This window comes from Coptis chinensis, chromosome 2 (assembly GCF_015680905.1).
Source record: "Coptis chinensis isolate HL-2020 chromosome 2, ASM1568090v1, whole genome shotgun sequence".
Taxonomy (NCBI): Eukaryota; Viridiplantae; Streptophyta; class Magnoliopsida; order Ranunculales; family Ranunculaceae; genus Coptis; species Coptis chinensis.
The window spans coordinates 109,533,550-109,820,588 of NC_141457.1; the positions used below are offsets into that span (position 1 = coordinate 109,533,550).

Sequence of the window (287,039 nt, forward strand, 5' to 3'; positions counted from 1 at the left end):
TTTAACCATGGTTTCCCGCTGGGATTGATGTTTATCTGATAGACTGAGATACTTACATTTTGTTTGGAACTAAATTTCTTATACAAAAATCAAAATTAGTTTGGTATTTTAAGTCCTAGGTTCAACCTCCTAGATTTATATTCTCGGTTTAGGGAACTGGTTCAAACCGTTAGATGTTTGATTTAGACCGGAGTTTAAAAACTAAAAAAAAAAAAAAGAGTTTGTTTTTTATTTTTAGGCCATTGGATCACACATCCAACAGTCTCTGATCTCGTCCCTCCTCGGGTAGACGAACTCTTTTGGTTTTCACTTCAAGACAATCAGTTGTGTGGGTCTACTATTCTAATTAAGCCCATTTTCCAGGCCCATCATATAGATTTGGACAAGTGACTGAGTGACAAGCCTAGGACAAACCGACAAACCATGATCTTCGTTTTTGTTCGTTAATGACAAACCACAATCTTCCGTACATCGTGGATCTTACAAATTCTCTTACAGGTTCTCACGTGCGTATAAATTTGGTACAGCTTAGAGAGTTGGAGGATATTTCTTAGAAAAAAAATATTTTGTTCTCACTCAAGAGTCGTCATCAAAAGATTAGTGCATTTAATCATGAGACTAGGACATATACAATTTTTAATTTTTATGTTTTGGGTTTGAATCTATTGATTTTGTTTATGTATTCTGAGAGTGAGAGTGTAACTTTGCAGTAGACTATCTTGCTGGATTAAGTACCTCTCTTGATTATCATGTTGTTTATTTTGTCTCTCTAGATAACAAAGTCACTACTATTGGAAGGGAGGCTGTTAGGGAAAGTGTACTTAAGATTCTCATTTTAATACAGATAAAAATATGTCTAATCCTAGCTCAAAATTCAAAAAAAAGAAGAAGAAAAAATAATTAGGACATTTATATTAGGAATTAGTTAGACTTACCCAACTATTAATAGTTGTAATTAGTGTTATCCTCTCCATTTTCAAAAATATTAGTAATATCTTTCTCCAATTGTAATATCCAATGGTAACGAAATGATTTTTATTTTATTTTATTTTTTTTTTCAGATAAAGAAATCTGACTTTTGGATCTTACAAATGGGAGGGGTATTACTAATATTTTTGAAAACAGTGGATAACAGTGTAACACTAATTGCAACTATTAACAGGAAGGTAAGTCTAACTAACCCCTAGTGACACATAGCCGGTGGTTTCAATTTTTCAACCAGTGAGGAGCACTTTCAATAGAAATGTCATGGAAGAGTTTCGGCATAATTTTTCAAATCCATCGAAGAGTTACATACCCCTGATTTTTCGAACTTGCCGCCTCAAAGTGAAGTAGATATAAATCAGATATATTTTTCTCTCTTTGGGAGCAAGAGGGGTTACCATTCTGTGCTGTGTTCGGTGTTCCTTATATAATTGGACTCTTTTTGAGTTCATTGTTCACAAACTTTCTTGCACCCACAAGGTTTTCCGGTTGAGATGTGCTAATCCACCTATGAAGAAACGATGAAATAAAATGTAAAACAACTAACTCTATTCATCAAGATCAGAAACTTTGGTAGAAAACGGAGGATTTGTGGTTCAGCAACTTCTTTTACTACTTTTTGGTTAATTGTTTGTTTTTTCTCACCACTGAATGACCATAAGCCATCTTTGGAAAGTGAAATTGATGGAATGATTTAACTTCTCAATAATTTGTAATCAAATTGGAGATGAACAATTGGTTGAGCTGGAATAGTGAGTTGATTATCCACTCAAATTAGGAAGAAACTAAAATGATTGTGCATGGAATATTTGTTGAGTATAAGAAACACATTCCATCAGCTCAATCAATATTTAGTGTTCAATATGCTCTTGGGTCTACCACCAGGCACCAACAACCTTCACATGAATAACTTAAAACTTACAAAGTCTCAATCAAAAAGATTTTGGAAACTAGACAGGTATTGAATTCATTCTCTTTTTAGACTGACTTGTTTTCTTAGTTTAAGCACCGGAGTGGACCCAATAGCATCTAAGGGAATGAACCTTTCTAACATCACATAAAGGAAGAGATGGAAAATAGAGAAACAGAGATGGATTTATTGGGTCTAAGTTCTATATGAGGAAGGCATAGATTTTGCCCACTTTACCTAGTAGATAGATATGAGGAAATTTAGCTGTAGATCCGAGGAAATCTTAAGAGCTTTTTGAAGGTTTGCGTACGTAACAGCTTTTATGAGTAAAGTGAGGTAATTAATGCGTCAGGCAACTTAAAGGTTTTCTCAAGTTGGTGTCACTCTTGTGAGTCTGTCAACTACTTTGGTTTCTCTACTATTCTCATCAAAGAATTTTATGTTTCAACTTCCAAGCCTCGAAAGGTTGTGGAACATGTATCCCACTTAGTTGCAATATGTGTCTTCATTCACATACACACATAAGCATGACCGAGACAAAATGATGGTCTTTCAGTTGTATAGTAGTAGAAAGCCACTCAGTGACTTCACAATTTCTTATAATTATATATTTTTTTAAAACCCTTGATATCAAAATACCATTATATGGGGGTGTTCAGGGCTTCAATCACATGTGAGGATTGAATGGTGGATCCACAAAATGTCAAAATGCTTAGCATAGTTGAGACTAGAGATCGAAGATGTAGCAAATTAATTAATTAGACTAAGAATACATGTGGCCTTTCTCTAGGATTATTTTGTTAAATAAATATCAATTTCTCCTGTTTAATTATTGAGTTCTCTAAGATTGTAAAACTTGATAAATTAGTTGATAGTTTTGCTAAAGCACAAATTGTTATTAGGAATCACAACTAACACAATCATGTAAGTACTCTACAGTCTACATAGTTATTTTTGTCAGTAGCATGTAAAGGCAGCATATTCACCATCTACTTTATTGTACACAAATAGAGTAGACAAACATAGGTATATGCATCATTTAGTTTAAGGTACACATTCTGATGTTCATACTAGTTAGTTGTTACGTATGAAACTTCTTCAATGGTTACTCATTTCACACTCTAAACTAAGTGGTCCACAGCTTACACACATAATTCTTAGCAAAGCATAATAAGCAGATCAGAAGGTGTAGTTTGGGGGGGAGAGGATCAAGAGTGAGGTAGAGAGATTCACGTTCAATCACAATCCAATGTAGAAAACATATTACTTGGTAGGTGAAGAGAGAAGAGATGAAAGCAGACAAAGAACTAGTATATGTAGGACATAAAAGTTGTATCCTTGAGTTGAATAAGATAATTGTAGACGAAGCGATTTCACTGTTTAAGCACATTCGGTAGGTCTATAGGAAGGATTCGTGTCACAGAGTTGAATATCAGGTGATAGTGTTTATACCTTTGGAAGTCATTGATACTATCGCTAGAATAGAAACTTAAAATACATGAGTTGTTGCGGTGCAGTTGTTTCGCTGCAAGTTGTCCAAGACTATTTTGAGTGAGAAGGCTAAAAAGCAAAATATACTGAACCGAACTCATTGTTAACAAACTCATGTACGCGAAAAAAAAAACATTGTTCGCAAACCATATATAGGATTCTAGGTCATACGGTCATACCTTGATATACAAAACCACTTAGGTCATACGGTCATACCTTGATTTACAAAACCACTTAATCATGTGTTTTGAAAAGGCTCTAGAATCCAACGATGAATTCTTCACGATCACCAAAATAATGTCTTACAGTGGGTCAGTTGGATTATGACATTCGCAGCTCAGCCTACAACCATAGAAGAAAATTGCAGAAATCTCTTCAGCTAAAAATGCTCTTAGCAATTTACTGAAAATTTAATTTACAGTGCTCAAAAATTCAATATACAACATCTTTGACAACTTTTAAAAAAAAAAATTATCAACATATTAAAGAAAGTTTTTTCTGGACTATGACCATACCAAAAGATGTATCATGGACATGGAGATGTATTTTGAAGAACACAAAGCATGCTTGCCATCAAACTTATCAAGTATAGCATCTCAACTGGAGAACAAATTTTGTTGTGGCATGACACATGGTGCATGGAGCTTTCTTAGTTAGGTGTGCATGAAGCAAACAGCAGTTGGAGCTTCCCTATTGATGCAAAGGTTAGTACTCTTATCACAAGGAACAGATGGAACCACTTTGTACATAACCTGCCTGATTCTTGCTTAAAGACTTCTATTTTGGCAACACCAATCAATAGATACATATCAGAGGATAGGGTTATATGGGTGAACTCTACATCAGGAGAATACACTTCCAAATCAGGATATCAAGCACTAAGGAGAAAAAGAGAAAAATCAAATTGGTGTTTGATGGCATGGGGTAAGCTGGTGCAACCGAAGCATTCTTTCAACACTTGGCAGTTATTCTATGGAAGTCTACCCACACAGGATAGACTAATACATAAAAAGGTTACTAGTTCAACATGTTGCTTCTGTGACAGTCACAGAGATAACTCAAAGCATCTGTTTTATAATTGCGAGTTTACTAAAAAGGTGTGGTCAAGAGTGAAAGCAAAGATTGGTCTAGGAAGCCATGTCAAAGAATCTAACAGAGAATGGTGTGAAATAATCAATCTTTGTAGGAAGAAAACATCAAAGGCTCTGAGATTCTTAAGGTTTATGTTTGTGCAACTATAAGTTACTTACGTTGAATTTTTTGACAAACGACACAGTTTCTGTCATCCGTCTCTGGAAACTTATTATGGCAGCTGCTAGACAAATTTGGCTGGGTTTATCACACCAACCAAAATTAGGAGTCTTCTAGTAGCCCCATTGGAATGATATTTTGGTTTTGGGGTGCTATATATATGACCTTTAGCAGCCCATATAGCTCCCATTGGACTTGCTCTAAAATATTAAAATTAGTGTATATCCAGACAACAAAAATCCCATAACACGCCTCCAATCAAAGAATCACCACTCTCCCAGAGCAGTAAACCCATAACCTCGTGGAAGAGGGCATACCCAACAGTCTAACGCCCATTGCCATTACCATTTTTGTATCACCAACCAACCAGTTGTCAATTTGACTCAATACCAACAGCAACCCCCCCCCACCCCAAACCCCCTAATCAGTCAAATGATGGATCGAAAATTCAAATTTAAAAAAGAGCGCATGACCAAGAATTCTACGAACAAAACAATCAACCAACACAAACTACTTCCTTCATTACGATCCTGAATCTCTTTTTGTCAGCTGATGGTTGTTCAGACACAATGTTCTATTGCAGAGATGTACTGGCCTCTGGTTTTACCTCTAACAAATCATTGTTCTTCACAGAATGGTGAGAATTTTCAACTCGATACTCTAATTCGTCTTTGCAGAGTAAATTGGTACTTAATAGCACTTGAGCTTTTTCTCTTGCATGCTAGATTCAACCACTTTAGCGCCAAAAGTAATATTTTTAGGAAAGGTTGACATAAAAGTCACTCATGTCATTCTTTTTGGTGACATCCTCTCTTGAAGTTCACACAAACGCTCTTCCTTCGTCCATTCTTCTTGCTCCACAAGTTTCTTCTCATAATCACTTGTAATACATTTGTCCTTGTCTCTGTAAAGGTGTTCATCTTTGGTTCTCTTTAGCAGATTACTCTAGTATATGGTTCTCTTCCTTTAGCCTTCTCTGTTAGTCCCTCTACATATTTCACTCCTCATGGGATTTTGCAATAAGGGGCGGGGACTGCTGTCTCTTTAGTTTGTTCGTTTACCACTTTACCCTAAAGACTACGTATCATCTTCCAACGCTATCTTGTGATTCTCTTTTATATCCTTAAGTTGGTTGCTAAGGAGCGATATCTCCATTGACATGCATAGTCGTCATCATAGTTGTCACCAAATCCAGAGCAAAGAGGCTGAGACGTGGTTTATGCTCTGCTGCATCATCTGATCCTGATTTAAGATATGAGAGGAGCTCTTATGCTATTTTTGTTAGGCTAAATCTATGGTGTGCGAGATGTATGGTGCGCCATTACATCTCGGTCACTCATACCAAGGGGTGCGTGTGTATTTAATGGCAAAGTACTGATCCAAAGGCCCAATATTACCTGCGCACTGAAGACATGCTCTTTTTGTTAAGGGATATCCCAGCCCTGTCTGAAGATCATTCCCACACATTAGAAACCAGCATAATGATCCCGGATACACAAACATAAAACTCCACTCACTTGTGTAAATAAGGACACTCAATTCTCAGCTAAGACATGAACACTTTTAAGATCATATCGATCTTTGTTTTCACTGAACAAGATCACACCTATCATGTTTATCATTATTGACAACAAACAATGATCAAAGAGGAGAATTCTTTAGTGCTTAATAAGGATAGTACCAGGAAATATAGGTTCCAGGAGAGTTAAATTGGGTTACCAAACTTCTTAAAATTCCTCACTTAAAGGGAGAAATACCAAGAAAACACTCTTTACAGGTTGTGACAAGTTGTGTTTTCCTTGAGAATTGAATCAGAAGGATCAACTCACGAAATATAAAACCTTATAAAAACTGACGCGGTTTTACAAACTAATTTGACACTAAGCAATTTCAAGTTAGAAAACCCCAAGGAGAGAAATTATTTGAAATTTGACTTATTTAAGAGAAATTCAATTTGTATAAAAAGAAGAGAATTCTTTAGTGCTTAATAAGGATGGTACCAGGAAATATAGGTTCCAGGAGAGTTAAATTGGGTTACCAAACTTCTTAAAATTCCTCACTTAAAGGGAGAAATACCAAGAAAAAACTCTTTACAGGTTGTGAGTTGTGACAAGTTATGTTTTCCTTGAGAATTGAATCAGAAGGATCAACTCACGAGATATAAAACCTTATAAAAACTGACTCGGTTTTACAAACTAATTTGACACTAAGCAATTTCAAGTTAGAAAACCCGAGAAATTCTTTGAAATTTGACTTATTTTAGAGAAATTCAATTTGTATAAAAGGAAAATTTTAGTATATATATATAGTCAAATGAAAAGCACTTACTTGGAATACACCATAGGTATTTTTTTTTTTTTTTTTTTGCAAGACATGGAGAACAAAAACTTAGTGATTAAAATTTCATTTGAAAATCTTCTCAATGAGATCCTTCACAAATTCAAACTTCCAAATACAAAATATGAAGCAACAAAAAACATAGTCGAGGAATCCGTGGGCTGAAATTGAAATGATTGGAGTACATAGTTCAAAAAATATGTATATATAGCAAGACGCTAGTAATGCTACATTGCTACTTATGCAACAACTTTCTTTAAGTAAACGTTTTTGTCTAGATTTTCCGTAGCATTTCTTCTTTGTAGTGTCCACTCCAATGATTTCAACAGCAACCCACTTTAAGAACTCCTTGACCCTATTATTTGTTGTTTCATGTGTTGCATTTGAAACTGGAGTATGTGAAGGATTTTGTTGAAAAGATTTTAAAACAAAACTTTAATCACTAAGTTTTTGTTTCCCATATCTTGCAAAAATAAATAGGGTCAAGGGTTAATTAGTTAAAACCCCCCATTTTCAGACATGAATTTGTGTTTACCCCCAAATTTTGAATCATCACAGAAATCCTCCCATTCCATCTTGCCCCGTTCAGAAATCATCTATATTTACTATATTGCCTAAAGTATCCTGGGGGTAAACACAAATATATGTCACCAAACACAAATGCATCTTTCAGAACGCAATGCCAATAAGCCTGTGAACAATAAGATAAGATGCACACCCCCCATATCTCGTGAAAAACTATTAAAGGGTGCATTAAACAAAATGAGAATTCTGCTTCTAGGTTGTGAGGCTTTGAAACGCTAGGGAAGAATGTGACGAATGGCTCAAAAAATCAAACAAAAGATTATGGTAGGGATGAGAACCAAAAAGAGACATCAGGTGTTACAAAGGGAGTGAATCTTCTAAGGCTCTCAAGGATAGCGAAGACAAATTTGCAGAGAGAGAACGAGAAGGAAAACTATCGAAGGCCATTGCCTAACAACTTTGAAAGTAATATATATGTGAAAATTGAGAACACTGGTATGGAACTTGATTTTGATGATTTTGATGAGAATACCCAGGATGATACTCAAGACAGGATGATAGGGGCTTGAGACACCAATTTGCACTTCTGGAGAGAAAGCACCAACACAAAATCCTGAATAAGTGCAAACTGAAGTGGCTGATCCTCAGGCAAACCAATTTAATATGCAGCTTGAGATCAATATATATGGATCTTTCTGATGATTCAAAACCACTTGAAGTGGAAGCATCTTCAGAGCATGTTGAAGTGGCTGCTACTCCACCTAGAGTTGGGATTCAACGAAAAGCTCAGTCGGGTAAAGCTGCAGGTTCTGGTAGTGGCCTTGAAGCTGACCATTCAAAGTCATCTAATAATTTCTCACAGGTGGTTTGGCACCCATCTGATCTCACAGTCAGGCCTGTAATGCTGAGCAAAAAGAGCGACAAAGGTTTAGAAGCAATGTCTTTGCTTCCCTTTGATGCACCCACAACAAATGAGTTTGTGAAGTTGCCGAAAAAGCAATTGGACGCTCTCCACAATCGTATCATATTTGTTTTATCTGGTAATGCTTCTTCTGGAGAAAAGCAAAATGTGATCAGATACTTAGAGATGTTAAGTGGGAACAGTGATGCCGCAAACACCCTCACAAATGGACAGTGGCTGTTCCTTCAATTATAAGGTCTAGATTGGTTAATGAACTTAGACCTGAAGAGAGAAGGGTTGTCTTTGTTGGGCCTTATGAACATCATTCTAATCTTATTGCTTTATAGTTTAGTGACATATATTGTGTGTGTGTGTGTGTGTGTGTGTGTATTGTGGGGGTTAACTAATTAACCCAAATAAATAACATTGAATTATTCAAAGTGAGTCTTTTCTAAAAGAAAATTCTTACATTGAAAATTAAAAAATTATTTTTAAAGCCTAGATAGTTTAAACAAAACTTTCCCCAAAGAATAAATTCAATACAAAATCATGGTGGAAAAAAAAATTGATTTCGAACTAACCTTTTTCCACAAAACCAAATATTTAGGGTTAACTAATATTTAGAATAAATTACTGTCTAAAATATTCGAATCTACCATACGTCCTTTGAGGCTTTGATATAAGAATAAATACGAGATTTCTTGATGGATTTATGAATGTGCAAACCTGGTATAAATTGATGAACATGAAGCTAAGAACAGAAATATTCGAGGAAATAAAACATTCTAAACACCAAGATGAGATTTCAGGAGACTATATCAGATAGATACACAGCGTAATGCGACTGGAGTACTTTAGGCAAAAGCAGCAGTGCCGGCCCGGATGATTTTTGAACACAGGCGGCTGGCTGGGATGGAATGAGGGACTTTAGGGATGATTCAAAATTCCCCAAACTAAACACAACTATATGTCTAAAAAGGAGGTTTTAAGTCTATTATATATCCAACTAAATATGTTTGAATTATTCAAATTTTCAATATTTTTAGCCAAAAAATCTTTTTTTTTTTTTTTAAAATGAAAATTTTAAAGCCTAGATAGTTTAAGCAAAACTTTCTCAAAGAATAAATTCAATACAAAATCATGGTGGAAAAAAAATTGATTTCGAACTAACCTTTTTCCACAAAACATAATATGCCATAATAAATTACTGTACAAACAATTTTCGAAGAATATTTAGTTACGATTATTTTGAGGCATTTATTTATAAGAATAAATACGAGATTTATCCATGGATTTATGAATTTCAAACCATAAATAAAGTTTTTTTTGAACATGCAAAAACTAAGAACAGAAATTTTCCATCAAATTAAAACGTCTTTTTTTTTAAACACTAGGATGAGATTTCAGGAGCTATATCAGACAGATACACAGCGTAATGCGGATGGAGTATTGGATTACCTAGCAGCTAGCTAAAAACAACCAGAAAAGACTTCGGCTTGAGTGGCGGCATTGCAAGATGCCTCTTGATATTAAATACTAAGGTATGTTATGGTAAATGAATTAACTAATTAAGGTTGATATCAAGCAATAATGTCTTACCTATTGAATTTATAAAAACCAAATCTACGTACGTTGTTACATTACACCCCGTGACCAACCAAGTCTAAGGAGGTAACACATGTTTCAAACCCTAATAAATCAGCAAAACCCCAACAAATACAACACAATGATTCTAACCTTCAGGAAGTATAAAATAAACAGAACATTGATATTCACATTATATATATTCAAGTAAATCACAGAAATATGTATAAAGGAACTCAAATATCGATAAATAAAAGAACATAGATATATATCCAAAAAAAAAAAAGCCCCAAAAAAAGAAAAGGTACGTGTCTACATCACTTAATGACATAGAAAATCTAGGTTTATTAAGCAATATCAGGGTTTTTTTTAATAGAGGAAATAAAATCTAGGAAGAATAAAAATTTAGGGGTTTTGTTTTTAATAGCAAAGAGTTAGAAATTCTTACGGGATACGAAGAACAGATGCGGGAGTGATGAGAGTTATTTCCGCCCTAAATTGGTAAACAGTACGCATGCGTAGAAGCGCAGTGAAAAGATAATATAGCGTTGCAGTTGCGTCACTTGCGTGAGATCGAGCGAAGAAAAAGAGGCGGGGAAATTCGATTTGTTTGCGGGAAACAAAGGTTGTGTGGAGATCTATATATAGAGAAGCTGTTGGGTCCTTTGACAAAAATGGAAAACAATAATGATTATTTCTTTATATGTCCTAAAGACCCATTGGCTTATATAACGGATTCGAAACTTAGTTGATCGGTTTTAGATCCATTAGCTCCTGGTCCATCCTTAAGATGCCTATATAGGTTGGGCTGGACCAATCTATATCTTCAACTGCCTGTAAGGACAAAGCCACATGCACCACGTTATTTTGTGTTTTTTAAAGTTTTGAATCGGTCCAAAGAACAAACCAAAACCATGACAAAAAATATATAGTCCCATAATTTTGCATTTTTCGGCAGCCAAATATTTTCTTATGGATATGATTTTTTTTTTTTTGTAATTAAATTAATAGGGAAGAAGAGTTTTGATTTTAACAAATTAGCAAAAACTCCATTTTGTTAAACAAAATTGGTGACATATATTTTTTTGAAACCCTTGTTTAAAAAAAAAAAGGTTAATAAAAAAGTCGAATAATCTAACAATGGGATCCCTATATATAATCTCTGTCATATGAGTTGGAGTGTTATAATTTAGTATTTGTTGGAGGGATAGGAAAGAGACCAATCAAGATTGGTCAAATAAGAGACGACAAGGGAACACTGAGCCTGCCCTTTTTATAGCTAGTTAATTGAATAGCCGGCCAAACACATATCAGACTTTTCCCAACTACTGGCTTATATACGGAAGATGCTAGTGGATCGGTTTTAGATCCATTAGCTCCTGGTCCATCCTTAAATGGCTATATAGGTTGGGCTGGACCAATCTATATCTTCAACTGCCTGTAAGGACATAGCCACATGCACTACGTTATTTTGTGTTTCATACTTCAGATTTGAATCGGTTTGTCAAATGAAACTTGGTATATATAGTCCCACATTTTTGCATTTTCGGTTTTGGTTCATTCTTATGGATATGATTTTTTTTTTTTTCAATAGGGGGAGAAATGGCATGGTTTTACAAATTATTCGAGTGATATGTTAAACAAATTGGTGACATATGGCAAGTTGAAACCCTTGTTTAAACATAATGGTTAGGTTAACAAAGTCGAATAATCTAACTATAAACCCTATATATATATAATCTCTGTCATATGAGTTGGAGTGTTATAATTTAGTATTTGATCAGATCATAGGAAAGAGACCAATCAAGACACCATATAAGAGACGACAAGGGATGAAGGGAACACTGAGCCTCCTTTTTAGTTAGTTAATTGAATAGTTGGCCAAACACATATCTGACTTCCCAACTACTCTCCATAGAAGATGCTCTTTCATATTTTAGAGACAAAGAGAAAAGGAAAAAGTGCACCTAATCATTATCAACAACAGTTATAGATAAAAATCATATAATGGAGAGATTTTTTTTTTCGATAATAATGGATAGATCAATATAGCAGTGTCTGAATTGATATATAGAGTATTGAAATAATCAAGGTAATTTCCAGAAAAAAAATGAAGGTAATTCTATGTTTTGGAATAAAAAATTCATCAGCTTCATGTATAATCCGTTCGGCCAGATCATAACACATCATATTTAATTTGGTTATTTGGCAATTGAATATTGTTTGAAATAGGGTCCATTGTTAATCAACAAGATATGCATTCAGTTGATGCCTTATGAATTAGGATTTTTTTTTTCGATAATAGAATTAGGATATCTGATGCTACAACTTTCATAATTTTGCCATTGTTAGCCATGACTATGATGTCTCTTTGGCCCTTTTACTTTTTCTTTACTGACTTTGGAATCTGGCGTCCTGGATCAAGACCAGGCATGTAACTTCTCTCTAGTGATTTTTGCAGTCACACCTATTACGCCCATATTAGCCGGAACTGCTAGTGTCAATGTGTCATGGATATTACGACAACTAAATTATTCAGCACACAAACACAAACTAGTTATTATTCCATAGTGAACTTAGCTTTCATTGAAGAATGGAATATAGCGAAAAGGTAACAACCTAAGTTCGTGTAGCGTAATGATCAACAAAGATAATGCTCAATTATCTTCCTTGCCATTTTGCTGAGCGGGCCATTTAAAGGGGCCCAACCAATACAGCATTAGACAGGGCCCAAGCATACAGAGTTAGACGAGGACAGTTCAACATAGCATTAACCCACGTCCATTAAATTCTAGCAATTAACAAAAGACAGATCTAACATTTGCACATTTCTGTAGTTGTTGAAGTCAACTATTAATGGCGATGGGTTATAGGTAAATTCTTATTTCAATATTTCATGGTATAAAAAAAACGATGCCGACAGTCATTTGCCTACTATTATTTGATTGAAATTTGGATCAACAAAAATTAAAAAGTTTGGCGACTTTGGGCAAAAAAAAATAGGTAAATTCTTATTTCAATATTTCATGGTATATTATATAGTAACAACGATGCCGACAGTCTTTTTATCAAAAAAAATGCCTACTATTATTTGATTGAACGATTTGGATCAACAAAAATTAAAATAGTTTGGACTTTGGACTTTGGAATCGTTTGCCCCAAAAAAAAGGGAATTTAGGTGATACTGCATTATAGTAGAAAGGACTATTGCATTTCCATGCACGGTAGGGTATTGGGTTTAATGCCCGCAGCGTCGTGGTTGTTTAGTATGACAATTGACAAGGAAAATTAAATACATGGGAGAAAATTGGTAAGTTTTGCAGGTACGGGGTTGTTTAATGGTGCAGTATTGAATCTGAGTCTACCCTCATCATCAGTAGTTCAGTACTGAAATTAATATGAAGTTTGAAATTTTGGATCCAGAGTACATCAGAAAGAGTAAAAATGGACGGTAAATGTTTCAATGCCTAGAGTAACTAACACCGGAACCAAGTAATATGGATTTCTATTACTTTATGCGTGTTATGCAACATACAGTCATACAGATGACTCCTCCCAAAGTAGTAAAACAATACTAAATACCAATTAGTCAGTGAACCACATCTCACTTCTTTTCCTTTATTTGTCTCACTTTCGCTAGCAAAGCTAAACAAAGGAGTTCGTTCTGCAACTCTTTTCCCTCTACCCCCTCTACCCCCTCTTTCTCAGCTTTCATGGCTGTCTCTAGTTTCTTTCCAAAAACTAGACAAACTAGTACTCCAACACGTAAGAAAAAAGTACAGCAAACACCTGCACCCTCTTCATGGGAACAAATCAAGAATCTTCTAACATGTAAACAGGTAGAAGGAACACAAGTTCATGATCCTTCGAAGAACAATGTTGCTGGGTATTCAAAGTTGAGTTCTTCTTGTAGTTCTATTTGTAGTGTTAGAGATGTTGTTCATGGAAACACTAGAGTTGTTCATAGAGCTGATAATTCGCCTGAGAGTAGTAAGAGTAGTGTGGGTCAAGAAACAAGGTTATTGAGTCGTAATAAACCGCTTAATGGACCGTCGACACTGTCAACTACTTCTGGTTCAATGAAATCTAATGCTGCTTGTGGGGGTACTGGCTACTCAACATCATCATCAAGAGGTGTGCAATTTAGAAAGCTCTCTGGGTGTTATGAATGCCACATGATCGTTGACCCTAGCAGGTATTAGTGTATTACATGATTTTTCCATTTCTAACTTCCTAGCTAGTTTCATATTTTGGCCTCGATAATTGGTAATATTTAAGAAAATATTGTAATTGATTAACAGGTATCCAGTTCCAAGAAGTACCATATGTAGATGCACTGAGTGTGGAGAGATTTTCCCCAAAGTTGAAAGCTTGGAGCTTCATCAAGCTGTAAGACATGCAGGTGGGTAGCACTGTACTTATTGAGTATGTATATTTATTTATCTTAGGTTCATTCAGTCATTCTTAACTTCTTACTTATCTCTGTTACAAACGTTACCCCGAAGTTTCATTTAAATTAGGGGGCCCTTTAAATTAATGCACAAGTAAAATATCTATAAATGCAATTTTTTTTTTTTTTTTTTTTTTTTTTTGCTAAGCAGTGTTATATGTGTCTCTGTTACATTATTCTTGACCTAAACAATAAAACAAACAAAGAGGTATTGAAGTTAGATTCCTAGATGACTAGATGATAGTATGATACATATACAATTTTATTCTTTCAAACTTTCAAATTCGCCTTAGTAAATTGAATTTTCCAACTAGTCCCCACCCAATTTACTACAGAGTACCAACCTGAAAAAAAATGAATGAATATCGTCTTTGGCACTGTTATGCAGTTAAGGAGCTGGGTCCTGAAGATTCTGGCCGTAACATAGTAGAAATAATTTTCAAATCAAGTTGGCTCAAGAAAGATAATCCAATATGCAAGATCGAACGAATATTAAAGGTCCACAACACTCAACGAACAATCCAACGGTTCGAAGATTGCCGAGATGCAGTTAAGGCACGTGCTAACATGAACACAAAGAAAAACCCCAGGTGCGCAGCTGACGGCAACGAATTGCTAAGGTTTTACTGCACTACATTAACCTGCGCACTCGGTGCACGCGGTTCATCAAACCTTTGTGGTTCCATACCGGGTTGCGGAGTTTGCACTATTATAAGGCACGGGTTTTCGAGTAAGGCCCACGATTGCAAGGGGGTGCGCACTACTGCTAGTAGTGGTAGGGCCCATGATGGGTTGAATTGTACGGATGGAAGAAGGGCCATGCTGGTGTGTCGTGTGATTGCTGGAAGAGTGAGGCGTATCTCGGATGATGCTCCGTTGGATGAGGGCATCTTGTCTGTTGGTAGTTACGATTCTATTGGTGGGTGTGCTGGAATATACTCAGATCTCGAGGAACTTGTCATCGTCAATCCGAGGGCTATTCTCCCGTGTTTTGTGGTGATTTATAAAGCTCTGGATTAGTAAAATTGTAATGTCAGTATGACCGTATAGATCAGTCCATTCCCAGTCAATTTAAGGTACACGTCCTTCTTTGAAACACATGCCACCTTGTTAAAACTTAAAAGTGTTAATCTATTGGCTCCTAGTGCATGTTGTGCGTTTCCAAGAAAGACTATCTCTATTGTCATGCTAGATCCGACTGATCAACGGTCCCTCTCTGTTTTTTTCTGCATGAGTAACAAAAGTGAGCTGATTATATTCTTGTGTAGGATTCCCGTGTATATATTTGTTTGCATGTTGCTAAACTTCGTCTCACACACGATTACATATTTACATGAACAAAATTTTGCACAAGGCGAGTACTTGATGTTGCTGCTCAACTAAAGGAGTTAAATAAAGGAAATGGACCCATCAATTTATCTTTAATCATTTGATTCCTGCCTTAAAAATAAATCACAGTGGGTGGTGGTAAGCTAATTGCTCTTCTTTTACCAACACTTTGTTTCATATGATTTTTGTCTCCTTAAAGAAATATATTTTTTTCCCCGTCCTCATTCCACGGACTTTACTTCTCATTCTAAATTTTCACTGTTTGCTGATTGAGTGATTCGTGCAATGTTATTTAGTTTCGATTCTTCAGGGAAGGGAATTGGAAAACAAGAATATGTTCCAAGATTGAGAAATTACTTGTCTTCTACTGCCGAAGGTTAACATGGTGCAACAAATTAATTTATGTTGCTCTAAGCCCCAAGTATTCAGACAATGGTGGTGATTAAGAGGGCCAAGTAATTAAGAATTTAAGACTAACGGTATTGGGTCAAGGATTATTTGGGAAATCTAGAGCTGACATTCATCGCACAATTACCTCTAGCTAGAATTAATTTACAGCAGCTTCCATATGGGGCCATATGGGATTCGGGAACAAAGTATACCAGAATTATTAGAGAGCATGTGCTGCGGTGCTGGATGGCCTTGGAAGCTTAAAATAGTCCTTGTTTGACCACACTCGACGGAGGTAATCAAAATGGAGTCTCCGTAAAGTATAGATGATAATTGCATACACGTGCTCTATCTCTACGTGACTTCATTGCTCTCTTTGTCCCAAGTCTTTGGACAATGTTATCCATCATTTTATACTCGGAAGTATACCATATGAATTGATGGTGCTCTTTCCCAAAATTAAACCCTAGCTTGGTTTCATAAATCTGCAAGTAAGATTATGTACATGCTATTGACTTTATTAAGTATAAAGAAGGCAGCATTTCTAGGATATGACCATAAGAAACTTCATCCCGTCGGCCCTAGTGATCTTTCCTCTTTAAGAGTTGAACTAGGCTAGTCAGTACGCCGTACCACACCACCACAAATAAGGGTATTTCAAGACTAGGGTCTAGAGTAGAGTACGGGTGTTAAAAGGCTCAAACCAGTGTAGTGGGTTAAGGCGCAACACTTTCTTTGTGTTTTAGGCGCAAAGCACGTGCCTAATTAAAATGAGGTGCGAAGTAATAAAAAAATAGATGTAACAAATAAAAAATAAAATAAATATTAAATATAACATGAATTATCATTGATTTGATTAGCCAAATATTAAAATTAATTATATGTGATTAAGCAACACCCATAAAATCCACGAGTCATTTCCATATCATTGTAGTCATTTAAAAGAAAAATCTAAAACAATAAGTAAATAACAAAATAAAATTCATATATCTCAATACAATCTAACTTAATTTCAATAAACTAAAAGAGTAAACCAATCGAATTGAGCCAAATGAGTTCTTCACAAATAGAACACGTGATTTAAATTTTGGAATCTCGTAAAACTTCATTTAATCCATCTTTGTGTCTTCTCTCAATTCATACAACTTAACAAAAACTAATCAAAATTAAATTTAGAGTGTACTCCAAGATGAAAAATTAAATTTAACAAAATACAAAATTAAAATAAAATCACATATAGCAAAAATTGTAAAACAAACAAACTATCAAATGTTGATAAGATTTGATTAGCCAACAAAAAAACACAAAATTAATGCCTTATGTGATTAAGCAACTTGGTCAAGGCGAGGCACTAATAAAATCTCACAAGTCATTTCCATATCATTCTTAGTGCCTTTACAAAGAAAAAACCATAAAACAATAGGGAAATAACAAAATAAAATTAGGGTCATGACATAAATACACAAACTTTAGCTTAACTTCAATTTTGAGGGCCAAAAAGAAAACCGGTCCAATCAAGCCAACACTACTAATTTACTAATTTTTTTGGAGGTTTTGAATTTTTTTATTATACTTTTGATTATGTACTAAGGATATAAAATTTATTCATATCCCTTTAGAAAATGAGGTATAGAGATGGTGAAAGAGATGAGAGTTTTACACTTTCAATACTTAACTATGTTGTTACGTTATAATTGCATGTTTATTTTTCTTTTATACAACATATATATCTCTCTTTCATTTAATTATATAAAATATATGTTATGTTCTAATCTACTCCTTATTGAATATTAATTGTAGTGAAAAAAGTTGATATAATCTAAATAATTAAGTTATAAAACATATATGTAACGTAAAATAACCAAAATAATTATGAGAGCCAAGGGAGCGTCTAATGAGGGTCGGGCTCATGTTCTAGGACCTAGACACTAGCTCGCCCCTAATAGGCATGAGGGCTGGCCCGACCCTCAAATATATGAAAGCAGGTATTTTTTTTTTTTTGATAAACTGCCCTGATTGTATTAATTTGTACATAACTTCTTACAATCAAAACAATTAACATTAACCTGAAAACAAGAAAAGAAAAACTGAAATTAAAACAGTTGAAACCAACAGAAATTTGTAAATATATGGTAGAACCGACATAGACTCCAAGACTCAAAGCAACCACTGAAAACACCTCGACCACATTGGAAACCCCATCCTTTTCTCTTGGGGCCTTCATAGTTGCTCCTTCTTCCACCGTGTTGGATCTCCCATGGTGACTACGAGTCATCAGTGTCGTCAAAAAACATAAAACTCCACAACAACAAACTCAGATTAGCAATTCCAATTTGGAATGCCCCACCAAAGGTCCAAGTCAAATTATACACTACTAAGAAACTAAATTTTTTGGAGGGGGTAGAAAATTTTTTTTATTATGGCTTTTGAACAAACAAATCATAATGCCAAAATGTATTCGGACATTGAACCCATGGCCTTGAGGTATAGAGAGATGTTGGACCAAGAAATCCAAAGAGTTTTACCACTACCAATACAAAAACCAACTAAACCCAACTTATTTAAGGTCTTGAGATAATGTAAGATGTTTATTTTTTTTGCACCAAAGGAGACAACCACAAAATATCAGATCCTGAAGATAGAGACCAATTTGGTTGATATAAAACATATATGTTATATTTTTTTTCTTCTTCATCACTTCCAATTAGTAGATCTAGTGGAATCAAAGAGTTTTGGGTTGTGGAATCTAAATGGTAGGGGGTTTAGATTGTGGTAAACTAATTAAATTGGGTAGCTCTAGGTGGAGAAGAGAGTTTAAAATAAGAAGGGGAAAGGGAAGTGGAGAGATCTGCTTTTAATGAGGAAGGGTAGCACTTTGTTCTAGGGACATCCGCCATTTTCAAAGAGACCATGATAGGCATGAGGGTCTTTCTTCAAATGTGAGAAGAGGAGTCATATGAAAGCAGGTATTGAGGACTTTTGTAAATTTTTGAGAGTCGGGTTGAGGGCCAAATTATCACCCCAAGGTCAAGAGTATAAAGTATCTAGAGTTCTAGACTCCATAGCAGAACATGGGACCCAAATTTCAATGGAACAAGAACATGATCAAAATACATCAAAGTTAATATAAAATCGAAATGATTTCATCGTGTCATAATAAATAACTTATAAAATCCAGCCCAAGCGAGAGAATTCATTACATAGTCACCGAAAAAAAATCATCTTTTACAGTTGAAAATAAATTTGAGACAAGGGACCTTGTTCTGTTTGTTCTTTGTTGTATAAAATCTAAGAATGAATTTCTATGATATATACTAGGTTATTGAGTATGGACTGCCAATCATATTTAGTGATTTTCAAGAGATTTCTCATTTTTATCATCCGGCCTACTCGATTTATATTGACGATGACAGATGAAAACGATCAATCCGAATATATATTCTGATAGCATTTTTACATGAATGTTCGTTCATTTAACAGCTTCAACATCCCGAATTTCATATCAATGAGTAAAGAAATGAGACGAGCGCCAATAAAACTAATCCGGAAAAAGCCCATAGAATAAAAGGTCGTGTTCCCTGTTAGTCTTTGAAATGCTGGCGTGGAATGATTTTGACGTACAAATAAAAGGTTACACAAGCAATGGCTGGCCCAACCCAGAAGATCCAGTGGTCATCCCATAAGTGACCTCCTCTTACAATTGCAGGACCAATACATCTGGCTGGATTCATCCCAACACCAGCATACCCTTTCTTTGTTGTTACTGTTGTGGATACAAACACCATTAGCCCCATCACAATGCCAACGATGGCGCATACAGTAAGAGCACCATGGGCCTTTGCTTGCCGTTCATCGAATGCCATCCATATAGAGGCAAAAAGCACCACAAATGTACAAATTATTTCAAGCCAGAGTGCCTGGTTTGTTTCAATACCAATTGTAGTGGGCCCATGTGGGCCTGGTGCAATCACACTAACGGTGCACCCCCCAAGCGAGAATGCGCGCTCTATGGAGCTACCCACAACAGCCTTGAGTGCAAGTGCACCTAACAGGCCTCCGATACATTGGGCTAGAATGTAGATAATTGCCCTAGAAACGGTTATAAGGCCTAGAAGTGCTGCAGAGAAAGTAATTACAGGATTTATATGGCCCCCAGATATAGGGTTGGTGGCCAGAAGAAGAATTGTAATCAAAATGGCAACTAAAATCGACAAGAGCAAGTTTGGAACGTTGGTTTCGGTTTCAATGGAAGAGATGACTATTGTGTCAATTGCAAAAACAAGAGTTGCTGTACCAAGAAGCTCAGCAATGGATGCTCGCCATACCTAATAAATCCAAATAAGTACAATATCATCAACATTCTAATTACTAGTGAATAAAATGGCTTTTATCGCTAATAATATATGGTAGAAACTATGATGTAGTCATGTAGGTCAAGTAACAGTCGTTCCTCGCATTAATATTAATATAATGTATATATATAGACACTTACCTGGAGTGAGTAAAAATCCTGCAATCCCAATCTTCCACTAAATGTTGATAAAGCGGGCTTCTTCCCATCCTCGTTTTTCCAGCCTTCTGTCCTGTGGTCATTTGAATGAACAGAAGATGATCCTGTCATTTGAATGAACAGAAGCTAGCTGCTAAATGTTCTTAAGCGAAAACTTTTCTAATTTTTAAACTTTTTGTCAATTTGCCATAATAAACAATAGAAACTACACTTGCCTTGGAGTAGAAAAGACTGGTTGGACTCTGCCGGACAATTGCCTTTCCTCATCCCCAAATCCTATATTACCCGCCATATTTAGGGTCTATGTGTTTGGGTCTGAATTTTCAATACTACGTGCATGTTTATATAGGCAATATCTAAACTTATAAATTATAATAACGGAGAATGTGAATGAGTGGTTGCCCACTAAACTTATACAGAAAACTATGCAAGCCTGATTTTGTGGGATACTTCTTCGCCTACATTAGTTTGGAGAGAGTTGGTCAATGATATATTTTTTTTCAATATTTATTTGATTTAATCCCTGATTCAAGAGAATATATTCTAATTTAAAATTAATAAATTGTTCTCATGTGAATAGACACATCAACGCTGCCAGGACACATCCGAAAAATGATAGAGCCCTTCAAGGCCTTCATTCACTTGTCCATGACTCCATGATGCCTCAAGATTCACACCATTGCCATCGGAAGGTGTGGTCAAGGCAGCATGAAGATGTATGTGAAAGATTGGGAGAGTCCATCACTTTTTGGGTGCAGCTTCATAGTATTTATCAAGGCCCAATAATGCTTCATAATATTTATCAAGGCCCAATAATTCGATATCAGGTGATACTAGATTTTGGACCCGGGCATACGCCCGGGATCTATTAAATATTTTGTGTGCTGAAAAGGCTTTATAAAATGTCTCACACAAATTTTAGAATCAGAATATATTTTTATTAAAAATAAATCGAAATATGTTAATGAGCAGCGATTATGGTGCATAAGTACTTAGAAATTAAAAGATCAAATTGAGATAGCATCTTCACTTTATGGTTTAGGATATTAATCCATAATTTTTAAATAAAATTATCTTAAACTCGATCTAGCTTGTATAATAGTTTTTTAGATTTATGGTGATTTAGCAAAGAAATTTTGAATCAAAATATATTTTTATTGAAAATAAACCAAATACGTTAATGAGCAAATGATTATGGTGCATAAGTACTTGGAAACTAAGGGATCAAATTGAGATAGCCGAAAGCAAATGATTATGGTATATAAGTACTTAGAAACTAAGGGATCAAATTGAGATAGCCTCTTCACTTTGTGGTTTATGATATTAATCCGTAATTTTCAAATAGAATTATCTTAAACTCGATCTAGCTTGTATAATAGTTTTATTAGATTTATGGTGATTTAACGGTAAATCATCACCGCAAATTTTACGTACTAATGTGTACAAATCACTAAAATAGATTGATTGTTTCCATATCCTCAAAGAATACACTACTCCCCACTTGAAAAGATTTATCACATGAGCGTGTCCTACAAACGAAAGTGTCGTTATATTAAAATTATTAAAAAATATTAACAACTATGCATAGCTATGAGATATGAAAATTATATTAATTACTCAATTAAATTTCTTGCACCACTCTCTATAAAAAGGAAGCATCAAACTTTGATAAAACTCATCGACTTCTTTTCATTGTTAGTTTTAACAATATAAGTTTGATTGAAGTTTTTTGAGAATGTCCAATTTGGTGAAGATAATATTGAAGCTACTTGAATAGCAAGGCATTCCCAATCACAATAAAAGAAGTATGATAAACATTACTTAAAATGCAAAACTATATTTGTCGAGACATTTATTCCCCCTACATATAATACAAATATATTTTAGGGTTATTAGTTGAATGCATTTGCATCAAGTTTATGATTTTTCATTAATTATTCTTTGAGGTTAGTTTAATGTAGTATGTTGCATCCGGTTCCAAATTCTCATTAATTATTCTTTGAGGTTAGTTCAATGCTTGCATGAAGTTTTCGATTTTCCATCAATTATTATTTAAGGTTAGTTAGGTGCAATTGCATCCATTTTATGATATCCCGTTACTTATTCATTAAGGTTAATTCAAGATGATTGCATCCAGTTTTTATGTTTAGTTAATTAGTATTTGAGATTAGTTTATTGAATTTGCATCCAAGTTCTAATCTCTCGTTATTTACTCTTTTGAGGTTAGTTCAATACATCTCAGATCCAATTTCGATTTCTGTTAATTGTTTTTCTAGGTTAGTTCGATAGTTTACAATTTCTATCACGGTTTGCATACATGTAAGAGTCTGTTTTTTTAAACTCACTTTCATTTTGGGTTCCTAATTACTCGTAAGTAATTACTCATGTGAGAAGGCTAAAAAACCGACATTTATGCTTTGAGGTCGATCATGATCATGATTACATTCGACTTTCGATTTTCGTTAACTATTTTTTGAGGATATTTCAATGCATTTGCATCCAATTTCTGATTTCCCATTAGTTAATATCTTATTTTAGTTTAATGCAGTTGCATCTAGTTTTTGGTTTTTTGTTAATTATTTTTTGAGGTTAGTTCAATGCAGTTGCATCCAATTTCCGAATTTATGTTAATTGTTCTTTGAGGTTAGTTCAATGCATTTGCATCAAGTTTTCGATTTCCCGTTAATTATTTTTTGAGGTTAGTTCAATGCAATTACATCACATTTATAATTTCCGATAATTATTCATTTAGGTTAGTTGATTAGTAGTTTCATCCATTTTTCAATGTTTTTAGATTAATTTGTCTTTGAGATTAGTTCATTGCATTTGGATCTAGTTTTCGATTTCCGTTAATAACTCTTTTAAGGTTAGTTCAATACATCCGCATCTAGTCTCCGACATTTATGTTTTGAGGTTAGTTCGATGCAATTATATCCGGATTCGATTTCAGATTAATTATTTTTGAGATTATTTCAATGCATTTGCATTTAGTTTCCGATTTCCCATCAATTATTCTATGAGGTTAGTTTAATGCAGTTACATTCGGTTTTTTATTTTATGTTAATTATTTTTTGAGTTTAGTTTAATGTATTTGCATCCAGTTTCCGATTTCTCGGCCTATTAATTATTATCTGAGGTTTGTTTGATGTATTTGCATACCGTTTTTGATTTCCCATTAAATATTTTTCAAGGATTTGTATACAGTTTCTAATTTCCCTTTAGTTATTATCTGACGTTAGTTTAATGCAATTGCACCCAGTTTTCAATTTCTAGTTAATTAATTTTTTAGTTTAGTTTATTGCATTTGCATAAAGTTTCCAATTTTCCGTTAATTACTCTTTGAGCTCAGTTATGCATTTGAATCCAATTTCCAATTTCCTTTTAATTATCCAATGTGGTGTATAATACCAACTTCTACTGATCCATCTGTAGTGTCCTTGCAAACATGACATAAAAAGTAAATTATGTTTGATTTATTATGTGGGATCATTGAAGATTACCAGTTCCCGATTTCCCATTAATTATTCTTTAAATTATGCATGACTTACTATGTAGAATCTTCAAAGATTATCTACGAACGGGTGTTGTTATATTAATTATTTTGAAAAATATTTGTAAATATGCAAAACTTTTATATATTAATATTATATTGATCACTCAACCAAATTTCTTATAACGTGAAAACCTTATTCTCCATTAAAAAAAATAACTCATGTACCTTTAATAAAACCCTTCAACTTCATTTTGTTGTTTAATAATAGAAGTTTGATTGAAGTTTTGTGAGATTGCCTAATAAGGTGAAGTTCATATATATTGTATCTACTTGAATAGCAAAGAGTTCCCAATCATACGGAAAGAGATAAGATAAACATCATTTTAAATGCAAAACTATACTTACCGAGACATTCCCACAACATATAACCCAACTATGTTTTGAGGTTAGTTTAATGTATTTGCATCCGGTTTCTGATTTTCCGTTATTTATATTTTGAGGTTAGTTCAATACAGTTGCATCCAATTTCCAATTCCCGTTATTTATTTTTTGAGATCAGTTCAATGCGGTTTGCATCTAGTTTCGATTTTCGTTAATTATTCTTTTTGATTAGTTCAATACATTTGCATCTAATTTCCAATTCCATATTAATTATTCTTTGAGGTCAGTTCAATACATTTGCATCAGTTTCGATTTCCCATTAATTATTCGTGAGATTAGTTTAATGCATTTGCATCAGGTTCGATTTTTCGTTTATTATTTGATAAAGTTACATTTGCATCTAGTTTTCGATTTCTCATTAATTATTGTTTGAGATTAGTTCAATGAATTTGCATCCAGGTTTCCTATTTACCATTAATTATTTCTTGAGGTTAGTTCAATGCATTTGCATCCAGTTTATTTTTGAGATTAGTTGGTCGCGGTTCCATCCGGTTTCGATTTCCCATTAATTATTTTTTAATATTAGTTCCACGATTTGCATCATGTTTCCAATTAATAATTAATTTTTCTTTGATGTTAATTCAATGCAATTGCATCCAGTTTCTGATTTTCTATTAATTTAATCTTTGAGGGTTAGCTCAATGCATTTGCATCCAGTTTCCGATTTGTCGACAATTATTTTTTTATGTTAGTTTAATGTATTTGCATTCAAGTTTTGATTTTCCGTTAATTATTCTTTGAGGTTAGTTTAATACAGTTGTATCCATATATATTCCAATTTTCTATTAATTACTTTTTAAGATTAGTTTAATGTTTGCATTTGCATCCAGGTTCGATTTTCCGTTAAATATTATTTGAGGTTAGTTGATACATTTGCATCCAGGTTTTGGTTCCCGTTAATTGTTTTTTACGTTAGTTTCATTCATTATTATATATATTTTAAAATATTTGTCATTATTGCTTTGCTGTTTTTTTATTTTTTTATTTTATTTTATTTTATTTATTTTATTTTTTATTTTCTATTATATATTTTGTGATGTTATTTTTTGTATAATTGTTTTTAACTATGTTTTGAGGCCATGTTAAGGATATATTGAAATAAATTCGGTGTTTTATCATAGACACTAAAATTGTATGATTTGTAGTAAGGAATTAGTTTATACAAATTACATATTTTTTAGCAATTTTTTTTATTTGATCAAATATATAAGAATTGGAACACTAAAAGTGTTTGATTCGTAATATAAAATTACTTTTTACAAATCACCTATTTTTTAGCAATTTTTAAAAATATTTGTGATTATTGCTTTGTCGTTAATTTTTTTTTTTCATTTTCTATTATATATTTTGTGATGTTATTTTTTGTATAATTGTTTTTAACTATGTTTTGAGGCCGTGTTAAGAATATATTCGAAATAAGTCGGTGTTTTATCATAGACACTAAAATTGTATGATTTGTAATAAGGAATTCTACAAATTACATTTTTTTTTTTTTTTATTTGATCAAATATATAAGAATTGGAACACTAAAAGTGTTTGATTCATAATAGGAAATTACCTTTTACAAATCACCTATTTTTTAGCAATTTTTTTTATTTGATCAAATATGTAAGAATTGAAAATACACTCAAACTCTCCAAATATAATAATTAGAAATACACTCAAACTCTCCTAAGGGCATCTCCAATGGAGAGTGTATATATACACCTCCACATAAGTGCCACATAAGTGCCATTAGGATTTTATGGCCCCTCTTACACATTAATAGTTTCCACATCCAAAATGGTATCCAATGCAACAAAGTTTAAGAGTGTGTAAAATTAAAAAACTGAGAAAAACCGACGGTCAAAGTCCGTCGCAAGGGGTTTAACAAAAAAAAACAAACCGCACGTCACTTTGAGTAACGTCCGAAGTTTATTAAAACTGGGCCAACCAATAAATGACGGTCTTTACCCGTCGCAAACACGTTACAATTCTAAAAAAAATAAAACAGACGTGAGTTTAAGTGACGTCCGAATTTCTTTTTAATTGGGACGTTACTTCAAGTGACGTCCGAAATGTTTATTAACTAATAGCCGGATGGGGAATTCCCCACCCCCTCTATTAACTATTAGCTTATCGCCTGGGATTTACACCTCCCATTGGAAACATGTTTTTGACATTTAGAGTGTAAATTTTACACTTTAAACAATTTACACCCTCCATTGGAGATGCCCTAAGAGGTTCTATGTATGTGAGATTGTAGGCTATTAGAAAAGACTATCTTTCATATTAGAGTGCCACATAGGAGAGAGAAAAAAAATAACTCTCTCATATTAGAGTGCCACATAGGAAAGAGAAAATCATCAATTAGAGGTCTCTGCTTTAGTATATAGATAGTAGATATCGGACCCTCCAAAAACCGATTGGTGGATATATATATTATTTTGTTGACCAGTCAAAATTTTGTTTTGTATGTTGATATATCAGAAAATATCACTGATATACACCAATTTATATCAATCAAAGATTGGTCCAGTAAACAATTTATATCGGATATATCGGTCGATATATAAGAAAATCATATATATATCGGATCCAAAATGTATCAATATATCCATATAATATATCTTACTATATTAGAAAAATATGGAGTAGGAAGAATAGTGAGTTGGTGTCACGTTTTGTGTCCATCACAGAGGCAAAATTGTCATTTTGCATTTAACAAAAAAAATTTATACTCTTCTCGTTTTTAACTCACTCTCTCAGTCTCTCTCTCTCTCTAAATTCTATACGCTTTTTCTTCACCGTCTGATGAGGGAGAAGTTTACTGCTTCTCAGTATAAGCTGGAAGCTTTAACAAATAAAGTTTCAGATCTGATTAAAAAAAAATAAAGTTTCAAATCCACAAGATAAATTTGAAGTCCATGTCAATTGTTTTTCTTTTCTCTTTTTTTTTGTATTTACGAGGGTTACTACTCCTCTCTCTCTCTCTCGCACCTAAAAAAAAATTGCAGCATGGTTCACAAGATTTTTATCTCTATCCGAGAGGAAGTTCAGAGGATGGACTTAGGGCGTTTAACTCAAAAGGATGGAAAAAATCTAAATGCTCCTAATGGAAAAATGGGTCCTAAATAAATTAAATCTACATAGCATCCTATCGAATCCTGGTTCGTAGAACTGCTAGATGTGGTTGGAGTTAAAGCTTAGTAAGTACTCTGCATCCTTCACTCTGCACTTCTGGAAATAAAATGCTTAATTTACGACTTTCTCATAAGAGTCAATAGTTCATCCAGAATGGGTGCAAAAGATTTAACAACACTTTTGACAATCAAATAAACTCTTTCAATATTCTTTTGGCGTAATCATTAACTTTTGGAGAGTAATATGTCAAGTTAAATTAGTTTGTGTTTGGCACTACTCAGTGTGTGCATTGTGTTAATCACCTTTCTATTTACATTACAATTATCGTTGAGTGTGTTATGTCATATATTATATGATCTTAAGCAGGTTACAAATAAGATTGTGCAAAGTCTATTACTATTGAGATTGAGAATTTTTTCAATTTATATGGTATCTCATGTCTCCTTTTGTTATATTATTACTTTTCTACAACAACTTGCACTTCGAATTAGATTAATAAGTCCAATATTACACTTTTTGATGTTCTGTGACTCTCATAGTAGTATATATATTAATGTTTTTATCTGATTATAGTTTGCATTCTAAACTATTTGTATATAGAAAGAGCTTTAGTTTCTTCAAACGTTACATCTGAAGTAGTACGTGCATATATGGATTTATGAGAAGATCGGTATTATTTGGGTTTCGTCACACGATTCGGGGAGCGGATCATCAGTAGGTCTCTCTCTCTCTCTCGCAGGGCCGTCCCTGAGTTTTCAATGGCCCTGTGCAAACAACAAAATGTGGCTCTCTTCCAGTCTTCCATCAATACAAAATGGATCATCGAAATATTGCTCTTCTCGCATTTTTAGTTGCAAAATCATCAATGAAGCTTTTTAGTCTTTTTTGTGATAAAGTCGATCTAAGATATGATTTCAATCATTTTAATTTTGAAAAGCTTATTTCTGCAAACGCAACAGTAACGGGAACAGTCAACAAAATTCTATAAGCTATGCTTACTTGAAGAAAAATCAAAAGTTAGGTGAATAAGTAATTGAGATTAAGGGTGGAATTTGAGCCGAGGGCTCGGAGCTCGGCTTGGGCTTGGCTCGTTTAAGCTCGGCTCGAGCTCGCTCGTTTACTATATGAGCCAAGCTCGAGCTCAAATTAAAGCTCGTGTAACAAATGAGCTTGATGAAGCTCGGCTCGTTTAGCTTAAATAGCATATTTATAGTGTAAAATAACTGAGCGGCTCGGGCTCAGCTCGGGCTTGGCTCGTTTAAGCTCGGCTCGAGCTCGCTCGTTTAACTATATGAGCCGAGCTCGAGCTCAATTTAAAGCTTGTGTAATTAGCGAGCCGAGCTTGAGCATGGTAAAGCTCAGCTTGTTTAGCTCGAATTCCACCCTTAATTGAGATTGATCAAAGTGAAAACTAATACAAATCTACAATTGTAAATAAAGAAATTTTGAGAACGAGAGGATACTAGATGATCAGAAGGTAAATGAGGATTTTTTTTTTTTTACTCTTTTTTTTGTATTTGCGTAATTGAGGGGCGACTCAAGCAACAAGTAATTTGAGTGATTTTCCAAAAGAAAACGTTATTAATTAGGGAGAGAGAGATATCTGGCCGTTGAGAAGATCTCCTCATTTATTATATATCTTATTTTATTTTATTTTTATGAGAATAATTAATGAGGAAAGAGAATATGAGAGGACATTTCGGTTGTTTATTGTAAAATTTCCGATTTTTTGGGCTTTTGGTTGGTTTGGGATTTTAATTTACCAAATAGGCATTTTCACCTAAACATATATTTTTAGGGCCTTGCATATTCGGGGCCTTGTGCGGTCGCCCACATGGCACCTGCTCAGGGCCGGGCCTGCTCTCTCGCGTTACATTATGTTGTTCGTTTGTCAACTTTCATTTATTTAATTTCTCGAATGTTTGATTAGTTTGTACAATTTTTAGGACACCCATTTGTTGATTTAATTAAGAGAATACCAAGTTTAGTATTTGGTGTATACTAATTATCTCTAATAAGACGTGCATTATTATTATTATTATTATTATTTATTTATTAATTATGTTTAAATATGCTCAATGTGACAATGTGAAATTTAAAAGGCTGTTTTTTTTTGTTTAGTGTGCTGTTTTTTGGTTATACACACCTAGGGATGTCCAAACGGGTACCCGACCCGGCCCGAACCCGATTTTTCGGGTTTTGAACGGGTATAGGGTTACCCGGGGCCGCCCTATTCTTTTTGGTCGGGTTCGGATTCGGGTATTTGTTGGATACATGTGACCAAACCCTATCCTAACCCTATATTTCGGGTACCCGTCGGGTTCGGGTTCGGGTTTCGGGTATGGTAAAACCCGAAATATATGAAATAAAAGAATATTAGATCTCTTCATCAGGAACGTCATTTTCAGTTATTAGATCTCAAGATCTCAAGAAAAAACGTCTTTTTCATCTAATTAATCAAAAGCCATATTCTTTTATTGGATTTGATATGTTTAACTTTAACATCGTAAAAGCCACCCATGATCATCAAAGATTCAAAAACACGGGGATTGCATTTTTTGAAAAGCAAAAGAAAACAAAAGTAGACCAAGCAAAGCAAAGCAATTCCAAGACAATAACTCAATAAGATTGATGGTTTTTTGGGAGTTTCACTTCTTGTGGTGGTGTGAATCCGACATTGATTTGACAATAAGATTGATGGCTTTTAGGAGTTTAGTTTCTTGTGGTGGTGTGAATCCGACTGATTTGATTTTCGACCTCGTGACCACATTTAGAAAGAGATATTTGAGGAGGGTCCGCAAATTTTCCGAAGTGAATGCAAACTTAGCGGCACCATCAAACCCACCAATCTCTTCATCATGAACGTGTGATTGGGTTGTCTTGTTCTTGGGGAGTTGTTGGAGGGAAGAAGGGAGAAGAGTAGTAAAGTGGCACGGTCAAAGGTAATTTGTCTTGAAGGACCAAAAGTAAATAGTAATGAGCAAAAAGACCAAAAAGTTTGTTGAAGATAAGTAGATAATAAATGAAAATATAGTTGTTGGGAATTATGGTCGGGTTCGGGTTGGGTTCGGTTTTGGTGGGCATTTTTACCCTATATAACTGGGTTTTGGGTTCGGGTTCGGTCTGGATATGGTTTCGGGCTTTTTAACCCTTTTAACGGGTTTAGGGCCAAATTAACGGGTTTTGGGCCAAATTTCATTTTATTCATACCAAATAATAATGCAATATATAGCAATATTTGTTTCATTTTGCGATTCATTGCAATTATTATGGTCTATAGTTGGTTCTCACATCTTTGATTTATATTAATAATCAATAAGACCAATCAGGACATCATTAGATGAATGTTTCCAAGTGCATATTAAGGACAAACACTTTCGTGTGCTTTTTTAAAAAAAATCTCGCAGTAGTTTGTAACTGATTTTTCATACAATCACACTTAATTGATTGTTTTTGAACTATTAAAACAGTGTTAACTGAATTTGATGAGAGTGTTTGACGCTTGATTGATTGTATTTGGACTACTAAAAATAGTAATAAATTTGATGAGAGTGTTTCACACTTCATTTGTCGGCTTTGCTCTATTATATACAGTAGTATGTAGAGCCTATTCTCTTAGTTGTGGGAAGGATTTGAATTGGTTTAATAGCATTCTGATTATGCTGATTAGTTATTTGATTTTTCTTTGTCATACTATGACTACACTGTCAGTTTTTTGCATTCTTTTTTGGCCATGTAGAGCCTAGTATATTTGGAGCCTATACATTAGTTACCATGTACTAATAGGTTATATTATTTGATATGTTTGAAAATACCATAGCACTTCTCTTCCTTATGTTTGTTGAGAGACCTATATTTGCACCAATAAATGCAAGGCTTTAGTTATCCATCAAGTATAAGTTCTATTTTCCATCATTTACAAATTACAATTTTATGTAATTACAATAGTAAAGTATGCTTATCTACCTAGTGTGTCAGGAGAATCTGTTTAGATATTGATTGCCAAATTCGATGAGCATGGAGTGTTGTACTTATAGTTTGTGTTTCCATGAGAAAATAAAAAAGATGTTGAAATCTTACGAAACTTGAGATTTATTTATACCAAGCTTATAAAGTTAAGAGTTTGTGATCCTTTTTTTGTTACTTTTGATCTTTCTACATATATATATATATCAACATTATAAAGTTTGTTTGATTTATCTCTATTATGGGTGTAGTTAGTATTTGAGTTTATGTCGATCTTTTTATCTGGAATTACAATAGGTTACCCAGCAGCTTATTGTACCATATTTGAAAAGCTTCAAATGATATTGGCATTTTGAGTATGGACAGCCTATGTAGTAGTAAGTGCTTAGAAGGATTTTGATTTTCATGGTGACACTCTCTATAGAAGGATTCAAACAATGTTGTTATCCATATATATAGGTTATGATTGCGATTTAGCTATATGTTTATCATCCATGTGCCGCTATCAGTTTCCAATTCTCAATGTGGTTAGTACTTACTTTTATTCACCTAAGACACCATAGTCCAAAATATGTTTCATTGTATAATTGTTTATATTTTGGTAATTCATAATCCACACTTTGGTAATTTGGATACCAGCTCTTATGTACGTTATAATGATTGCAAAACAATTAAGTAATAGTGATGAGCTAAACATATCCCTTCCTTCGATACACTGACACGAATCACCTGGAGAATGCAGTAATGATCCAATTCCCGTTCTTTGGATCTTATTTCGTTTGTTAGAATTTGTCTGTTTAATACAACATGTGCGAGCACGTGTATGATGCTAGTCGTAATATATCCAATCCGCGAACCTCAAATACCAATTTATATCACTGATATATCGGTCGATATTTTCAGCCTTGGTATTTATACCTGCAAACGTGAAACGCCCATAAATATGAAGTTATAAACCATTGCTTGGAGAACCCTCTTGGGATTTAAAATACTAGATGTGGTGACATCTTAGGCATTCATAATTAAATTTGTGAATAAGACATGATTATACATGCTAATACGTGATAGCTAGCTGACATTTCTTTTTTTCCAGAGCTGAAAATATCAATGAAATATCAAAAGTATTGGTGATATATCTCGAAATTTGAGGTACAAGATATGGAAATATTATGATATATCAGATAGATATATTGACATAATTTTGAGCTGATATATATCAGATTTTCTTAGATATCAATACATATCGACCGATATATATCATTAACTTTGATTGATATTTTACCATTTTTTTTAAATATTTTAAATATGATTTGGTATGTATCGGTGATATATATTGACCTACACAAAATAATTTTGACCAGTCAACAAATAGATATATATCTCCAATATTTCTGAAATATATCAGTTTTTGGATACACAAAATATTGTCTGACTTCGAAAATTTACCAAACCATACTGCGACCAATGATCCATCGCTAGTAGGCCAAGTGAGTGATGCTATATCAACGCTACCATATCAATTGCTACTATTTCACTTGGGTTTTACTGAACAGAACTAAATCAAGATCTAGATTCTAGATGACACTATTATCGTCGGGATAGTTGTTACTATTCAGGTAAGGACTACGCATCCATATAACACTAAGCCATTATGCGTAATTTTTATTAGATTGCATTCCATCCCATTCCTTTCTGCAGTTAATCTCATTATTATAATGAACTTGGCCAAGAGGAAGCTTGGTCGTAAAATACTATGACAGCATTACACAAGAAAGGTTGTCCTCTCGCTTAGACAGCTTCACTATTAAAATATACTTTCAAAATACAACTTAGGCAGCGCCACAAATCACTGACACGTTCAACTAAACTAAGCAAGGACGACTTGATCTAAACAATTCCACGTGAATCAAGCTCGTATTTCCCTTAGTCTTGGTTGATATGCTCGCGTGGGATGATCTTAACGTACAAATAAAAGGCTACACAAGAAATAGCAGGTCCAACCCAGAACACCCAGTGTCCATCCCATAAGTGACCTCCTCTAATGACGGCAGGCCCGAAACATCTTGCCGGGTTCATCCCAACACCAGCATACCCTTTCTTTGTTGTTACTGTTGTGGATATAAATACCAATAGCCCAATGACAATTCCGATGATGGTAAACACGGTCACATGTCCACGAGCCTTTGTTTGGCGCTCATCGAATGCCATCCATATAGAGGCAAACAACAATATGAAAGTGCATATGATTTCAAGCCAGAGTCCTGAACTTGTCTCAATACCCACTGCAATCGGTCCATTAGGGCCCGGAGTAATTACATTAAGGGTGCATCCGCCAAGCGAGAATGCATGTTCTATGGTGCTACCTACCACAGCCTTGAGTGCAAGTGCACCTACAACCCCTCCGATGCATTGTGCTAGAATGTAGATTATGGCCCGAGATATGGATATGAGGCCAATAAGAGCGGCAGAGAATGTGATGACTGGATTAATATGCCCCCCTGATACAGGACCAGTAGCAAGAAGAAGGATAGTAACTGAAATGGCAATGAGTATGGACATGACTAGATTTGGCATTTTGGTTTCAGTTTCATAGGAAGAAATGACAAGGGTGTCAATTGCAAACACAAGGGTTGCTGTGCCGAGAAGCTCTGCAAGGGATGCTCGCCACACCTAATAATTGATGCACAATTTTGTTAAAATAGGTGGTGGAGCAGGAGTGTCACTGCTTAAGGGTCTGACTATGTTCATCACCACTGCCGGTAGGGAACAACACAGTCAGACCAGATGACATACCACATTATAGAAACTCACCTTGAGGGAGTACAATTCCTCTAACCCCAAACTTACACTGAGGGTGGACGAAATGTGTTTTCCATCCTTTTTCAAGTCTTCTTCCCTGTATATACATTGGAGGAACATACCAAAAAATCAGTTAATTTTATGGCTCAAAAAATAAATGGTATAGTTGAAATATTGTATGAGAGAAGCTAGTACGTTACTAATTTTTTTTTCTTTATCAGGATATTAATAGAGATAATACTACTGGTTTACTAGGTGAAGAGTTGATCCAAGAACCGATTTTCCCGAAAGATATTTCTCAACATTCAAATTGACATTACACCACGCCTAGCATAGTTTTGTTGGAAGCAAATGTGAATTGAACCTAATTCAACAGCCAACCTATGTTCCTTATTCTAATAATTTATCATAATCCATTATTCAACTAAATAAGAAAAATTATGACATACAATGGGCAATATGGTTTGAAAACTCTAAGCATTTATTGATTGTTAATGAGGACTCTGAGCTGAGTTTCAATTATCCTATTCAACAGAGTAAAGATGCTACTACCTAATGTTATACACACACATATTTGCAGTTCGACAATGAAGTGTTAAATACATGTACGCACTGCTCCTGAAGTATTCATGTAAATTAAAACACGGAAATAACAGCATTGCCCCCAAAGTTTTGAATTAAGATGAAAGGGACCAGAAGAGAAACAGATCAAAGTAATTGACACTCCCAAGTAAAGATAACTTGCCTAGGAGTAGAAGAGAAAGGTTGAATTCTGCTAGTGAATTGGCTTTCCTCATCCCCAGCCCCTTCATTTGACGCCATGTTCTTATCAACTGCCGGGTCTTCTGAGGCTCAACATTTGGAACTTACATGTATATATTATGGCTGGACAGTTGGAACAGTGTGGAAAAAAGAGAGGGTTGAAGACCAGCAATTAAGAGCTTTGGCCCCCCTAACTTTTATTTCAAAAGAGAGTAAAACAGTCACTTCCCTCAACACGAAATGCACAATATTGCCTTTTGAATATCTACCCGTGGTTGCACAGTTATGATCCTCTTCTATCTACCTATGGTTGTGCATTTGTGACCCTCTTCTAGAAGAGGAAAATTAAAAGTAAACACTAGGAAGGCGGGAAATTAAAGACATGATTGGATGGTTACTTCAAAAGGTTAACTAGTATTACCCCCAGATGAACACTCCCCCCCCCAAATTGGGTTGGTGGGGGAAGGGGATCCTAATTGGCTCATCTAGTGGGGGATAACACTCATTAACCCTATTTCAAATCACACACTCCAAAGATATATATAATTAAAAAAATTTGACTGCCGTGTGCGAGGAACAGAACATTCTAAAACTAATTGGGCGTGCATATTTAGCTGATCCTTGTTTAGTCCAAAACTAATCCCAACTTTGGCATGACTTATGCGTTTTGGAATTTCTTTCACGTACAGGAGCTCATACAAGGAAAGCCGGACTCACATAACGAAAGGATGCCCATCCCGCTCGGCTGAGTATTTATCTTTTCGCCAGGTCAATTGCTAAATGCCTCCTTTAATGGTTTTTTAAGATTAGCATTCACCTTTCTACAAGGTTTTAGAACAAGACTTGGAATTCACAAGGGTGGAATAGACCTTCATTGAGACAAATTTAAGTGATCTTTTTATCTGCACCAACTTCTTCCCGTTCTTTATTGGGTTGGCCTAGTGAGATTGAGAAGAATGATAAATGCTATGGTCCTCAATCGCCGTCAAGTAAGTTGGTCTCATTGAATATTAGAGTGCTAAGTCCATGGCAGTGCAGTTGCAGTCCATTTAGTTCAGCAACTACGGTCCAAATTTAAGGATGTAAAATAAAATATCTTGTATTTAATCCTGCAGTTGTATTGTTCATGGGCTATGGGCCCTCCGATTAATACCATCCATAAAAAACTAAAAATACTAATTGATATTTGATAGATCACTTGAATTACCAAATTCTTTAGCAATCTTAAAAAGTAAAATCTATCTAATAAAACATAACTGTATGGGTCCGAAAGACTCCATCCAATGGTTATTATTCATTTTCAACAAAATATGACATGATAGAATCTTAACGTTTGAAGTGGATTGCATCTAGTTTGCAATCCAACATCCAATTTACTTTTTGATGGGACAATACATGGGCTATTTGGCTATACGAACGGGTCAATAGGCTATTGGGCTATATGAATGGGTCAAAGGTGCTGGGTTACAGTGCCATACAGGCACAGGCACACCCTAGTAGTCTACATTGTCAATAAAATGAATAAATAAGTCTAAATCTAAATGATTATTTAGCAACTAATCTTTAAACCTCAGTCACATCTACTACTGTTAGGGTGTGACCGAATCTATCTATACTTGGAAAAATCTATCTAATAAAACATAACTGTACGGGAGTCTTTTTTACTAAATATATATATATATATATATGTGTATTAAAAATTATATCTTATAACCTACAATAGGCCATAAGTCACGCTCTATGGAGCGAAGTAGTATGCTTCTCTCGTCATTGTAGAATTATTAATTGGGCCTAGGGACATCCATAGCTGATCAAACCCAGATATTTATATGCACTCCCTCAACTCTATGCTTCTGCTCTTAATTAGCCAATACAGAGGTTTCTGCAAGCACAGAATATTGTCAATCCCTTAGCTTACATAGCTATTGGCACCATTTTCTTCTATTTGCTTCTCATTTGGTTGGTTGTGAATGTGTTGAAATACCGGACTCTTGGAAGCAGTTCGAACTCTAACGTTGAGTCTTCGAATGTGGATCAGCAAACTGTAAAATTCAAGTCTGGAACGGTGGAACCCAAAAGACCAATTGGAACTTCCAAGTGTTCCCATACCCAGACGTTTTCCAAGTCCAAAATATCTATACTGGAGAAAGGTTTGGGCCTGTTTATCAAGCATTGTACTGTACTGCTGTTCAATTTAGAAACTTCCATTCCATTAGAGCATTCCCAATGCAGATGAATATCAAGGGATTGTGACAATATTCACACCTCTAAATGGTCAAAAACCTTTATCCAATACAAAAGTGAATATCAAAGTGACTATTTTCTCAAATCAAAACAAGAGTGAAACTTTCAACCGAGATAGTAGCTGAGTTGGAAACTTCGGACGGAATGTTTTATTCCGTCTTGTGTGTTTTTTTTAATTTTTTCGGCTTTTTTTTTTCAGAAACATTCTGACTCGCATGTTTTTTAGACTTTTTTAGTTTTTTTTTTTAACTTCATAGACAGGATGTTTCATTCCATCCGTCGCATTTTTTTCGATTTTTACATTCAAACAAAATCAAACATCCTGTCCAAAAATAATAACCACATTTGTATTGGATAGGCCTCACCTTGTTTTTCACCAAAACGGTAGAAAAGAAAAAAAATAGAACTTGCGTGGAGGTGAATAAGAATGGCTTGCATTGGAAATGCTTTTAGACGATGGTTACTTTCGTCCTTAAAATTGACAATAAGAAAAGGAAATTGAAATTTTTTCAGAACATCCTTTTTTGGTGAAACTTTGAACTTGTGATCTAATACTCAGACTGCCCTCCCCAGAACGACTTTGGGTTGAAAGGTAGTTCTAGTAATTTACGAAGTAGTTGAGCCATACACTAAAGTAGCATTGTTGGTTCAGATATCATAAAAAAAATTACCCCGTGGGCAGAGAAAAGATATGGTACCCAACTAAAAATGCCTGTCAGGGCGTCCGGAGCGTTCACTGCATGAAATACATGCAATGGTGCGTCAGGATACGGGGAGAAAATTTCAAGGGTAACTACATTCTCTAAAATTTTAGTCAGCCTGCTTTGAAATTTGTACCATAGTTTGATTTCACCGATAGCTTATACTCATTCAGTTCTCCAAATGCCCTAAATATATATATATATATATATACATTCAGATGTTATGTTCATAAGTGCTGACATGGTAATATGATTAATATCAGTGTTATATATTAGATTCTCCAGCAACCAATGAATCATGTAACAAAAATGGTAGAATGACGGAAACAATCGTGAATGCTTTTCCTGGTAAATAAAGTTGTCAATCACAATTACTACTTCCATTTCTTAGGACTAACCAATATCAGGTGTAGTGCTTAATATCTATTTCCCCACAATATTCACGGTGCAAATAATGGCCTCAACTGCATTTTGCTTTTCAACTGTAAATTTCCAAAACTACACAATCGGTGCATTTTAACGTCAGCACCTACACGATCGGTGCCAAAAGTGCTTTTCGAGATCAAGATGACCCAACCATTTGAGCATCTTAATTCATGAGTTTTGAAAATAATCTAAAGACTAAAAAAATTCATTATTGGACTTAAAAATGTTATCATTTGAACAGCCAAACAGAGGTGTCTAAAGGGGTCCACTACATAAATTGGTATAACAATAGCTAAGATAATCGACCGAGACCTTAGCCAAGTCCTTGTCAAAAAGAGCTGTAGAAATTGTGGACTAGATTCGGTAGTTAATTATTTCCTCAAAACCCATCACTGGACCCAATTATGGATTCTTCAAGTTGCATGAATGATTTTGATGTGTCTAATAAAGGTTAAACAACAGCACTTGAAAGGGATCAACAACAATTGCAAGCATTTATTATAGTCTTTGCCACAAGTTCTCTTTTAAAGTGCAATTAAATGAAATATATTCATATTCAAACTTCCAATTGATTGCTTATCATACATTTCGGAATACACCTGATATTGAATACACATTTCGGAAGACTTTTAGCTTTTACTAAGAAAATTTTCAGCTTTTAGCAGAAAAACATATAGGATTATATGCAAATGCCAAAGGGAAACCCTTCCTGCTAAAAGAATTAATAACAGCAAGGAGGTGTTAATATCTCACAAGAGTACCTGAACGGTCGGTTGTGTCTGCTTCGCCTCATGCATATAATATATATTAACTGGGACTACAGCCACATATAAAACCCAGTTAAGAATGTCCAACTCCACAATAGCTCCACAAAATTAGATGTGCGTGCATTCTTCTTCACTGTAGGGGGATAGTTTGAATTGCAGACACCTAATTTATCTAAACCCAGTGCATCGATTGCTTCTGTAAATGAGGCAATCAATTATTCAATATATTGCATACATAATACGTGTAAATCTGTAGATGACTCAATACATCGATCATTATAGAATAAAACCATAGAATACCTGTAGAAGATTTGAAGCTCTTTTTCATTTTAAAAAAACCCTAGAGTTCCTTCATGTTTCATGGAAACTCTACTTTGCACCAACAAATGACCCCAATTTTGACAAGTCTGGAACCCAGAATGAGAGTTCAGAAGATCCAGTTGCAAACATAAGACATCCAGGGGCCCATTTAATAACTGGAGGTTCAAGTTCTGTACTCATCCAACTAGCAACCTGGAAACATTAAGAAAAACCAACTTAAATTTTGAAATCCAAAATGAAGCCGGAAAGTCATTATGATTTTTTTTTTTTAAAAAAAATTAAAAGAAATGAAAAATAAAAAGAAATGAAAAAGGAAAAACAAAAATAAAAATAAAAATCTAGAGACGACCTATGAAGCATGGACACGGACAAGGACTCCACAACATAGACAAATCTTAAAAAGAGGACATGGCAAGGACACAAGACATAAATGATAGTTACAAACTTACAACATATTAATGAAACATTAGAAGTGAAGTCATTAATCATCATATTTTGACATGCAAAACCACAGACAAAGTTATCAAGTCGTAAGACACGCTCATAACATACGTAGCCAAAGGTGCATAGACATGAACTTCAAGTTACAAGTCATGCAAAATGTGAATCAAGCTATTAAGCAGTAACACCTTAATTCTTGTTGTTTATCGTATTCTTCTTTTTATCTTACAAGCGTCATGACTATCAACCATTTATAAGGGCCAAACCACTTCCTACTAAATCTTATTCTGAACCTGGATGTTTCAAGGATATTCATCATGTTACCACTGAGATAGGGAAAGGAGGGGGGTGTATGGTCTTTTCTCAGCTGAGGCTATCATTTTATAAGTTACTTAAATATTGTTAATTTATTCTCCATCTCCAATTCTATATATACACATGAGACTTGCAGTCTACAGCCATTAAAGTGTTTGCCTCAATCCTTCAAATTAATTAGATAAATATATTGCAATCATGATTTCCTGAGAAACAAAAATGTTAGCAAGAATCCAAAGCAATCATCATACTTCCTTGCCAGAACGAATGTTCCATACATATACACTGCCATCACCTGAACCTGCAAAGAATCAGAAAAGATGGAGTCAACTGATTATCTGTAAGCTAACATACCTTCATCCTGGACTAGAGAAAGCAGAATAGGAGGAAACAGGAAAGCTAAGGTACAGTCTCCACGAAAAATAAAAATCATAAATTAGTAAATATTAATATCAACCACTGTGACCAAATTATGCAAACTTAGGGGCATCGTAGCTTTCTTTCTTCTATGTCAGGAAATCCTTAAATTAGTGTTTTTGGAATAAGAGTGTTTCGACTTCCTACACGCTAAAAATCTTGATAGGTCAGAGCCTACTTTCTCCAATGAGGGGACCCTGTATTAGTTACAAGGTCTGTGGCAACTCCTCTCACTTCATTTCATGTAAATGCTATACTGCAACAATTCTTTCGCACAAGTATTAACTATAACAAGGTAATTTGTAAGAGATTGCAGATAACTGATATGAAGTATTATAGCTCTGATCATCCATATTAAAATACATAATATTGGAAGCATGTTTGAACTTGTAAACCAACCAAAATTAAAAGAACATATTTAATACATTTCCATGTAGAACATAAGAACACGACAACAAACGTGTTATAAGAAAAATGATATACTATAATTGTGATACCTGATACAACAAACATTCCTTCTGGGCTGAAAGATGCCTCCAGTGTGGAATTGCTCGAAACAGGCTTAACGTTGTAAGTGGAAAGCTACACCCAAAACAATGACAGGGAGTACATCAAGCATATCTTCATAACTAGCAATAATGCCAAATGCGACAGAGACCAATTTAATCATATGGAAATAACAGCCAAAGGATAATTCTTGAAATGTAGAAACTAAAGAGAAACTTACAAGTGTTCCACGAAAAGAGTCAAGTACATGAATAAATCCATCCGTGGTGGTCAAGAGCATGAGTCTTCCATCATTACTATATTTTACAACATTGGCATCAGACAGATCTCCACCAACAGAAAATATGTCAAAAGGACCCTAAAACAAGTGGCATAATGTATAATCAATTCCATGCTAAACTGCTGATAAAAGTACTTGAGTCAAACTACAAACCTTTTCATACTTGCGAGCATCAAACATTCTTACATATCCTCCAAATGCAATAGTAAAAACTAGTCCTTGATCATCATAAGCGACGGCAGGCCTCCCCTGTACACGTAAAAGAGACTGCCACAATAGAAATAGAATCAGAGATCCATTGGAAAAAATAACAATTATTATTACAATAAGTACCAACACAAAATAGTTAAGGGCTTAAGGCATTCACCTGACACTTCTCAGCTCTTTGATCCCAGAGTAAAACAGTCCGATCGAGGGAACCTGATATGAAGCATTCCTTTCGAGAGCACATGCTAAGCGAGACAACCCTAGACAACCCAAAACTATCCATAAGCTTGACACTTTTGACATCTCATTTTAGTTAGTCACTTGAGGTGTAAAAGAACATGTCTAAAATGGTAGGGCCCAGACCTGTCATGATGGCCTTTAAAGTATCTTAAGTATTTGTTATCGTGCAAGGAAAGGAGACGTAAAGATTCTGCAAAGATAAATTAAACAATAAATAAATCCATGTGCATCTTTAGCAGATTCTGTTTACCACACTTTTTATATCGAGCAGATTTTGTTTATCACACTTTTTATACCATAGTTTATATCATGTCCCACAACTTTATGTACAACACTAATTATAACCTAATTTTTTGTAGATGTGTTCAACTAACCATGAAGATCATCTCTACAAAATTTCAACTAATTTGATAATGTTTAACTATGTCAAAAGATAATTGCAAAATCGTAAAATTTAAACCGTTTAAAAAAAAACAAAATTGAGAATGATTTTTAACTAAGTTAAATATTTCTAAATGAGACGAATTTATATGGAGATGTTATCAAATTATTAGCACTTAACTCATCTTGTAGGGGGATATGGTATAAATTATAGTATAAAAAGTATGGTAAATAGAATCTGCTCGTATATATACAGTCCGGATCTTAGAAGTACATACTTATTTTAAGTTAAAATAAATACATCACTTAACATAAGTACGTAAGTAAAATTTCACTTAGAAAATGAATTCAAACCCAATTTTTTGTGGATATCATCTACTCACTATAAAGACCATCTCTACAAAATTTCAGCTCATTTAGAAACCTCTAACCTAGATAAAAATTGTTGTCATCTTTAAAAAGAAATCTAACAATCCAGAAAATAGTGTTTTTGCAATAATATTTTGCCTAAGTTAGAAATTTCCAAATGAATTGAAATTTTGTAAAGATGATGTTTATGGTGAGTAAATGATATCCACAAAAAATTAGGTTTTAATTCATTTTATAGGTGAAATTTTACTTGCGTACTTATTTTAACTTAAAATAAGTATATACTTCTAAGATCTGGACTATATAGCCCGGCTCCTAAAAAGACCTTAAATAAGTATCAAATCTAAAACAACCCACAACTTCACCTACAAAGTGATTTAAAACATAATTTTTTGTGGATATGATCTACTAACCACAAATAATATATCTACAAAAATTCAACTTGTTTAATAATTTTTAACATTGGCAAAAGATAATTACAAAAACTAGACATTTCTGGACCGTTAGATATTTTTTCAAAAGTGGACAACAATTTTTATCTAAGTTAGAAGATATCAAACGAGTTAAATTTTTGTAGAGATATTCTTTATGGTTAGTAGATCATATACACAAAAGATTAGGTTTTAAATCATTTTATAGGTGAAGTTGGGATTGTTTTAGATTTGGTACTTATTTAAGGTTCTTTTAGGAATCGGGCTATATATATATATAATGTCGAAAAACTAACCATCCCAGCCGTTCTTTGAGGAATATATAACTGTTGTTGGTTGAGAAGTAAAGGAAACCAGATCTACACCATACTTCTTGCTATTAATGGTTTTTAAACACCTGGAAAAACAAAAGAGACATTATTAGGGATGGTTGAGGAAAAGTATAAAAAACTAACTCTTATAGAGGAGAAAGCAACAAACAACAATTCGGAAGTAACCTCAGAAGGTCCACTTTTTCTTCTTCTATTTTTTTTTTTTTTTTTTTTTTTTTTTTTTGGCTCAGAAGGTCCACATTAGTAGTTTAGCACCAAAATAAGTAAGAGCTAACCCAAACATTGCAAAACCACATTGCACTTCGGACAGAGATGACATTTCTCTATAACATCAAGATAATATTCCACAACCTATACTGAAAGACCCCATCTGATTTTGCTTTTCTTCATAATGTTATGTGTCTGCATAAATTTTTTGTTATGTTCCCTAATAACTTCTCTAGATGAAAGAGTAATCGATTTATAACTCCGTTCTGCACCTCAACTTGGTTTTTTGCTTAATTAACTGGATTTCCTACATGCTTGTAGTCAAGTTAACAAACGGCACTTAAGGCTCTCTGCCTTAACTGGAGTGGCATTGGGGAGCATAGTTTATGATAACTTAATATCCACATCAGAATGTTCATAACTATCTACTTCTGTATCAACATTCACTAGTCAGAATCAATATAACATTCATACCATACTGAAAAACAAACAGGTTGGATAAGGATACATATCTGGGTCGGATACAACACAGGCATATTCATTTGGATAGAGAGGCATTGCTTACAATGTGACTTAGGTCAGCACACAGGAACCCATGACAAAGTGACTTGGGTCAACACATACTCATAGAGAGGCACTGTTTAGAAAAATTAAAATGGAAAGGAGCATACATTGCATTGGAGACATCATAAAGGCGAATCGACTCATCGTCACTGGCTGTCACTAGATATCCTGACGCTTTGTGGAAATCCATAGAGCTGATCCGACCATTCTGTAAATCCAAAGTAAAGACACATACTCAAATATACAACTTTCTTTTTTCTATCCTGTTCTGTTTTACTTAGTCGAATTAGAAATAGAATTAGCATCCATTTTTCAAATGGGGTTTTAAATTCCGAAAACAAGTTCAAAACTAGTGAAATTCAAAGACAGATAAAGTGTTTATTGCAATTAAATAATCAATAGAGAGAAGTCGAGGAACTAACGTAGTCGCGGAAAGCCATGCCGACTTCCATGCTTTTAATGATTTCTTCAGTCAACTCTAACGAGACTTTCTCCTCTCTTTCTGATTCACGTCCACCTTGTCACCAAAACCACCAGTTTAAATGTTTTTAGTACACAGTATTGAGCGCTTATCGCCAAACCACTAACGAAAATTTACCTGCCATCATTTCGAAGAATTGGAGCGAGGGAAAAAAAAATGCCCGCCTTCTTACTCGAAACTCAAAGTATCGGTTGCGCTGCACCTGTGGAGAGTTGGAAGTGTTTAACCGAAAAGGGTTATTCCTGGCCCCCCTCTAAATATGGATTTTAAGATTTTTATCGGCCCAAGCCCTAATATTTTACCCCTCTTTCTCTTTAGGCGGATGTTGCGTTTTATGTGGGCATTTAAAAATGCAACGTATTTTGAAGCTTTTTACAATAAAATAAATATAATGTATTATTTTTCTTGCCTAAAAATATAAAATACTTTCAATTTTTTACAATTTGTACCATATGTTAACTAGATCTAAACGGAATACGATTTGGCCGTTTAAAAAACGACATGTAACTTGCATGCACCACGTTTTCTCACTTGTTTACAATGAGCGGATGAGACAGTGCTCTCTTCAAATGCATATTAATGAATTCAGAATCCCTTGTTAATTTGTACCAGGTCTTACATACGCACTTACAACACATAAGATCCTTAATGGGAAGTCTCAAAAAGATATCACAGATGATCTCAAAATACAAATCCAGGTAACTTCTTACACCTCTACTAACTTCATCAGAAGATGAATCCACATTAAACTTGGGCATATGTTCTTCCATCCAAGCGCCACATGATTTAAACAGGGCATGCACAAAGCAGGTTGATGGAAGATTAACTAAGAATTGAGGACATACCTGAAGTTAAAATCTGAAAAACAATCCCCACAAATTATCTTTTGCCTGGAGGCGGTTTGAGGGACATCTTGAGCATTGAGCCGGCTTCTTTAAAGTTGATTCAGATGGGGAAGAACAAAGCAAAAGATGCTTCTCCCATTTCAGGTGGTCACGGTTTAAATTCTCGGCAAGGATGACTCGTGGGGACTAATTAGATTCCTTATTAACACGCGCAACATTTTGCAGGCTTCCTAAAATATTCAGTAAAGTTTTTCAACATTTAATTCTTTTCCAAAAAAAATTAATTTCTTTTTGCATAAATGACAAGGGCGGTAAGCCTTACTAAAAATTAAGGAAATAATTTTGATTCCATATAAAACTGATATAGAAGTCATTGCTTACCTAAAAATTCCAAACATTTTGTAAACAAGTGAGTCACGTGGCTTTTTTTAAACGGCCAAATCGTATTCCGTTTAGGTCTAGTTAACAGATGGTACCAATTGTTTATTTGGGCTCATTACTAATTACCAAATTCAAAGGCTCCACTCATGATCCAGGCCCAAACCATATCCCCATCAGACCAAAATTTTACAAATATTCTAATGGGCCTGTTAACAAACTATTCGATCTTTCATTGCTCACAAAATATGCCTGATAATATTTGATAATAATCCATACACAGCAAATCATTCAAGCCAGTATAGAAATCTTTTGAAAAGACATAAAAAAAATAAACCATCATTAAAGTAGTAACATTGTTTATCTCCAACCTTCGCACATATCAGTAAAATATAGTAGAGTGCATAATGGTCCCAAGTCTATTCCAGATGTTATTACACTATAACTGAGATATATCTAATGTTATCCTTGTGCAAATCTAGGGCCGGAGCCAAGAATTCATGCTCCCCCGGGATCAGCTAACTTCTGGAAGAGGCTCGTTATTTGTCTCCCTCAAGCGGGAGGGTAATCTCGTAACCATTTGGTAAGAAGGTATTGAAGCCTAAGATGAGATTTTGGTGGCCTCTGAACAAAACTTTGATTTTTGCTATAACATCTGCAGTGTTTATTCTGCAACCAAAATAAACAAAAACAAAAAGAGTAGACTGTTGTTATCAAATGCTTCTTAAACACCTACAATCCAAATGTACTGAAGGGAAATTTAACACAAATTAAAAGTAATCAAACCTTTGGGACTTGAAATCTTTCATGACATCAAGAAAGTCATCGTACTCTTGCCTTTTATTATGAAGTGTGTCCTTTACATCTTTGAGATATCTAAGCGCATCATGGGTTGTTAGTTTGCGTTGTCCTCCTCCACGGGGTTGCCCAGATCTTCATAAACCAACAAAACAAATACCATTTTGTTAAGAAACAGAAACACAATAATCAAATCTTCGTATTCTCAAATTCAAACATTCTCATATATCACATACCAAGAAAAAATAGGAAAGCAATAAACAGTCTGTTTCAACTCATTCAAAAAAAAATAAAATAAAAATCAATATACCCAAAGAACCAATTGAAAACTAGACATTAGTTTCCAAAATAAAAATTGAAACCTAACCATTAAAAATAATAATTTAATATAATAAGAAAACCAAAACATTAGAATTTAAGGGATCAGGGAATAAAATTCTTACTATCAAAAAGATTAATAGAAACTCAAAAATTCAAGACTCAAGCATAATTAACAACAACAGAAAATCACAACATATAATTGGGGCTATAGCTGATTTTAGTACAGAAAGGCGAAGATATACTTATCCGTCTTATCGCCACTGGCAGTCACTTTGTGAAAATCCATAGAGCTGATCGGACCGGTCTGAAAATCCAAACTGAAAATGGTCACCACTCATAGACAACCTTTATAGTCCACAATACGAATGATGATTCCTCAATCTTCATACTCAATTACACAATAATCCTTATTTAAATTTTAATTAATGAGAATATTTCTCCTTCCATTTTCTTCATTGTTTTTCTTTTCATTTAGAACTAGGATACAAAAATATTGAAGAGTTAAGATACACTACTTATTTAGGTTCCTTCCATAGCACAACAATCCTAATTAAGTCATCACTTTTTTTCTTTTCCTCTTATGCTCAGATAATTATGTTGTTGATTGCAAGTGGGAAAAAAATATAGAATTAACAACAATTTTTCTATTGAGTAAAATTGGAAAGAAAATAATTTAGGGTTAATCATGAAAATAGATCAAGTGTCTATTTCATAAGATGGGCAATAGAGAAAAATAACAAGGAACTCACGTGATCGATGAGATCCATGCCGACTTCAATGCTTTTAATGATTTCATCAGTTAGCTCAAAAGAAACCTTCTCCTCTATTTCTGATTCACGTCCCCCTGCAAGTTAAACATTTCTAGTAAACTATATATGCATAAACAACAAAGAGAAAGGGGAAAAAAACACGTACCTGGCATTGTTACTTCTTGAAGATAAATTGGAACTAGGTAAAAACCAACTTTCCACTTTCACAGTTCCAATTTCGGCTGTAGAGGGTAGACGAACTGATATATAACTCTTTGGGCCTGTAAATATGGACCACTCAGATCAGTCCAGCCCATGGGGTTTATACACAGAGTCAAACGTCAAAGTCATCTCTTTGCAAGGACTGAATGACTGATCATAGCGCACTCAAATGGTGTAATTTGAGCCGGCTCGGCTCGTTTAGTTTGGCTCTCGAGTTTGTTTGTTTATATCAGCCGAGCTCAAGCTCGAGCTCAAATTAAAACTCGTGTAACAAATGAGCTTGATGAAGCTCGGCTCGTTTAACTCAAATAGCATATTTGTAATGTAAAATGATTGAGCCACTCAGGCTCGGCTCGGGCTTGGCTCGAACTCGCTCGTTTAACTATATGAGCCGAGCTAGAATTCAATTGAAATCTCGTGTAATTAACGAGCTGAACTTGAACATGGTAAAGCTCGGCTCGTTTAGCTCGAATTCTACCCTTAACTCCATTGATTGATTGCAGGCACATGGATTTTTGTGAATTTTATTTGACATTTGAATGGTCATACTTAGGTACATAAAATTATCGAACAAAAAAAAAACTTGGATACATAAAATGAGTGTTCACAGCAACAGTCAAACAATACGATATTAGCGTATTACCAACAAAATTGTTTTGAAATCATTACACACCTAATAATTACTCGATTACCTTATATTAAGTGCGACCTAATATGATATTACAATCATGAAGCTATATTGATATCGTCACCATAATTACAAAGCTAGCCTATACAACTGCCACCGATATAATAGCTGTGGACTCGCAAATGCTGTTCACGGAAGCAGATTTTTTCATGAACTGTATGCACTCTGTGATGCCTTCCGTATGGTTTGAATCGGTCTGTTTATAAGCTGATGCTGCATTTACCGGTCCTCTTTGACGGGTTGCCTTCTGAAGGGATGTTAACATGAACAGGCGGAAGATAGGTTGTTGGAAGCGCTCCAATAGTGAAGTGGGCCGCGACAACCGGTTGGTGTTCTTATTGTTGTTGCTTCCACATCTTGGAACGCATGACAAATTCTTCATGTTTCTTAGAACTTCCACAACTCACTTTGTCTTTGGGTACTTCGATGGTGTTGGTGCTCATCATTTAAGTTCCCGTTAGGCCACAAAAAGACCTCAAGAAGAATCTCTTGACCTCGTATATTATTCTCAATTTTGTTGGACACGTTACTTGGTCTTGATATTAATTGGATTCACTCTAGTGTTGTTATTATAATAAGCCGAATTAAAAGGTTTATTATATACTCTAGTGTTATTATACTTTCAGCACCCTTATGGCTGAAGTCCAAAACGAAAATGGCCGGTCAACCAACAATTTGGTGGATACCAGTAACAATAGGAATTTGAGACGCAACTCTCAGGAGTTATTTGCTGACATCGAAGTTGTTTGCTAAGACAAAAACAAATATCCTAGTAAAAATTTTATTTATCTGTATGGTATTCCTTATTACATCGACCTTCATTCATATCCATTTGAGCAAGTTTAATGCAACTCCTGACCAACAGTATAGTTCAACAAAAAAATCAAAGAGCAATATGAATATTTTGAGTTCTTAAAAGCCTTGGCCGAGTAACTGCCCATTGTGCAAAAATCCACACCACTTGATGATCCATCATATCTTTTAGTGCATCCTCCAAATTATTAGAGCAATAAGAAGAAAAAATAAATTTCTCAATCTATGCATATAGGCACTCAAAAAGCTCGGGTTTTAGGCAATGAAACTTCTTGACTTCCTTTTTTTTTGGAGAAAATTCCTCCTAGTAAAGGGATCAATGGTTTCTTTTTTTTCTTCTTCAGTGAAGGATGTCTCTCTAGCACTTCTTCACTATATTCTGGACTTATAACTTGAGCTAGCGAAGGAGGGCTAGCAAATTTTACGTATCGTTTCTTCTGAAATCCCTTTGCTTCTTCATTAACAGTGAGTGCCTTCACTTCAACTTTAGTTGAATGTTCCACGAATTTGAGGTCTTCGATCTCAGGATCTATTCTTTGTTTTTCAGATTCTCTTGCCTTGAACTGTTGTAGTTCTCTTTTAGTTTGTTCAAGCTCTTCTTTAAGGTTATAAAGGGAATTGGCCATTAACATACTTTCTTCCCTTGCTTTCTCGAGATTATGCTTTGTCTCTTCAAGCTCAGCCGTCACAGATCCAATTCTTGATGTGCCATTACCATTTTCAATTGATGCAGCTCTCATCTATATAGAAAGAATAACCACACCCAAAAAAATTTGCAAATGTTAGTACTTCCACCAATTTAATAGGCAATTCAACTGGTCTACTGTGCGCTATAGGACCATTTGATTGAGGATGCAAAACAGTAGTTATTTCATGACTTGAAAAATCAGACTAATGCTCCCAGGAAATAAAATTTATATATATCATATATTCGATCATATATATCACTAAAATGAACATAATGCAATATAAGAAAAATGAAAAAGGCACTATATCATTTCCTCAAAAGGGTGAAGCTTATACTACAAATCAACTAGAATCACATGAACATACTCCATAGTATAGTATACAATTGCTTACAGAAAAAGAAAAAAAATATAGGAGAGAACAACTGCACATATATGAGCATCAAGTTGATGCCATCAACAAATGATGCCATCAACACATGATAAAGAAAGCCAGCAACTTGCACCATACAGCTTCACAAGCGGGAAGCTTGCTCTCAGGTACAAGCAACGTATTGCACATTTTTTGAGTTTATAATAAAATAGAAAATAATGTATAACAGTTCTATCTGATTTTAAACTATGAATTGAGCTAGCTACTACACAATTGGATGGTCAGGCCCAACTTAAATCGCATCGTTTCAAATGATCAATGGCTTAGTAATATGTTTCAATATCTTGAGAACAAAGTACGTTTTACTAACCTGAGCAGAAAATGGAGTATGCAAGTATTCATATACTGTGTGTGTAGATTTTACTTTTAGCATTTGTTGATATATGCTAGTATTCATCATCCAACAAACCACTCTACTACATAGCAGTGATGAAGCTAAGACAAATTTAAGCGCATATGTAGATAATACTTAAATCTATCTGCAAACATGCAGACAATCAGTGAACGGACATATAATGATTCGTATAAATGGCTGAGGCCAACACGATTAGCAACAATAAATGGTTTTGCCTTTTAATTATAATACAAAACAGGATTATTTCTTAATGTGTGCAAGCTTAATTAGTTACCTCTTTGAGCTTGTTGGCATAAATTTCTCCAGCCAAAACTCTCTCTCCAAACAACATTACAGCCTCCTTAACTGACTGAAATGGTGCTCTTGTATCAATCTCTGCCCGACTCGTTACTACGACAACCTCTTCTCTATCCATGCTCATTATAACACTCTTGTAATTTTCTCCTCTCTATATCATCAACACGTTAGAGAGAAAAGAGAGAGAAGATGGAATGAATGTGACGATAAGGATCTCTTTTTATTTACGAATGAGAAAGAAGGAGAAAAGTTAAGACAAATGAAGGTCGTTAGAAGTGGTGCTTTTGGTTAAGGGGGGTGGGCATATATTAGATAGAGATTGAAATTTCAAAAATAATGAATGTGCTTCTTTTCTTGGCGTCCACTTCACTAGAATTTTTGTTAAGTGGAAGTGAAGCCGGTCGTTGAACCATCGTAATAGACCGCATCAAAGGCCCGGATTCATTTTCTGTCTACGGCTAGAGAGAGACTCTTTACCTAAGCCACAGCAAAAGTGAAAGCCCCACACTCTAATTGAGATTCCATCCACAAATATGAAGTTGTTTGCCAATTGGATAATGGTTGGATTTTTACTACAGTAGAGTGAATCAATATATTTTCTAGGGACGACCAATCTCAATATTGTTTGATACTTTTTTTTAACAATTATGCTCGAATCCATAGTCATAGTCATACACTAATCAACCATCAACGAGATCGTCGTAGTTCTCCCAATTCTGTGACCAGAACTGCAAAATTTTGTTCCTTCTTCCAAACATGGGGTTGTATTTGGATGGAGGACCATCGTTTATAAACAGATGAATTCAAAAGATCCTATATAAGGAGAAACAAGAAAATTAAAGAATTAAAAAAAACAAAACAAACAATTAAAAAAACAAAACAAACAACTGAAACAAGCAAATAAAAAAACAAAACAAGAAATTGACGAGCATGCTTCCTCTTTTATGATAACTTGCACTTTATAAGAATATAAGCCGAGTTTAAGGTTATATTAACTATAAATTAACTGTCTTGTCTTGTGACTCGTCTTGGGATCTTGTCACGGTTTGGACAATTATAATGTCAAGTACTTGAGTATCAACAATGTTTTAACCTGTTCCTTTCAGTATTTGGTAGACTCCATCCCTAATGAACCACCCCAATAACGGGAGGATGTAGACACGCTTATTAGTAGATGGAAGCGACATTATTCATTTTTTTAATTACCATATTTTGTGGTTGAAGTAGGACAAAACAAAACAAAACAAAACTCAAAAAGAGTCGATTGTACATTTGTACCACCAACTTGAGCCCGAGGTGTGTATTTTTCCAAAACCTTATAGCCAATTTCTGGACACTAAAAAAATGTGCATGTTTAGAAATGGTAGGCAAGTGTATATCACATTGCACAGAACAATACTCTACTTCCTGCTTCAACAAACCTACATAGTGAATTTGTGGACGTGCATAAAAAAACATGTCAGTCACACGGCCACCAACTTATCGTTCAATTACTGCTTCAACTGAAATGCTTTCATCCGCGACAGATTGGGGACTATTGCTTGGAGGATGTCCAAAAAAAATACTCTCGGGAGAGTCGAGAGTGTAGCCCGGAGAGGAGCACCACAACAATTTTGTGAGGTTGTTTTTTATTTTTAAGTCTCGATGAGTTACCTACTCACCTCTCATAGTTTTGTCAGCTTGTCACAATAATCACAATCCACACTCCCGGTCAGAAACATAGAAAATTAGGTGCTCCCCATCAGCATCGAACACATAAAAACCAATATCCACGATCAGGGTGTAGCCTGTAGGTTTCATGCCGATTTATTATATTTATTCAAGCTCAATTTATTTTCACTCCAAATGCGCGGCATATCTCACTTGTACTCAACGAACCATCAGGTACAATAACCAGACAACAATTTACAATATCCACAAATAACTCTAATCCACTGAAGGAAGAGTGATTTCTCCACTTTATTTTAACAGCTTACATATATGTTCTGTTTTCAGTATTAGAAAAACCGGTAGTTATAATCGGACCATAAACATATATAAAGAGGCTTGGTACATAACAATTTAAAACAAACTAATATTCCTGTAATTTAGCAAACTGGGCTAATATTAGGCCATTCAAATTTCTGAAAATGGTGTTCAGAAGAATCCAGCAGCCAGGATAAACTATTTGGGCTTCCATGTTGAACAATTTTCACTCCCTTACGGGTAAAGAATTATGCGTTAAATAAAGCAAACAGATAATAAGATGCATTCTGACAACATTAGAATTGATACACATAATAATATCTAGGAAGTACAAGTAACAAGTATCTCTAGTAAGTTAAATTTTATATGGTAGTACAAGTGTACAATGATAAGACTACTCTATTCCATTTTCAGGATACCCTCTAACTTGATTTCAGAACTTTGTTGCTCCTCAATGGGTGACAAGTCTGACAAAAGGCTTATCGAAGCCTCGTCTGCAACTATTTGATGTTGCTGGGAAACAACAGGATGAGCTTCTACAAAATTATCTGATGGCAGCACCGGTACGGTATCAAATCGCACCCATTTCCTTTCCTTTGCTTGTGTTATCGTCGGATACAGGAAAACCCCAAGTATAACAACAACCCCACTTACCAAGAATGTCCTCCATGAGGCAAGACACATAACAAGAAGTAGCAAAACTGTAGGAGGCAGGCAAAGAACTGTAGCCCCAAACGTCTGTAATGGAACTTTGTAGGGTCTATGAAGTTCAGGTCTCTTTATTCTCAATTTAATGAAGGCGGCAAACTCAAGTAGCATACCAATTGAATAGAGGAAATTAAGAAATTCTAAAATTTCTTGAAAGCTCATCCACGATAAGAAGATGACCCCAGTTGCAGAACACAGGATGCTGATGGTGGGGGTTCCATATTTTGATCTACAAAGATTGTATATATAAATAAAATTAGGTCTTCACACCAATTTATCAAAATAAAAGAATGTAATATTGCATTTATGCAGTTAGTTCCACACAAAGGAGAGCTATGCATATTACCGCAAACTTGCATGCAATAAGGTGTCAATGGCTAACCTTAAAGCGAAGATAGCTGGGAGCATTCCCATCTCACTCATCCCAAGAAGCTGGAAGGCGTCACTACTCATCTCTGCCTCAAACAACCCCAAGTTAGACATTGCTGCAGCTGCCTGGATCCACCACTTAAGCCAGAATCCACCTATTAACATCCCTACTTCCGCAAAATAACCATCACTCCACTCAGTCGCTGCAGTGTCCAAAGCTCCAGTGCCTGCTAGGAGTGGAATCAAATATGATAAAACCACCAAAACCACAGCCCCAAGAAGAGCTTTTGGAAATATCCGGCTTGGATTTTGTACCTCCCCTGCCAATGTACTTGCTTTATCCCAGTAATTTAAGTTCCAAAACATACTATTAAAGTATCCCCTCCAATCCACCTTACTGAAATCAACAACTAGCCATTTTTTAGGCCTTATTCGAGGAATTGAAAGAAGTCCCATTACTAAAAATGGCAAAAGCGAGAAGGCGGCAAGGGAAACAGCTGTAAACCCAACAATATTGAGTCCTCTGTAATTCAAATATGTCAAAGACACAGTAAGTCCCAACAAAGCTGGAATTCGAGCAATCAACCGGTTGAAAATTGGGAAAGAACGTTTCAAGTAATCCAGAAACAAAATGGGGTAAAGTGCATTATCCAGAACTCCACTGAACCACTTCCAGAATCCTTCCTGAAAACCCCAAAAGGGCCCAAACGCTGCTGAAATCCAGAGAACATACCCGCCATTTTCAGGAAAGCTTGTAGCAAGTTCAGCTGTAACTAAGGCTTCTGGAACACTCCAAAGTAGAGGAAAAATTAAAAAACCAAGCAAAGATAAAAGGGGACCCCCTCCTGCCTTGACTGAATCTTCAACCCCAAAAGGTCCTCCAGAGACTTCATAGAAGATAAGAGCAATAAGGGGTAAAAGTGTTAGTTTTGGATTTGCTTTCATAGTGGCTTCCTGGGCATCAGAAGTTCCATTCAGTTCTTCTTCACCCATGAAACAAAACCTCCAAATCAACTAGTATAGCGCAACACGGTGAGGATGGACCGTAGGTTGCAGATACTGTAGAGGAAAAAAGTGTAACGCCAACATCAGCTTCCGCATTTGTTACAAACGAAAGCTAATGAAAGCCTACAAATGGTAGTATTAAGGTCTTATCAAGTCCACCGTGACAGTAAGGGGTACATCAATTGGTGATGCCCACAACAAAACACATTACAAATGCACCAGTCCTTTTAAGTGTTGGGGCTATGTTGCTCGAATAATGAAAAGGTTACCAGTTTATACACAAAATACACTCTCCATGCGTTTCGCATCATTCTGCAATACGCACTCAAGAAAAACAACCTTGACTTCCGTACAAACATGAAACTTAAAATTTAATTGCATCGCGTGAGAAAGAGATACAAAGTTGTTATTCTTTATTTGCAAATGAAATGGTTTTTATCTTAATAAACCAATGATCAAACAGATAACCCAACAAGAAGAGGGAACAAACTTACATAAGAGAGATTCTTGAAGAAGAAGAGCTGCTGCGTGAGATGCAGTTTGTTTACGAGTCAAAGCATCAAAAATGTAAATTAACAGCAGTAGTCAATCTAATTTTCCAACACACCCATCCACATAAAAAGATTAAGTCGTAACATTGTCAAGTACTAAACTACTAAAGTACCTTTGAATAGTAAATTTAACTTTTAACTGGAGAAAGGGATAATCCGAGTGAGCTTCAATAAATAATAGAAAAAAAGGGACTTTTGGTGGGTTTTCAGTGGGCCTTTGGGTTAAAAAAGAAAAATAAAAAAGAGGATCCCTCTCACGGTCTTACTTGCTCCCACTCTATCGGTTTTTCTCTCTCAGTCTCGGAATTTGGAGTGAGGGTGGCGGATTGAAGAGGGAAAGAGAGAAGGTGACAGCAGCGAAATTCGAAGCTTGGAAAGTTGGAAGTTTTGTTTCTACTAATTGGCGTTTCATTCATAAGGTGAGTAATCTCCCATTTTCAGCATGAAATTCTTTGTGTCTTGTTTCATTTATAATTTTCCTAGATATTTGGCTTGTTTTTTGGTTACAATTAAATTGATTACTATAGTAAATTCTATGTAAATAGAATGTGGTGAGTATTGTTAAGATTTTATATTGAAAAATTGATGAATTGTTATTATAGGAGTATACGGGGGTAGTGGTTTGAAAATAGTGGACTGATCATGATGGAAGTTCAATTATAGTGTGTTATTGTATATATTGATTTTCATTGTTTGGAATCATCCGTGCATAGTGTCTACACTTCAAAATTCATCTTGTTGGTTAATTTTTGAACTGTTGTTTATGTTTAAGTTAATCTCATGGCAACTGTCTTATGATGTAATTAGTTAATTTGTTAATCCATGATGTGGATTTTTTACTCTATCTTTTTTACCATCATTTTTTCTTGGTGTGAATACTTTGTTTCTAAGGTGGTGTCTATTGTGTGAACTATATGGGTGGTCATTGGGTAGTTGGTACTTGATGTCGAATGGTGAAATGGGGATGCATGAAAATTCAGGCTCGTATAGTTTATCATTGATATGCAACTTTATGTTTAGTGTGGATCATACTAAAACAGTTTCCAGTTCTGCAGTGATATTTAAAACTTCATATCAAATTTGGAATCTTGGTCTTTCTTATTGAATCCAACTTTGGATGATAGTTTAGTGAGTCGTCTATCCAACGCAGCAAGCCTTGTTCAATTTGGGTGTGTGTGGAGAAAGATATGAGCTCCATAAGTCTGCGCATCAGAAATTTGCGTTTCAGGAACATTTTCTGTGCACTGTATTACAGTCCAATTTTTATATGGGTCTTTTTGTAGTGCGTCACACTATATTAGTGCGCTTTTGAGTTTAGTCACAGGAAGTTCAAATATTTGATTTTAGTCACACTCCGTCAACAAGTCTATCTCAATCCGTTAGTCAATGTATTTGACTAGGTCAAACTGTACGTTGACCGTATATATATATTTAAATTTTTTTTTTTAGAAATGAACCAATCTATCATCACACACCACCATACTCGAGGACAATCTCAGTGGCCGAAAACAAATATTATCCATTACAACAAGGATAATACCGAAGCTACTGTCATAGAAGAGCTACTTGAAGGGATGGAAAATTTGGTCAACCTTAAACGCCTTAATCTTGATACCACTTACAAAATGCGAGAAACTATTCCCACAGGATTCATATCAAAGTTCTCTTCACTGCAAGAGTTAAACTTAAAGTGCGTTTAGGCTGATCAAATTTATGAGCTAGGAAGACAGAGAGATTTTGTTGAAGAACTGCTATGCTTAGCACAATTGGAAAACATTTTCATGATGTTCCGCGAATTCTCCGACTATAATAGTTATGTTGGATCAGAAAAAAATTTAGAGAGTTGAAAGAGTTCAATTTTCTTATCGGAATTGAGCGAAGGCATGTCACTACTTGAGAGCTGTGCATCTATGTAACAACCATGGTATTCCTGGTGATGCCCTTCCTTTCACTACTCTTCATGTTTGAAGAAAACCATGACTTGGAAAGGTTAATGCAGTTGGAAAACTTAAAGGTTTCTAGGGACTTGAGAGAGTGTTGGGTCTGTGAGTGTAGTACAATGGATTGCATCTTGTCTTCAAAAGATGAAACATGGAATACCGTTTTACTGGAGCACTTGGAGAAGATGATCATTCGAGGCTGTCCAAAATTAAGCACTTTATGTATGTAAGGGAGACCCAACACGGGCTTTTCCATGTTTGAAGGAGTTGTACATTTTTCGGTGTTGTAATCTCAAAAACTTATTCGCATTTAAGTTTCTAAGACAGTTGAAAAACCTGGAAGGACTCTGGGTCCGTGATAGTGATGAAATGGAGGAGCTGATAACAAAAGATGTAGACGATATGGATGAAGAAGGGAGCTGTAGTAGGCTAAGGAAGCGGCACTTGATGGGCTTACCGCAACTAAAGTGCACATGGACTTAGGTGTTAAAGTTTAGCAACTCTTGGCAGTCTATTTTTGTTGGTGGATGTGGTGGACTGAAGACCTTTTTGTCGACGAGGTTGTTGCAGCACCTTCAAAGCCTTGAAGAGATTAATGTTTGGGAATGTGGACAATTGGAGGAGTTAATTGTAGAAGAAGAGGCCGACAAAGGGAGCAACGACACCAATAATATCGTATTTTGTAAGTTACAAACATTGACGTTGCGAAGTCTACCAAAACTGCGATTTGTTTCCGACTTAAAGGAATATTTGTTTTCGACCACTGAGATTGTCCTCGAGTATGGTGGTGAGTGATGATGGATTGGTTTATTTCTAAAAAAATTTTAGAAATATATATATATATATATATATATATATATATATATATATATATATATATATATATATCCTAAAAGGACCTTAAATGAATTTAAAACACTCTATATCTTTACAAAATGATTTTAAAACCTAATCTTTTTTACATATGATCTACTAACCATAAAGAACATCTCTACAAAAATTCAACTCGTTTGATATCTTCTAACTTAGATTAAAATTGTTGTCCACTTTTAAAAAAATATCTAATAGTCCAGAAATGTATAGTTTTTGCAATCATCTTTTGCCAATGTTAAAAATTGTCAAACAAATTGAATTTTTATAGAGATGTTCTTTATAGTTAGTAGATCATATGCACAAAAGATTATGTTTTAAATCATTTTGTAGGTGAAGTTGTGGGTATTTTAGATTTGATACTTATTTAATGTCATTTTAGGAGCTGGGCTTATATATATATATATATATATATATATATATATAACATACTTAGAGTGACATACCACTGTTCACGTCCTAAAAGCCCAGCCCACGAACCAACAAAACACAAAACAGATTTTTTGTTTACAAACCTTCGTCAAACACAGTTCAAACTCCAAACTCCAAATTCAAACCAAACTCCACACTCTAAACTCCAAATTTATCACCCCACTCCGGCATCCCACTCCGACATCTCCCGTCATCGCAAGCTTGAAGAGGACAGGTTAGTTACTTCCCTTGTTTTGGTATTTTTGAGTTTTGATATAGTAATGGTATCAATGTTTTGGTATCAATGTTCACGACATTTGGAGTACCAAAAATTGAAATGAGAAGGTTAGTAGCCATTAGAGATAACTTTCAGTTGATATATATTGCATGAAAGGTTGATATATAAACCATTATATCAAAACTCCGGCTATTTTGTTTAGGACGTGAACAGTGGTATGTCACTCAAACAAGGTTTAATTTGATGTTGGTAATTGTTTTTTACATTTATTAGGTGTTAAATAAAAATGTGAGATTGTTCATGCTAAATGCCTTGATGGTGTTAGATTAAATGTTTATCTTTTTGTGTAGTTGGAGAGATGAGGAAAGGAATTCACCCTCAAAGGCAATGGATATCCTATGTGACACAGAGTGGGAGACTGGTTAATGTTATGATGACCAAAATTCATCATGCTGGTAAGGTCTACCACTTCAGGGCAAAACGACAGATGGCTCAAAGCTTGGGACAAATTGCCAAGTTCAACCGCAAGTATGGGTTCAACTCTGAGGAGAACGAAGGAAAATAATATTGTTTCTTAATGGAAAGGTTTAGGACTTTTGTCAGTTTAACGAGTTTTATCGAATTTGAACCTTATGTGCTTACGCTTTTTAAAGCATTGCTTAATTGTTGTTTCTTTGTTTCTGGATATGCTATTTTGTTGTCAAAATTAGCTTGCAGAGAAATGGTTGTACTTGAATGTGTGGTGATATTGCAATTGTTTTGGACTTTTGAATCTCAGTAAAGCATGTATAGAACATGCAAAAGATTCACAACAATATCAATGCTTCATTTCATAGTCGGAAGAGCTGTCTATATGAACTCAAAAAGGATGTAATATTTAGAACTTTTAGAGGTGAAAATCTCAACACTCCATTTGAGAACTCAGATGCCTCAGAAGAAGGTGCTAGTGCCCGTCTTAAATTGTATCCAAGCCTTGTGGAGCGGAGTTGCACTTGGTATGAATTTTGAGATTTCACATTTTTATTGCAGATTTGCAGCAAGGTTATTGGCTTGGTTTCTAAGCAGAATAATGGGCGCATCCGTTGTATTTCGAGTAGCTGGATGGAATTGCTTAAGAGATGTGGTCGTCAAATTTAATAAGGTTTCTCCCTTGTTGTTGCCATGTTTTATGCTCGATAATATAAACCTCGGCTTAGGCAGCATGGACTTACTATTTTATGTCATACTTGGCCAACACAACTAATTTGAGAATCGGATACGGTCACAGTTGTCGTTGCCTTTCTCTGGTGCAATTGGTTCTAGCTGCTTTACTTATTTGATTCTAGCATGAAAGGGATTCCAAGAAAAAAACACTAAACTAGGTTGCAGAGTTTACCATGCCAAGGCGCTGAGAACACACAGTCAAGCTCTGTTAAGCTCCCTTGCAGCTAGATGAGGGTATCTATGGGAGGCATCTTGAGGTGGCTATATGGGATCAGACCTGTGACCTCAAAGTCATGGTACAGAATGTAAATTTGCAATTTGGGGCACATGCCCTTATTTTTGGTAACTAAAGCAAAGAAAAACAAAATCGTTGTAACAAAAAGGAAGAGATCTACTCGTAAACAAGGAACACTATCTACCCAAGAGAGGACTGTTAACTCTGTTACAATAAAGCAGACTTTCTTCTTACGAACATGAATGAGACTGGCTCTGACATGCAAGGATGACCATGTACTTAGGAAAAAGATGACTTATCAAGAAACATGCAAGGACTATCTACTCAAGAGAAGAGGCCTGATTGCTCTGTACAAGCAAGGAAATCAGTCATCCGACTACAACAAGAAAGCTCATAAATTGAGCAACAGGATAATCAAATTCAGAACAAGCAAGGAAGATATTTTACTCCAGAACATGCAAGGAAGAGTGGCTACTCTATAACAGGAAGAATAACCATCTCATCTGTGGGTTAATACTTTGTGAAAAGCACGCAGACTTTAGACTAGGACCATCAACTCTAAGTTTAGCTTCACAACCTTCACCCTTAAAAATCTCTTGCAATCTAACCAAATTATATTTCCAACAAAACTGCACAGCCTCAACTGCCATTGCAAGTCCACTACCACCCAAACCACTAACCAACTTAGTATCATCAACAACCACGACAAACTTCGCCGACGCGGCCTCAACCATTTTTGTTCATAAACAACAGTTCAGGTGAAGATAACTCATGAAAGAAAAACTAGATGTCAATATTTGAAACAAAAAAATACTTGATATATGTACACCAAAAACATGACATTCACCTGGCTCCTTTTGATGATAATTCCAGCTTCAGTGATTGTACTACTCTCTTCAGCAACAAGATCAACAACACTTTTCAAGACAACCTCGGATGAAAACGTTGACGACGACGATGCGAGATTCTCGAGCCTACTAGAAACTTTCTCTCTAAGACACTTCAAATCCACGTCGAGTTTCATAACACACACTCAACAGATTCATAACAAATAACCGAAAAAATTCAACAGATAACAGATTCAACAGATTCATAACATATTCTTAACAGATAACCGAAAAAATTCAACAGATTCATAACAAATTCTTAACAGATAACCGAAAAAAATTCAACATGTAACAGATTCAACAGATTCATAACATATTCTTAACAGATAACCGAGCAGTTATACCATCCTCTTCAAAACCATCAAAAGCACCATATCTTTTGGTCATCATAACATTAACCAGTCTCCCACTCTGTGTCACATAGGATATCCATTGCCTTTGAGGGTGAATTCCTTTCCTCATCTCTCCAACTACACAAAAAGATAAACATTTAATCTAACACCATCAAGGCATTTAGCATGAACAATCTCACATTTTTATTTAACACCTAATAAATGTAAAAAACAATTACCAACATCAAATTAAACCTTGTTTGAGTGACATACCACTGTTCACGTCCTAAACAAAATAGCCGGAGTTTTGATATAATGGTTTATATATCAACCTTTCATGCAATATATATCAACTGAAAGTTATCTCTAATGGCTACTAACCTTCTCATTTCAATTTTTGGTACTCCAAATGTCGTGAACATTGATACCAAAACATTGATACCATTACTATATCAAAACTCGAAAAATACCAAAACAAGGAAAGTAACTAACCTGTCCTCTTCAAGCTTGCGATGACGGGAGATGTCGGAGTGGGATGCCGGAGTGGGGTGATAAATTTGGAGTTTAGAGTGTGGAGTTTTTGGAGTTTGGTTTGAATTTGGAGTTTGGAGTTTGATCTGTGTTTGACGAAGGTTTGTAAACAAAAAATCTATTTTGTGTTTTGTTGGTTCGTGAGCTGGCCTTTTAGGACGTGAACAGTGGTATGTCACTCTAAGTATGTCATGCTAAATATGTCATCCTAGCATAGCCGATATATATATATATATATATATAATATACTTAAAATGACAGCCCATCTTAAGAGCTCATATCCATTCGATATATACCCGATCCAACGGGTTTGATCTTGCACTAATTTCACAAAGCAAATATGAGAGGGTACAATAGTCATTTTATTTTTCTTTGACAAATTAGATTAGAAAATTGGATAAAAATTGACGCCTCTTTCTTCTTCCTCATCCTCTTCTCTCCTCAAAATTTGGACATTTCCACCACCAAGTTTCGAAGAGAAACCCACTACCACGCTTTTTTCATGAAAACTCGCGCACTGAAACTCAATGGAACGGTTAACCCATAATCAAATCTTAAGAATCAAAAGGAAAATATAATTAAAGTTGAATCCTTGAAACCCAACTCAATCAAGTTTGAAGAACTCATTTGAAAATTGATTACCTCCTGCTCAACAATAGAATCAAAGAGATACAAAAACTCACCAAGATTCTCAACTCAACCATCCATATCTTTAATTCCTTCCAATGGTTTACATAAAAATAGGTGTCATAACTATATAAGGTATTTCTTTATCAATGATTCAATGGAAGTCAAAGAATTCACTTCAACATATAACCGATCACCCACTTCATATTTATGAGGATAACTCCAAGGTAAATTAAACCCATCTCCAAATTGAAGAATTATACACAAATCAATACCCAACTATGAAATTTTAAAGAGATGGCTTTTGTTAGGAGGAAGAAGAATGGGGTTGTGGATTTTTGTGGATCTATTTTTTTTTTTTTTTTTGAATAGAAAGTCAAATGACCATTGTACCCTCTCTTATTTGGGGTATGAACAATCAATGTTCATACCCCAATAATATGAGCTATGAACAATCATTGTTCATATGAACATTCATTGTTCATACATATTTGGGGTATGAACAATCAATGTTCATACCTCACTATATAAGTCGAGTTACAACAACACTATATAACGAGTGAAAGTTTATATACGACAATGTATAAGGCCGCACGATTATAGAAGACTACCAAAATGGTTAGATCTAATCTCGACCACGATCTAAAATAAATTAGATGATCTAATCTCAACCGTTTACCAAAACAAAAATAAAGATGATATTATTATCGGAAAAATCACTCCTCTCACCGCAAAACAAAGGGGTATCTCAAATTAACCATTCTTTGTTCATACCACAATCATGAGCTATGAACATTTTTTGTTCATATCATATCATTGAACTATGTTTGAGTGTTCATAGTCCATCGCATGACGTATTATAAACAATCAATGTTCATAGTCATGAGTTATGAATATTCTTTTGCATGAATTCATGGGTATGAACAATGATTGTTCATAGTACGTATTGTAATTGCATTTATGAACAATCAAAGTTCATAGTCCAATTGTGATATGAACAAAAAATGTTCATAGCCCATAATATGATTAACTCTTAATATCATCTTTGTTCATAGTCCAATTGTGGTAACTCTTAATATAATTAACTCAAAACCAAAATTGAAAACTTTAATACAAACTACCAAATTTTTATAGGGAAATAACCTAATTTCCACAAAACTCAAAATTTTCCAAAATGGAAAGTTTTGGGATAACCATATATTAAGAAACTACTAATCAAAATAGAATTAACCCAATTGACCAAATCGAAAACGGAATCTCCTATCAAAAAGATATAGCAAAACAAAACTTTCCTAAAACGGCAAAAACATTATTTTGAAGGCCTAAATGATGGATTTAGGGACCGAGAGGGTGGATTCACAACAAATGTGGGTTATGCTTATTTTGACATTTCCAATCAAATATGGGCACGTCCATGTCTTTCCGACTTTGTTACCCGCTTTTCCAGTTCATTGACGTATGTCAACTTCATTGACATACACATCATATGCCAACTTCATTGACATCATTGGCAAACTGTATTGCATCAACTATGAATACTGAATGTTTATAGTCCACTAGGAGTATGAACACTGAATGTTCATAGTCCAACAAGATAACATACCTTTTCCTATTTTCACTATAGAAAACAAAACGCAAATAATCATTCTCCGTTTATTAATAATCCAACTTTTGACAACTTTAAAAGTTAAAAAACAATTGTCACATGCCTTATTTGCTTTCTTTGTATGCGGTGGCAGTTTCTCCGCTTGCCACGTGCCACACTTCTCTCTCCTAGATCGCGTTTTTCTTTCCTTCTTTCTTTCATTTTATATATAAAAATTTACTTGCACCGAAAAGAAATCGACCTGCGATTTGAAGTTTTAAAAGATTAATATGATAGATATGGTTAGTGGAAATATTTTTCATTGTAGAAAACATTCATGGCCATCCGAAGAATACATCGACAAAACTACTTTGCGGTTGGTAAGTGTTTTTTTTTGTTGCCCGATTTTTTTATAACTTAGTTTAAACTTATATCGATTGCATGTTTTTTCAACAAAATAACATACCATTACTAATATCCATTTGTATCAGCTATAATATGTGAATTTATGGAGTCAAAAAAATATGTTAGCATAATGATTTGTAAAACTCATATATAAAACATGAAGAGCTGATAAAACTCTTACACATAAGTTTCAAAGAGTATAAAATATGTGTTGGAGATGGCACTGTCAAGATGGTCCAGATCAAAAGTTTCCCTTACACATAAGGAAAAGCTACAGGAACAAGAAAAAAGAAAAAGATTGGGTTTCGTTCGTGACTATTCAAAGAACTTGGATAGGGTAAGTTTCCAGTGTAATCATTCCAACACCTTTTGTACTCTTTGGATTGATCGGAGCACTGATTATATTTTGGTACCTTTTGTACTCTTTTGCCAATTTTTGGATTCATATTTTGGATCCAGCACCTTTTCCACTAATAACTTCATCCCAACTTAAGGGATATGTTCATAAGCAACTCTCATAGTAAGGCATTATATATATTGTAAACTATGTTATGTTAATTATCCATTGTATAAATTTCATAACAATATAAAATATGATTAAATTATTGGTCTGAATATATTATTTAAAACATCTTGATAAAACTCATATATAAAACATGAAGAGCTTATAAAGGTGTGTTAGTGTATACATTGAAAGCTTTGTAAACTTAAAGCTTTGTTATCAGCAATGTAAAAAATAATTCAATGCTATGCTATTGTTTATATGGGTCCATTCATTATTGTTGTATTTGAATGCCAATTGGATAGTGAAAAGAGTTCTTTGTGGACTATGAACAAAGAATGTTCATAGCTTCATGACTATGAACAATCAATGTTCATAGTCCAATTGTTCATAGTCACAAAGCCCACAATCTACTCACCGAAAATAACAACTGAAAAGTAAAACCCAAATAGGCTCGCCCTCTTATAGTGCTTGGGATATAGGCTCAGCCCTCTAAACCCAAATAGGCCCGCCTCTTATAGTGTGCGGGATATAGGCACCCTAAACCTAAATAGGCCGCCCTCTTATAGTTAATCGGGCTAATAGCCCTTAAACCCAAATAGAGTGTCGCCCTCTTATAGTTTTGGATATACTAAACATGTTGACAATATTGCACCAACTCATTTTTGAATGATATGAACAAAGAATGTTTATAGCTCATGACTATGAACAATCATTGTTCATAGTCCAATAATGATATGAACAAAGAATGTTCATTACTCATGACTATGAACATAAATTGTTCATTGCTCATGACTATGAACATTGATTGTTCATAGTGCGATATGGACTATGAACAATCATTGTTCATAGTCCAATTGTGATAAAACAAAGAATGTTCATAGCTCATGACTATAAACATTGATTGTTCATAGTACAATATGGACTATGAACACTCATTGTTCATAGTCCAATTGTTCATAGCTCATACAATTGGGACAACAATTTTACTAATATCTTGAAGGAAATAACTAAAACCGGAGAAAGAACTCTTACAATTGGGACATCTTAGGTTTCTTCTCTGAAAAAAGAGTATGGACAAACATGTTCAATGAAGCGATTATTCTTGACCAATTTAATTTGTAGATATTTTAACTTTTGAACTCACTACATAACATGGAAAACTTCGAGCACAAACCGAAAAATAATTATAGTCTACAAACCATATCATTATCATGGGCAAGATCAACATTTGAATTCGGGTTCCACACCAAATGATTTGGATGCATTCCTTGACAAGGAATTCGTAAAAGGTTCTTAATTTTTCCTTGTGAAATATTTTCCGGAATTGCTAGGTTTTAGACTCCCACCAAATCTTGACATACCACATCCGCCTGTCCAAATTCAGCTACCTAAGCAACAATGTATATCCTCAAAACCGAAATTTCTCAAAATTGTGTCTACCGTTCAGTTAGATGTTTCAAAATTGGGAAGTTCCATTTCTTCCACGGCTACAAAGGAAATTCCTCACATTCTCAAAATCGCGATATGGAACAAAGTCGCTCCATCAGGAACAACAATCGAATCACTCGGACTTTCTACAACCTAGGATCAGCTGCCTCATACCATTTTTCTAGTATCAATTATCCGACATAAAAAAAACCGAAATCATTGGTGTAAGCTCCCAAAAAATTGGATAGTTTTATAATTCTTACAATTAGAAAAAAAACACCCAAAAAAACAAGACAATAAGAACATAACCAACGGTCCTTCCACACTCAACAAGCATGTCATTCCACACCCCTTGTTTTTTAATTTTTCGGAGCTACCGCGAGTCGGGCTTAGCAATCTTATTACAAGATTTACACATTCTTCCTGGATTCTCTAAGGCTTCCTCCCTGGGGCCTTTCATTCTCTCCGTTTTCTTCTTCCTCCCCTTCGTTTGAGAAATGTTGGGATTTAAAACCAAGAGCTGAAAAGAAGATTTAAGAGTTAAAATCAAATAGGATTTTTATCATTGCAAAGATAAAAAAAAACAAACTAAATAAATTACCTGTGAGGTATCAATTATAGGCTCTTCAACTACTCCCTACATGAGTTGGTACGAAAACAATAGTCATATTCGAATGATAAACCGTGATCATCCTAATCACTACTCCCTACAGAGTCTTCCATATCGTAATCTAGTGAGTTAATACCTTACAACGTTAGTTTTTGTTTTTGTTTTTGTTTTTGTTTTTGTTTTTGTTTTTGTTTTGTTTTTTTTTTTTTTTTTGGTATTTTATAAATATATATACTAATGTAGTTTTTCGTTTTAATTTTGACAGCACCCCGTCGTCGATGAAATTTCTCGCTTGCTCAACCAATGCCTGCAATTGGGTGGGAATGTGATTCCAGACGATGCACGGAACGAGTTCATGGAGGGATACAATTTGACCCGGTGCAAGTTCATTGGCGGACGATATCGTGAAGGAGCATAGGTTTATAGGGCTGTTTAGGTTGTGTTTGTTGTAAAGAGTGACGTTGTGATATATGTACCCAACTTGATGTTATGTGATTATCTATTTTGTGTGTTTGGTTTTGAATTTGGGTGTTAGAATTGTTGGAAAGAGTGACGTGATATCTGTACCCAACTTGATGTTATGTTATTTCAAAATATTATTTGATGTTATGTGATTCTCCATTTTATGTGTTTGGTTTTGAATTTGGAAGTGTTAGAATTGTTGGAATATGGAAGTGTTAGAATTGTTTGAAGAGTCTTTGTTTGAATATGGAAGTTAAGAAAAAAATAAATCGAGGTTCGCCAAATTTCAGTCCCAAACGACTTGGCCACACCGTTCAAGAGTCCAAAAAACAAAACTCTATGTTTTTTCAAAGTTCAAATCCCAAAACGACAAAACTTATCTGTTTGGACTAAGTCTAAAACGGTCGCGTTTCAAGAGTCCAAAAACAAAACTCATGTTTTGAAGTTCAAATCCAACGGCAGCGCATGGCGCGCGTTTGGATTTAAGTCAAACGGTGTTGTTTGGGACTTAGTCCAAATGGTGTGGCTATGTCGTTTGGGATTTAAACTTTGAAAAAAATGACTTGGTCTGTTTTTTTGCCTATTAAACGGTGTGGATTTAAGAATCCAAATAGGGACAGAATAGTCTAAATGAATTATCTTGATTGAGACAACTCAATAAAAAATTGGCCCACTAAATAGATTATCTTGATTGAAACAACTCAATAAAAAATTGGCCCACGCAAATTATCAAGTCAGCCTTTATATTTACCTTTTAGTCCTTATAATTTCTTCAATATTATAATAATATTTAGCTGACTCTATTGTAATTTTAGATAGGGCCCGGCTATCCTAGGGATATTCTTATAGGGACGAGCAAGGAGGACTGTTAGATTGTGTCTAATCTAAATAGATCTAGATTACAGATAAAAAAGTGAAAACTGACCCGAACAAAGGGCACAAATAAAAAAGTGACGAAAAAAAAAAAAATGGACTTCTTCTTCTTCTTCATATAGGCAAGCCAAGCCAAACCAGCAAGAACAAGGTAAAAAAATCATGGCTACCCAATCCACATATTAGACTCATCATTAAATTTCGAAGACACCCATTTTGAAGAAATCATAAATATGGTAAAATCTTATCAGGAAAAGTAGATGGGAAAGAAGTAGGACTAAAACATAGTTTTGAGGTAAGAGAAAAGTTGGGATTTTATAAAAGTTGTATTAATATATGGAACTCAGTTATACAAATGGATTCAACTTGTTTTTCAAGTAGAGTTCAAAAAAATACTGAACAAATGGAAGAATTAGTTGAGAAATACCCAATGATAAAACCTGAAGATGAGTGTGTTTAAGATGTTTTGGATTCTTTGAGGTTGAAATCTAAAACTATTTCTATTATGTTAGGTGTTAAATTGGATTATGTTGGGTATCCGAAATCGTCGTTGTCTTTTGAGTTTTGTGGAGATACTAGTTCAATGTAATTTAGTTTTTAAGATTTGTATTGTTTCTTTAGTGAAAATTATGAGAATTGGTTTGTTTTGACAGTGGATTTGTTTGATTTTATTTTTGGTTTGGAGTGATTTGTGTATTTTTTTAAGAAGTCTTGTTGAATTAGTAGAAAAAGAGTAGAAGACTACCATTTTTTTTTTCCCTTCACCAGTTTCTATTTTTTTTCTCGTCAGTTTTTACTTTTTTATCTACTATCTATATACTAAAGTAGAGACCTCCAATAGAGGATTTTCTCTTTCCTATGTGACACTCTAATATGAGAGTTAATATTTTCTCTCTCTTATGTGACACTCTAATATGAGAGTTAATATTTTCTCTCTCTTATGTGACACTCTAATATGAAAGATAGTCTTTTCTAATAGCTTACAATCCCACGTACATAGAATCTCTTTGGAGAGTTTGAATGTATTTCTAATTCTTATATTTAGAGAGTTTGAGTGTATTTCCAATTTTTATATATTTGATCAAATAAAAAAAATTGCTAAAAAATAGATGATTTGTAGAAAGTAATTTCATATTATGAATCAAATATTTTTAGTTTTCCAATCCTTATATATTTGATCAAATAAAAAAATTGCTAAAAAAATAGGTGATTTGTAGAAGCTAATTCCCTAATAATACACTTTTAGTGTCTATAATAAAGCACCGACTTATTTCGAATATATTATTAATGCAGCATCAAAAACACTACATATTCTTCAATTAATAACTTATTATAGGGTGTAAAATCAGCTTCCGACGGTTTCCTACATTCTCTAAGAATTATGTGAGATATACCGAATTAGAACACTCAAAATGTTATTCGCATAACCCTTTTATATACCTATAATTTGCATTTGTTGTTGGTTATTAACTTCTTAAGAAGTAGACTAATATACTTCCCGAGTAAGTGCCTGAATACCCATCACGTACTCTCATATTTTTAACATATGTATTTTTTTTTTCCTTTTCGTTTTTCTTTCTTGGATCTCATTCTGATTTTCAAACACATACATGCTACAATATGATAATACATATTGAAAGTCTAAATCTGTAAAAAGAACACCGGCTTATTATGAAGGGTTGCTTTTATTTGCACATTTGGTTTATGCTTCTTTGTATGACATTGTTTCTTTAGACAATCTAATGATATATCTAATAATCATCCAAACACAACCTCTCACATACATACACTCGAATATTCGATTTAGAAAATGCCAAAGTTAACACGAGATAAAATACCAAGGTGCAAACTCACCCAAGTTCTTTCTCATTAATGTAGAGAACTGTGCTTCTATCGGTTTAATAACACTATGAAAGAATCGGACGATCACTGATAGTCATATTTGGAAGGCAGATAGATGTAATGCACGGCTATGCATATGATGTTTTTCTATTCAATGTATATAGAGCAATAGAGTACGTTTACATGTGAATCCATAGAGCTTTTTCCATCACAATAAGAGCTGACTATAACAATCTAGATTTTGTATTCGGATATCATCGGGTAACACAAATGAACTCAAAAGCAAAATTGTATTTGGCACTTGGGACGGTTTTCTTTAGGGCCCAAATGGTAAGTAAAACCTTAAGTATATGTACTTAACTAATTTCATTTATAAACAATACATTGGCTTTCTTTGAACTGAATATATATATATACAACCTTCTTACATTTCATTTTAGCTCCTGGAACAAAAATTGGAACTGACTATTATAACAAATACAAGATATGGTAAGTGAAATCACTTCATTCAGGAGTGAGGGTTAAATTAACTGATCGAGGCGGTTGTCTTTGGTTTCCTAAGTTTTGTTTTTTTCTCGAGTACAGGAAGATGGGATAATGCTAAAAATAAATTTTCAAAATTTGTGCTCATTATGAGTGTAGGAAGATGTGATAGTGCTAAAAGATATGGGTCAAGATGATTATAGAATGTTCATATCATGGAGTAGGATCCTGCCAAGTATGTTTCACCTCTCTAACTTCATAAATGGGTGTGGATCGGATGCTTATAGAATGTCTATATCATCATGGAGTAGGATCTTGCCAAGTTGCATAATAATATGATGTCCTATATGAACTATTATTGATATTGCATAAGAAAGCTATTATTGAATTTGCATTGTGATGAGCATTTTAAAGCGATGAAACTACAGTTGAACTTGTAATATCTCAACAACCTTTATTCGATACGTAACAAACTTTGGCTGCAAAGAGAGCCACCTAAATATTTTTTGGTTGTAGGAATTTTAATAATTTTGGAGTAAAATATATCAAAGCTTAAAAATTCTTACGAGTGTTCTACTGATAATTGATGGATGATAATTCTTTGGTCAAAAAAAGATAAGAGTGTTTGTGTGAATTATTGTTATACTTATTTTTGTGACACTTTATTGATACCATCAAACTTAACCCTTTCAACATTAGTGCAATATTGGAAGAACTTTGTCGTACTATTTCTTCATCCGAACTTTGTTTTGCAATGTGCTTGTAGAAACATTGAGAATAGCTAAATCTATTATAAGAAATAAGGAAAAAGGTGAAATAAGATGGAATAAGATGGAATATTTAAACATTTTATTGTAAGTTCAAGGTGTGTGTTAGAAACTTCAAGTTTGGAAATGGAATATTATTTGAAAGGCACACTCTTATTTCATCCATTTGATTATTAGATTGTTAAAATCTGAAAATTAATGACCATTACTTATTTTATCCACCTAATCTTACGTTAACACTTTGATATGTTTACATTGACGAAAGAAATAGAACGACATGATCTTCTCTGTTATTAATGTTGGAATTGGATAAATATATTTTGCATGTATACAAACAATCACCTAGAAAAAGAGAAAATACTTGGGGGAGTATTCTAAGTAGGTGAATGCATTTTCTTGAAAGATAATCTTTTTTGTATTCATCAATTCATCGTAGAACATGTTCGTGTGATAAATCTTTTAAAGTGGGAGTAGTGTATTCTTTGAGGATATGGAAACAATCAATCTGCTTTAATGATTTAATAGATATTTTAGTTATTTGTACACATTAGTACGTAAGCCGAGCGGTGATGATTTACCACTAAATCACTATAAATCTAATAAAACTATTATACAAGCTAGATCGAGTTTAAGATAATTTCATTTGAAAATTACGGATTAATATCCTAAACCACAAAGTGAAGATGCTACCTCAATTTGATCCCTTAGTTTCCAAGTACTTATGCACCATAATCCCTGCTCATTAACATATTTTAGTTTATTTTCAATAAAAATATATTTTGATTCAAAAATTTGCCTCTAAATCACCATAAATCTAAGAAAATTATTATATAAGCTAGATCAAGTTTAAGATAATTTCATTTGAAAATTACAGATTAATATCCTAAATCACAAAGTGAAGAGACTATCTCAATTTAATCCCTTAGTTTCCAAGTACTTATGCACTATAATCGCTGCTCATTAACCTATTTCGGTTGATTTTCAATAAAAATATATTCTGATTCGAAAATTTGTGTGAGACATTTTGTAAAGTCTTTTCAGCACACAAAATATTTAATAGAGTCCAAAATCTAGTTTTGTAACTAAATTTGTTCAGATTAGACACAATCTAACGGTCCTCCTTGCTCATCCTAAAGGATATCCCTGGGATAGCCGGACTCTTTTAGATAAATACTAGGGACAAAAAAATCCGAAAAAAAATAATAAATAAAATTGTCTTTTGTGCACGGATTTTCCAAAACTCTCCAGCTCACTCCCCTACGCCTCATTAGTCATTACGTAGAATAGATATATTAAAACATCTGCCGAACGAAATATCGATCTACTTGCCCACTTGCCCGACAAATCACATCACATGGTCCTATATATAGCCGCAGGTTGTCTTTCGCAACACAAACACTACACTGTACTACTTACAAACCATTGAAAGATCTTTCTGCTTTCTTACTATCAAAAAATGGCGGAAGGAATTGCTTTTGGCCTTGCTGAGAAGGTTTTGATCGAGTTAGGATCTCGTGCTATACAAGAGCTTGGATCAGCTATGGGAGTCAAGAAGGAACTGAAAAAGCTCGAAAGGACTTTATCCACCATCAAAGCTGTACTCTTGCACGCTGAGGAGCTTGAAGTCCGCCAGCCTGAGGTGAGAGAATGGCTTCGAAGGATCAAGGATGCCGTTTATGAAGCCGATGACATTATTGATGACTTTGCCATTGAAGCTTTGCGGAAAAGACTGGTTATGCAGGATAGCGTCGTCAATATGGTTCGTTACTTCTTCTTCTCTTCAAATCATATTGCATATCGTTTTAAAATTTCTCGTAAAATTAGAGATGTTAGGGAAAGCTTAACTGAGATTCAAGCTGATAGGTCCTTTCATTTGGATACGAGAGTTGAAGAAACTAGAGTGCGTAATGCAGAGAGGGAAAACACGCATTCTCATGTAGACGAATCAAAAGTTTTTGGAAGAGATGTCGAGAAAGAGGAGATTGTAAAACTATTGTTGGACTTGAGCGGGGAAGGCAACCTCTCGATCATTCCCATTTATGGTATGGCTGGCCTGGGGAAAACGACACTTGCTCAATTGGTTTACAAAGATGAGAGAGTAGACCGTACTTTTAATTTAAAATTGTGGGTGTGTGTCGGGGAGGATTTTGATGTTAAGAAAATTACAGAAAAGACGATAAAATCTGCCACCAACAGTGAATGTCCTAATTTGGAGATGGACCAGTTACAATCTCGTCTTCGGGAACAACTTAAAGGGAAGAGATTTTTACTAGTTCTGGACGATGTGTGGAATGAAAACGGTGAGAAATGGAATAACTTGAAAGATTTGTTATTAGGAGGTGCAATGGGAAGCAAAATAATTGTAACCACTAGAAGCGAAAAGGTTGCAGTTATAATGGGATCCGTTTCACAATATAAACTGTTAAGGTTGTCGGAAGATGATTGTTGGGATTTGTTCGAGCAAAGGGCATTTGGTTCAGATCAAAAGCAAGAAAAGCCGAATCTTGTGGAAATTGGAAAGGGAATCGTGAGAAAGTGTGGGGGAGTGCCTCTAGCAGCTAAAGCCCTTGGAAGCTTAATGCGGTTTAAGACCGAGGAACATGAGTGGACGAGTATCAAAGATAGTGATCTTTGGAGATTGCCTCCAGAAGAAGTTGAGATTTTGCCTGCGTTGAGAATAAGCTATAATCATTTGCCATTCTATTTGAGGCAATGCTTTTCCTATTGTGCTATATATCCTAAAGATTGGGTAATTTGGAAGCAAGAACTGATCCGATTATGGGTGGCACAAGGGTTTGTTCACACGTTCGGAGAAAATCAAATCTTAGAAGATATAGCTAATGTGTATGTCAAAGATTTGATGTGGAGATCGTTCTTTCAAGAAGCAGAACTAGATTACTGGGGGGAGATTCAGACTTTGAAAATGCATGACCTTGTTCATGATCTTGCACAATCTGTTGCAGGAACAGAGTACTTCATTGCGGGAAAGGAAACTAAAGGAGACATCCCTAATGGAGTACGGCATCTGCGCTGCGTGGGAGAAGATTTGCCAGTTGAGTTCCGAGAATCCTTGCATAAACATTCGAACTTACGGTCACTTCTTTCTAACTCGAAATTTCTCACTGAGGATATTCTCTCAAGCTTTAAATGCTTACGTGTGCTGGTTTTGCTGGTAGAAACTGGAGAAGTTCCAAGTTCCATTGGTAAGTTGAAGCGCCTAAGACACTTTGAGATTACGTCTGACTCTGTTACGACTGTCCCCAACTCTATTACTAAGCTGCAAAGTTTAGAAACCTTGATTCTTTTATGTAGTAAAATTACACTGTTGCCTGGAGAAATCTGGAAATTGCAAAAACTCGAGCACATTGGTCTCCATGAGGACACTGTGTTAACATACATGCCATCTGGCCTTAGTCGTTTAACTTCTATTCGGACGTTAGAAGATTTTTTTGTGGGGAAGGGGATTGGATGCAAATTGAATGAGTTGAATGGACTAATACATCTCAAAGGCCAGTTGAAGATTTTCAATCTTGAAAATGTGAGCAGTGCTAGAGATTGCGTGGAAGCGAATCTAAAGGGTAAGCCCAACCTTGTAAGGTTACAATTAGTATGGAATGACGAAGGCGCTAACAGAGTGAAAATTGATTTTGATGTGCTGGGAAACCTCGAGCCACATCAAAATCTTAAAGCGTTGACCATAAAAGGTTACAGAGATAACAAGTTCCCACGGTGGATGATGGTTCCATTGTTCCCAAATTTAGTCTTGATTGGTCTCATACAATGTAGAAATTGTCAAAATCTCCCAGCACTTGGTCAACTCCCATCTCTTAAGGATGTATATCTGGAGGAAGTGGATGCTCTCCAGTTCATTGAAGGTGGTAGCGTGGTGAGAAGACAAAGAGAATGGTTCCCATCACTGAAAAGAATTTGCCTTTTTGCTAACCCTAACCTCGAGAGTTGGGTAAAAGAAGAAGAAGAAGAAGTGTCCCTTCATAGCGTTGTTGTGTTGTCTGTTCACAATTGCCCCAAATTAAGTACAATGCCAATTCTTCCATCACTTGAACAATTGACAATAGAGAAATGTAGTGAGAAGCTGATGCTGTCATTGCTCAAAGTGAATCCAGAAAAGAACGCACCAACCTCCTCCTTACCCAATTCTTCTTCTCTTGCCAATCTGAAACATTTGGATATTTCTTCCTGCGATGACCTTTTGTCTTTGTCGGAAGATGGGTTACAGAACTTGGCTTCTCTTGAAACTTTGAATATTAAATTTTGCCCCAGAATGGCAAGTTTGCCAGAACAAGGTTTAGGGGGTTTAACCTCCCTTGTGTCTCTGAAGATTTCAGATTGTGAAAGCTTGGCTTCTTTGTCTGGTATGAGGTACCTCACTGCACTTCAAAACCTGCATCTTGCCCGTTGTGAAAAGATGCATATTCTGGAGGACGACATGGATGGTCTCACTTCACTTTGTACTCTCGAGATTGAAGAGATCCCTAATTTGGTATCAATACCCAAGGGACTACAGAATGCCACCGCATTAAAGGAGTTTAGCATCACTGATTGTGAGAGTTTGTTGCATGCTTTCCCAGAAGGAATCTCGTTGCCCACCACACTAGAGAAATTGTGGATTAGTAATTGTGACAGTTTGATGAGCTGGCCGAATGGGTTGGGAAACCTCACATCACTTGTGAGTCTTTTGATTATTCATTCCAGAAACTTGCAGTCTCTGCCAGAAGAAATGCGACACCTTACTGCTTTAAAAGTTCTAGGGATCGGAGGCTTGGACGGTTTGAAGACTTTGCCGGAATGGCTGAAAAGCTTCACTTCCCTTCGTGTCTTGCAAATCTATGATTTTCCAAATATTCTGTGCGTGCCAGATTGGATCAATTGCCTCACTGCACTACGAGTTCTGCAGATCGACTTGTGTGATGCCTTGACAACTCGATGTCAAAAAGATACAGGTGAGGACTGGCGCAAGATAGCTCACATACCAGAAATCAATGTCAATGGCATTCGGATACAATAAAAAAAAATCTTCAATGTCAGCTCTCTAGACATCGTCAGCATAGTCACTCTTCTTCAGGTATGTCACTCCACTTCCATCCACAACCAACTTAAATTGATAATATCTGTTGTTCTGTCCTTATCCACATGTTTTCCATTACAAGATGTCAAACCCCACCACACTATGATGTATGATAATTCGTTATTGGGGATTGGGAGGGTTCAACGAGTACACCAAATGTTGTGGGAGACCTTTTATGACTCAAGGTCTAAGTGTTTCTTCTTCCTCGAGCCTGCCTTTTCCTCCAGAAGAAGTGCAACATCTTGCACCCTTGCAGAGTCTATCCATAAGAGGCTTGAAGGGTTAATCTACTTTGCCTGACTCACTAGTAAACTTTACTTTGCTACAAGTTTTTGGTTTCCTAGATGTGTCGCTTGCTAGAAAAGAATGCAGTGATTCTCCCCTCTGAACGAACTATTTTTATATCTGTTTGTTTGCTTGACATATCTATGGCTCAAAGACACAGGAGAGGAGTGGCACCAGATATCTCGGATCCTAGAATTGAGCTCGATTGAATAAGCACACAATGAATTGCCGCCACCAAGTGTGCCTGTGTCATCCTTGTGAACTCATTTTTCTTCTCCAGGGTGTTATACCAATCTTTTTCACAATCCACTTGAAGTTACTTTTAATCCTCTTCCCGACACTACAAATTGACCTTGCTTTCTCTCCCTCCTCCCCGAGTGAACTTTTCTAATATGACATTATCTGAATACAAAATGTTTGTTTCTCCGTCATTTTTCCTTGAATATAATATATTCTGATTTCTATTTTATTCTTTTCTGGTAGGTTGTTCGATGTTCTATGGATTGATTAGTAGAGGCTCTTAGTTCATTTGGTCCGTCATATATTCTCAACTTGTTCCAGTTAGTCATAGTTCTGTAATGTGTTTTATGGACGCAATAAAAAGGTCATTCACACAAATTACAAGAGTGCCTCACTTTTGGTTAGAGCAATTGAAAGATCATCAGAAGTATGTCTGGAGCATATTTTGCTATTTCAGTATCTGTAACGCTGAAGATGACAGTTACTATTGCAATTTTTGGGATTTTAGAGCTGGTAACAATCTTTAAACCAGAGTACTATGTTACAAGTGGTTATTATCTTTGAATTTCAGTACTGGAACTGGCCCATCTTTTTTTTTTAAACCATCACCAGTAATTGTTGTATCCTCATCATTTGGGTTACAAAAAAGCACTTTTTATTTCTATTCTATTTTCCTGTGATAGGTTGCACGAGTGGGACCTAACTTGGCTATGTGAGGCATCAAAGAAATTCAATCTGACAGTCTGAAGGATGATATCACATTGAGACAATTCTGTCTTTTTGTAATATGGAAATATTACCATTTAGTCAATTTTCTAAAAGAAGCGTGCAATATCTCTAAATTATATTCCAAGTTTGTTGCTTCCTATGCATTATATGATGGAAATTAGAACAAAGGTTATTACATTCTGAAGATCGAAAAGGTAATTAGCTTTGTTCTAGAGTGGCTAAACATGTATTTCCTATTTCAGAACCTCCTATTTCTAATATACCGTCCGTCTGAAAATGGTTACAGGTTTGAGCTGAAGCATAGAGACATATTTCTTCCTGATGATATTGTTTCAAGTTTTGAGTGTGAATGCTGGTGTACGTGGTTTCAGTTGCCTATGTAACACAGCTACAAGGAGGTCCGAACTCTGGAATACGTATGTCATCATGATTGTCATTATTCTTGGCAATCACACACTAGTTGGTTAAATTTCGAAATGGGCCTGAGAGAGTGTAACATCAGTGTACATTCTACCAGACTAATCTACTTAAACCAACAGCACTTCAAAACCTGGATCTTGCAGGTTGTAAAAAGTTGCATATTTCGGGAGACAATATGGATGGTCTTACTTCACTTCTTACCCTCATGATTGAAAACATCCCTAATCTGGCATCAATAACTGCAGGGCTACAGTTTGTCACAGCCTTGAAGAAATTTGTCATCAAGAATTGTCAAGGTCTGTTGCAAGCTTTCCCAGAAAGAATCTTGTTTCCCACCACACTAGAAAGGTTGGAGATCCATAATCCTAGAAGTTTGATGAGCTGGCCGAATGGGTTGGGCAACCTCCCATTACTTACGGCACTTTTGCTTTATAGGTCCTCAAACCTGTCACTGCCAGAAGAAATGCGACGCCTTACTGCCTTAAAGTTTCTAACTATAATAGCTTTCATAACTTTGCCGGAATGGCTGCAAAACTTCACTTCCCTTCAAGTTCTTCAAATCTGTGATTTCCAAATTTGCCTTGCTTGCCAGAATGGATCCAGAACGGACTACGGGAACTGAGGGTAAGTTGGTGTCATGCCTTGAAATCTCGATGTCCAAAGGATACAGGAGAGGACTGACACAAGATAGCTCATATTCCCAGAATCATCGTCAATCTCATTCAGATACAATGAAGAAAGGCCTCAACGTCCGCTCTCTCATCCTGGTCATCTAATTCACTCTTCTTCAGGTACTTCCCTTGACTCCGTTGCACAGCTTACTTAAATTGATAACATTCACCATCATCATAAACCAATTAGCTATCTTTGATTCGTTAAGAAATCTGCTACTCTATAATATAAATTATTCCTTTCTGGTAGGTTTGTTGAATGCTCTTAAACCAAATTGAATATTTGCTGCCACTACTTTCACTCAAATCTGTCATCAGCACTGATATCACATTGCTCCAACTTCTTTTGTGTTCTGTAACGTGTATTGGGGTTAGAGGTAGAGCCTTTAAAAGACCTTGAGAAGTATGACTTGAGCATCTTTTTGCCATGCGACTTCCCAAGGGTAACGAGGAAGACAGCGACTATGGGATTCTTGAGATGGAAGCAGGTAACAATCTTCATCATAGAGTAGTCCAGTCTAAGGTTTTAATATCCATCCCATTCCAGTAACATGGTTTTTGTGTTGTCATTTTACAAATCCAACCGTGTGTAGTAATAAGTGAATTTTAAGGGTTGACTACTTTGCTAGAGTTGCGTGGAAACCTCACTTCACCTTGAACCTTTTTGTTGCCCAATTTCCCATATATGAAGTGCTTGCGCCCCAGATAGCTCTCCCCAGAAGTCGGGTTCAATTGAATCAGGATACAATGAAGAAACCTCAATAGCCGCCAGGTATCTTTTCATATACATCTGACGATAATCTTCATAAAATGCAAATCTTTATATTACTATTCATAGATCTATTTTTCCCAGTGGATGACTGTTAATTTGGTTTGACCTCAGAACCGCATGATCCTTGCCATGTGGGAGACGTGGGTGGTCAAGAGACTCATAGACTATTGTAAGTTGATCTAATTGTTCTTGTTCTATACACTGATTAACTTGTGAGTTTACTTGACATGGTTTAAAAAACTTCCTACTGTAAGAACATGTCCGCAGACATTTGTGTATATGCTGTCCTCCTGGTCCCTCGGGTGATCTGAACGACCAGTATCACTCATCTAAAACTGCAGCTTTTGGGGTTAGTTTTATTGAACAATCTTTGTGTTCTGTTTGGTGCGAGTATAAGTGAATAATTTTGCAAAGAGTGATTTTGCGTCATTTACAGGAACCTTTTGCTGGCCTTCCAAGCATCCGGGCTTCTGAACTAGCAGTATCACTCGTCTGAAACTGCAGCTTGTGGGGTTGGTTATATTGAACAATCCTTGTGTTCTATTTGGTGGAGTAGAAGTGAATAATTTTGTAAAATGTGATTTTGCGTCATTTACAGGAACCTTTTGCTGGCCTTCCATGCATCAAGGCTTCTGAACCAAAAAAATTTGATCTTAATCAGGTGGGCATGTAAGAACATGGTATGTTATTTTTTATTAATGTAATTGTTGCAGGAGGCATGCTCTGTTAGGTATTTATAATTCAGTGCACTTTAATTAATTTGACAGGATGTGACGGTTGGATCTTCAAGCCTCCAATGTTCTCAAACAAGCCATTTAGATCTTAATCAGGTTAGAGTTTTGCCATTATTTGTAAAAAAGAAAATAGTAAAAATTGGATTGTTACTCTAATTCACAGGGTTAGAAGTAGGTTTAGGTAAAATTTGGCTTGATACTCTTATTTTATTTTTTTGGTTTAGGTTAATCATGTTGGTGGACCATCAGATTCTTGGCATCTACCTTCTCAGGATGGTTCAAGCTCAACTTCGTTGGAAGTAGTAAAGAGGTTTGTATGGGAAGCAGACGAGTTGCTGGTTTTGGTGGTACAATTTCAAATAGTGATGGACCTGTCATTAAGCCTTATGCTGGATCCGCTGGAGAAGTGCCATCAGTAGATTCAGAAGTTCTGGCTCTTTGGAATGGATTGAAGTTACTCTCCAGTCTCCACCCTTCCTTCAAGCCCAGTGTGGATTGAAGGGGAATCCAAACTTGTCGACAAGTGGCGGACAATTGGACATTGATCCACCTTGGAGGTTTACCCCAATGTTCTTCGAGATACAGTCCATTATGTCTAGATTAGTTTTAGGACGGATCTCCCATATTCATAGGGAAGGAAACTCTCTGGCTCATAAGCTTGCAAATGAAAACTTAACAAAGGACTTCCTAACCGTTTGGGATCAAATGCCAAATCTGTAAATTTTGTATCTGTACGTTTATTTTTCTCCCTCCAGTAAGAGTGCCAAGACTATATGTAGTTTATTTCAATTTCATTTCCACATACATCACGTTTAAGAACAAGGTGTTTTTCAACACCCAGGCCCCAACACCCCCGCCGCGTAACAAAATTGTTCATTGAACACATGGGCCCAAAAGCCCCGTTTTCACGAGTCATTATTTTGTATTACATAATAATACTAATCACTCCCGCAGTCTGCTCTATCAAGCAAACCGCCGTCTCTCACCTCTTTCTCATTTCTTTGGACTACAAGAGGGTATCTTTTTTCCTATCAATAATTATTATTATTATAACACATTAATTTCTATATATTTTTTTTTTAACTCTTTTCCAAATGTCGATCTTATTAGGAGAAGACAAAAAAAATGTTGAAATTTTTATCAAAAGTGAGAATTGAATTCAATGCACTAGACCCACGTACTGCTGCGTGCATGGAATTTTTAGCCCAATGCAATGCTAGAAAAGCCAAGGAATCCAACCCAGCCTGTCAACTTCAAGTGCAAAGAAGAACCGATGACCATCCACCAGAAATCAAAGTCACATTTGTTAACGGAGTTGAGGAAGTTTTTGATGCTGCCAGCACATCTCACAGAGCATTAGAGAGATGATTTTGGAGAGGGGGCAGTATTTAGAGACTGAGCAAATGTTTCGTGATAATAATGAGACTTGGCCTGTTATGATTCCTGAAGAGGAGATTAATCAGAGCTTTCCTCGAATCATAATTGTTAGGCACTTAGTTGTTACATGGGGCTTAGGCATCAGTTCAGGTATCTGGTCTGTTTGTTGTAATACAATTTACTCTCACGTTCACATTATGTTCGAAATACTGATAACCGATTAAGCATAATTTATACTAATTGTTCAGTTCCGGTGTTGGCCCTTTTATTTTGGACATAATGTCTTTATTATCGGTTCTAGGTAAACTAAGATGTATACTCTTGTTTATTGCTGCATTTGGATATTTTTGGATTTAGAAATTAATTTGATACAACTAAGGGTCCGATAGTTTGTACAGTTATTTTTTCTTTCTCGGTATTTACTTGTTTATGCTACTACTAGTCTACGAATACACTTAATATACCAAAGGCACTTTCGCCACACTCCCCTATTAATTTAGAATTTTGAATGTCTGCTATCCTGAATTCTGCCAGACCATATATCACATCATGGATATCATATGTAAGCAAAAGAGGTTTCAGTGTTTTAATGTAAATGTATTTAAATAAAGCCTAACAAAAGCATTTGGTATATTTCCTAATCGTACGAGTTATCATTTATTGATGTATGATTTTCTGACATGATTGGGAAATAGTTGATGCTCAAAAATGAAAGCAGAATGGTTAGTGATTTTGTTGATGATTTTTTCAAGCATTCCCTGCTCGGAACTATTGAATGGTTATGCAATGCTGCTCCTACAGTTGAGGAAGACGAGTTACTGCTTCGTCATAATAATAGTGGTTCTGTTTTCGAATAAAATTCCAAACACTGGAATTCATGAAAGTTCATTTTACTCATATCATCAACTGTTTCATTTTTTGCAGCCAAGGAAGGCAGAAGAGGAAAAATAGTGGTTTTGTTTCGCAAAGAAACCGCTTCAACACAACGAGCAATGTAAAAAGAACGACATTAAGAAAGCAGAGAATTTGATGTTGGGGAGATGAAACTGAACCAAGATAATGGCTACCTACGTACCCAAAATCTATTCTCTAGGGATCAAGTTTCCACGTAGTTCTTTATGAAAAATAATGTGGTATTTATATAGGTAGAGTAGAGAGTCCTTGTAGCTCAAGTAATTGTGATAGACTATAACTCTCAACTGATAATTATCTCTTTGATAAGAAATGAATCTAGACATAAATCAATGTACACTAGTGGCAAGCCATGTAGCTAAGGTTTAGCCTTAGACACATGAGTTAATGGGCATGTACATTGATCCATGGTATTGTAAATTGGGCTTTAGCCCGGTTGATTAAATGAATAAAATAGAGACCCCTACTAATAGACGTTTATTAATGAGGTAGGGGGGGTGAAACACCGCCCCTTTTTTGTTATGCGAACAAAGTTCACATGGTAAAGAAGAGAAGAAAAATGAGCGAAATGTATAACGAAGTGTCGTGCGAAAGGAAATGAGAGGAAAATTGACTGTCGAAAAAATTGTGAATTATCGGGAACGAAAAAATGTCAAACTAACATATACGGAACGCAATGTAATTAAATAAAAGATGGCCGAAAAATGCATAGGAAAAAATAAAATATGCACAGAAATAAAATTGCAAAAGAATTCGATTGCCAAAAACTATACCGAACGCATAACGTAACAATATAAAAGATGATTCTGACGACGCATGCCAGCGGAATAGCGATACTAGTATAGACCGTTGAAATTATACGTAGGGGCAATATAGTAATAATAGTAATAAAAGGAAGTTAAACATTAATCGGACTCAAAGTGTTCGGATGAGATAAGAATGTGGAGTAGATATGAAGTTGGAGTTGGAGAAGAATCCCATCAGCACTGGAAAACCCCGGCGTAAACCCTATATAAGTGCTGGTGCAGCTCTCACATATCCCACTCCATGAAAAACAATGACTCTCATCAAACAGAACGTTGTCAAGATTCCAACACTGCTGCGTTATAATCCTGTGATCCTTCTTCGCGTCGACCACCAGGTACGTCTCTCTCGCTCTTCATCTTTGTTCACAAGGGTTAAATGAATAAGTGGAGGGCCTGGCCCGTTGAAATTTGGGTTCACAATGTCTCCTCTCCACTAGATAACGCGTGTTGCATATTCTCGAGATTCCTAAGTTCAAAACCACCCACCCAACCAAGAAAAGCTCAGAGGACTTCCTTTAGCACAGTTACAAACTTGGCGTATGCTGCTGTCGTTTTTTATTTTTTATATTTTATTTTATTTTTTGATTTTATGCATGGCCTTTGAACTGTTGAATTTGGGAATCAGCAAGATGTGAGAGGCGTGTCCACACAAGCTCCTCATGGAAACAGCAGCGAACATGCGAAAAAGAACCGTCTTTGTCTGAAAAAACACGACTTTGTGGTTGCGAAATATGGAAGCGCTCGTATTCAAAACTAAAAACAACAAACATGATACGGTGCATCGACAGCCAAGGATGGGCATCGTAACCGCTTTTATTTGATTTGGCCTGGTGCATTTGGAAGTGAAAGTAACAAACATGATATGGTGAAGCGCCCTCTAAGGAAGGGCACCGTACCTGTGTCCCATTGACCTGGCCCGGTTCACCCTTGTGGACTTAGTGAACCCGGTTTTTGAGCTATCTAACGGTTTTTTTTTTTGTAGGTAGAAACGACCGTATTACACGGATGAAAGATGATCTAGAAGAAAAAAAACTCGATGACGATCGTAGACTTGGTGAGGTGGAAAGAATGTGACAAATACAACGAACACAACGCCACCGGCGATGGTCACTTAAAGAACAACCGAAAATACTAATACTTGAATTATTTTGGGCTGGCCGGAAGAAGACGGAGAAAAGTTCGAGAATATGACAAAGCGGTGGCAAAAAATCGACAAAGATAAAACAGGGTATGTCAAGATATATATATATATATATATATATATATATATATATATATATATATTTTTTTTTTTTTTTTTTTTTCTAGTTAGCTTCAAATTTTGGTTAAGTCCGAAAAGACTAACTAAAAAGATTTGTATTTTCGTCCGCAGTTGAAACGGCTGAATTACGAAAGCAAAAGACATTTGAAAAATTTCGAAACGGAAAGATCACAATGCCAGAAAAAAAAATAATAATAAAGAAGTTGAATAAAGTTTTTCGCTTAGAAAGTTAACGTAATCTTAATTTTGCCGCGACGGAGAAAACGGCGGTTAATGCGAGCCTCGGAAAGTTTCGCTCAGAAAGTTTGGCTTAATGCCCTAAAAAAAATAATGAAGTTGTCAAAAAAATTCACTTGGTAAATTTCTCGTAGAAAGATCGGCAGAATGCCTTAGAAAAAATAATGATGCTGACGAAAATTTTCGCTCGGAAATTTTTTTGGACGAAGATCGGCATAATACCACAGAAAAAATAATGAAGCTGACGAAAATTTTCGTTCAAAAATTTTTTCGTAGAAAGATCGGCACAGTGCCTTAGAAAAAATAATAAAGCTGACAAAAATTTTCGCTCGGAAAAATTTTCTTAGAAAGATCGGCACAATGCCTTAGAAAAAATAATGAAGCTAACGAAAATTTTCGCTCGGAAAATTTTTCGTAGAAAGATCGGCACAACGCCTTAGGAAAAATAATGAAGTTGACGTAAATTTTTGCTCGGAAAATTTCTTGGAGAAAGATCGGCACAATGTTTAAAAAATAATGAAGTCGGAAGATAGTTAACCGAAAGCGCTAGCGAAACGAATGCAGATTTCGAAGAAGAAAACGAAGATTTAATAGAGCGACCGTAAGACAATTGATAGAGACAATTTATTAGGTAATTGTGTGAATGTAATACCATAGTGCTAAAACTTCTTTTGATAAAAAATAAAAATAAAGATGGGTTTGCTATTGAATATTGTTGTTGTGTCAGATAACATACCTGCGGAATACTGACAATGTTGTAGATTTATGTAATTAAAATGAAATAGAACGAGACGCCCCCATGTAGAAAAAGGCCCCCAATGCGAACTTAACTTTGCAAAATTAGGCTAAGCGAGCATAAAAGCGTTCAAACTTAGGCTGACGAAGCTAAACGTGGTAACCTCGTCAGATTTTGTCGGAACGATAGTAATGGACTAAGCGAGTGTAAAAGCGTTCAAACTTAGACTGACAAAGTTAAATGCGATAACTTCATCAGATTTTGTCGTAGCGATATTAACGAACTAAGCGAGCGTAAAAACGTTCAAACTTAGACTAGCGAAGTTAAACGTAGTAACTTCGTCAGATTTGGTCGTAGCGATAGTAACGAACTAAGCGAGCGTAAAAACGTTCAAACTTAGACTGGCGAAGTTAAACGTAGTAATTTCGTCAGATTTTGTTGTAGCGATAATAATGACTAAGCGAGCGTAAAAAGCGTTCAAACTTAGACTGACAAAGCTAAATGTGGTAACTTTGTCAGATTTTTTCGTAATGATAGTAATGAACTAAGCGAGTGTAAAAGCGTTCAAACTTAAGCTGACGAAGCTAATGTGGTAACTTCGTCAGATTTTTTTCGTAATGATAGTAATGAACTAAGCGAGCGTAAAAACGTTCAAACTTAAGCTGATGAAGCTAAATGTGGTAACTTCGTCAGATTTTTTTCGTAATAATAGTAATGAACTAAGCGAGCGTAAAAGCGTTCAAACTTAAGCTGACGAAGCTAAATGTGGTAACTTCGTCAGATTTTTTTCGTAATGATAGTAATGAACTAAGCGAGCGTAAAAACGTTCAAACTTAAACTGACGAAAAGATGACTACAAAAGTGATGTGTCAAGCCCTTCGCTTCTAACAGCGGCGGAGAGATAAGCCAATGAATCTGTATGACGTAAGTCATTTTGGGGTCTTTGAGTGATAGAGATGCTATCAAATTGTCGAGCAAGACTATGTATCAAACTAAGATAAGCCGCCATACGCTCATCTCTTACTTCAAAAGACCCACTAAACTGATTTGCAACAAAGAGAATCGCGGTATAACCTGGAGCTTCGGCGCCCTGATTGTCAAAGTTGTTCTCAAGGCACAAATGGCATCCTCATACTCGGTTTCGTTATTTGAAGTGGCGAAGCCAAGTCGCACAAATTTCCCAATCTTTTCTCCGCCGGGTTTAACAAAAACACATCCAATTCCAGACCCAGATTTACTATGGGAGTCATCTGAGTAAACAATACATAGGTCAATGGGATTAGGAATTGCGTTTTCATGTTGGTCTTCGTCGCCCCCAGTTAGCGGCGGCAGAATGTCTTCCATAGATTCTTCCTGGCGCAAGAAATCGTCAATGGGAGAATCATCAATCGAAAAATCAGCTATCAAAGAAGCCAGAGCATATCATTTTTCAGTAGTACGACTTTCAAAGACATTGCTATATGCATTAAGATAACTTTCCCATTCGGCTAATCTACTTGATTCTGATAAAAAAAACAGGTCTACCATCATCAATGAAAAGAACAAAGACTAACAAACTTGAGTTGTAGCTGCGGTATATATGCCACTAGGTTGACCCGTTGAAGGACTTGTCAATATAGAAGGACTGACCAAGTATTTCTTCAGTTGTTGCAATGCCATCTCACAATCAATGTTCCAAGTTGCCGCCCTCTTTAAAGTCTGGAAGAAAGGATGACAACGATCGGAATATTTAGAAATAAATCTATGAAGAGCGACAAGCCGACCAGTAAGTCGTTGAATTTCCTTCTTATTTTTGGGTGATGGCATATCAATAACGGCACGTATCTGATCAGAATTAGCCTCAATACCTCTACGAGTCATAAGGTATCCTATAAATTTTCCAGAAGAGAGGCCCAAAAGAACATTAGGCGGGATTGAGTCTCATGTTATACTTGTTAAGCCTATCAAAAATAAGTTAAAGATCGGAAAGATGATCACCCGTATCCTTCGATTTAACGACTATATCATTGATATAAGCCTCCATTATTTTTCCCAACAGATCGGAAAAAATTGTATTGAAGAGTGAAATCCATTTCACCAAGAAGATTTAAACGCAATGAGCGCCCGGTAGAGCCTATGTGGAAGATGACACCGCCATTACCTCTTACAAAGAGTTAGAGATTTTAGGCGGTACACACTTCGGGTCCGGTGGACCGAGATTGTCTTTTTCTTTGCATGTAACCAACCTATCTAGGTCGGTAGTTTGTCTGGGATTGTGGTCTTCCCTCTATTTGTTTCTGTGACACCTTCATCCCTGCCTGGTCGGACCTGTCTGGGATGGCAGTTTTTCTCAAATCTGCGAGGTCAGCCTTCCCTGTCAGGTCGGTCCAGTCTAGGATGAAGGTTTTCATTATACTTTCTTCCGTGACGCCTTTTTCCCTGTATGGATGGACCTGTCTAGGATGGCGATTTTCCGCAAATCTGCAAGGTCGGCCTTCCCTGTCAGGTCAGTCCAGTCTGGGATGAAGTTTTTCCTTATACTTTCTTCCGTGATGCCTTTTTTCCCTGTCTGGACGGACCTGTCTAGGATGGCAATTTTCCGCAAATCTGCGAGGTCGGCCTTCCCTGTCAGGTCCGTCCAATCTAGGATGAAGTTTTTCCTTATACTTTTTCCTCGGCCTTCTTCTTCGGGCGTTAAAGTATTGGCTCGAACAAATTGGGCCGATTGGCCGTGCCCATGTGGAGAAGGATACCTTCCATTATCTCTTATTGGAGTTAGAGATCTTTGGCGGTACGCACGATCAGCTCCGACCGATGATTGTCTTTGTCTATCCCTGGTAACCGCCTGTCTAGGCCTGTAGTCACCCTTGGCCGGGTGGTCGGTATAATTATACCACTTCTCCATGTTTTGTTGCTCTTGTTTGGGATGCCCGCCTTCCTAGTCATGTCGGACATATCTCGGATGGCGGTTTTCCCTAAAATTGCTTCTCAGAGGTAAATCTTCTATTCGAGATCGGACATGTCTAGGGTAGTAGTTATCCCTGCCAATCCGATTCTCCCCATAATTACGGGTAATAGGGTCATTACTCTTAGAGTGTGCACTGGTTGATTGTGTTTGAGAAATAACATGTTGTTGAGGACGATGAAGTGGATCTTCAAGACGGTCCCATACACTGGAATGGCCTGTGTCCCTTCGTGGTCGCCTGATGTTGTTGAATTTGCAGCCTCGTCCACCGGCCTTTGCCTCTTTGCCAGCTTCTTTCTCAAGTTCCTATTTTAAATTTTTGACTTGTCGTAACTCACGCTCAACCGTATTAGGAGTGGCGGTAGCGGAGGCGGTGGTGGTGGTGGTGGCGCTGCTACGGTTGGATGTTGAGAATTGATCCTACCACTAGGAGCAACTTGATTGTTCAACGGTTCTTGCATTGGTCGATTTGAATTTCGAGGGTTGCAATTCCTATTAGCAGGAGGAATATGTTGACTATTTGGTGCGCTTCTTGTGCTTACCATCTTGATTGTTTCACGCGTGATAATGAATTCTAAATTCCCCACGACGGCCAATTATGTTTCGGAAGAACCGCTTCAACACAACGAGAGCAATGGTAAAGAACGACTAAGAAACAGAGGAATTTGACGTTGGGGAGATGGCGAACCAAGATAATGGCTACCTCACGCACCCAAGATCTATTATCTAGGGATCAAGTTTCCACGTAGTTCCTTATGAAAAATAATGTGGTATTTATATAGGTAGAGTAGAGAGTCCTTGTAGCTCAAGTAATTGTGATAGACTATAACTCTCAACCGATAATTATCTCTTTGATAAAAATGAATCACGGACATAAATCAATGTACACTAGTGGCAAAGCCATGTAGCTAAGGTTTAGCCTTAGACACACGAGTTAATGGGGCACGTACATTGATCCATGGTATTGTAAATTGGGCTTTAGCCCTTGATTAAATGAATAAAATAGAGACCCCTACTAATAGAGGCGTTTGCCAGGTGGGTGGGGTGAAAACAGATTTTGCTTTCTTTGTATGTGCCCCCTTAGTTTTTAATGACAGAACCGGATCTATGGGCCAGGGGCGTATCCAAGAATGTTATTAAGTGGGGGCGAGGGCTGTACTTAAGTTAAACTTAAAAAAAAAAAAAAAAAAAAAAAAAAATTATAACAATATCCCACCAAAAACTATACAGGCATCATCTTCGCTTTTATATTTCCGACAAACATCATACCAAAAAGTAATCATCTTCATTATACTATTCAAAATTAACAAAAACAAATGTCTTCACATAGACACATACTCAGAATAGATCTTGACAAATATAACAAAAGACATCCAAAAATTAAAACATGACACTAATGAAATCGTGACTTGCGAGGTTTCTTATCAAATTCATCTATTACTAACTCTATATCAACTTCGTTAGCAAACTCCCTTTCGATGTATATAACCATGCAATCCGCAAGAAACTCGTCATCCATCTTGTTACATAGTCGTGTTTTGACAAGTTTCATAGCTGAAAAGGCTCATTCAACAGTCACTGTGGAGATAGGAAGAGTCAAGACAAGACAAATCAATCTATCAATCAAATGATAAATAATTGACTTTCTTGTTTCAACTAAAGCTCGACATAACTCATAAATGGTACACAATTTCTGAAAACAAGGATGACGAGTCACATCAAGCTTATAATGTTGTAGTTGACTTCTCAAAATAAGTATCTCATGCTTCGTAAAGTCTTCACAATAATATTTCTCGGCGAGCTTGCAAATATCATCAATATGAAAGTGCTTAAAAGCATCTTTTGGGTCCAAAGCCGAACTAAGAGAAAGAAGCTCCATTGCCTCCTTAGAGAATCTACTGTTCAACTCCACCAACTGGTAATCTATTACAGCATTGAATATATCAATGTGGTAGTGGTGCTCAACTGTAATACAATCATTCTGTTGGCAAGAACGACGTGTACCCGTCATATGATGAGAGCTCATATTAGGAATATCAATGTCATGCTTCTGGCAAAAAGAAATCACATCCCCAAGGAAACTATGCCAACTTGTTCCTCTAAACTCTTGAAGAAGCTCCTTCGTACTTGAGACTAAACCCATGGCATTTAGAATGTCTTGAGACTTCACTTGCAAGACTTTACATAGTACATTTGTGATTCCCATAGTCTTATGCAATAAATGAAACATAAAGACAAATTCAAAGTCTCTCATAGCAACATAAGAACCCTTAGCTTCCCCATGCATGGTGTTACTAGACCTATTCTTCATGATGAGTTCAAGAACAGTACAAATTGCATCATACATCTCCATCAAGCTACAAATAGATTCATAGTGAGAACTCCATCGAGTTTCTCCAGCTTGTTGCAATGTACATACTTGATTAGCACCTCGTCCACTATTAAGCTCACCAATTGCTAACAAGTTTTCAACTCTTTCTTCCTCTTAGGCGGAACATGGAGATTAACAATGGATGCCAACTTTGAAAAGAATAACCAAACATCGGAAACATCTTTAGAAGCTGCAACTAATGCAAGTTGTAGTCGATGTGCAAAACAATGCACATAATATGCATAAGGACACTCCTTAAGAAATAGTGTTTGTAATCCATTCCATTGACCACGCATATTACTAGCACCATCATAACCTTGGCCTCTCATATTTCCAATAAGCAAATTATTACTAGCAAGAACTTTGGAAATCTCTTTTTTTCAAAGTTAATGCACAAGTGTCTTCAACACCAACAATAGCAAAAAACCTCTCTCTAACAAAACCATCACGATTAACAAATCTTACAATAATTGTCATTTGCTCTCTCCGTGAATTATCTTGTGCTTCATCCACAAGGATACAAAACTTTGCATCACCAACATCCTCATGTATTTTCTTTCTCACATTTTCGGCAAATATATGCAAAAGTGTCTTTTGAATACCATGTGAAGTATACAAGACATTTCCCGAATAATTACCTACTATTTCAGCAACTTTCTTGTTCAACAATTTTGAAAACTTGAACATTGCAAGGAAGCTTCCACAATTCTTTGATTTCTTTGACTCATCATGGCCTCTAAAAAGAAACCCTTGTAGTGCAAGCATCCGAATACATTGAACAACATTTCAGAGTAGGATCCGATTATTTGCAATCACTTCATTCGAAAGTCTATTGATAACGCTATCTATATGTCGAGAAAGATTCATTAAATTCTCACAATATATACAATGTTGCCGACCTATGTGGAGAACAAAGACCACCTTCATGTTTCAAAAAAGGACATTGCTTCCCACTGTTAACTTTTCTCTAATTTTGAAACCCATCAATGGTAAACACCGGATGCTTCGGAGGATTGGTTTCAAAGAGAAAACAATAGAAACAATATGCTCTATCCTTGTGGAGTGAGTACTCTAGCCAAGGAAATAGTTTGTACCAATTAGCATTGAACCGACGTCTTTGCTTTCCAAACATAGTCAATGGATAATCTTTTTTGTTCTCATGAGCCGGTCGACAAGGTCCCATTCTAAGATAAGCTACTCGGACTTCATCATGTTTGTTAAGCGGGTATTTGTATATAGCAATACGTTTATCCGGATCACGTTCAAATGGAGAAGTGACATCAACTTCTATAAGTGTAACTTCTTGAGCTTTGGAAAAATGTTCAACTTTGACTCTTTGAACTTGAGAAGAATGTTCAACTCTTTCAATTTCGACAACTTGAACTTTGGTAGGACGTTGCTCATCCCCATCAAGTTTTGAAGTATCAAGAATAGATGTTGAAGTTTCGCCACTTTCCGGTTTATCATCTTTTCGCTTATAGAACGATAGAAGAGTTCTTGGTTTTGGGCTTTAATGATGTATTAATTGTAACCTAAGATATTAAATAATTATCAATATACAATATATATGTCACGCCCCGAGACCCAACACACATCCCGAGGACGTTGAATGAATCTCGAGGCCGACACCTATCCCGATTTCTATCGAAATTTCGGCAGAGTTTCCTTTGTTTGATCGACATTCGTAAACCCTAAAACCTGTCATAAACCTGTCATAACCTGTCATAAACCTGGAAATCCTAAACTACAACCTTCCAACAAACATATATATGTAACCCAACCTTCTAAACAACATTATATACATCCACCCACTGTTTAAGTCTAACTGCTACTCAAATACATCAAAAGGAGCGGAGCTCTCTATATATACAACCAAAATGGCTAAACTATCTCTATACCACCCAAAATAGGAACTTGACTCCGTCCTCGTCAAGCATAAGGGAATCCTCCCAAATCCCCATAACCCTCATCGCTAGGGTTAGGAAAAGCCTCCTCCAAGAATGCTAACAAATGCGAAATGTTAAGTAGGATGAGCAACAACTATGCCGATAGAAACATACATAACCGATAAGCGGTCTACTTATAGAAAACATTTAAAAACATGGGGGTTTCTATAATAGTATTCAAATATTGTGACTATGTATATATACATCACTAACTAGCGAAATCATCTCGACATGCTTCATTGATATACAAAATAGAGTTTTTCACAATCATCATACAACTATTGTGGCATTTGTATCCTATTAGAATGGTGAGGGTACGACCGATTTTCGGCCCGATCACATGCAATCTCGGTTCAGTATTTTCCAGTGTGAACCATGCACCGTTGTTTTTCCGATTTTACCGGCAGGGAGCTGAAATGCCGTTGTTGTGTTCGTACACACAAAATCCCCAAAACTTTTAGGGCTCGGTGGGCCTGTGACTACCCCCATCCCCATACGTCACCTAACTTACGGTGGTCAACCGTTCGACGCATCGCAGACCGCTTTCGGGATCGACACATCGAGTGGATGGACTAAACTCTCACCTCCTCGGCGTCTAAACCTCATCGAGATAACATGTAACCCCACACAAGCTAATCACCATACAGCGTGACACGTACAAGCATGGTTATCTAGAAAAGTAGAAAAGGAATTCCCGGACTACATCCAGTGATGCATCCCTTTAAAGGTGGCCCACCACCTCGAAAGGTGTACACCTGCAGTTGGAATCTAGAAATACTGCGCCTCTCGAAATGCGACAACAGTTCCTTTCTTTATAGGAATTCACAGTTCCTTTTCTAAATCCCCTCGTGATAAACATAGTAATATCTATATATATATACTCGTATTACCGATTGTTTTCAAATTCTCTAGTTACATATCTAGTTTTTCTTTTAAAACTGTTGATTATATAGGTGTGAGTTTCGGATTTCCGAAATCGAGTAGAACAACCTATGACTCCCAAGCGGGCGGTCATAGTAAATAACAACCGATGATTCCCAAACGGCGAATCATCAGTAAAATAATAACACAACCATCCCAGAGAACAATCCGGAACCTCCCACCTAGTTACAAACAACAGGAAATCCTTCCCTGCATTACAAAATCCATCTCTCTGTCTCCTTACTGAGACAAGAGACGCGAACTTTTCCCCAAAACCAGTTTTTCACTTTTAACAAAGAAAACAATCCATCGCTACCCCGATTTTACAGAAAACCCATTTCACGCGAAAGCTATCTATATATATAGTTTATAGCGAGGAAATACAATGCAAAACATGAATATCATATATACATGCATGATTGATACACAACTATCTATTTCCTAGTTAAACAATTCAAATCATGCATGAAAATAAGCAGGCTATATACTGGTATGTAGGTTCCTACCTTAGCAAGCTCCGTTCTCCTCAATCCCACTTAACCGAATCAAGCTCGCTTAACCGAATCAACTCGAATTCACTCCTAAACATATACATATACGTCGGTTGTTAGAATTGATCGAACAACGAGGAATTATTATCTAGCGTAGGCCGAGAAGAAATCCCGACGTTAAGAATTTGGTTTCGGTATTTTTTCCTATAACTTCACGGTCAATGAGAGCTACAAGCCATTTCGCCTTTGTTACTCGACGGCTCTCTGCGGCTATTTCGGGCCATGGCGGCCCCTCATATCGACGCCAATCCTATAACATCTCAATTGATTCCCAATTTCAACTACAAACCAATCCAGCCGCTTCGATTCATATTAAATCTCGAAATATACATTAACGGTTGTAAATCGACATGAATCTCGAATTTGAAATGAATAACCAAATTCTTACCAAGTCGAAGACAAAATCGCCCTAGCTCTTGCTCCACCAAAATCGCTCCACTCTATCGCCAACCCCACTGCCGTCGACATAATAACCACCCCATTCAATTATCTTTCATCAATACCACTAATTAACTTTCGAAATCGAGTTTACACTATCGATTTGTAGGTGAAATTCACTAACCTTTTGCGAAAACCGACGAGCTCCAAGAATTTTCGGCTCCACCCATTTCCCTCCACTTTAGCTCCTCAAACTGCCCTTTGCCGACCTTCAACACCCCCAATACAATCAATTTCAGCATTACAATCCCAAGCTATCTAAATCGAGTCTAATAATTATTTGAAACGAAAATAAAACTCACCTTCCGCTGTGTTACGGCAAAAATCCGAATTTTTTGTGAGTCTCCACACTTGAATTCACTGTTGTTAGTGATTGGTTGTTCGAATTCGTGGGTTTGAATTGATTGGAGAGGAATTCACTCACTATCGCCGTGATTTGGCTGCGGTATGCTCGAATTTCAAGAGATTTTGAATTCTCTCACTTCATTCTAGTGTTTCTAGGTTTGAGGAACGAAGAATTTATGGTTGGATCGATGGCAATTGAGAGAATTTTGATTTCTCTCTCCTAGGGTTTTAGAAAGGTGCGAATTGGGGAAGAAGAAGTGCGATTTTGGTTTGGTCGATTTTTGCCTGTTTCGCGAGTTTCGTTTTTTCCTATTTGGGCCGCGATATATTTAGGCCCAAGCCCAATATATCCTAATTAGACTTAACGTCCTAATTAACTCTAACCCCCACTAATTCGACTTAGCGTCTTGATTATTTTTCGGCCCATCCCGCTAAATTTAATCTTCTATATTTTATCTCACCGCAGGCTATAACAATAACCCACTCATGCGTGTAGGCTGTTAACTCGTGCCAGCTTCGCACGCAGAAAACCGCTAACCGGCATTTTGTCAAATTTTCGCATATGGTCGCTTACCTAACGTGACTTATGAGTCGGAGTTAAGTTTGATAAAGTTACGACGGTTGAAAAATATAAACCCGACGACCAATTTACATAAATGACCCTAGATTTGATATGAAATTTACAAAAATACCCTTAATAATAATTCAAGTCTTTACAATATAGAGAAAATAATTATTATTGGGCGTTATCACATCATCCACATAATCTAAAATTTCTAATGCCTAAAAACAAAATCCAATTCAAACAAAATAGTTCTATTAGTGTCACTAAATCCTAGACAAATAAACAAATTCATATAAATAATTTAAATAAATTGGTATCTTAACTAAATTAATGTCTAATGCACAAACATTTAAACAACTAAACAAGTATCATAATAAGTTAATAAATTAATTGAGAATAATTGAACTAAATTTTTTACCTTATGAGAATAATAAGAGTTTGCAAGAGTTGAATAAGTGAAGAACCGAAGAAAATAATAAGAAAATACATCCAAGAGGCCAATAGCGAGGAAGAAGAACCGAGAGTGTGATTGTGTGAGATAATACCCGTCACTCGAGAGTTACCCGAGACTGCTGAGAGTTTGAGAGAGGAAAGTTTCTCTCTGTTCCTGTTCGTTGGCAATTCTTGGGTTTCTAATTTCTTAGTTTCTAAGTGACTGGGTTCAATGAGTTAATGGGCTGGGCTAAATTTGTTGGCTTTAAGTTTCTATTTTTAAATTTGAACACTACTACTTTTTTTTTTTTTACCAAAGCTTGGGTGTGCTGCAACCCACCCCCGCCCCCGCCCCCACTAGATCCGCCCCTGTATGGGGCTTCATTTAGCTGAGAAAATATTAGCTGATCAAGGCATTGGTTAAAAAATTCATTGGTTGTTAGTATTAAAAAAAAAAATTGAATGAAAATTCGGTTGTGTTTTTGTTATTTTTTATGTATTTTATGTCTTCACTATTACTTTAAGTCCTCCACTCTTATCCTTAATAATAAATTAATCTAAAATTTTGTTTTTATATTTTTTGGACAATATTTAAATTATCATGTCATGGTGTGTATTTTGAAGTTTGAACTGTAATTTCAATCCAAGAGCAAATAAATGAAGGTACCTATGTGGACCGTTCAATTGGTTTCAATGTTTTCGTAGCTAAACTACTTGAATATATTTGTTTCGTTGTAGAGAATGACAACTATTATTAATATTTACAAATATAATATCACGAATCTTTTACTTTCGAAGTTTTGCAACCAAACGTTTAAAGCGCGTACTAATTAAACACTGTATAATTACTGTATTGTGAATTTTTGACCGAATATTTAACCATACCATTTTTGAGTCACCGAATAATTCTTGAATTATTCTCATACCGTATTGCTAACAAGGGTCGGTACTTGTATAGAGTGGACCACAGAAGTTTTCATTTTTCATTTGACAATGATATAAACTGGAGTATCTTCAAGTAAACCATCTTTTGGATAGAGACCTACTGAAGTACTAAACGGCAAGTAGCAAACAAAATTCTAAATTCGACAATGCTATTATTTTTATTTTTATTCTTATTAATTTTCTTTTCTTTTAAGCATATAAGAGAGCCACCCCCAGAAGACCAAGGATTTTGTCGAGGCATGTGATCGAACAAAGAATGGATTTAAATTGCCTCACATGCTAATTATTAGTTGGTAGAGATTGCCATGAATAATTAGGGATTAAAAAGACCTAATCTTTATGTGAAATTATGTGAAAACATAAAGACTAGGATTATAACAAATCTATACTAGCATATTAAAAATTAATCAAGGTGGAATCAAATCCCCTAATTCCTTCTCGATATTCACATCTTAGTATTTAATTGTCATAGTATAAGTTAGAGCATCTTAATTAGTTCAATCACCATATTAGTATAATTAAAACATTACTCTCACGGATTAAGTAGGATTGTTAAATTAGTGAAACTTTACGTCTAAAACAATTAGGAGTGGAATGAATTCTCTACTCCACATATTGCAATAGAATCGAGAGTAGAAACTCTGATCATTAAGTAGAAATTCATGTGTTTACTTATTCCTAGCATAATTAGTTAAGAGTAGGTAAAACGGTTGTTTTTACGTTTATAAAAAACGATTGAGAAACCAAAGCTAAAGGGAGGTCTGGGAGTCCGAAATCTACAACATACAAATCTAGCCCTCCTAGCTAAAAAAGGCTAGGAAGTCATTGCAAGCGGCAGGTCTCTATGGGTCGATATTGTCAAGGCCGCAAAATACCTTCGAAGTCAAGACTTCTTAACAATGTGCCCCAAACCACTTGACTCTAGAGTCTGGAGAGATATCCTCAAGGCTCGTACAATCCTTAATAAAGGATTGGGATAGGAGATAGGCAATGGATTATCAATCCACCTTTTCACCGAGAGCTGGATTCCAAGTAATGAAGGTATTACCGCTCCAATATACTCAAATCCCACCATCAAACCCACCTTCGTCTTGGACCTCATTGATAGTACCACAAGAAAATGGCGCTCAAACATCATCTACCACTGCTGGCCAGCAGAAATTGCGAAGAAAATAATCTCCATTCCACTTTCCGACAGTGAAAAACCCGACAGAAGAATTTTGACTCTATCAATAAATGGGAAATATACGGTGAAATCGGGCTATAAGGCAATAAACTCAGACCACGTACACTACCCCTTTCTTTGATTGGAGAATCATATGGAAACTCTGATATCCCCCGTGAGTGAAAGTATTCATGTGGAAACTTTTGCGAGATGCTCTGAACTCTTCCTCTTATCTATTCAACATATGATTGAACTTTATTAACCTAGACTGCATACATCTTTTGCAAAAGCCACCCAGATACCGCACAACACCTATTCCATGAATACCCATTCACCCAAACCATATGGAGAACTAGTCCAATCCCCCACATTGCCTCCGTACCCTTCAATGAAACACCACATATATGGATGAATAAGATCCATATATAACTTGATGAGAAATCAACATAGTAATATACCCTTTGTTATGGAACTCTTTGCAATCATCTGTTGGAACATCTGGAATAGTAAAAATGCAATGCTATTTGAACACAAAAGGGTGACACCTCAAGGCACACTCAGAGCTAGTCTTGCTTTTTGGAGAAGTATACAAAGAATGTCCAGACATTACTCCTTAAAACCAAGAGACAGAAACAACTCATTCATCTCTACTGGAAGCCTCATATAGCCCCATATATTACCTTAAACACAGATGGCGATTGTCACCAGGGGCGGCCTTGAGTTCTTAAGGGCCCTAGCCAAGCACTTAATGTGAAGCTCCCCACCTTTGGGATCTAACAAAAAACCTATAGAGAGAGTTATTTAAAATGAGCTGAATTGATAGGTTAGAGAAGAAGAAAGTGCCTTTGTGCAGTACATGTTCTGTCTTGTGAGCAAACAAGTGGTTTTCTTAGTTGGCAGTGAGAAAATATAAAACGTGTAGTAATAATTGTCATTGAATTTGGGGCCCTAGTTATGAGCAAAAACTTTGGGGCCCCAGCTGCCCACCTCTCTCGGCTACCCTCAGAGTCTCCCCTGCTTGTCATAGAAACCTAGGTCCTTTGGGGTTGGGATGTGTGCTAAGGAATTATGACGGTAGTTTCGTTGTTGCTTCAGTATATTTGGTACCTGTCTGTACTGTAAGAACTGTTATTCAGAACGAATATTTCTACAAACCGCGAACACCACGCGCAGTGGAATTAATGGGTGTCCACGATTTGTGATTGGAAAACATACCTTTGAATCCGATTTAGATAACTCTAAGAATCCAAGCTTTATCAAATCCGAATCAACAATCAACCCCTTGATCTTCTATTGTATTCCTTTATAATAGATTGGACGTTGTGTGGACAACTATCTACCAACCCCCTTATTTCTCTCAAGATCATAAACGAATTCACATCTACTTTTCTTGTCTCTTTTTCTAATCCAGTGAATAGTCAATTTCGGCCAGAGAGAAAGAGTATTCTATTTATAGGCTACAACAGGGACCATGAGAAGAAATTAGGGTTGGGCCTCCTGACGGGCTTGGGCTTCGCATATTCGCCCCGAACACACGGCCCAAGTCCGTCAACAAATGACTTATTCCATTAAAGGCCATTGTTGCACTACCGCCCTAATCTCAAATTACGTGTCAGTGTTTATGGGCTCCATATTATATGCTCATTGATCTCCCCATGTTTAAAATATCGAATGTCCGTTGATTAAGTCAAGTTACTGACAACTTCATTAATCAACTTCTTATGTCCCTAAGTAGTACTACTTAATCTCATTGTCATGTCGGAATAAATCCACCTGCAGGGTTTACATGACAATCTTTTTGAGCTCCTCAATGGGATATCATCAACCCGACTATTTGTGGGACACGGATTCCTTCTATAATCAACAACACACCTTACATACAATGTCATTACCCAATCCATCGAGTTTGTTGATTCACAAATGAATCTCACTCATTGATGATTTAAAGCAATGTACAATGCATGTAAGTGCCCGTTATTATATCCGGATTAGGAGGACAAGCATCCATAATAACAGAGGCGTTTGTTCTCTTATATAGTCAGTATAAGGAGAAACAACCTCACTTGGTTCTGTTCAATATACACAAAGTGTACAAGCGTAATTCTATAGTCAAGATAGACTAATACCAGATTATACTGCAACTGTACTAATGGTTTGTCCAAATCCATCTAGGTTGTGAACGATTACTTATACTTCATAATGTACTGATGATATGATCTTCTGTGTGTTCACACCATATCATCTACAACATAAAGTATTAGACACATGTATATAACTAATAACATATATAATATGCATAACATTTGCCCATATAATTCTCATTCAAAATATAAAGAATTAGAGTTAATACAAAAGTAATGTTTTTAGTATATAACTCTATCATGTACATTCTTCCTTGTCGAAGCTTTGGCAATGAGACTAGGTCTCTATCTAGCTATTTCCTATAGCATCACACATATACACATCCAAAGTGACTCGAATGCCTTAATAAGCTGCATTAAGGGAGATGACAAGGACAGTCCATGGGAGGCAGTTGGAATCATAGAGGATATTCGACAACTTTTCTCCTTCTTCGAAAATATATCCCTCAATCACATCTATAGAGAAGGAAACTCCATAGCAGACAATCTTGCACAGCATGACATTATTTTAACTAGATACATGAGTTGGCATGGTAGACGACCACCTGATGATATTATCTTAAAGAACTCGATCTATTTTGACTGTATGGGTTTTTCAAAGCCCAAATTAGTATAAATAATATGCAAAAATTTCCTTGATCATATGCTATTTGACAGGTTGAATGGTATCCCTATGTTGAAGTCCGAGCTACACGGCCGGTGGATGAAATAGCATTTTTCGAGGGATTTATATGCTTTCTTGATAATGTCGAGCAGTATAATGTTTCGAGGGTTGTGCGTCAGTTGGGTCATATGCAATTTGTACCCTCAGATCCCCCAAGACCAAATACCTCGACGCGAACTACTTCCGGACGCGGGTATGATGTGAAATTTAATATTGCGCTTTCCTACTGGAGTAAATGGCAGAATCACTTGATTCAACTTGAACAACGAGGACCCATTTCGTCTTATCCATGGGAGTGTGTTAGTACATACATGAGTTGGTACGAAAACAATAGTCATATTCGAATGATAAACCCTAATCATCTTAGTCACTACTCCCTACAGAGTCTTCCATATCATAATCTGGTGAGTTAATATCTTACAACGTTAATTTTTGTTTTGTTTTGTTTTGGTATTTTATAAATGTAAATGTATATACTAATGTAGTTTTTCATTTTAATTTTGACAGCACCCCGTCGTCGATGAAATTTCTTGCTTGCTCAATCAAGGCCTGCAATTGGGTAGGACTGCGATTCCAGATGATGCACAGAACGAGTTCATGGAGGCATACAATTTGACCCGGTGCAAGTTCATTGGCAGACGATATTGTAAAGGAGTATATGATTTAGGTATGTTGAGTTTGGTTAGTTTAGGGTTTAGTGGTTAGTTTGGTTAGTTTATCTCCTTTTATCTTGTGTTGGGACGAGTGTTGGAAATGGAAATGGTTTGTTTGTCAGTTCTCAATGGTTTATCAGTTCTCAATAGTGTTTATCAGTTCTCAATAGTGTTTATCAGTTCTTGTATTATTTTTTTAGAGTTTTAAGTGGGGAAATGGGAAGTGAGGGTGGTTTTGTTTTTTGTCTGGTAGATAAAAATGCTCATGCATCAGGCAATGCTGCTACAAAGTTATTGTCGCGCTTGGAAATGAGGGTATTGATTCCAAGATTCTTTCTTTCTTAACTCGATTCTTTAGCGGTGAGAGTTGTAAGTGTATTGTGTGTCTTGGAGCTAAAGAAAGAGTTAGGAGATCATTTTAGTTGGAATTTGTGTTTGTTTTTTGGTGGGTTTTGCTTTACTTTTTAGTTTGTGTTAGTTGAGATGATGCGGGGAGTGTTTATTGGCATTTGAGATGATCGCGGGTTTTTTGCTTTACTTTTTTCAGTTTTGTTAGTTGAGATGATGCGGGGAGTGCTCTGAGTTGTATACTTCTTGTTTGAGATGATCGCGGTGAGTGTTTATTGGCATTTGTCTTTCTTTGTTCTTTTGAGAGTTGATCATGACTTAAGTTCAAGAGTTTTCCAATCAATGAGGTTTCTAGATTTGGTGTTGGATTTGACATATGTGGTAGTATTTATACTGATTCATGTGTTTTTATTGGGGGGTAATTAGGCAAATGGTGGTGGAGGAAGATGGTGAACATGAGGAAGCAAGTGGAGAGGTTAGTTTTTCTGTTAGACCTTAATAAAGCAGTTTGATTTAACTTTGCTTGACTGATCTATTTATTCAATTTTTTTGTTTTGCAGGAAGGAGATAAAGAACAAAGAGTTAGATATACAACTAAAGTCAGAAAGTTAGATTGGAAATCTCTTTGTAGTCAAAAAGTGTTATGTTAGGACTCTTTTTGTAAGTGCAAGTTGTTGATATGTAGCAACTTAGCTTTATGTTCAGTAATTCAGACAATGTATTTCACATGGTGTCACATTGTTGAAATATGAAATGATAGTGATCTTGCTTTGTACATGTCATTCTTTTGATGTTCACCTAAGATCCTAGGGTTTTTTGGTGCAAGATCTAGTAAAACGGCATGCCAAAGAATGGCCTTTGGTTATGTTTTTGCTATTAGCAGGCATTGAATTTATTAGGACGTCTGTTGTCAGTGGAGTAAACAGTTATACTACTTACCAGGGTTGCGCATCTGTGCTTTGCTTAGATCTCAGTTTATATCCATTCAATGGCTTTTCTTGTGCTCTCCGACAACTTGCGCATTTTAATTTGTCACAACGGTATAAACTGAGATCCCAATGTTATTAATAATCTAATGCAGAACCCAAAAATCCCAATGTTATTAACAAAAATCCCAATGTTATTTGCCAAAACACAAAAATCTAATGAAGTACGCAATGTTTTTGCCAAAACACAAAAGATCTGTTTTTTTGCCTCTTGAACGGTGTGGCCACACCATTTGGGACTAAGTCCAAACAGACACGTCATTTTTTTTATTCAAGTTCAAATCCAAACGATATGGCCGCACCGTTTGGACTTAGTCCCAAACGGTGTGGCCATGCCATTTAGGACTAAGTCCAAACGGGCGGCCATATCGTTTGGATTTGAACTTGCATCAAAAAAATGACGTGTCTGTTTGGACTTAGTCCCAAACAGTGTGGGGTCCAAACGGTGTGACCATGCCGTTTGGGACTAAGTCCAAATAGACGTCATTTTTTTTATCCAAGTTCAAATCAAAACGATATGGCTACACCGTTTGGACTTAGTCCCAAACGGCATGGCCACACCGTTTGAGACTAATTCCAAACGGTGCGGCCATATCGTTTGGATTTGAACTTGCATAAAAAAAATGACGTCTCTGTTTGGACTTAGTCCGAAACGGTGTCGCTACACCGTTTGGACTTAGTCCCAAACAGTGTGGCCACACCGTTTCGGACTAAGTCCAAACAGACAACACCATTTTTATCCCAGTTCAAATCCCAAACGACATGGCCACACCGTTTTGGACCTAGTCCAAACGGTGTGGCCATGCCGTTTGGGACTAAGTCCAAACAGACACGTCATTTTTTTTATCCAAGTTCAAATACAAACGATATGGCCACACCGTTTGGACTTAGTCCTAAACGCATGGCCACACCGTTTGGGACTAGGTCCAAACGGTATGGCCATATCGTTTGGATTTGAACTTGGATAAAAAAATGACGTGTCTGTTTTTTTGCCCCTTGACCGTCAAGAGGCAAAAAAACAGAAGTTTCGTGTTTTGGCAATTTATCAGTTGAGCTAAATTTTGTTGATGTTGATTGATGATCATATGAGTTGAGGTAAATTTGTTGTTGACAAACGTTGGCATTATACTGGTGGTATAGTATCTGCATCAATGCATCATATCAACTTACGGAACAAAATTGCAAGTGGGCGCGCTTGTGTAACAACAGTAACATTTATAATAAGCACATCAAAATGTTTTATGGAATCCCAAATATTATTGTTCTGTACTACAATATTTAAGCACATCATAATGAATTAGCAACAAGTATAGCCTGCCTGCACCTAGCTTTGGTTTGTTCAAGCCTTTCACTCTAAGTTTCAGCTCTCTTCAACTTCTCCACCTTCTTTCAACACTTCTGCTTCTTCTCTCGTTCTTTCCGCGACAATTTCTCCCGTTGTAGCTAATAACTCAATTTTGACGCACTTTCTTCGAATGGTGCATAGTCAAGGTGGCAGTGATATTGTCGCATCTTGTGGAACTGTAGCAGTCAGAAACATAACCGCAGAGAATGATGAAAAGACTGAAGATCGACCGATGCAAAGTCGAGGGGCTGGAAACGAAACGGATGAGTAGGCAATATTTTTACCTAAAGCAAAGCTTTGCCTCCGATTCTCCATTTCTCCTTGAGCCATACTTCTTTTCTACAACATCAATGAGATTAGAACTCATTCTAATTAAACTCCCCAAAAGTAACCTAAACCCAAACAATATTGAACTTTGAAAATAAAAAGGGAGAAAGAAGTTATCAAAAAAGCACCGGTCTATCATTATGTTGTTTCCTATCTAGAGCCTAGAAGGCAACATTAGATACTATCCAATGGACATAATGATGCAATAGAACACAACCCTCGATTAGTTCTACTTAACAACACTTGATAAAACTCTAACAAGGCTGCCATATCTAAACCACTCTTAACAAGTCCGGACATCAATGAAGTCCATGACACAACATCCGGGACCAATATAGAATCAAATATTCGACGCCAAGATAAGATAAAATATCATTAGAACTAGTGAACAAATGAATCAAAGAGTTTTGAATAAAGCTATACTTACAATCGGCCAGTCATTATTATTTTTCTCCGGACAATTTCTCGAGTCATGGTTAGCAATCTGTCCACATCTGTGACACTTTCTTCCTGAATTGTTTAGGGCTATCTCTTTGGGGGATTTTCATCTATCCGCTTTCTTCTTCCCCCTCCCTTTTGTTTGAGAAATTTTGGGATTCAAAATCAATAGCTGAAATAAAGACCAAATGAAAATAAATATTTATATCAAATTAAACACCGAATTAAACACTAAATTTATATCAAATTAAACATTCAAATAAAAAAAACCTGTGATGTATTAACCGAAGGTATCGAATGCTTTGCAATCGAGGCTCTGCGAACTTGCGTCTCCTTCAGAGGGAAGTCTCATTAAACTTTGAAATTTCAATAGCCATTTCACCAATCTTTTCAATAAAATATGAATAACCCTCAAAAGTATCGCGACACATCATAAGCCACTTGAGAAGCAACCTTGATAGAATGAGCCACTCTCAAAGGTTCATTTGAGACATTCCGACCACAAATCCAATTATCAAACTCCGCTCTATAAGTGTTAGCCTTTTGCATCCACCGGCGTCAATCTAAAATGGTTTGGAATCTCTTCAATCTCAGAAGCGCGATAAAAACCTTTAAGATATGACCACAAAGCAAATCCATAAACTGAAAGTACTTGCATTCGCAGATCTCCTCTAAGGTTCCTCTATCGAAACTCACTCTCCAAATAGAATTCTTTGGTGGTCTCTCCATTTCACCATGTAGCTTCCGGTTCCATACCTGTGAATCTGTTCCCCATCAATTTTGTACTCCATCTTTGCCTTTTCTAGTTGCTCTTTAAATTTATTGAATATTGAGATCATATAGACCTTCGCGGCATGCATAAGGAGGAAAGCATCGTTAGGCACAATCCGTGAACTATGCTCGGTGCGGTAATCAGAATCTCTTTCTTTCCTAGCAAGCAAAGCCAAAGACTTCTCATTACCATGTACAAACTGCATAAGCGTAGTCGTCGAATTGACAAACTGGTCATAATGAGCATTCATCGATTCACCGACCCGGTCGCATGCATACCGACAAAAAAGGTGCCATTGAGATAACAAGGAACCCATTTCTCCCGCATTGAATATATCTCTGTCAACCAAGGATTTTCAGACAACTCATACTTCTCAATGATTGTACACCATCTTCTCTCAAAATCAACAATCCTATATGAAAAAGAAATAGTGTTCTTCAACTCAGTTACCAATGTCTCAAATTTGGTAAATGACATCTTCTCTTGGAATTTCTGCATAATATGCCAAAGACAGTAACGATGACGAGTACTAGGAAACACTTTGGCAATGGCTGCAGTCATCGCTCTATCCTGGTCAGTGATGATTGCAGTTGGTGCACGACCACCCATGGCTGCAAGCCAGGCCTTAAATAGCGATATAAATGTATCTTCTGTCTCATCAAGCAACAATGCGCAACCAAACTGAATCGACTGATAATGATGGTTGACTCCAGTAAAAGGGGCAAAAGGCATGGAATATGCATTGGTACGATATGTGGTATCAAAAGACACAACATCCCCGAAATAGTCATACTAGCATCGAGACCTCCCATGAACCCAGAAAAAGTTCACCGTAATCCCATTTTCATCTAAATCAATAGCGTAGTAAAACCGGGGATCCTAGCTCGGCACTCTTCTGCATAAAATATTGTAGCACGGCAGTTGCATCACCTTCTTTAGGAATCTTTCTGGTCAAACCATAATAATGGTTCCAACAATCTTTCTGTGTAAACCCAACTTCCTCTCCATGGAAAACAGATGCCACTTTCCCAACAGATAAATTGTTATCACTAAATATCTTGGTCAAGCCCATCACGCCCGGGCATATGTTTGTTAGTTTTCATGCAAATTCTCTTCGATGGGGTCACCAGACCGTGACTATGGTCATTATGAGCAACGCTGACCTTATATATCTCTTCATGCATTCTTTTCTTAATACGAATTCTAGATTGGCAACCACACCGGATAGTTGATGTATTTCTTGATCGGACTTCATCTCTCTTGTTAACCCCTTCACGTGAGCAAACCAAGAACAACCACTAACCAAATCCACCGATTTTTTGTTGCTTGGAAGTCGTCCGAACACGAAGTCTCAAATCCCTCTTGTTGACCATACTCTTTGTAATAAGTCTTTGCCTCGTCAACACTTGTAAAAGTCATTCCTATATAAGGAGCAGCTAATGTTTGCGTGCCTTGAACAGGGGCTTTAGTAGACGAAGACCCAACTACGTCTTCTTCAATATTGATTGATGTCTCTGTCTCTATTTCTATAAATCAAAAAAATTAAAAATATAAATAACTTAAACAGTCAAAAATCCCAATGTACATAAACAGTGTAAATAACTTAAACATCAAAACTCTGACAGAGTTCACTGAACTCTGATAGAATTCAAAACTCTGACAGAGTTCACTGAATATGCTACTTCACCGAACTCTGACAGAGTTCAAAACTCTGATAGAGTTCACCGAACTCTGACAGAGTTCAAAATTCTGACAGAGTTCAAAACTCTGATAGAGTTCAAAACTCGGCGAGTTCACCGAATATGCTACTTCGAAGAGTTCAAAAAGAGTTCAAAACTCGATAGAGTTCACCGAACTCGACAGAGTTCACCGAATATGCTACATTTCACCGAACTCGACAGAGTTCAAAAAGTCGAAAGAGTTCAAAACTCGATAGAGTTCACCGAACTCGGCAGAAGTTCACCGAATATGCTATTTCACGAACTTCTAATGAGTTCACCGAATATGCTACTTCACGAACTCTGACAGAGTTCAAAACTCTGAAAGAGTTCAAAACTCTGATAGAGTTCACCAAACTCTGACAGAGTTCACCGAATATGCTACTTCACCGAACTCTGACAGAGTTCGCCGAATATGCTAGTTCACCGAACTCTGACAGAGTTCAAAACTTTGATAGAGTTCACCGAATATGCTAATTAAAACTTTGACAGAGTTCACCGAATATGCTACTTCACCGAACTCTGACAGAGTTCACCGAAATTGTCGCCGTCTTTAAACGAGGGTATCAATCATAACCATAATCATAGCAACCTAAATTAAATCAAAATTCAAGTTTTTATGGTATAATGACAATCCAAGTGTCAATTAAAACGTTCCAATAGGCAAGCACCATAACCAAAAGTGCACTATAGTAATTACATATGTCACACCCCGAATTTCGACAGAATTCGGAAAAAACAATATTTGTTCCCGACTCTTCGATCTTCGAGGTGTGACGCACTCTCAACTCCCAAAAACCCATAAACAATTTAAATATGCGGATAATTTAAAAACCAGTAAAAATTTCAAATTAACAAAAGTCCTCTTCATTACAAAAATTTACAAATGAAAATACAAATAACTTTGTCTCAACTGAAACTCTATATCACCTCAAGGGAAAACAAAACATATCCTGAAATGCAACGCTAACGCAAACCTCAAGCAGCAACCAACCTTCTTCAACACTAAACTTGTCAAGACTTTTCAACTATGTTCATTTAATGAACACACCCAATAAGCAAACATGCAAATCGGGTCAGCATTATAAAAATGCTGGTGTGAGTAGCCCTAAAATACAACATATATTTATACATATACATACACATTCCATAAGGCAGTTAGTTCCTCCACGAGCGATTCTTTAACTCCCAACAACTAATCTGACATTCTTAACTACAATAAGTAAGGCGGGTAGTTCCTCCATCGAGGCCTTTTAACTTCCCACTAACCACACAACAAACCATACGCATAATAAAAGGCATTTAGTTCCTCCACAAGGCTTTTAGGTTCTAACTAAACTATAACCAGTCAAGCATATTATATACTTACCTCATTCCATGCTCAATTACAGAGTGGTCCTCTCTGCACAAGTAATTAGTTTGACCCACCCTTCTGCAAAACCCTATACAAATCATAAATTTAAAGATATATCATTAACCAACATATTACCATAATTACATTATTTATGGCTTTCTTTGTGTGTCCCTAAAATCACGTCGTATCTATGTCTTACCTAGTTTCCGGCTACCACAATCGCTTCCCAACGCCGAACATGTACATCCACATGCCTCCTTACATAATGAACCACTCCAGTGCGTGAAAACTACCCTAAAGCGGGATGCCGCACACCGTATGTAACCACGGAAGCCATTATGTAAAATCGCCACTATTCGCATAAAATATCGCGTGTCTCGTTCTATTTTGCTTAACGGAATAATCAAGCCACTATTAGATGGAAATTTCGCCCGGAAAGGGCCATTCAGATTCATCAAACGCCGGAAGGACCAATCACATTACTTATGCCCGAAGGCCATTCGGATTCATCAAGCGCCGGAAGGGCCAATCACATTACTTTTTATGCGAAAGGCCATTCAGATTGTAATTCAAACGCCAGAAGGGCCAAATCACATGAGTTGTGGTAGCTAGGTTATAGGATTTTCGTTACGTAATTTATTCAAGTGTCATCCATTTATGACTCATAATCATTCCACTATATCACGTGCAGGTCAAATACATTATTGCACTAAGCCAAAATATTTAGAAATATCTCAATTATATCTCATAACCACTTTCATTCTTTCACGTGCCAATATATTATTGCACCACGCCACACTCCCGTGGGAAATATCCACCAATACTCTACTAGCATCTCACATATAAAATAATGGAGGGTTTATACATATAGTTCTCCAAAACTATTGTATTTAATATATATATCCCAACATATTATATAATGTTACAATATCAACGTCAAATCTTAATTAGATAATGACAACCCAAAATTATACAAGCTTCCACAGCATTTTAGCATTTGATTTGTCCATACAATTTAATATATAAAAATGTAATACAATTAAACAGTCAACAGTCCACAATCAAAGCCCAATATATATATGATTTACACACTACTCACATCAAATCCTAATTAGATAATGACAAACAATGTTATATAATCTTCGACAATATTTTATTACTATATTTGTCCATATTCTTTAAATATATGAAAAACTGGAAAAAGTCCACATTCCACAGTCAACGATCAACGGTCAAAGTCAATGATCCACGGTCAACGGTCAAAATCAAAGTCAAAGTCGACACGTCATGGTCAAAGTCAAACTGTCATGGTCGAAGTCAAACTATCATTATCAAAGTCAAACTGTCGTTTCTATGTTCAACAGGTTCATAGTCATAGCCATGGTTCATGGCTAAGGTCAAAGTTCATGTCATGGCTAAGGTAATGGTTTGGACCCAACTGGCCAAGCCCAAACCTTAAAACCCGGCCCCAAAAGTCTACGCTGGCCTAGTGAATCAACTTGACCCACTTTAAAACATATGGACCAAGCCCAAAACAAAACCGAAAAACCGGTCCAAAGAAAGCTAATTGGGTTCGACCCAAGCTAATAGAAAATGAAACTTAAACTGGCCCAAAACCTTAATTGGTTCGGCCCACAAACCACTAAAATGAAACTGGTCCCATAACAAACTAAACTAATCTTGGGCCCAAAGACTAAATTGAAAATGGCCCAACACTTAATCAAAACTGGCCCAACACACTAATGAAACTGGCCCAAGAAATCTAGTTAGTTTTTGGCCTAACCAACTTAATCTAAACCGGCCCAAAACAAAACCAAAATAGCCCAAAAACCGAAAACCGGCCCAAGGCCCAGCCGGTCATCTTCTTCCTCCAGCAGCCACCCAAATCGGCCACCACCAGTTCCGATCGCCACCATAAAAAAACCAACCGAAATTGGTGGGGATGAAAAACCCCACAACTTTAACAAACACGAAATCCTAAATTTCTGGAAATCACAAACTTCACTAAAACTAGATCTGTAAACTTCTGGCCACCATTAATGGCTTCTACAAGCTCCACTCGACAGCCCTCACGCACCCTCACTACCCCACTTCAACCCTTTATCAATCAACCAACCAACAATCAAAACATAACACAATTTTATAGTTTCAACCAAACTAGCTCAAACCAATTACTGGCGATTTCTTGGTTGTAGCTTTGGCAGCTATTGACGCCCTCTTCCGAGCTCCAACAGCACCCAATCTCCATCCCTTGATTCCCCGACATCAAACAACAATACAAAACCACCACAACCATTTAACCACCCATCCGAAACTGTATAACAGTTCAACCTCCAAACCGAAATCAACCCACCCTACAATACAGTATAACAGTATTCAAGCCATGTACACTACCACTGTTTGTTTGGGCTCACGCCACCATTAACGGGCCCAAATCAAACTTCGACAGTTTCATCTCAGTTTTCCGAGTTTCAACAGTTAGGATAGTTCAATATCAAATATTCAGAGATTTTGAGTTTTTAACAACACGACAGAAAAATCGATAGTAACAAGGATTTTATAAAATAAAAATCCATACAATATCTACTCACCTGTATTAAAAGCTCCACGAATCCTCCTAGTCCGAATCGTCACGCTCCACCTTCCAGCAAACGAGTTTCTATCTCTGCCTCCATTTTTACTATTTTATTTTTCTCCAAGAACCCTATTATCTATAACAATACGAATATATACTTGGGTTTGAAACCCAAGCCCAGCGCAGACTCGGGCCCATAAACCAGGCCCACATATCCCAAATCCAATCCAACAGATTTTATATAAATAATTAAATTAATTAATTAATAAATAATTACGTATTTTAAATACGGGCGTTACAACATATCTATCAATTCTATCCACAAAGACAGTCAAAAGAAGTTTAAATTTGAATTGATGCAACTGGTAGTTGAATTGCCAAATGATACTTGTCCCTTCTCTGGCTTGTTGCTGGTGTAATTGAGATGTAAAACGATGCTCCAAAAGCAAAGCAAGGTTGGTTGTTTTGTTGGAACTATCCCATTTGGACTTTGGTTTGCATGTAAAGGTCTGAATTGCCGAACTCGTGATTCAATAGTGTCTTTTCGTTCTGATTAGTTGAACTTGCATCTAAGAACAGAAACTAATTAGTTGGAAAAAGAAGGTTCCCTCATATTAGTCGATCCCTTTTTTTTTTATAGATCTGTTTTTTTTTTTTTTTTTATTGTTTGAGAAGATGAGAATGAAAAGACGTTTTTACCCCCACTTGATTGGGTGAAATTTGGAGTGTTAGATCATCAAATCTTGAGGTGGATCGGACGGCTGAGGAGAAGTGTGAGATTAGAGTGGCAAGATTAGAGTGGCACTCTAGACAAACCGATATATATATACAGATTGAGACAGACTTGTTGACAGAGTGTGACTAAAATCAAATATTTGAACTTCGTGTGACTAAATTCAAAAGTGCACTAATATAGTGTGACGTACTACAAAAATACCCTTTTTATATAGTTGGGATAAGAGTTAGGTGTTTGGGAAAACATGAAAGAATAAGTTTTACAAGTCTGTTTTCCATCGCATTCTGATGTCTATCGAATTAGTTATGATATCTAGAAGTTTGGATGACAAAAATAGTGCATCAGAAATCAGTTTCTGCACACTGTGTTCGAGTCTAGTTTTGCATATTTAGAACAAGATTGAGAATTTTTGTAAAACATAATAAAGTAAGTTCTATATGTTAGCTTTTCAACGCAAAAAGCCTCGTTGCTTTTGGATACATTTGGAAAGAGTTATGTCATTCGGAAGATAGCCCGTCAAAAATCTAGTTTGCTGAAAATCAATCAGGATTTTTACCGTTGTCAACCTAAGTTTTCTTCTAGATGGGCTGAGGTTGGGACTTCGAGTTGTACATAAAAAAGTAATTCTACATACAATGTTGTAGAATCGTAACTCGTATCTTAAACCGTAGAGGTTAAGAGTCAGATTTAATCTTAAACCGTATCGTAAATCGTAAGATTTTTTTTAGACTTCAAATAATAAAGATAATAAAAATCCAAATTACAATTTTACATAACCAATAATAAAAATACTCAAAATCCAAATTAAAATCTTAAAACATTACTAGACTACTAAATTACTAATAACTAATGATTAAAATCTAGTCAAGTGATCTCCATTCTCCAAAAAGTTATGACTCAAGCTCCACTCATTCTTCAATTGTCTTCAATTGGAACTACTTCATTTTCACGAACATTGTCATCAATGACAGCCATGTCAACTTCTTCCATCCCACCGTTGTCATCTTCCAGCATAATATCACCTACAATTTCTTCTTCCTCGTCTTCAATGACCTTGTTATTTCCTTTAGTAGATTTTTAAAATCTCTTGGTCCTATCAATTGTTAAGATGAAAAGTCAGTTATTTGGTATTACTTGGGTAACACAAATTACTTATTCTATTTCAACGTTATGCCTTTATTACTTACGGCGACGTTTTCGGCTTAGCTCTCTTTCTTGTGCAACAAAGCAATCGACAATGTCCATCCATGTGGTGTCTTGAGGAAGCACGGGTTGTTCACTCTCCACAATCCACTCATTGCCATTATCTAACTCGCCCAAACAAATTAGATCGGTTCCTTGAACCCGGTGAACTTGACGTTGTTCAAGTGCAAGATTGTACTTGACAAAAACAAGAGCATTCAATCGTTTATGTTCCAATCTATTTCTCTTCTTTGTGTGTATCTACAATTATAACATTATGGTTTTGGTTTATAAGTATAATTTGATAATTTCAGCAAAAGAAACAAACTAGAATTGTTAATTAGTAATGCCCAGTAACTCAGTAAGTATACTATTGACTTACTTGTTCAAATGTACTCCAATTGCGCTCGCAACCCGTAGAACTAGCAACTAGGCTCAAAATTCTAATAGCTACCTTTTGCAACTCTTTGCAATGATTTCCAAAACTTGACCACCAGTAAGCTAGTTTGTGCATTAGTCCATTGTCCATTAGTGATTAGTCGTTACAAACTAATGTTAGACACTTAGACTTACGTTATACAAAATCACAACTCATCTAAACTTAAAGTTAATTACTTACCTGGTTGTTTTGTGCTTCTTGATTCCACCGCAGACTCTTTTCCAAAAGATCCACCGCCGCTCTAAATATATCAAGTTGTTTATCAATGATTCTTCTTTCTTGTCTTGATGGAATCATACGCTCAATAGTGTCATAGTATCCACTCATCACTTCCTCATCGGCTTTAAAGGACTCACTGAAATGAAAGTGGGGATTTAAAAGATAAGCGGCAGCGCAGCATGCAAAGGTCTATGAAGTTGTAGATTCCATCTAGCATCAATAACTTTCCAAACACTTTTATATCTTCTTGCCACTCCACCTAAGTTCTTGACAATTCCTTCTTTCGCTCCATTCATAGCCTCGTAGATGTAGCCAACGGAAGGCCTATCATCCGCATCAACAAGTTTCAGTACTCTAACCAAAGGAACGACACAATTGACGGTGTACTTGACACCTGCCCAAAATTCCTTATCCCCCATAATGATGTTACTCACCTAAAAAAGAATTAGTTTCACTGTTTTAGAATATGAAAATGATATAACTTCAATTTAGAAAATCAGTTAATTTAAATTATTTAACCTTAACTTGAGTTACCTCAACAGCTTCCAGTTTCTTTGAATAGCTTGAATCCTCCCATTCTTTGGAAGTGAACATACTCCTCAAAGGTTGCCGATTATCAAGCATGTTTTGCAATGTTAGGTAATTTGTGGCAAATCGAGTAACGGCAGGCCTTGCTAACTCTCTACCGTTAGTGTTCTCTCGCATGAGATTCAAAACCCATGGATGGCCGTATATGTAAGTCGTCACTTTCTTGGCTTTTTTTATGGTTGCTACTGGGAATTCCATCGCTCCAAGGTCCTTAAGCATGTTGTCTATGCAATGGGCAACACAAGGAGTCCAAAAAAGATGTGGCCTCTTATCCATAAGTAACTCTCACGCTTTTACATAAGCTGATGCACCATCCGTCACAACCTGCACCACATTTTCTTCACCCACTTCTTCAACAATATCATCCAACATAAGGAATAGATTTGGAGCTTCGTGTATTATGTTGGAAGTATCATATGACCTTAAAAAAATTGTACCCATAGGACTATTCACAATAAAGTTAGTGATAGACCTACCTTTACCATCTGTCCATCCATCCGACATAATAGAACAACCTGTTTTTTTCCACTCCTTGTATTTCTCAAGCTTTTCGTTTACCACATCTACTTCCTTCTTTAAAAATGTATTCCGAATTTAATAATAAGGGGGTGGTTTTAGACCTTTCCCAAATTGAGAAACTTCATCAATCATTTCTTTAAAATATGTGTTGTTCACAATGTTAAAAGGCAATGCACAACCACAAACAAACCTACAAATCTTAGTACAACACTTCTCTCGGTCGGTTTTTTTCCAAACTTGATTAAGAGTGTTTTGTTTCGTTCCAACACCATAATCACCCAAAGTCGTCTTTGTTTTCAGTCCAACTTGTATATCATCACCATCGACAAATAAAGGTTCATCTTGTTCTCGCCTTTGTGCAATTTTAGCAACTTTTTTATTATCCAATATCTTTTTAAAATTTCAAGTAAACTTCTTCTGAATTGCTTTTGTAAGGTGTCGTATCTTTTCTAGTTCTTCCTAAATGATTTTTCATCCGAAAGATGCCTCCTCCATTGAATATTTTCCCACAGTAATTGCATCTAAGGTTTTGCTTTATTACCTTCTTCAACTTGGGAGCAATCATGTACCATCCTTTTCCTCTTTGGACATATTGAAAATGACTAAGCTTGATATATAGAATAGGAAAAGAAAGAAGAGAATGAAGTAGACAAAAGAGAAGAGGAAAAGACAAAAGAAATAGACAAAAGCTTGCTAAAGAACAAACTTTGTTTTGTTTGAAGTACAAAAAATGAAGTATGACATTAATGAAGTAGGACATTTTGTCTTCTTTTTAATTTTTCATTTACAAGAAATCTATGTTATTTACGAGAAGTTTTTGTCTGCCTTTTTTTTCATTTACAAGAAGTACACGATTTTTTAGGGGAAAATGACAAGTTTGTTGTTGGGTGGGGCGGGGGGATTTGCAGCCACCTATTTAAGTAAATTGTAAGCATGTGTTGCATGGGTTTAAGGTTTAGGGTGTTCAATTTGGTTTAGGGTTTAGGGTTTTCGATTTGGACACGGGTACGACAATGCGGACATGACAAGCTCTAAAATATCATATACGGGACACGACTAATATTTTGATTTGTATTTTTCCTTAAAAATAATTATTTCAATCCTCTAAACCAATGAAATTTAAAAAACATATTATTTAAGACATAACTGAAAGGCTAAACATGGATGCAATATTGCATTTGGTTGTTTAACATTCCCTACTTCCATATATAAAGTTCAATTCTCGACAGGTGTTCACCTCGATATTAAAAAAAATAAACCAAGTGTTTTTATGTAATATCAAATGTTAATCATATCAGAAGAACGACGGAAAGGGTTACAATGTTGCTTTAGTCAGTTGTCGTTCATATATAGTATATTCATGATCATGGACCAAGGACCATGAGTTCATTTTCCTAGAGTTCTTATAACCATTCTCTAATGAAAAAATAACCAATTTATTATTTTGGAGAATGAGACAATTATTGGTAAAATAAAAATTCCAGATTATTATATTGAATTATTGATCTTGACTTGAATTTCGCTAAGTATCTCGGATAGTGGAATGGAATTGTATTAATTTCCGATTAAAATTTTATAGTTACGTCATGTGTTAAATGTCGAATTCAATGTTTAACATTGAAATAGTTGAAATAGTGAACTCAATTACTCGGCTAATCGGGCCTAATTGGCCGAGTACTCGGAGAGTTTTTGAGCCCGATTGTGATCGGGGATTAAATTGTTAGTCGGATCGGCTAAGCAGCGAGTACTCAAAGATTTAATAGCAGATGTTACGTCAAATTTGCATCAAGAATATATACATTCCATACAACGATACAATTTCTGTAATTTTTTTTATAATTACAACAAATTTCCTTAACAAAATTATTTCTATATATAAACCTTGTATCAAATTTTGATACTTCCAAGTTTATTCTAAAAAGCTAAATTTATTCTAACTCAAAAATCAAAAATAAAAAATAAAAAATAAAAAATGTGGCCTCCAAAATGTGGCTAGTTGGTTTGACACTTTGCCCAAAAAAAAAAATTTAGCATCAAACCGTGTCTAATTTTGCCTCCACAACACACTTTCTATAGTCAAAAGTCAAACTACAACCAAAATAACCAAAATAATAAATGATGTTCCCTTAAACAACAAAAAAATCCACTATAGTCAATGGCTGACCCACCCTAACTTAAGACATCAAAAATTGATGTCCCATCTCCCAACAGAAAATAAGTTCTTAAAATTTCCTTTCTTCTCCATCGGGTTCTTCAGATTCAAAACCAGGCGCTGCCCCCATCAATGGAAAACCTGAAGAAAAAATGAAATCTTAGTTATAAATTCAAAGTAAAGGTATGTAAATAACGACAAATTTGATCTCTTACATCTCTTATTCTCTGTTTGGATTTTTTCTCCTTAATTTTTTTGTTGAAGTTCCAAATAAATTTCTTGTATATAAATCGGAAGATTTAAGATTGAACTCGCGATTTATTCCGGTTTGTTAAATTTCCAGTTTTTCCAACGATTTAATTTAATGTCTATACGGTTCGAGTCAACTCGCGAGTTTTAACAGTTTCTACAACACTGTCTACATACCCTAGTTTCTAAATAATTAGGTTGCATGTCATTTGGATGAATGTAGGGAAAGTTATTGCTTCGATAAGTTGGCTGGAAAACCTATTATGCCCTCTTTTTAGGTGCACGAACCTAATTTGGGGAATATTTATAGTAACAGTTACGTAAGGCTTGATTATAATCTTGAAAGATTGGATACGTAGGCAGCCTTAGTTGAAGGTGCAACCGCTATAATATATATTATATCTTTAGTTTTTGCGACCGATATATGTGTGCGATGGATGTTGTATCCATATATGAATTTGTGGTTTATGTATGAGTCTAGAAACTATATGTCTCTATTTAAACGAGAAACTATCCCGTGAGTCTTGGAAAGTAAAAGGAACTACTCGTCTTGATGTACGTAAGGGTTAAATAGGTTTGTTGTAATCTTTTAAACTGTTTAAACTGAACGGTGGTTATGTGGTACGGAATTTACAGAAATTTAATATTTATTGATGGTGGTGTTACCCACGGAAACCTAAGGGTTCCGAAGATGATATAAAAATTGAAATGGATGAAGCTTATATGGATATTGATAAATAAGTATTGAATGGTATAGGCGGATGAAGTTTTATGAAGCTTGTATTGTTTATTGCTAAATGGGTATTGAAAGGTAACCCTGAAAAGAGGCATGTAATGGTGATGACATTGGTTATTTAAGTTTTTATTATAATATATGTTTCTTGTGGTTCATTGGGATTATCATTTTATTATAGGCAGTTTGCCTACTGTTATCGTTTAAGTTGAATATTTTTGTTATGTAGACTTTTATATATCATAAGAAAAATTGAATGTGTGGGTGATGTCCCTAGTCTGCCATGACTCTTGTTTTTGTATTGTTGTTTTATTGGGCTTGGCATTGAAAATTCCTTGTTAAGTTCAAGGTTGTTAGAAAAATTCCTTGGCTAATCACCAAGGTAGATAGGTATAGCCCATGTTAGCCCAAAGAGTGGTTGTTTTAATCCTCGACCGCAAGAGTAGGCGAGAGATATGATAAATAGTGCGCAAACGCATAGATTCAGCCTTCTCAGCTTTTTGTGGGCCTGAGTTGATATCCCGACTGAGACTGTTGCCTGTTACTAAGAGTGGGAATTGGCTATGTGAGGAGACACGGATGGATATACGTGTCAGTCACAACAGTGTGTAGAAGTGATTATCGTGGTCGTGGGTAGGGATATTTGTGTGTTATATTATAATGATTTTAGACTATGTAGGTAAGTTTGAATTATTATATATGTTAGCTAGTTTTACTCGTTTAAAAATATGTTTTGCAAGATGGTAAGAATACTAACCATCTTACAGGGGTGGATTATCATGTGATGATTTTGAACAAAGTAAATTTATTTTATTGTCGATTAACTTTGATAAAAAGACGCCTCATACTGTATAGAGGAACTATCAGTCCTGATGTAAATTATATAATGATTTTAGTAGATTTTAGATGTGCTAGAGAAACTAATGCCTTCCTAGAGAAGGAACTAAATTGTCTCGAGGCATAAGAGTTACTAAATTGTTCTACTAAATTGTTCTGGCATTCATCGAGATGGTTAAGTAGCTTGGTTGAGCAAATAGTTATATTTTGTTATGATTTTCAGATTATGACAGGGTTTTAAGTTTATGAAATGTCGAAAATACAGAAGAGACTTTGCTGAAATTTTAGTAGGATTTTTCTGTATTTCCTTTGGTACAAGATCTTTGTAGAATAGATATGTATCTGTGATTTAGTTTATACTTTGCATGTAACAAATAAGTTTGTATGGGCACATACTAGAGCAAATGAAGATTGAGTGGTTGTATACTTATTTAGGTGTCAAAATTGTAGCTGGTCAGCTGGTGCAGAAAATGGGAAGCTAAGTTTTCCCTAAGTAGTAACTGTTTCATATTTTACAAATAAATAATCCACCACATTTATAAACCAATGGCCAATGCAATTATTTATTGCAAAAGTCAGCATCACATTAGAAGGATGACATAGCATTTAAATTTCACGTAGGGGTTGTGGAGCACTTTTCTTTCGTTGCGTTTATGATCAGTACGAATAGTTTCAGTTTTGCGTTTATGATCAATACTCCATGAAGATTTCCAGTTAGTGTACCTTTTCTTTCTTTTTTCTCCTGTAGAATTTTTGTATGGTGTGATTGGCTAATTGGTAAATTGGGGTCCCATGGATGCAGGTGCTTAAGGACACCCGAGTTAACTTGCACATTAGGCTAAAGTACTTGTTTCCAGTTTCCCTTCTTTGATGGCAAATGGTTTGATATGGGCCACTACAGAAGATTTGGCCAGGAATAGAGGAAGAGTCCTCTCTTTGTACCGCCAGATATTACGAAGCTTCAACTCACCCAAACTTCACCTCAATTTAGCGGCGAGACTAGCCAAGAAAGCTGAAGTCCGTACCATATTCATGCTGGGTTCTGAAGAAAAATCTGTCCACAATATTGCGGACCTCATTGACACTGCTGAGTACTGTCTCTCTCGCCTTAAAAAGGGGGAAATTCCCAAATACACTCCTACCTAGTGAGATTCGTAGTAAATAAGCATAGCAAGACTAGCCAAGAAACCAGAAGTCCGTACCATGTTCATGCTAGGCTCAAAGGAAAAATACCTCCAGAACAACGGCCTCCTTTTCACTGCTGATTTCTTTCCGGCCTTAAGAGAGGAAAACTTAAGATCCCATTCTAACATAGTGACATATCTGTTCACTTTAATTGTTGTTGAAATTTACTGTCTTGATAGCTAGGTTTGGGGATGTTTGTTATAGTCTGGTAGTTAATGATCATTCGTGTCTTGTTTTCTTAAGTGACGTACTTGTATATTGATGATGAGTTTCCTTTCATGGGGTGTATATTTTCTGTTTGTCTCGGCGACTCTTTTGAGGCAATGAGGCCTATATGTAGTAGTATTCTTACTTTACTTATTGAGGCCTATATGTTCTATTTTCATATGTATTAAACTACTACAAACAGGAACCAAGTGGAACTAAATTTCCAGATTATGAGGAAAATTTTGTTTTGACGGGGAACTGAAAGTTTCAAATCTTCCTGGAATTTTTTGATTATTTGAAAATTACCTAACTTATATCATTTATTTATAAACCCTTCCTAAAACCCAACATTTCACTCTCTAGCCTTCCGCCAAGTAGAAAAACAAGGTCACCCTATCTGAACAAGTAAAACCATTTCCTTTCTTTATCTTTTGAAACAGTGGGCAATAATGCGGACTATCGGTTATGGGAAATCCATTAATGGTTCAGGACCTGATGCAAATTATGGTTTTGCCCATTGTTATGGAGACCTCTCTGTACCTGATGACTGCACACTGTGCTATGCTGAGGCACGTACTGTCCTTGCCAAAATGCTTTCCAAATAATGGAGGGAGAATCTACCTTGATGGCTGCTTCATGCGAGAAGATAATTATAGTTTTTTTAAAGAGTACATGGGTCCTGGTGACACGACATTGTGTGGGAATACAACTCGGAGTGGCGCAAAGTTCCACGAATCTGCTAGGCAGGCTATGCTGGGTGCAGTAGAAAAAGCACCTAAGAATGGAGGTTTTGCAAGGAAGCAAGTCCTAATCTCGGGTTCAGCAAACGTATCGGCTTATGGCTTAGCTAATTGCTGGAAAACCTTGGATTTTGACTCTTGTAAAGCTTGCCTGGAAAATGCTTCAACATCACTTATGGGATGCTTGCCATGGTCAGAAGGACGGGCAATGTACACAGGCTGCTTCATGAGGTATTCAGACCAAAATTTTCTGAACAAGGAGAGCCGACAACCAAAAGGTAAGAATTAACAACTGCAATGATCTCTTCAATAGTTTCTACATTGCCTCAATCAGTTAATACATGGCATGGTGAATAGATAGCGTATTTTGATTTCATGTCTGTGCAGTCAACATAGCAGTCGTGGTGGTAGCCATCCTGAGTTCTGTGGCTATCGTGTTGGTTGGTACAATTATTGGCGTCCATCTATGGAAGAGCAGAAGAATACAGCAGAAAAGAAGAGGTATAAAAGCTTTTGTATGGAAACTCTGTGTGAACTATGGATTTCCAAAGTATAATACTCGCTGATTATGCAACATATGGTTAATAACAGAACATGTAACCAGCATAAAGGCAAACATGCTAGCTTAACTTGAATTTTAATTTTCAAAATTGAATGAAAACCTCACAAAGAAATGCGGTAAATTTGGCTATATGCTTTAATCTGGCAATCTCTCAAGTTCTATGTGTGACATATGCAGGTTCAAATAATACATCCAAGATGGCAAAGAGTCTTTTCAAGAGCAGTTTGAACTTCAAGTATTCAATACTACAATATGCCACTGGATCATTTAACATTGACAACAAGATTGGTCAAGGAGGATTCGGGACAGTATACAAGGTAAGTTGCAAAACTATGCAGATATAAACACTGTTATTGCAACTTGAAAGGGCCAAAAAACATTCATAAAGTTTGAAATAACGGAGACTTTCAACATATCATGAAAACCACTTGTACTATTGGTGATCAACCTCCTTTTGTAGGGAGTTTTAGCTGATGGAAGAGAGGTTGCTGTTAAGAGGCTTTTTGTTAACAACAGACGCAGAGCTGGAGATTTCTATAACGAAGTCAACCTAATCAGCAGTTTGGAGGACAAAAACCTGGTCAGGTTGTTGGCTTCACTTGCCTACTTTTAATTGTATGCCTGTGAACCGTGAACAAAGATGTCAAAATTCAATAGTTTGGCCTGATTGCAAATTGTTGAAGTCTGAGATAACTGTGCATAGGACCATACAGAATAACAGAAGTGTGATTCAATGGTTTTTACACTTACCAACAAACTAGATTACCAATGAAACTACTCTCGTTGCCTCACTTTTGATAAATATTCTTAAAATGAAACCAAGTTTCAATTTGAATCACATAAAACAACAGATACATAAAATAAGGAAAAACAAATTGAACTGGAAGAATTTGATGATTCGAGTTTGATACTCTTTTTAATTATTAAAATGGCAATTTGAATCACATAAACAACAGATACATCCAGAGGAAAAAATTGGGCTGATTTTAAAGGCACAGCTGAAGGGCTGATTTACCCGCATGAGAACTCAAAGATTAGAATCATTCACAGAGATATAAAGGCTAGCAATGTCCTTTTGGATTCTAAGCACCGAGCTTTGATAGGCCTCAAAGACAGTAGATTTTGGTACCCACCTAGAGGTTAGAGATGGTAAGTTTAGTGGGCTCCATACAAACGGGTATTCGGGTGCCCACATCAAGTTTTTGAAAAGATGGGGTTGTAAATAACGGGTAACGACACTTCTTAAAAAACCAACCTTGGCTTCGTACGACTCGGTGGATTAAAATTTCGTTTCGGCATCGACAAAAGGTCAGTAAATTCAAATTCTCTTTCCAACAATTTCGATTATTCAATTACATGTCTAGACAAGGACAAGGAATGCAACAGTTACTTCATAGTATGTTAGGGTTCAATTTTATATAATTTATCTCAATTTCATGTACAATTTGTACTTTTCTTGAAACCCTAGTAAGAAATTTTGTTTGTTTAGTGTGTTTCTTGAGTTTTACTTCAAACCGTGGTTATGGATTTTGTTTATTAAAAACACACATAGGCATTGTCCAATTTTAAGAGATGAGGCTGAAGTTTTAATCTTTTAGCCTTATAGGATCTCAATTTCCCTTCTTAAGAAAAGAATATGACTATTTTGGAGAAAAGAATGATTTGCAGTTGAAGGTCCAGGGTGAATTTCTGTGAATTTTGAAAATTGAATAAATTGCTTTTCAGAAATTAGAATCATATTGGAAACGAGATTTGTGCGAAATAAGGTGAAACTTTTGCTCTAATGTTGGTCGGTTGTTTGGGGGGTTGGAATTGAGTATTATGATATTTACATAATAATTATGTATTCTACTTTGGGCTGCTGGGCATTGCGTTTTGCTAACATGCACAAGCTTCTAAATACCGGAAGCTTTGTAGTTGAATTGTTTGTTTTTGAGCTGAAAAGTCGTGTGGGCTTATCTGCTTATAGATTACAACTTGGAAGAGATGGTTTCTTTATTGGATTTGAGGTCTTGTTGTATTGCTGGGGTGTGATAATTTCTTTTTGAAGACAAAAGTATTGGAGATGGTTTTGGATGCATGATTGTAATGTGGACAGGGAGGAATCTCAACATTGGTGTATTTGGTGGTTTGGACAGGTGGTGGTGTTGCAGATCAGTGGTGGTTGGTTGATTCAAGGGAGGTTTAATGATGAGGCAACGCAGCAGGAGTCCAAGGGATCGCAGAATGCGCACTGAACGCTATTCCTACCGTGATGCTCCGTACAGGAAAGATTCACGTCGGGGTTTCAGGTTTCTGGTTCATAACACATCTATTCTGTTTTATTACTTTTAGTCTGAGAAAGGATAGAGAAGTGTCTTCTTCATGTTGTTCTAGGAATGGAGATTGAGCTAGCTGATGCCTTGTTTCGCTAAAACAATTTTTTAAGTTGAACACTTTTAAGTATTTTTGGATCAGTAAATTCTTATATGCTAGTGTTTCTGTTTTGGGGGAAGTCTTTTGTTAATACATTTTTAGTTAAATGAGAATGCAAATACTTAATCAGATAGAGTTGAAACGTCAAGAACTAAGAAGGTTAATACTAGGATAAATGATCGTTTCTTTATTTCTTTCTTTCTCGATAAAGTATCTAATTATCTATAAGATAGATATTTTTTCGTCGTAGTATATATAATCTATAATACTATAATACTGTATTAATACATGAAAAGTATACCCTGAAAAAAAAGGAGGTGCTATGGCTCTGCAATTTGTTCATTCTACCCAAAGATTGAAATTCTGTAGTACTTTCTACTTTATTAGGCTTTCAGGCATGTTCCACTTCACGATATTTAATTAGGCGATGCAGATTAGATTATTATTTCGTGAGTCATGCTGTCGGGCATTATGACCCATGGCATCAACACGTGCAGTCATCTTTTTATTATGAGAACTTTTTCAGAGACTAATTCATTATGTCATAAACTTATATTTCAATATTTTTGTTTCTGCTGAATGGAAATGGTAGTTTACTGTTTATAAGGTCAACAGGCATCTCATAGTTGTCAAGCTAAAAAGAAATACACAGGTAAATAAATATATGCACAAATAAAGATCTCCAGTCACCATGTTAGCATGAAGAACCAGGTGCAACATTGTTTAACCCGGAGGCTCTTCCTCTGAGAAGTGGCTTTCTGGATAGTGGATACCCTTCTTCAATTGATATTCTTTGGAGTTTGGACTTTATGGAAAGTCAGGAGCAACATGATCTTTAATGAAGCAGAGCTTGATGGTGGTCACTTCTTAAGGAACATTTTAAGACTTATTAACTGGTTTAAGGGAGATCCATATTTTAGAGATTACTATTGTATCTTCATTGTAAGTTGGGATGCCTTGATATATTTACTTGTGATTTGGTGGCTTGGTTTTCTGTAGTACCTTGCTAATGGGGACAATTTGTTTGAGGTGAAATGGGAAGGATGAGTGAATTGGGGGTACCAACATAGTTGGGGTGTCTTTGATCGATGTGGGTATATGACTTATATATTTGACCCCTCTTTCATGTACTGGCCCGACAAGCCCACAAGCTTTGCACAGATGAAATTTAACTTACCCAAGAAAAATCAGCACAGAGAAAGACCTTTGATGACCTTGTGGACCAGATTGACTGGAAAGCATAAATAATTAGTCAGTCTCAAGATATACTTGTTCTTAATAATTTTCTTTGGATTTGAGTTCTGAACATGATTTTGTTTTTCCCCTGACTGTAACTTTCTTGTATTTGTTGTTTCCAGTCAAGACAACCTGTGCAAGAACTGCAAGCGACCAGGTCATTATGCTAGGGAGTGCCCCAATGTGGCCGTTTGTAACAACTGTGGTCTTCCTGGGTAATGAAACACTCTCCTCCTCCATCTACATCCAAAAAATTGAATATATATTTTTTTCCCTGCTTGCTATGGATATGTGATCTTTCCTTGGCATTGTTATCAGGCACATTGCAGCTGAGTGTTCCACCAAGTCATTGTGCTGGAATTGTCGTGAGCCTGGCCACATGGCCAGTGACTGCCAAAATGAGGGGATATGCCATACTTGCGGTAAGGCTGGTCACATTGCCAAAGATTGCTCGGCGCCTTCTCTACCACCTGGTGACCTTAGGCTTTGCAACAACTGCTATAAGCAAGGCCATATAGCTGTTGACTGCACAAATGATAAGGCATGCAACAATTGCAGGAAGACTGGCCACCTGGCTCGTGACTGTCCGAATGAGCCTGTCTGTAACTTGTGCAATATCTCTGGTCATGTGGCTAGGCAGTGCCCAAAATCTGAATATGTAGGAGAAAGAGGTGGTGGAGTTCGCGATAGTGGTTACAGAGACATTGTCTGCCGGAGCTGCCATCAGGTTGGGCACATGAGCAGGGATTGCATGGGGGGCTTGATGATATGCCACAACTGTGGTGGACGTGGACACATGGCATATGAATGCCCATCGGGTAGATTTATGGAACGTGCACCCCGAAGGTACTGACACTTTCCAAGAAGAATGTTCAGGGTGGGTGGGTGGGTTTAGCAAGGATGTGGTTCTTCTCATTTGTGTCAACATGGAATTTTTCATCACTTTTTAGTTAGTTTCAAGCTTTGAGGTCGTTTATAAGCTCCAGGCAAGTCCTGTTGGGAATTATCTCTACTTCAAAGAAGTGTGTTGGTCGTGGTTTGAACTCAATAAACTTTGATATTCTATTATTCTGCACTTTTTTTTTTATCCATATTTGTTAATTGTTAGCTTATTTAGCTAAATTCGTTTGTAAAAATAGTAAGGGAGGATAGGTAATTTGACCCAAGATATATCGAGGCTGACTGTAATGTATTTAGACGAATGATCTTTCTGTGCCAAACTACACTGGTGTTTGGACGAATGGTGTGGGCTCTCTTACTAGATGATATATGTTTGTGAAACTTTATAATCGGTGTATCGTAATATGCCTGTATTTAAGTGTCGGAAATGAAGTAGCCGTCGGGATTTTGAACAACTACAAACGATCTGGTCAAACAGTTTTTGTTGAAAACTTCAAAACGGAGGGAAAGAAATCCAAGTCACCACTCCTTGGTCAGACAATTTAAGCAAACTAATAAATAAAATTGAAAGAAATTTGTTGTAAAGGATTGTGATCGAATGATGATATTGTCGCCAACGCATAGATACGCGGCAGGGGCACTTCTTGCTCTGGCTCTGAACCAGGCTCAAATTCACCAAACTCGACCCTTGGGCTCAGAATACCAAGATGAAGAACGGATTAGTAGTGATAGTAGTAGTAGCGATTCAGTTTCAGAAGATCCTCAGCTTTGGGTTCATGAATCTTCTGGCTTGCTTCGTCCCGTTTTCAGGTCTTCTTCTTCTCTCTCTCATAAATTTCGTGGAAATTGAAATGTCGAGTTTTAGGATTTATCGTTTGTCTCATAGGTACTTGGAGATTGATCCGATAGCTTGGCTTGGACTTGAGGAAACTGGTGGTTCATCTCCAGCTAAGCATCATATCGGAGCGGTATGTATTGTTCATCATTGCTCTAAATAAACATGAGGGCTCGATGTAACAAAAACAGTCAGGGCAAGTTTAATTTTATAGACTCATTGTAGAACAGACATTGATGGGGTTGAGTATTACGATAATCTAAGGGAAAGTTGATTGATATATTTGATTGGTTGCCTAGTGATATGTGATAATAGCATTTTTCCGATCATAAAAGGAAAAACTACTGGGGAAAAAAACCTAGTTGTTTCCATATCGATAAAGCAATTTATTTATTGTTATGATCAATAAAACAATTTATATATCTCGTATTACAGTTTTTAAGGGTACTTTCAGAAGATGGTGAAACTTCTTCAGAGAGGATGGATCAGGAACATGCTTTGTCAAATGGAGTTGATGCTATGGCAATGAGCATGGAAAATGCTATTAGTTCCAAGGAGAGTCGTCTTGCATACAAACCCGAACATCTTGGAAACAGTTCTGGATCTGAGAAGGAATCAACCTCTGAAACAGTACAGGGTTCATCTGAAGATGCTGTAGTTTCATGTTCTAAGGAATTGTCAGAAGCGGCTGATGGGCCTGCCGGCATTCTTTTCGAAGAACCTGTTGAAGAGATTATGCTACTCAACCATCACAGAAAAGTGGCAGTTCTTTATGAGCTGCTTTCTGGTTGCTTGGCAAATATACCCGAAGACAAAAAGAAGCATTCTCGACTGAGGAAGGGGTATGATGCTCGACACCGTGTTGCACTTCGTTTACTGGCAACATGGCTCAATGTCAAATGGATAAATATGGTTTGTTTTTTAAACGTTATACTTTTAATAAGGTTCTAGGAAAACTTGTTGCTACTAAGTAAGCATATAACCAGTGAAAGTGTAGCTTCTCTCTTAAAGTAAAACTTACTTAGGTTACAATCTTTTCCAAAAAGCCTTTGTGTTTGTGCCTATAAAACTATATGATATAATCCACCTTAAATCTGTGATAGAAAATCCTGACCAACTTTCTCAATTTGTTAAGACTCCTTTTCTCTAAAAATTGGTGTTAAAGTGAATTTATCGGATGCCTTCTGAGTTTGAATCCATGCCATTTGTCTTCTGAAGGAAGCTATGGAGGTAATGGTTGCTTTTTCAGCAATGGCTTTGATGAAAGCAGAAGAAGAAAATGAAGGCGGAAACAAATCATCAGAAGCCAAATGGTCAAAGTGGAAACGTGGAGGTATAATTGGCGCAGCTGCGTTAGCCGGCGGAGCATTGTTGGCCATTACTGGTGGTATAACATCATTAAAGCTTTCATATTAAGGTTTAGTAGATCATGTGGTTCCTCTGTGAAAACCATTAGATGAAACGATCTGGATATATGAGTTCTGTCAATTTTGAACAGGTCTAGCGGCTCCGGCAATTGCTGCTGGATTTGGTGCTTTAGCACCCACATTGGGCACACTCGTTCCTGTGATTGGGGCTAGTGGGTTTGCTGCGGTAGCTAGTGCTGCGGGATCTGTGGCTGGTTCTGTTGCTGTTGCAGCGTCATTTGGAGGTGATAAATGGTCTACATTTCTTCTTATGTTTTTTTTCGCAGTGCTTACAAAAGTACCTTAATATATGTTGGAGATTGATTTAATGAACTTCATTTCATTGTAGTTAGCATATCATAACTTGTAAATTTTCAATTATTATGAGAACTTGAATGTGAAAGGATATCGTGTCTTCCAGTTGTCCATGTTACCGATCATTGAATTGTGATATTTGATAAATTTTCTTTAATAAGTTTTCTTTATTTGGAAGAGTGTTGTATTAGAAGATGTAAAGCTTAAAATCTGCTCACCATGATAAGTATGCTTTTCATCAAACCTTTCTCTGTTTGTTTAGAAGCTAAGGATCTAATGTTTGACAAGTTTTTTTATAGCATTGTTTCCTTCTTATGACTCAATCTTGAATTTTGCAAGTCAGCCGCTGGAGCGGGACTTACTGGTAGTAAAATGGCTCGAAGAACTGGAGGCGTTGATGAATTTGAATTCAAACCTGTCGGAGAAAATCACAATCAAGGTGTAAGTTTTCTTTGATTCCCTATTATAAGGTAGAAAGATACTTGTATAACATGGTTGAACAATATTAGTTTAAAGTAAGAGTTAAGACATCTGTTTGTTTAATTATTTACTCTCAATAAATCTTCCTTTCAGCGGCTGGCAGTTGGTGTCTTGGTCTCTGGACTGGCTTTTGAAGAACAAGATTTCATAAGACCTTGGGAAGGACAAAAGGATAACTTGGAAAGGTACAACACATACTATCAGCATTGATATTAATGTATTCCTAAAACATATGATAGAGATTAGAATGTGAAAATGATTAAGAATGTACAATTTCTTTTTTCACTCTTGACCTCATAGTTTCATATTGGAGACTGGACAAGCATGGACGTTTTCGATCCACAGATGACGTATTTTGTATTGCCTACATATAATCTCCTGTTAAGTGACATTTTATTATTATTATTGCTGAAGATTTTCTTGATATCATATTCTTAAAATATGTAGGTATGCACTTCAGTGGGAGTCTAAGAATTTGATTGCGGTGAGCACAGCGATCCAGGATTGGTTAACCTCAAGTAATCGTTTTGGGCTTGCTGGTTGTTTCTCTTTGTTGACTACTTGTTAACTTATCATATTGAAACTTCTACCCCTGACTATAGGACTTGCGATGGAGTTGATGAGGCAAGGTGCCATGTTGACTGTTTTAAGCACACTATTGGCTGCATTGGCTTGGCCAGCTACTCTACTGGCAGCAACTGATTTTATCGACAGCAAATGGTCGATCGCAGTGGACAGGTTATTTCTTGCATGACAATCAGTGGATTACTACAGTCAGGACTTGAAAACAGAAAGAAAATGTCCTTCATGATCCTAAAAGAATCGTTGGACTTGTGTTATATGTGCCCCAGCCTGGAAATGGATCCTGGTGTTGGAACTTGTTTAGAACTTGCTTTATTAAGGGGGGCATTGAACATGGCAATGGTCAGGACGACCCTTATCATTTCATTCAGGGAGGACAGTTACCTATACCATCTAAACCCAAGTATACCAATGACCAGAAATACGATTCAGACAGTGATTCGACAATTTTCACTGAAATCGATTTCCAGGTTTCATCTTTTATCCTTAATATATTTTGTTCCTGTTTTCAGATCAGACAAAGCAGGAAAGCTTCTGGCTGAAGTGTTATCTAAGGGTTTGCAAGGGAACAGGTATGAGTAATGAAATCAAGATTGACTCATTCCTTTTTTCCTTGAGAAACTCATTGAGTTTGATGTGGTATATAGTTATGGATTATTATACTTTTGTCTACTGATATTGGTCATTTTCTTGGCTTTCTGTGAACATTTCAGGCCTGTGACGCTGATTGGTTTCTCACTTGGGGCTCGAGTAATTTTTAAATGTCTCCAGTGTTTGGCTAAAATGGATGATAATGGTAGTCGGTATTACCTTTTGTCTATCATCTGACAAAGAGCGATTTAATTGATTCTTCTTGGATTTTGGCAGCTGGAGTTGTAGAAAGGGTGATTCTTCTTGGAGCTCCTATTTCGATTACAGATGAGAACTGGGGGATTGCTAGAAAGGTAGTTGCAAACAATCTTCCAAGTTTTCAATTTCATATCTCAAGTATATATTTGTTGCATCCTATATATCTTTGTGAAATCATTTATACATGTTGTTTGCTTGCAGATGGTAGCAGGCAGATTCGTGAATGCTTATGCTACAAGTGATTGGACGCTTGGAGTTGCTTTCCGTGCAAGGTATGAAGGATGGAATAATTATCTTCGATTTAATATTTGAAAAATGTTGTTTTAGTGAGAGTTTTTCCACTCTTGAAATATTGTTGTCAGCTTCCATTCACTAATTTCAAAGTCTAGAAATTGGAAGAAAAGAAAGGCAAAAGCAAACTCAAGCGTGGAAGATAATTGATGATATTGTACATATATTGTTCTATAGATGATGAGGCATAGGAACTGTGAATTGTCGAGTTCGAAACCCATCAGTTTAATGATATAAGCGACTACAAGGCTCTAATGCCTACTTAACTCCATTTTTTTTACTAGTACAAACACAACTCTGCTTGCACCCAAAAATAATAAAATAATATGGAGCTATTTTGATTGGAAATAGTGCAAGGGTTTGTTGGATGGTGAAGTCATGCCACATTATTTATGATCAGTATAATACTACAGAAAATATTTCTCATGTAAATTCTGTAATTGTTTTGCAGCCTACTTTCAAAAGGATTAGCTGGAATACAGCCCGTTGATATTCCTGGAATTGAGAATGCAAGTATCATACACTAAACGTCTTTGGTTCACAATCATATTTTGCTAATTTTCTGTTCTTAACTTTTGAAGGGCTTTGTTATTTGCTCACAGGTTGATGTTACGGAACAAATTGAAGGCCATTCTTCCTATCTCTGGACTACAAAGCAAATTCTAGAACAACTTGAGCTGGACGTGTATTACCCCATTTTCAAAAGCCCTCCCGCCAAGCCTCAGGAAGAGAAGCTGGACTCCTAGTTCCTAATTTACTAAATCTTTGTGTATCTGGTGTGGTCGCATTGCCTTAGAATGTAAAGTCGTGAACAAACAATTGGCATCGCTTAGTGTATAGATCATGTTCTTATTATTGTGCTGTGGACATAGATTCCATCTAATTTGAATTATAGAGGTGCATTGGGTTAAGGAATGAATATATTTCAGAAATCATTAGACTTGAGTCTTGGCAGCCTGTTTCATACAACTTACGCTGTTACCTTCGAAACTGGTTGGCTCTTGGATATTGAAATGTTTACCGCTTACGTAAAATGTTTTGTTGCTGGGGGGCGGAGTTACAAATAGTACTTCCAACAACAATTGACAAGGTCCCATGGATAAGTTCAGGGCACCTGTATCCCAACTTTTGATCCATTGAAAGCTGTGTTGATTTGGAAATACCATGTCATTGAAAATGTACAGCATCGAGCCCCTTGTGCACCAGCAATTAAAAATGCTTTCCCCTCAATGGCAAAGTATCCTGTTAGGCTCTCACTGTACACCTATGGCTTGCAGCAGAAGCACACGCTTGGAAAATTAATCTCAAACTGTATAAAACTCGTCCATGCAAGATTACAAACTTATAACATCTCGACTCTTCCACATTTAATTGCTAAAAATGTCAGACCATCTCATAGCTTCTCTTTATATGAAAGTTGGTAATCAGGAACATATGTTAAATGCTCCTATTTCTGGTAACTAAACTTTATTAATCCCACCCACCCAATCCCGTTTGGTAATCTGCGGAGGTGTCTTTACTAGCAGGCTTAGATCATAAGTTTGAATATATTCAGATAAACTTTATGGTCATTTTAATGCGGATGGCTAGTTGGCTACAAACCTACAACTATTTGTAAATCTTGTCCCAAGAGAATTTAAATTCCTACAACTAGAACCACGATTTGCAGAAACTTGAAAAATAAAAATGAATTTGCATCCATTTGCCTTAATTCTCAAGAAGAATGAACAAGATATCCAACAATTACTTCACAGCTGCCAGTAGACCCGAAAAAAAAGGGAGTTGACACTTCCAAAGATACAAGGGTACAAGACATAATCAAACACATCTATCATCTATAATTCACAATGAACAATTAGAAGAGGGGTAATGGACTAATGGTGTGCACAATCTTGAAAAACTAAATACACAAAAGCTAAGGGTCATTCTCGGAGTTATTTTTCGAATGCAAACTAAAGAACATGCACTTATCTTTCACAGCTTCAGCTTCACTCCCATATTCTTTGAACTTGTACTCTTCCTGCTTGAAGGAGGATGGCACCTTTCCTTCACTGTAACATTGATTACACAAGCTAAAATGAGATTTCATCTCCTTGAAGCGTGACCCAATAACGGGATAACGACACACAGAGCAGGCATGATGACCATGCCGAGTCCTATCCCCTGTTTCAAGCTTCACCATAGTGGTCACGATACCAAAACCCCAATCCGAATCATCAAACATCACAACGAACTCAGGAAATGAAATGGTCGATACATCAGCTTCTCCATGTATCTCTAGCATTTCACTGGTTCCATGAGATGGGATGTAAACAGCCCTCAACATCTTAATGTATGTCAATGCATCAGCTCTCCGAACCTGCGAAATGCTTTCATTCACAGGCCGCCACAAGAGAGCATCAAAAGCAGTTCTTTTGCGTCTATCGGGAGGGCCACTGCAGATGGGAGCAATAACAGCAAAGAACATGCCCAAATCCACTCTACCCGAACCCGAGGCATCCAAGACAGACAGAATCTTCTCATTGATCGCTTTAACAGCACCTTGAAATGTCTCGGGCTTCAGGTAACTAAGTAACCTGTGAAGAATTTCTTCCAAACCAGCCTTGCGGATGGATTTCTCAGGCATGCCAGTTCCAGAGTAGGAAAGAGGGACCTCTCTATCTATCATTTCCTTCTTCAATAGATCCACACTGCAGTGATTCAACCTGGTTAGCCTCTGGAAAGCCCTGATTTCAAGAGCATTGGCCAAGTCTTGTCTTACTGTAGTCTTCCGACCAACCCTCTTAAACTTTGACATTTCTACGACGACAAATGCCCCCTCGCCATCAACACCCCCATTTCCCTTGGGTCTCTTCTTCTGCAACTGCTTCATATGAGCAATCGCATCATGCAACTCAACCCTGTTAGTCATCTTAAATGCCTCTTTCAGAGTTTTCCGAGCTTCCTCACTCTCTCCAGCTCCCAACAATGCCACAGCTTTGTTAAGCTGTGCTCTCCAATTGTTTGGCCACACAGCTAGAACCCTCGTATACATCTCGGACGCCCTTTGATACCTACCAATATCCATATAAAGACCACCCAAATTGTACATTGCATCAACATGCCCTGGTTTCAAATCAATAACCTTTTGAAACTCCTGAATTGCTCTCTCATCCTCTCCCAAAGCATGAAGCGCAGACCCCAAATCACAATGTGCATCGGCATAATCAGGTTTCAAGAAAATAGCCTCTTCCAAAGTCTTCTCCGCCGCCCTATACTCTCCTACACCAAAAAGAGCACTACCCAAAAGCTTCAAAGCTCTAAAATGCGTAGGACAAAGTATTGCAGCCTCTCTATAATGCTCACAAGCACTTAAAACCATACCCTCCGCTTCGAGCGCAATCCCAAGATTAACATGAATCTGAGGTAGCAAATAAGCCCACTGATTCCCACTAACTTCAGCAGCTTCAAGTGCTAAGAAAAACTCATCCTTTGCCTCCACATACCTCCCAACAACATACAAAGAATTGCCCAACCTAAAATGTGGTCTTATATCAGTAGGTTGAAGTTCACAAGCCCTCTTAAAACTAACCAACGCCGCCGTAAACAACTGCTGGTCATACAAAACCCTCCCAAGCGCCATATGCCCATCGAACGCCTCTTCTCTAGACCTCGCCCCGTCTGCCCTCCCTCTCAAAACACCCAATTCTTTCAAAAACGTGGCGTAATCACTCCCCGATTCTTCCCAAAAGATCCTTTTATCCGAAATGTCAGTGGATGGGGCCAACTCCCTAGACCAGCCAGCATCAGAATACACATCAATATTCTCCCCTTTCAATCTCCCTTCTTTAGCTTGCTTCACTTTCAATCTCTTAATCAATATCTCCAAATCATCCATCAACTTCCACGTGTCATCATAAGCGACCCCATGATTCGGTGACATAGCCCAAGCTGCTGTTCTCAGCTTCTTCTGTGACTCCACTATTCTTTCATCAACAATTGAGGATGTAGATGCTTCAGAAGCACCAACAGTTAAATTAGACTCATTATTATTATTATTATTATTATTATTTACAAGTTCTAAACGAAGGGCATCGAAATCACGATCCACGTCACCAGCCCCGTCATCGTAAGTACGTAAAAGGCCTTCGTAAGTAAGACCTTTAGAGTCAATGAATTCAGCGTAGGTCTTGAAAACTTCGTCGAGGATTGCGTTTATTTGTTCGTCGCTGAATTTGACTCTTGGGTTTACTGCTACAACGAGTGAAGCCATTTCTTCTCTATTTAAGCCGCCGTCTTTATTTACGTCGAATTGTTCGAATATTTTCTTCACTTTCTCCGCTCTGCTGCCCCTAGTAGCCGTTGCCATTTTTTTATTTTTTGTTTTGTTTAATTGAGATACGGAAGAAGGGTATAATTGAGAATTAAGGTGGTGTTTGAGATCTGAGAAGGGTGAGTGAGGAGGTGGGTGTGTTTAGAAGAAGACATTGGGAGGCGTGAAAGGGTAGAGAGGAGATGATGAGGAGTTTTGGGGTGGGGGCTGTGTGAGCCCCATTCATGTGTGTTTGTTTGTTTTTTTGGTTAAACCAGCTAACCAAGTAGACGTTACTGCGCCAATTTGGACGGGGCCCTAGATGGTGTAATAGTGGCTCGTGAGATTGTCAATAATAAACTGAAGCAGTTAATGGGCTTAGGTTAGAATTTAAATTTTAAAAAATGCCATCAGTCCAATGAAAAACCAGATGGACTCGTACTGAAAGATGATAGTGGGTGCCAGCTCAAACCAACTACAGTATAATAAGGGATTCAATCATTAACTTTTTTTTTTTTTTTTTTTTTTTTTTTTTTTCGATAATGCTTCAATCATTAACTATGACTCCAAACATGAGTACCAAACTCTAAATATCATGAAGAGTAGATATGGGTAAGGATAATGATATCATGAAATCCGGGGCAATGGTTTTGTTAAATTTGACGGTATGGCACCTTTGGATGTATTGAGATTATAATTTACTAGCATTTCTTTATGCTCGATGAGCGTTGAATTAAGCATAGCATTAAGAAATTAAACATTTCAACAATTTAATAGAAAAGGCTATTTCTTAAACTAAATAGGTATGGCAAAAAAATCTTAAGCCCATATACCAATCATATTGCCACGTTGGAAGCAACCAAATTACATAGTGTTCAAAACATTCATGATTGGGTCCTATATTGTGTCATTTATAATGGAGGACAAATATGTAATTTCAGCAATACAGTGAGTGCAATAAAGGAAACAAAAATTAATGACGGTGATGAATTCACTGTTACTCCTTCCGTTTTCTTTAAAGAAGTTAGATGGACACATTCATTAGGGATTTATAGTGAGGCTAAACATGCACCTCTCACGCCGCAAATTACACATACTACATAGTGACAGCCGGCTCAATCCCATAGTTTATAGGCAGCTGCTTAGGGCCCCAATATAATTCAGCCCAATGTTTTCTTTTCAGCCCACTATCGTTTTTCAAACCCTTATTTAAGTAACGTTATATAATAATTTGTTTTCCTCTCCTTCTACAACGTTTCTCTCGCGTTTTCCTACCAAAAAAATTTTCGTATCTATTGGCATTTGAACTTTGTTTAGGGTTTTTAATTTTCTTGAGCCGCCGTTGTTTCTCTTGCATTCTCCAATATTTCTCTCGCGTTTTGCTACCAAAAAAATTCTTTGTATCCATTGGCATTTGAACTTTGCCTATGGCTTTTGATTGTTTTGACCTGCGCCTGCGGACTGGTGAGGGATCATAGATGTTCATTATCAAGAACGAATGAGTGTTATTTATCAGTCACAAACTAATATAGAGGCTTTTTCAAAAACACTTGCCCACTTAAGCATGCGATGTGCATGAGTAATCTCGCCATATGTGTCATACTTTAAAGTTTACACCGATTAAACCCCCACACTGCAAAAGGACAATATCTATGCATAACCTAACTATTCCAATTCACAACCTACTGCCCCAAACTAGAAATATAGTTTGCCTTGATTCAAATACCGATTTTTTTCTTTGGATGTACGAATGTTTTATATTTTTATAAAATACGAATACACTGTTTATTTTACAATACTAGAATCAAATACCGACATTTTACAGGCATATTTCGTCAAACCAAGTTTCCAGACCAAATCAACGTCGGTATTTCAAGTTTTCAACACATGCTATTTTCCAACCGACCATGACCAAGCCTCAAAATAATGACCGAAACAGTGAAAAATAGAAAAATGCGCATTTTTATGTTACCCGGATGTCACATTAGTACGACGGCTGTGTAGTACAAATTGGGTAATTTGAGTCATCACCAAGACGTGGTTTTCGTGCGTCTTCTCGATGCTAGTGTTTTTTTAACTAGATAAAATCCCGTAACCTCAAAAGAGGCCTTTCTTTTCCCCTTTTTTGCCTCTTCCGTATCGGATCTGGACGTGACGTGAGTTCGTGACCGTCTTTTATTTTCTTATTATTATCGTGTTTTTCTCTCTATCTCATATAACTAAAAAAAAATAATAATAATAATAATCTAGGGTTTTGAGTTAGGGTTTCAATTCAAAATCTTATTATTATTATGGAAGAAGAAGAAGAAGGGTATTCTAGGGTTTCTATACCTAATATTTCTGACCAAATTGAACACTCGAATGAACAAACGTTGAATAGTCAATCACAAATTGACGATTCGAAACTCGTTGATTTTGCTAATATTGTTGAAGAAGAAGAATCTTCTTTTAAGGCTTCTTCTACACAACAAATTGAACATTTCAATGAACAAAATACTGAATCTCAAATTAATCACTCCGATGCTGCCGATAAAGATGAAGTTCCACAAATCGCTGCTGTATCTACAGTGTCTGAAGATGCAACTCAAATTGTATTGGATAGCATGGCTGCTGAAAATGTGAAAGAGGTCAATGATAATAATGAGGTCTCTCCTGAAGATACTGTTGTTTTTGTAATGCCCTTGGCTAATGATGATGAAGGTAATGTCTCTCCCATAGTAGGTGATAAAGTTGTTGATTCTCCTTTGATTGATAAAGAAGTATCACCTGTGGTTAGTGAGGAACATGCCTCTCACGTAGTTGATGAGGAACATGTCTCTCCCCCTGTGAATAATGAGAATGCCTTACCCGTGGTTAGTAACGAAAACGCCTCACCTGTGGTTAGTAGCGAAGATGTTTCTCGGGCTGTGGAAGATGAAGATGTCTCTCCCATGGTTGATAATAAAGAGGATGACTACTCAGCAGTAAGGAACAATAAGGATGTTGCCTCTCCTGTGGGAGATGATAAAGAGGAGGACACCTCTCCAATGGAGGGTGAGAAAGACAACGCCTCCCCATGGAGGGTGAGAAAGACAACGCCTCCCCCATGGAGGGTGAAAAAGACGACGCCTCTCCCATGGAGGGTGAGAAAGACAACACCTCTCCCATGGAGGGTGAGAAAGACATCGCCTCTCCCATGGAGGGTGAGAAAGACAACACCTCTCCCATGGAGGGTGAGAAAGACATCGCCTCTCCCATGGAGGGTGAAAAAGACGACACCTCTCCCATGGAGGGTGAAAAGACGACACCTCTCCCATGGAGGGTGAGAAAGATGATGCGTCTCTTATGACAGACAACAAGGACAGCACCTCTCCCATGTTAAAGAATAAAGACGATTCCTCTCCGATGGTTGAGGATAAAGATGATGCCTCTCCTGTGGTAGATAATCAAAAGGATACGTCTCCTGGGATTGATAAAGAAGCTTCTCCAATAATCGGTAATGAAGATGACTCTCATGTTGTGGACGGTGAGAATGTCTCTCATATGGTTAATGACGAAGATGATGTCTCTCCTATGGCTGCAGAGGAAGCTGCACTTGGGTCTGAGGTTGAGACAGAGATGGATATGGAGACGGAAATGGAGATGGAAGTTATTGAGGAAGGTAAGAGTGATAGGAAGCGGAAGCGAGGTCGGCCTGCTAAGGTTCAAGGCAAAGCTCCATTAAAAACAACAGAAGAAGAGGACGTTTGTTTCATTTGCTTTGATGGAGGCAATCTTGTGCTATGTGATCGTCGGTGAGGAATTTTTTATTTTTATTATTTTACTTCATGCTGGTTGATATTTGTTTGTGGATTTCTTTAGTTATTTTTGTGCTGATTCTTGTTGGTGTTGTTAGGGCTTGCCCTAAAGCATACCATCCTGCTTGTGTTAATCGGGACGAAGCATTCTTCCGTTCAAAGGGTCGCTGGAATTGTGGTATGCTACGGTCTTTGCTGTAATTGTTGGAGCTTCATTTCAGTCATAAGTTTTATGTTCTCTTTGTTGTTTGAATCCGGTCGTCCTTTAGGGAATGTAGTAGAAGGTGTTTCATTGTGTTTACTGTGTGCTTGCTTAACTGTGCTATGTTTTTTATAAGTTAATTACAACAAATGCATAATACAGTTTAGAGTCCCCCATTACAATCATACAATTAATGATCTTTTCAAATCAAAGAACTTTCTGTCCTCACTCGTACACAGCAAATGCCACAAGCAATATTCGACTTGTATAGTGGTGAAAATAGACCTAGCTTCCTTATCCTTGAAGATGCCTGCTTTGCAGGGACGCCCATATAGGAGAAACTTCCAAGTTGTGACCTTATCGACTGCTATCCGCACCAAGCCATCATCAGTCACTCTAGAACGTCAACGCATTAAGATTAAGCATCAGAGGTATAACCATGGGGATGAACAGGCCTTTCAACCTAGGTTACATTGACACGGGCACACGTGTCGGCTGGGCTATTAAATCGTTGAGTACTCCCCGAGTAATCAGTGAGTACTCGCTACTCGCTGCTTAGCCGACCCGACTAACAATTTAATCCCTGATCACAATCGGACTCAAAAACTCCCCGAGTACTCGGCCGATTAGGCCCGATTAGCCGAGTAATTGTGTTCACTATTTCAATGTTAAACATTGTCGACAAGATTCGACCAACCCTCGGAGTTCTACACTTTAATCATATTTATTTTAGTTGATTGAGTGTTTTAATTGTTTATTGATTGATTGGGTTCTTAATTGGCTTCATTATGTTGGTATTTCAACGTTAAATATATTTAATAATTATTTGTAAAGAAATATAGTGTTATCGATTAATAAATTAGATGGAAAATCAGAATCGGAAGTGGCGGTTGAAGAATTCGGGGACACGGATAGGAATAATTAATTAATTTTTTAATAATTATAAATTTATTAAATTAGATGGAAAATCAGAAATTCGAGGTAAATTAAATACAATATGTGTCCGACACGGACACGGACACGGACACGGACACGTGGATATGTATCCGACACAGATTTTTTCAAAATATGGTGTGTCCATGTAACCTAGCTTTCAACACTAGACACTAATGAAATGAACTCCTATCAATAATTGAGGATGTACCTACTAGGGATTTTTACTCCCTTTATCAAATAAATATCCATAGTGAAGATTTTTGTAGGTGATGCTCAAAATGAAGACTTGCACTTTGGAAGGTAGAGAATGAAACTTGTGTTGTCGGGAAGTTCCTTGTATGTCTGCTGGAAGTCCACTAACTTGTAAAGTTTCAATTGACATTACTCCATTTTTCAATTATTTCAATTCCCAGTAATCCTTGCCTTCGCTAGGATATATATTTACCCCGAATTTAGGAAAATACATCTTAATTGGCTCATAAATCAGGCTCGCTGTGAGTCATGGACATCTTTGTGCTATCCCTTAAGAAATGTACTCATCACTTGATGGTGTCTCAGCATCTTAGGGGGAAGCGTTTGACGATCAAGGCCTTACATGATTTGGTGGACTAAACTTTATATAGATGCTAGAGATTAACCCTGTAGCTATTTTGTTGGTAGAAGGAACAACTTACTCTTTTTGGGTACTGGGGAGGAGTGTTGGTGGGTTTAGGTTTTCATTCACTTGTAGATATTCTCAACGTTTCTTCTTTATTTATTTTTTTTTAATTATGAATATTAATACAATTTTGTATTTACAAAGCCAAATAGAAAAATAAATAATTAAAAATAATCCCAAGCTATATATATATGGGAGGGATCTATATGCAACACCTTTTATACAACAATTTATACAACACCCTTTTTTATGTTGAACTAAGAGCTAATACTTTGTGGGTATGATCTTATCACTATAAAGATCATATCCACAAAATTTGAGCTCATTTCGAAATCTTAACCCCTTTCAAAAGTTGATTTGAAAATGTTATGTTTTTTTAACGGTCAGGATTTAAAATTTTGCAACTTTCTTTTAGCATCTTTAGAAATTTCTAAATGAGTCCATTTTTTGTTGGGTTGTTATCTATAGTGGAAAGATGACATCCACAAAAAATCAAGTCGTAAGTAGTTTTGTAAAGTGAGATATAGGCCATTGTATAAACTGTTATATAAAAAGTGTTGTATATGGATCCCTCCCCATATATATTATGTTAATAATTAATGCATATTTACGAAGCGAAAAAAGAAAATTCTTGGTCGCACTTGTGGTCTAGTTGTAGTCGTAATGAATGCCCAAGAATGGCCATCTTGGTTGCACAATTGTACCAGTCCATCTGATCGTGTTGTCGTTTGTATTGCAAGGATAAAGGCTCTCAAAAAGCTCTTTAAGAAAGATCTATATTCCACATTCTACTGCTGAAGCGAATGAACCGTGCACATAATCTGCGGGCTCAACTCTTTGGTGCACAACTGGTTGAATATGTGCCATCAACCTCATACTGCTAAATCTTGCAATGACATGTGCTGTCACTTGGCTGTTCCAGTCAAAGTGTAAAAGTATCAGCCCATATTCAACCAGTCGAAGTGTAAAAATATCAGCCCAGAGAATGGTGCCTCCGTCAAGTTGGCCTTTTGCAAGTGGACATGTCTTTTTGATTTCATACTTGCAAAGGTTTGGTGATGGATCGTCTTTATGCTGAAGAATTACAACTCAAGTAGGCATAAAAAGCATCATCTCTCTACCAGTGCAAATGGGTTCATTTAGGCCATTCATGGCTATTAAAACCCAGTTTCTGTACGACTGTACTTTTGTCGGAACCGGCCATGACTGTTTACAAGTGAAATATAATACTCTGTTTAGCTGTATTTGCTTGTTGTGTGAGTCTGATGGAATACAAGGGCAATTTCCTGTTCTCCTTGTCCTAGTGTCCTTTTATCAATCAACTTTACCCGATTCATCAAATGACATGTTCACTGCTAGGGTATTTTCAAATAGGAAATGTTACTTGGTTGATGTTCTTTAAATTTATCCCCTCACCAACATCTGACATTCTGATATCTGTACCAATAGGAACCTTTCTGCCTCACACAGACAATCTTGTCAACATCTTTTAAGGTTTCACCTATTTATAAGAAACACCTATGCAGGCATCAAATCAGCAAAGTGTGCCACATCATATGTCTAGTTCAATGGCCTCTCTGAAATGTCTATGCATTTAGCAGCCACATTTGATAGTATCATTATTGCTTGTTCCACAGTCCACACCGTTAGCAGTCAGAGTTTAAATCCCACAAGGGTTTTGGAAATATGGATGCTTTGTTTGCCATTAAGAAACATCCAATGATTTTCAGTAATGACTCCACCACCCTCCTGCCTCTCGTTCCTATGCAAAGGTCGCTAAAGACTGCTTTTGGGCATGCCTTGTTCAAACTTCTTAAATTCCTTAGATTCAAAATTCTAGGCATATCGAGTCTTTAATGGAAACAGGTTTTGGAGGAAACTATATATAGGATAATTGGAGTTGCAATAGAAGATAGCTGTGGAGGTGAAGAAGGTCTCACCGAGTAGGCCCCTAACATTCTCCCTCAGCAATTTTAAACAATCCCCAACCCGTTCCTTTCCAGTACTCCATACTTGTTACGTTACTGTTCTTAAACTAACCGAAATCCCCCTTTGAAGATAGCAGGGTAAAAACATATGTGAACTGAGGTATCTTAACCTAACCTTTGGTGATCCGTTGGCAAAGGTGTTTTGAAATTGTTGTGTTTTTTTAGTAGCCGAAATGAATTAGAGTGTCAGCCTATGTTGGGCATATATTCTGCATAGAAAAAAATAACACACGGTCTTTATTGTTATCTTTGCTCATTCTTATTTAATTCAATATCTTTCCTCAACCATAACACACACATACACACACACATATATACATGATGATACTTGTTTACAATGTTTGTTGTTTATTTTATAATTTATTATTATCATTATGTTTTATTTTTATTTTTGTTCGTTTCATTGTTTTGTTTGTCTTTTTGGTTGCTAAGAGTAATTTGTATGTTAGTAAGTCATTGACTCAGTATATTGTCCTTTAATTTTTGCATTTACTTTTTTTCCTACCTTGTTTCCCTGTAACGGTTGTTATGCACTTCAGGTTGGCATATATGTAGCAACTGTGAGAAAGGTGCACATTATATGTGTTATACATGTACGTACTCCTTGTGCAAGGGGTGCATTAAAGAAACAGAATATTTCTGCGTTCGAGGAAACAAAGGCTTTTGTGAGACATGCATGAGAACTGTAATGCTGATTGAAAAGAATGAGCAGGGAAACAAGGAAATGGTAATTATACATTTCACTAATAATATATGTGCTATAGCTCTCAAATGCGTTATTGCACATTAAAATGACTTGCTTCTTTTTTGGGTTAACATGGTTAATTATTTCAAAGTTGCTGTTTGCATTTTCATTTCATGCATATATTCATTCCACTCGATACTCAGTCTTAGGCTGTTCTAATACCATTCAGTTTTTTGAGTTTAATAGATTCATGTTTAGTATATGTTCTTATCTGTTTATTTACACGGGAAAGAGTATTTATGAATTATCTATTCAGCTTGGTCCAAACGTCGTTAAGTTTCTTATGTGTAATCAAAATATAAAACAATTCGCACTGGACGGGTTTAATTTGAAAAATACTACCTATGCTCCTGATAATACTGTATAGTTTTGTGCGCGAGTCTTCCACTTGAACACTTGCACTTAAATATGAATTAACTTATCTTTGAGGGAGGGAAATAGTTATAACATATTTTTTTTTATTGGTAATAAAGATATAATTTATGGTGAATGCAAGAAACCATATATAACGTGTGCAAGCCAAGAGAGCTCTTATTAGTAAACAACCACCACACTAGTGAAAAATCCTCCCAGTCATCTGGGAAGTTAGTGGAATGACCGTAAGTAGGAAACTTCTTGAATAGCCATCCAGATGAGATACAATAGGTCCATGTCATAATGTCGTATTGCACATGAATGATTAATGGTCCTTACTAACATCTTTTGTGCATGTGCATTAATCCTTTGTTAAAGAGAACTCTTTAACACCTAAAACAACACTGAGTTAAGTGACAAATTTCTTGATGTAGAATCTGATTCACGAGTCTTGAATTATTCCCCCTCCTTCCCTAGTTGTTTCTTTTCACTATCTAATTCATAGAGTTTCTGGTTGAAGATGGAATTTCATGTTGTCGTTATCAGTTTAGAACCCATGTGCTTCATTGTATTAGCTTCAGAATGTATTTAATTTTAATAAACTATAGATGGTATGTTTCTGACTACTTTTGTTGTCTGGTTCATGTATACATTTGCAGGCTCAAGTAGATTTTGATGACAAAAATAGTTGGGAGTATCTTTTCAAGGAGTACTATATGGATTTGAAACGGAAGCTATCACTAACTTTGGATGTGCTCAGTCAAGCTAGAAATCCATTTAAGGGATCTAGTACATCGGTTCGTAAGGCCGAATCTTCTGAAGATGTTTATGATGCTAATGATGATGCCTCTGGTTCGGATGGTTCTGCTAAACATCATGAAGTGAGTAACTCGAAACGAAGAAGGCCAAAGAGGCGGTCAAAGTCATCAAAGGACGAGGATCTGCCGAGTGTCACACATGTGGTTGGTGTAGGGACATCTCTGACAAATGATGCTGACTGGGCATCAAAAGAGCTTTTAGAGTTTGTTGCACACATGAAGAATGGTGATAAATCTGTTCTATCCCAGTTTGATGTGCAGGCTCTTTTGTTAGAATATATTAAACAGAACAACCTTCGGGATCCTCGTCGAAAAAGTCAAATAGTTTGTGATTCAAGGCTGGTGAATCTATTTGGGAAAGCTCGTGTAGGGCATTTTGAAATGTTAAAGCTTCTTGAATCACATTTTCTTATAAAAGAGGACACTCATACAGATGATATTCAAGGAACTGGCGGTGATGAGGCAAGTCAGTTGGATGGGGATGGTACCTCTGGTGCTTTAACAAAGGCATCTGCAGATAAGCGACGCAAATCACGTAAAAAGGGGGATAGAGGACCACAGGCTAATCTTGATGATTATGCTGCAATCGACGTCCATAACATTAAATTATTGTACTTGCGTCGTAACTTAATGGAAGATTTACTCGAAGATGGTGACAAGTTTCAGGACAATGTTGTTGGCACTTTTGTGAGAATAAGAATTTCTGGTGCTGGTCACAAACAAGATATGTATCGGCTCGTTCAAGTTGTAGGTAAATGTCGTAGTTACTTGTTCTCATCCAATCTAATTTTACGTGTGGGTCTTTGTGTATGTACCAATACGATGGTAAATTTATTATTAATTTTATTACAGGTACTCGCAAGGCTGCGGCACCCTATAAAACTGGTAAAAGGTTAGCTGATGTTGTGCTGGAGATACTAAACTTGAACAAGTCTGAGGTTATCTCAATTGATACAATTTCAAACCAGGACTTCTCTGAGGTAATCTAATAGGACAGTTTGCAATGCTTGTTTTCTTTTGTCGATTTTAATTTCATTAATAGGTTCAAGATATTTTGCCAAAAAAAAAACAACTTTTTATACATTGTAAAATTTATGTTTCCATAATTGTGATCTTAAATAATATGTATTGATTCAAATGTATACAACCCTGTACTAGTGTGGTATGTATATAAAGTATTCGGTGTGCTCCAGTTCTGTTAATGAGTTCGCAATCACTAAGGTATTTTCTTATTTCATCTGGGAAAAAGTATGAAATTGATAGTAACTTTATTTATTGTCTATTGCAAATATTGCAATTTAAGGTTGCGAAGATTGCTAATCAGCCATGCATGATTGCATCCCTTTACTTTAGTTTTCTCTAGTAGTTGTAGTTTTCTTTTTTCTAGTATCAATATTGTATCTGTCTTTCCCCTTGTTGTATCTGAGTGGGATATCTCATCCTACAAAGTTGACTTATGATTATATATATATACACACCACATTTTACCCAACAAAAAAAAAAAAAAGATTGCTAAGCAGACATTGGTGTTATTGATCTGGGTCTTGATGTAATAGTTTCATTATAATTTAGTGAAATCATCCACTGGAAAGATTGTGACATTTTTGTCTCTTCATTTACAGCAGAGGTGAATTGCTCAAAACTAAAACCGTCTTCTCAAATATTTCTAAACAGATGAACCACCTCCAATGAAATTTATTGGTCTGCAGTAATTCGATTTTCATTAGCTTTAGAGAGGCTGTATACATAACTTAAATGTACTTACCATTTTCTGATTTGTGGAAGAAAGATGTATGCTGGTGATCTGGTCCCCAAGGTGTCAAATATCAACTTTAGCATTCTACTTGGGATGCAGATGGGAACCACTATTACATTTTCAAAATCTCTGAGGATGCAGATTCTTCCCTTAGGATCTCGGCTATTGTTATTGATATTGCTCAAAAAAAATATCTTGCATTCTTTGTAACTATTGGACGTACACATTAAGGTGAAGAGAGTTTTAGAGGAAACAGGGGCTTAAACAAGGAATGCTAAAGAACTAACTTGATTGCAATACCAAGGCTTCTTTTCTGCCGGTCCCAGTCATTGAGATCTGTGCAGTTGTTGTATGGTCAAGGAAAACGTGGTGCACAAGTTCATGGCAGAGACTAATAGAAATTATAGTCATTGAATTTCACATTGAAGCTCTGGATACATAATTTACGCTTTCATGTCATGTCTATGTTTTTACCGTGATGTGATTGTTACTAAGGTGTAAGGGTTAGCGTATGAGTTGTGGATAATGAGTATGCTTTGAGGAGTGCTATTTCTATGATTCGACTTTATGATGTTTTCATCATATATATTTCACTTGTCTTTTGCAATCTTTTTAATGAATCACACAACCACTGAGTTTAGTAAAGTGAAAAAATATACTATTATAAGTTTTTTGTTTCAGGGTCCAGTAAAATATAGTAATTTAAGAGGATCATTATTTTGAAGTCTGTGTTTGTGTTTTATTCCATTCAAAATACAGTAAGCTTCACCAAGGATTATAGGTTTCTAAAGTTTTTGTTAAATATGTTCTACATCCAGGATGAATGCAAGCGTCTACGCCAGAGCATTAAATGTGGATTAATTAGCCGAATGACAGTGGTAATGTTGCATATTTTTCTTTTTCTACATTTCCTCTTAGATGTTCAGGTTGATGTGTTAACCTTGGAAGGTTTATGGTTTAGGGTGAGGTTCAGGACAAAGCAATGGCTCTCCAGGCAGTAAGAGTCAATGATGTGAGTTCTTAGTGATGAACTATTACTACTGTCAATGTTATCTAGCAGCGTTTCTATGATTTTTCAAAATATAGTCTGCTTACCTGCTGCTGCTTTCAAATTTTCTCTTATCTTGTAGTGGTTAGAAACGGAGAAGCTGCGGATTAGTCATCTTCGGGACCGAGCAAGTGAACAGGGCCGTAGAAAAGAATATCCTTTGTTTATTGAGACCGACAGAAGTGCATATCTCCATGTCATTGTTATATTTGACTATACTTGCTTAAAATTAAAGAATGAAACGTAATTGTTACATGACTCGTTATTGAAAAGATTGTTAAATGATCATGTCTGTCTGTTATTTTTAATTTTTAATTTTACTTTCTGTCAAGGCTAATGTTCAAGTTCGTTTTCGTTTAATTTATGAATCACGGTGTCTGCAATTAGAGAAGCATATCTTCAGTTATCCTTGACCTTTATTTTACTCTTAGAGAGTGTGTGGAGAAATTGCAGCTTTTGAACAGGCCGGAGGAACGCTTTCGGAGACTAGAGCAAGTTCCTGTTGTACATTCTGATCCTAAAATGGATCCGGTTACGAATCTGAAGAGGATGAGGAAGAAGATAATAGCCCACAAGGTCTTGATGTTGTTTCAAGATATAAACTCTCTTTTACTGATGTTATTGTTCATTCTTTTATATATATCATATCATTTAACTTGCTTCGGAGTTGACCTCTATGTATGTTACTTATGCAGATAAATATATGATGTCAAGAGATGCTGGGTTCAGTAGGAAGGGAAGGGATCCAATCTCCCCAGGAAAAGGAAGCCCTGCTTTGGTTGATACCAGGGGTGCTGCACGAAAATATGCAAGCGCTGCTTCAGAGCCCAACATAAATTCTTCGGCTGTAGGTGTCTGGGACGGAGTATACAGTCCTAATGGTACTGGTGATCAGACTAGTGATGCACAACATATGGCTTCTGCAACTGGCTTGGGCATTAGTGCTTGGAGCAGCCAAGCTGTTGGAAGATCTGGGCCTTCTTCTGGGAATCCAAAGGAGACGGCAGCACCTCTGTCTACAGGTTTATCATCTACTATCAGTGAGACGGAAAAATTGTGGTGCTACCAGGACCCCTCTGGTAAAACACAAGGACCTTTTTCTATGGTTCAGCTCCGCAAGTGGAGTACGACTGGGCACTTCCCTGTTGATCTTAAAATATGGAAGACACCTGAGACGCAAGAAGATGCTATACTGCTGAATGATGCATTAGCTGGAAAGTTCAGTAAACCGTTGCCCCATAGGAACAACAGCTTCTCAACACCTGAAAAAGTTGTAGCCCTGTCCAATAGTAGTAGGGAAGTTAACTTGGGTGGTAGCTGGAAAGGAACTACTAGTATGACATGGACAGATAAAAACCAAATGAATTTAAATTGGAAGGATGCCAGTAGCGTTGCCAATGGTAATACCAAACTGACTAATAGTGATGCTTGGGGTTCAGGTTCAGCTGGCTGGGTTGCACAGACTACAGATACGAGGGGGGGACAGTCTGGTTCTTCCTGGAGAGGTGGGGACTCATTGAGGGGTAACATGGTGTCGTCTGGTCGGGTAGCACATAACCCACACCCATCTTTTACTGGGCATCCCCACAGACCAACATCCCATCAATGGGGTCAGAGTGGTGGAAGATGGAGCCATGGCCAGAATCAAGAGAATACTTGGAATTCAAACAGATCTTTATCTAGTAGTGGGCATGGGTACGATAACCGAGCAAATACTATGGGCCCTTCAGTTCAGTCATCTGGTGAAAATTGGAGAAATCCTCAAGTGAATAGTGGGGTTCCCAGTACAGCGACGGGATGGGGTCATGGTTGGGTTACTCCTCCTGTTGAGCCTCCTAAACCTGTGACGGAAGTCTGGAATCAGGGTTGGGGTACCCCGTCAGTTGAGACTCCTAAATCTGTGACAGAAGGATGGGGTCTTGACCAGAGCAACAGTAACAGTTTACCAAACCTTCCTTCTCCTACACCCAAGACCAATAGTGTAAACTGGCCAGATCAGGTTTCTGACAAAAAATGGTCTGCCACTCCTACACTTTTTTAGTTTCTATTCACAAACATATTTTACGCCTTGTTTTAGAGAAACGAGATCGAGGGAACATAATGTTACATTGTATCAATGTGTTTTGTAATGGTCATTGTTCACAACGCTTTCCTGTTTGAAAACTTATACCTTGCAAGTAAGATTTTCAGCAGCACAGGTCAAGTGTCTAAAATGCAATAGCTGCCGAGGAAAACATTTGTAATTGCAGGATGGAAATCTGACACCCGGGGAGATCCGCTGCAAAAGCTTAGTGAAACGGGTGGTGCAAAGATGACTACTCGAGCATCGAGCATTTTGTTTTCAATGTAGATTGGGAAGTTCTTTTTCTACGTTTCTTCTTATACTTAATAATAAGGTTTTGAGCTTTTTGATATGATCCTTGTTGAACTTTTCTAGCCTTTGTTGTATTAATTTTTTATCCTTTGTTTTGTTTCAGTATATATAAAAACTTTTACATGTACATATCAACCCAAATTATAATGGGTAAATCTAGGGTGGCAGGAGAGAGAAAGTGAGGATGAATCTGGGCCACTCACACACAGAGGTGAGGGTGTATTTCAACAAAGAAGTACTGATCCAAAAGCCCTCATTCCTGCGTACCCATACATCATGCGCACTGAAGACATGCTCAATTATAATTCACTATCAAAAAAATAAAAATTATAATTTTCTGGATTTGAGACAACTCAAATTCGGTTGTGCTTTTCTCAAATCGAATTTGAAGCAAAACACTTTGTTTTATGTTTTACTTTAAAATTTTGAAATATAAAATTGGTGGCACAAAATGGAGACTTCACTAGCTTTACATGTCTGGGAAGTGGGAAAGCCCTTCAATGGCGTAACATCATCTCTACACTATATAATGATATGTTCCAGGAACCCTCTCCACTATCGAGGCAATTTGTGATCTCTATATTTGTTTAATTTAGAAACATCCCCCTCACAAAAATTAGTACAAACCCCACTTTATTAATAATTTATAAAAACCTCTCTTATATCACTTAAATTATACAATTATCTTCTCTTTCCCTCACTGAAATTCTCCCTAATATCACTTAAATAAATAATATAATTATCCTCTATTTTTTATAATTACAATTTGAATCTAAAGAAACTATGCTAACTATCCAAAAAAATCCATTGGGGGTTTGCAAAATTTTGGATACTTGTGGGCATAGTGCAAAATATATATCGCGATAAATATCAAAATTTCAGCAAAGGATAAATAAATATCGCAATATACTTAGAGATATATACAACTGTAAATATCGATGATATTTATGATATTTTAAGATATATTGTGATATTTAGAGATATTTGATTATATTTTGTGTAGATAACAATTTTATTTAATACTAGTATATAGCCCGTGCTGAAGGCATTGTTACAAATTAAATCTAACCCTAACTAATCGAATGATAAAAGCCTAGCCCACAAAACATTCATTGTTGACCAAATCAACAATGATCCAGTACTCTTTCAAATTAACATTAACATACTCTAAAGACTTTGGATCTCGCCATGTCACAACTTTTGAAATCCGCCATGGGCCCACATCAAACTTTTGAAATAGATAATAAATCGGAGCGGATAACATTTTTGTAGGCAGACAAAACCAACTTGGTTGGTTTTTTATTATATAGATTTATCATTATATTTCAAATAAATATAAATTATATAGATTTATTATTATTATTTTAAATAAATATAAATTATATATTTGGAAATATCTACTATATTTGAATATAAAACAATATCAAATATCCCCACAGAAAAGATACATATTCATAAATCAGGAATCGATATTTTGCCATATCCTCATATTTTGTAATTTTGGGTATATATTTTGCCGATATATGACTCTATCTCGTCTGTCGAAACTGAAAAGTGAAACAAAAACAAAGTTTGCAACGAACACTTGTGACTCTGGGATTTGGAACAAAACAGAAAGTGTGAGTGGTTCTTTCACTTGCGGGTACGGTAGCATCGTCTATTTCAGTTACCAACAAACAAAAAGGGTTAGGTCTCACCAATTCTCACAATCTCAACCACTTCCATCATTCTCACTCATCTGTGCTTGTGTTTGTTCTAGTGAATGATGCTCGCGTGCTGAATTGAGAAGCTAATGGAAGGATCGTCCGTAAACAGGAATGAGGTGGTAAAAGTGGGACCCAAGGGAAAGGCATGCCTAGGATGTCTCTACTACTCTTCCGTTATCAAATCCAAATCAAAAGACCCTGCTTGCATCGGCGTCACTAGACACTTTGATCGCGGTACACTTGTTCTACGTTTTCATTTCTTCTACCCTTTTTCTGCATCTTATTTTACTTCATTGTTTTGCGTAAAAATAAAATTCATTTTTTTATGTATGCTGTGGAACCATTAACACTTTGCGTCACATGCTCAATAGGAATCATGCACAATAAGTTGTGGCTTGTTGTTGGGTGTGTTTTTTGGAAGTCTTTTGCATGCGGGTGTTGAGATATGGATGTTAAGAACGCCCTTTTTCAGTTTCTTTGCCCGTTTATTATCATTATCCTCGTAGACGTATTTTTTCTATTTCGTTAATTGCTTGTCCGTCTAGAAACCACCACATGCACATGCAGCCATTGGAAGTGTCTTTTCTATTTTGGAAGTCTCGCAGTTGTGTTTGTTTGTGATGTGGTATCAGGGGAATTATTCTAAATCCATAAAAGGACTGTAAAACTTATTTGAGATTATATTTAATGCACAATGAAAACGAGGAATCTCTTCTCCCCTTTTTATTATTCTCGTGTGCCTGTATGTTATTAAGCTTTCTTTTCTTAATTGAATGGATATATCTATGTCTATGGCTTGATTTCTTCGAAAAACTACCCATGCTTATTACCTGAGGATATGCTGACCTTCAATTACCAGTACCTGGATCTTTGGTGCAAGCAATGGAGAAGTACGCGGCTCATGAGGGTCGGAACTATAAGGACTATAAGTACTCGTGTGTTGGTCGCTCATTTTACTTGGATAGAAAAGGATCTTCTGCTGATCTACAAGGGAAACAAGTGGAATTACCGTTCTGTTCTGGAATTGAGGTTATCATCTCAATTTGTTTTCCTTTTCTATAGTGTTACTTAACTGTCAGTGAGTAAGGGATCGGTTTGGCATATACCCAATGAGGATCCAAATGCAATGGAAAACTGAAAGTGAGTAGCTTGCATTTGATTGATTCCCTTGGCAGATTGGGGTAATCTTATTGCAATAAATTTATATATCATACGAAATATAACGACTTAGAAGAAGCCACCTATAACAATAATTGTTATCAAATTGTATATCGTATCATATGTTGTTTTTCATTTTTTAGCATATCGAGTATCGAATCCTATCGTGTATCATATGAATACACTTACAATAAACTTTTATATTTATATGTGTTTGTGCATGTGCATGTAAGTTTCCATCTACAAAGATGCATAAATATAGTTTAGCATGTACTAATGTATGGTAAAAATGTCATCATTTTCAACCATGGGGTGTCTGGGTCTAAATTATTATTATACATTAAGGGCTAAACTAGCCTCTTAGTTGGGTAAGTAAAGATTACTACGCGTTAGGGTTGTTGGTTATCAAAACTAAAATCTAAGATGACTTTCTAAAGCTTAGAAAAGAGAAAGAACAACTAAATGGTTCATAAAAACTCGTTTTTCGGATAATGTTTTTTATGACTTCATGTGTTAAAAGTGTGTATCGCCCAATGCATGTTGTATGCAGTATTGTATCGTGGGATACTTCAATATTTATCATTTTTCTTTTGATACAACACTTGACGTGGGATGTTGACTACTATGTTCTCAATTTAATCTCTTGTGCTCGAAAGTAAGTTCAGGCTAATTTTTGTTTGTTTTATTTTCTGAATGTGGAAAGTGGGTTTTTAAGTTCTAGTTTTATTTCAATTAAAAAAAAACTGTAGACAAAAAGTATTAAAGCTGTTTTGTGCTATGAATCCAAAAGGGCACTTATTGTGGCTTGGAGGATATACGGAGCACTTATTCTGTCTCTATATAATCTAACCTGGTCTTCTTGCTATTTTAATTTGTCTGAAGTTTGTAGCAAATTGGTACGCTATAAATTTCTTTCTTCTTATGCGTATTACACTATGTTTACAATTTTTCCTGACATTGAGACTCCTTGCAGCTTGTCATGGGAAAAAAAGTTTCGACGGCTGAACAAGATCTTGTTCATGTTAATAATGGGGATGCTGACCGAGGTCCTATGAATGTTAATAGTGGGGAAGGTAATTAAGCCAACTTATATCTAATATTTGGTAGTGGTTATGCTCATCAGGAGAAATATATTATGGATATCTTGCATGGGTTCCCGATACATTATTGCACTACTATATTTGTATCTTCTAGTGTTTTTAATTGGGGGTTTTTGCATTTTGGTCCTAGTGAAAATAATGATATTAAGTTTTGGTCCACAATTAATCGTTTATTGCATTTTGGTCCAAAATTGCTATTAAAGTGTGTTGACAGTTAGTTGACCGAACGGCCCGTCCATTTATTAAATGAAATGCCTATAATACCCTGCACATATTGTACACGTGTTCTACTTGAGGACCAAATTGCAAATATTGCTATTAAGAGTAGGACCAATTACTAAAAACTATACGTGACATTATCTTATTTATTCAATCCAACGGTGGAGCTTAGACAATTAACATTTTTTTTCTTGAACACCACTCCACCACCACCTCCACCCTCCATAACAACCTGAATCACCATACCACCACCACTACCACCACCATCCAAAAGCAATAACCCACCATTAACACGATCAACTACCAATCAAAAACTCATTTCTCACATTTTGCGATCATATTTTCAAGTTTGTCGGCGATCTTTAAACATTCAAGTTTGTTTCTGATCTTTGATACTCAATTTTTTTTAGATTTCGAGTTAAGATAAGGGTTAGTTGTTAATTTTTTTGTCTCATTTATTAGGGAGTTTAAGTTGAAATTTCAAATGCCCAATCTTATTTATTTAAAATTCAAAGTTAATTTTTGTTGTCCTTCAGTGTTTTAAGTTCAATAGGACAAATGATTTTGATCTTTGTATAAAGTTGAAAGAGCTAGATGACAGTGATTATTGAATTGTGATGAATGAGCTGATAATTGAGTGGTGGTGGTAAGATAGGAAGAAGATAAAATGTAATTTTAGAACTCGATTAGTTGAGATACACATGGTGTAAAATGAGCTGCTGATTAAAAGCAAATGATTAAATAATGGTCAATGATTTTAAGGGTAAATATGATATTATGAAATTTTAGATGGGCTGACGAGGCCAAAGTGCATTAAACGTTTAATTGTGAACCAAACCCTAATATCACTAGGACCAAACTGCAAAATACCAATTAAGTGATAGCCGATGATTTTAAGGGTAAATGTGGTATTATGAAAATTTTGATGGGCTAACGACAATTTTGGATCAAAGTGCAATAAACAATTAATTGTGGACCAAACCCTAATATCACTATTATTATTAGGACCAAAATGCAAAAAACCCTTTTAATTGTCTCCTCTTTTGAGATAAAGATATTTTGATATTTAGTCCTCTAGCTCATTACACTAAGGTGGTGAAGCCTTTGTTCCACTAGGAGTTCATTCCCACATCAATTAGGTTTCATCCAAGACCAGGGTTCTTACGTGAAGATAGATCTCTACAAAGTGTTGAGGACTTTTGAGGAAAATCATCACCTATATATGGAGTGTTGGTACAGTAGAGGGGGTTGTCATGATAGTGGCGGCCATGTTTTGATTGAATTTGCGTTTTCTTTGAGGAGAAAGTGGAACAAATAAGACTTTGAGTGCCACCAGTAGAAGAGATTTTGCATACTCTTGAATCTAGAAGAGGAAGAAAAGAAAACTAAGGGAAGACTTAGGGGCAATTTGTTTTTTTGGGTTAAGTTATACGAGGGTCTTATAAAGTGGTTTGTTTTTCATTTTAAGTTCCTCTTATAAACACCTGTAACAATAGAAAAAAACAAATACACAACATCCTATAGATGGTTATTTGACAAATATAACCCTGCTTTACATCATATTTAACTTGAATAGATTAATTTGAAACAAGCGTATAATTTGATTTTCGGTTTCAAATCAATTTTGATAATTAGAATATTGATTTTAAAAAATTATCTTAGTAGCAAGGTGGTGGTAGTGGTAGTGGTAGTGGTAGTGGTAGTGGTCTTGGTCTTAATAGCACGATGATGGTGGTGATGATGGTAATGGAGGTAATGGTATTGGTCTTAATAGCACGATGGTGATGGTGGTTAGGGCAATGGAGTTATTTAGATAAGAAGATAGTGAAAATGGAAGAATAGAGAAATGGGACTAGGGGTATATGAACGGGGGTGTTTGAGTCATTTTTCAAGTTATAAGACGTATAGAATTGAAGTAGATCCAATTTTGGTATTTATAGAATTTGAGCCTCTTATAAAAGGCAAAAAACAAACCAAAAAAATGTCCCAAATCACTGGTTCACATCTTATAAGAGATTATAAGACCTCACAAAAACAAATGGCCCTTAAAATTATGGTATAACTATATTATTTTATTGAAAGATTGAATATGAATTGCTGTTGTCTTTGTAATCATAGGTATTTCATCTAAAAGATAGATATCTTCTAACGCAATAAAGAATCGTTTAACTAAGCAGCATATTACCAAGAGCAATTTCCATAAGTAATAAAAGCACAATCCTTACTAGACGTTACCAAAACCAAACCTATCAAAAGTTTCTATTTCATCTGAATTTGAAAATACAAAATTACAATTCATTCTAAATCCTGCTTATTGCAAATGTAGTAAACTTTTGTTTTCCCTATTCGTTGTAAAAACGTTAATTCCACATATATCTCTTAATTTTCTCAACATATGATTTATATTCATTATTAATGATTCTATCCCTTTTGTCATCCATGAATTTGATATTGGGTTGTCACCTATTATGACATCCCTGTAACCCTGCAAATCACCTTCTTGACCAATTAAGCAACAACTTTTGGTGTATCTGGATTTTACCAAGGACGGCTTATGTATTTTTTAGGTTCTACTATAACCCCACCTTGGTTTCTGTTGTGTTTTGTTGTTTATAAATCCTGTCGCTGCTTTTATTTAATTTCTGATTGATTGCACTGGTCGTGTGAACAGTTATTCTGTATGTTATATTATTTGTTAACTTCATAGTTTCATGGATGGTGTGCTCTATGACTGATACGATCTCCATAATTTTTTGAAGATGACCTTGTCCTTCCTAAGCCACGGCCATACAAACCACCACATTCAGGAGAGGAATTTTTTAGCAAGTAAGCACGCACGTTGACTAATACCCATAGTTATATTATCATTGAAAACATTTCTGTCTAATTCATTATGTATTTTAGATACTTGAAAATGCTTTGAATGTACAGGTTTACTAGGAATGCAAGTTTAGTTGCCTCTGGCGTCTCCAGGAACATGAATAGGGTGGGCAGGTACATCAAGGCCAATGTTGATGACATACTATATCCCTACCGAAGGCGTCCCAAGTAGCAAATTTAAACCGCTAAGCACTTTTTTGTATAATCAAAAAGGAAAGTTTCTAGAAGAAGGGCTGAACGCCTAATCTGATCGTGTTTCTCTTCTCGTCTCCACCCAAATCCTTCTGAAGATTGTTATTACAATTGAAAAAGGATTAAAAATTATTTTTATTTAATAATGCTTGTATGATTCTGATTCCTGTTAATAATGCATGTATTTTTCAAAATGATGTTGCATTTCATTGGTTGAATGACCGGCAAGACAAGAGTTTTAGGCTGTATTCGATATTGAAGATACTAGAATACCAATGGCAGGTTGATGGTTGACCCCCTACTTGAAATGTGGAATCTTTTGATCTGGTCCTAGTTGGTTAACCATCCATCGTGTACTTATGTCTCGTGGTATTTGATATTGAAGATACTGGAGTATAAAGACAACTAGGTTTTAATATGCAGGTGCCAACTAGCAAAGTTGGTAAAACTACTAGATGATGATACCAGTTATCTCGTTTAAAAATAGGCTTACCAAAAAAAAACAAAATAGGATTTACTATTGTTGTGTTGTTTTATAATTTCTTCATTTCCTTTCTTTTACCACTAGTTTTGAGCTAGCCACTCTGCCACAATTTGCACTGACCAACTTTTTTCAAAAAAAATTCTCAATACATTTTTACCCCTAAAACATAACAAATATTAAAATAATATAAAAACAATTATTTTGTATTTGAAGATGTAAAATAGGGACAGAATTGTCCAATAGTTTGTATTGATAGAGACAACTCAATCAAAAAATTGGCCACGCCGTCAATAAGTTTCATTTTTTACCTCTTAGCCCCTAAATAAAACAACTATTACATTTATATTTAGCTGACTTTCTTGTATTTTAAAATAGAAATTGAGGGTAAAATCGTCTGAATTGGTGCGAACGGAATTTGCCACCGCAAATGGCTCGCTTGCCCACGCCGCATTACAGAGTAGAATAGAATTACGTTCGTTCTGCCTCAAGTCGTACTTGACTGGTAATCCTGGTCAGATTTGATCTTATTTTACTTAATGTCTTAATACTCCTATTCATTTTATGTTATTCTCCTATTCATGCTCCCTGGTACAACATAGACGCAAGGTCGTCAACATTGTACTTAACTATTAACTGGAAAGAGCACACCGCAAACTTGCAAAGTAGATAAATGATGCAGTCTCAGATTTATCTAAAGTCTAAACAAGACGCTCCACCTTGTGATTGACGTATATTTTTTTTGGTCAGATGATAAAACGCGTGATCAGTTATTTTCTTGATTCATTTTGATTCCTACGCGACTACTCGCAATAGCAAAGCAAAGGGAGAAAAAGAGTACAAGACTAGTAAATCGTGTTCAATAAGGCCAATCGACGACCCTCCCTCTTTTAAAACGACACGTCAAATAGAAAGAAGGGAGTTAGGAAAAAATAGAGAAAGCGCCTTGAAACAAACCAACCGAACACTCAACGAACGAACGAACGAACCCTACAAATAAGTCTCCCTTCTTTCTCTCTTCTAAACCCATTCATTCAATTCTCTCAGATAGAAAATCTCCTCCCGCAACTCTCGTTGTGCCTCATTTATATAATAAATATCCAATTCCACCACACCCCAAAAGAAGAGGAGAGAGAAGTAAAATTTTCTTTTATTTTTTTTTCAGTTGCAAAATTGGAATGGCCATAGCGGCCTCATGTAAACGATTGGCAGTGCAGATTGGTACCAATACTAATCTTTTACACAAATCCCGAGGATTCCACGTGTCTTCTTTATCATCATCAATTGCTATTGATCATATCTTACGCCGCGGTGATGCTGACGTGCCGTCATTGAGGTCTCCAATTAATAACAAATTTGACTGTAGAAATTTCTCTCTTGTCAAACAGAATGGAAAGCGCGCTTTTCTTGTTGATACTTTGGCTCTGGTATGGTGTATACATTCATTTTTTTTTTTCTAGGGTTATTTTTTATTCTAATTGGTTCAAGTTGTTGGTTGATATTTAGGTAAGAGGATTAGAAGCACAAGGGGTACCTTCGAAACAGGCTGAAGCGATAACTGCTGCTATAATTGAAGTGTTGAATGATAGCTTGGAAAATGTGGCTCATTCTTTTGTTTCTAAATTGGAAATGCAAAAGGTTTTTGCTAGCTACTTACTTTCTTTCAATTTGTCAATTAATATAAACTTAATCTGATTTTTTTTTTGTATGTGTATGTAGATTGAGATGACTCAAGAAGCCAATGTGTCCAAGTTTAAATCTCAAGTTCAAAGCTCGCAGGTACACGTGTTTTCATTTGAACTGTTGGACCACTGTTTTGTACAGTTTGTATATAACATTATGGGCGTATTATTACGCTAATGTGCGTCCTTATTAATCGGTCTGGCATTCCCGGGAGAGAGCTTTATACTAGGTTGTGTGGATAGCATATCATTTAAGTGTTTGGGATAAACTGGTGATGTAGAAACGAGTTGTTCTAGGTAACTTATTAGTTGATTTTCTGTACAAGGACGGTGGGAGAGCATATGATCCGTCGTAGGTTTTTTCTTTGATCTTTATTTCTGGTGAACTTTTTTTGAAGATGTTGGTCTACTGTGTGGCCTTGTCTTAGTGGTTAAAATCTAGAGATAGAACAACCCTAGAAATATGAGTAGCTGTACCCATTAGAATTAATTAGTTCTCAATATATACAGCTTCTTGCTGACAATGTGTTGATGTAATTGGCTAATTATTTCAATATATTGCGTTTTAGCGTTTTTCAAAAAAGGTTTTGAATACATTGATGAGAATATGGAATTTGGTGATCTGTTGAGCTAGCAAGATCTATATATGTTTGTCTTTTGCTGTATGTATTAATTGTAATAATCTTTGCGAGTTCCTCTTTAATTGCTAGAAATTATTTCAGCGCGTTGCATTCACATCTTTAAAATTCAGTATGGTTAATCTGTCCGGACTCCGGATTTGGAATTGGAATTTCTTGGGCTTGGCTCGTTTAAGCTCGGCTCGAGCTTGCTCGTTTACTATATGTCGAGCTCAAATTCGTGTAACAAATCTTTAAAGTTCAGCATATTTTAGTGTAAAATAATCTGTCGTTTACTATATGAGGACTCGAGCTCTTCGTGTAATTTTGGATGGCTTGTTTAGCTTGAATTCCACCCTTATCTTTTTGGTTAGCATTTGTTCATGTATGGTTAGAGAGATTTAATACACATGTGAAGAGATTGGATAGAAGTCATATCGACATTTTGGGGGATGATCCTTAGTTTAAAGGTCTTATCTTTGGTAGGATATGAGAGGGTTTCAGTTAGAGTCCTTTGTTTTTTATCTGGGGGGATGGCATGCTTGACGGTCAAGAATTTGTTTGTTTTCATGTTTTTTAATTTGATAGGTTGTCTCAACCTATTAATGTCATTTATGATCACAACAAGTTATATTTACTGGCAACAAATATTCTTACATCATCGAGTAAAAAACCAAAAACATAATTGCTTTTGCTCTTGGTACTCCTCCAAGTTAAATTATTTACTGTAATGCAGGTCCTTGCACTTTTTTTTTTTTTTTGCTCGGTAAAGGTGTATATATTAAAAATAAAATAGAAAAGGATGAGATATCCTTATGCGTACAACATGAACGGTGAAACGAAATAAAGAGAAAAGAAACCAAAGAAAAAAACAAAACGAAAAACCTCTATGGGAGTCCTCATAGCATAATGGACTCCCATCTACAGACATAACTCTCAAAAGGTACCGTCCGGAACTCATCATAAATGCGCAGCTAGAAGCAAAGTAGCGCCTTGATGGTCAACACCACCTTCTCCCTAGGCAAAGACACCCCCTCAAAAATGCGGTTATTCTTCTATAGCCATAGCCCCCATAAGATAGCAAAAGGTAGCATATTCTATATGCGTCTCCCTTTACGAGAATAGACATTCAAGTGCCAAGATGCTAGTAAAGCCTTCACCGATTTAGGGCATACCCACGAAACGCCTGATTCCGAGACAAAGAAACACCAAATACTCCAAGAAAAAGGACAACTAAGAAGGATATGACTGACCGACTCACCATCCCTCAAACACAGAGGGCAGAAATTAATAAGCATCTCTTTAATACGCCTTTTCCTAAGATTATCCACAGTCAGAATCTTGTTTAGAGATGCACACCATACAAAGAAAGCAACTTTCAAAGGGACTTTAGAACACCATATAATATGACTCGGGAAATCATGTAGCACTCTCATACTTGGACATTGAAGCGTTGAATGAAGGATGGAATAAAATGTCTACAAGGAAAAATTCCCTTCTTGTCGATGAGCCACAATCTTTTATCTCTATCCGGTGTCACATTAGAAATGAGTTCCAACTTTCCTATAAGAGCAGCCACACTAGCAATGTCCTTGTCATGTCACAGAGAGCCCCATATATCCCAAAGTTCCAAGCAATTGAATCATTATCTTTCCGCATGAACCAGCGAACTGATTTTTGTTTTTGAGTCAGATAGAGCATATAATCGAGGTAACGCCATCATCAGAGTTCTCTCCTCCAACCAAACATCCTCCCAAAAGCAGATACTATCCCCACTACCTAGGTTGTAGCCAATGTTCTTGAGAAAAAACTTCTTGACCTTCTGAATCCCTTTCCATATTCCGCATCCATAAGCAGTATGAACAGGCCCGCTCTCCCAGCCCTCATTTTTTTCCCCAAACCGAGACACAATAACTTTCCTCCAGAGACTATCCTCCCCAAACCTCCAGAGCCACTTACCAAGAAGCGCTTGATTAAACTGCTATAGACTTCTGGTACCCAGTCCTCCATCTTCTTTTGGCTTGCAAACCCTGTCCCATCGCACGAGGTGAAATCTGTGTCTATCATTGTTGTCGTCCCACAAAAAATCTCTCATGATCGATTCCAATCTATTGACAACAGTGGATGACATATAGAAAAGACATATAGTACACCGGAAGAATCTAAAAGATGCTCTTAATAAGGATGACCCGATCACCCGTGGACAAAAATCGACCCTTCCATCCTGACAATCTCCTGCTAAACTGCTCTATAACCCAGTCCCAGATAGATACAGATTTGTAAGAAGCCCGGGAGGTAAACCCAAATATCTGGATGGGAGATAACCCGTGTTACACCCCACGAAGGAAGCCATAAAGGCCAGGTCCTCTTTTCCGTTGCTCCAAAAATGGTGTTTTTTCCCATATTAACTTTGAGACCCGACACCACCTCAAAACAGCACAGGATGCCCGAAGATACCTTAACTGGTCTAAGCTATCCCCCGTAAACACCACGGTATCATCCACGAACTGGAGGTGCGATTCAAAAACCTGATTTCTGCCCACCCTGAATCCTTCCAACACCCCTAGACAATTTGCTCTGTCTACCATCCTGCCAAACACCTCAACCACCATGATAAAGAGAAGAGGGGATAAAGGATCTCCTTGTCTTATACCTTTGGAGCTCTTAAAAAAACCCGTTGGCGTTCCATTTATGAGAATGGAAAAAGAAACAGAAGAAACACATCTCCGAATCCAACCCATCCATCTTGCCCCAAACCCCATCCTTCTTATGATGTAATCAAGAAAGTTCCAATGCACATGTTCATAAGCCTTAGCTAGATCAATCTTACATACCATCCCCGGCCTATCCATCTTCCTTTGATCGTCTATGGCCTCGTTAGCAATCAAAACGCCGTCCAGAATCTGATGTCCAAAGACAAAAGCCCTTTGTTCCTGAGCTATGACCTTCGATAACACTTTCTTCAACCTGATGGATAAGACCTTAGAAATGATTTTATACGCACTACCAATGAGGCTAATGGGACGTAAATCAGATGTCTTCCACTCCATGCTTCTTAGGAATCAACTTGATGAACGTGTTGTTAAGACTGTGAGCTAAGAAACTTGTCTCATAGAAGTCCCGCGCCATTTCCATGAAGTCCACTCTAATCACTTCCAAAACCGTTCTGAAGAACTCAATCGGAAAACCGTCTGGACCTGGAGATCTATCATTTTTCAAACTCTTCATAGCCTCCCAAACCTCTTTTTCCTCCATAGGAGTCTCAAGCTCGTTCCGTTCTTCTTCAGAAATGCCTGCCAAATCCAAATTATCCACCCGAGGTCTATAATTATGTGGCTCTCTATCCATAATTGAATAATACTCGACCACCCTCTCTCTAAAACTATCATCCCCCCTCACCTCTTCTCCCTCTATAATCAACTTATCTAAAAAATTCTCCCTGTTTCTAGCCTTCGCACACTGATGGAAGAATTTAGTATTAGATTGTGCCTCTTTTAACCACCTCTCTCCTGACTTGCGTCTCCATGACATTTCCTCCATTCTGGCCACGCTCTCAAAATTTGCCTTGAGGTTTATCCGTTTGTTCCACTCTTCCCCCGAAAGATTGTGGTCCTCCTCTTTCATATCCAAGTCCCTGATGTTTCTCATTAACGATTCTTTTCTTTTTTCCACTCTCCCAAAGACTGTTTTGTTCCACATCTTGATCTTATCCTTGACAAACTTGAGTTTCTTGGCGAAGATAATACTCGGTCGGTCTCCTTCCTGATTTTCTGTCCACCACCCCTTAAAACTATCCATGAAGGTAGGGTTAGAAAACCACATGAGCTCAAAACGAAAAGGTGATGGTCTTCCTACCCCTGCCAGTTTTACCAAACAAATAGGATGATGATCCGACGTTGTGCTTGGGACCACGATTTAAATCAAACGTGGCCACTTTAACTCCCACTCAACTGAAACCAGAAATCTGTCCAAAGTAGTCAAAATAGGGTCCTCCGCTTATTTGACCACGTGAACTTGCCTCCAGTAAAAGGGATGTCGACAAGCTCACATCTCCTCACCCAATCATCAAAACAGGTCATACTAGGGGTAATGCGGCTACCCCCTTTCTTCTCATGCGAAAATCTAATCACATTAAAATCTCCGCCCACGCACCATGGTAATCTTCTACTGAAAGCAAAAACATCATCCAATTCACCCCTTAAAAGGGCCGAAGACTCCCTATTCAAGGCCCATAGACTGCTGATAACTAAACAAGATTTAGATTCACCACCAAACTTGCACACAAATGGACATCGAAAAACTGCCCATCAAACCTATGCGAAACCTCCACTTTGTCCTTATCCTAGAGAACACAGATGCCGCCCTTCGGTGGGGTTCCCACCGCCGGTAACTCAACCCACTATGTTATTTTTGCCCCAGCCCTCCCTGGCATACCTAACAGAAAAGCTTTGTAGTTTAGTTTCTTGAAGGAGCACCATATTTGGTCGCTTTTTCTTTATCACCTCCTTTATGCTTGGCCTTTTTCTATCATCTCCCAATCCCCTCACATTCCAATTCAGAATTTTGTGATCCATTAAAACAAACTTTTTTTCCCCCTTCCTACTACTTCCCTCTATGATGTCCTCGCCATAATGAAGGTCCTTGCACTTCTCATGCTTTTAGCATATTTCAACGTGTCTTAGACACGTGTTTGGTCAAGAATATACTTGTAACCATTTTGCACATTAAATTTTAGTATACATTGGCAGACCTCGTGTCTGTGAGTGTGACACTTAAATGCACCTCTCACGCCTTGTATCGTTGGCACATCTTATTTCATACTTCTCCTAGCCACAATAATGTTCTTACATTATTGCTTGAAGTTGTTGGTTATAACTGATCCCATGTAAATGTATTCAGATCATACTTGTAGTTTTATAATTCATCTTTTTTACTCAATAACGGGTTCACTGGATAACTATTTCGAGAATTTTTATGTTGTCCAGTGGTCTTCCCAGTCAATCCTTAGGTGTGAGTATAATTTAATCTGTGGGAACATCCTACAATAACTAATAACTTAAATGCAATCCTCACTGGAAACACATGCTACCTGTATTTACTGTGAAATCAGGATCAAAGCGTCCTGTGTTTGTTGAACCTATAATGAAATTCATATACTTAAAACCATCTCATTTGTAAGGTTGAGTATGATGTCCAAATAAGTGAGAATCTTTTGTTGTGGAAGCCTTTAATTTAATTTTAAGTTTGTTGAGCAGACGAGCTTTTTTCTACTTCAGTTTTATATTTGTGGAGTTTGAGAATCTAAGAGAGGTCCAACTATGTTATGCAAATGAAGCGAGAATCTTTTGTTGTGGAAGCTTTTGATTTTCAAATCACTGAGTGGACGAGCTTTTTGCTACCGAAGCTATTTAGGCTTGAAATAGTTTTCCTGTTCTCTTATGCTTGTTGCATCACCACAGGACTGCTGTTGGTCAAGCAATGCTAAAGGTTAGCAATGGGGGAATTTTGAGAGCAGTGAGAGTTACTGTCCTGTTCAAGCTTTGGTGACTTTTTTTTGCCAAACCTTGTGTTTGAGAGTTTTGGGTTGAAGGAAAAATGGTCGGGTGTTAAGACATTTTGTTATAATTTTTGAGTATGTGGAGAAGGATATGTTTTGCTAGCTTGTAAAGTCAAATTTGAACTAATTTCTACTCGGCTTTGAATGTCATCATTTCTAACTTTCTTACTTTAAACAAAAGCTTCTTATTCTGCTGTTCTTAAAATCCCCTTCATTCAAAACTATAAATATCAAGATATTCCACTGCTTTACCATGGGTTTGTGAGTTGAGAGCAAAGAGAGAAAGTAGGGAAAGAGTGTTAACTTGGCGTCTTGGCTTGAGTACAATGTCAAAAGGACTATCAAGTACAGTAGAAGTGAGAAAACTGCTTACATTGGGGCTGCTCACGAGGACACTCCAACATTGTTTGGTAATCATGGCATCCACTGTGGTGAACTCGTGATTATGTAAATATAAGTAGGTTATATTTGGGCTTGCTAAGGAATGCTGGCTTACAGCTCCACCATTTCTCGAGTCCTTCAGACATCATAGCAGTATAGCACCCTTTCTATCTGTTCCGTCGTCAAATTTCCTAGATCTGTGCAGAAGTTTGTTGAAGTGACTTTATGCTTTAGCTTGTCCCAGGTTGCCTTGGCACCAGTGCATGGTCTCTTTGGAATGCTTGAATCGTGGTAGATTTCGATAATCTAGTTCCACCCACGAACAAGACTATCTCCTGTTTTCCGAACAGTTTTTGGTGTTGGGAACTAAATTTCCAAATATATTTAATGGTGCGCGTGTGTGTCGATTCTCTGTTTCTCTTTGTAGTTGGGACACTTGTTTTTACGGTATGCTTGGATTTGTTCTAGTAGCAGCTTGGTACTTTGGATCATTGTATGTAATTCTTGATGTGTATTGAATTTTATAATTGAAAATAATAGGTATTTGGTGTGCACTGTGACTCGTGCTAATACAGGATTGACCAAGAACAAACTTATGTGCTTTTAATGTGGTCTTTTTGTTTTTCTTCCCTTTCTTTTGTAGCAGAAAGAAACTCCTCTTGAGACTTGGAAGTTTATAGCTCGAGAAGGACTTCTTGTTTCTTGATTCTTATCTCTTTCATTGATTCCCTTAGGGTGGCGAGTTTTTTCCAAAATTGAATTGTAACTTGTGTTTTCACCTCTGCCTTCTATTTTATGGTGTCACATCCATCCCTGGATTACCTCTGCAAACCCCATCAGTATTTTTTGCCTATCAGTTTGGGGTGGTGTTAGTGTATAGGACCTCCTCAAGGTCTGTTAGGCAGCTCCGACATGTGCAGTATGCTAAGGTCTTCAGTGCTATTTTTTCGAAAGCTGGAGGATGATTAAGAACAATCACATTGATTGTAACAGGTGTCCTGGTTTACAAAGCAGGAGCTATTGTTTATAAGTCTGGAGCCGCACAGGCTCTAGGATCTTTTGCATTGCACTCATCTGCTCTTAGTGAAAAATCATGTGAGCCTTGTGTATTAATATCTTGAAGGAGCTTAAGACTTGTTCTACAGAAGTTTATTTCACATCTGACTGGGTTTAATAAATGATTGTTAATCTTTGGTTGTAGAATGGTAGTATGAATACTGTGTGTGTGTGGTGGTGGTTTGGGGAAGGGGGGCACTATTCTCATTTCTTGAGTTTCATTTTATCTAACTAATAAAGTTACTATGCAGGAGCACCATTTTTCTTCATTGCAACGTGAGACCGAGAAGCTTCGAAATGATATAGAGAAGATGCGTAGTGAACTGAGGTTTGTTGCATTCCTAATTAGTTTAACATATCCTCACAAGTATTTAGAACTAATTACTCGTTCTTCAGATCTTTACAAAGCAAAGATGTGTTTTTTCACCTTTTCTTTGCACAGATATGAGATTGACAAAGTCACAGCTGGACAACGATTGGATCTGAACCTTGAAAGAGGGTGAGCATAGAAAGCTTTCTACTTTGTCTAGGTCTTTTACAATTTCATCAGGTTGTGTCCATTAACTTTGAGGCCATGTGCCATCCACCTTGTTTCTTAAAAGGTGTTTATGAATTTTTGTAGGCGCATACGGGATGAACTAGCAAATCAGAATGCAGAAACTTCGAATCTTACTAACAGGCTTGACCGAGTGAGCTATATGATGATTGATGTGAAGTGAAATATGATCTTTAATTTTGGTGTGATGTCAACTTCATTTTTCTGGGTTTTGTAGGAAATTCATGCTTTGAGGGCGCAATTGGAAGCGGCAAAGTATGATGTAATTAAATATTGCGTAGGTACAATTGTCTCCATTTCTGCTGTTGGTCTTGCTACTATTCGCATCTTGATGAGTTGATGTAAAGACATTTAGGGAATTGAAGGTGACGTCCCCAAAAATTTCAATATTTCATTTTTTGGTGAATGTATCAGTGATTGGAAATTCAGCATAAGAATTTTTATAACATTGTGACTGAAGAAAGCATTGTTATAGTTATAGTTCACAGATAGTCTTGTATTCTGTGTGCTGCCTCATTTCCTTGTTTTACACTTTCACCATACATTGTGGAAAGAAAAAGAAACTGTTACTCATTTTTCTTTTTCCTTTTTTTTTTTTGAAAATTTATTCTTTCTTTAGGGTGTGTAAGTTACTATATTTTGTGATTGAGAAAAGATATATTTTAAGAATTTGTCGTGTTTGATAACATTCAGTAACTTTGGTTGTGTTTATGAAAGCAATGGTGCAGGCTGCACATTTGTCCACTGTGATGGTATTTTGAAGCTGTTCTAAACCTTTAATTCTTTGGACATCGACATCATGATTGTGATTAATTTTGTGAACATGGCGATTATTTATTGGTCTTTTAATAGATTTTAATCATATCTTTTTTTGACATATCTATGGGAAGAAACAAAGAAGGAACATCTAAAGTTGCTACATCAGGAGTCAATTTATTGTGGGAGTGATTCAAGCTACGTGTATAACCAACTAGAGCAGTAACAGGGAACACACGCAGTTATGGTCTAAATAAAATAAAAAAGTGAAAAGGAAAAATAAAACTAGAAATGTTGAGTGAAAGTAGGTTTAGAGGGTGGGGGGCAGAATTTTTTTGCCTGTCAATGGAATGGATTTTAGTTAATCCTCAAAGAGATGATATGGTCTGCTTGGCACTTTGGCAGCATTCAAGCACGAGGCATCTTTAGGTACTGATATACATATCAGATCTCGTAATATATATAGTCTTTCTCTAAAAAGTAGCTATTTAAGTTAAGTTAAAGTAAATATGTAAGTAAAATTTCGCCATTAAAATGAATTCAAAACTAATTTTTTGTGGTTGTCACCATAAAGATCATCCTTATAAAATTTCAACTTGGAAACCTCTAACATAGATAAAAATTGTTGTCATTTTTAAAAAGAAATTTAACGGTTTAGAGAAATGTTGAGTTTTTGCAATAATTTTTTGCTAATGTTGGAGGTTTCCAAATGAACTGAAATTTTATGAAGATGATCTTTATAGTGAGTATATCATATCTACAAAACATTGCGATTGAATTCATTTTATAGGTGAAGTTTTATCTACATATTTATTTTAAGTTAATTTAAGTAGTTAATTTTTAGAGAATGACTATATATATATATCTTAATATTAAAGCTCCTACAAAGAGTATTTTTCTAGCCCTCTTAAAATTTCACATAATCAACTCCTATTAAAACGGAAATTACTCACTTTTAATTAAAACGGGAATTTTTCTCCTATTATAATGGAAATTCATCTCCTATTGAAAAAGAAAAATCTAACACTTCTAATTAAAACGAGAATCCTTCTCCTATTAAAAACGAAAATCACAATTCTAAATTAAAACGGGATCCCTCCCCCAATTAAAAAATGGGTTTTTAAAACTTAATTAAAACAATTTGTTAAGAAATTAAAGCGGGCTTTTAAGATTTGATTAAAACAATTTGTTAGGAAACTAAAACGGCTTAGCAACGAAAACTGGAATCACGATTTGTTAGAAAATTTCTATATGTATAGTTATGATTGTTGAGCAAGTTTTAAAAATAGCCGGTGCGTATGTACGGATCTACTAAAATTAAAGCTCCCACAAAAGGTATTATTTTTTAAGATTAGTTCAGTGCAGTTGCATCCGGTTTCCAATTTCCTGTTAATTTAATCTTTGAGGGTTAGTTCAATGCATTTGCATCCAGTTTCCAATTTTCTGACAATTATTTTTTTATATTAGTTTGATGTATTTGTATCCAAGTTTTGATTTCCCGTTAATTATTCTTTGAGGTTAGTTTAATGCAGTTGTATTCATATTCCGATTTTCTATTAATTACTTTTTAAGATTAACTTAATGCTTGCATTTGCATCCAGTTTCCGATTTCTCATTAAATATTATTTGAGATTAGTTTAATGCATTTACATTTAGTTTTCGGTTTCCCATTAATAGTTTTTAACGTTAGTTTCATTCAGTATTATATATGTTTTAAAATATTTGTCATTATTGTTTTGTCATTATTTTTTTTTATTGTAATTTGTTTTGGTTTGGTATATAATTTATTTAAGCCCAACGTCCACTTTAACTGAATCTCGTTATTCCCAATTAATATATATATATATATAGTTGAAAAATTATAAATTTAATTGGAATATGTCATAATTATTGTGGCAAGAATTATGATTTTTGGAATCCTTAACTATGAATAAATGTTTAAATCCCATTGTGGATGGAGCATCAAATCGAAAGGGTTTTAGGAAAACCGTTTTCGCTAGAAACTATTGTTTTTAGCAATTTAGTTTTTTGTCTCATATTTTTTTTCTTCGTAATTAGCTATTTTGTTTAGGAAAAGTTGGACTCTATGAAACTCTAGATGGGATTATTTTTTCATAATTAGTTATAGTGTTTAGAAAAAGTTAGAGACTCTCTGAAACTTTAGATGGGATTGTTTTCTTATTTATATCATACTATTTTTATAAGTAGTAATAGAGTTTAGAAAAAATTGAAGTCCCTGCGAGTATTCCAAAAAATAGATTGGTGATGGTATAACTATAATATACTAGCCATGAAGCCCGACCTGTGGTCGAGCTTGCTATTTTAAAACTTATTATGTCTAGGCCTGTTAATTTTCAAGCTAAAGTATTTTGGTTAATGTACTTACTGCAAAAGTGCATTTGTATAATGAACACACAGTAACAATTTACCGTTAGTTGTTTGACACTTCGAGTTATTCAAAATTTCAGACATAAAATGGGGCCAAATGCATCTTTTTAATCGAAGAGGGTCACTTTTTATGTGCTTAATGCATAATCTCATTTTTGTATGATGAACAGGTGGTAACATTTTCTATTTTATTCTATTGGATCATGTTATAAACCTACCAAGATAAAATCTGACGCAATGGAATTACAAAATGAAGTAAGACATCTAATATTTCACAAAATCAAAATTACAAAACTTGCACTGAAACATAGTTGAGAGAACAATCATACTTGCTTGTCAACCACAACGAACAAATGAGTTGCCTTGTTTGCTTGTTGACCCCTATAACAAATATCAACTTCCTCAAAACCACCCGTTAGCAATTTACACTCTCTTAATAAGTTTCCATACCTAATTCTCCTTACTGGTAACATGTGCCACCTCAAGCGTATGGCCCATATCTCTGCCATGGAATTAGTAAGATTGCGAAAGTTTTACCTATGCCCTGCACTTTCCAATGCATCTCTCATCCTAATACTAATACCTACACAATTTTTTTACCGTATCATGTGGTGGGGAAATTCATCTTTTTTATATATTGTTTCCTTGCTTCGGCAGGGCAGTCAGGTATGCCCACTGTTTGACAAAGCTACTCCTTAGGCTTAACAATTACCCAATTGTAAATATTATTTGAATGACTTGAACAACATATTTAACACATACCATTTACAAATATTTTGTAGAGAACCCAAGACATTTTCATGACATTAATTTAAACTCATTGGAATAGTATCAATAGCAAAACACATAATTTAGTAAACATCATAATGTGGTTCTATCAGTTAAGTTTATTATTCATGATCAGATGATCTATATCCCTAGAACATATAATAAATACAAAACTTAAGACAGTGAAGCAATCTACATAAATTTTTGCATACAACGGAAAATAATTGATTGCATAAAAAAAAAAAAAAATCATGAATGGAGAGACTCTGAAGAGAAAAATGTGTGTATTGAATGTATGTTTAGTTAACTTGTGGTCGCGTTGGTGAGTTGTTAATTACTTTAAGAAAACCTATTTAGTAGTTGGAGCTTACGTCCGTGGAAGGCATCAACACTATAACTCATTGAATAAAAGCTAACAAAATATTTATAAATTTTGATATGAGTAAGATACAATACTTATGGTTACAATGAAAATAAAATTTCACTAATCCACAACGCTTGGCTACATGCTGAAGATGGAATCCTGATATGAAGAGAATTATTTGAACCCAACCAAAGATGTGTGCAATGTTAGATACGCAAGTTAGAGAGTTTGATTTAGTGAAAAGAATATGATCATGTAACAATAAGCACTTGGAAGTCTTAAATGCAACTGTGCTAACAGTGAAATAGCCAAAGCAATTTGAAAAGCAAGGTATACAACAATCAATACATCTATTCATCTATGAAATAATTTAGAAGTTTGTAAGATATTCACTTCTCAAATTTGAGTTTAGCTATAGACATACCTGGATATCTGCCACAATTCGATCTCCAACCCTTGCCCGATGAATTTTAAAGTATGTTGTGTCTTCCATGAAAATATACATGGAAAAGTTTGTGATAGTGCTACATTGATTACTTAAGCAAATATTCAAAATACCCGTGATCTTATGTTAGTGATTATAAAGAAATCGGAAGTAGCCCAGTTTTTGTCCTTCTCATAATAATGATAAAAAAGAAAAAGAACGCTACCAAATGATTATAAAAAGCATGCAAGCAACGTAACAAAGTTAAGAATGACATCTTTTGTTGGAAGAAAAGCCGAGTCATTGCATTCGGACAGTCATAAACATCAGCCGTATTTAGGTTTACGGGCGCTATCTACAAAAATTAAATAACCTAATCCCACCCACTATTAGGGGAAAAAAATTGATTTCAATTTCTATGTTTGCCTATGTCAAGCAACCACCCCACATGCACCTTGAGAAATCAAGTACAACATCTATTTATTTGAGTTCAAACAGCAATAAGATGAGGTGTCTCAAAATAGTCGATTCATCAAAAATAGAAAAAAAAAATATATTGAAGAAGAGACGTCCATTATATAATTGGTGTTTCGGTGCACAACTGCACACATAACTAAATAAGAAGTGATTAACGGAGACTCTTACATTGGATTTGATGGACCGGACGACACCAATGTATCATGACGCAGAGATTATAGTCTTCAATACAGGCCATTGGTGGACTCATCAGAAACATCTAAAGGGTGAGCTCCATATTTCTGATAGTTTAGAAGTGACTTCTAATTCAATAGGTTCCCCATGTTGCACATTTTTATCCATTTTTTTTTCCTAAACTTGTTAAGTGCGTAATATGTCTAAAGCATCCCTTCCCAATGTTGCACTCCTAAAAGGGCGAAGGATCTGAAAATTACATATGTTATAACGCCGCAGATCAGAAAACTGTAAAAGTTTTCCTCATGAACACTAATGTTCGTTGTTTGATTCGGTTTTACATAGAAAATTATTACCAAGAAGGTAAACATGTCTACTCGAGACTGAAAGTTATGGAAGCGTACACAAAAAGGCTCTTACTACTTGGTCAAGATGGATTGACAGTAATGTTGATGTTAGCAAAACCCAGGTTTTCTTCAGGAGGATACTCTCTCTCTCTCTCTCTCTCTCTCTCGTTTGTTCATATTTAGTAGGATTTAAGCTTGATGCAATGAATCTAAATTGGAGAAGAAAATAAAAAAAGGGTATGTGAAAAATAAATAAGAACATCAAATAAATGGCTGAAATAATATGAAATGAATCCCTAATTCAAAATTCGGACAAAATACTAAACCGACTTAGCTAAATATCTAAAAACTTGGCTAAAATTATTTGGATTCAATTATATAACTTAGTTTCTTCATAAACCCGTGCCAAATATGAAAGAAACCACCTTATTGGTGTAATAATTGTGTTGTAATGCACCAGATAACTCCAGTGCATGTAACAGCTGGGTAACATAAAATATTTGCTATATCAGTAATGTAGAGCATTTGCTGAGGAGAATGCAATGCATCCGCCAGAGAATAAAGGAGTAAATTCACATCTTAAAACTGAATACCTATTTGCTGAGAATATGATAGTTTCTCTGGGGGTTTTGCAAAGTCAGCAATGTTAGCTATGTTATTACCCCATTTTAAAGTTGGGGCCCAAAAATGAATTGCAATTATAAAGAAGTCATTTTCACACAGAGGAACCACTATGCACAAACCCTTCACATCACATCAGAGAATCAAAAGTAAACAGAATAAATGAAATTAGGAAATTATGATATTAGGAAATTATGATCTATCATCATGATGAATTGCCCATAATCTTAAAAATTATTATTTCGGTGGGTCTTGAACTTGAAAAACTCTAATCCCTTTCCACCCAAATGTTTCTTACCATCTTTTTTTTTGGTAAAGTAATGTCTCTTACCATTTAACATCACATAATCTAATCATTATTTCATTTATTCATTAGTTAAGATGAATATGTGTGTTATCGTACCATTTGAGCTGCAAATTATCAGAGAGTTTCAACAACCTAATAATATGTTCCAAACAGTATAAGTCTTTCTTTTGGTATACCTAATATCCGTACAAACCCCTAGAAGATTAACAAATTTTAACAAATCCCATTTTCAAAGTCGATCTATAGCAAACAACACAAATGAATCAAGACTCAAGCAGGCTATATTGTGAATTCATCATCACAGAATATATCCTTTGAAATGAAATTCTATTTTAACAATATAAAGAAGCATGTTGAAAGATCTAAAGACCAACACATGAACCAAATGAAATGAAACAGCAATAACTATTTTTAAAAGAATAGGAAAAAAAAAAAAAGTCTTCAAAGTTTAGGAACAAACTGGTTTTATTAGGGCCAGCAAGGTGGTTCCAGAGTGCATGAAGCTTCGAAGTCGCCATTAGAAAGGAAGGAACCCTATCACTCTCTCTATCTCTTTTCTGCGGTTGGTCCCTTGTGATAACCTTTTTATAAGTAACAAAGTTACATTACAAAATTACCTGAAATGGAGGAGACCTGGAAATCTGCAGCAGGATTTCTTGGTTTCTTCGACTCTTTCTTCTCAATATCAATATGAATAGAGGCACTGCTCACTATCAAGGTGGGTTTTGAGAAAAAGAGAGTTTTTGATAGAGGCCAAAAGGCTTCGGTTTATGTTTCTTTTCTTCTTTTTTGTTTTTAATTGTTTAATTACCCCCGACGTACTATTCAAATACGGGTGTGTATTTGGTTTATTATTTCCTAAACATGTGCAAAGACTAAAAAGTTTTTTTTATAAATTGTTAAACACATTAATAATGAGGCTAACTTGGTAAACAACATAGTAATTATTTTTTAAGTGAGAACTTTTTTAAAAATTTTGCTAACGTGATTCACTATGAGCATCCTGGAAGAACCGATATTAATGTAGGTAGGATATCTAAGGAATTAGAATATGTCGTAATTATTGTGGCCGTAATTGTGATTTTTTGAATTCTTAATTGAATAAATGTCTAAATCACACAGTGGATAGCGCATCATATCGAAAAGGTTTTAGAAAAATTATTAAACACAACTTTTGACAATAGTATTAAAAATGTCTTGATATTTGGTGGAGATTTTATCCATGGTAGGAAGATCTTCTCTACCAAAAATCAGCCATTAGTTCATTGTGTAAGTTGTGGATGTCAAAATAAGATGTCAAAATAAGGTGTCAACGTTGATATATATATATATACACACACACACACATGCCGAATCTTAGAAGTACATACTTATTTTAACTTAAAATAAGTATGTTAGTAAAACTTCACCTAGAAAATGAATTCAAACCTAATTTTTTATAGATATCATCTACTCACTCACCATAAATATCATCTCTACAAAATTTCAACTCATTTGGAAATATCTAACTTAGACAAAAGATGATTGCAAAAATACTATTTTCTAGACCGTTAGATTTATTTTTAAATATGACAATAATTTTTAGTTAGGTTAAAAGTTTCCAAATGAGCTCAAATTTTGTAGAGATGATCTTTATGGTAAATAGGTAATACACAAAAAAATTAAAGTTGAATTTATTTTCTAGGTGATGTTTTACTTACGTACTTATTTTAACTTTAAAATAAATATATACTTCTAAGATCTAGGGCATTCAGGCCTATATATATATATATATATATATATATATATATATATATATATATATATATATATATATATATATATATATATATATATTGGATTGATTAGCAAGATAATTCTAGCCTAAGAAAAATATCTGGGGAAATTTAAAAAGAGGTTTTGATGACTCAGAGTCCAATAGCTTATATATGCAATGAAAAGATGGATAGATATTTATATCTTAATATTAAAGCTCTTACAAGGGGTATTTTTTGAGCTCGATCTATTAAAATTCCATGTCATCTCCTATTAAAACATGAATTTCTTTTCTACTAGCTTGTAGGCCCGTGCATGCGCACCGGCTCTTTTGAAAATATTTAGATTTTTTTTTTAAGAAAATTGAGACTACCGTTTTAGTCGCTAATCCGTTTTAATTTTCTAACAAATTGTTTTAATTAAGTTTTAAAAACCCATTTTTTTCAATTGGGAGAGATCATGTTTTAATAGGAGAATAATTCCTGTTTTAATTAGATATGTTAGATTTTCCCTTTTCATCAATAGGGGAGGAATTCCCATTTTAATAGGCCGGAGAATAATTCCCGCTTTAATTAGAAGTGCTAGAATTTGTTTTAATAGGAGAGGAATTTCCGTTGTAAAAAAGGATTCCCGTTTTTCAAATAGGAGATAAATTCCCGTTTTAATAAGAGATGACGTGGAATTTTAATAGAACTCGAAAAATACCCCTTGTGGGAGCTTTAATATTAAGACTAGAAAGTAGACCCGTGCATACGCACCGACTCTTTTAAAAACTTGCTCAACAATTGTATATAGTTTCTAACAAATCGTGATTCATGTTTTCGTCGCTAACTCGTTTTAATTTCTCAACAAATTATTTTAATTAAGTTTTAAAAACCCATTTTTTAACTGGGGGAGAGATACCGTTTTAATAAGAGAATGATTCATGTTTTAATCAGAAGTGCTAGAATTTCTTTTTTCTAATAGATGAAGAATTTCTGTTTTAATAGGAGAATGATTTCTGTTTTAATTAGAAGTGCTAAAAAAAAAATCAATAGGAGAGGAATTCCCATTTTAATAGGAGATGATGATGTGGAATTTTAATAGAGCTCTCTCGACCAAGAAAGGCCCCAAAGATACATGAATGTTACTGGCTTCCCCCTCCTCCAATTATTTTGAAAGCAAACACAAATGGCTCAAGTAGAGGAAATCCTGGGTTGGCAGGGTGGGGAGTTTATATTCAGGGACAACAATGGGGTGGTACACGGTACTCTGATAAGAGGACTAGGGGTGTGCACATGTTATGTCGTAAAATGCAAGGCAATTGTTGAATGCATAACAAAGGCAATAGAGCTTGGCTAGACCAGGCTTTGGATTCAAACAGACTCTTCCTCAACGGCAACAACTTTCAACACAAATAAAGTCCATTGGCAGTGCAAGGCCGCTTGGGAACAGGCACGACACAAAATGTAATGGCTTCTCATTTCATATACATGGCGAGAAATGAATTTCTCAGCCGATTCGTGTGCAAGGAAATGAGCTTCATTACCCAAAGGTGTAAAACAATGGTGGAACTCTCGAGCAGACTTTATCCCAAAGATTGAAGACCCTAACTCTACATACTTCATATTTGATTCTTAAAATGCATTGAGGGGACATGCACAGTAGTGCTCCCATTCTGTAAGATCTCTGATCACTTGTAATTGTTCCTGTAACCCCACTATTTTGCTTAATACAAGTTACCTTTAGCTATATATATATATATATATATATATAGGACTCTAAAAGCTATTTGGATTTAACCCACACAATTGGGCCTACAACAAACCCAATAAAGTAACCGTACCCAAAAAGTATCCAACCCCAAACTCATATTAATATTAGGCTATTTATATAACTATAAAATAAAATTAATTAATTAAAATATAAATTACGGGATATTACACGAAGTGTTGATTTGCCCTCATTCGGATCAGTGAGAAAGTTAACAGGAGTTTTTTTCTTCGCTTGTACTCCAGCCCTCCAAAATGCACCACATACAACTAGTATCTTGATGCATGTATATGCCACATGTTTTTAGCACACAAAAAGTGAAGAAATGGAGCCTACCATGTTGACATTTTTGGTTAAAGTCTAGGGGCAATTTTGTAATTTTCATAAAGTATGGGGGCATTTTGGTAATTTCAAGTAGGAGGCGAATGAAAATTTTTGTACCCTTCATATGACAAAATTATGTCTGTACCCTTCATATGATATCCTATTTATGTTTTACCCTTTCAATACGTGATTGTCATAAGAGAAAATAAGTAGGGGTAAAATTGGAAACCTACACGTACTGGCGGTACTGTAGATCATTCCATTCTCTTTAAAGTAGTTAGATGTTTCTAACATGATCATGTCGGTATTTAAAACCGGAAAAATGTCTATGCTGCATGGTCCCCAAATGCATCTAGTCTACTATTTTTGCATACAGGGCAAAAACCACTATCAAAGTACAGAGAAATCATAAGACGGTACCGGAGAACAGCACGATACTCCACCTGTGCAAGTAGAAAATCTTTTGCAATTTTTTTTTCTTGGAAAGGTCTCAATAATAGTTTACAGAGATCCACACTTATGTATTTAGTAAATACTTTTTCTCTTGGTGATGTGGGACTATTGATGTCGGTCCACACACCACAACAAAAAAAGTTCCCTAATTTGAAAATTATTGCATACATTATGATTGGATAATAAAGACCTCCATGAAAAACATCAATATATTAATATTAAAGCTCCTATATATATGGGGTTTTTTTTTTAGCTAACTCTCTTAAAATTCCACGTCATCAACTCCTATTAAAATAGGAATTCCTTTTCTATTGAAAAGAAAAATTTTAGCACTTCTAATTAAAACGGGAATCCTTTTCCGATTATAATAGAAATTCCCGGCCACCCCTATTGAAAAAGAAAAATCTAGTACTTCTAATTAAAACGGGAATCCTTCTCCTATTAAAAACGGGAATCACACTTTTAAATTAAAACGGGATCCTTCCACCAATTAAAAAACGGGTTCTTAAAATGAGATTAAAAAATTTGTTGAGAAATTAAAATGGGTTTTTAAGAATTGATTAAAACAATTTGTTAGGAAATAAAATGGGTTAGCGACCAAAACAAGAATCATATTTTGTTAGAAAATTTATATATGTATAGTTATGATTGTTGAGCAAGTTTTTAAAAGTGCCGATGGGTATGCACGGGTCTACTTTCTAGTACTCTAGTATATATGGTACTACCTGAGCCACTCCATCGACGTTCAAATTGAATTAAGACCCAATTTTTTTTGTGGATATGTTCTAGCATGCCCACAAAATTTCATCCTACTTGGATATGTCTAACCTTGCGAAAATTAGTGTTCAATTTTGAACGTTTATCTAACGGTCCAAAATTTTCCGATTTCATAATAACATTTGATTAGATTAGACATATTTGAATGAGCTGAAATTTGGTGGACATATTAGGTTATTCATGGTGGGGAGATCATATCTACAAAATATCAGTATTTAATTCAACTGGTAGGATGAGATATGATTTTGTACATTTTGGGAGTGGCTCTATCCCTCCCCATATATATATGTTGGGAAAATTCTTAATTGGTTTTATTAATTCTTGGTTGCAAACCATTATGCCCTTGTGGGATATATATATAGAGAATTACATAAAACACAAATAGAAATAAAATCCAATATATCCTAAACATTCCTAGTCTAGAATATAATTTCCATACACCGCATATTCCATAATATTTGACAATATACTAATTGATATTGTCAAATCTTCTATATTCTTCATCATTCCATTATTAACGATGATTCGATGCTCCTCATCTCATCATATACTTCATCATTCCCCCTTAAGCTCATAGTGATTGAAAATCATTGTGAGCTTGCATAATATCACAACTCCATCAACAAAACCTACACCAAAAAAGAGACAAGAAAAAAATGTTCATCACTGATGAACAAAAATAGGCTCAATCTAAGTTCTCTTGTGGGCTCTATCATTGGCCATAGCCTCATCGGATCTTACTTGGTCTCAATGTGGCTCCGTCTTAGACTTAGTAATAATTGGCCAAAAATTGGATTGGATTTATAATCCAACAACCAAAAGTAATATGTCTATCTGGAATACCAATAAGGGTGGAGTATGTATGTAAGAACTTAGGGATTTGAGACATTTTATGATAAGAATAGTTTGTGGTGGTGGAAAACAAACTTTTTATAAACTCTTATTATAAGTTGTGGTGAAAATATTGTCTGGTGACGGTAGAGGCACCGCCGCCAGCGAAAAATGAACTCCCATGAAAGTGCTCTCAAGAGAGCACACCTGCTTCAATACCATGAAGAAATTTATAATAAGATGGTTTTATTAATTCTTGGTTGCGAACCATTATACCCTTGTAGGGTATATATAGAGAATTACATAAAACTCAAATAGAAATAAAATTCAATATATCATAAACATTCCTAGTCTAGAATATTATAGAATATACTTTCCATACACCACATATTCCATAATATTTTACAATATACTAATTGATATTGTCAAGTCTTCTATATTCTTCATCATTCCATTATTGGTGATTCGATGCTCCTCATCTCATCGTATACTTCATCATATGCATCCATACTTCACTCGTGAAAGTGAAATTTACAATAACCTATTTATTTAGGGTTAACCAATATTACCCACCTACTAGATGAGCCAATTAGGATTTCCCCTCCACTAGATGGGAAATTAGGGTCTCGCTCCTAAATGCACACAAAAAAAAATTGGTCAACCCCGTTGACTAAATGGGGGGAGACCCTAATTTCCCATCTAGTGGAGGGGAAATCCTAATTGGCTCATCTAGTAGGGGGTAACACTAGTTCACCCATTTATTTATTAATGGAAAACAATAGTTGTCTAAGTTCACTAGGAATATAGGTATTCGGGCAAGCGAGGTTTGGCCTGTGCATGTAGCGGTTTTGCTAGAAACAGATCATTAGTTGATTCAGACAGATCAATCTTGGACTCACCAGGTGGTGCAGTCCAATCGAACGCTTGAAGAAGCCTAGCCAACAACATAGTAGTCATTAGCGATCCGAGATTCACAGCCAGGCACCCACGACGTCCAGTACTAAAAGAGATGAAACGTAACTCCGGTTCATGGAGTTCAACGTCAAGAAAAGATCCATCAGAATTCAACTTCAGATGACGCTCAGGCTTGTACTCAAGTGGTTCATCCCAAACTCTAGGATTTCGACCTAGTTCTGTTCTACTCAGCAACACATGACTGCCCTTTGGAATGAAGTAACCAGCAACTGTTGTGTCAACATTGGACACGTGAGGAAGGTTAAATGGAGCAATAGGATGAAGTCGAAATCCTTCTCTTGCACACGCCTTTACATAGTTGAGCTTTGGGAAGTCGGACTCCTGCACAAGTCTATCCTTTCCAACCACAATGTCGATTTCCTCTACTGCTTTACGAAAAATTTCAGGCTGGTTAATCATCTCCGCAATCACCCATTCTACAGCGTTTGATGGGTTGTCTACTGCCGCATGAAACAATTCCTGCCACAAATTACAACCTGTTAGTATATTAGGAAGAGAAGTACGTACATGAGATAATACACAGAGTCGTATGGACCCAAAGATGGATTTGGAAATATCAATTTACACTTTTACAGTTGTTTTAGCATTTTCTGCATTGATTGGTTTTTCTCTTTTAGCAACCTTACTTAAGATCAATATTAAAAAAAAAAAAAAAAAAAAACTATATATATATCATACTGCAGTTTGAGCTCTGATCTCCTCAGTCGATAGCAACGGCTTCCCCTTATTGTCTTTCAGTAAAATGAGGACGTCGAGAAGATCCTCAGGCTCCTTCGAACTTACTTTAACATCTCCACCTCTCCATTTTTGTATCCTATCGTAAATTATTGGATCATGGTACTTGTTAACGATCTGAGTTACGGTCTTCATTATCTTCTCATGGCCATCCAAATCTAACCATCTCAAACTAGGCATGTAGTCTGATACACAAAACGCGTAAACAAGTGAAAGTCCAGTGAAGAGGGCCTCGACGTGTTCTTCTTCTTCGATAGTAGGAGCTCCGTCTTTCCTTCCCTCACCAAAGTACCTCCTGTTGAATATTATCTTCCTCATGACATTTCCACAATATGCCCTAGTGGCATGTCTTAGATTCACAATAGCTCCACCACCATCAGAATTCAGCATAGTGCTCCTGCATTGGTTATAAATGTAATGAATAAGATTGTCTGCTTCCTCGTCTCTCTTTCCGCGAAGCCACCTTAGTTTAGGTTGACTAAGTACTTCAGAAGCCACAACCCTTCTCATTTTCTTCCAGTGATCACCCCCTGGTTCTAAAACAACGCTCAAGAAATCATGACTCATATACTCTGTCGCCATTGTCGTAGGCCTAAACGCAAATTTGGTATCTTGTTTCACCAAGAACTCACGAGCAATATCGGGACACTTTACTGGGATAATGTGAGTATTACGAACGCGGACACATGCAATATCGGTGTTCACCTCATTCAGAATTCCTGTTATCCATCGGAACCTCGGTTTGTTCCTAAACAATTCAGGCAGGTTACCAAAGAATAGCCATGGTACAGGACCAGGAGGGAGTACTGCTTTTGAACTATTCCTCTCTAGTAATTTGGTTATAAGTTTGATGAGAAGTATAAAGAAGCAGGTTGACAAGAACAGAGCAACTGCATTGAAGATGACGTAAGACAACCCTGTAAGATCTAAAGCAACGTATGGAATGTTGTAGGAGTAGAGGGTGGAAATATTAAGAAAATTACTTTTGTTCATAGTTGCTCAGATGCTTGTTGCGTGACTTGCGTCTGTTGGATAAACTGATTTTGCTACAGCTGTGCATATGGGCTATATATAGAGAGAGAAGAATAAACAAGGATAGATATTCGCTAGAATTGGAACACTTGGAATGAATAATAAGGAAACAAATGATACTTTTAGCACTAAACATCCCAATTAATATATGGTTCAATCCAAAAATTAAAAGATAAAACTTTTTAGAAATTAAAAAATATTAGTTCTACTCAGACTCCCTCAATAACTCCATTGGGACTCCGTTTACTACGTGGCATCAAAATCTTATTCTTTTTCCAAGATTTAAAAAACAAATATTGAAATAAATTAATACCAAATAACATATCTAATTAAATGACTAAAACCAAAATAACAAATAAATAAAAAAACTTGACTATATTTCCATAAACAAATCAACCAAAGAAAGAAAGAAAATAAAGAAAAATAAACTTTAATTCCCAAAAAAAAAAGATGAATTCGGTGCACTTGTGAAACAAATCATCATATATTTTGACATAATCATCCAAACATTTGTTTAAGTCAATAGATAGATAATCATATGATTTTTTTTTTCTTCATTCAAAATTAATATAAACTAAAGTGATAAAAAATGAAATTTTGTGACAAGAAAGTGAATGAGAGAAAATGATGAAAGTTTGGGCCCAAAATTTTATTTTATTATTATTTTTTAAGTGGAAATTTTATTCATAATGATAAGGAGTTTTACAAATAATTAGGACAAACGTGCAATAAGGTGTCCCGCAATCCCATTTTGAATAGCAAATCATATTCATTTTAAAAACAAACTCATTAGCCCCGCTGTCATAACATTACTATTCATAACTGTCTGAAGTCTCTTGAGGAGCTTAACAAACTGTTGTCCCAATAACCCAAAAGTGTCGAAACTGAACGGAATAAAACAATGCTGGTTATTTATTTAAGTATAATTTTTTTTTTAAGTGGATTTTTTTTTTTAATATGTTTGTGGAAATATAGGTAAAATTTTTGTTATTTATTTGTTACTATTTCGGTGTTAGTTATTTAATTGGATAAGTTATTAGTTATTTTTTTTTATTTCTATTTGTTTTTTTTTATTATTGAAAAGAAAAATATAATTTGGATGCCAAACAAGCCGAGCTTTACCATGCTAGTTGGCTTTAAATTATTATTTCATATTTTTTTTATTTCTTAAACGAGCCAAGCCTGCCGAGCCCCCGAGGCGGCTCACCATTTTACACTATAAATATGTTATTTGAGCTAAACGAGCCGAGCTTCATCAAGCTCAACGAAGCTTTAATTTGAGCTCGAGCTCGGCTCATATAATTGGATCGATGCCATGTAAGCTCGAGCCCTCGGCTCAAATTCCACCCTTAAAGATATGGAGTCCCTTTGGAGTGATTAAGGGAGTCTAAATAGATTTTTTGTTGAAAAAATTGATGTTTATTAGTACAATGAACTTTACACGTTTTACTAGCTTGTAGGCCCGTGCATATGCACCGGCTCTTTTGAAAATATTTAGATTTTTTTTTAGAAAATTGGGACTATTGTTTTAGTCGGCTAACCCATTTTAATTTTATAACAAATTGTTTTAATTAAGTTTTAAAAACCTGTTTTTTTCAATTGGGAGAGAGATCATGTTTTAATAGGAGAATAATTCCCGTTTTAATTAGATATACTAGATTTTCCCTTTTCAATAGGGGAGGAATTCCCATTTTAATAGGAGAATGATTCTCGTTTTAATTAGAAGTGTTAGAATTTGTTTTAATAGGAGAGAAATTTCCGTTATAATAGGAGAGGAATTCCCGTTGTAAAAAAGGATTCCCGTTTTTCAAATAGGAGAGAAATTCCGGTTTTAATAGGAGATGACGTGGAATTTTAATAGAGCTCAAAAAATACTCCTTGTGGGAGGAATTCCCGTTTTAATTAGATACGCTAGATTTTCGCTTAATTTTCAATATGGGAGGAATTCTAAAGACTGTAAGCACACTATCCCCATTAAACTAATCAAATAGATATTTCTAAGCCTGACATATAAATTTTGAAAGATGTTTAAATACGCAAGCCTGCAGCAGTACCACTGGACCAACCCACAAATTTTCCCTGTGATTATTTTGGCCATCCTTTAGAAATAGTCGATACTTCGCAATCCGCCAACAGTTTTCCTATCGTGCGACGAATTTCAATAGGAACCAACTTAGACTTTTCTGCATCAGCTGCATGTCCCAGCCAAGTGTAGTTTAAATCTTCTAACACCACCGTACATCATAAATTTTTTACAGTAGTTACATTGAGATTTCTTGCGATCATCATCAAATAATATTCCATGATCCCAAACAATGTCCGGCTTACGTGGCACACCTATACAAAACATGTATATATATATAGATGCACAAACTAAATCTCCTGAAACCTATATACAGACTACAAAGAAAAGTAGTCTTAAGACTTATTTTCCTGAAACCCTCCTATATAATGAAACAATGTTCATAACATATTGGTACACATTAGTTAACATCCTGTATAATGAGATCGTAAAGAACTTTCAATTAAGTGGAAGACAATGAGCAAATATTAAGTTTAATGTATGTATAATATCCCTTTAAATAACAAAAATATATAAGTAAAACAACTTCAACATATAACTTGAGTGTATTTTCGTATGTTGCCTCGCACTCCTTCGTTTACGTCATGATTCTATTGATGAGAAGCCTTATGAATTCAATCAATCATGTAGTAAGAATAATTTTAAATCTCATTATTAGTTATTATTTCAATATTTTATTTCCAAGTATTAGGGAATGAGTATGTTACCTGAATTTCTACACATTGTTTTTTGGCATTTGGTTCTTCATCCTCTTGTTTGATTTTGATGCCCTGTTTTTAAGATAGTAATTGAATAGGTTAGTAGTAGAGCAAAACGTTAGCTATGACTATTACTAGAGTATGAAAGGAAGCTAAAGTTCCACAACTTGCTTAGGCAATAAACTGTAACAGTAAAATTTTAACAATGCATTATAACCAACAGTAAAATTTGTACTTACCTTTTCAATTTTGTCTAATTTTGAGACGGTTAATGAGCTATCTTTTCCATTTTCACAGTTGTACTTTGTGATTCTGACTTCAAATTCATATTCCTTGCCAATTGGTTCTTCTAATATTTCAGAAACCAAGTCGAAGCCATTTTCCTGCATAGAATATTTTAATATCATCGTGTGAGATTTTTTATAAATAAATGTAATTTTAAAGAGTTAAAGCTAATTAATACCTGTTTCTCAATTTTCAACAGTTCATCCAAAGGACGTTGCAACAAATATTCGGCCTCATCATCAAACGTTGTTATCAACTTTTTGCATGTTGAATCTTCTGTTTCAAATTGGAGTTTGTACCTGCATAGAATGTAATTACTTTAGTCTCTATGATAATATTTGTAATTTTTATAATAATATTTGTTACAGTACCTTTTTGTTGGTTCTTTCATTGAAATGGAATAATAATCACACCACCATTCTGGATATTTTAGTTCTACTTTCCTTCTGCACTAATCGCTTTAACAACAATTGTAATGCCAGTTGTATTTGTTGTCAATATCTGATATTTTTGCTTTAAATTTGTACCTTTTCCCCTATACATTGATAATTTCAAATTTTGTTAAACAGTAAAACAATAATTGAAAAGAAGAATTACACATGAACTTGGATAAAGGCAGGAAGTTACCAATGATGAAACTCATTAGCAATGTATCAATTTCTTCTAAATTTTTTCAGATAGAATTGCTTTTGTTGCATAGGTAGATGGCACTTTTTCTTGAAATTGGCAACTCTGCCCGTGGATTGTTTGAACTCCATTTTACATGAGAGATATGTCATAAACTTTAAAGTATGTACATGATTTTTTCTTGTGAAATAAGTAATTGTTACCTATTTTTTAAAGTATGAGCATCATCTGTTTCCAGGTTTATATACACCTTTGTCGCTGGTGTTGCTTGAAGTACATATTTAGCTGAAGCCCAATAACTTTGTACATTAGCACATATCACTCAAATTTATTGAATGTACATATTTAGATAGATATACCTGAGAACAATCTGACTATTGTTGAAGTCATAGTTATAATATCTCTTGGGCCATTTTTTGTTAGGACTTGTGGTATTTGTTTAATCCGATCTCCCCAGAAAGTAATTTCCAAGCATTCCATTCTAACAACAAATAAGGAAACAGAGTTCAAAATATACCATTGGTGATTAGTTGGTTTATTAAATAGTAGAGTATCATTAATAAGAAAAAACATACCTCTCATTATCAATGTAGATTGATTTTTTATCTGATTGTCCCATTCTTGTGTGAACATTTTTTTGCAATTCACCGATGTTGTTGTAGAATCCAATGACATCTGAATAAGGTAAACTTTATTGGTAAACCTATGAAAATTTTACCAATAAACGAACTAATGTATTTTGAAAAAAAAATGTTAGAATTACTAGTAAGAAATTCGTCTTGCTTATCTCGTGGGGCTAATTTCTTGAAATCGACAAAGCTGAATAGTTATCGTGGAATTGATGTTTCATCTAAAATATTCCTCATGGTTGTATACTTCTCAAATGTTATCTTGTTTTTATTGTTCACGGGACAGTAAGACCTAACGTTTTTAACGGTGAATTTTTCCAAATGTACCACCATCTTGAACTTTTTCCTTAAACTGTGGATAGATCTCCATAGGTATAGACGGATTGATTTGGTCACCCTGTATGAATGAAAAAAAATAATTGATATAAATCTTAAAGTGATAAAAGAGATGTTGAATAAGTGTGGTACTTACTTTTTCGTCAATGAGGATCATATCCTTACTTAACAATGTCTCATTTCCAACCAGATAGTGGTCCCAACTTCTATCAATTCTTACTATGAGCTTCAAATTCCTAACTGACTTGGTGGCTTGCTTTATCAAACTGTAATGAGTTGTCATGTCTAAATGCTGCAACATTATATAATGTCAGATCGACCGAGAACAGATAAGTAGGACATTATCTTTTCAAAGTTAATATAATTAACTAAAAAATAAATATAAAATGAAAACAAAGGTATGTCCAATGAAGTAGTAAATTGAAGTGATTTCAAACACTTGGCATATATAGAAAATGGTTGTGTATATTCCAATAAAGAACAAAAGAAAAAAAAAATGGCAAATGTGAATAATGTCTCCATAGTAGCTGCTAGTCCTCTACACTGTAATAGAATAAAAAAATAATAATTAGTTAATAAGCAATTCGCTCTATATGAAGTTAAAAATTGAAAATTTAAGATTGAACTAATATTTTTTTTTACCTCATTGTAAATTGTTGAATGCTTCTTTGTAGACAATGTTCTGAGTGTATCCTTCTGGTTCGTCATCATTTTTTTTTTATTAGGAATTTCAGTCCTGATCGTGTAGTTGTTCGTGATACTGCAACGTATAGTTGTCCATGACTGAAAACTGGCTTAAGCAAGTATACCCCCACTTGCTTCAATGTCTGTCCTTGACTTTTATTTATTGTCATTGCGAAACAAATCTTTATTGGAAATTGTATTCTCTTCAAACTGAAAGGCCAATTCGTGCACTTATAAGTTGTCTCTATCCTTGGTATATCAGTTTCCCCGCCAATGTTGCTCCCTGTTATAATTTTTGCTCTAATGACCTTTGGAGCTAGTTTGATAACAATAAGTCTTGTTCCATTACAAAGACCAAGGCTCTAGTTTATGTTTCTAATAAGCATGATTGGTGTGCCAAGTTTCAACTCCAGCTTATGGTTTGGAAGACCAGATCCTTTAATTGTGTTAAGAAATTCAACTGGGTATGCTGCATACTGTTCTTCAATATTTTCAGATATGGAGCTTAATGAATTCGGCCTAAAGTACTCACGCATTTGTCCCTCGAAAGAAGACAGAATGTGGGAGTTGATATCATCTACAAACTCATTTGTAGGTGACAGAATGCATCTATCTCTGAAGTAGTTGTTATCCATGTATTTTGATGGTAAATCTTTGTAAATACTTGACACGATATCACTTATGCTGTCATCGCCAGGAGGAATAAGAAGATCATTAGGAATTTGGATCCAATTTTTTTCTTTACCTTCGAATATGGAAATGGTAGGTAAGTTTCCTTCTCCGAGGTCTAATACCCACTTGCTGAAATCTAACGCCAATGAAGAATCCACATTCTTTAAGCGCATGTTTCTAGTTAGCTTGAAGACTTTGCAATGCTGCCAAATATGTGATCTGTTTATCGATGAAGCAATTATTAATTCCCTTGTACCTCTTGGAATGATAGGTAAAATCTGCCTGAAATCTCCCCCTAGCAGAATAATTTTACCTCCAAAGATCTTGTTTTCATTTTCTTTGCCCATTAGATCTTTCAGCGTCATGTCTACTGCTTCAAAATCATGGTTGTGGGTCATAGGAGCTTCGTCCCAAACGATAAGATCAGCTCGTTGAATAAGTCTGGCCAGCATGGTGTTTTGACTTATATTGCAGGTTGAGTACTCATCAATTTCTATTGGGATTTTAAATCTTGAATGTGTTGTCTTTCCACCTGGAAAAAGTAGAGCTGCTATTCCTGAAGAAGCAATTGCAATGGCTATTTTCCCTTGTGGCTGCAGTTAGGTCAATATGGTATTGTAGAGGAATGTCTTGCTAGTCCCTCCTCCTCCATAGACAAAATAAACCCCACCTGAGTTTGTATTGACTGCATTTATAATTTCATCATATATAGTCTTCTGGTCATAATTTAGGCAGTTTTGCATTTCATGAAATTGTTGGTGCATTTCATTGTGATTATATTCTTGTTCTTCCATGATGAGTCTATCTGGGTTTCTAGGTTCTGACCTCATATCTTTGAATGGTATCTTAAAATCCTTCAGTTGACGGTTTACTTGTTTCAGTAATCTGTCAATCTCAGTCAGCGCATGGTTTCTAAGCTCTTCAGGTGTTAAAATTAGATCACCGTCATTTGCTCGAGTTCTTTATTTGTCCAGTATGTCATCTGTAAACAACTCCCAATGTTTGTTCCATAGAACCAAAGGTTCACTCACCTCACAGAACTCACCTCACAGAAAACTAATAGTGTCACAAATAACTGCCTCAAGGAAGCACTACCAGCCCATTGACTTACTTCAACGATTGCATCATTCCATTCGTCGTCATTTTGCAATAGTCCAAGTGCAAGACATGTTGATTTGAAATCCTCATACACCTTGCCGTTGACAGTTCTGAGATCTTTATATGACGTTGCACCTTTTTTAACATTTAATACCATTCACAAATAAAACCGTTCGCCTGACATCGGATTTGCATAAAAGATCCTTCCGATTTTTACTTCTTTCTGTCTTAATTTCCAATATTTCAGAGAATCAACCCAAACAAATTTTAATGGGAAATCAACATACCTTAGGTGTCTACCATCTTCATGTAATTGGTTATAGCGCATCCACTCTGTAAATTTGGTTTTCTTTGCACTTTCATGGGTGATGACTTCATCGGTGTTGTCATCGTCATGATAGAACACCGTATGTTCACCTTCAAGATGGAATGGTAGTCTCTCAACAGGTGGGTATCGATAGTGGATATCGTAACCAAATAATCTCCAGCAAGCTTCATGTGCAGATGATACATATCGACAGTCTAAGAATCTTTGAATTTCATCAACTTGTATTATTGTTTCTTTGGTTTCTGTGTTTTCGACAGTGGTATCAGTCTCAACAACAGCAGTGGATCTATCTTGACCTTTGCTCAAGTATTTGAAGAGATACTTGACCATTCGACTTCTATTACAGAACTCCACGTTGATGTGTGCTCCATATTTCTTTGAAAGAGCTGGATTATAAGGAACAACCCATCTGTTATCAACGGTGAAAGTCTTCTTCTTCCGTTTTTTTGTAGCTGTTCTACCTGGTCTTCTCATGTACATTGCAAATCCCTTGTCATCGAATGTAGTTTCTTCACAAAATTCTTTTGGATAAAGTCTGCTACATTTTCTTTCGTTCATGCAAGGTGAATTCTTGTCTAGCTCTCCACATGGACCATGAATCATGTTATCTACGACAATTTCATATAACAACGGGTCATCATTTTTGTCTGGAAGTTCAGCTAATATAATCTTATCAATGTTAGTTGGTGTAGAAGGCTTGTCATCAGGGTGCAATCAAAGTAGTATGTGAGCGTGTGGTAGACCTCGTTTTTGGAATTCAATAACATAGATTGCTGCAAAATTCAAATTTAAAAGTAAATAAATATGAATGCTTGATACCACTATATCACATGAAAATTTACAAATTTGTTTGTATAAAGCTGATACGTCTAAGAAAGGAGTATAATATATAAAGTTCTGCATAACCCCGAGCAGCCATTGGCTTTGTTTGCCTTTTGTTCCTCAACTCCTCTTTCAGTTGGAATATCATTCCTTTTTTTGGCTAATTATTTTATTAGTTATTACACTTGGCTTGAAGGTTCTAAGTGAGACATTAGACATTATATTGTAAACCGACTAATTATTCATATATAAAAAGTGTAAGAGAAGGCCGAAACTAATTGACCCGTACTACCAACTTGAGGTGTTTGTGAAATCCTGGTAGTGTCGCTTCCCCATACTTACTTTGACAAAATGACAACCATAGACATTTTCTTGATTGGTGTTTGTCAACCATAGACATATTAACATCTTACATACTGACTTACTGTACCAGCTCGATTAAATTTTAGAATGAAAAAAAAGTAAAACCAGCAAAAAATAAAATAAAATAAAAATGAATAATTTATGGGGAAAAAAATAAGGAATAAGATGTTTTCAAGCCAAGAGTCACATAGTTTAGGCATCCCACAAATAAAATTAAGATGTAAATTATTTAAAATTACCTGCCATAACTTTGCCAAAGTGTTCTTCTTCTTTGAGGTCCTTCATAATCTGATCCACTTTTATTTTAAACGTTCTAACAACAACTTCGAGACGGTATTCAAATTTTAGACCTTCAACTCTTTTCATTGCAAGTTTAATTTCATTCCACTTTGGATTGCAAGTGAATGTGATGAATAGATCTGGAGCTCCCGCCCATCTGCATATAGCAATGGCATCCTGATAATTTTGCACCATGTACCGTGGCCCACCAGTAAATGAAGAAGGCAAAACTAAACGCTTTCCGACTAATCTTGCATCTGTGTCTCTAGCGTGCACTGAGTCAACTATATTCTTATATAGTTCTGCTCTAATTGTGGACTGGTTGTTTCGGAACCAATCAAGTCTTTCTTCTTCTACACATGTGTACATATCGACCATAAATTGCAATTTTACTTTACCACCATTGACTAAAGTCTGGCCCTCAATTTCTCTATGTTGAAGTTTGAAGGCATAATATTCTCGCATGCTAACTATGTGGCAGTGATTTTCTGATATTTCTTCTTCTCCTTGATACAAAATATCGAATGTGTAGTCGTCCTCACCGTATGGAAATAAAAGAGGATATTGCATTGCCATGCATAAAGCTAGGATAATATTCAGTAATTCATTTGAGGTCTTCTTCTTGGTGTTCAACAACTATATCTCGATGATGAAATTCAACTCCATTTCCAAGCATCAGTGCTTCTACTTCAGTAGATGTAGGCAGGTTGTACTGTCTTGCATTTTTTGAGCGTGTGCCAATGAGTCTAATGCGTACAAGTATGTAGTCCTCTTCATTGAACCTATCTCGTGCCATTCGGAAGGCCTTTGCAATTTCATTTTCCGCATTCAGCATTGTTATCAATCCTTCAACTATACTACCATCTAATGCTTGTTCGAGTGCTTGATTGGGCAGAGCATTTAACCTATTGGACACCTCGTTCCTGTGTCATATATATATAAAGTTGCGCAAACTTTAGTTTATCTCCTGTTGGAAGTAACGATCCAATTTTATGGTAATTTTGTCCATGAATTATGAATACATGGACCACCACCATTGTTAATTGCATAGTCTATTTTTCCACCCATTGATGTGAAAGTAAAGATTGAATTATATGATCTTATGTTTTCAATAAAATGAGTGCTTTTTGGTCCCCTTGATTCAAGCAGATCCTTTAAGAATTGTGGAGGATTCTTCAATAGTGGAAGTTCTATCTTTCCCACTTGACAACAAATGGAGAATGTAGGAAGCTATCCCTTTTGTTTCTTGTTGTTCCTTTCTTCATTCCAGATTATAGCTCCACAGAAAGAACAAATTTTGTTGAGTTCACCAAAGTCCCATAGTTCTATATAAAGAAAAAAAAGATAAGAAAAAGTATATAAGTTATTAATCGAAATATTCAACGTGTTTAATTTAATACTTACCAATATCACGAGTACTTTTGCGAAGTGGAATCTTGTCAATGAAATCAAAATCTGACAAATCAAAATTTGCTGAATTGTTGTTGATGTTCTAAAAATCAACATTAGTAGTGATATTTCTTTGCCTATTCATAGTTTCTTCTCTGTGCATAGACTGAACTCTTCGAATATTTGAAATTCTGGTAGCACGCAAATCATTTATAACCAACTCTCTTTATGGGAGAAGATTGCATCTTAGCCTTGATTTACGAACCTGTTTATTCTTCTCTTTGGCCATAGGGATTTCTTATAATAAAGATAAAAAAAAATGCAGAATTATAATTGTAAGGGACACTTAAAATAGAGTAGTTAGATTGAACACACACAAAAGAAGTACTCATATATATAGAGTAGTTAGATTGAACACACACAAAAAAAATTTAATCATGCACTCACAAAAAAATCTAATATAAAGAAAAGAAGTACTCATATATATAATTACATGCACACACAAAAAAATTATGAATTAAATCATGTAATTTAAAATTTTAACATTACCTGTAAAGAAACGACGACAGAAGTGAATACAGTAGGCAAACTCTACTATAAGGTTCTGTTAGCAATAGCAAACAAAGTTTTGTTAACAAATAAAGCTTTATTCAAAGTTTCGTACTTAAGTACACTGAACACATAATATCCCCCTGGTCATACAATTTAAAAGATTGATTCAGATAGCTTAGAAACCAGAAGGTTAAAGTAAATTCAGGACCCAACTGCAAACTTTAGGAAAACCAAATCAACAAATTGACATTACGATTGTGATTGACATTTGATACCTGCTGTTGGGCCATGCATGGCAACCAACAATCTCATTATCTTGTACTCTGACTTAGACACAAGTGCCTAAGATAATATACCTTCACATATTAATTGATATATTATATTCAACTGTATAATATCAATGGCATCGTGTTTACAGAATACATTTGAGCGTAGCAAAAGGGTGGTCGCATTGAGGGTATCAGGAGATAGAGCAGAATACTACAGCTGCATGATCCTTTACAATCAAGACATGCTACTTGATGATGTAGGGAGGCATTACTACATATTTGGAGAGGCAGCTTCCCTTTATGAAGTTAGTTTTCCATCCAGATTGGAAGCCTTGACCAACTCAATATCTTACTGCAACTGTAGGGCACAACACAAAACTAACATTGTTTCTATTTGCGTTAATTCCTACAGAAATGCCATGTGCATTCCCTTGTAAAAGGACCAAGTGCTATCACAGCACAATGCAGGGTATCGGAAGTACAGGACATGGGCTTTACCTTCTTGGGTTGTAAGATCACTGGCGTAGGGACTGCCATCTTAGGAAGGTCCTTATTCTAGGGTGGTGTTTATTATGAGTTTCATGTCTAGTGTTGTACTTCCTCAAGGATGGGATGACTGGGGTGAGCCGAGCAATCATAGGTATGCCCAAACTAATCCCAGATTTCTACTTTGTGTAGGTAAAAGTTCCTACAGATTTCCAGCTTCTTAATGAGATGAAGAGGAAGAAAGTAAGGTGCACAATGGTGACTTACAATATAATAATTGATGGTTGCAAGTGGTTTGAAACCAAATTCTCAGATATACACAACTTTTATCTCAGGTCACTCTCGTGATGGTAAAGTGGAAGAGGCTAGAAAGGTTTTAGAGGGAATGAGTGATGAAGGGATTTCACCAGATGTTTATTGCTATAATTCTCTTGTATCTGGTCTCTGTAAAGCTGGAAAAATGGCAGAGGCAAGAACTATCCTACTTGAGATGGTAGACGAGGGATTTACCCCAAATGCTTTTACGTATGGGGATTTCATCCACGGGCATAGTAAGGCAGGTGAAATGCAAGATGCAGATAGGTATCTGGCAGAGATTCATATAAATTGTACTAACTCAAAAGTCTTGCTTTTGTAAATTGTTGTTACAGAACTGTGTTTTATGCGTTCCAGAAGGGGCAATTGGTCACACACCCTTTCAGATGCCGAAGTTGCGCCTTTTGATAAGAATTAAATTGGACGTTACTCCAACTCACACTTAAATCAATTACCATACTCTCAAATCATGTTGAAATATATTTCGAGTAAAGGTATCATCCCATGCCTAACATTGAAGCACGTGTTTACAACTTAGCTAGACTACTCAAGAGAAACCTTAAATGAGAGAAGGATTTAGGTGGAAGTTTTTACACTACACTATACTTATTTTAATTATAAGTTACAAAAGTTACTAATAACAAATATATTCTAAAATTACTAAAGAAGATAGAAGAGAGAGAGAAGTGTGGATGATTGATTTACCATGTGATTTAAACTACTATTAATGAAAGACATATTTCAATTTTTTGTTTTCATATTCACTTTGATTCATAGACAAATCAAAGTGAATACTTAAATCTTGATCCCTAGTAGAATTTCTAAATCTCTAAAGAGATTCTACTAGCATGAGAGATTAAATTAGCACCCTATCTCTAGAGCACTTCTTCAACCTCTAGTTTGTTTTCCACTTCAACTATTTTGTAATTGAAGTAAAAATCAAACTTGTTAAATTTTAAGCAATTGAATTACATCTTCATTAGTAGAGTTATCCTCACATGGGTTTATCTAACCCTCCACAAGGGAGGAGTTAGCTTATGGTGAGATAACTACAACTAATGAAAATGCTCTAGAGAAGAAGAAGAATTATATTCCTAAAACTAAAACTACTTCTACAACTAATTTAATCCTACTCCTATTTCCTAATTTAGAGAAGAAGAAGAAAGAAGAGTGAAGGGCTACAAGGCCACAAATCACAAATGAATTGGCAAGTTTATTTAAACCACCACCCCTCCTATTTATAGTTTCAAAGGAGTGAGATGGATGGCCAAGATTACATCTTACATTTTCAAGCCAAAGGTTACAAATTAATCTACTTTTATAATGGAATTTATTTAATCTAAGTGGAGAAAAGTGGATGAAATAGTAATTCCCATTACAAGATAAATAATTAGGAGTGTTTTGTGCACTTATTAAGTGGAGAAAGTGGGTGATTATATAAGCTTCAACTTAATGACATCATAATGAATAGTAATTGGATTTTTACTTTGTCTTGGTTCGGACTTGTTTCAACTCCTAGTCCAGTAAATTGATGGAATTTGTATACCATTGTGTAGAGCTTGTTACGCTGATCGTTTTGACAGGTCACACGCTCAAAACAGAGTTCGGAGTCAAAAGATATGATTTTCCGAAGTTTCGCTGATTTTTCTACAAGATTTGACCCGAAATTGACCATTTTGACCAGGCTTGCTTCATGGGCTAGATTTAAGCTTCCAATGGGCTTATTTTGGACTTGATAAAAAGGCTTTCTTTCCAATTAGCATATTCACCTTGTATCCATGCCAAAATGTTGGCTTTGTTGAAATTTCATTGTTTACGTGTCGAAACCTGCAAAAGCATGGAAATACAATTATTTTGCATTTATTACACACGTAATTAACCAATATGTAATGTCTCTATGGGGTTTATATTATAGTTTTGGGTACTTATCAACCACCCCCAAACAGCACTTTGTTTGTCCTCAAGCAAAGAAGAGACACTAAACAGATAAGTGGCCAAAAATGTGTAGTCTCGCATTAATTCTAAGGCCTTAAACCACTAGAATTCCCTAGTGGACGAGTTTTGCATTGACCAGAAAAGATACTAACAAACTTCATTTAAACCACTAGGAATTCCCTAGTGGCCCCCGAGTTTAATAAGGCCCCATTTAGTGCTTGGCGGGGTTTTCTACTATATAAAATGATCTGGATAACAAACTTCAAATTTAGAATAGCAACCAATTACACTAAATAATGATGCTTATTAGGCATTTAAAATATTTTTGTAGTATAAACAAAGGTTACTTTTTTTGGGCCCCTTCGCAGAATTAATCTCAAGAACAAAGACTTTTTCCCTTAATTAATCAGATATATACATCTTATTAACGGAGAACAAGAACTAATTCCATTGAAACTTGAGTTAATAAATTCACAATAATTAAAACATCTACATATGATCATGCATGCAGTGAATTTTTACAATGAACTGTACAAGCAGGGCTGTTTCTGGATCCTTTGGAGAGCGTCCTTAAGTAGGTTCTCACAGGTATGTGTTGAAACACAAATTCTCTCATAATTTTTCCACTCAAGTTTTGCTAACTCTAGTGTGCAATGGGCACACATTTCAACACATTCTCAATGACATTCAGAAGAGTCTAGGTCGATCGATCACAACTACTACTTATTATCATAGCACCCTACTCCTAGTTGAGCTAGAGGTCTTTAATAGGAATTATGGGGCTTAGGTGATAGTGTAGAAGAAAATAGAATGGAAAATCAAAAATATGATAAGTATGAGAGAACAGGGTCTGAAATCCTTTGTTGGCTGCTTCTAAAATATATTTTCCATGCTTAGTCCTTTTTGGCTTATTGACTCCTTTTGATTTGATTTTTGGGAGTTCTGACTATGACTTTTTACTTTTTACTTGGAATTTTATTTCTATTTCTATTTTCCTTTTCTTTTTTGAAGAAAATAACTAATTTTTGTTTGGACAAGTCTTTCTCTTCACTTTTCTGCATTCATCTTATTTCTCATACTCATCAAATAGGTGAGTTTATTTTATTTTGGGGTTAATAGATGGGTAAGGAAATGTTGGTGAAAAATGAAAATGGTGAAATGAAAGATTCAATGGGGGCGACTAGTGGTAAAATTTGTATTAGTATGTATTTATGGCTATATTGATCCAAAGAAAGCCTAAATTCTCTTCTAGGATTCGGATGGTGATCAAGTAAGTAGACATGCATGTGATTTCTCTACTCGAAATAACTACTCTTCTGTGTCATTACTCATAAATCACTCCTGTCGAGGCTTTTATTAGGCTAGATTCTCACTGGATTTGAAATTAAGTAGTCTAACCGTGGGTCCCATAAATTTACTGCTAATTACAGTCAATGATACTCATTGCATGAATATTCATGAAAAAATGTAAAAATATTGTCTATGTATTAACCTAAGTGTCAAGGAACAAATTCTCATCCTAGTGCTAAGGTGAGATTTCTAGACAATTTTCATCATAGAAAAGGAAACAAGACTTTGTCACTAAATATGTTGAAAAGAAAAGAAAGAAAAACTATAAACAAGCTAATAATATACTAAATTTTTGCAAAAAAGGTTCTAACCACCCCCAAACAGAAGGACACTTTGTCCTCAAAGTGTAAGAGAGAGAAAGAAGATACATGAGAAGCTTGAGCAAAGATTTAGCGAACAAACTGCAACAAAATGTTATTCGAATACAATATACAATATACTAAAAGAAAACTGAAAATATCACACTAAGCAAAGAAAACAAACAACAAACAAAGAAACAAACAAATATCACACAACAAAAGGGAAAACACACCAAATACATATATATACAACCCAACACGTAAATTCAGGGTGCATCCAATCTAGGATCATCATGTGTGAAGTGCCACTCTTTAGCATCATGCCAGTTGATAATGGCCTGCCATAGTTTGCTCCATTTTGTAGCTCTAGATCGGTTCAAGTGTGATGTTGTCTGAACACTCGTACATGGCATGCACGTGAAAGAGAGTAGTTTTCAAATTGGGTTTTTTAACGTCAGATTTCCAAAACGAAGAACAAGTTGTGCAAAAATATTAGAAAATACGAAGGAAGGTGTCACAATGAAGTTAGGCCAACACGTATTTTCTACCTTGGATCTTAGAAAATAGGTCGTTTAACGTCAGATCCCTAAGACGGTGATCGAGGCTTTCTTACTGAGGTAGAACATATGGAGGAAGGTTTCACTGGGTAGTTAAACCAACACATATATTCTGAAAAGATATATCGAACCCCGAAATTGAAAGCTGTGGAGAGCTGAAAGAGTCATGTGCTATTGAAAAGGGCCGTTAAGATACGACCGTTAGCAGATGGATGCTAGTCGTTAACGGGCTTGTTAAGGAAGAAGAATATAAAATGTGAAGGGGGTTGAGGGTTACTGAAGTAAGACTCTTTTTTTTTTTTTTTTTTTAATAATTACAACTGTACAAGGGAAGATTAACGTGTTATCATCATTAGTTACGGCTATTGAACTCTTTTTCAATTGAGATGATCCTAGACAACTTTTATGTCGGCTCATAAACAAACCCAATCCAGCCAGACAGTGGCTTCTTCTTTCTGTTTTGGGGGATTTACTACTCAGGACAATACCATCCTGGACCTTGCGAGGAGCGCGGTATACTAAGCTACCCTTATTACATATTGCTTATCCTCAAACTGCCTCTAGAAGAATGGAGATTGCATACTTCTAGGGGTTGGTCTGGGTGGAATCCATTGCCTGTGTTCCTAGTAAGTAAACATATGACGGCATACATGAAATCTTTTTGTGCGCAACAATAGCGCAAAGGTGAATTATAAAAGACACGAGTATATACAATAAAAGTCTTTTAACGTCAGATCCTCAAGACGATTCCCATCTTGTGGGAGCAACGACACGGTGATGAAGTTTATCCTGCTCAGCTGGTGTTAGACAAAAGTATACCTTATACCAGCTAGAATTGGATAGGAAGTCAAGGCCTGGACAGAAAGGTGTTTGACAATGCATACACCACCCCATCCTTCATGCACATCGTTTACGAGCAAAAGAGCTATGACCTTGACCTATTCGAGATGGGTAAGATTTACACCAAATGATGAGCTGAATGTTAGTTGGAAGAGAGTAGAAAAGAGTGGAGAAGGAAAGAGGGGAAATTTTGGGGACCCATCTTGTACCATAATTCATGTTTGCTCGATTATCAGAAGACATTTATACTCAGTTCTGAAATAGAGTTGTTGTGGACTAAGGCTCCAGCTCTTACAACCACACACTCTAAGATAATTTTAAGAGAAGAAAAGAAAGGAGGGCACGGGTACCTTAATGGTGCACTCCCTTTATATAAGAGTGGAATGGAGTACACTGAAAGAAAAAGATGAGTCGTTTAAAGTCAGATTCTTGAGACTTTAATTCAACGTGTGGGGTCCTTAAAAATCAATACATAGCTTATCAAATATCAACAACCAAAAAAGCTGTGAGTCTGTCCAACTAACACGTTTTTCACCCCCCAAACAGATTCAGACACCAAGATTTATTGCCATGAGATTTCGTTGACCGAGAACCTAAACGAGCGTGCATTTTTGTTTTTCTCAAACGTAATGGGATTTATGTAGATGATGGTGAGAAAAAGGATGGTCGGAAAGAACATTCAAGAGGTAGATATTTTTGATAAATTGGAGACGAAAAGATTGAGAAAGTGGGTTTAGCACTAAACTCATTGAAAGAATGGGTCTCTACAGCTATTTCACTTTTGAAAATGAAATGCTCCTGTGGTTCGTTCTTGGGTAATGCGTTCTCGCTAGAAGGATTGAAAAACTCGTGAAATACCGGAGAGGCGAGAAAGTTGAGTGCAAACGCAACGTTGTTTTTAAATGGCGGAGGATGTAAAACCTTGGTGGTAGAAAACTGGAAGGTTTCTAGAGATGGTAATGAGTTGGAATGGCATTTAGCTAGTTCCCGGAGTTCCATATCAGTAGAAACTGACAGATACTCAATGCAGTTTTCAATTGGTGGATTAGAAGGATCAATTGGATAGAGGTTTAGAAATTCCTCCTCTGTCATGTCTTCATAAAAATTGTGATCCTTATTTTCTTCCACCATTGGTGTTGAAACTAATGAGGAAGGTATGACATCATTCAAACTGTCGATCATGTTTATCTCTTCATCCAATGATTGGGTTATCTTGAAGAAGTTAATCTTAACAGATTGATTCCCAAAAGATAATATTATGGATCCATCACAACAATTGATGATGGCTTTTGCAGTTTTAAGGAAGGGGCGCCCTAAGATGATAGGAATGGAATCGGACGCAACTTCAATGTCCAGAATGACAAAATCAACCGGGTAAGAAAAATCTTGGACCTTGATGAGGACGTTGTTCACAATGCCTTTGGGGTATTTGATGGAGCGATCTGCTAATTGCAATTTCATGGTAGTAGGTTTGAGATCATGGAGACCTAACTGTTGGAACAGATAATAGGGAGTAGGTTGACACTTGCTCCAAGATCTAAAAGTGCAGTAGTGGTATACTTGTCTCCCAAAGTGCATGGAACGGTGTATCTTCCAGGGTCCTTTGCAGATACAGGTACAGTTTCTTTCGCAGCTTCAGTTGGGTGAATATCTGGCATAAGGATTTGATTGACTACGGCTATGTCAGATTGAAGATTGTAGACCGCGTTCACTTCACCCTGGTTTGGATTACTGGTACCTGGAGCATTGTTGAGTTCAAAGGCTGTGTTGGTGGGCTTTGGATTTGGAACTGCTTGTCCAGGAAACACACCTTTCGGAGTTTTGTTTTGGGCTAACAGTTGAAGGGATTGTTGAATGGATGTCAGGATTTGAGATTGTTGATTCATGTAATTCAGAAAATTGTCGTTGAGTTTATCAACTGGAGATTGCACAGGTGGTGTTGTTAGAACGAGATCATGGTAGTTATTGATGGGTTGTTGAGGTGAGAAATTTTGATTGATGGACACAAAACCACGGTTGAAATTGGAAGTAGAATTACTCGGGAACTGGGCTTGTCCTTGCTGGAATTGCTGATTATATTCTTGCTGATATGAATTGAAGTTTGGAGATGGCCTAACGAATTGATTGGTGAAACCTGGAGGTCCTTGTTGTTGTTGGTTGTTACGCCAAGAAAAATTTGGATGTTGTCGCCATGGTGCGTTAGGAATGTTGAAGGCACAAACTTCGTCAGGTTGATACGGCGTGGATTAATAAAGCAACGGACAAGAGAGTTCAGTATGGTTTAGGTTCTGACATGGGGAACTGCTGACGTTCATGACTTGTTGCGGTTTTGTATCATTCCCTTGCACATAAAGAGCATATACCTTCTTGGTCAGGGACTCGATCAAAGTTTTTAATTCTGGATCAAGTTTGACTTCAAACATAGATGTGGCTTTTGGAGGAGTGACGTGAGATGATCGGGAAGAATCAATTCTTCCCCAAGAGGTACTTCGCGATGTTTGTTTTTCCAAAAATTGGAATGCTTCAATAGCGCCTTTATCTAGGAAATACCCGCCGTTCATGATGTCGAGTGTTTCTTGTTGATGTTCGGATATACCATTAAAGAAAAAACGGACGAGGACACTAGTGTCAAGTTAGTGATGAGGACATTCAAGAAGAAGATCATTGAATCTTTCCCAGGCTTTCGTAAAGGATTCCTGAGAATGCTGTCGAAAGAATTAAATCTTTTGAAGCATCTCTTTAGTTTTCTTCTGAGTGTAGAATTTTATCATGAATGATTGCACTAGTTTTTCCCATGTGTCGAAAGAATGAGGCGGTTCGCCTGCTAGCCAGACTGAAGCTTTATCGCCTAAGGTGAAAGGAAACAACCGTAGCAAGACTTGTTCATTGGAAACGTTGGGATGATGGAAAGTATTTAGGACCATCTGGATCTGACGGAGAAAATTATATAGTTTCTCATGTTCCAAACCATGGTAAACGGGTAACAAATTGAAGACGTTTGGCGGGATTTGAAAATCCACATTAAGGTCCGCAAGTTTGATACAGGAAGAAGGTCCTTCCTTTAAAGCAGTGTAAAAGTCCGAAAGGGGCTTCTCGACTATAGTAGTCGTTTCAGCCATAACTAGAGAAGTTAATGGCAACTGATTCGCTTTTTAGTGTCAGAGGAGTAGCTTGTTTGAGGTCATAGTTTATGTAATTGCTTATCGTATTTTGTTTTACGATATGTGTGTTCAAGTTCCTTATTAGTACCAGACCTTAATCTCATGCAAGCATAAAATTAGCTAAGGCATACAAGGAATGAATTTTTACGTGATCAATTCAATTACGTGAGGATGAAGATGGACAACGTAAACTTGAGCCTCTGCTAATGATAACAGTTGAACAAGGATTACGTTGGCATAGACAAACAGCCAGGTCACTTGACAGATTGAGAACCTCAATTTTTGCAAGCTTCCTAGACACTGTTTGAATATGAAATATTTTATGATGATTTTTTTTTATTTTTTTTTGTACAAATACTATAATACACACTATTATACGTATACAAGGTCTAAACAGATTATATCATGCAAGAAGTTACTCCTCTAGCAAGTGAGTTGAGGAGTGGTAGAAAATGAAACCATCCCACAACTCCACCTCTTTAGTCGCGTCCCGCGACTGGAATTTAGTGCACGATAAGTAAACATGTGACCAAAGAAACAAAAAAAAAAAACAAAACAAAACAAAAAAAAGTTAAAAAATAACAGTAGACAAAAATAAATTAAAAAAAATAAAAAAAAAAAAAAATGGAAGGGAGAGAAGAGGGGGGATTCCCCGTGACGTAGTCGAGCTCCGTTGTCGCACTTCAGTAGATGTTAGGCCGGCAGCGGCACTATTTGATAAGAATTTAAATTGGACTTTACTACAACTCACACTTAAATCAATTACCTTACTCTCAAATCATGTTGAAATATAGTTCGAGTAAAGGTATCGTCTCATGCCTAACATTGAAGCATTTGTTCGTTCACAACTTAGCTAGACTACTCACAAGAAACCTTTAATGAGAGAAGGCTTTTGTTGGAAGTTTTTACACTACACTATACTTATTTTAATTATAAGTTACAAAAGTTACTAATAACAAATATATTCTAAAATTACTAAAGAAGATAGAAAAGAGAGAGAAGTGTGGAGGATTGATTTACCATGTGAATTAAACTACTATTAATGAAAGACATATTTCAATTGTTTGTTTTCATATTCACTTTGATTCATAGACAAATCAAAGTGAATACTTAAATCTTGATCCCTAGTAGAATTTCTAAATCTGTAAAGAGATTCTACTAGAACGAGATATTAAATTAGCACCTTATCTCTAGAGCACTTCTTCAACCTCTAGTTTGTTTTCCACTTCAACTATTTTGTAATTGAAGTAAAAATCAAACTTGTTAAATTTTAAGTAATTGAATTACATCTTCATTAGTAGAGTTATCCTCACATGGGTTTATCTAACCCTCTACAAGGGAGGAGTTAGCTCATGGTGAGATAACTACAACTAATGAAAATGCTCTAGAGAAGAAGAAGAATTATATTCCTAAAACTAAAACTACTTCTACAACTAATTTAATCCTACTCCTACTTTCTAATTTAGAGAAGAAGAAGAAGAAGAAGAGAGTGAAGGGCTACAAAGCCACAAATCACAAGTGAATTGAAAAGTTTATTTAGACCACCACCCTCCTATTTATAGTTTCAAAGGTGAGATGGGTGGTCAAGATTACATCTTACATTTTCAATCCAAATGTTACAAATTAATCTGCTTTTATAATAGAATTTATTTAATCTAAGTGGAGAAAAGTGGATGAAATAGTAATTCTCATTACAAGATAAATAATTAGGAGTAGTTTGTGCACTTATTAAGTGGAGAAAGTGGGTGATTACATAAACTTCCACTTAATGACATCATGATGAATAGTAATTAGATTTTTACTTTGTCTTGGTTCGGATTTGTTTCAACTCTTAGTCTAGTAAATTGATGGAAGTTGTATACCATTGTGTAGAGCTTGTTACGCTGATCGTTTTGACAGGTCACATGCCCAAAACGGAGTTCGGAGTCAAAAGATATGATTTTTCGAAGTTTTGCTAATTTTTCTGCAAGATTTGACCCGAAATTGACCATTTTGACCAGGCTTGCTTCATGGGCTAGATTTAAGCTTCCAATGGGATTCTTTTGGACTTGATAAAAAGGCTTTCTTTCCAATTAGCATATTCACCTTGTTTCCATGCCAAAATGATAGTTTTGTTGAAATTTCATCGTTTATATGTCGAAACCTGCAAAAGCATGGAAATACAATTATTTTGTATTTATTACACACATAATTAACCAATATATAATGTCTCTACGGGGTTTATATTATATTTTTGGGTACTTATCACCTTTCATGACAAAAGATATGATCATGTTACGACTAAGAAAAAAAATCCCAATATATATGAACTCACAGACCACCCAGCAAAAACAGTCAGGATCAATGGGAAATACATCCTTTCTTTATCCTGCTCCTTGTATATGTCAGGACTACCTTGTTTATGAATCATGTTCGTTTGGTCTTTTGTTGGTGACTTTGTGTGAGTGAGTTGTTAAGAGTGGAAAAGAAGTGGTTTGACTCGCACTTAAGTTTCATTTGTTCATTATTGGAAAGTGGAAGGACAACAAACCCGGACTCCCCAAGGAGTTGCATGTTTGATAGTGTTTTTCTGAGTTTTAACTGATTGTGTGTTTTTACCTACGGTACTTAATCAGAGTCGCATACATGGTTGAGACACAAAACAGGAATCACACTTTTAAATTAAAACGGGATCCCTCCTCCAATTAAAAAACGGGTTTTTAAAACTTAATTAAACCAATTTGTTAGGAAATTAAAACGGGTTAACAACAAAAACAGGAATCACAATTTGTTGTAAAATTTATATATGTATAGTTATGATTGTTGAACAAATTTTTAAAAGAGCCGGTGCGTATGCACGGGTCTACTTTCTAGTATATATATATGGATCTTAACAGTATATATTTATTTTAAGTTAAAATAAGTATGTAAGTAAAACTTCACCTAGAAATTAAATTCAAACCCAATTTTTTGTGAATAACATCTACTCACCATAAAAACTATCTCTACAAAATTTCTTTGGAAATTTCTAACTTAGATAAAAATTGTTGTCATCTTTAAAAAGAAATCAAACAGTTCCAGAAAATAGTGTTTTTGCAATCATCTTTTGTTTTAGAATTTTCCAAATGAGTTGAAATTTTGTATAGATGATGTTTATGGTGAGTCACTACACCAGATTGGTTAATAAAAGACAGGTTAAAAGACGCTAACATTAGTGCCGAATCTTTGGACCCGTAACCAGCGCCGTTTATATTACAAAAAGTCTCGTTTATTTTTTTGTTTGAAATCCTTAAAAAAGAAAAGCCCAATATAAACAGCCCAAAATGAAATAAAAACCACCGAACTCTTTTTTCTTTTTTCATTTCATTTCTTTTTTTCATTTCTCAGAGGTGATTTACTCAGAGGCGATTCCACTCTCTTTCGTTGTCCTCAATAAGGTGATTTTTCATTCTCCTCAAATCTAATTAGAAACCCTAGTTTTATCATTATATCATTATATTCTCCTCAAATCGAATTGTTAAATTTATTGATTTTGTTGATTTGAATAATTTTGATTTAGTTATCTTATTTAACTGAATTTTAACATTGATTTGAGAAATATTTTTGAATGAGTAATGCTTTTGTAAATATTTTAGGTATTTTTGAATAATTCACAATGTGAGTTCAAACTTCGAGGACACCACCGGTTGAACTTCCTATTGAATTTGCTGTAGTAGGTAATTTAACCATCACCAAACTTCTCTTCTAATATAGTTCCAAGCTTTATATTTGACTTTTACATATATAATAGTGTGTGGTTTATGTTAGAAGAATAACATCACTTCATCTAGATGCAATGCCATTCTGTTTTTCTTCCTTAAAGTTTTCCATGTACACTTTTCTATTGAATGGTGCAGTTTGTGTTATAGGTCTAGACACGGAAGCCCTCGTAACTTAGAAACTATTCCTTTCTACACAGCATTAGTTTTATCCGTCCTTTTACCTTCTTAGAGGAGTAATTGACACAGGTACTAGGTTTTCACTGGAAGGAAAATCCCATGTTTAGAATTGGTCTAATAACCTTTAAGTCTAAACAAATTTGGAGTTGCAGGAATTAAATTGTCCAACAAGAAATTCTAGTTTACAAATTGGTGTCAAACTGAAATGGGTTGGTGAAGAATATATATATGAACTCATTTGGGTATCAAACCGGACTAAACTTAGTTGATTATTGAGGTATGCATATGTCAATAAGTGTCCTTTGTCATGCCGATTGGGTCCTCATTTCTTAGAATTGGGCATGAAAGAAAATGGATTTAAAATTAACACTTTGAAGGTAGATATCGGTATTCTTGTTTGTCTCCCCTGTTTTGACATTTGTTAGTGTTTTTTGAGTTTGAAGGCTGCTATTGATAAACTTGATTTGATTATAGCCGCTTTATGGCCACTTTTTTCAGTATTTAATACCCAACAATTATGATTGTCGATATTGTTGTTGTCCTTTGGTATTATTTGTTTATAATTGCATTTATTATGTCCATTTATCTGTTAATTTGAGAGTGTCCTGGTCTGTTTCATCTTTTGTATCCTCACTACAACACATCTTTTGTGTCCTCAATAGGCATGCGGGGAATAAATCTCACAAACCAAAGCCATTTTTTTGTGTGATAGGAATGGCTCTATTACCACCAAACAAAGATTGGATGTCAACACCATTGAATAGCGATGAATACTTGGATGGACTTGAATCCTTTTAAAGTTCATGACCGATAGATTAGGAAAAGGAACTTGGTGCTCTTGTCCATGTGCGAGGTGTCGAATGTGAGTGGAAGGGTTGATCCGAAAATAGTGGTCTGACCATTTAATTCAGATTGGAATAGACCCATCCTATAACGACATGGTATTTTCATGGGGAATCATTTGAAGAAGATGCAATCAATGTTGAGACTGTTGGTCCTTCCTCCCATAGCCAATATGAAGATGGCTATTCGGAGACATTGATTTAGTTAGTGAAGAGTTGGGATATGCCCATCTTGATGGTTTGGATGAGTCCATGAATGGCAGTACATCAGATGAAGATCGAAATGTAGATGAGATGAGCTTGGACGATGATTCAAATTCTCATAATGAGTACCACTGTCATCAAAATCCAAATGACATAGGGAAGGAAACGAAGTTTAACAATTTATGGGAAGATGTGAAGAGGCCCATTTATTCATCTTGTAGGAACAATCAAACGAAGTTATCTGTAACAGTTGAGCTGGTTAACCTTAAGACGAAACATCAGCTGTCAGACAACTGTTTCACCGATCTATTGAACACTCTAAGAGGAATTCTCCCTGAAGATAATACCTTACCAGTCAGTACATACGAAGCCAAAGAATTGATCAAGTCTTTAGGTATGGAGTATGAGACGATAGATGCTTGTCCAAATGATTGCATATTATATTGGAAAGATGATGAAAGTCTACAATGTTGTCCAAGATGTGGTGTAAGTAGATGGAAGAATGAAAGAGGTGATGATCTATTAGAGAAGAAAAAACTCGTACCAGCGAAAGTATTCTTATAATTCCTATCAAGCAAGTGGATATGTGTTTTCTACTGCTGAATGGGAAATTAACAAGACAACTCAGAATTCCGGAGTTAAAATGAACACGATGACCGAGGGCCGCTCGAGTGCTAAAGATAGGAATCTTATCGATGAAGAAGCTACCTATTATGGGGTCATAAGACAAATTCTCGAGTTGAACTACTTTGACTTCACTCAAACTGTATTTTATTGTGATTGGGTTCGAATTGAGGATAAAGCGAATGGATGTTACTTTGACCCTGATATTAATTTAGTTTTTGTGAATTTTAGCAAGTTTCGAAGAAGTTCAAAGTTTGAAGATGAGCCATTTATCCTAGCATCTCAGGCCTCTCAAGTATTTTATTGTAAAGATCCAACAAGGAGTGGCTGGAATGTGGTGTTAGATGCTCCAAAGAGACTAACTAGAGATATGGATGCTTATGAAGACCCCTTGACTTTTGAGTCTAGAGTGCCTAGAGAATTTTATATACATCACATTTAGAAGATGTTGGAGAAATAGGTGCAGATTGTGTACCAAAAAATTCTCGTATTTTGAAAAAAAAAAATGGTGAATGAATGATATGCATTTGTAACCTAGTCCAATGACATTGGAAAAGGCAGGAGAAATATATGCATTTGTAACCTATAATCAGTCAAATTGGTACATGTTTTTTCTTTATGGATGTTTCAATGATTTTTTCAGTTAGCCAATGATTGATACTTTGCTCGAACACTTGAGCACTTGTTATTGTACACTTTTTATGCATGATTTATAAGATGTTGTGTCATAAGATTTATAAGATGATTTATAAGATTGATACTTTGTCTAGCATTACTTTGTCTAGTATAGTCATTAAGACATTTTAGACTTTGTTTCTCCATTGTACAATATTTGAGCCAATAATGTTTGCTTTTTTAGGATATGGCGACCGGGGAAAACATAAAGGTATATCTTAGTGATTAAAGATGTGTAAGTTTCATTGAATATATGCTATTTTCTAATGGTTTGTGTTCTATAAAGAGCTCAAGGAAAAAGTTAAAAAAAGGCCAAGAAGGAAAAGGTTGTGATGCATGATGTTATGCCTACAAATACTTGAGGGTTGAGGTAATTTCATGACTAGGTGTATAACTTTCATTGCATTTTTGTGCATACTAATGATTTGTTTAAAAAGGCCAAGAAGGGAAAAGCTGTGATGTATGATGATAAGCCTACAAATACTTCGAGGGTTGAGGTAATTTCATGACTAAGGTGTATAACTTTCATTGCATTTTTTGTAACGGTGATAATTCACCGTCCTCTCATTTCTTTGAAGAGCTCTATTACATGTTGTTATGCCTAGAGATATTAATGAAGAAATGACAGAGGTAATATCATTAACTAAAAGTATATAAGTTTTATGAAGTATGTTGATTACTAACGGTTTGTGTTATATAAAGAGCCCGGCACAAATGAGAAAGAAAGCAAAGAAGGATAAAGCTTCAAAACAGGATGTTTTGGCTGGAGATATGAATCAAAGAATATATAATTCTACTTCAAGGGGAGAGGTAATGTCATTACTAAAGGTATACAAGTTTTATGAAAATGTCGTTTACTAAAAGCTCATATTACTTTGAAGAGCTCAAAGCAAGGGATGAAAAGAATTGAAAAAGAAAAGGCTTCAATATATGCTGCGTTGACTAGAAATGAAAATGGTGGAGTACGATTTATCGATTCAACGACAAAGGTATCTTCATTACTAAATTGCTAAAGTCAATAAATTTCATTAAATAATGCTATCTACTAACAGTTTGTGTTAAGGGCTCAAACCAAGGTACAAGAAATGCTGAAAAGGGAAAAGCATCACTATATGTTGAGAGGGGAAGTGAGATAAATGGAGCATGCAAGTCTGATTCACTGGCTAATCCTGTTGCTACAGGTACTTGAAAATTAATTGGCCAATATATATAGTCTAAATTATATACATCTTCCTTTTGTTGAGTTACTTGATTGATCATCCACTCCATACATCTTCCTTTTGTTGATTTACTTGACCAATATATAGTCTAAAACTGTCTGTGACCATCTTAACTGCTTTTCGGATTAGTCCAACTGTGAAAGACAAAGGATTCTCCACTATATCACCTGCCCTGCATATCGAGTTTGTTAATACAATCCCATTGCCAAAGTAGCCAATCGGTAATGGTGGATCGAACTTAGACCTCCGGCCAACAACAAAAGAGGAGTTTTATCGTTGATCGGGCTTCATTTTCAAAGATTCAGTTCTAGCTTTCCATACAAAGGCAGAGAGAGCCTCGAAGGTACTGCACTTGTCAAAGACCCTTCCGCGTCATAGCTTTCATCTTGAGCTGTTCTAGTTTCTCGTGGTCAAAACAAAAGGACACGTAGTGCATTTCTTCTTCGTAAAGCTCAGAAGTGTTCGATATATCCTCTACCTCTGCAAATTCATGATGGGGGTACTCTATCTTTGGTGGGAGAGTCAGAGATACACCTCTGGCAGTTTCACCCCACGAGTTCACAAAGTCCATTGCGCCAATCCCATCAAACAAGCAATGGTTCATTCCCAGCCCAACAACGAATCCTCCACATTTGAATCTAGTGACCTGGAAAGACCAAAATTTAAGTACCTGGAGAAGTGTTCCTGATTCCTCCTGTAGCTTCTACTAGAACTGGAAATCATTAAATTTTACTCTGATCTTACGATTAGAAATCTCGCTAAGTTACCATTACCTGATCGCTTAAAGTTATTCTCAATTTCAGGATCAGGTGCTAGGATGTGCCATCAAGGTTCAATGCCTTCGTTTATATCACGATTTTTTGAGCAACTTGGTGGTAATGAATTTTGAGAAACAAGCTTAACCTTTTCTTTAATATCCACAAAAAAATTAAGTTTGAATTCATTTTCTAGATGAAGTTTTATTTATTTTTAATTTACAATAAATATATACTTCTAATTGGATGTGTCTAGTCTTGTCAAAAGAGTGTTAAAATTTTGAACTATTAGATAAATTTCAAACTTGAACTCAATTTTTGGTAAGGTTAGACATGTTCTAGGGAGCTAATTTTTTTTAGAGGTGATCACATCCCTAAAAATCAACTCTTAGCTCATTGTATTGTATGTCATTTTGGTATGTTGTATGTGCCCGTATATATTTCTGATTTACATGGGTGACATGACCAAACAAATGATGGGTATATCATCCATTATTTTCATAGGCCCATGAAAAGTAATAGGATATTCTTGTAGATTGTGGAAATCTTATATATTGTGGAAAGATTCTTAGCATAAGTTTAGGAGTTAGTTTGGTAGTTTCCTACATTAGCTAGGTCATTGTGATTGTATTTATATATATTGAGGTGAATAGAAAGAGAAGAGTAAGCCGTTTTCTCCATTATTCTATATGTTTAACATGGTATTGGAGCCTTTTTCAGTCCTGTGAGGGTGGGTAATTTTTTTCCAAAATTTTTTTTTTTCCTTTTTGTTGTGATACCATATCATGTCTGGTACTGATACGCCTGTCTCTCGATATGAACCTTTTACCCCTTATTATCTTCATCCATCGGAAGGTACGGAGTCTGTGATTAGTCCTATTTTATTGTAAGGCAATAATTATGATGAGTGGATACGTTCACTTCGTAATAATTTGCGTGCTAAAAATAAATTAGGGGGTTTGTCGATGGAACTATTCCTGCACCGGATGCTACTTCTCCGGATTATGGTCAATGGGGAATAGTTAATTATATGCTTGTGGCTTGGATTTTTAACACTCTTGATGCTTCAATTAGGAAAATTGTTCCTTTTCCTGATCAAGTTAAAGTATTGTGGGATGATCTACATGATAGATACTTTCTTCGCAATGGTCCTCGTATTCAGGAACTCAAAAATCTAATTGCTGATTGCAAACAATGGGGTAGATCTATTGCTGAGTATTATGGTGAATTGTGTACTTTGTGGGAAGAATCGGCGAGTGCCATAAAGTTGCTTTCTTGTACGTGTTCCGCTGCTGGTGAGTACCGTATTCTTCTAGAAAACGAAAAATTGCATCAGTTTTTAATGGGTCTTGATTCTAAAAAATATCATGACATTGCTTCTGGTCTATTGATGCTTGATCCTTTGCCTTCGCTCTCCTATGCGCATGGTAAGGTGCTCTCTGCAGAGAGACACCAATCTGTTATTGCTGCTCAAGATTCTCGCAATGATGTGGTAGGGTTTGCGATTGATGGTATGGCGCAAAGTAGGGCGCAGGGTAGTGTTGATGTTCGTCTGTGCTCTCATTGTGGCCGCTAAGGTCATGAGAAAGACAAGTGTTTTCAGTTGATTGGGTGGCCCGAGTGGGCTGGTAATGGTGGTCGTAGTGGTGGTAGGTCGAGTGGCCGAGGAGGCTGAGGAAATTATGGCCATGGAGGAAGCCGTGGGCGAGGTGGTTTTGCTGCTGCTATGGATAGTGGTGCTAGTTGGGTAGAGTGTGGAAGTGTACCTACCCTATCTGATGTCTAACTACAACAATTGGTAGCTGCGTTAATTTCTTCTAAAGTCTCGACTTCGACTCCACAGTTGCATGGTAAGAAATATCTAGACCAATGGATTATTGATTTCGGTGCAACAAACCATATGTCCGGTAATCTCGATTTATTTTTTGACGTACACAATATTTCTTCAGAACATGTTGGTCTTCCTAATGGTAAACATACTACTACAACTAAAGAAGGTCATATTAAACTAAGTGAACACCTCATTCTGGACAATGTGTTATATGTTCTTGCTCTAAATTTCACTAACAAGCTATGTACTATGCAGGACTGGAGTTTGATGAACCTGATTGGAGCGGGGGAGCAGTGTAATGGGGTCTATTTTTTCGTCCAGTTCGTTGTATTCAAGCAAATCGTTCAACAGTTGCAGACTCAACTTTGGTATGGCATAGGCGTTTGGGTCATCCATCTATGAAGGTGGTGCGGTCTTTACCTGGAGTACTCAGTAGTAGTAGTTTTACTAAGTTTTCTGATGACAATTGTCAAGTGTGTTTTTTGGCTAAGCAGCCTCGTAACTCTTTCCCATTAAGTACAAATAAGGCTTATGCTTTGTTTGATTTGATACATTGCGATATTTGGGGGCCGTATCGTGTTGCTTCTAGTTGTGGTGCTCATTATTTTTTGACCATTGTTGATGATTGTTCTCGAGCTACATGGGTGTATTTGATGGTTGGTAAGTATGAAGTTGGCCAATTGATTAAAAAATTTGTGCAATGGTCAGCACTCAATTTAGTAAGTATGTTAAGGTGTTACGGAGTGATAATGGGCAAGAATTTTAATGTTTACAAGATTTTTTTGCTCAATTGGGAGTTTTGCATCACACTTCTTGTGTGGATACTCCATAACAAAATGGTCGAGTGGAGCGGAAACATAAACATCTTCTTAATGTTGCTCGTGCTTTGCGTTTTCAAGCTCAGTTGCCTATTGATTTTTGGGGTGAATGTGTTTTGACTGCTTGTCATCATATTAATCGGACACCAACCCCTGTTTTGGATGGTAAAACTCCTTATGAGATTCTTTTTGGGAGTCCATCCCCTGTTACTGCTTTAAAGGTATTTGGGTGTTTATGTTATGCTGCCAATAGGCCTCGTGTTAAAGATAAATTCGGACCCCGTTCTAGGAGGTGTGTGTTTGTGGGATACCCATTTGGTCAAAAAGGTTGGAGATTGTATGATTTAGATACCCATGAGTATTTTGTTAGTCGAGATGTGAAGTTCGTGAAACATGTTTTTCCTTTTTCCAAACCTGAACCTGCACATAGTTCTACTCCTGTACAACTTAATAAATATTTGTCACCTAATACTTGGATTGATGTCGTGAGTGAGTTCTGTGGTGCTGAAGACGTGGGTGGTACTGGAGTAAGTGGTGACGGTGTTGTAGACATGGGTGGTGCTCCGTCAGGGAGTATGGCGTCTGCTAGTGCAGGTCCTGGGGGTGCTGTGACATATCGTGATGGTTTGATGGCTCCACCGAGTTCGAGTACGGTGATGGATGGTGAGGTACCTTGTGACACTACGACATTTTTGCATTTAAGGGGGAGTCCATAACTTCTTGAAGCTGGAGATACTACTGTTCCATTGCCAAATAATGAGGAACTGGGTAGGGGTCATCGGGTTAAAGAACCTTCTACGCGCCTTCGTGGTTTTGTTACCAACACTGTTGTTCGAAAGATAGACCCCCCTGCATCATCTACTACTTCTCCTGTTTCATCTCGTTCCTCAGGTAAGCAGTTCAATATAGCTTGTTATGTGGATTATAATAAATTTTCTGTGAGACATAAACAATTTTTGGCAGCAATTACTAAGCGTAAAGAGCCTACTTCCTTCAAAGAAGCAGTTCAAGATTCCGGTTGGCGTCAGGCTATGAAAGAGGAGATTGATGCCCTTGAAAATAGAGGTGCGTGGACTCTGGACGACTTACCTCCTGGTAAGAAGGTGATTGGTAGTGGTTGGGTGTATAAAATTAAATATCACGCAAATGGTCATGTTGAACGCCTTAAGGGACGTCTTGTTGTTTTTGGTAATCGTCAGGTGGCCGGTATTGATTATAATGAAACTTTTGCTCCTGTTGCTAAAATGGGAACAGTTCGTCTTTTTCTTGCTGTTGCTGTCATAAAAAATTGGGAGTTGCATCAGATGGATGTTTGCAATGCTTTTTCTTCATGGGGATTTGGAGGAAGTATATATGCAGCTCCCTCCCGGGTACAGTAGTCCTAGTCCAGGGAAGGTGTGCTGGTTACGTAAGTCTTTGTCTGGCTTAAGACAGGCGCCTCGACAGTGGTTTGCTAAGTTGTCTGATGCTTTGAGAAGATTTGCGTTCGTACAGTCGTATGCAGATTACTCCTTGTTCAGTTATCAGCAGGGTAATGCCTCCCTGCATATTCTTGTTTATGTGGATGATTTGATAATTGCCGATTCCACTCATGATGTGGTTTTGCGGTTCAAGAAATATTTAAGTTCTTGTTTTCATATGAAGGATCTTGGTGTGTTAAAATATTTTCTGGGTATTGAAGTGGCTCGTGGTAATGAGGGATTATTTCTTTCCCAACGCAAGTATGCTTTGGATATTTTGACGGAAGCAGGTATGTTGGGTTGTAAACCTATTGATACTTCGATGGAGTAGAATCATCGTCTTGCATCTGCGGCAGGTGATCCCTACGAGCATCCGAACCAGTATCGGTGTTTTGTGGGGCGTTTGGTGTATTTATTTGTTACTCGCCCTGAGTTGAGTTATTCTGTTCATACTCTCACTCAGTTTCTGAGCAACCCGCAGATAGCTCATTGGGATGCTGCTATTCGTGTTTTTACGGTCAGACGAAAGGACACCACGGTCGGGGAATTTTATTTGCGTCCTAGTGATATGCGTTGCATGCTTTTTGTGATAGTGGATCGGGCGGTTTGTCCCTTGACCCGTCGGTCATTCTCACGGTTACTTTGTACTTCTTGGTAGGTCTCTGTTTCTTGGAAAACCAGAAAACAACATCTGATGTCCTTCGTCTGCCACCGGGCGAGTATCGTGGTTATATGGCTGTCCACAACCCTAATGAGCTTAAGTGGTTAAAGTCATTGTTACGTTCTCTTGGTGTTCTTCATTCTCAGCCTATGAGGTTATTTTGTGATAATCAGTCTGCCCTGCACATTGCGAAGAATCCTATCTTTCATGAGCGTACGAAGCATATTGAGGCAGATTGTCATTTTGTTCGTGATGAGTTACAAGCTGAGAATATTTCTACAGCATATGTTCTTACTGGTCATCAGGTGGCTGATATTTTGACAAAGGCCCTTGGGCATTAGCAGTTTGGTTATTTGTTACGCAAGTTGGGCATTTGTGATTTGCATGCTCCAACTTGAGGGGAGTGTAGATTGTGGAAATCTTGTATATTGTGGAAAGATTCTTAGCATAAGTTTAGGAGTTAGTTTGGTAGTTTCCTACATTAACTAGGTCATTGTGATTGTATCTATATATTGAAGTGAATAGAAAGAGAAGAGTAAGCCGTTTTCTCCATTATTCTCTGTGTTTAACAAAAAGTTTATAGTTTGTTGCTGTTGTTTTCTCTCTTTGTTTGGTTTCAAATTTCACCAGTAATGTTTTTAATATCAGTGAACTATACCCGATCTTAGTGTTATGTTGTTCTCCGTAATTGTGTAGTGCACGCAATACCAACGATTAAAATGTGACCATATATGTGTCCATTCACATGTCAAAAACAAAAATTGACGCATTTTTTGCTTTGCGTTATTATTTGTTTTATCTTCTTTTTAGTTGAATTCTTTTTTGTTTTATGTAACAAATAAGATTTTATGCATCTTTTGATGTGATGTGGTAATCTGTGAAGTAAAAAGTGGATTTAATACTTTCATTAGCCATAACTTCAATTAAGCCTATAATTATATTGTTCTTAATAGTAAGTGTATGTTTCAAGTTGTGTTAAACTGTTTTGTGTACTTTAGTGGTGGGCTGGTGGCCCTTTATTTTGCCAAAATAATGGAGGCCCAAAACACTTGCTTTTGTGGTTTTGCCTCAGGGCCGGCACTATGGGTATATCATCCATTATTTTCGTAGGCCCATGAAAAGTTCCTAGTTTGTTGCTGTTGTTTTCTCTCTCTTTGTTTGGTTTCAAATTTCACCAGCAATGTTTTTAATATCAGTGAACTATGCGCGATCTTAGTGCTATGTTGTTCTCAGTAATTGTGTAGTGCAATACTGGTCAGGTATCTACTTTTTCTGACTGCTCAAAATAATTGGCAAATTCATTATTCTAGAATCACTACAACAGAATTGTAGGGGAAAGACACATTCTGGTGTGTCTTTTCTCATAAAGAACGACACAGGCAAAGTGTCGGATTGTGACCCGTTTATTGGGTTGTCTTTTATTTTAAAAGACGATACAAAAGTGACTGCTCACCAAATTGCCTTGTAAAATGACGCTTCATTGTGTGTCTTTTTATAGTTTTGGTTTTTTAAAAAATAACACAAAACTTGATTGTTCAGAGCTCACTAGAGATTTCTGAACCAATAACCCTTGAGTAACCTTCAAATAAACACTAAAATAGTATATGCATATCAAAATGAGCATTCCGAACATTTGTTTTGTATGTAGTTCAATCACCTAGTATTGAGCTAATTGAATCACCTATTACAAGAATAAAAATGTTATTTTCCTACTAAGTTTCGGCTTTGCTAGTTGCCTCGATCTAAATCCTTCCATTTCACTAAATGCACAAATCCTCCACAACTTGCTAATTGCACGCATTGCCATTTTCTTCACCTGATTCACAAGCAACATTTTAGATTAATAACTTCAACAGCCAAATCCAGTTACTTCATCAAATAAGTTTATGATCTATGTACTCAAATAAGTGACCAGAATTTAAAGGACAATCAATTTTCTTGATTTCTGTCTTCTACGACTCAATCTTAAGTACATCATACTATGCAAAGGACTTGCAGAGATGCAGCTCTTGGTCTTCAGAAGAAACTTTGGCAACTCCCCTGTCAAGCTATTACCAAACATGTTCAAACTTTTTAGGTTGCGGAGGTAACCAATGGAGCTAGGAATTCCACCTTCAATGTCGTTAAAAAACAAATCGAGATTAACAAGTGAGGTCATATTTCCAACTGAACTAGGAAACATCCCATAAAGATTCAAAATGTCCTCGGGATTCGACCTACCACCTCAAGGATAATGCTGTTGCCAAGGAGTGTACCTTCGATTCAGAGCCCCCACGCAGAGAACTAAGCGGGTTAGGAGAAACCCAACTATTACAAAGAACTCAAGACATAGTAGTTCCCCGTATGTAAATCCAGTTAATGTAGTGGCTCAAGCCATAGTAACTCCACCAGTAACAGAGTTAACTTAGACCACTGAGGTTATTAACTGTGCCAGCATAGTAAGGAAAGATCAAGTTTACTAAATGGCGAAAGCTCTTTTTGCCACTTTGCGAATGTTTTAGAAACAAGCCTTGAAACTGTCATCATTGGCTATTTTCATTGATCATTTGAACTCTACCCAATCAACTTAATAGAACCTCAATGTGCAAATTTGAAAAACAAATTAAAAAAAACAAAAAATCAGACACATTAGTTTAAAAAATCAGAATGAAAAGGACTAATAATAAGTTTAAAAAAAATCACAGATCTTTCGATCTCTTTTTCGATATGAACTTATTTAATCCTCAAAACCCAGCTTTCGACAGGTTTAGGTAGTGCAATTCTCTTAACGAACCAAAGAATTCAGGTATAGAGATGCCTTGAAAAGAATTCAAACTCTGAAACTCAAATCTAAATGCCTCAAGGATTTGAGTCCTAGCAAAGCAGGACCAATGATCCCAGTCAAGTACATGGTATTGGGATAGGGGTTGTGGAGATCAATACCATTAATTTAGTCTCTATCATGTCTATTCAAAAGATATATATTAATGATGAGCTTCTGGTGATACATACCAGTATTTATCCCTTCATTTTCTCATAAGTTGACACAAGTTAGGGAGTTGAAAAATGGGAAAGTTTGCTGTTATTGGTCTACTAGTTATATTTCTTTGGGTGTTGAGAAGAAAAGTTTTAACCTGAGCAAGGATGAATTACCATTCTGAGTTCCAGCAAGAACATACTAACTGTTTTCATGCACTAACACAACATTGAAATCCTACGAAAGTAATAAAAGGAGATGAAACACCAAGAACATACTAACTGTCAATATAGGAGTAAAGATAATAAACAACGTCATACCTAAATAAAACGAGTAAAAATGGCTGGCCATTTGACTTTTGCAGGAAAATTTAGCTCTCCAAATGTCTTTTTTGACCCAAACAATCTCTCGCTGCGACTGAGGACAAGAGAAATTTGGACATTGTACATTTCCAGGGAGGAATCGACATTCATATCAGTAAAAACATTCGCTTTTGTTGCTCGTCCCTTTGCAACCACTTCCCTATGCATGTTCAACAATTCACACAACTGCATACCATGTGAATAGTTTCCACAGGATTGTGTATTTGCTGGTTCCCGTACCTACAAAACAAATATACATTAGCAAAGAATATCAAACTAAGCAAAAAGCACTTACGAAATCCAGCCAATATAAGTTAAGTAGAGTACACTAGATGTTGATGTATCAGCAGCAACGCTCTTTGTACATTGATCTTTTATTTCCATCAGGATTTGGGTGAGCGTAATCATATGTTTCTCTATAGTCCCAACCCGTTCTTCAACCATAGTGCGTTGTTGAGTCTCTTGGTGAAGCTTTCTTTGGCGGGACTCGATGCTATGAGAGAAGTTTTGACACACCAACACCCATACCAAGCACCGCGACCATATTGATCGGGACCACATACTTGTGCAACTGGATCATTGTCCAAGTCCAAGTCAATGCTAGATGGGTCATCTTCAATTATAGCATTAATTCTAGCCTGTTACAATAGAAAAACACCTGTGAATCTATTGTCTAAAGTTGTATTGAATCAGAAGTTCATAACATATTCCTTACATTCTATTGCATTCTATACTCATCTCTACTATGAGTTCTATCTGTGCATTGCTATTACAAATATGTCTATAATATCTACGCAAATATACAGCAGGAAAGGAGACATACAACAAAGGAGTAATTAGAACAAGAGAAGGTACAAAACAAGGCAAAGATAAGAAAAGAACCATCCTCCTCCGGTAAGAAAAGAACCATCTTTGCGTGTATGGATAGCCATGTATGAAAGTGTTCGGGTGATCTTAACATTTGGATTCTTCTTTTTCCGAAAAAAAAAAGTATATAATAACCGATTTGGAATAGAAACCTGGTTTTATGACTTCACATAAACCGAGATGTAAAGGAACATACCAAATTATGGATGGTTCTTGCCGCCCTCTCCTTCCTTCCGATGTATGTAATGATTTCAAGGCTTTTCTTGAGTTCTTGCCCACCACCGATTCGGCTTCCTAGAAGGTTTTGCTTCATTATCTACAAACCTGTCCCAATCTTCGCTTCTTCCTTTTGGGCGTGCCTCTTCCTTTCATCGTCATTGTCATACTTGTCATAATGTTTAACTTCGAAGCCGATGCTTGTACTCCTCCAAGACTTAGCAAACTTCTTTGAGTTGACATTTCTTGTACACTTCAAAGAATACCATACTGGTCCCCGCATTGATTGGAAGACTATGCTATTTCGGACATTGAAGATACATCATACATGAGATTGGCATTGGTCATCCCGAGACCGAGAAATTATGGGCCACTGTGGACTTTTGACCTGAATAAAAATCATTTTGTTTAAAAGAGTTATTATTGATAACAACATTAACGATGACAATAACACTCCTAAGTGAACACCACCGCTCAGCTTCGGGTTTATATGCCTATAGATCTATCATTTGATTCATTTCTAAATTTAAGATCTTCCACGACAATTCTCGGTCAAAGATAAAATGATCGAGAAGTTTAATTTTTCGACTTGTCTTGTGTATACCTCATATCTCCTTGAAGTTGAGGATTGTGAGGAGAACTATCTAAACTCTTGACAATAGATTCCTAACAAGTATAGGTAATAAAGCTAAATGCTTATTAACGGGACTCTCCCAAATGGATACAAAACAAGGCTAATATGTGTTTAGTTTATGTGGACAATGGATGCAATATGATATTAAGTGTCGATTTAATAGATGAAGCCGAGGTCGAATACTATTTTCTTCACCATGGAAATTGATCCCAGTATTTCACCATACCATCCAACATCAAAGAACATACCACAGACATGACTTTCACCATAAATGATTGTTTATTACGAAAGACTCGAATAAACACAATAAGAATACCAGTCTATATTTTCTGAAGGAACAACAACGACACAAGTGCTATGCAACTACTGTAACTAAGTGGAAGGGGGGTGGGGTGAATACACAACTAGGTAGAAAGACAACAAAATTAATATTAAGAACTTAACATCGTAAACTAACCTTAATTTTCTTCCAAATCAATCTCTTAGTCGGAGAAGGCACATCCTTAAAACTTTCATAAAAATATAGGACAATGGGTTTTTCAGCGGTTCCACCAAGTGCCTTTGGAATAGCTATAATGAATCATCTCCAACCGCTTGTCCATCCGCATCAAATTCAATTTTCTTATTTCCTATACAATCACAAAATCCAATCACTTTAAGTAAAAACCCAAAAAATTATTTTTCGTTCTTTCCATGAAAAATGCTATGCATGTGATGTGATTGAGAGAAAAGTTTATGTACTAGAAGACCGGCCCATCATCTTTGGCGTAAACTTGGAAAGCACTTGATGACGACCACTGAAAAAGATGAAGTATACCCATTCAAAATTCATTACCAGTAATTAACTTTAAAGAAAAGGTTAAGCTTGTTTCTCAAAATTCATTACCACCAAGTTGCTCAAAAAATGGATATAAACGAAGGCATTGAACCTTGATGGCACATCCTAGCACCCCGATCCCGAAATTGAGAATAACTTTAAGCGATCGTAATGGTAACTTAGCGAGATTTCTAATCGTAAGATCAGAGTAAAATTTAATGATTTCCAGTTCTAGTAGAAGCTACAGGAGGAATCAGGAACACTTCTCCAGGTACTTAAATTTTGGTCTTTCCAGGTCACTAGATTCAAATGTGGAGGATTCGTTGTTGGGCTGGGAATGAACCATTGCTTGTTTGATGGGATTGGCGCAATGGACTTTGTGAACTCGTGGGGTGAAACTGCCAGAGGTGTATCTCTGACTCTCCCACCAAAGATAGAGTACCCCCATCATGAATTTGCAGAGGTAGAGGATATATCGAACACCGAGCTTTTACGGGAAGAAGAAATGCACTATGTGTCCTTTTGTTTTGACCACGAGAAACTAGAACAAACTCAAGATGAAAGCTATGACGGGTAACCTTCGAGGCTCTCTCTGCCTTTGTATGGAAAGCTAGAACTGAATCTTTGAAAATGAAGCCCCGATCAACAGATAAAACTCCTCTTTCTTTGTTTGGGAGGTCTAAGTTCGATCCACCATTACCCGATTGGCTACTTTGGCAATGGGATTGTATTAACAAACTCGATATGCGAGGCAGGTGATATAGTGGAGAATCCTTTGTCTTTCCGTTTGGACTAATCCAAAAGCGATTAAGATGGTCACGCATGTTTTAGACTATATATTGGTCAAGTAAATCAACAAAAGGAAGATGTATGGAGTGGATGATCAATCAAGTAACTCAACAAAAGGAAGATGTATATAATTTAGACTATATATATTGGCCAATTAATTTTCAAGTACCAGAACAGCAGGATTAGCCAGTGAATCAGACTTGCATGCTCCATTTATCTCACTTCCCCTCTCAACATATAGTGATGCTTTTCCCTTTTCAGCATTTCTTGTACCTTGGTTTGAGCCCTTAACACAAACTGTTAGTAGATAGCATTATTTAATGAAATTTATTGACTTTAGCAATTTAGTAATGAAGATACCTTTGTCGTTGAATCGATAAATCGTACTCCACCATTTTCATTTCTAGTCAACGCAGCATATATTGAAGCCTTTTCTTTTTCAATTCTTTTCATCCCTTGCTTTGAGCTCTTCAAAGTAATATGAGCTTTTAGTAAACGACATTTTCATAAAACTTGTATACCTTTAGTAATGACATTACCTCTCCCCTTGAAGTAGAATTATATATTCTTTGATTCATATCTCCAGCCAAAACATCCTGTTTTGAAGCTTTATCCTTCTTTGCTCTCTTTCTCATTTGTGCCGGGCTCTTTATATAACACAAACCGTTAGTAATCAACATACTTCATAAAACTTATATACTTTTAGTTAATGATATTACCTCTGTCATTTCTTCATTAATATCTCTAGGCATAACAACATGTAATAGAGCTCTTCAAAGAAATGAGAGGACGGTGAATTATCACCGTTACAAAAAATGCAATGAAAGTTATACACCTTAGTCATGAAATTACCTCAACCCTCGAAGTATTTGTAGGCTTATCATCATACATCACAGCTTTTCCCTTCTTGGCCTTTTTAAACAAATCATTAGTACGCACAAAATGCAATGAAAGTTATAAACACGGCTCACTATGGATCATAAATTAATTTATGATCCATAGTGAGCCGTGTTTATGTTTTGTCAGACATTTTTAGTTGATGAAAGATAATTAGTTGGAGATGTAATTATGTAACTCATCTTTTATACCACAAAAGGATATATATGCATTTTCCTGATTAGATTAGAATGTGAGCATCTCTGTTTTGCATCCAGTGAAGTTTCACCTTTCTGACCAACGGAATCAATATGGCCTACAACTAAGTTTATGGAATCAGGCAAATTCCTACTAATAAGAAGCATGGATGATCCAAATTTTACACCAAGGCTTTATGATAAAGCACAAATTAAGTCTTCCTATTTGTTGTGAGGCTCTGAGCCTGACTACTTTTAGTGAGAACTCTTTTTGACTTGCACAACCATGGGGTCGAGTTTTTTGTTGTTTTTTTTGTTTGTCTGTGCGAGGAAAGTTCTACCGTCTGGGGATATCTATCCTGTAAGGGTCATTTTCCTTTGAATGGGGAGGGTGGTGCCGTGGTGAAAGTAATAGGTCAACAATCTTTTGCCACAAGTTCACATACCGACGGAAACCGTCGTTTATCACTTCAGTAGTCAGCACTCAGCACTCAGCAGCATATCAAGAATAACTTGTTGATAACATTTCTGTCCAAGAATTTTATTACCTTTCTTGTCAGACCAAGACATCAATTTTGATGAACTAAATAAGTTTGGTGATTCAACTATTGGTAAGTGCAAACTCAAACAGAAACAAACTGGATTATATGTGAAGATTTCCACATCGGGTATATTATGTGTCTTGGCATGCATCATATCACAATCCTTCCTTTTTGTGGACAGTGGCTTATGTTTACTGCTGCTTTGATTTCTTTCACATAATAATGTAAATCCAGTTGCCTTATGTTTTCTGCATGTAATAGTACACTCGGATCGAGATCGAGCTTGTTTTGAGCGAGTGGTGAATGATCCTGCCTATATGTATCTTCCTTAAAAAGAACAGTTTTAGAGGGAAGTCCCATACGTTTCAGAAGTTGCAGATGAATGGAATTGCCCGCGAACACTAAATTGATTACCTCTCACTTCTGGTGCAAACAGCTAGGTTTAGACGTTCTAGTACAAGTTTTCTATTTAGTATTTACCATTATTGAATGAATACCTTTTTGCTTGGTTATTCCCCCATTTTGCCCAAAAACAATAAATACAGTGGTAACTGCTCACCTCAAAAAAAAAAAAAAAAAAATACTAGTGAGAATTAGTACTAGACTACTTGGCCCCCCCCCCCCCCACAACCAATCCTGCATCTACCCCGGATTGAAGGACAACCTCATATCAAAAAACAAGGCATGGGCTACCACGAGAATATCCTCATAGGGATGAGGGTTCCGAGACCGTTGGATGTGTGATCCAACGGTTCGAAAATCAAAAACAAAAAGGAAGAGAGAGAATGTGAATTTGTTTTATTTTGGACCGTTGGATCACACATCCAACGGTCTCGGATCTCGTCCCTATGAGGATATCCTCGGGGTAGACGAATGAACTCAAAAAAAAATCCAAGATTGATGTGATACATAAACTGATTAACGCGTAACCTAATATAGTACAATTAACTTGTGAAGTATACCTGCTGGGAATTATTAAACCGTTAGTTTTGTCAACCAGAATGATCTTGTTAGAGCATCTTTAGGAGAACAACAAAAAAAACACCAAAATTTTGAACAAAACCAAACAAAAAAAACACCAACCATCTTTAGGAGCAACATCAAATTTTCGACATCAAATGACGCGGTTTTGGATAAGTATTTACCATATAGCCCAATCTGGGTTTCTCAAAATCTTTTTGCTTGTTTATTCCATCTTAAAAGCCCAAGCCTACACGATTTTGGAAAAAAAAAAAAATAAAAAATACATCAACTTTCTTTTTATTTTCTTTTCCCAATCTCATTGGTTTTGGCAAAACCGCTTATCAAAAAATCCCATGGGCTTAGAAATCTTCATAGCCCATGGTGTTAAAAAAAAACCGTGAGAGATTTGATCCACCGGTACCAAAAAATCGGAACCAAATATTGGCCGATTTGGTGTTTGGTTTGGTGTTTTCATCAACATATGCTCTCCTGAAATTGAAAAAATACCAAATTGTTAGAAATTTGATGTTTGATGCTAGATTGGTATTACTCCTAAAAATGCTCTTAGTTCTGTGACTTCTGTCAACCAGAATGATCTTGCTAGCCTATCATCTCATTTAGGCTATATATCAAGGGATCCATATATAAATGCGTGCGTGCATTGTAGTTTTGTAATTATTTTAATGACTTGAGATCTTGGTCTAATCATGGACTAAAATATCGTCGATATATCCGATATATCGCCGATATATATCGGTATTTTGGTACACCGATATCGATATTGAAAAACATATATCCACCGAATATAGAACTTTTTTTCCGATATATATCGAATTTCCGATATGAAACTTTATATCGCCCGATATAATCGATATTTCGATATAATCGATATATATCGGTTGACTTTTGACCATTTTAAAATATAAATCCGATTTCCGATATATCCGATATTTAGATATATATCCGATATTTAGGATATTTTAAATAGTTTGGATTGGTTACCAAAAATAGATATATAAATATGAAATATCCGATATATATCGGTTTTTGGGTACACCGATATATTCATCGATATCGATATTTTGGGCCTTGGGTCTAATTGACTTTCGGTGTTGCGGCTGAGTATTGAAGATATATTTTGTTATCTTTTCCTAATCTTTAGTATTCATCTACTAAAACTAATGGAAAGTGATGGAGACATGTAGATCGCGACTGATAGGAAAAGCATTTGTTGTGCAACCAATGATAAACACAATAGAAACAACAATTTACAATTACATGAAATTAACTAAATAATTTCTAAATAAATAGTAAACTACTCACCAAAATAGCAAACTAATCAACCAAATAAAAGAGACGATTTAGTGGTTTGGCTTGTGCCTAATCCACAACCAAAAAAAATTCCAGTTGAAAGAGAATCAAATAATATTACACACCTGAGTTTGAATATAAACAAAACTCTTGAGAGAGACATCAAATCCCAAATCCTAACAACCAATTTTACCTCACACCCAATTTCTAAACCCTAACTTTATTTATATAGTGTAGTTGAAATTTCAGTTAATTTTGACATATGGCTGCCAAAATATTGATACCAAAATGTCATCCCAACACTAATAATCTACAATATTATTTTAGTTTTGTTTAGCAAGTAGCATTAGAGCTTTCATGATATGCTTAGGTGAGCTTCGTGTTCTATAAAAGAAAACATAGTTTGAAAACACATCACTTACTGTAGGTTAAATGAACAAAGTACGATAAACTAAATGAAATCTAGAATTGCCGAAGAGGTTACAGAGTTAACTCGCCCGGCCTTTACATTGTAATATATATATACCTTTGCTTTTAAGCTACTTCTGTTGGAATATATTCAACCAACATATTGCCGTGATATTAACTACCACTCTTTACTATGAACACTGGGTTGAAGTTTGCCTTAAATGGCACTGCGCGTTTTAAACTTCAGAGCGGATTCCTACGTTAGTTCTACTTCTCTAATTGTACAAAGAAACAGCGCCACTTTGTCTTTGTTTGTTCTTTTGTAATTTTTATGGCGAGCAATGGTAAGGTGTCCACAGGTCTATTAACTAAAACATTACAAATGCATGGTATTCTTTGAATTGCAAGTTCTTTGACGAGTGTTAGCTAATAAACTTTATTCCGAGGATCGAAGACCCTACCTCTACATACTTCCGATTCTCTTCTTAAATTGTGTCGAGGGGATTTGCACAGTAGTCACTTCACTCACTTGTAACACATGCATTATTTTGCTTAATACAAATTACCGTTGGCAAAAAAAAAGTGTTAGCTAGGATTTAAGAAGTGCACTCCAGAAAAAGAAAACATATGCATTTGTCAAATTGCATGTTGCGTGGGCGGGTATATTTGCTGAGGTGAGAAGTTGTAAACTAAACAAAGATCATCCCCTCGAACTTAAAATACTACCATTTGTCTGATATAAGTGACCATTAAGCACTTTTGGATTTTTGGCTCGAAACCAAAGATGATTAAAGAACTTTTAACGTAATTAATAGAGGGTAGGTATATATGGAATGGGATAGCTATAGGAACTCCATTTTATCGTGACTCTAAAGTTATTCTACTCTTAAAAGTAGACTTACAAGATGAATTGAGAGCTAAATTTTTTTGTAGAGATATACATCCATCACACAATGGAGCACACTCCAAAAAAAAAAAAAAAAAAATAGTTCAATTGAATATGTTTAATCATGTTAAAAATTGTTATTAAATTAAAAAAATTGAGCAGTTAGATAATTTCATAACATTCTAAACAATTTTTAACAAGGTTGTACATCTTTAAATAAATTGATTTTTTGTGAGGATAATCTCTATTGTGTATAAAACATCTCCACCAAAAATCAATTACTAATTTATTATATTTAATAGTGGATTAACTTTGGAGTCACTTTAAGTGGAGTTTATATAACCGTTCACCATCCCATATGCAATTAATGCACTCTTCATATCTACTTGAACTGGCTAGGTGTGAAGTGTGTATATTCAAAAGGGTTAAGGATTATTATCAACTAGATGGGGAAATTATTTCCCTCTGGATGGGGAAATTAGGGTCCTCACAGTCTGTAAAAAAAAAAGTCCCCAACTAAATGGGGAAATTAGGATCTCTTCCTAAATACACAAAAAAAACACGGTCAATACAAGTTGTTGTTGACTTTTTTTTTTTTTGTGTACTCAGAGAGAGAATCTAATTTTTCCATCTAGTTGGAGGAAATCTAAATTGGCTTATCATGTAAGAAGGTAATACTAAAAAATCCTATTCAAAAAGAATTAAGATAAGGATTGAGGATTTTCAGTTCAAATCCAACCCACACAGAGCGCAAGCAAACAAGTAAACTATCTATATCTTGCTCCAAACACCAAGATGGAATCATGCTACCACACGTACTCATTCAATTATTTTCATTAATGCCCTCCCTTATTTCTCATATATAATCCCACCCTGATCCATAAGGAGTGTATCTATCTACCTTTTAATCATGTAATTTACATCTAAAAAATATTATTTACACTTTTAATTACAATATATCTAAAACATTAGTAGCCCCTGTATTAAACTTTCAAAATGGAGTAAATCCAGCCTCTTTTTTGATAATTATATTTCTCGCGCAACACAAAAAAGAGACTCAAAAAGCAATGGCAACTGTCTTTTATTCCTTATTTTTACTCATTTTGTCTTCCAATTATTTTTTGTTCCTTCACAAATTAAAATAAAATTTTGTTGTATAATGGAAACATATATGATTTCTCAATCATTAGTTAAACAAGAAGCGGGCGGCTTTGCCACTCAAAATAAACGGACGTTGAGACGAGGACTCGGTACAGCAACGAGTCGACTCGCTCTTGGAGCGGTGAGTCCAAATACGTCACTCATGTCCAAGTCACTAGGCTTCATTCCATTTGGTAATTCCCAGGAAAAGCAATGGAGTAGATGAACCACAGCTAACTCTAGTCCGTAAAGGCCCAGTTGCATACCTGGGCATGAACGTCGACCGGACCCAAATGGTATGAACTCGAAATTATTCCCTTTAAAATCAGCAGCTCCTTCGTTAAGAAACCTTGATGGTTTGAATGCCTCCGGATCATTCCAAGCAGTTTTATCCCGCCCGATGGCCCATGCATTAATCACGACTCGTGTTCTGGCTGGAATGCGGTACCCGGCTACCTCGGCATCCTCGGAAGTCTCATGCAGGAGGAGTGGGATCGGTGGGTGGAGTCGGAGAGTTTCCTTTATTGCACATTTGAGGTAAGTGAGTTTGTCTAAATCGCTTTCTTGGACTCGTCTGTCTTGGCCCACCACCTCATTGAGCTCTTGTTGGACCCTCATTAGATTTTCCGGACTCTTTATTAACTCCGTCATGGCCCACTCGATTGCCGAAGCTACTGTTTCAGTCCCACCAAACATAACATCCTGCACAACAAATTTGAGGTTTTCAAGCGAAGAGGATTAAGACACTGCCTTGAGTAACGTAGCACTGAATCACTGATTAGCTTCAAGAAAATTGCATGTAACTAAGAAAATTTCACTAGTTATATGTATATTCAACTATTTTTGTACAAAAAATATTGCCAGTAGATAGTGTGTTGAAAATATAGATTTTGGTCCGATGAATGAAAGATCGTTCTCATTATTTACACCTTTCTCTTAAGTCTTAACCAGCTCTCCAAATTTATTCTATTTGTCGGTCCTGATTTTTATTTTCGACAAACTTTCAATATGACAAAATCCCAAATATGTATCATTTTAGTCCTCGTTTCTAGATATTTTGCTAACTAAACTCAAAATGGAAATTGGTTGATTGGTTATTCATAATATAGCTTACTACGTACCATGATGATGGCTTTGATATTTTCTCTAGTAAGGTTGACGGATACTTGTAGATCGTTGAACTTGTTATTCTTTGCTTCTTCACTGTAAAATGCGAGTAGATCATCCACCATATCGGTATCATCAGCATCATTTGTTTTCTTCTTTTTTGCCAAGTGATCATCAATTATCCTATCAATGAACCGGTCTAGAGACTGCCGAGCCTTACTGAGTCTAGTATTGAGTCCTTGAGGGTCGACCCAGTTGAGTCCAGGGAAGAAATCAGCAATATTAAAAGCACCAAATAGCTTAGAGAACTCTTGCAGAATTGATACAAATTGATCTTGACCTTCAATCAGATCAGACCCGAAAGCAGCTCGATAAATAATGTTATTAGTGAGATTAAACACCAATTCGCCAATATTAACGGGTGACCCGTATTTTGTAGCAACTGATCGCACAGTACACTCAACTTCATCTTGCACGGAGGCCCATGACTCGGCCCGTTTACGACTAAAGAGTTTCATGACACAAAGCTTTCTCATCTGGCGCCAGAACGGACCATAGTGTGCAAACGCCATATCAGCTCGATCGTACGTCAAGAATTTGATGGCATGAGTTGCAGGACGATTAGAAAATATGTTGTCTTGTACCTGAAGAACTTCACGAGCAAACTCAGGTGTAGAAACTACAACCATGTGAAGTAGACCGAGACGAAGGTGAAAGATTCCACCATATATTTTCGCGAGTTTAGCTAGCCCTCGGTGAGTTAGCTGCTCTACCATGAGCATGTTTCCGATCACTGGTAAGCCCCGTGGTCCAGGTGGATATGGTAGTTTTCTATGTGTTCTTACAAGAACAAGTAGTAAGAAAAGCAAAGGGAGTACGAAGAACATTAACATGTTTAAAGGTTGCAAAAGAGTTGCAGGTTCCATGATTGAGTTATGGCTTACAGAGTTCTTCGTAGCTACCACTCTTTTTAATGTGTGGCTTGTGTGCTAGTTTTTTTTTGTTTAGAGATATGGGTGGTCTTTTTATACACCTAAATATTAGTGCAAAGCTTCCAGTCAATTTAATTGCTTTCTCATTCGGTGCAACTTAGCACAAGCTACCTTAATTTATTTTGGAATTTGATTTACATATACTTTGACCATTGACAGGAGTTTTTATTTAGATTTTAAATTTAAGTTGAACTGTTAAGTCACTAGTATCTTACTGATTTTCTCTCTCAAAAAAGAAGTAACATTGCCTGGGAAATGCTTTTTTTTTTTTGATGAACAGAAATGTAATCACTTGTTACTGACTAAGTGCCTATTATTCTTGGAGATTTTTTCTTGATTTACCATATGCTGATTAGTATTCAGATATTTTTGAACTTTGATGTGAACACCATTTTTGTATTACATATTTAGACGTTCACACGAACTGAATTTATGACCGTTTGACTCTTTCCATGTTTGTACAAAAGTTTAGCAAATAGTCATCAGCTTGGTTTAATTTTCCTTATTCCCATTAGAATGAAAATAACTAACAGAATCTGATTGTAATACTGGCACATTGCATACGTCACTAATTCACTATAAGATGGATCATTTACTTTGCAGATCCTTATTGTAAATTTGTAACTTTGTAAGCATCAGAGGTAAATAGTATGATACAATATTTCATTATCGTGGTCGATGCACACACAGAGCTTTGCAACTATATACTTGTCGGCTATCTATTAATTAATGTCCCTCACTAGGGCTCACTGTTGTTTTGGGCTTATAGCTGACGCTGACCCAAGGATAGTCCTTGGACAGTTGGACCTAGTATCGTTGGACTTTGTATACACTATTTTAATTTTCAACTCTAGGACACACTTTAGAACCAAGAAAGAATCAGCAAATAAATTGCCTCTGATTAGACCAAACCACACACTGTCGTGTACCCAAAATTTCGTTTTTTAATAGGAAAGTCACAATCCTAAAAAAGTGATCTTGGTCTCACCCATAAAAACACTCCCATACTCCATACCCCGTACTTAACTTAACTTTTAGACATCCCCAATAACAGTTGCCATCCAATAACATTTCCCATATTATTTTTGGGTATTTCCAATAAAGAAAAAAAAACAAAAAAATAGAAAACATCTTTTTGACCGATTATTGTTTGTTCGATCGAGTTCGAGTTCAAAACAAAAATGAGATCTTCTCTCATTCTCTCTCTAACTCCTAGAGAGAGAATATAAATTATTCACTATTTTCAGCTGGTTTTCTTCAAATGAAATTCCAATTTATGCTTAATCAAATCAACGTACATACCAATTTTAAACAAAGATATCTTTTGAGCAATGGTCTTGTAGAAATTGAGTCAATATTTTCATGCTAAACAAGTTTATCATAGAACCAGTTCTATTCCCAATTTGAACCATTCGATTCAATAATGGAACTGCTAAACTCGGTGATTCTCGCATAAATTCGGTGATTTTCACATAAACAGCTTAAGAAATTTGAAAGAGTTGTCTCAAACACTACTTAGCCCACAACCAAATTTGAAAGTTGGAATGATTATGAAGAAATTCCACTCAAATTCAATCCTTGAATTCCTTAATTTTATGAATTACCCCCACAACCCATACCCATTTCAAGTTTCATAGAGATAGGTTTAATGAAAGAATTGAAAAAAGAGGTGGGTTTTCAGTTTCCAGTATTATGATTCACATTTTAGTCATAAAAGGGTCAAGTAGCTATCAATTGCTCCACATCTATTTTTATATTTGAGACCACTGGATATTAATTTTCAATCTTATCTGTAATAAAAAAAAATTAATACTACCGATTTTTACATCAAAGAACTGGTTGGTTTTTAAGTGAGTTGGTGATTTGAACCAAGATCACAATGACCCGTTCTAGGTAAAAAAAAACTAGTTTTGAAAACCATGCTCCCGATGTATTCTAATAAGTATTGGAATTAAATGACGTGTTTTGTCTTGGGTATGCCTAAATGCCTAATAAAGAAAAGGATAATATAGGAATCTAAATGGGACTGAAACAATTTTATTTATTTATTTTTAAATTTGGGAGTATGGAAGTGTTTTTATGGGTATTTTCAAAAACACCCTCCTAAAATTAGATTTTTGTGTTGATTTTGCAATTCTATTTTGACACTTTCCTGTAAAATATCTTCTTCAGACAGATGTCATGTAGAAATTTAGGACCCACTAACCCAGTGACCCATGGGGAGAGGAAACGAGAGTTTCAGTATTTCACACTCCAGGCCAAAGCCATAATTCTTGGCGATTGTCCGTGTCAAGTGAAAGATCATTTGATCGTCATAATCTTGAAACAAAGGTGTATTGCCCAACTCCATGACAAAAGATGTGATGTTCGTTATTACGAAATCTTTAGCGTTTTTACGAAATTTGGACTTTTGTTTTACCACAGGTTGGGCTGTAAATGGATAAAGGCTTATTCCGATCAAAAGCAAAACTGTCGTCGGGTAAAAGAAACGTAAATCTGTTACTTCCCTGCGTTTTGAAAGTTGAAACCAGCCCTTCGTGGAAAAAAGAAAGAATATCTAGGTATATGTTAACGGGTTAGTGGGTCACAAATTAGATCAGTTGTCGTTTTATGTAAATGATGACCTGCAGCTTTAAGTTAGAGTTAGAGTTTTTGTTTTTTTTTTTTTTTTTTTAACCACGATTTGATCCCGCGACTAAACTAGCTAATAGTCAATCACACATTCACACTACCAAGTACCAACCAATCAATAGAGTCTTGGTTTTAAGTTGTATATATATCAAAGGACAAAAAGGTATCACACAATTATCGTATTATTTTTTTTATGTTTTTTGGGGTTTGGTCTTTCTCTAAATTAAGTTACAAAACCCTTATAAACTCATTCTAAGAAAGGGTTTGAGATATAAAATTGGACTAATTTTAGTTTGTGTCGTTATCTTATTGACAGTCGAACCATTTAGATTTTCTTTGGTATCTTAGTCAATTTGTAAATGATTTATTTATGACTACCCATCAAATAAAAAAGTCCCGCAGTATTTACAACTACATTAAATCAGTTAACATCTAATTTGATAAGATTAGAATGTAGTGTTAAAATATTAATTTAGGAGTCATTGCGTGTTATTTCATCAGTGTGATGTAATTATGATGTAAAATATCAAGGATTAAAGTATTAAACTATGTAATAAGTGCAAACTCACTCACTCAGCCATATAGCTTGAAAACGCCATATAGATCGGTTATGACTGGCTATTTATGCCAGCATTATTCATCATGAAGTCAGTTATTTTTTGTAACCTCATCATGAAGTCATTAAGTCAGTTGGACATATCATGTTGTATGAATATTGTTTATTAAGACAAATTCCAGGTGTAGCGCTTGGAAGTTGCCCAATCTAAATTCAGTTCTCCTAGGCTTAGTGTCACAGACACGCTTGGATGCTTGGATGTCGTGCGGTGGTTGGGCATCACTTGTCCCAAACAAGATGTTATTTGAGTTAGGCTGAGTCCAATGGCTCCCTATCCTTTTAAAAGTAGTGTTAAAATCAATAAAGTAGAGCTAAAGTCAATAAAGTAGAACTAAAAAATAACTTTCATTCAAAAATAAATAAAGTAGAATTTTAAAAGTCAACATATTTTTCTCTCTAGGATTTTACTATATAATAAAATATTTTTAGAAGAAAATCAAAAGATATATATGAACGGTTGAAAAATAATGATATAACTAAAAATGTTGATTTTTATGCTCTTGATTTTTTGATTTGGGGTGTCTCAAATCGATTTTAACACTAAATTTGAAAGGGCAAGGAGTTTTTGAATCTTAAAAATGAATAATAGTGTTTGAGTAAACATTTTGGATTACAATTGTACATAGTGACATATATTTGAAATACAACTAGAAGTAAACAATTTATAAGAAGACATTAAATAACTTTCATTCAAGTAATAAACAGTACAATTGTGGCAAGCGAAGGCAACAGTCTTAGTTGTAGAGAATGCTTGCTATTCCCCTATATATATGTCAAACTATTTTTCCAATACAATCAAAAGAGAACATTGAACCAGGTTGAAACTTTAACTAGGCATAACTTCCAACTCGATGTTCCAATTTGTACGTTTGACTATTCTATTTGGAGTGTCTCAAAACGTACTAAAAGATGGAAATGAATTTGAGAGCATGCAAGAAGGTTTGAATCTTCAAAATGGCATATATCTGCCTAATGTCATTTGGAACAGTTCAGACTCTAGCTTTGACATATATCTACTCATTACATGACTATTACAATTGTTAATCCATTACACCTAGGCTATTGGCTTCTATTTAACAAAAATAAATAAATAAATAAATAATTGTTTTACAAAAATCCCTTAACATCGTAGATCAGTAGATGGCTTTAGTTTCTAATCAGGGACATGTGGTTTCTATGATTAACATAACATATATTTAAGCTATCATAGGCCACATTTGTCCTATCGAATTTCCTTCAGCACATTTTATGTTTTGTAAAGTCTCATAAAGTGACAACATAGCAAAATAGCAATTTAGCAGTGGGGTTGTCTAAATGTCGCTGATATAAACATTTGGGTAAATTCCTAATTCGGCCATGATAATGTCAATGTGTTTTCAATTCTGCAATAAATTGCAACTCAGCGCATTTTCTTAGCAACTAGTAGGGTAATATTAGCAACTTTTTACACTGAGTTGATAACAATGGCCGGATTAAGAACAAAATGACATTATCATGACCAAATCAAAATTTTACCCTAAACATTTTATACCTGGCTTTTCTTTCTTTTTTGTTCAATGAATCTGTAGTGTACGGTGTACCATGCTTATCACTTATTGTTGATTTGAAAAGTTTTAGAATGGACCAATGGGTTCAGTCTTTTCATGCTTGAATAAGTACAAAAACATTAGCATTAAATTTGGTGAGATAGATAGTTGGTTGGTTGGGCCTTGGGTCTCCGAGGGCTATTTGATGTTGGCATTCAACCATTGTGGATTATCTCCTATTTACAATCACTAGATTATATATGAGTCATTGTATATGTTTTGAACTCCATATAATTTTATTGTTAAGTTCTAACCTTAAATCCTAAAACAAAGAGCGAACTTGTCGTGATTTTTTATATATTCAATAAGAAAGGTTTCGGTGGACAAGTTGAATATATATATATATATATATATATATATATATATATATATATATATATATATATATATATATATATATATATATATATGCCCGATCTTAGAAATACATACTTATTTTAAAGTTAAAATAAATACGTAAGTAAAACATCACCTATAAAATGAATTCAACTCTAATTTTTTGTGGGTATTACCTACATACCATAAAGATCTTCTACAAAAATTTGAGCTTATTTGGAAATCTCTAACCTAGCTGAAAATTGTTGTAATCTTTAAAAAGAAATCTAATGGTCTAGAAAATAATATTTTTGTAATCATCTTTTGCTTAAGTTAGAGATTTCCAAATGAGTTAAAATTTTGTATATATGATGTTTATGGTGAGTAGATGATATCCACAAAAAATTAGGTCTGAATTCATTTTCTAGGTGAGGTTTTACTTACTATACATACTTATTTTAAATTAAAATAAGTATGTATTTCTAAGATCCGACCTGTATATATATAATATTAAAAAGATCCGGCTTGTATATATGTACACTTATGTAGCTTACCAGATTATTATATAGCATTAAAAAGGTAGTGAGTAAGAAAAACAGTGCCCTACAAAAAGATATGGATGTAAATGTGATGTACAACATTAAGTCTATGGTTATTGTCTAATTGTTTTTAGTAAAATTTATTAAAAACAAATCATTTTCATTTTTATTATTTAAACACAATTTAAAAGTGTAGAATTCTAGTTTATGAATTCTAGTAGAAAGTTACTACTATTATAATATAGATAAGTTAGGAAAGTGTTTTAGCTATTTTAGAAGGTTTTTAAGATGATTTGAAAGAGTTCACTAGATATAGAGTTTCTATGACGAGAATTGTAATTAATTTTCTATTATCAATAAATATAATGTTCAAATTATAGATTGTTAATATTCTATTGAACTTCTTATATCGCTTCTGCTACATAAAAATGGGGCAGGGTTTGCCATCTGCCCATCCTCTCTCCATCTCTGATTTCAATTTCATTCTCCATACTCTCCCCATCGGATTCAGAGATTCATCGTACCCGCCCCACCAAGATATCAGATTCCCTAATCCCCATCCCCACTTGAGAGGAGTCGAGGATTCCCTATGCCCGCCCTCATCCCCATTTAGCACCCCTCATACCCGCCCTATTAGGGTGGTGTCTCCATAGATCCCCGTCCCCATGTGTATTTTTTATTATATCCCTACCAAAAGAAAGTGAGAATATATACGAGGGTTTTTTTTTTTAATTTTTTTTAACTAGCATCATGCACGTGTTCACATTATATGCTTATACATCGGTGAGAAATTCGAAGAGCTTTACGTATCATGGGAAAAACAAAGACAATTTAGCTACCTACAGGAAAACACCTATGTTGTAATTGTGAATCATCAGGATGGTTCTTACCTTCAGCACAATGACCAATATCATTATTGTGGTTCGTCATTTGGCAAACTAGATTCTGATTTTTGTCTTGTTATTACTCCAATATATAAGGTCCTAGTGATCGGTCGCCTTGAACTTTCAATACAGGCCTAACGCGAAGTGCTTGTCTGACACTGTGTTTTCATCCCTCCTTCTCATAGGTGCAGTGGAAGAGACTACATAGGAGTAAGTGTGGGGGGTGGTGGGGTTGCTATATTGTACTATTGGATAACTACGATAACAATCATACGGCATTACGGCATAACATTAGTATATTTACTGAGAATGGAAGGATTGCAATGGGTGGCGTGGCATCACCACGAAAGATGGATCCCAAAATTGTTTTAATACACCAATTGATGAGAGACACATTTCAATTTTGTAGAACAAAATTTCCTTAATAGAGTACTTCAAGAGTACTTTGTTCCAATATACATAAAATCTTAAGCACTTATTTTCTCATTCTATGGACCGGCTAGTGCTTGGTCTTGGGCTCAGGTTGAAACATTTAAAACTCGGATTGAGTCCATAGCCCCCCTCCCTTTGGTGCTAATTGACAAATGCAAATATACCTACAGGAATATCGGTTGTTACCTCGCGTTGGCATAATGTTGACCAACCTGTTTTGTTTTGCATTGGATCCTAAGTTCCGAAAGAAACATCCAGTTAGGGTAATTCTGGTAAAATACCCTACCTACATAGCTTAAATCCACCATTGTTTCTTTTTCTTGACGTAGCATATCGTGTACGATGTATGTTTATCAGTGGCATTTGGCACTCCATTTTTTCAACTTAAAACCAGAAAAGAAGAGGGCGGCAAAAATGCATATATTAATTAGTCTAGTCAGGAGAACGATAGTCCATGATGCTCAGTTCAATTAGTGGCCCAAACGCCATTACCGGGCCCTCTTTCTCAAAATACTTCAGACAATATCAGACGAGGCTATTGACAAAAAGGCCCAACATCTGTAGCGAAGCACCCAAAAGGCCCAAGCAGCTTAACTCGTTAGTCGTCGTCACGCACAATTTTCCTGCTGAAAGTTTTGTTTTGGCCATGCTCGTCCTTCCTCACAATATCGAGTATCGACGTGTTGTTGATTCCTAAAACAACGAAAGAAAATAAGGTCATATAATACAGGCGTTTTGCGAAACACCCTATGGATTCTCTCTTAAATAGAACATCATTCTTATTGAAAGTTCTGCTTTGATTTGACTTTTGGTTTGCATTAGCGCCCGGCTGGAAAGAGACACAGACAGTTTCATACCCACCAACCAGAAAGTAATGTGTTGCTCACTGGCTGACTGGCTCAGATCAATTCGCAATTTCGAATGGAATCTCAGAATTCGATGGATATTTTGAAAATGGAATCGAAATATGATTATAGAGTCAGAATCCAACGGAAATAATTGGAATGCCCACTGGAAAATCCCGAACTATGCTCTAGAGTTCTAAGTTCTAACTCCTAACAGTCCTAAGGAAATCCCTCCCCTGTGATTTTAAATTACAGTATTGCGATTTCATATACTGTTTGTCACACCTGTTTAAGCTTCATAATTAAGCTCATGTAGTCATGGTTCTAACTTGTTAATTTCTGCATTGCTAGAACTTTTTCGTTGATCTAACTATATTTCCATCAAATAATTGTGGCGCTCAAACACGATGAATGTGACAATTTGCGATACTAGAAAAGAATGAAAATTATGTTGAAACTAAAATTTAATAAGATGGATCTATTACGGTCAAGATCTTTTAGTTTCAATTTCAAATCAGCTAGTCAATCATCTAAAAACAATTGGCAAAAGAGAAATCCGGTCTTTTGTTCCACGAAATTCTTGCATTCACAGCCAAATTCCAATCAACTGGACAAATGTTTGGAACTATATTGGGGACAACGGGAAATTGCACAAAACGAGTCAAATGTCCATACTTACAAGTCCGTATGATCATCAGGCATTGTCAATCTTTTTGACATTAACCCATTATACTGACTTCATATTTTCTGAAAATGTTGAATATCGAGAAACATTTTTAGTGCAATTGACTTTCACGATATAATGCCGGTGTGTAGTGCCAAGGCAGCCAAGGTCTACGTAGGTATATAATTGGTTACGGGTGTGCGAGCTGATAAATTGTGTTAGAAAAATGGGTGTGCAACTGAAAGTTCAAAGTGTTGTGAACACATTAAATTTGGATTTGCACAAATCTATTTAGAAATGAATGAGTAATTTGTCTCCTAAATTATCATACTTGAGATGAAATGGTTGAGAAATGAGTGTGAAAAACACTTAGTCCCACGTGGGAAGAACATAAAAGAGTTGCTGACTTTATAAGGTCTAATTGTGGCTACTTGGGTTGAGCCCTAAGTATCCACAAAGGGTACTACTAATTTTCTGTGGAGACCCTGACATGAAATTAGTGGGGGTCACATATGTTAACCCGTTAGTAAACCCGATTAGTTCTCGCCGATTAGTTCTCGGGTCTAATGGGTTAGGTTATCAACCTGTGACATGTATAACTTTTTTTAAGATAAGTTTCATTATTTTTTAAAATCTCATTATCCCAACAACCTAAAATAAATTAAACGACTAAAAGGAGAAGGATTAGCCGTCATATTGATTCATTCGATAAATATATGTTTCGTTATTCAATTTTCATTTATATGTAATTGAATTATTGATGGTTTTCGAGAATTAATACACACACACACATAAAGATTATATATATATATATATATATATATATATATATATATAGATTTTCATTTGAACTAGATGATTTTTGGTAAATTGACATCTTATGGATAGTAAACAAAAAAATCAGCAAAAATCAGATTTTAGTCTTGTCAAAAGGTATTTAATATATATATTATTAGTAGAGCCCGATATATATATATATATATATATATATATATATATATATATATATATATATATATATATATATATATATATATATATATATATATATATATATATATATATATCGGCTCGCTACTATATATATATATATATTATTCCATAATTTAAACACCTTTTTTACAAGACTAGAGATATCCAATTGAGCTGATTTTTTGTAGAGATACTATCCATAGTAGGTAAGTTATCTCTACCAAAAATCAGCCCTTAGTTCAATGTGAAAATCTGCTTTTGGAATGCGTATGTCAATTTAGTATGTCAATTTAGTATGTCGACGTGAATGAGCCAGATATATATATATATATATATATATATATATATATATATATATATATATATATATATATATATACGGGTAGGTTCTGTTTACAACACTTTTTATACAACGTTTTATACAATACCCCTTGAAAATATGAATTAAGCATTGATTCTTTATAGATATGATCTTAACACCATGGAGATCATCTTTACAAAAATTCAACTCATTTGAAAACTCCTAACAATGAGAAAAATTACTCTCAACCTATGAATTTTTATCAACGATCCAAAAATATCGATTTTATAACCCATTTTTGGCAAACTTAGAAATGTTCAAAGGATCCGATTTTTTATGGAGGTCATATCCATAGTGAGCACATTTTATCCACAAAATATTAGCCCTTAAAACATCTTGAAGGGTCCGGTCGGGGGTATTGTATAAAACGTTGTATAAAAAGTGTTGTAAACGGAATCTATATATATATATATAAATAAAATCGTGAAATACTAATTTTTTTGCATACAGATTGTTTCTGAATCCGATTCGAAACTTATCTAAAATCTCATCTATCATCCCAACTACCTAAAATAAACGACTAAAAGAAGAATGATTAACTGTCATATTGATTTAGATATGTTTCATTATTCAATTGTCATTAATATGTAATTAAATTATAGATGGTTTTTTATAATTAAAATTGTGAAATACTAAATATTTTGCATACAGATTGTCTGTGAATCCGATCCGAAACTAATCTGAAATTGACCCACTGGCTTAGCGGGTCACCTGTTATATAAGCGGGTTGGGTTTGGGTTTGACAAACTCGACACGATTAGTAATTGGGTCGGGTTTAGGTTTACTCTCCTAACACATGACTCGAATATGACACGACACGAACCCGACCCAACACGACCCATTGCCACCCCTAGTCCAGATCAACAAGAAACACTCGCGCGTTGTTAACCAGACGGCTAGGCTTGGGCATGGTGGTGTGTAGTGTATATTATTTTTGGACAACCAATTTCTTTACAAGGCCCAGTTCGTTTAAGCCCATAAGGCTTAACAATTTCAAATAGAGAGAAAAGCCTTTCTGAAATGGTGCAATGGTCTAAAACGTTGCATTATGCCGAAAATGTGCGACCTTTCGAAAAATGCAACGATTATGCCAATAATGTGCATCCTTCAGAAAAATGTGACTATTCGAACAGTTGCTTTGTTGTTTCAAAAATGCACCACTCTCCTATAAATATTAGACGTTATTACATGAATAGACATCATTTTCAACATCTCTTATTGCCTCTCGTTCTTAGTCAAAACACAATGTTGAGTTCGCTGATTTTGTGAAATTGAAGTGTTGCTTTCCATTGAATGAAAAATACGCTCTATCTTGGGAGACAATTTCCTATCCAACCTTGAAGCACTGTGAGGGAAAAATTTTGTCTTAAAGACATAGTGAATTTTCACTAGGCTCAGATTGACATTTTCGTACTTGGTACATTTGATAGAAAGATTTGTATTGTTGTTGGCCGGTAATTGGTAAAGAGTAAGTATATTTGGGTTGTGGTTCCTAACTCTCAGATAAACAATTATCTTCATCTATTCTTAGATGGATGATCGGTTCTTCAAGGTTCATCTCTTTGCATTTATGCTTGAGATAATTTTTCAACCATAGTTCTTTACACTTGGAGGTGCAGCTATTTCATGGAAATCCTCAAAACAAACGTGCATAGCTAGGTCTATTATAGAATCAAAATTCATAGCATTGGACAAGGCTGGAGAAGAAGCAGAGGCTTCAAAATTTCTTAGAGGATATTCCGAACTAGGCTAAACTTGTGCCAGTAATGTGTGTACACTATGATAGCCAATCTGTTATTGATAAAGCACAGATCGAGTAGCATATATAACGGAAAGTCTCGACACATATGTTGTAAACATAACACCGTTAGATAATTGCTCTCAAATGGAGTTATCTCAATCACCGACATATAAGGTCTAAAGATAACATTGCGGATCCGCTTACAAAATGTTTAACAATAGAGCAAATGGAAAGATTATCTAGGGAAATGGGCATTAAATCTTTGAGATAATCAACCAAGAGTCCTCATAATGATAAAACTCAACCTAGTTGATTGGAGATCCCAAGATTTAAGTTCAAAGGGCCAACTGAATTATGTTTGTGACTCAATTAACACTGAAGAGTAATAATACACTCTAACCCATTCCTATGATAAGACAGTGCATATCTGCCGCAAGAACTAGGATAAATTAAGTTTTTAATAATTTATGTACTATATCTTGGAAAATTATGTTATCCAAGTGTTAGAAAAATGGGTGTACAATTGAAAGTTCAAAATGTTGTGAACACATAAAACTTGGATTTGTACAAATCAATTCAAAAATGAATCAGTAATTTGTTTCCTAAGTTACCCCACTTGAGATGAAATGGTTGAAAAATGAGTGAAAAATACTTAGTCTCACATGGAAAGAACAACAAAGAGTTGTTGAGTTTATAAAGCCTAATTGTGGCTACTTGGGTTGGGCCCCAAGTGGTACCACTAATTTTCCATCGAGACAGAACGCAATCAATCTCGATCAACAAGAAACACACACGAGCGCGCCGCCGCCGTCCATCCAACTGGCCGGTTAGGCAAGGCTTAGGTTTGGGCATGGCTAGGTGGTGTGTAGTGTATATTATTTTTGGATAGCAAATTTCTTAACAAGGCCCAGTCCGATTGGGCCCGTAAGGCTTAACAGTTTAACTTAAAGAGAAAAACCTTTCCGAAATTGTGCAACGGTTCGAAACGTTGTATTATGCTGAAAATGTGCATCCTTTCGAAAAGTATGATTGTTCGAACAATTGTTTTGTTATTTCAAAAAGGCACCTCTCCTATAAATATCGGGCGTTTTTGCATGAAGAGACATCTTTTTCAACATCACTTCTCTTCTCTGTTCTTAGTCAAAACACAATGTTGAGTTCGTTAATTCTATGAAATTGAAATGTTGTTTTTTATAAAAAGAAAAATCTTTTTTATATTTTGGGAGACAATTTCTCATCCAACCTTGAAGCACAGTGAGGGCCAGAGGAAAATCTTTCTTAAGAACATAATGAATTTTCACTAGGTTCGAATTGACATTTTCATACTTCTTACATTCGAGAGAAAGGTATGTATGTTGTTGTTGGGTTTTTTTTTTTTGTAATTGGCAAGTATGTTTTAAATGAGATCAGTAACTCTTTGATGCTAGCGGGATTTGAGCCCCAGACCTCTGGTATCATCACCCAAAAAATTTACTAACTTTACTAATCAGCACCTGCATGTTATTGGTAATTGATAAAGAATAAATATATTTGTGTTGTGGTTCCTAACAAATTGTACTGCCCAAAAGACTATCCAATTGCTTAAAAATTGTGTCTTTTCATAATTTCAGTTATGTCAATGACCATTATTCCATAAGCTGCCTCATCGTCTTTTCCTTTATTGATTGATAAGCTTAAGTTTTGAGTTCGATGACCATAGTTAAAGGATGAAAAAGAAGAATAAAATGGTCAAGTAGATCTCTGAAGTGCACAGTGCACACCTCCCAGTCCCTGAACAATACGGCAATCATCAATACCCGTATCTTATGTTTCGGCCCAATTACAGCACTTTTATTATTTATTTGTTTTGTGTCGGAAAAAATCACCTCAGGAATATTTGAGAGTTTTTGCAGCTAGGCAATTCTCTGCAGTTTATGGACGGATGAGTTTTACAAATGGGTGGATATGGCGTTTTCAGTTTCTGAAGTGAAAACATCCTAGCTAGACAAATATTTGACTCCCCCATTTTGTGCCAATGCCTATGTTTGAGTCTGCAAGTACACTCGCATACTAGCTACCCGCCTACCACGCGTGCCACTTGTAAAACTAAATAATTGGAATAACACGGCTCGTAATCTTCCTAGAACAGTATTTGGACAACCCAATACTCAAATACAAGCTTTCTCTCAATAGTGTACATCCAAACAGGTGAATTTCCTATTAGAACAACGCTATCAAAATCTAACAAACTTGCTAAATGGATTTTCCCACATGTAATCCATGCAGGCTTGCCTACAATGTGTACGGCCTCCTGATGAGTTAAACTTGCTCCAGTTTTGGGTAAAGTATACCGCAGAGATATTAGCTTCCCGCTATATGAGATGTGGTGGCCAAATATCATACATACCGATATTCGCTTTTATTTCACTAATGTCTAATACAATATCGGTTAGAAAATCAATATATTAATATAAATTTCAAGTACAAAGGAAAAAGACAATAATTGACACATGTCACAAAACTATTGGATGAAATCATGTGGAGCAATTATAAAAAGATTGGATGGAAAAGAAGAATGACAAATTCATTTCCGATACTTTACTCTTCTTTTTCTCACATGTAAACCAAAGAGGAAATAGAGAATATTGTAAAACCACCATTAATGAATAAGAAAAACTTAATTGATATTTACTTTTCTCTTATTGTATTTCACATTGGCATCGTCCGCTCTAAGAGAAACAAATTCAAGTTTTCTTGTTGGAGTGAAATTGATCAAGATGAGGAATATTTTTGTAATAGCCCGCCACTTGATCGCAATTTAACAGAGATTGTTGAAAATGATGTCAATGGAATAGTATATTTGAGATTCTAATGCAGGTCCAAGGTAGCCTAACCCATTAATTTGTTTAAAAAAAAAAAGAAATTGATCAAGATGAGATTGATTTGTCAATTGAGTTTTTTCTTATTTTCCACCATTAAAGCTTCATGAAAAACCTTTAAACATGAAGTTCAAAGAAGAGATGAAGATGTAATCCATCTTCCAAACAACCAAATTGTCGAGATACTATCGAGATAAGTTCTTGATCTAATTCTTAATAATTTAATTCGATTTTTCTGTATTTCCTCATGATTCATAATTAAATCCGTTTTTCTGTTTTTCTTTGATGTCTTCTTGAAGAAGATTAATTAAGATGAGGATTGGTGGAGCTAGAAATAGTGATGATGAATCTTAGTTAATAAGAGGATCATTTGGGGGCGAAATACTTGATGAAAACTGATATTGGTACAAGCTATTTCTCGTCATTCACCAACACAATACCCATATTCTCAACCAAGATTCATTACCACTATTTCTAGCTCCATCAATTCATCATCTTAAGTAATCTTCTTCAAGAAGCCATCAAATAACAACATATTCAAGAAGCTTTAATGGTGGAAAAACAAGAAAAAACTCAATTGACAAACCAATCTTCTCTTCATTAATTTCGCTTCAACAAGAAAACTTTAATTTATGGACATAGATATAGATACAACAAGAGTCACAGACGGCGCTAATGTGAGATACAAGAAGGAAAGATAAATTCACTAAGCTTTTCTTATTTATTAATGGTGTTTTACAATGTTCTCTCATTCTTCTCTGGTTTACATGTAAGAAATAGAAAAATAAAGTGTGAGAAATGAATATTGTCCTTCTCTCTTCTGCAACCAATCCTTTTGTAGTTGTTCCACATGTACTTCATCCAATAGTTTTGTGACATGTGTCCATCGTTGTCTCTTTCCTTTGTACCTGAAATTTATATGAATATATCAACTCTCTAACCGATATTGTATTAAACATTAGTGAAATAAAAGCGAATATCGGTATGTACGATATTTGCCCACCATATGAGATATGGCTATCGAAGGGTTAAATGGCAGCAATAGCTGCTGAGAAAGCAAGTCACCAAGATGGCCATAACCTAAATTTTTGGATGGGTGCGAGCATTCGATGTATTTTTCAATATTATTTTTATAAGTGCTATTAGGTAGGCCGGTGTGTTTAAATGCTCGGACTAGATTAACATTTTAGCATAGATTGTCACCTTGCACTGGAATGCCCTTAACCGAGTGATTTTTTTTCCAAATGATATTGCAAGGCCTCCAACCTTAACTTTAGAGCCAACCAATTGTCAAGTAAAATAAGAAAGCCGATAGCCAAAACCATCGAAAATCTTGACTTCCTATTTTAAAATTGCGGCAATGGGCTTCTCGCCCTCCTTATTATTTTTTTAAGGAAACAAAGATTGTGAATGGCCGTAACTTGATGAAAATAGAGTCAAACTAACTCGGACTAGAATTAACGTGGAGAAGATGAAGAGAAATTTTAAGGGACAAATTAGAAAGTTGGAAATAGATTAGGCTGGGTTTCTAGTTATGATGGACATGTGGTTGGCTCTAGAGTCCCCTTGGAGGCCTTGGAGCAATATCGCTGGGAGCAAAAAATCACTCCCCTTAACCACGCATACACAATTACAAAGCCAACTCAGACACTCGATGAGTCGATGCCCATTCTCTCTGCACACTTATCATTCTTCACCATCTATCCCAACGGGCCCACGCCACTCTTGCGCTTATCATTTCAATTCACTCTTTTTTGGGGGTGACCATATCATTCTATTCACCAGTCACCACCACGGCACCACGATTACCATCTATTGCTCTAATCGTCAAGCAAAAGACACCTCTCTCTCTCTCTCTCTCTCATCATGGCATACCCACATGACAACCTTAATATATGTGGACATTGATCTTTTAAGAACTTATATGTTCAATTACAATCGTAAAATCATGGTCACCACACGCTCTTATTAGTGGTTACAAAGAAAATTAATTTGTAGTGCAATACTCCGATCCAGTAATTTTTTCATATTTTTTGTTGGAATAAAATTTTAACCTGCCAACCGTACCAGAACTTGCTCTCTGTCGCCTTAACATTTTGTATGCGCAATTGCATACTTTTTTTTTTGGCATACGGCGTATGTCCAAAACACAAAACTAGAACCTCGGCAAACGTCCCCCATTTTCATTTGATTCAATTCACATGACATGGCTATCTTAGTACATGAGGTGTGATTGAAATGTTCATTATTTATGTCCCGAGTAAAAATTCTCAACTTGATATAGGTCTGAGTAAATAGCGAATTTTATCGTACCAATTAGGAATACTCAATTATAAAAACTGTGAGTAGACTTAAAATGTGTTGCTTCTTTGATCGCCAATAGCTTAATCCCTTGAATACGTATGAGTTGTATAACAGTTTAGTTTAATATCATTCGATCACCTCATTAATTTGACATCATCATTGATATGGTTCGATTCATGTCCTCAAATCTAAACCAAACTGCCGGCCATAAGAGAAACCAATATTAGTGCATAGTTCTAGTTCAGGTGTTAGTTCATTTCCAAATCATTATTCAACCAAAACTTGATTCTAGTTAGATCAGGTTAGATGGTCCCTCGGCTAATCTATTGAAGCTAAGAAAACAAAATAAGGCGTGCATGGATGCATAGCTGTGCCGCGCACTCATGTAGACTGTGTAATAAGTTACAACATGTTGTAATAATTCGATAAGTGAATTAAATAAACCCCAATGTTTTGCGTGCCTGTATTCATATGAAAAATGTGGGGAAGGTCTACAATTAGAGTAGAGATGCACTAATATTAAACTACATTGGTAGATGGGAACAAAGTAAATCCCAAGACATCTCTTTCGTTCTTTTTTCCGTTTCATCATCTTTTTTTCAGCTTTAAATAGTTGTCTGTAATGATGAAGTGAGTTGGCAACAAATCTTCAACTTGTTCATTTCGTAGTAACGAAGTATGGCTGCTGTCATGCATAATGTTAGTGTATCATGCATTAATATAAGAAGGCCGGATTGCAGTACCTAAACACATATTATTGTATTTTGCTGTGGTCTCTTTTGGAGAAATAGTAGCCAGCAATGGAGATTGAAGGGAGAAATGTGGGGTTGATGTTTATGTTTCTTGGTTTGGTATTGATCCCATGGAATCTAGTAGACGGGTTGAGCTTTATTACAGAGGAACTGGGAGGTGGCACTGCTCAAAGTGAAGTACAACTTCATCCACAGAACAATACCAATTTGGATGTTGACAGAAATGTAGAAGTTAAAAAAAACACTTCTTATAATGATGTTGCAACAATGCATACTAATAGTGAAGGTGGTGGTGGTGGTGGTGGTGGTGGGAGTGGAAGTGGCAGCGGTAAGGGTGGAGGAGGTGGAGGTGGTGGTGGGGGTGGGGGAGGAGGTGAAAGTGGTAGCGGTAACGGTGGAGGAGGTGGGGGTGGGGGCAGTGGAAATGGTAAGGGTAGTGGAAGAGGAGGAACTCATAAAGGTGGTAGGGGTGGTGGAAAGGGTGGGATAAATGGTCATAAGTGGGGAGGTGGCGGTGGTGGTGGTGGTGGTGGCGGAGGTGGTGGGGGAAGAGGTTCTGGATGGGGATGTGGTGGAGGAGGAGGAGGCGGCGGAAGTGGTTGGGGATGGGGAGGAGGTGGTAGTAGGCAAACTGGCTCCAATGGGAATGAAGGGAGAGAGAATAAAATCCATCACAAACACTCAAGTTTAAATAACAGGGAAGGAGTGTATAAGCTTGGAGAGTACGCACAATGCATGGGCGAAGGACGTTGCATGGGCATGAAGTTAGAGTGTCCTCTTCAATGTGGTGGACCTGGTTGTTTTTACGACTGCGACCACATTTGCACTGCTCACTGCAAACGTCCCTAAAGTGCCTAAACTAGTACTCTACTGATCACTATAGAATACTATAAGCACGTACTTATACTGAAAGCTTGCATGGTGTATTGATGATCGAGTTTTGAAATTATGTTGGTTCTTATCATTAGCTGATTTTGATCCTCAGTTCTCAAACTGAGAACTGAGTAGTATAAAAGTTGAATTTTCTGTTTACTTGTCCGTCTTTGTGAAATGTTAATGCTACAAACCAATGCTTGTGCTTTTATAAATAAAGTTATGAGTCTCTACTTCATGCCTTCGTTGCTCCTTGCAAATTGTTTGAAGATGAATGTAGTAGCCCAATCTGCGGAAAAGAAATATACCGTGATGGATTAGCGTGGCAGCAAGACAACAAAGCGAGGAGGTGAGTATTGTATTATGTCCGCAGATAACTAAATCACAGGACTTGGAATACACACGTGGGAGACGGGAGACCCATGGGAGCAAAACAGTACAGGGAGACAGGGTGTACGATATTATGTCTGCGGATACCTAAACTCAGGGCGTGGAGTATGTACCCGTGGGAGATTGGAGACGGAGGGATGCAGAGACAGGTGGACAACTAAGAAAGAGAGGGAGGAAGTATAAAAAGAAAGATAAGAAACCTAGTAGAAGAGGAGGAGAAAGAAAATAAAAGAGGAGACAACACAGAGGAGATTGAGGGACAAAAGAGTGATACAACAATGAAGACATGAAAACTTGGTAACCATGAACCATCCATATCAAATATTCACTTCATTCGGGTTCTTAAGCCTCGAAATAGTAATGTTCTAAAAAACGCTATTTGGTAGTTGAGCAGTGGGAGAGCGGCTAGCGTCTGCCTAGATGGGGTAGGCCCTAGGCAGTTTTTCCCCCCTAATGTATCTTATAATAAATAGTAATACACACCTATACTACAAGAAATGAAGAAAATTATTTACCATAACTCAAAAAATAAATACAAACAAAAGTACTTATTACAAAATTGAAGAAGATAAGTTGAAGAAGATGGCAAGTGATCTGCTTGAATTTTAATAGAAAGACCAAAGATTGACTTCATATAAAATAAAAATATATTCTCTTTTTTATAGTGGCATATAATTTACATTGGGCTTTAGTCTTTTAAACTCATTCAAATCTTAAGCCTTCATAGGTCTTTTATTTTCAACATTTAATCATTCAAAAAAAAAAACTGACTGGACCGCCTAGAGGGCGATTAGTCATTTAGTCTGCCTAAGCCCGCCTATTCGATCCACCAATTTTTTAACCAACTTAGGCCTAGGTGAGTCAGTTGAGCACCGCCTATACCAATTTTTAGAACACAACAAAATATTGGCACTTCTGCCTTTGTAAATGTACATTCGTATTAAGCCTAGCCCATCAATGGCCCTCATCCAGTGTAATTAGGGGTGCCAGTTTTGTACACGACCCGCTAACCCAACGCAAAATTAGTAGGTTCGGGTTGCAAAAAAGTTTTGGGTCATTTAAGGGTTGACCCGCTGAACCCGTCAAATAAATAGGTTGGGTTAGGGTAACATATGTTAACTCGAGTAACCAGTTCGTAGACCCGATCTATTAGTTCTCGAGTCAAATGGGTTAGGTCATCAACCCATAACCTGTATAACCTATTATAATATAAGTTTTCTTAATTTTTAAGATCTCATCATCCCAACTACCTAAAATAAATATAATATATGTTTTGTTATTCAATTTTTATTTATATGTAATTGAATTATAGATGGTTTTGAGAATTAATACATATTTATAAAGTGTAAAATCTATTATAAAGTGACGTCCATCTCTGAGGTTGTGGGAGATTCCCTAGTGTTCTATTTATAAATATCATGTGGTATCTATTGATTAGAGATGCGAATCTCTTCTACTAATATTGATTGTAATGAGAAATAGATTCAGTTTTAGAAACTGATTGTAATGAGAAATAGATTCAGTTTTAGAAACTGAATGTCTAGAAGATTGTGGTAGAAAAATCTTATAAGAAGATCTCAAAGACAAGCTTCTTTCAACAATTTTTTTTTTAAAAGTTTAATATTACTTCACCTTCAATAGATTGAATTATTTGATCCAAGTCATTATTAATGATTATTTGAACAACATTCATAATTGTCCATGATTCTGGGAAATGAATTGCATTCCAAGAAATCATCCTAGGTGTAGCTACACTAGAAGTTAAGATATTAGTATTAATTAAAACAATTTTTTCTGGTGTAGTTTTATGCCGAACATTAGGAGTTAAAGTTTGTAAAACTTTATAGTGAATTTTGTAAGTTATTCCAATCACTTCATATTCAGGTAAAAAGTTGTAATCTTTAGCTTGAATTTGTAATGAAATAGAATCATAAAAAATTATGTCAGTTAAAGATAAGCTTAAATTAGAATAGACATCAAAATAGACTGGTCCATGACATAAACTAGTCTCTACATCTCCCATAAAATATGTTAAATAATCAAGGCAATAACTAGCATCTCTTAACATTAAGTTGTTTGAATACAAACATTCATACCCAAAAGGGTTAAAGCAACCTATATCAATCCTACATGAATAAATTTATTATTCCTTATATATATATATATAATATATATAGGGGTTGGCTACCTTGACAACTTATTTTGACATCTAAAACCTAAAAGTGAATTTGTACATTATATATATATATATATATATATATATATATATATATATATATATATATATAATTGCATACAAGTAATTTGTGAATCTGATCCGAAACTAATCCGAAATTTATCCGCTGGCTTAGCGGGTCACCCGTTGGGTAACATGTTCTATAGGCGGATTGGGTTTGGGTTTGACAAACTTGACACGATTACTAATTGGGTTAGGTTTGAGTTTGCTCTCTTTATACGTGACCCGAATATGATACGACATGAACCCGACCCAACACGACCCATTGCCACCTGTATGTGTAATTATTTGACATGAAGGAACACAATTCTTAGAAATGTTAAACCTGATTTTGGCTCGCTTTAGACTTGAGTTTCTCTATCTTTTATTTTTTTGAAACAAGATAATAGGGTTAGGCAAACTCTTATCTGCATTAAAATCCTTGAAATATCATCACTACACCAAAAAAGGCATTTACCAACAGCTACATCCATTATTTATATTTTTACTAACGCTTATATACATTACCTCTAGGGCGTCACTCTCACTTAGGCCAAATTTAGAAATGGATATAACCGTTATTGATAATAACGTTAGTAGCAGTTATATCCGTTACTACAATTCTTTATAACGGATAGCCAACTATTGAAAGCTCGTTTAAATTTGTAATTTCTAATAATATATATGTGTTAGTACAGTTTGGTGCACTTCAATTTCTTTCTTTTTTTTCTAGCGGAAAAAGAAATTTGTAAGTCACGGATATATCCGTTAGTAATGGATGTGTCAATTGCTATTTAATAATTGTTTGTTGTAACGGAAATATCCGTTAGTAAACTATAGCCACTAAAACAAAACAAAAAAAATCCTGGGTCAAATAGTATCCACCCTGCACATCTAGCTTTGGCAAATATGATATAAAGATCACATTCCACATACTTAATCAACAAATGAATAACAAGAAACAAAGCCACCAATCAATTAAACATTATTATACAAATACAACCATCAGTCTATATCCCAATTTACAAATCAAACTTATATGGAACTGAATTCACCTAACATAATCTTGGGATGTCTAATATCTTGTCATAGAGGATTGCATTGTATTGGTCGGCCTTTTAATCTTCTCTCAAAGTACATTTTCCCAATCAATTTCAGGGGCTTGCTTGGTGAATGGCCCCTGGCCTTGTCCCAACTCATTTATGTGCATGCTCAAGTCAAAGTTGATCTCTATTCAATTGCTACAATGTCGTAAACATGAGCAGCAACCTTTTCTTGAGTACCTGCAACAGATAAGAATGAAATTGATTAAGGCACATGGAATTAAAGGAATAAATCCAGTAACAAGTGAATAACAAGTAAATTGCCTACTTCCATGCACTAATACAAACCTAACCCCCTAGGTAAATCAACAAGTAAAAGGGATATACTACATGAGGATGGACTAGTTGCATTAGCGAGGAGTTAAAAAGATCAATTAGTTGCACACACAATTCAAACACCTCCCCGGGTGCTGGTGGGTGTTGAACATGACCAAGAAGTTGCTCCAACACTTGCAGATGAAGCTGGCACATGAGCAGGAGCACCAAGAGCACTATCTCCAATCCATCCACTCCAAACTAGTGATATGACAACTTCCCGAACAAGGCCTCTCATTCCAAATCTGGCCAGCAGCTTAGTTTCTTTTAAAAAAATACCATAACCAAGTAACCAACCCAACAAAACCCCCTCTCTTCTTTATTGAATAAATGTGTACAATGCCATATTGCCATCCTAGTATTTTCACAGATCATAAAGTAGACAAAATACCACCTACACCACCTACACACACCACACTTACACCACCACCATCACACATCTACACCACCTAGTATTTTCACATATCATAATAAAGTAGACAAGATATACCACTTAGCAGGTGCCGACTAGCAAAGTCGGTAAAACCTTTGGATGATGATACCAGAGGTATGGGGTTCGAACCCCACCAGCATCAAAGAGTTACTGATCTCATTTAAAACAGGCTTGCCAAAAAAAAAAAAAAAAAAAAAGATATACCACTTACACCACCTGCACCACACCTAGACCACCAGCACATAATAACTTAATTTAAACACTTAATAATTTAAGAGGACTCACTTTTGGCGCTTGAGAGACAGAGAAGAAGAGAAGCAAGGTTTTGTGAAGTTCTTTGGATCCATCACCTAAGAGCAAGGTTAGCAGCCACCAATTCAGCGTGATCGACATCGAGGCATGTAAACCTTCTATATGCCGCACCAAAAAGAGTTCCATCCTACCATATACAAACTACACCCAACAACTCCCTTTTTATGCAATCTATAAAATTCAACATCAAAGAAAACTCCAAAGAAAACTTTAAGGATAGTATGTACCAATTACGTACTGTTTTCATATACTAGAAAAGCCAAAATAATAATAATAACTCCCTTTTTATGCAATCTATAAAATTCAACATCAAAAAAGACTTTAAGGATTATGCAATCTATAAAATTCAACATCAAAAAAGCCTTTAAGGATAGTATGTACCAGTTAGAGCATCTCTAGGTGGTAGTATAACCTGTCAAATTCTTCATATTTGAAGAAAAAATTCGGAATTTTTCGGAATTCCATCTCTAGGTGGCCTCATTCATGGTCGCATAACCTATCTGTTCGCATTCTTTTTTGCAAATCTGGAAGTTTGGATGCGGATGCGGATGCGGAGCGACAATAGTAATGTCGCCCTAAGTTTTTTTTTTTACTTTGACCAGCACCACGCGCTAGTAGTATTGGCGCGCGCCACTACTAATGTCGCGCAAGTTATTTTTTTTTTACTTTTTCAATTTGGTGCGACAGTGGGAATGTCGCGGGAGTTTTTTTTTTAACTTGGGGGCGACAGTGGTAATGTCGCGCGTGGTAGGGTTTGTAATTGCATTTGCGGTCAATATTTGCGACCACCTAGAGTTGGTCGAAATTTGCGACCAAATTCTCCAAAAAATTTCTTCAAATTTAAAGAGTATACTACCACCACCTATTTTCATATACTAGAAAAGCCAAAATAATAATAATAAGAAAAATAGTTAGAAGGATAGTATGTACCAGTTGCGCATAATCACAAGTAGTGGTCTTGTCAATCTCATCACCTAGAGCGCCTTTGCCCCATGTATAAACCTACAAACTGTTAGAAAAATGATTTGCTCAAATCCATTTAAATATGAATGAGTAGTTTGTCTCCCAAGTTACCCCACTTAAGATGAAATGGGTTTTTCTTGAAACAAGACGTAATGTGAGAAAACCTTTTCAAAATGATGCATTTGTTTGAAAAGCGATTGCATTATGCGAAAAGGTGCGACCTTCGAAATGTGCACCGGTTTGAAACAGGTGTATCATGCGAAAGGTGCAACCTTCGAAATAAGGCACCGGTTGAAATAATTGTTATATGCCGAAATGGTGTGTCCTTTCAAACATGTGACTTTTCAAAGAGTTGCTTACTTTTTCCCAAGAGTCATTGTGTTGTTTTCAAAAGGCACCACTCACCTATAAATAGTGGATGAATTTGGAGAGAAACATACACCGCATCACACAGAAGTTCGATCTTTCTCTTCTCCTCCTCGTTCTTAGTCAAATACTATGTTGTTGAGTCATAGAATTGAAATCTTGCTAGCTTTCTATAGAAGGAAACCGTTCTATCTTGGGAGATAGTTTCCCATCAACCTTCAAGCACCGTGAGGGGGAAAATCTGTCTTAAGGACATAGTGTATCTACACTAGGCTCGGATTTAATTAAGAAGTACAAGACACTTACAAGACAAAAGGTTTGTATAGTTTGGTAATTGGTAAAGAGTAAGTACAATTAAGTTGTATATTCCTAACACAAACACCATTACAGAGAGCTCTAGCCGTTACTAGGACAATGCCAATTGGCCAATCATGTAAGTATACTGAATGTCAACTGATAATTAAGTATGAATACTAACATATCCATTAGAATCAAGTGCCGCCACATGCTCATCCCCAGTAGAGACGTGCACAACATGAATATTCTTCTTTTTAAAGGACTGGATTGCTCGTGTGCGTGTGTTTTCATCAATTTCATCACTTCCACCAGTCATATCCTGAACACCGTACCCATATCCATGTTGATAAATTAAATGTCCGAACTATGTGTAGTACCATATTTTAACTTTCAAAACATATTGTTTATCACAAAATCAGTAGCAACACTTATACACCTTTCAATCATGTTATACATGGCTGACGAAATAAACAAGACAGACTATGCATCTCAATATTACACAAGTATCCACTTTCTAATGAAAGTTTAGAGCATACCTTCTTTGATGCCAAACGAATTTTTGCATCCTTCACATATATATACATCCAACAGAGCACAGAGCAGACAGGTAAGCATCTAAGCATGCCTAGTGGTAAGAGAATAAATTATATTACAATTGGACTATGTTTCATCTCCAATTAAACGGATGGGTCCGAAAAATTTCACGGGCTTTATCAACACCTGATGAGACATTTGAATAAAAGCGCCAAATTTAAAAAAAAATGGGAAGCATTAAATGTGACAAAACCTAGGTACACCAATACATCTAACAGGCATGACGCATGAAGGCATGTTGTGGCAAAGAAATAACATTGAGGGGTATGATTTTATTGGTAGAACTTATCGTGATTAAACCACTACATCATGTTCAATCATGACAGATAGTTTCTGATAAGTACATAAATGCTACATATTTATGCCCATACTTATATTAAGTTGTCTAGTTAATTAATATATTTTGCTTTAATTAGTTTGTTTAATTTCTTTAGTTTTACATAAATCAACATGAATGCGACGAAACGGGCTGAGACCTGAGTTCTTAAAAGAATTGCAAAATGATTATGGTTTGCTTATAGAGAGTGCACTCGATACAAGTTTGGAAATAGCATGAAGTGGACTTTCTGAAGCTACTATGTGAAAGTTTGAAGTTCTACAAAGTTAGAGGGTGCATGCCCTCTATTATGCCCAATCGGAGGGCACCCCTTTCTCAAGATGACGAAACAAGAATTGAATTTCAATTCTTTCACTGCTTGGACTAGACCGAATTAGAAGTTCCAATCCTAATCAAACTCTATTGATTGGCTACCCTAATCAAACCATATATATACCAATCAAAACTAAGATTGAAGGGAGCCCCACAAACAAAGAAATATGAGATATTAGAGGAGAGGGCGGAGCTTTGGAGCTGAAGATAAAGTGCTGGAACAGACTAGTTGGAAAAGAATACCACCAAGCAAGACGACGGTTTTGTTAATGGATTCTTTCTTCTATTTTTATTGTTCCAAATATCATGTCTAGCTAAACCACAAGTTAAGGCTGAGATGAAGCCCTAGACTTGCATAGGTTTTGAATGTTTATTGGTTTATTGTTCTCTGACTTAGAGTTTAATGATAAAACTTGATTGATTTCTCTGATATTAATAGGATATTAGGTATTTATTATGCTACTGATGTGCCTACTTTTGATTTTGTGGCCCTCCATTGTTAGACTTCTGAGCTTCGGAACCACATTCTTAGGAGTTGCGGTTCAGTGCCTTTGGATGAGACTATTGATGCTGCTAGCAATGCATTGAGTCTCTGTCTACCCAATTTTGACCTCAATTCTCTGGTTGTGAATGCTACTGTCCTCGCGAAACCACAAAAAAATTTGGTAGAAGTATTTTATGGTAAGATTGTTGTTGGTCTTGAGAGGGAGTTTGAGTTATTTGCTCGTCAAAAGGCAGTCATTGGATGCTTGCAGTCAAAACATGCAAAAGATTTTCTACTTGCTATTCCGATGGAGGGACTTGGACAGCGTATGTTGCCGGTGGAGTATCGTTCTATTTTCTTGTATCGTCTTATGATTCATTTGTTCGTTAACGGTGGTATATGCCCTATTTGCAAAAAGAGTAGACTAGATGCTTTCAGGGATCATGCAACACATTGTCGACATTTTTCAAGTTTCAAATATCGACATGATCATATCAGAGACATTTTATGTGATACATTTTGGAGGGCTGGAGTACAAGTGAAGGAGGCTCCTATAAATTTTCTCACTGATCCGAATGAAGGTAGATCGACGCTTCGGCCTGTGGATGTATTGATCTACAGTTCGTCTGAGGCGAAACATGTCTGTGTTGATGTAACTGGAGCATCTCCATTGGTAGGGATTGGAAATGGAGTATTTGAGGTGGGAGAAGCAGCTAATAGAGCAGCGACAATGAAGATTGAGAAACACGAGGATGCTTGTAAGGCTAACCAGCATTGTTTCATTCTATTCAGTTTCGACACTTTCGGCTTCTTGGCACAACAGTCTGTTGAGCTCCTTAAGATGTTGCAAAAAGTTATGGACAATAACATAATGACAGCTAGTTCTAACAAGTTTTTTTTTTTTTTCGATAACTCGACCTTATATATTACACTTCAAAATATAAAAGGTTACAGTTCAAAAAACTTAATGGAGGCTCTACACCTGGGAATTTCATAGCCCACTGTGCTAAGATATGAGCCTCCCCATTCAAAGTTCTACTAATCCAATTACAGATAAGAGGAAAATGCAAAGAGTTAACAAAATTTCTAATGTTCAGAACAATTGGCATACAGTTCCAGTCTGTAGCTTCTCCATCCTGGGCAATAGTTTCCATCACTGCTTTGTTGTCTCCTAGAAATGTTGCAGCTTGTGGAGAGAGATGATGCAGCAGTTTGCATGCTAGTTCTGCTGCAATGAATTCAGCCTCCTGGGCATTCTTGGCTATGAACTTTGTAAAAGCTGCAATGAGATTGTTTCCATCAGCATCATTACTAATCACCAGCTACTTCTCTGAAACTATTCCTGTCATATGCCGCATCAAAATGAAAAGAAGACAAAATATCATCCTAATTATGTACTACAGGCGCAACCCTGTATACAACATTTGCTTGGTTAGCCATCTTGAAAGCCTTTAGATGGTTGCTCCAAGTAATATGATTATTATTCCAAATAACAATATGTACTGCAGTACCATTTTCAAACTTAACCAAATTCCTATGTTTCCATAGCTCATATAAAAGAGTAAGGCAGAACAACCCTCTCTTGCTAAGATCTTCATCAACATTTTCAATCAAAAGGATAAAGAGCTCAATCCATTATCTACAAGATAAATAATCAAAGGAATCAACTCTGATGGAAGCATCAGAGGCATACTAAAGGCATTTAGTCCATTCATAGTTGAAAAAGAGGTGGATATCAGACTCTATCTCCTTAGAACAGAAACAACAAGATAAATCTCCTTTAAACCTCCTTGGGGCAAGAAGTTCCCCAGTAGGCAAATAATGCATGTACAATTTCCAGAGAAAATTTTGGAAATTTGCCTCAATCTTCACCTTCCAAATCTTTTTCAGAGTGTTAGGATTGAAACTAGAGCCATGAGCAATATCAGTTTCATGACATAAGAGATTGTAGGCAGATTTGATAGTATATTTGCCTTTTATGTGTCCTAGCCAGATGAGATGGTCCTGGCTATGACTTGGCCTGAGATGAATAAGGCTGATGATGTGTTTTATGTAGGTTGGAAACAATTCTCCAATCCTATTTAAATCCCAAGTCAAAGACTCAGGGCGGATGATGTGGTTGACTTTAAGAGAATGTAAGGTAGTGTCTTGTGGTTTGTAGATTGAGAGGTTTGTTGTTAAAAGAAATCCATAGATCATTAAAAAGATAAATGGAATTACCAGCCCCCACAGAGAAGCAAGAGTTTTCCTGAATGACAGTCAAGTGTTTGCATATACCCCTTCAATAGTAGGAGAGAGGCATATGGCATGTGTTCTGTATCCTTTGTTCTCCACCAATTACCATAGGTGGACTTGAAGAAATTGGACCAGAGAGATTCGTGATTCTGCAGCAGATTCCAACACTGCTTTCCCAGCAAGGCAGAGTTCATAGTTCTAGATTTCCTAAACCCCATACCTCCATGGCTTTTTGGAGAGCATAAATTGTCCCAGTTGACAGTGTGTATGATTTTGGATAAATCAGTACCATTCCACCATAAATCTCTTGCAAGTTGATCCAGTTTTTTATTGCAAATTTTGATGGGGACATGGTAAGTACTCATTGTATAGGTAGGGATGGCTTGGACCACGGTCTTAACTAAAACTCCCCTTCCAGCTTGTGATAAAACCTTAGCTTTCCAACCAGTCATCTTTCTTTGAACTTTATCTATCAGAAAATCAAAAAATTTACTTCTTTTGGCAAAAAGAGCAATAGGGACACCTAGGTACTTCTCATTCTCATTGAAACTCTTTATTCTCCAAAGCTTTTTGATAAAACTTTGTTGTTTGGTATTGACATTTGTGCTGAAGAAAACACTGGATTTATCCCAGTTTACTACTTGGCCTGATGCCTTGCAGTAACTTTTGATGATGGCCTTCATGGAGCTGGCTTCTTGGAAGGTGGCTTTGCAAAAAACTATGAGATCATCTGCATAAAGAAGATGAGTGAGGGGGATGGACCTAGGTTTAAGCTTAATGCCACTAATATTACCTAAGGTTTCCTCTCTAAGAAGCATTCTTGAAAGAGCTTCAGATGCAAGGATGAAAAGATAGGGGGAGATGGGATCTCCTTGTCTCAGCCCTCTGAAGGGATAAATTTTGCTGAGTGGTGAACCATTGAGGAGCACATTATAGGTGACAGTGGAGAGACATTGCTGGATCAGACTCCTACACTTTGTAGAAAAACCAAGTTTATCAAGAATAAAGTCTATGAAGCTCCACTCCATTCTATCAAAAGCCTTGGCCATGTCAAGTTTAATAGTCATCCAACCTTGCTTATTCTTTTTCATCTTTTTCATGCCATGAAAGATCTCACTGGCCATGCTAGTATTATCACCTATTGATCTACCCTTAACAAAAGATGCTTGATGGGGGTAAACCAGCTTGTGAAGTAAAGGTTTAAGCCTATTTACAAGGATTTTAGAGATAATCTTGTATATAAAGTTAATTACTCAGACTTATAGGTCTGAATTTTGAGATGTGCTCAGGATTTGGGATTTTGGGAATGAGGGTTATGAAAGTTTCTTTGAGAGTTAAAAGTAAGCACCCAAAGTTGAAGAAATCATGAATAGCCTCAGACACCACAGGGGAAATAGTAGGCCAAAAAGATTTGAAGAAAACCCCCTGGAACCCATCTGGTTTAGGTGCCTTAAGACTTCTAAGGTTGTTCACCACTTTCCATATTTCCTGGGGACTTGGAATGGCAGTAAGGATTGTATTTTCTCTATCAGTTATGGCACTACTGAAAAGATTAAGAATGTCTTGATCAGGAATGGGATTGTCTGAGGTGAAAAGGGAGGTGAAATAATTATTGATAGTCTCCCCTATTTCACCCCTACCAGATTTCCAAGAATTACTATCATCCCTGATCCTAGTAATATTGTTCTTCCTCTTCCTGAAAATTGTTGAGAGTTGGAAGAACTTGGTATTTCTTCCTCCCTCTCTAATCCAATTAAAACCTGACTTCTGTTTCCAGAAACTCTCTTCCTTCTCATATAAGTCTTCAAGCACATCCTTTAAATCCTTGCATTTCAAATAACTTTTTTCAGTGACTTCTAGGGACATACACTTTTCCAAATCCTTCTTAGTTTCACTAATTTTTTGAAAAATATTTCCAAAAACATCTTTGTTTCATTTGATAAGCCTTTTCTTAGTATTAGTAATGCACTTATTGAAGGAGCATCCAGGTGCATACTCATTGGAAATCCAGGCTTGAGCAACGGTGGTTTTGCAAGAGGGTTCTTTAAGCCACATCTCATAAAAACGAAAAGGTTTCTTGAGTTTTGGTTCAAAATGGGCTAGATTAATGATGAGAGAAAGATGGTCTGAAGATGAGTTAACTTTTGTGAGAACATAAGCTTCAGGAAACATATCAATCCAATTGGTGGTGGCTAAGGCTCTGTCAAGCCTTTCAAGGATATGATTTTTAAAGGAGTGATTGTTACTCCAAGTGAATTTGGGACCTCTAAAACCTAAGTCAAAGAACCCTAAGTCATTGATGAAATCGTTAAAATCATGCATGCTTCTGTTCATATGACAATGTCCTCCGGATTTCTCTTCAAGTGAGACTATAGCATTGAAATCACCTAATAGAATCCAGGGATCACATATGTATGGAGCTGGGAGTCTGATTTCATCCCAAACTCTCTTTCTCCTATGATTCACAGGTTCACCATAAACAAAAATAAAATACCAAGCATCTGGAACATAGAAGTTAGGGACTTTACCTGTAATGTGATTTGCTGTAGCTCCTAGAATTTCCACATCTACATTTTCCTTCCATAGAACAGCTAAACCGCCTTTGAGACCTTCAGTTGGGACTATACAACTATCCTTAAACTTTAGCTTCTTCATTACTCTCTGCATTTTCTCCTCAGTAAACTTTGTTTCAGACAAACATATAATATCTATTTGTTGTTCCTTCACCAGATCCGTTAGATTCTGAATTGCGGTGGAACCCATACCGCGGCAATTCCAGCTCATCATTATATTGTTGGTGATGGCTGAGAAGGGTCAGCCATCACAAGAACCCCCAGAGAAGTAGTGTCCAAAACCTCCTTGTTCTGTTCCATAACATGTATTTCATTATCTATCTGCTCTATCCCTAAACTAGAAGCTTCCAGAATGCCTTCCATGTTGCTCTCTACTCCCATTTCCAATTACAAGTGCTATCAGAAAACTTTCTTCAAAGATTGTCTTAGATCCCCACCACTGTTATCCTCATGTGCTAAGTCATTCACTGCAGTGCTTTCATTAATCTCAGTGGTGTCATTAATCACAATAGTTCCATCTGTCATATTCGCATCTCCATGTGCCAGCTGAGGTGGTCCTGATGCTTCAAAGCTCATTCCTGCATGCCAGATTATCATATTGTTTTGACCAACTCCTGGAATCATTTGAATTGGAGCATTCAAATGATCGGCTACTATAAGTTCTGCTATGCCTTGCCCTTGATTACCTTGAGCTGCATTACCTTCTAGAGAATTTCCAGCATAAGGGATAATTTCCTCGTTTACTAGATTGAGGATCTGAGTATTTGTTAGTATTGGGATCACTCCTCCATTTCTAGCCCTTGCTGCTCGTATTTCTTGTGCCCTGCTGATGGATTGGAGCCTTCCAAATTCCTAATATCTATTTTGCCTGAATCGCTTGAGCCTCGAGGCTCGATCATATGCCTCATAGCAACCGTTTGGATGATTTCCTCTGTCCATGTCTGATTTTCCTAACGAGTTTGTATGTAAGAGGATATGATTTGCTATTTAGAAAAGAAAATTCATTATCATTATCAATAAAATTTTACTTAAAAAATAATAAAAATAATAATAAATAAAAATCAAATTCGGACGTCCCCACGTTAAGTGCACCCCGGCATCCTGCAAACTTCGAATCAAATTTTCGACCAACTGTTTGCAACCAAAATTATATTAACCTAGAGATGATATTTTTATTTTTTGTTGGCAAATTACTAGCAAAGCAGTTATTTGGTATCCCCCTAGATATGCTATTATAATTAATTTAGCAAAATGGATTGTTCTATATAGATTTGGTAAACCTAAATCAGTAAAGAAAACAAAACAGATGTTGTGTAAGTAACAAAATAAGTCAAAAAGGTTGGGTGATGAATACAAAGGTGGTAAAGATTGTTGTTGTTAAAATGAGTGGAATGCAAAAGAGGATCTCCACCCTCAAAAGAAAGACCGGCCAAAAGACTCTCTGAAATAGCGTGATGGTTTTGATTTTTAAAATATCTATGTCACTATCATCATTATCACACTGTTTTTTTTATGATAGACAGAAAATTATAGATATTTTAACTGCTAATATTCTCTTTGTGGTTGCGGACACAAGAAGAACCATAATCAGTAGCCAGAACTTAAAACCGAAGGAACCCCACATCAAAACCACAACAGCAATGGGACATGCATCGTTTGTGTGGATGAGTTCAAATTCCACTGTAAGGCTATAATACACATTTCAGTCATCAGTCATGAATGTTTTGGCGCAACAATTTCATTGAAGTTTTTTTAAGCAATGAGCTCTACCAAAAAACAAGTGTTTTGCATCTGCACTATTGTAATTCAGTTGCGGTTGGAAACAAAATCAATTTCAATGGCAGTCCTCCACAATTAGTTCTCTAGGAAATATGAATTGGATTATTTTTTCGATAATCTATATGAACTGGATTCTTATATTTTACAAACTATCTATCTCATAGGTAATTTTAATTCTTCCCTCCAACCCTCCCGCAAGAGTCACTCTAAACCAAAATATACACTTGCATTTAGCAGTAGAGCAGCTTATGTGTAAAACTGTCAAAGAAAGGCTAAACTCGAATGACTTCTACATCCTACATTAATTCTGCCATTAGAGGTGCTTGGAATAACAATTGTGTGCCCCAAGCGACATAAAGGCAGGCCATGTGCCATATTACGAAACTTTTTTAAAAAAAAATTTGGGACCCAATACTGGAGCAAACTTATTTTGGCTAACGAAACAACACCACACTTCCAGGAATCGCCAGGATAACCACTCGTGTACGCCCCACAACAAATTTGCTTACCATTTTCGTTCTTAGAAGTAAGAAAACAAGAATATTCTTATGTCCCCTTATAACAGAGTAATGAACAGAATAGAACAAGCAAGAACTGGCCTAGTCAATGAGTACTGTAAATGTCTATTTTTATCCCTAGAGATTAATATGACATTACACTATATAATGATTTAGTTCAGGGTTTGATGTAGTGAAGGTGTTGGTTGATAGGAAGTGATTGGTTCTTGGAGAGAAAATACCTACGTAGGGATTTGACCCACAGGAAGGCAACCACTTCCTATCAATCACCAGTAACCAAAATCAATCTTACAATGATACAACAGTGCGCGGTGAGCCTTAACCAAATCAAGCCTAAACCAACAATGAGTGCGAGCAGGATATTCAGACTCAGCGAGTACAGGATGGAAGTTATTATGTATTAAGTGAGACGTTATATTCAATATTTAGTTTAGGTTTAGGGCTTCTGGGTAGGTTGATTCTGGTGGAAAGTAGGTTTGATATAACATGGAAAGCACGTGAATGGGAGCCAGGCCAGTAACCTCAAGCAACTCATTACGTCACATGATCCTACCATGCGTTTATAATGCAGCGATAGTCAATGCTTACAAACCCACCCATTACTACTCACTACTCTCACGCCACTCTCTCTCTCACGTCCATTAAAAAGCAAACCATTGGCTGTAAATTAAAAAATATTCCAAATTTCCAACAAACTGATAAATTCAGACACCAGAAAGTAAAAACAAACCAGAAGTTGTTTTCTTCTATTTCTCCTAAAAGCAAACAAATTGTCAGAAATCACTCTGAGTCTTTCTGAACCTAATCTCTAAAACTGCAAAATAAATGCACTACAAACCTAAATTAAAATAAAATCAAAAAAATAAATACCTCCCTAAAACTAAATCCGTTACAAATGCTAATTTAAACCCCCAATATACATCCGAACCAGTAGTGGCAATTCTAAACCGACAATAAGCCTATTTAACTCATTAAATAATTTTCTGACCAAGTCAAAAGCTTCGAACCGGTTAAAATGCTAATTCAGGCTGAGTTACCTCTTTCTTCCGCCTCATTTCCAGCACTTTACGGTGATTGTTGGAATGAACGTCACTTGAGAAAGTCGGACTAATAGCGGGTCGATATTCGGGTAAGAGCCGACCTGATTTGTAACGAACGCCACACGCGTTACAAAGGGTTTTTGCACCTAAAGGACCGGTTCTCCATTGTGGAGTTTTATTAACACCACAATGGCTGCAACGACGTTGTTGGGCCTCAGGCATGGGCTTTTTCTTCTGCTTCTTTGCTGGTGGTTTTCCCATAAAACTGAACATATCCAAATTTTGACCCGTGTTGTTGAAGATAAGGCAAGAAGATGATGACGAGGAAGAAGGAGAGGAAGATGACGACGAAGAGGATGAATCAGTAAGGGGTAATGACCCGAGTGACCAAACCCGCCCACCTGTTCTTGAACGCTTGCTTCTTGCTTTGGCAGGAACAGAGGTCGCAACACCAACTGGTCCCAAACCGGGTGTTTCAATAAACATTTCAGACCCCTTGTCATTTTTCGTTTGGGGATTGAGTTCTGTTTTTCCCACGAGATGTTGAAGAGAGAACTCTGAGAAAGAATCCTCAACGAAATGAGATAACCATTCAAGGTTCGCTACATCATCAGCCTGGAAAGTGTAAAAACGAGTTTTTTCTTCAGAAATGAGGATAAACAAACAAACTCGCCAAGTCAAAAACCGTTTCTTTATTTAAAATTGCTTACCGGAACAGTGAGTTCGCTTTCTGGAACGGAACCAAACTCATTCTTTATAGAAAGACCATCAGAACAAGTTTTCAAGTCGTGTTCTTGAGAAGAAACAGAAGAATACCCTTCTTCTTCTTCGTCATCATCTTCGACAACAAAGTCTTTCTCTTTCTCTTGAACATCTTCATTTGAAAAGTTTAGAAGACCTTCAACAAACAAGTCATCACCAGCAACACCATTAGCTCCATTTCCACACCATAAATCTTCATTGAAAATTTGTTGGGTCGTTGTTGTTGTTTTCAAAGCAAACATCTCAGAAAAACTGGTTTTCAAAGCTTTGGTTTCAACACAATCCATTTGTTGGGAATTAGAAAAAGAAGAAGAAGATAGAAAGTGATTGTTCTGGGGGAAAAGAAGAGGGGTTGAAGGTGAGAAAGAAGAACAAGGGTTTAACTGGAAGGAAATGGGGAGAGTTTGGTAAAGCATTGAATAAGGGCTGAAAGCGTCCGTGGGCGAAACAAGTGCCCCCGTTTCTGGTTTATCTTTCTTTTTTAATTACTAACCTCTCCTTTTTCTCTCTCTCTATCAATAACATATTATTTATTGCCATATATAACCGTGCTCCTTTTCGTTTTATTAATTTTGGTTTGTTATTACCAAACACGTTTTTGATGTGATTAGGTACTTTTTTTCCACTAATTTTAGATTATGGAAAAAACGATTGTCACCATCTTCTCTTTATTTTAGAGTTGAGGGAAGATATTTCATGTACATTTTAAATTTATGTGCCTCAATGGTTGGTTAATTGTGGGTTCGTTATCACAAATTGTTTTAAGAAATGCGTGAAATGAAAATAATTAGATACCATTTCTGAATTTATAATGTAAATTGATTTTCAACAATATGTCAAGGAGGACACTCATTACCGAAAAATCAAAAGAAGTCAAACAAAAAAATGTCATTTAAAAAGTTAATTCGAAAAAGAATTCCCAAATTGTAGTCTCTGGATCTAGTTGACGTTTAGGGAGTTATCATTCTGTTCGTTTACGCCAAGACTTGAAGACTTTGGAATCAAAATTTGAAGTTTTGGCTGTTTTGCATTGGTAAAAGACTATTCCCGGGTCTCATTGCGCAGGCCAGGTCGGACCACATCCTTAGTTTGATTTTATTTGAATTTCCGTCCCACCAAAAACCAACCAAAACGGATTTCCCACGTAACATACCAACATCTACTTTTCCGTTGTTTTTCTTTTCTCCTACGCAATATTACCCATTTGCCCCACATACAGACTGACCCACTCACATGCTTTTTCCAGTGATTTTCAACCACTTTATTCGCCTCTCAATATGGTACTAAAATAAGAAGAAATCAAAAATAGAAATTTGGGCAGTTCAATTCACTTCACGATACTTCAAAAAAGTTGACCCAAACTGTCAACTATATGTCAACAGTCTTGGAACTAGGTGCTGTTAAAATTTTGATGTATAGAAAATCTAATACGTGTGCTCAATAGGACCATGACTACGGTTAAAGCAAGTAACTGGAGAAGCATGGGAACCATGATTTCTATTATTCTCTCAGTTTCTCACTCTTGTCGTACTTCAGAAAAGCTTTTGAATGACGCAAGGCAACTTTGATAACTTTTGAATTTTTGATGAACATCTCGAGGAAGTACGATGAGCATATGGTGAGCATTTGGCCTAAATGGGAACAACAACATCAGAAGAAGACACTGCGGAGTGGGCAGCCTTAATTTTTTGAACAAAGTTTAGCAGCAACCGGACATGCTTAAAAAACAAGGGAAGAATCCTCCAGTTCACGCAATCTTTGTCCTAAAGCAGTAGTGATATCTATTTCACCAAATGCAGGACTATAAAACAACCCTTAGATTTTATTCTTTTCACAAAAAAGAAATGACAGAAAATTAAAGAGAAAAGATAAAATAAAATTTTTATGGGTAACTACGGATAAAAGACTCAATTTCTCACTGTGAAACACTGGATGACCTCGTGGATGAGGACACTTAAACTCTTAAAGTCACACATTGTTTATGCACAGATATTTATTTCGACTAGTGGAGGACTAGAGGCATACATTAGTTTTGGCGGAAAAGTATTTAACTAAAAATGAAATTTTAGTAAGCACAGGAGTCGTAAAGGAAAAAACCGAAAAATATCTAGAAAGAAGAATGTGGTAGATTTTTGACTCTTCAGAATTTCATAAAACAATTTGAAATTGACGCCACATAAGGGCAGATTAGGTAAAGCAAATATTAAACTTTGTAGTTAACAGCCTCATCAAATCAAACAACGTACTCCCGCCGGCTTGAGCCACTTCGGCCGCCCTCGTGTTCTTCAGCACCATCCACGTGCCTGGCTTGTATTCTGCTGGCCATCCATAGAAAATAGAAAATTTAATCCTCCATATTCTGAGCTTGTCTTTATCACTATGAGAGGTCAAGTGGACTTTCAGATTAGACCATTGACTCCCAATTTATGTTGAATATTAACCCTATATTCATTCTCAATCTCTATTATAGTGTTACACTATATTTTGGACCCAGACAATACGCTTGGGATCTATTAAATATTTTGTGTGCTGAAAAGGCTTTACAAAATATTTCACACAAATTTTCGAATAAGAATATATTTTTATTGAAAAAATAACCCAAATACGTTAATGAGAAGCGATTATGGTGCATAAGTATTTGGAAACTAAGGATTAAATTGATATAGCATCTCACTTTGTGGTTTAGGATATTAATCTATAGTTTCAAATAAAATTATCTTAAATTCGATCTAGCTTGTATAATAATTTTCTTATATTTATAGTGATTTAGCGGCAAATTTTCGAATCAGAATATATTTTTATTGAAAATAAACCGAAATACGTTAATGAGCAGCGATTATAGTGCATAAGTACTTGGAAACTAAGGAATCAAATTGAGATAGTCTCTTCACTTTGTGGTTTAGGATATTAATATATAATTTTTAAATATAATTATCTTAAACTCGATCTAGCTTGTATAATAGTTTTCTTAGATTTATGGTGATTTAGCGGTAAATTTTTTAATCATAATATATTTTTATTGAAAATAAACTGAAATACGTTAATGAGCAGCGATTATGGTGCATAAGTACTTGAAAACTAAGGGATCAAATTGAGATAGTCTTTTCACTTCGTGGTTTAGGATATTAATATGTAATTTTTAAATTGAATTATCTTACACTTTATCTAGCTTGTATAATAGTTTTATTAGATTTATGGTGATTTATCGGTAAATCATCACCACTCAGCTTACGTACTAATGTGTACAAATCATTAAAACATATTGATTGTTTCCATATCCTCAAATAATACACTACTCCCATTTGAAAAGATTTATCACATGAACGTGTCCTACGAACGGGTGCCGTTATATTAAATTATTCTAAAAAATATTAGTAACTATGCATAGCTATGAGATATGAAAATTATATTAATTACTCATTTAAATTTCTTACACCACTCTCTATAAAAAGAAAGCATCAAACCTTGATAAAACTCATCGAATTCTTTTTATTGTTAGGTTTAACAATAGAAGTTTGATTGAAGTTTTGTGATAATGCCCAATGTGGCGAAAATAATATTGAAGCTACTTAAATAGCAAGGCATTCTCAATCACAATAAAAGAATTATGATAAACACTACTTAAAATGCAAAAACTATATTTGTCGAGACATTTATTCCCCCTATATATAATACAAATATGTTTTAGGGTTATTAGTTCAATGCATTTGCATCAAGTTTCTAATTTTTCATTAATTATTCTTTGAGGTTAGTTTAATGTAGTATGTTGCATCTAGTTTCCAAATTCTCATTAATTATTCTTTGAGGTTAGTTCAATGCAGTTGCATCAAGTTTCCGATTTCCCGTTAATTATTATTTGAGGTTAGTTCAGTGCAATTGCATCCACTTTATGATTTTCCGTTAGTTATTCATTAAGGTTAATTCAGTACAGTTACATCTAGTTTTTGATGTTTCGTTAATTAGTATTTGAGATTAGTTTATTGCATTTGCATCCATGTTCCAATCTCCCGTTAATTACTCTTTGAGCTTAGTTCAATACATCTGCATCTAGTTTATGATTTTCCGTTAATTGTTTTTCTAGGTTAGTTCGATAGTTTACAATTTATATACAGCTTGCATACATGTAAGAGTCTGTTTTTATAAACTTACTTTCGTTTTTGGTTCCTAATTACTCGTAATTACTCATGTGAGAAGGCTAAAAAAGTGGACATTTGTGTTTTGAGGTTAGTGCTATGCAGTTAGATCCGACTTCCGATTTCCGGTTAACTATTTTTTGAGGTTATTTCAATGCATTTGCATTCAATTTTTTATTTTCCGTTAGTTAATCTCTTTTTTAGTTTAATGCAGTTGGATCCAGTTTTTGGTTTTCCGTTAATTATTTTTCGAGGTTAGTTCAATGCAGTTGCATCCAATTTCCGATTTTATGTAAATTGTTCTTTGAGGTTAGTTCAATGCATTTGCATCAAGTTTTCGATTTCCCGTTAATTATTTTTTGAGGTTAGTTCAATGTAGTTACATCAAATTTATAATTTTTCATTAATTATTCATTTATGTTAGTCCAGTGCAGTTTCATCTATTTTTCAATATTTCGTTAATTTGTCTTTGAGATTAGTTCATTGCATTTGGATCCCGTTTTTGATTTCCCATTAATAACTCTTTAAGGTTAGTTCAATACATCTGCATCTAATTTATGATTATTTATGCTTTGAGATTAGTTTGATGCAATTATATCCAGTTTTTTATTTCCCGTTAATTATTATTTGATATTATTTCAATGCATTTGCATTTAGTTTCCAATTTCCTACCAATTATTCGATGAGGTTAGTTCAATGCAATTGCATTCAGTTTTTGATTTTATGTTAATTATTTTTTGAACTTAGTTCAATGCATTTGCATTCAGTTTCCGGTTTCCCATTAATTATTATCTGAGGTTTGTTTGATGATTTGCATACCGTTTTTTATTTCCCGTTAAATATTTTTCAGGGATTTGCATCCAATTTCTAATTTCCCACTGGTTATTATCTGACGTTAGTTTAATGCAATTGCACCCAGTTTCCGATTTATAGTTAATTATTTTTTTAGTTTAGTTTATTGCATTTGCATAAAGTTTCTGATTTCCCGTTAATTACTCTTTGAGCTCAGTTATGTATTTGAATCTAGTTCCCAATTTTCCATTAACTATTTTTTAAATTATGCATTACTCACTATGTGGAATATTCAAAAATTATATACGAACGGGTGTTGTTATATTAATTATTCTGAAAAATATTTGCAAATATGCATAACTATTATATATTAATATTATACTGATCACTCGACCAAATTTCTTATAACGTGAAAACTTCGCTCTCCATTAAAAAAAATAACTCACCTTTGATAAAATCCTTCAACTTCATTTTGTTGTTTAATAATAGAAGTTTGATTGAAGTTTTGTGAGATTGTCTAATAAGGTGAAGTTCATATATATTGAAGCTACTTGAATAGCAAGAAGTTCTCAATCAACGGAAAGAGATAAGATAAACCCCATTTTAAATACAAAACTATACTTATATAGATATTCCCACAACATATAACCCAATTATGTTTTGTGGTTAGTTCAATGCATTTGCGTCTAGTTTCTGATTTTTCATTATTTATATTTTGAGGTTAGTTCAATACAGTTGCATCCAATTTCCAATTCCCGTTATTTTTTTTTAGATCAGTTCAATGCAGTTGCATACAATTTCTGATTTCTCGTTAATTATTATTTTCGATTAGTTCAATACATTTGCATCCAATTTACAATTTTTTGTTAATTGTTCTTTGAGGTCAGTTCAATGCATTTGCATCCAGTTTCTGATTTTCCATTAATTATTATGTGAGATTAGTTTAATGGATTTGCATATAGTTTCCGATTTCTCGTATAGTATTTGACAAAGTTGCATTTGCATCTAGTTTCCAATTTCTCGTTTAGTATTTGATAAAGTTGCATTTGCATCTAGTTTCCGATTTCCCATTAATTACTGTTTGAGGTTAGTTCAATGAATTTGCATCCAGTTTTCGATTTCCCGTTAATTATTTATTGAGGTTAGTTCAATGCATTTGCATCAAGTTTATTTTTGAGATTAGTTTAGTGCAGTTGCATCCGATTTATGATTTCCCGTTAATTATTTTTTAAGATTAGTTTCACATATTTGCGTCATATTTCCAATTTATAATTAATTTTTTCTTTTAGGTTAGTTCAATCCAGTTGCATCCAGTTTCCGATTTCTCGTTAATTTAATCTTTGAGGGTTAGCTCAATGCATTTGCATCCAGTTTCTGATTTGCCGACAATTATTTTTTTTATGTTAGTTTGATGTATTTGCATCCAAGTTTTGATTTTTTCGTTAATTATTTTTTGAGGTTAGTTTAATGCAGTTATATCCATACTCCAATTTGCTATTAATTATTTTTTAAGATTAGTTTAATACTTGCATTTGCATCCAGTTTCTGATTTTCCGTTAAATATTATTTGAGGTTAGTTCGATGCATTTGCATCTAGTTTTCGGTTCTTTATTAATTGTTTTTTGACGTTAGTTTTATTTAGTATTATATATTTTTTAAAATATTTGTCATTATTGCTTTGCCGTTATATATTTTTTTTTATTATATATTTTGTGATATTATTTTTTGTATAGTTGTTTTTAACTATGTTTTGAGGTCGTGTTAAGGATATATTCGAAATAAGTTGATGTTTTATCATAGACAATAAAATTGTATGATTTGTAATAGGGAATTGGTTTCTATAAATCACCTATTTTTTAACAATTTTTTTTTATTTGATCAAATATGTAAGAATTTGAACACTAAAAATGTTTGATTCGTAATAGGGTTTACAAATCACTTATTTTTTAACAATTTTTTTTTTATTTGATCAAATATATAAGAATTGAAAATACACTCAAACTCTCCAAATATAAAAATTAGAAGTACACTCAAACCCTCCTAAGGGGTTCCATGTACATGGGATTGTAGGCTATTAGAAAAGACTATCTTTCATATTATAGTGTCAGATAGGAGAGAAAAAAAAAACTAACTCTCATGTTAGAGAGCCACATAGGAAAGAGAAAATCCTCCATTATAGGTCTCTGCTTTAGTATATAGATAGTAGACAATTTATAGGAGTTTAAAAATTAATTTTATCCCTACAAATCCACAATTGTTGATTATTTAAATATAAAAATAACTATATTATATATATATATATATATATATATATATATATATATATATATATATATATATATATATATATATATATATATATATATATATATATATAGCATGGCTCCTAAAAGGACCTTAAATAAGTACCAAATCTAAAACAACCACAACTTCACCTACAAAATGATTTATAACCTAATCTTTTATGCATATGATCTACTAACCATAAAGAACATCTCTACAAAAATTCAACTCATTTGACAATTTTTAACATTGGCAAAAGATGATTGCAAAAACTAGACATTTCTGGACCTTTATATATATTTTCAAAAGTGGAAAACAATTTTATCTAAGTTAGAGGATATCAAACGAGTTGAATTTTTGTAGAGATACTTTTTATGGTTAGTAGATCATATGCACAAAAGATTAGGTTATAAATCATTTTGTAGGTGAAGTTGTGGGTGTTTTAGATTGGGTACTTATTTAAAGTCCTTATTTAGGTCTTTTTAGGAGCCGGGCTATATATATATATAAGGGATACACCCACTCTCTTACTAGCCACTCCCAATACTGACCCTTCATTCCTTTTTAATCTAACGGATATTTGTTCAACTAAAACAGCACAAATAAAAGGGGGTAAACTTGTCAATTCTTCCCATCTCCTAAATCCAAAAAATAAATAAAAATAGATCGACTCCGATCATTTCTTCTCCAAAAATATCTCAGTGCTTTCTTAATATGCCCTAATCGACCAAAGCTATCAATCACCGCAGTATACGTTCTCAAGTCTAAATCAACTCCATTCTCTCGCATTTTCTGTAAAAAGACAACGCACAAATCCAATCTCCCAATTTTTCAAAGTTGTTAATCAAGGTGTTATAGGCTATGATATCTGGGATGAGACTAGACTCTTTCATGGAAGCAAAGGCATGAAGCATCTCATCTATCCAACCTGCTCGGCCTAAGGTATCCATAACTATGTTATACGTAACCAAGTCTGGTTTACAATTGAGACCCTTCATAAGATCAAATATCATTATAGCTTTATCTATCTGATTGGATTCAGCAAGGGCAATGATAATCCAATTTATGATAATGATGTTTTTCGGACATTTTATTTCTGACACTTCACCAACGAATTTAAGTAAGGGTACAGAATCTGTTGAATTTAATAAGGCTTTGGCAAGACCAGGATAAATAGTGGATTTATAAAGTTGCAAGATACTAATGCCTCCTTGAATATCTTTGACAACAGTGCTGGCCCTGACGCAAAACGACCTAAGCGATTGCTTTGGGCCACCAAACCAAAACAAAAAATAAGGGTCACACTATTATCGGCACAAAACAATACACTTTCTAATAAAGAGTTCAGTTAGTTGCCATTTATTTAGAAAAAAAAATAAACTAACCATATATAAGAAGAAAAAAAAAACACACGATTTCAATTAATCCCTCAATACCTGAGAACCCAAATCTTTATATTAAACTCTTTGGCAATACTTACCCCACTCGTTACAAATAATTAAAAAAAAAACAAAAACACTAAACCAAATCACAATTAAATAACCCAAATTTTATTTATATCTAAAAAAACAAATAAAACTCTTCTATCAAATAACAAAATCACTCACAATCCCTGAGAACTCAACTCCTTATTAAACTCTTTGACAATACTTACCACACTCGTTACAAACAATTAAAAAAACAAAAAATACTAAACCAACTCACAATTAAAAAACCCAAATTTTTATCTATATCTAAAAAAATAAATAAAACTCATCTGCCAAATAACAAAATCACTGACAATCCCCGAGAACCCAACTCCTTATTAAACTCTTTGGCAATACTTACCCCACTCCCACTGATTACAAACAATTAAAAAAAACAAAAAATACTAAACCAACTCACAATTAAAAAATCTAAACTTTTATCTATGTCTAAAAAAACAAATAAAACTCCTCTACCAAATAACAAAATCACTCACAATTCCCGAAAACCTAACTCCTTATTAAACTCTTTAGCAATACTTACTACACTTGTTACAAACAATTAAAAAAAAAACAAAAAACACTCAACCAACTCACAATTAAAAAACCCAAACTTTTATCTATATCTTAAAAAACAAATAAAATTATTTTGTCAAAGAGTCCGACTCCTATATAACTGGGTACATAGATGATATCTCTGCAACTGTTAGAATCTTATTGCCATATGTCCACTATAACAGCCCCAATAACTTCCGTTAGTTTCCATTTTTACCATTTTTTAACATCCCCCCCCCCCCCCCCTATTTTTAACAACCCCACGTAACAAAAATTAGAAAAGCTCAAACCTTCCTCAATTCGTCATTTCATCTTCCTCCTCTAAACCCTTAACCACCAGCTCCATCTACTAGCCTAGTCATTCTTACCAACTTTGGTTAAGGCGGTATCGATCAACAAGCCATAAACAAAGAATCCCCAAGGGTATCAATCAGGTTGCCATATAAATTTCGGATCAAATGTTTATGTTTGAACTTTTTTTATTGCATTGCGCGATCGCCAACACCAAAAAATAAGGCTCACTGTACATGGTTCAAGATCTATACATTCAAAAGTGATTACCGTAAACTGTTTAAAATGTATGTGGAACCAATGAGTTCGAAAAGAAAACTAGAAGATGGGGTTAAAAGAGGAATTGAAGGAGAAATACTAGTATTAATTGAAGATCGAAAAGAGAGCAATGGGGATTAGAAGAGAACGACAAGCTTTGACAAGCTTTTTTAGCTGTAAGAATAGAGATAAGGAAGAATGGAGCATTAAGTGTTTCAGTGAAGTACATAAGTGTTGAAGATGAATCACGGTTTCAGTGAAGTACGTAAGTGTTTAATAACTTAATAAAAATAAATTAGTCAAAAAGAGAAAAAGGGAAACTAAATAACGTCGCAAGTTTGTTGTTGTTAAAGTGGACACGTGGCATTATTTTGATAACAGTTGCAGAGATATCATCTTTGTACCCGGTTATAGAGGAGCCGGACTCTTTGTCAAATAATAAAATCACTCACAATCCCCAAAAATCCAACTCTTTATTAAACTCTTTGACAATATTTATCACACTCGTTACAAACAATTAAAAAACTCAAATTTTTATCTATATCTAAAAAAACAAATAAAACTCATATTCCAAATAACAAAATCACTCACAATCCCCGAGAACCCAACTCCTTATTAAACTCTTTGGCAATACTTACCCCACTCCCACTCGTTACAAACAATTTAAAAAAAAAACACTAAACCAACTCACAATTAAAAAATCCAAATTTTTATCTATATCTAAAAAAACAAATAAAACTTTTCTAACAAATAACAATATCACTCACAATCCCCGATAACCCAACTATTTATTAAACTCTTTGGCAATACTTACCCCACTCGTTACAAGCAATTAAAAAAAAACAAAAACATTAAACCAACTTACAATTAAAAAAATCCAAACTTTTATCTAAATCTAAAAAAACAAATAAAACTCTTATGTCAAATAACAAAATCACTTCACTCGCTCTCTCTTGGATTATATTGAATAACACAAATTAAAAAAAAATGATAACTTTAACACATATAGGACCACATTCTATTGTCTTGCTTTAGGCCACCAAAATGTCAGGACCGACACTTTTCGACAATAGTTCAAAATCTTTCCCTTTGCGCACAACTGTCAGAAGCAAATTATATGTTCTTGGGCCTAAGAAAATATGTTTATTGTGTAGACTCTGCAATAATCTAGCCGCGTCTAAAACATTCTGCATAGTCTCTCAATATAAGTAGTACATGTTTCCTTGTAAAACATCGGATCATTCTCTTTTTCAGCAATAAGCCCATACAAAACCCCGTCCGTCACCTTATGATCACCAGTAGATGCCAGTGTCACCACCAATTGGTAACCGTTAACATATTTACTTGGAATGGCAACGTTAACATATTTACTTAGGAGAGAGAGAGAGAGAGAGAGAGAGAGAGAGATCTATTTCTTTTTCTTTTTTGGGTTTAGGAGATGGGAGGAATTGACAAGTTTACCCCTTTTTATTTGGGTTGATTTAGTTGATCAAATATCTGTTAGATTAGAAAGAAATGAAGGGTCAATATTGGGAGTGGCTAGTAATGAAGGGTCAATATTTGGGTATATATATATATATATATGAGTAAACCGAACTTTGATGAAAATATATAACCACACACTCTAAATTTTTGGAAAAAATAATAAAAAAAACAAATATCAATAATATAAGATCATCCCTAAGTAAGTAGAGTGATTTATCCACAAAATGTGACTGATTTGTAGAATGGTGGTAACAAAAATAATGAGCCATCTCTACCTGGGTAAGAAGGTTGGTAATAAACAGGACCTACAAATCCACAAATCAAATTTAGCAAAATTTGTTAAAAAGATGTTTGAGTGTTAAATGTTATTACCCTTTTAGAATTCATTTCCCTGCTAAAATTGCAAAAAAAAAAGTTTTAAGAGTATTTCTAGGTGGTGGTAGCATACTCTTCATATTTGAAGAATTTTTTTGAAAAAACTGGTCGCAAATTTCAACCAACTCAAAGTTGTCGCAAATATCATTCGCAAATTTGGAATAGGACTACCTTGCACGACATTGATACTGTCATGCGACATTACCACTGTCGCCCCCAAGTTGAAAAAAAACTTACGCGACATTCTCATTGTCGCACCAAATTGAAAAAATAAAAAAATAAATAACTCACGCGACATTAGTAGTGGCTGGACGATGATCTTGCCGTGGCAGGCCGGGTGAAAAAAAAAAAAATTAGGGCGACATTTGAGAATACGAACGAATAGGTTATACGACTAAATTTACTACCATATAGAGTTGAAATTCCGGAAAATTCTGAAATATTTTTTCAAATTTGAAGAATTTGACAGATTATACTACCACTTAGATATGCTATAAGGTTTTGGTGGTTGAAAAAGTTTACATGAGACTCCCACCGTCATCGCGTGACACTCTTTTTTGTCACCATATCCACATGATACTCACATAATCGCGCTGCATTTACGAAGCTTGGTAGTATATTTGTCACCAAATCTTACTACTATGTAGTGGATTGGACTAATCTAGTTAAATATGGGAAAATACATATATATATATTTATTGTAGAATTTGAGTGAATGTGGCACACTTGATGCCCATCTATATATACTTGAAATAGTTTTTTATAGCACAAACAAAACATTTGACGCAGGCGAGACTAGTCTTATGGGTGGAACCGTGGAAGTTTATCCTCACAAAATAAGCCCCTGCAAATCTCTATGCACGTAAACTGTAGTGCGACTACAATGACAAATTAGAAATATAATTCTCACAACATAACTCAAAAGTAGTACACATATGTCGACATATATTTTGGCATTACATTGTTTCTCAAATAAAATATCATGCATTTATTAAGCAATTACAAATAGACAACACTGTATTTGTTAAGTTGTCAGCTTATCCATTCTATATGTATATCAATTCAAAATTCACTCGTTTGTACGTATTTCCTCTTTAGATTCTACGAGTTGTATTTATCTTTCACCATTTGCAAATACAATTGGATTTTGTTGTAGGGATAACCGGATAGCAACCATGGAAACTGTGATTTTGAATAAATCCATCTCAATTGAATGTTGGGGTCTATAATATTGATACAAGCTTAAATGAGTCTTAAAAAAAAAAAAAAACTAACTAGATTTGGAGAATGGGTTTTGATTAGTTTGGCCTAAATGTTATATCAACAGGGTCTTCTATACATTTTAGATTGTGTCAAAAAATTGAAGGCGCCAATCCCTCATTTAAGAGGAGCCCTTATGGAGAAGACTTTAATCTTCTTTTGAAATGTAGAAGAACAAAAAATATCGAAAAAACTAAAGAAATCTAGAACAACTACTTTAAATTCTCTTTGGTTTCGAAAAAACATATGCCCTTTGAAAAGTGCAATTTTTTTAAAAACGGATTTTGTCACACAAAAAATAAAATAAAATCTGAGGCATTCGGAGTTGAGGTGCCAGTGTTACTTGTACATTAAACAAGTTGAAAAGCAAACAGCCGACGGTTGACAAATGGTCTAAAGCAACTCGCGAATTGCCACGTCAACACATTGGCTTGCATTAGCCACCTTAGATTGCGGTCTGCACGATGCATGGCACGTGATTGACGGATAGATATACTTTTTTGGCACTAAAAGACACTTAGGGACTTCGGGGTTTCGGTGCATTCACATGTAATGCATTTTACCACCGCACGCGTTTGTGACAAACTCAAGTAACTTTCCCTCCTTCAGAAATGGGCTGTAAAAATCTGCCCCGATTACCCGCTTAAGATTGCACTCAAAGCACCCCGAGTTTGACCGATTATTACGAAGTGTCCTTCAAAATGACGGATAAATAATCCAGTGCCCAGTGGCAGCAGTACATAGTGCACATGCAAAGTGGATGAGTGTACCGTGTACGCGTGACATGTTTTCTCCGTAATGATTTGTGTTTGGTGACTTGGTGGGGTTGTGAGTAATAGACCTACGTGGTGTGGACACTTTGGAGCATACCAATTTCGACAGAGTGAGTGGAAATGAAGTGGAGTGGAGGTTAAATAAACCTGATAATCACGCCTTAACTTGAGGCAGGTGGGATTGCACATTTGCAAGAGTGAAGAATGTGGATTTTAGAATCTTTTATTTTGCTGTGTACGACTTTTATAGTTCGATAATATTCTGATACTGCAATGTGATAGGCAAATTTACCCAAATTACGATTGGTGGAGTATGTATGATGTATCCTGACATCCTGTATTCAGTATTCCTCTACAAGACCAGTTCTTTTTTTATCATCTGAATCTTTCTTTTTGCAAAACAAGCCCAAAAAATGAAAAACTTGTTCAGGCTCAACAAGTACCAAATTAAGAACTAATTTGACATAATGAACATGTTTGGGCTTCGGAACAAGCTCGATATCTTTTTTCAACTTGACTCAAAAATCTCACCATAAACTGAAATTTTCCTTGCCATCTATTGAAAATTCTTTGTTACAATTCAGGTTTACCCAGCTTTTGGAGCCAGCACAACTTCCCATAGACAGTTAAAGTATGATGCATTGTTCCGTTCTCATGCTCTCTGTAAAGGAGCGTTTTAGTTTTCTCCTGATTATAGTAGAAGAGGTCGAGATGGGTTTGGACTTTGGATGGGACCGAGAATGTGAGCTTAACCGCCTCACGTATCTTCTCTTGTTCTTCCTTTTTTGTTGGGGAGAGAAGAATCGAGGTCCCGCGTAGTTCCATGGTAGATGGTATTTATAGGATTTTGGGGGGTGGAGATCCTTGGAACCGTGTACCCTTTGTGTACAAATGTAGGGTAGAGATCGTGAATGAGTGCTGGAGTGGTTTTGGTGTAAGTCATACTCTGATTGGGAGTTGGCGCGGTAGTCCCTATTTCCCGGTGGTGGGAAATACAAATAAGATTTTGGCAATGATTACATCTGGTGGGGCGCGTTCTGTCTCTGGCAAAGTGTTCGTACTGAAGTATCTTTGTTCATACCACCTACTTGTAAGGAGTCGCTCGCAGATCGGTCTTGGAGGTCGATACGTTGAGGTCGCTTGTGCTTCGTCTGCAAGACACACCTACTTGTAAGGAGTCGCTCGCAGATCGGTCTTGGAGGTCGATGCGTTGAGGTCGCTTGTGCTTCGTCTGCAATGTTCCTTAGTGGGGATATTGCTCCCCTACACCGACCCCTACCGATTAGAATGGTTGGGTTCATGCGAGCGATCTGGCGAGAGAACACTTGGGTGAAGCATGAGCGAGCTATGGAGATCGTTACGTTTGGGATGCGCCGAGTTGGAAAGCTGGCGGAAAAAAAAATTTTGGCGTGTTCTTGCGGCGCGTGTGAGAATCATAGCGGTTTGAAAGGAATCGTGTCGCCCGCGGTATTCGGAAGTCGAGGGAAAAGAGCGGTTCCTTGGACACGTGTGTGGGCTATATCATAGGCGTAATCATAACTTCTTAGGAACCGAGCAGCGGTTGTGCAAAATCAAAATTGAGGCAACAAAAAAGGCATTTCAGGTTTCTTCTTCCGCAAAACGCAAGCGGGCTTTGCGGTGAGTGCTTTCATTCTTTGTTTGCTTTTCATTTTCGCTTTGCTTTCTTCTCGTTCGGTAGGGTTTATTAAGTTGGTAGGTCGGTGTTAGGTTATAGGGTTTAGGGTTTGGTGATTCGAGAATAAGGTGATATTACAATGTCGGATTCGATGACACTTTCGTTCGAAGAAGAATGCGGGGAGGTTTCAGCGAGTTGTGGAGAGTATGAAGAAGAGGATGAGGATTCGTTGGTGGGCCGGTGATGATCGGTTGTAGTGGAAGAAGAAGTTAGGGTAGAGGAGGTTAATAGCCGATCCGGTCGAGGAAGGATGAGGTGGCTAATGCGATGCCCGGTCGAGGAGGGATGGCTTGGTGACCCACCCTAAGATTTTAAATAAATCGGCTGCCATTTCGTTTCTCGAGCTGCGAAAGCGGCGTATGGGATTAAGGTGCGACACGGAAATATCTGAACCTAGGTTGAGTGAAAATGTTAAGTAGTGAGGGGTACAAGCCTCGAATGGTGGAGTAATCATATGTGAAGGTCGGTGAGGCGTTCATGCGACTACCGTTCGAAATTAGTTTGTGACTTCTTGAGTTATTGTGGGAAGTCTCCATGTCGGTTCGTTGGCAACACTGGCGACTATTCAGGGGTGTTCAATCATTGTTAAATGCGAGTGGGGGAATTCCACATAGGTGTGTCGACATAATAGAGCATTACGTAATGAAGCGGTGCAGTATCGAACTTTAGCTTGCAAACCATGCCCGTAGCGTGGCGTGCTTGATGGTGTAAGCAATGAGGGCTGGGCGAGGAGGCCATTTGTTGCTAGTGGGCAACTCGTGCCGGTGGATGTAGGTTCGCGAACTAGGATGTGTAGTCTGGCCGGTGGGTAGGATTGGCTTCCTCTTGTTGTGTTAGTGGGTGAGCATTTTGCTCCTCTAGCCGGGTTCATCTCTTTGTTTTGTTTGCGGATATTATTCTGTGCGGACTCGAGGCGATCGTGGGGAGATAGAAAGGTTCGCCGCGGTTGAGTCGAGGAACAAAAGCGAGCTAAGCTTCAAGGAGTTTGCTCATTTCTTTGAGGAAAAAGGAGGTCTTGCGATCCGGGAGAAGAGGAAGGTGCAAAAGGAGCGAGCTCTAAAGTCGGACGGCGAAGGGTGATGGAGAAGCGTACAAGTGATCGATAACACGGGGGAGGACCGAGACCGGGCGCGGAGGCGTCTCGGTGGCGTCTGTTGTGGAGGCTGCGGCCGGTAGCTTCGAGCTTTTATCGGAGGGTGACCATTGATGCTCTGTGGAGTTGGAGGCTGTATGCTTTTATTTGCTCTCCGAGGGGTAGGTCGGAGAAGAGGGCTGAAGTGAAAGTGGCGAGCGGAGGGAGCTCGAATGGCTAAAGTGATGCGACATGCCTTGGGGGAGGGTTCGAGTGGAGGAGGTGGTGCTAGCGGTGGGCGCCGGAGTCGGGCGCGTCCTGAGCAGGTCATGGACTTGGCCACCTTCGGTGCGGGATCTAGTCCGCCTCGACAAGGACGGGAACCCGATCGGTGAAAGCGAAAGGCTCCCGTAAAGGCGAGTGGAAGCGGTTGTGAGTGGCGATGAATTTGGAGGCCCAATTTATTGTACTGGACGAGCCACCGGAGGCGCCGCTATCAAAAGCGCACCCGGCTGCGGCTTCAGTCGAGAAAAAGGTAGCGGCTTTGTTCTTTGGAGCAGATCGCTCTGGATGGGAACCGCAAGGAATTGGATGAGAAGGGGCTAGCGGATACCATACGTCGGATGGAAATCGCGCAATGTATGCAATGCATAGAATTATCGTCCGTTAGTATAGCATGTTAACCTCTATTCGTTGCTTTGATCCGTTTTTGCGTGTGTGCATTGTTGCGGCTTGTCGGCCGGGTTCCAAAAGTTGAAAGAGATTGCGCGGATTATTTGAAAACGGGATAGGAGTCATCTTTGAAGTTAATGGAAGAGCTGAAAAGCGTCACGGGGACGCGGCCAAGATGGGCGTGATGAGCTCGAGGGTGCGGAAGGCACATGAAGCTCGACTCTGTCGAAGATCTTTGAAAAGACATTTGAAGATCCGAAGCGAAGTTAGAAGGAAGCGGAAGGTAACGTTCGTTACCTTGCTGTGGAAATTGGGAGAAATTTGAACGATTATACCCTGCTTGTAAGAAAGTTGCTTTCGGGACGCTACTAAAGGCGTCTGACGACGATCGGATCTCGACTACGGAGATCTGGAAATGGATTACAAAGCTTTGAAGGAGGAACATGCATCGCTGCACCGTCCGTACCGCGATGGAACAAGTACGAGGGAGGCGTCGGTGGGGCGATTAGGTCTTCCTTGATCATACCGAAACCGTGGTGTCACGAAATTTGGAACTATTTTTTTTGATGTAATTGATGAGTTTAGAACTGGGCGGGATATCGATCGAAGTGGAGGGAAGGCTGCTTTGAGGTTGATGAAGCGTTTGAACTGTGGCGGAATTTGTGGTGCCCATGGGGAAGAATTTGTGAATTTATTTTTGTTTCTTGTCGGCTTATATCTTTGTGATACAATAGAAGGCTGGTTTCTGGGGTAACTGGGCGATTCATTTTTCTTGTGTGGTTATACTATACTCTTGAGCAAAATTTGGTACCCGTGCTAATTCGGGGTAACCATGTGATGTTAGTATTTGTGTAGCGGGTTGGATTTCTGAGTAGTCTCAAAGAACTTCGGCTAAACAACGATCTGTATGAGAAAACTGGTAAACCAGGTCGTTCCTTGTTTTCATGCGGTGCTGGCTATTTGTTTTGCTTTGTGTGCTTGACTCGTTTGCTTGATCATAGCTGATTGTGATTAGACTGCGCATAACAGAACGTGGTAGATGCGTTGCGGTGACCACTTAGGCTGCGATGGTAGTAAGCTTGGATGGCGTCTGCTGTTGGGTTATACCGCCGAGACGTTGTTCGAATTGCGATTTATTCAGTGCGGCAAACCGAAGTGTTTCTTCACGTGCGTGACACGTGTAGGGAGGCGAGGGGTTCAGGGGACATAATGATGGCGGGCAGATGGCGTTTGGCGTCTCAAGGCAATTATGAGGCTCTTAGGAAAAGACGTTTCCTAAGGAATATAAACGGTTCTTTACATACCATCAAGGTATTTGGCCATCGTTGAGTCTGCGCTGCTCTCTGTCTTCTTCGCTCTACCCTGTCGCCGTGCTCTGCTCTTCTTGCTTCTTCGCCAGGTACGTGATTCCTTCTTTGTAAATGTTATTCCGTTTGAGAAATACCTAGAGTAAGTGTTAAGCCGGCGGCCCGTAACTTTCTTTGCTAGGTTAGGATGGCTAGATGTCGTGCGTTTGTGAGAGAAAGCGTCGCCACTATCAATGGAGGAGATGGAGTTTGAGCCTCATGTTCATGGCGATCGGGGAAAGAAAGGTTCGCGGGAGAAGCGAAGCGGTCATAAGCGACCGAGGAGAGATAGTCGCTCTGCTGGCGGCATTGTATTAGTCGCCCACGGCGGTGTGGGTGAAAACTCTTGGTCGCGTTTTGGTGAAAACAACGAGTTGGGCAAAGGTCGCCCGATTCTGGTGAGTTCGCCCCGCCATGTAAGGATGTGGGGGCGAATTCTACACAGGGGAAGGCGGGAAAAAGCGGATGGTAAAAGCGCTTTCGGTTGTAGCTTCCACTCGGCTCCCATAGCGACTAAGCGTTGAGAAGGATTGTGCTAGATGGTGATAAAGCGAGGTTGAGGGCGAGGACATGGGGACACTACTGGGGACGATGGATATGGCGCTTGTTTGGTGAGTTCGATAGCTTAAAAGGCATTTTATGGAAACTTCGATTGGAGTCCGGTTGTCTAAGCGTGTTCATGCGGTTTCTTGCGAGGGGGTATGATAAAATTTGAAAGATCTTTGTCTGGCGGCGTTCACGAGACTAATGGGAATCCGCGACGTTTTGGGGTTGATCGCGAGCTGCGTGGGGGGTGGACAAGAAGAAACTAGAAGTGATGTCCACCAAGTACCCGAGCGTAAGCTCGGCGGAAACTTATTTATCTTGGTGGCGGATGTGATCGAATTGGAAAGGGAATTGGCGGTTGTGACTGCTTATGCGAAGAAATGTCAGAAGGTGGCGCGAAAGGCGAAGAAGGCGTATACTGAAGCCTGTATCGCCTATGCCGCTCTGGACGAAAAAAAGTATGACCTTGTTGAGGAAAGCGATTCTTTGGCGAGGAAGAAAAACTGAAATCGTGTGTGGTCCGAGGTCATTTCGGCATCTCGCTTCGACTAAGCGCAGC

At 36.0% G+C, this 287,039-nt stretch overlaps 22 protein-coding genes, 7 long non-coding RNA genes and 3 pseudogenes across 78 annotated transcripts; 12 read left to right on the forward strand and 20 right to left on the reverse strand.

The window, feature by feature from the left end:
* Nucleotides 1-13,589: 13,589 nt before the first annotated feature.
* On the forward strand, nt 13,590-15,694 carry LOC147520450 (C2H2-like zinc finger protein). Its single transcript, XM_086591960.1, has 3 exons — nt 13,590-14,178; nt 14,285-14,385; nt 14,822-15,694. The coding sequence occupies exons 1-3, from the start codon at nt 13,697-13,699 to the stop codon at nt 15,451-15,453; spliced, it is 1,215 nt and encodes a 404-aa protein (XP_086448086.1). The 5' UTR covers nt 13,590-13,696; the 3' UTR covers nt 15,454-15,694.
* A 3,872-nt stretch (nt 15,695-19,566) lies between these two features.
* On the reverse strand, nt 19,567-20,971 carry LOC147520451 (putative aquaporin PIP2-6). The gene is made up of 3 exons (XM_086594951.1): nt 20,878-20,971; nt 20,645-20,735; nt 19,567-20,477 (listed from the first exon to the last, which is right to left on the reverse strand). Exons 1-3 carry the CDS (start codon nt 20,952-20,954, stop codon nt 19,734-19,736), a joined length of 912 nt encoding a protein of 303 aa, XP_086451077.1. The 5' UTR covers nt 20,955-20,971; the 3' UTR covers nt 19,567-19,733.
* Nucleotides 20,972-33,321: 12,350 nt separating this feature from the next.
* On the reverse strand, nt 33,322-36,420 carry LOC147520452 (uncharacterized). The gene is made up of 3 exons (XM_086591961.1): nt 35,230-36,420; nt 34,497-34,581; nt 33,322-34,355 (listed from the first exon to the last, which is right to left on the reverse strand). Exons 1-3 carry the CDS (start codon nt 35,304-35,306, stop codon nt 33,609-33,611), a joined length of 909 nt encoding a protein of 302 aa, XP_086448087.1. The 5' UTR covers nt 35,307-36,420; the 3' UTR covers nt 33,322-33,608.
* Nucleotides 36,421-37,986: 1,566 nt separating this feature from the next.
* LOC147520453 (Transducin/WD40 repeat-like superfamily protein) lies at nt 37,987-45,855 on the reverse strand. 2 transcript variants are annotated; one of them, XM_086591964.1, is made up of 13 exons: nt 44,995-45,193; nt 44,819-44,913; nt 44,504-44,604; nt 43,590-43,690; nt 42,236-42,302; nt 42,033-42,132; nt 41,819-41,932; nt 41,606-41,743; nt 41,376-41,460; nt 40,713-40,762; nt 39,685-39,897; nt 39,379-39,580; nt 37,987-38,226 (listed from the first exon to the last, which is right to left on the reverse strand). In XM_086591964.1, the coding sequence occupies exons 1-11, from the start codon at nt 45,002-45,004 to the stop codon at nt 39,754-39,756; spliced, it is 1,005 nt and encodes a 334-aa protein (XP_086448090.1). In that variant the 5' UTR covers nt 45,005-45,193; the 3' UTR covers nt 37,987-38,226; nt 39,379-39,580; nt 39,685-39,753. The 2 variants fall into 2 exon arrangements, with proteins under 2 accessions (XP_086448090.1, XP_086448089.1); XM_086591963.1 differs by lacking the exon at nt 37,987-38,226 and adding an exon at nt 45,723-45,855 and having other exon boundaries at nt 39,083-39,580; nt 44,995-45,079.
* A 555-nt stretch (nt 45,856-46,410) lies between these two features.
* Nucleotides 46,411-48,255, reverse strand: LOC147520454 (paired amphipathic helix protein Sin3-like 3). The gene is made up of 5 exons (XM_086591965.1): nt 48,135-48,255; nt 47,969-48,063; nt 47,462-47,523; nt 46,887-47,033; nt 46,411-46,769 (listed from the first exon to the last, which is right to left on the reverse strand). The coding sequence occupies exons 1-5, from the start codon at nt 48,139-48,141 to the stop codon at nt 46,640-46,642; spliced, it is 441 nt and encodes a 146-aa protein (XP_086448091.1). The 5' UTR covers nt 48,142-48,255; the 3' UTR covers nt 46,411-46,639.
* A 1,365-nt stretch (nt 48,256-49,620) lies between these two features.
* Nucleotides 49,621-51,739, reverse strand: LOC147520455 (WEB family protein At1g75720-like). Its single transcript, XM_086594952.1, has 2 exons — nt 51,440-51,739; nt 49,621-50,431 (listed from the first exon to the last, which is right to left on the reverse strand). The coding sequence occupies exons 1-2, from the start codon at nt 51,584-51,586 to the stop codon at nt 49,931-49,933; spliced, it is 648 nt and encodes a 215-aa protein (XP_086451078.1). The 5' UTR covers nt 51,587-51,739; the 3' UTR covers nt 49,621-49,930.
* A 1,973-nt stretch (nt 51,740-53,712) lies between these two features.
* Nucleotides 53,713-56,145, reverse strand: LOC147520456 (putative polyamine transporter At3g19553). 2 transcript variants are annotated; one of them, XM_086591966.1, is made up of 3 exons: nt 56,004-56,145; nt 54,518-55,563; nt 53,713-54,364 (listed from the first exon to the last, which is right to left on the reverse strand). In XM_086591966.1, the coding sequence occupies exons 2-3, from the start codon at nt 55,495-55,497 to the stop codon at nt 53,827-53,829; spliced, it is 1,518 nt and encodes a 505-aa protein (XP_086448092.1). In that variant the 5' UTR covers nt 55,498-55,563; nt 56,004-56,145; the 3' UTR covers nt 53,713-53,826. The 2 variants fall into 2 exon arrangements, with proteins under 2 accessions (XP_086448092.1, XP_086448093.1); XM_086591967.1 differs by lacking the exon at nt 56,004-56,145 and having other exon boundaries at nt 54,518-55,641.
* A 45-nt stretch (nt 56,146-56,190) lies between these two features.
* Nucleotides 56,191-60,334, forward strand: LOC147520457 (uncharacterized). Its single transcript, XR_015212644.1, has 2 exons — nt 56,191-56,479; nt 59,870-60,334. It is a non-coding gene; the product is annotated as an uncharacterized LOC147520457 (long non-coding RNA).
* Nucleotides 60,335-62,087: 1,753 nt separating this feature from the next.
* Nucleotides 62,088-62,808, reverse strand: LOC147520458 (uncharacterized). The gene is made up of 2 exons (XR_015212645.1): nt 62,669-62,808; nt 62,088-62,314 (listed from the first exon to the last, which is right to left on the reverse strand). It is a non-coding gene; the product is annotated as an uncharacterized LOC147520458 (long non-coding RNA).
* Nucleotides 62,809-73,676: 10,868 nt separating this feature from the next.
* Nucleotides 73,677-82,020, forward strand: LOC147520459 (putative disease resistance protein RGA3). Of its 41 annotated transcripts, none has more exons than XM_086591990.1 (13): nt 73,677-77,377; nt 78,149-78,418; nt 78,589-78,828; nt 78,921-79,350; nt 79,647-79,845; nt 79,976-80,213; nt 80,417-80,497; nt 80,609-80,666; nt 80,752-80,846; nt 80,934-81,009; nt 81,096-81,158; nt 81,265-81,327; nt 81,456-82,020. In XM_086591990.1, exon 1 carries the CDS (start codon nt 73,751-73,753, stop codon nt 77,318-77,320), a length of 3,570 nt encoding a protein of 1,189 aa, XP_086448116.1. In that variant the 5' UTR covers nt 73,677-73,750; the 3' UTR covers nt 77,321-77,377; nt 78,149-78,418; nt 78,589-78,828; nt 78,921-79,350; nt 79,647-79,845; nt 79,976-80,213; nt 80,417-80,497; nt 80,609-80,666; nt 80,752-80,846; nt 80,934-81,009; nt 81,096-81,158; nt 81,265-81,327; nt 81,456-82,020. The 41 variants fall into 41 exon arrangements, with proteins under 41 accessions (XP_086448116.1, XP_086448127.1, XP_086448104.1 ...); XM_086592001.1 differs by having other exon boundaries at nt 79,647-79,678; nt 79,759-79,845; nt 79,976-80,497; XM_086591978.1 differs by having other exon boundaries at nt 78,921-79,197; nt 79,300-79,402; nt 79,490-79,845; nt 79,976-80,497.
* Nucleotides 82,021-91,068: 9,048 nt separating this feature from the next.
* On the reverse strand, nt 91,069-106,876 carry LOC147520460 (uncharacterized; annotated as a pseudogene).
* A 5,257-nt stretch (nt 106,877-112,133) lies between these two features.
* On the reverse strand, nt 112,134-116,752 carry LOC147520461 (uncharacterized; annotated as a pseudogene).
* Nucleotides 116,753-118,386: 1,634 nt separating this feature from the next.
* Nucleotides 118,387-121,620, forward strand: LOC147520462 (COMPLEX 1 LYR-like protein). Its single transcript, XM_086592018.1, has 2 exons — nt 118,387-118,522; nt 120,961-121,620. Exon 2 carries the CDS (start codon nt 121,029-121,031, stop codon nt 121,302-121,304), a length of 276 nt encoding a protein of 91 aa, XP_086448144.1. The 5' UTR covers nt 118,387-118,522; nt 120,961-121,028; the 3' UTR covers nt 121,305-121,620.
* Nucleotides 118,733-119,006, reverse strand: LOC147520463 (uncharacterized). Its single transcript, XR_015212647.1, has 2 exons — nt 118,877-119,006; nt 118,733-118,846 (listed from the first exon to the last, which is right to left on the reverse strand). It is a non-coding gene; the product is annotated as an uncharacterized LOC147520463 (long non-coding RNA).
* A 301-nt stretch (nt 121,621-121,921) lies between the features above and the next one.
* Nucleotides 121,922-123,595, forward strand: LOC147520464 (cysteine-rich receptor-like protein kinase 2; annotated as a pseudogene). Its single transcript, XR_015212646.1, has 4 exons — nt 121,922-122,568; nt 122,678-122,791; nt 123,030-123,169; nt 123,313-123,595. The product of XR_015212646.1 is annotated as a cysteine-rich receptor-like protein kinase 2 (transcript).
* Nucleotides 123,596-124,055: 460 nt separating this feature from the next.
* LOC147520465 (zinc knuckle (CCHC-type) family protein) lies at nt 124,056-127,590 on the forward strand. Of its 2 annotated transcripts, none has more exons than XM_086592017.1 (4): nt 124,056-124,160; nt 124,822-125,143; nt 126,626-126,718; nt 126,822-127,590. In XM_086592017.1, exons 2-4 carry the CDS (start codon nt 125,040-125,042, stop codon nt 127,354-127,356), a joined length of 732 nt encoding a protein of 243 aa, XP_086448143.1. In that variant the 5' UTR covers nt 124,056-124,160; nt 124,822-125,039; the 3' UTR covers nt 127,357-127,590. The 2 variants fall into 2 exon arrangements, with proteins under 2 accessions (XP_086448143.1, XP_086448142.1); XM_086592016.1 differs by having other exon boundaries at nt 124,075-124,159; nt 124,989-125,143.
* Nucleotides 127,591-127,799: 209 nt separating this feature from the next.
* On the forward strand, nt 127,800-133,106 carry LOC147520466 (transmembrane and coiled-coil domain-containing protein STS1-like). Of its 3 annotated transcripts, none has more exons than XM_086592013.1 (15): nt 127,800-128,213; nt 128,290-128,371; nt 128,674-129,150; nt 129,457-129,625; nt 129,737-129,889; nt 130,303-130,400; nt 130,533-130,624; nt 130,887-130,957; nt 131,042-131,177; nt 131,534-131,593; nt 131,735-131,817; nt 131,889-131,965; nt 132,072-132,142; nt 132,613-132,670; nt 132,764-133,106. In XM_086592013.1, exons 1-15 carry the CDS (start codon nt 128,002-128,004, stop codon nt 132,905-132,907), a joined length of 1,983 nt encoding a protein of 660 aa, XP_086448139.1. In that variant the 5' UTR covers nt 127,800-128,001; the 3' UTR covers nt 132,908-133,106. The 3 variants fall into 3 exon arrangements, with proteins under 3 accessions (XP_086448139.1, XP_086448140.1, XP_086448141.1); XM_086592014.1 differs by having other exon boundaries at nt 127,986-128,213; nt 128,693-129,150; XM_086592015.1 differs by having other exon boundaries at nt 128,113-128,213; nt 128,696-129,150.
* Nucleotides 133,107-133,834: 728 nt separating this feature from the next.
* On the reverse strand, nt 133,835-136,789 carry LOC147520467 (putative TPR repeat-containing protein At1g05150). Its single transcript, XM_086592012.1, has one exon. The coding sequence runs from the start codon at nt 136,507-136,509 to the stop codon at nt 134,077-134,079; it is 2,433 nt and encodes an 810-aa protein (XP_086448138.1). The 5' UTR covers nt 136,510-136,789; the 3' UTR covers nt 133,835-134,076.
* Nucleotides 136,790-139,568: 2,779 nt separating this feature from the next.
* LOC147520468 (zinc finger CCCH domain-containing protein 19-like) lies at nt 139,569-151,147 on the forward strand. The gene is given in 11 exon segments (XM_086592020.1): nt 139,569-140,225; nt 140,327-140,406; nt 144,552-144,739; nt 145,771-146,680; nt 146,782-146,909; nt 148,504-148,563; nt 148,647-148,697; nt 148,816-148,886; nt 149,159-149,262; nt 149,265-149,309; nt 149,429-151,147. Coding segments are annotated over 11 exon segments (3,462 nt in total). The 5' UTR covers nt 139,569-139,746; the 3' UTR covers nt 150,775-151,147.
* Nucleotides 151,148-152,656: 1,509 nt separating this feature from the next.
* On the forward strand, nt 152,657-158,556 carry LOC147520469 (uncharacterized). 2 transcript variants are annotated; one of them, XM_086592021.1, is made up of 6 exons: nt 152,657-152,792; nt 152,865-153,047; nt 153,673-153,842; nt 154,945-155,044; nt 158,050-158,116; nt 158,222-158,556. In XM_086592021.1, the coding sequence occupies exons 2-6, from the start codon at nt 152,900-152,902 to the stop codon at nt 158,340-158,342; spliced, it is 606 nt and encodes a 201-aa protein (XP_086448147.1). In that variant the 5' UTR covers nt 152,657-152,792; nt 152,865-152,899; the 3' UTR covers nt 158,343-158,556. The 2 variants fall into 2 exon arrangements, with proteins under 2 accessions (XP_086448147.1, XP_086448148.1); XM_086592022.1 differs by having other exon boundaries at nt 152,690-152,749; nt 152,867-153,047.
* Nucleotides 158,557-159,565: 1,009 nt separating this feature from the next.
* Nucleotides 159,566-169,361, forward strand: LOC147520470 (protein FMP32, mitochondrial-like). The gene is made up of 7 exons (XM_086592023.1): nt 159,566-160,270; nt 160,350-160,481; nt 160,563-160,622; nt 168,388-168,464; nt 168,579-168,635; nt 168,759-168,825; nt 168,910-169,361. Exons 1-7 carry the CDS (start codon nt 160,022-160,024, stop codon nt 169,030-169,032), a joined length of 765 nt encoding a protein of 254 aa, XP_086448149.1. The 5' UTR covers nt 159,566-160,021; the 3' UTR covers nt 169,033-169,361.
* Nucleotides 169,362-181,975: 12,614 nt separating this feature from the next.
* On the reverse strand, nt 181,976-183,938 carry LOC147520471 (tryptophan N-monooxygenase CYP79A68-like). The gene is made up of 2 exons (XM_086594954.1): nt 182,864-183,938; nt 181,976-182,644 (listed from the first exon to the last, which is right to left on the reverse strand). The coding sequence occupies exons 1-2, from the start codon at nt 183,911-183,913 to the stop codon at nt 182,006-182,008; spliced, it is 1,689 nt and encodes a 562-aa protein (XP_086451080.1). The 5' UTR covers nt 183,914-183,938; the 3' UTR covers nt 181,976-182,005.
* Nucleotides 183,939-186,741: 2,803 nt separating this feature from the next.
* Nucleotides 186,742-187,314, reverse strand: LOC147520472 (uncharacterized). Its single transcript, XR_015214415.1, has 3 exons — nt 187,197-187,314; nt 186,973-187,116; nt 186,742-186,805 (listed from the first exon to the last, which is right to left on the reverse strand). It is a non-coding gene; the product is annotated as an uncharacterized LOC147520472 (long non-coding RNA).
* Nucleotides 187,315-189,656: 2,342 nt separating this feature from the next.
* LOC147520473 (uncharacterized) lies at nt 189,657-193,321 on the reverse strand. The gene is made up of 4 exons (XM_086594283.1): nt 192,817-193,321; nt 191,365-192,039; nt 191,012-191,199; nt 189,657-190,559 (listed from the first exon to the last, which is right to left on the reverse strand). Exons 1-4 carry the CDS (start codon nt 193,319-193,321, stop codon nt 189,657-189,659), a joined length of 2,271 nt encoding a protein of 756 aa, XP_086450409.1.
* Nucleotides 193,322-210,717: 17,396 nt separating this feature from the next.
* On the forward strand, nt 210,718-212,380 carry LOC147520474 (uncharacterized). The gene is made up of 5 exons (XM_086594285.1): nt 210,718-210,901; nt 210,974-211,081; nt 211,153-211,260; nt 211,335-211,452; nt 212,295-212,380. Exons 1-5 carry the CDS (start codon nt 210,869-210,871, stop codon nt 212,378-212,380), a joined length of 453 nt encoding a protein of 150 aa, XP_086450411.1. The 5' UTR covers nt 210,718-210,868.
* Nucleotides 212,381-218,772: 6,392 nt separating this feature from the next.
* Nucleotides 218,773-220,802, reverse strand: LOC147520475 (uncharacterized). Of its 3 annotated transcripts, none has more exons than XR_015214417.1 (4): nt 220,662-220,802; nt 220,293-220,574; nt 218,976-219,064; nt 218,774-218,832 (listed from the first exon to the last, which is right to left on the reverse strand). It is a non-coding gene; the product is annotated as an uncharacterized LOC147520475 (long non-coding RNA). The 3 variants fall into 3 exon arrangements; XR_015214418.1 differs by having other exon boundaries at nt 218,976-219,128; XR_015214416.1 differs by lacking the exon at nt 218,976-219,064 and having other exon boundaries at nt 218,773-218,832.
* A 3,032-nt stretch (nt 220,803-223,834) lies between these two features.
* On the reverse strand, nt 223,835-224,560 carry LOC147520476 (uncharacterized). The gene is made up of 3 exons (XR_015214419.1): nt 224,197-224,560; nt 224,018-224,125; nt 223,835-223,943 (listed from the first exon to the last, which is right to left on the reverse strand). It is a non-coding gene; the product is annotated as an uncharacterized LOC147520476 (long non-coding RNA).
* A 5,334-nt stretch (nt 224,561-229,894) lies between these two features.
* On the reverse strand, nt 229,895-232,113 carry LOC147520477 (cytochrome P450 84A1-like). Its single transcript, XM_086592024.1, has 2 exons — nt 231,102-232,113; nt 229,895-230,682 (listed from the first exon to the last, which is right to left on the reverse strand). Exons 1-2 carry the CDS (start codon nt 232,011-232,013, stop codon nt 230,059-230,061), a joined length of 1,536 nt encoding a protein of 511 aa, XP_086448150.1. The 5' UTR covers nt 232,014-232,113; the 3' UTR covers nt 229,895-230,058.
* A 17,424-nt stretch (nt 232,114-249,537) lies between these two features.
* LOC147520478 (uncharacterized) lies at nt 249,538-250,688 on the forward strand. Its single transcript, XM_086594955.1, has 3 exons — nt 249,538-250,006; nt 250,088-250,177; nt 250,232-250,688. Exons 1-3 carry the CDS (start codon nt 249,628-249,630, stop codon nt 250,426-250,428), a joined length of 666 nt encoding a protein of 221 aa, XP_086451081.1. The 5' UTR covers nt 249,538-249,627; the 3' UTR covers nt 250,429-250,688.
* Nucleotides 250,689-254,017: 3,329 nt separating this feature from the next.
* LOC147520479 (uncharacterized) lies at nt 254,018-255,723 on the reverse strand. The gene is made up of 2 exons (XR_015214420.1): nt 255,194-255,723; nt 254,018-254,340 (listed from the first exon to the last, which is right to left on the reverse strand). It is a non-coding gene; the product is annotated as an uncharacterized LOC147520479 (long non-coding RNA).
* Nucleotides 255,724-259,455: 3,732 nt separating this feature from the next.
* Nucleotides 259,456-266,250, reverse strand: LOC147520480 (uncharacterized). Its single transcript, XM_086592026.1, has 2 exons — nt 263,337-266,250; nt 259,456-259,852 (listed from the first exon to the last, which is right to left on the reverse strand). Exons 1-2 carry the CDS (start codon nt 263,593-263,595, stop codon nt 259,500-259,502), a joined length of 612 nt encoding a protein of 203 aa, XP_086448152.1. The 5' UTR covers nt 263,596-266,250; the 3' UTR covers nt 259,456-259,499.
* Nucleotides 266,251-266,397: 147 nt separating this feature from the next.
* On the reverse strand, nt 266,398-268,014 carry LOC147520481 (GATA transcription factor 5-like). Its single transcript, XM_086592025.1, has 2 exons — nt 267,429-268,014; nt 266,398-267,333 (listed from the first exon to the last, which is right to left on the reverse strand). Exons 1-2 carry the CDS (start codon nt 267,894-267,896, stop codon nt 266,689-266,691), a joined length of 1,113 nt encoding a protein of 370 aa, XP_086448151.1. The 5' UTR covers nt 267,897-268,014; the 3' UTR covers nt 266,398-266,688.
* Between the last annotated feature and the right edge of the window lie 19,025 nt (nt 268,015-287,039).

Excerpts from the sequence above, each read along its gene's own strand:
- LOC147520466 (XM_086592013.1), top strand. The coding sequence starts at position 128,002 with ATGATGATATTGTCGCCAACGCATAGATACGCGGCAGGGGCACTTCTT. Across the intron at positions 129,151-129,456 it reads ATGTCAAATGGATAAATATG|GAAGCTATGGAGGTAATGGT; the intron begins GTTTGTTTTTTA and ends TGTCTTCTGAAG. Across the intron at positions 130,958-131,041 it reads CCAGGATTGGTTAACCTCAA|GACTTGCGATGGAGTTGATG; the intron begins GTAATCGTTTTG and ends CCCTGACTATAG.
- LOC147520465 (XM_086592017.1), top strand. The coding sequence starts at position 125,040 with ATGATGAGGCAACGCAGCAGGAGTCCAAGGGATCGCAGAATGCGCACT. Across the intron at positions 125,144-126,625 it reads GATTCACGTCGGGGTTTCAG|TCAAGACAACCTGTGCAAGA; the intron begins GTTTCTGGTTCA and ends TGTTGTTTCCAG. Across the intron at positions 126,719-126,821 it reads AACAACTGTGGTCTTCCTGG|GCACATTGCAGCTGAGTGTT; the intron begins GTAATGAAACAC and ends CATTGTTATCAG.
- LOC147520481 (XM_086592025.1), bottom strand. The coding sequence starts at position 267,896 with ATGCTTTACCAAACTCTCCCCATTTCCTTCCAGTTAAACCCTTGTTCT. Across the intron at positions 267,334-267,428 it reads AAAGCGAACTCACTGTTCCG|GCTGATGATGTAGCGAACCT; the intron begins GTAAGCAATTTT and ends TACACTTTCCAG.
- LOC147520451 (XM_086594951.1), bottom strand. The coding sequence starts at position 20,954 with ATGGCGGGTAATATAGGATTTGGGGATGAGGAAAGGCAATTGTCCGGC. Across the intron at positions 20,736-20,877 it reads CCAGTCTTTTCTACTCCAAG|GACAGAAGGCTGGAAAAACG; the intron begins GCAAGTGTAGTT and ends AAATGACCACAG. Across the intron at positions 20,478-20,644 it reads AGGATTTTTACTCACTCCAG|GTATGGCGAGCATCCATTGC; the intron begins GTAAGTGTCTAT and ends TGGATTTATTAG.
- LOC147520467 (XM_086592012.1), bottom strand. The coding sequence starts at position 136,509 with ATGGCAACGGCTACTAGGGGCAGCAGAGCGGAGAAAGTGAAGAAAATA.
- LOC147520452 (XM_086591961.1), bottom strand. The coding sequence starts at position 35,306 with ATGGCGTCAAATGAAGGGGCTGGGGATGAGGAAAGCCAATTCACTAGC. Across the intron at positions 34,582-35,229 it reads CCTTTCTCTTCTACTCCTAG|GGAAGAAGACTTGAAAAAGG; the intron begins GCAAGTTATCTT and ends ATGTATATACAG. Across the intron at positions 34,356-34,496 it reads AGGAATTGTACTCCCTCAAG|GTGTGGCGAGCATCCCTTGC; the intron begins GTGAGTTTCTAT and ends ATCAATTATTAG.
- LOC147520469 (XM_086592021.1), top strand. The coding sequence starts at position 152,900 with ATGGAAGGATCGTCCGTAAACAGGAATGAGGTGGTAAAAGTGGGACCC. Across the intron at positions 153,048-153,672 it reads CACTAGACACTTTGATCGCG|TACCTGGATCTTTGGTGCAA; the intron begins GTACACTTGTTC and ends TTCAATTACCAG. Across the intron at positions 153,843-154,944 it reads CGTTCTGTTCTGGAATTGAG|CTTGTCATGGGAAAAAAAGT; the intron begins GTTATCATCTCA and ends GACTCCTTGCAG.
- LOC147520454 (XM_086591965.1), bottom strand. Across the intron at positions 47,524-47,968 it reads GCATGGATCTCATCGATCAC|ACCGGTCCGATCAGCTCTAT; the intron begins GTGAGTTCCTTG and ends TTGGATTTTCAG. Across the intron at positions 46,770-46,886 it reads AAAGATTTCAAGTCCCAAAG|AATAAACACTGCAGATGTTA; the intron begins GTTTGATTACTT and ends TTTTGGTTGCAG.
- LOC147520453 (XM_086591964.1), bottom strand. Across the intron at positions 42,133-42,235 it reads TTTAAAGGCCATCATGACAG|GGTTGTCTCGCTTAGCATGT; the intron begins GTCTGGGCCCTA and ends TGGGTTGTCTAG. Across the intron at positions 40,763-41,375 it reads AGGAATGTTTGTTGTATCAG|GTTCAGGTGATGGCAGTGTA; the intron begins GTATCACAATTA and ends GATTCTTTGCAG.
- LOC147520473 (XM_086594283.1), bottom strand. The coding sequence starts at position 193,321 with ATGCGAGAATATTATGCCTTCAAACTTCAACATAGAGAAATTGAGGGC. Across the intron at positions 192,040-192,816 it reads CTTTGGCAAAGTTATGGCAG|ACAAAAATGATGACCCGTTG; the intron begins GTAATTTTAAAT and ends CTGAACTTCCAG. Across the intron at positions 190,560-191,011 it reads CACTATTAGTTTTCTGTGAG|CCACAAGGGAAAATAGCCAT; the intron begins GTGAGTTCTGTG and ends ACCTAACTGCAG.
- LOC147520455 (XM_086594952.1), bottom strand. The coding sequence starts at position 51,586 with ATGAGCATGGATAGAGAAGAGGTTGTCGTAGTAACGAGTCGGGCAGAG. Across the intron at positions 50,432-51,439 it reads ATGCCAACAAGCTCAAAGAG|ATGAGAGCTGCATCAATTGA; the intron begins GTAACTAATTAA and ends CTTTCTATATAG.
- LOC147520462 (XM_086592018.1), top strand. The coding sequence starts at position 121,029 with ATGGCAAATGGTTTGATATGGGCCACTACAGAAGATTTGGCCAGGAAT.
- LOC147520450 (XM_086591960.1), top strand. The coding sequence starts at position 13,697 with ATGGCTGTCTCTAGTTTCTTTCCAAAAACTAGACAAACTAGTACTCCA. Across the intron at positions 14,179-14,284 it reads ATGATCGTTGACCCTAGCAG|GTATCCAGTTCCAAGAAGTA; the intron begins GTATTAGTGTAT and ends ATTGATTAACAG. Across the intron at positions 14,386-14,821 it reads TCAAGCTGTAAGACATGCAG|TTAAGGAGCTGGGTCCTGAA; the intron begins GTGGGTAGCACT and ends ACTGTTATGCAG.
- LOC147520459 (XM_086591983.1), top strand. The coding sequence starts at position 73,751 with ATGGCGGAAGGAATTGCTTTTGGCCTTGCTGAGAAGGTTTTGATCGAG.
- LOC147520474 (XM_086594285.1), top strand. The coding sequence starts at position 210,869 with ATGCCTAGAGATATTAATGAAGAAATGACAGAG. Across the intron at positions 211,261-211,334 it reads TTATCGATTCAACGACAAAG|GGCTCAAACCAAGGTACAAG; the intron begins GTATCTTCATTA and ends GTTTGTGTTAAG. Across the intron at positions 211,453-212,294 it reads GGCTAATCCTGTTGCTACAG|GATCAGGTGCTAGGATGTGC; the intron begins GTACTTGAAAAT and ends TCTCAATTTCAG.
- LOC147520480 (XM_086592026.1), bottom strand. The coding sequence starts at position 263,595 with ATGATGAGCTGGAATTGCCGCGGTATGGGTTCCACCGCAATTCAGAAT. Across the intron at positions 259,853-263,336 it reads TACAGCAAATCACATTACAG|CTTTTACAAAGTTCATAGCC; the intron begins GTAAAGTCCCTA and ends ATCTCATTGCAG.
- LOC147520456 (XM_086591966.1), bottom strand. The coding sequence starts at position 55,497 with ATGGGTGAAGAAGAACTGAATGGAACTTCTGATGCCCAGGAAGCCACT. Across the intron at positions 54,365-54,517 it reads CCAGCTATCTTCGCTTTAAG|ATCAAAATATGGAACCCCCA; the intron begins GTTAGCCATTGA and ends CAATCTTTGTAG.
- LOC147520471 (XM_086594954.1), bottom strand. The coding sequence starts at position 183,913 with ATGAACAAAAGTAATTTTCTTAATATTTCCACCCTCTACTCCTACAAC. Across the intron at positions 182,645-182,863 it reads AGATCAGAGCTCAAACTGCA|GAATTGTTTCATGCGGCAGT; the intron begins GTATGATATATA and ends AATTTGTGGCAG.
- LOC147520478 (XM_086594955.1), top strand. The coding sequence starts at position 249,628 with ATGGAGATTGAAGGGAGAAATGTGGGGTTGATGTTTATGTTTCTTGGT. Across the intron at positions 250,007-250,087 it reads GGGTGGGGGCAGTGGAAATG|GTGGCGGTGGTGGTGGTGGT; the intron begins GTAAGGGTAGTG and ends ATAAGTGGGGAG. Across the intron at positions 250,178-250,231 it reads AGGAGGAGGCGGCGGAAGTG|GGAGAGAGAATAAAATCCAT; the intron begins GTTGGGGATGGG and ends ATGGGAATGAAG.
- LOC147520470 (XM_086592023.1), top strand. The coding sequence starts at position 160,022 with ATGGCCATAGCGGCCTCATGTAAACGATTGGCAGTGCAGATTGGTACC. Across the intron at positions 168,465-168,578 it reads AAGATGCGTAGTGAACTGAG|ATATGAGATTGACAAAGTCA; the intron begins GTTTGTTGCATT and ends TTCTTTGCACAG. Across the intron at positions 168,826-168,909 it reads TTACTAACAGGCTTGACCGA|GAAATTCATGCTTTGAGGGC; the intron begins GTGAGCTATATG and ends TGGGTTTTGTAG.
- LOC147520477 (XM_086592024.1), bottom strand. The coding sequence starts at position 232,013 with ATGGAACCTGCAACTCTTTTGCAACCTTTAAACATGTTAATGTTCTTC. Across the intron at positions 230,683-231,101 it reads ATATCAAAGCCATCATCATG|GATGTTATGTTTGGTGGGAC; the intron begins GTACGTAGTAAG and ends TTTGTTGTGCAG.